Source organism: Brachyhypopomus gauderio, unplaced genomic scaffold (genome assembly GCF_052324685.1).
Source record: "Brachyhypopomus gauderio isolate BG-103 unplaced genomic scaffold, BGAUD_0.2 sc133, whole genome shotgun sequence".
Taxonomy (NCBI): Eukaryota; Metazoa; Chordata; class Actinopteri; order Gymnotiformes; family Hypopomidae; genus Brachyhypopomus; species Brachyhypopomus gauderio.
This window is the reverse complement of record NW_027506954.1, coordinates 3,301-291,658: the sequence shown is the minus strand read 5'-3', so window position 1 is coordinate 291,658 and position 288,358 is coordinate 3,301. Positions and strand designations below refer to the sequence as shown.

General features: G+C 43.5%; 9 protein-coding genes and 4 long non-coding RNA genes across 26 annotated transcripts; 8 read left to right on the top strand and 5 right to left on the bottom strand.

The window, feature by feature from the left end:
- Window positions 1-30,404: 30,404 nt before the first annotated feature.
- Window positions 30,405-37,725, top strand: LOC143499426 (uncharacterized). The gene is made up of 2 exons (XR_013126067.1): window positions 30,405-31,027; window positions 37,291-37,725. It is a non-coding gene; the product is annotated as an uncharacterized LOC143499426 (long non-coding RNA).
- Window positions 37,726-84,934: 47,209 nt separating this feature from the next.
- LOC143499425 (uncharacterized) lies at window positions 84,935-159,190 on the bottom strand. Its single transcript, XR_013126066.1, has 2 exons — window positions 159,143-159,190; window positions 84,935-86,363 (listed from the first exon to the last, which is right to left on the bottom strand). It is a non-coding gene; the product is annotated as an uncharacterized LOC143499425 (long non-coding RNA).
- LOC143499430 (uncharacterized) lies at window positions 110,139-111,994 on the top strand. Its single transcript, XR_013126072.1, has 2 exons — window positions 110,139-110,332; window positions 110,851-111,994. It is a non-coding gene; the product is annotated as an uncharacterized LOC143499430 (long non-coding RNA).
- On the top strand, window positions 113,275-128,051 carry LOC143499423 (C2 domain-containing protein 3-like). 4 transcript variants are annotated; one of them, XM_076994066.1, is made up of 34 exons: window positions 113,275-113,519; window positions 113,871-114,094; window positions 114,533-114,802; window positions 114,944-115,101; window positions 115,284-115,459; window positions 115,702-115,898; window positions 116,069-116,204; window positions 116,345-116,425; window positions 116,593-116,740; window positions 116,816-116,874; window positions 117,107-117,310; window positions 117,402-117,514; window positions 117,671-117,789; window positions 117,933-118,061; window positions 118,163-118,627; window positions 118,758-118,909; window positions 119,106-119,349; window positions 120,183-120,369; window positions 120,488-120,668; window positions 120,858-121,030; window positions 121,358-121,490; window positions 121,626-121,879; window positions 122,170-122,250; window positions 122,327-122,953; window positions 123,323-123,706; window positions 124,158-124,296; window positions 124,376-124,440; window positions 124,578-124,783; window positions 124,965-125,095; window positions 125,690-125,866; window positions 126,174-126,361; window positions 126,480-127,296; window positions 127,439-127,532; window positions 127,701-128,051. In XM_076994066.1, exons 2-34 carry the CDS (start codon window positions 114,043-114,045, stop codon window positions 127,833-127,835), a joined length of 6,675 nt encoding a protein of 2,224 aa, XP_076850181.1. In that variant the 5' UTR covers window positions 113,275-113,519; window positions 113,871-114,042; the 3' UTR covers window positions 127,836-128,051. The 4 variants fall into 4 exon arrangements, with proteins under 4 accessions (XP_076850181.1, XP_076850183.1, XP_076850182.1 ...); XM_076994068.1 differs by having other exon boundaries at window positions 127,670-127,837; XM_076994067.1 differs by lacking the exon at window positions 113,275-113,519 and having other exon boundaries at window positions 113,600-114,094.
- LOC143499424 (14-3-3 protein gamma-1-like) lies at window positions 144,705-150,891 on the bottom strand. The gene is made up of 2 exons (XM_076994070.1): window positions 150,675-150,891; window positions 144,705-146,397 (listed from the first exon to the last, which is right to left on the bottom strand). Exons 1-2 carry the CDS (start codon window positions 150,759-150,761, stop codon window positions 145,741-145,743), a joined length of 744 nt encoding a protein of 247 aa, XP_076850185.1. The 5' UTR covers window positions 150,762-150,891; the 3' UTR covers window positions 144,705-145,740.
- Window positions 150,839-162,550, top strand: LOC143499427 (uncharacterized). The gene is made up of 3 exons (XR_013126068.1): window positions 150,839-150,959; window positions 151,278-151,421; window positions 162,319-162,550. It is a non-coding gene; the product is annotated as an uncharacterized LOC143499427 (long non-coding RNA).
- A 1,073-nt stretch (window positions 162,551-163,623) lies between these two features.
- Window positions 163,624-168,543, top strand: LOC143499422 (carbonic anhydrase 4-like). Of its 2 annotated transcripts, none has more exons than XM_076994063.1 (8): window positions 163,624-163,713; window positions 164,684-164,728; window positions 164,819-164,983; window positions 165,295-165,440; window positions 165,628-165,720; window positions 165,881-165,947; window positions 167,419-167,579; window positions 167,993-168,543. In XM_076994063.1, the coding sequence occupies exons 1-8, from the start codon at window positions 163,653-163,655 to the stop codon at window positions 168,170-168,172; spliced, it is 918 nt and encodes a 305-aa protein (XP_076850178.1). In that variant the 5' UTR covers window positions 163,624-163,652; the 3' UTR covers window positions 168,173-168,543. The 2 variants fall into 2 exon arrangements, with proteins under 2 accessions (XP_076850178.1, XP_076850179.1); XM_076994064.1 differs by lacking the exon at window positions 167,993-168,543 and adding an exon at window positions 167,764-167,978.
- A 3,646-nt stretch (window positions 168,544-172,189) lies between these two features.
- On the bottom strand, window positions 172,190-175,157 carry LOC143499421 (uncharacterized). Its single transcript, XM_076994062.1, has 4 exons — window positions 174,589-175,157; window positions 174,318-174,450; window positions 174,003-174,137; window positions 172,190-173,897 (listed from the first exon to the last, which is right to left on the bottom strand). The coding sequence occupies exons 1-4, from the start codon at window positions 175,148-175,150 to the stop codon at window positions 172,394-172,396; spliced, it is 2,334 nt and encodes a 777-aa protein (XP_076850177.1). The 5' UTR covers window positions 175,151-175,157; the 3' UTR covers window positions 172,190-172,393.
- Window positions 175,158-177,049: 1,892 nt separating this feature from the next.
- On the top strand, window positions 177,050-187,840 carry LOC143499419 (adenine phosphoribosyltransferase-like). 4 transcript variants are annotated; one of them, XM_076994060.1, is made up of 6 exons: window positions 177,050-177,092; window positions 180,741-180,834; window positions 181,036-181,129; window positions 181,716-181,862; window positions 184,703-184,798; window positions 185,002-187,840. In XM_076994060.1, the coding sequence occupies exons 2-6, from the start codon at window positions 180,766-180,768 to the stop codon at window positions 185,229-185,231; spliced, it is 636 nt and encodes a 211-aa protein (XP_076850175.1). In that variant the 5' UTR covers window positions 177,050-177,092; window positions 180,741-180,765; the 3' UTR covers window positions 185,232-187,840. The 4 variants fall into 4 exon arrangements, with proteins under 4 accessions (XP_076850175.1, XP_076850174.1, XP_076850176.1 ...); XM_076994059.1 differs by lacking the exon at window positions 177,050-177,092 and adding an exon at window positions 177,341-177,481; XM_076994061.1 differs by lacking the exon at window positions 177,050-177,092 and adding an exon at window positions 180,295-180,396.
- Window positions 187,841-187,917: 77 nt separating this feature from the next.
- Window positions 187,918-197,153, bottom strand: LOC143499418 (ras-related protein Rab-34-like). Of its 2 annotated transcripts, XM_076994056.1 has the most exons (11): window positions 196,948-197,153; window positions 196,388-196,445; window positions 196,101-196,192; window positions 195,775-195,840; window positions 195,249-195,350; window positions 195,037-195,101; window positions 190,203-190,254; window positions 189,959-190,040; window positions 189,679-189,769; window positions 189,056-189,163; window positions 187,918-188,729 (listed from the first exon to the last, which is right to left on the bottom strand). In XM_076994056.1, the coding sequence occupies exons 2-11, from the start codon at window positions 196,439-196,441 to the stop codon at window positions 188,665-188,667; spliced, it is 777 nt and encodes a 258-aa protein (XP_076850171.1). In that variant the 5' UTR covers window positions 196,442-196,445; window positions 196,948-197,153; the 3' UTR covers window positions 187,918-188,664. The 2 variants fall into 2 exon arrangements, with proteins under 2 accessions (XP_076850171.1, XP_076850172.1); XM_076994057.1 differs by lacking the exon at window positions 195,775-195,840 and having other exon boundaries at window positions 187,919-188,729.
- A 1,643-nt stretch (window positions 197,154-198,796) lies between these two features.
- On the bottom strand, window positions 198,797-204,833 carry LOC143499432 (TLC domain-containing protein 1-like). 2 transcript variants are annotated; one of them, XM_076994072.1, is made up of 4 exons: window positions 204,191-204,833; window positions 200,038-200,120; window positions 199,849-199,931; window positions 198,797-199,452 (listed from the first exon to the last, which is right to left on the bottom strand). In XM_076994072.1, the coding sequence occupies exons 1-4, from the start codon at window positions 204,448-204,450 to the stop codon at window positions 199,048-199,050; spliced, it is 831 nt and encodes a 276-aa protein (XP_076850187.1). In that variant the 5' UTR covers window positions 204,451-204,833; the 3' UTR covers window positions 198,797-199,047. The 2 variants fall into 2 exon arrangements, with proteins under 2 accessions (XP_076850187.1, XP_076850188.1); XM_076994073.1 differs by having other exon boundaries at window positions 204,242-204,828.
- Window positions 204,834-212,846: 8,013 nt separating this feature from the next.
- Window positions 212,847-234,644, top strand: LOC143499433 (serine/threonine-protein kinase Nek8). Of its 5 annotated transcripts, none has more exons than XR_013126073.1 (15): window positions 212,851-213,009; window positions 214,006-214,211; window positions 214,586-214,818; window positions 214,910-215,041; window positions 215,125-215,333; window positions 215,589-215,668; window positions 216,682-216,869; window positions 217,764-217,908; window positions 218,070-218,146; window positions 222,171-222,288; window positions 222,389-222,539; window positions 229,008-229,171; window positions 231,269-231,421; window positions 232,647-232,908; window positions 233,489-234,644. XR_013126073.1 is itself a non-coding variant. In XM_076994075.1 (15 exons), the coding sequence occupies exons 1-15, from the start codon at window positions 212,963-212,965 to the stop codon at window positions 233,515-233,517; spliced, it is 2,091 nt and encodes a 696-aa protein (XP_076850190.1). In that variant the 5' UTR covers window positions 212,853-212,962; the 3' UTR covers window positions 233,518-234,560. The 5 variants fall into 5 exon arrangements, 4 of the variants coding, with proteins under 4 accessions (XP_076850192.1, XP_076850193.1, XP_076850190.1 ...); XM_076994075.1 differs by having other exon boundaries at window positions 212,853-213,009; window positions 232,647-232,805; window positions 233,489-234,560; XM_076994076.1 differs by lacking the exon at window positions 212,851-213,009 and adding an exon at window positions 213,638-213,902 and having other exon boundaries at window positions 232,647-232,805; window positions 233,489-234,562.
- A 370-nt stretch (window positions 234,645-235,014) lies between these two features.
- On the top strand, window positions 235,015-256,137 carry LOC143499434 (TNF receptor-associated factor 4-like). Its single transcript, XM_076994079.1, has 7 exons — window positions 235,015-235,506; window positions 248,981-249,032; window positions 251,056-251,160; window positions 251,339-251,500; window positions 252,452-252,613; window positions 253,043-253,198; window positions 253,656-256,137. The coding sequence occupies exons 1-7, from the start codon at window positions 235,364-235,366 to the stop codon at window positions 254,286-254,288; spliced, it is 1,413 nt and encodes a 470-aa protein (XP_076850194.1). The 5' UTR covers window positions 235,015-235,363; the 3' UTR covers window positions 254,289-256,137.
- Window positions 256,138-288,358: the final 32,221 nt, after the last annotated feature.

Below are 288,358 nucleotides of genomic sequence, written 5' to 3'. Positions count from 1 at the left end.
TATTTGAATGGGGTCCCATTGAAATAGATTGGAATTGGGATCGGTAAGTACAAATTGTCCAATTCCAATTTATTTGAATGGGATCCCATTGAAATAGATTGGAATTGGGATCGGTAAGTACAAATTGTCCAATTCCAATTTATTTGAATGGGGTCCCATTGAAATAGATTGGAATTGGGATCGGTAAGTACAAATCGTCCAATTCCAATTTATTTGAATGGCATCCCAATTCCAATTTATTTAAGTGATGGAAATAAATTGGAATTGGGATCCCATTGAAATAGATTGGAATTGGGATCGGTAAGTACAAATTGTCCAATTCCAATTTATTTGAATGGCATCCCAATTCCAATTTATTTAAGTGATGGAAATAAATTGGAATTGGGATCCCATTCAAATAGATTGGAATTGGGATCGGTAAGTACAAATTGTCCAATTCCAATTTATTTGAATGGGGTCCCATTGAAATAGATTGGAATTGGGATTGGTAAGTACAAATTGTCCAATTCCAATTTATTTGAATGGGGTCCCATTGAAATAGATTGGAATTGGGATCGGTAAGTACAAATTGTCCAATTCCAATTTATTTGAATGGGATCCCATTCAAATAGATTGGAATTGGGATCGGTAAGTACAAATCGTCCAATTCCAATTTATTTGAATGGCATCCCAATTCCAATTTATTTAAGTGATGGAAATAAATTGGAATTGGGATCCCATTCAAATAGATTGGAATTGGGATCGGTAAGTACAAATCGTCCAATTCCAATTTATTTGAATGGCATCCCAATTCCAATTTATTTGACTGATGGAAATAAATTGGAAGTGGGATCCCATTCAAATAGATTGGAAGTGGGATAGGTAAGTACAAATTGTCCAATTCCAATTTATTTGAATGGCATCCCAATTCCAATTTATTTAACTGATGGAAATAAATTGGAATTGGGATGCGATAGAGTTTGGGTTAGTGGTGTAAAAATTCCACTTGGCTTTCAGACTCGTGCTTACAGTATGTTGCTCCATTGCCCCCCCAGACATCCCCCATGAAATTTCATGACCCTACGACCTCGGGAAAGTCACTTCCTGTTCCACTTCCTGGTTCGTTTTTTGACTTCCCGACCACCTACGGACACGAGCTTTTAGTATGTTGTTTGTGGTCCCAAATAGAACTCCCCTGCAAAGTTTTGAGCCGATCGGCCCATGGGAACACCTACTTCCGGTCACGCCCACTTTTAGGGGCGGGGCTTAAATATGTGGTTTTAGGGGTCCCACACTACCCCCCTATTAAGTCTCGAGTTGATCGGCCCATGGGAACACCTACTTCCGGCCACGCCCACTTTTAGGGGGCGGGGCTTCAATATGTTGTTTAGGGGGTCCCACACTACCCCCCTATCAAGTTTCGGACCCCTACGACATTCCTGAACTTGTACAAGCCCACCTGGGGTGGGTAGTGGCCAACATCCCAATTGCAATCTATTTGAATAGGCATCCCATAATAGCTGAAATAGATTGGAAGTGGGATAGGTAATCACAAAACATCCCAATTGCAATCTATTTGAATAGGCATCCCATAATAGCTGAAATAGATTGGAAGTGGGATAGGTAATCACAAAACATCCCAATTGCAATCTATTTGAATAGGCATCCCATAATAGTGGAAATAGATTGGAAGTGGGATAGGTAATCACAAAACATCCCAATAGCAATCTATTTGAATAGGCATCCCATAATAGCTGAAATAGATTGGAAGTGGGATTGGTAATCACAAAACATCCCACTTGCAATCTATTTGAATAGGCATCCCATAATAATGGAAATAGATTGGAAGTGGGATCGGTAATCACAAAACATCCCAATAGCAATCTATTTGAATAGGCATCCCATAATAATGGAAATAGATTGGAAGTGGGATCGGTAATCACAAAACATCCCAATAGCAATCTATTTGAATAGGCATCCCATAATAATGGAAATAGATTGGAAGTGGGATTGGTAATCACAAAACATCCCACTTGCAATCTATTTGAATAGACATCCCATAATAATGGAAATAGATTGGAAGTGGGATTGGTAATCACAAAACATCCCAATAGCAATCTATTTGAATAGACATCCCATAATAGCTGAAATAGATTGGAAGTGGGATTGGTAATCACAAAACATCCCAATAGCAATCTATTTGAATAGGCATCCCATAATAATGGAAATAGATTGGAAGTGGGATTGGTAATCACAAAACATCCCACTTGCAATCTATTTGAATAGGCATCCCATAATAATGGAAATAGATTGGAAGTGGGATTGGTAATCACAAAACATCCCAATAGCAATCTATTTGAATAGGCATCCCATAATAGCTGAAATAGATTGGAAGTGGGATCGGTAATCACAAAACATCCCAATAGCAATCTATTTGAATAGGCATCCCATAATAGCTGAAATAGATTGGAAGTGGGATCGGTAATCACAAAACATCCCACTTGCAATCTAATTGAACGGGCATCCCATAATAATCTACATAATAGAATAAATTGGAAGTGGGCTTTTTGTTACTTACCAATCCCACTTCCAATTTACTTGGATGTGCTCCACTCTGTGGCCAAACTGCGTATCGCGCGAAAAATGCCCGTTTTTCAATAATTCATTGCCCGCCTCGTGGGGGGGCTAGACGCTCCGCGACACTTTGACACGCGTCGGGGCGTCCCCAGGATGGGCCCTGACCCATCGGACCGGCTGGCAAAAATCCCGGGACTTCTGCGCGCAGTGTCCGGCAGAAGCAGTTTAGTAGATTGGAAGTGGGATGCGAAAGCGCTAACTAGAGTTTGGGAAGTAAAGGCGGCGGTGTTGAGAGCATACGAGTTGGTTCCGGAAGCCTACCGCCAACAATTTAGAAGCTGAACGAAAACCGCCGGTCAGACATATGTTGAGTTTGCACGGGACATTAGTGGCTTGTTTGACAAGTGGTGTAGAGCATGTGGGGCATCGTCTGTCGAACAGCTTAGAGATATGATTCTGTTAGAGAATTTTAAGAGCGGGTTGCCAGAGAAATTGGCAGTACATTTGAATGAGCAGAAGTATGAGGGGATTTTTGAAGCTGCCACGGCGGCTGATGAGTACGTACTAACTCATAGAGTTGTTTTTCCGTCTGCGGTGCGCGCGGAGCAAGTTAGAAGACAGGTCTCTGGTACCATGCCTATGGCGGGTGAGAGTTGTGATAAAAACACCCGAGAAAAAGGTTCTGAAAACCGAGTGTGTTTTTACTGTCGTAAACCGGGTCACATTGTTGCTGAGTGTAAAGTTCTGAAACGAAACAATGCGCAGCCTTTTACTAAAGACGTTGCTTTGCTGGCATCAGTTCCGATGTCTGTTTCCGAGCAGTTAAAAGGGATTTCGGATAAGACGTTTGCTCCGTTTCTCACCCAAGGAACCGTGTCTATACCTGGTCATTCGGGGAGTGAAACGTCAGTAACCATATTGAGAGATACGGGGGCTGTGCAGTCTTTTGTTTTAAGGGGTCTCCTTCCATTATCGGATGACACGTATTGTAGGGCTGATCGTTTGATTCAGGGAATGGGTGCTGGTTACGTGTCCGTTCCATTACATTTCGTGTGTTTACGTTCAGACATCGTAACAGGTACATTCATGGTTGGAGTATGTGAGACGTTGCCTGTTGTTGGGGTTACATTTATATTAGGCAATGACTTGGCCGGTGACAGAGTGCTTCCTGCCCCCGAAGTCGTGAGACTTTCTGAATTGGCCGGTTTGAGTAGTAAGATACCCGTCCAAGAAGATGTCGAGACACGGTCTATGTTTCCAGCGTGCGTAGTCACACGTGCACAGAGTAAGAGATTGGCGGAGGTGGTGGATTTAAGTGATTCCGAGTGGTTTATGGCCGAACCTGCCGTCGCATCTAACAATTCCGAAACCAAACAGTTGGAGATGAGTTATGAGAAGCCTCAAAAGGGTTTTATGAACATAGACTTGTGTGCCACGAAGGAGCAGCTCACAAAGGCTCAACGCAATGATCCAACGTTGAGAGAGTGTAGAGAGAATGCCGAGAAAGGTGATGATTTTTCTGCGGTCACGTACATTTGGGATCATGATGTTTTGGTACGTAGATGGACCTCAGATGGTGATCGGGATGGCAAGGAATGGAACATGGTGGTTCAGATTGTTGTTCCTGAGAAGTACTGATCACAAGTTTTGTCTTTAGCCCATGACCATTCTTTAGCTGGACATTTGGGAGTAACTAAAACATACCAGCGTATATTGCAGTGTTTTTTTTGGCCTAAAATGAAGACCGATGTGAGAAGTTACTGTCGTTCGTGTCACGTGTGCCAAGTGGTAGGTAAACCCAATCAGAAGATCCCTCCTGCTCCTTTGCAACCGATACCCGTTGTCGGTGATCCATTCGACACACTGCTGGTCGACTGTGTCGGACCTTTGCCGAGGACGAAATCGGGACATCAGTATTTACTAACGGTGTGTGGTATCGTGTTATCCGGAAGCTATTCCGTTACGTACGATAACCGCAAAAGCTGTGACTAGGGCTTTATTACAGTTCTGCTTCAAGTTCGGTTTACCTCGTTACATCCAATCGGACCAAGGTTCCAACTTCTTGTCACGTGTCTTTGCACAAGTATTAAACTAATTGTCCATCAAACACAAAACATTGAGTGCTTACCATCCTGAATCGCAGGGTGCGATTGAGAGATTCCATCAGAAAGTAAAAGAGACTGGCGGCTTCCGAAAGTGGCTGGTTATTTTGTGACGGGTAGGGTGAGCGAAAATAAATGGAAGCGATCACGCCAAGTCTCAGGGAAATAGGATAGTTTAATATGTAAAGTGTGCAAACCAAAACCCGTGAACTGATCCGAATTAAGGATATAATAACCAGCAGTCAACTGGTACAAAGACAAGACATATATAGACGAACAAACGACCCTCAGGTGAGACGGATCGCGGGCTCCGCCCACCTGAGGGACGAACACAACACCACACCCACAGGACAAGCTGCTGCTCTAGACGGGGGCGACCAGTAGGGGGCCACCGTACCGTGACATATGGGAATCACTTAAAGCTTATCTAAGGGGGCAGATAATTTCATATGCTGCCCACAAGAAAAAAGAACGCACCAAGCGATCCTCAGAATTATTCCAACAAATAGCAGATATTGATAGAAGATTAGCTGATCACTCTATACCTGAACTATTTAAAGAACGCCTATGTTACGTGCATGGAATGCACGTTGTGTTTTTTTCTGTCTACATCCATCCAGGTGGACTCGTTGCGGCTGTTAATCACCCTCTGGCCGTGGACAATCAACATTGGCGAGTTCCACCAATCCGGTTACAGAAAGGCTTCATCGGCTAACCAATGGGACACTGTGGAAAGCGTTCTGGCATAAATGATGGCTGCAAGGATGGACGAGAGAGAAACACCTGAATGCTGTTTGACAGTGATGTTGTGTGGCTGATGTTGTGTGGCTGAGTGGTGTGCTGTGCAGAAAACCAGTCTGGTTCTAGATGTATGTTTCATGTGGTGTATGTAGGGGGTTATCAGGTCTCCTGAATACTCAACATGAATTCTCCTGTTCATGTGGGAGGCTACGGTGGGGTAGGTTAGTTTCTTTCTCTTGTTTGTAGTATTGTTTTGTTGTATAGGTGTTAGAAAGGAGGCGGGCGTCACTTTTGTATGTTTGTTAGGTTAGGGGTTTGTGAGGTAGGGAAGAGTTTTTATTTCTTTCATTGCTTTGATGCCGCCTGTGACCCACCGTAGTCAGACATGTGTATGTGGTATGTGTACGGTAAATGGGCATTACCATTTCAGCCCGTTTTGAGATGTTACGGCTTTTGTCTAGACTTTTGTCTATGTTCATCTGTTTTGTGTGTTGGCTCTCTGGACCAGTAAAATCTCTAGCCGCTATCAGCTTGACTCCGTGCCGTGTATTTATCTTATTTCACCCTACACCCAGGGACAACCCTGTGCACACGTAGAGAGAGAGGGGGATGTAACAGCCTATTATTGCAAACAGAATTAAACACTCTTTCAATCAGACAGAACTGTTGGAAAAAAGAAAATTAAAGGCTAATAACTTGATGTGTCAATTTAGTGTTTTTCAGGAAGACTGTGGGAAAGCAGGAGTAAGGAGGCCTCAGTGGCCTTGAGGAGAACAGAAGGGGCCTATTCAGTGCAGGATGTGTAGCAAGCAGTTTTTAGATAACCAGAAAGCTGATTCACTAGTTTAAAAGTAATATGCATGACACATGGGCACATTAATAGAACGGGTCGAAGTGATCTCCCAACAGGCGGGACCTGGGTCTCGGGGACAACGTCAAGTCACGAGACCGTGGGAGATGAAGGGGGGCATCTCCGAATAGTCTGAAAGGTCTCGGCCCACGACTGGGGAGTGATCCAGAACCCACCAATCACATAAAAGAACACATAGACGTTGTACCAACTGACATAGTCACACTATGAATGTATACACATTTAGGGATTTTTATGATTGTCTTTCTTTTAATAAGTGCACTGGGCTAGATAGATTTTAGTATTAGACTAGAGTTAGACCAATGTTTTGGTCTAAAAGGGGGAATGTTGGAAAAAAGAAAATTAAAGGCTAATAACTTGATGTGTCAATTTAGTGTTTTTCAGGAAGACTGTGGGAAAGCAGGAGTAAGGAGGCCTCAGTGGCCTTGAGGAGAACAGAAGGGGCCTATTCAGTGCAGGATGTGTAGCAAGCAGTTTTTAGATAACCAGGCACACAGGCTGGGAGAAGAGGAGCAGGTGAATTTCCATGGAGAGCAGCCAGGATTGGGGAGTTATCGAAACTTAACAAATCGAAACTTATGGACAGAGAGTATGAAAGAAAGGACATCGCCCAGCACGAGAGGCTTTTCGCTTGGACACTGCTGAGATCCACTTGGGTTAGGTAGATTCCACGTATACTTCTATTATATTGCATTTAATTATATTCTATATAAATCATTTTAAAAGAACTTTTGTTGTCAAGACTTTGCTTGGACCACTCAGTCAAAAACCAGTCGGTTCATCGGGGCGGTGTTGGGGCCCGTCTGGGTCGGAGAAGAAAATTCCCAACAAATTGGTAGCAGAGGATGGTTTTTGGCTGGAGTCGAATTCTGCAATTAGGACAAGAGAGGAGGTCAATCCGTCCGTGAGGTGACTGAACTAAACCGCGCGGTCTGAAAAAAGGTAAGGAGCCATTCTCTCCTATTGGCTGATATTACTACGTCATAGGCTAAATTAAAGTTCAGTCACTAAATGGTCGAGGCGAAATACTCTCTGTAAATTTAGTATTGAAATTGTATACGTGTTACAAACTCGATATATAGACAGGAGAATTGCCCTACGACTCAAAGTCGGGAGGAGGACGCCCTGTAAACTGCAGTAAACGGTTGAAGAGTAGGCAGCCCACGTTCTAAAAAGAACCTTGGTTCTAAAAGAGAACGGTGGAGGACGCACTCAGAGAAAGTAGGCAGCCCACGTTCTAAAAAGAACCTTGGTTCTAAAAGAGAACGGTGGAGGACGTGCCCAGAGAAAGAGCAGGTAGCCCACGTTCTTAAAAAGAACTTTGGTTCTAAAAAAAGAACGGTGGAGGACGCGCTCAGGTGACGAGTAGGTAGCCCACGTTCAAAAAAAAAGGGAACTATTGTTCTAAAAAAAAAAAAAAAAAAAAAAAAAGAACGGTGGAGAATGCGCTCGGTCACGGTTAAATGAATGAGTAGGTAGCCTGGGATTCCAAGAATAATAGATTATTCAAAAGAAATCCCGGAGGACGCGCTCAGCCGGTTTTGGGGGGCCCCCGTGTGTTTTGTTAAAATTGCGTGCGTGATTGGTGAAACTACAGCTGTATCTGTGTATGCGTGTTTGCAAAATTGCAGTGTTGGGTTGGTTTTCATGTACCGTGTGGTTTTATGTTGAATAAAGACCTGTATAAATTGTTTGAGCATACGTGCTATAATAAAACTTGAGAGCCTTTCATTGGGGGACTTACAAACCTACGCCCATAAATCCATGAGCCTCTTATGTGAGGACATTTGAACCCCTGAGTAAATTGCATGAGCCCCCAAGAAAGACGTTCATCATTGTGTACACAAGAGAAACATTTCATAAGAGGTTAAAGTGTAAAACAAAAATTATTATATATTTTCATGCATGAAATTATAATTTGGTTTATGACGCTCCGTAAACGTACGATTTAAGTGCTGGAAGTGAAACTCGCGCGAGCTGTGTTGAGCTGGAGTTGTTTGGAGTGTGGAGATATTAACTTGTGTCTGTCCGCCCTTGGGGTGCGCGCTGGCGAATTAAAGCGCTTGCGAACACGACGATAAAGTGATAAAGTTTACTGAATTGATTCTGGGGTATTAAAGTGCTAGTGAGTACAACGAAAAAGTTTTAAAATTTACTGAATCGAATCGAAGCAAAAGTAATTTGGAAGTAGTTTAAAAACCGGAGTTATATCATGGATAATATTAAGGGTTTGGAGGACTATTTGGTTGATACTATGGAGAAACGTGCTGTGCCGAGAATGAGGTCTGACACGGTGATGTATGTGAAAAAATGTTTTGAGAAGATGCGATCCGAAGGGTTGTGGCCAGACCCGGACGATCGCGGTGTGTCTCAGGTTGATTGGGAGCAGATCAAGAAGCATTGGGTCACACGGGTTAATAAAGAGAAAAAAAGATTAGAGGCTAGCGGAGCCCTAACTAAGCAAAAGCGCAAAAACCAGCTGGAAGAAGCTGAAACTTATTTGTCGTATGTGAGAACATTTTGAAAAATTTGTCAAAATATTAATGATAAAGAACGAGTTGAAACCAAAAAGACAGAACCCCCTGTGCCCCCTCCCTATGCAGAAAAAGCGTGTGAACCCGGTGCTCCTCAACGTCCGCGTGCAGCGCTGACGACGCCTGTGTCCGTGAGTGAAATGAGTGACGTTGGTGTGGACGGGGCTTCTGCACGTCCAAAATCAGTGAGAGAGCGTGAATGTGAAGAGGGGAGACAAGTTGTAATGGAAGTTATTAGTGACATGGCTATGGATAAAATGGAGAGTAGACTAAAGAGGCTTGAAGACTGTGTGCGCGAGAAAACTAGATAAACAGAGTTAAATAATGCATTGCAAAGAATTGAACAGCGGATGGCTGAGAGTTTGAGTCTGAGTGGCCCCACCTGTTTGGAGCAGACGCTGGACAGAGCAAAGAGAGTGGTCTGGGAAGTGGAGAAAGCCATCAGGCAGGAAGAAGCTAAGTTGGAAAAAGAACATGCGAGACAGCTAGAGAAGGGCGGAAACACCGATAAGTTGATGAAAGATGCATTACTTAAATTGTTAAGGGAAAGGGACAATTCAAAGCCTAAAAAGCAATTAGTGTCAAAGGAAGACACTTCTGTACAGGTAGCGGCCGTAGAGCCGCCCGCGCAACCAGTGATGCAACCCATACAACCCATGATGCAACCTTATGTTATGCCACAACAGGTCAACAGCTGGGCGGTGCCACAACAGCCCGGTTACTACGCCCAGGCAGGCCCATACCGAGGCAGAGGCAGGTCCAAAGGTAGATTCAGGGGAGGCAGAGCAGGGAACTTCCAAACCACACAAAGCAACGGCTGTTTTGGTTGTGGCCAGATGGGCCACTGGGCAAGAGATTGTCCAATGACGCAGCAGCAGCAGCCAATGCAGTATCAGCAGCCGATGCAGCAACAGCCAGCATACCAGCAACCAATGCAGTATCAGCAGCAACAGCCAATACAGTACCAGCAACCCCAAAACGTAAATTACCAGCAGAAACCCGCACTCACACAAGGACAACAGGTTGTGCCTCCTGGCATGCAATACATGCCAGCGCCACCTGGTGGCCAATGAAGCTGCCCGATGTCCAGTTCCCCCACATGCAGTGAACCAGTTGTATGTCTATTGGTGGAGGGGGAGCCAGTGGAGTTCTTAGTCGACACGGGAGCCACCACGTCAGTCTTAACAGACAGGAAGTGGAAAGGCTACTTGTCGAAGATGTCACTATCCACTACTGGATTTCTGGGAAAAACCACACTGCAGCCACTGACTGTGCCCTTAAAGGTGTCAGTGGGCTCAGGCCCACAAGTCGAGCACACATTTTTGTTTTCAGAACAGTGCCCAATTAATTTGTTAGGTAGAGATTTGTTGTGTCAGTTTTCAGCCATTATTGAATGCACACCGAGTGAAGGTAAATTAGCTGTCTCTGTCACCAACCACGATGAGCGCCTCAGAATACTTAATCAACAAGCGGCGGACGGCCCAGCTCACATTTACTGGGCCACATTACAACATCCTGAGGAACAAGCAACTGCTAAAAATTTGCTTTACACGTTTAATTTATGGAAACCATGGTTCCTGTCACTTCAGAGTATGACCCCACCAATAGACAGCACACACTGCACTTTTAATTACATCAGAGGGGAGGATGGGGTTTACGGACAGCTGTGGAATAACATTGAAGGTCAATTACAAAATATAATTTGTGAATCAATGATTGTTGGACCTGAAGGTGTGGCTGCACTAGTTGTGTTAACAGGAGAACAGATGACGTACTGGAGAAACCCGGACCAGCAGGATTCACTACCACATGTCTCGCTGTTGGTCTCGGCTGGACATGAACCTCGTGAGCTGGGCCCCATGCTGGCCACTGCCATGAAGGAACAGTTTCGCCCAACCTGTCTGCCAGGGGTAGAGGGTACGTCGGATGGTAAGTACTGGAGAGTCGCATGTGACACCAGTGACTTGGCGTACTTCTGTAACCAGCCCCTGACAGCCACACACGGCAGAGCACTGTTGGATCACCCCCAGGCCAAAGAACAACTAGAGACGGTCCCAGCCAACTTGTGGACCACGACAAAGGTAGATGTAGGATGTGCATCACACCACATGGCTCCTATTAGGTTAAAGCCAGGAGAAACAATCGTTCATCAGCCACAGTACCGAATCAAGCCAGAAGCCATGGCAGGTATTACAGACACCATTGCAGATTTAATCAAAGTTGGAGTTCTGAAACCCACGACGTCACCGTGGAACACGCCCATACTACCTGTTAAAAAACCTGGAAAAGATGAGTATCGTATGGTGCATGATTTGAGGCGCATTAATGATGTCACTGTAACTGAGAACATACCAGTACCTGACCCCTATCGATCTTTGCAGAACCTGACGACTGAACACTGCAGCTTTTCATGCATAGATTTAGCTAATGCTTTCTTTTCTATACCAATTGATGAGAATGTGAAAGACATTTTTGCGTTTACCTTTAAAGGTCAACAGTACTCATACAACAGGCTACCTCAAGGCTACAAAGACTCACCAGGCATCTTCAATCAATGTCTGTTGAAAGATCTGTCTAGATTAACTGACAATGATTTGATTGACTCTAACACCGTACTAATACAGTTCGTGGACGATTTGTTAATAGCTAGTACTTCACCTGATAAGTGCCTTAGAGACACCATAACCATTCTAACATTGTTAGCTGAATTAGGTTACAAAGTGAACATGTCAAAACTCCAGGTGGCCAGGCTGATGGTCACCTTTCTGGGGAGAAACATCTCACACAAAGGCCACACCCTGATTCCAAATCAGAGACAGTCAATACTGTCATTTCCAAAGCCCACTACAGTGTCCCAAATGATGTCATTTTTAGGCCTGACAGGCTACTGCCGCAACTACATACCTAACTACAGTGATTTAGCTCACAGCCTCAGAAAACTCGCAGTGTCAAAAGGTCTGAGTAACGGGAAGGTGGAGCTTGACTGGACGGTTGAGGCAGAGAGGGATTTGATAACTCTGAAACAAGCACTTGCTAGCGCTACTGAATTAGCAGCACCAGACTACACACAACCTTTTCATTTAAATGTTTCTGTAAGAGACAATCATGTTCATGCTTGTCTCTTTCAGAAGGGGGAGAGTGAAGGAAGGAACATTTTATTTTTTCACAGTTCCAAATTAGATCAACCAGTGATAGGAACAGGACCATGCACAACATACATGGCAGGACTCACCACAGCGATAGAGAAGACAGCACACTTGGTAATGTGTCACCCACTAATAGTCAGCACCAATCACGGAGTAATGGTGTTCATAAACTCACAAGCCTTTTCTTTGTCAAGAGCACGACAGAACAAGATAAAAGCCATACTCACACAGCCACACATCACGTACAACACTGCGTCAAAACTTGTGAATCTGACTGATAACATTGAAGTAGCCGAAGATGCGACACCACATGACTGCGCTGACGCCACAGAAAGATACATTCAGCTCAGACCAGAACTGCACAAGGTCAGAATTACTAAACCAGGAGCATGGGAACTCTGTTCAGATGGGAGTTGTTGGAGACAAGGTAACGAACTGAAGGCCTCTTACGCTGTGGTACAAGCATGTGGGGAAGAGTGGGAGGAGGTGGAATCAGGAGTGGTTCCACAACCAGCTTCAGCTCAGCTGGCAGAAATGGTCGCACTCACTAGAGCACTGGAACACGCGTCAGGTCAGATTGTGAACATTTACACAGATTCAGCATACGTGCATGGGGTCATCCACCATGAACTAGTCAGGTGGATGGATAATGGGTACACTAACGCCACAGGACAGCCAATCAAACATTTGAGAGCAGTACATGAGTTGAGTGAAGCTATCATGTTACCCAAAGAAGTGGCAGTGATAAAGGTAAGAGGACATCAGGGTAATGACAGTTTTGTTTCTAGAGGTAATGAAGCTGCTGACAGAGCAGCCAAAGCTGCTGGAGGGTACAACCCACAGAGCTTGTTGTTGCTGGAAACTCATAACATGCCTGAGTTGACAGAGAGCCACCTGGCACAGATCCAAGAACAGGCCACGGTCTATGAGAAGCAATTGTGGATAGACCGGGGAGCCACTGTCACTAAAGGACTCTGGAGGAGTCCAGAAGGGAGGGTAGTTCTGCCCTTAGAGAAGATGAAATTGATACTATGCGAAGCACATGGGCCAACTCACTCCGGAGTGTCGGCCATGGTGACCAAATTAGAATGTTTATGGTGGCATCCATACCTCAGAGACCATGTGAAGCAATACGTGAGCGAATGCGATATCTGTCAGTCATACAATGTAAAGAAACCATACCGGGTGAGAATTGGAGGATACCCAGTGCCCGCGGGGCCATTTGAGGAGATTGTGATCGATTACACAGACATGGGGCCAGACAACAGGGTAAGGGGGTACAGGTACCTGTTGGTCATGGTAGACAGATTCACCAAGTGGGTAGAAGCTATACCCACCAAAAAGGAAGATTCAAAATCAGTCATAAAATGGTTGCAAAATGAGTTGATTCCCAGGTACGGCCTACCAAAAGTGATTAGGAGTGACAATGGGTCCCACTTTGATAACAAACACTTGGCAGAAGTAGAACAAAAGCTGGGCCTAACCCACAAGTTTGGCTCTGTCTACCACCCACAGTCACAGGGGTTGGTGGAAAGAGCCAACCAGACCATTAAGACTAAACTGGCCAAAGTGTGCGCAGCAGGAGACATGGACTGGGTTCAGGCGCTGCCACTAGTGTTGATGTCCATGAGAGCGACCCCCACGGGAGAATACAATCTCTCACCACACCAGCTCATGACAGGATGACCCATGCCAGGGTGCCCTCGACCGAGGATTGAGGGACCAGCTTTAGAAATCCAGGAACAGGAGATGTCAGAGTACATGAGAGAATTAACCAAGTTGCTTTGTGAAATCAATAAGTCTGTTCAACAGGAAAAAGGAGAAGAAGACCTGGAATCACCCAAGGTGAAGGTGAAGCCAGGGGATTGGGTAAGGATCAAGGTGCACAAGAGGAAGTGGAACGAGCCACGGTGGACAGGCCCGTGGGAGGTCGAAGGTGCCAACGAGCACTCAGTGAAAGTGAGGAAAGACAAAGGTAAGACTTGGTACCACATTTCACACTGTGTTGCAGCAAAAGAACCAACAAGAACCACAGGAGAGATCAAGACACACTTGGAGGAGACAGGAGAAGCCCCAGGGAAGGAGTTGGTGGTGAGTACCGACCCCAGTGTAGCTTTTTACAGAGAATACATCACAGCCGAGGACTGGTGGGAGGAAGGTGAAGGAGACCTGTTGGAGACTGACTGTGAGGCTATAGCACACTGTGTGAGCGCAGACCTGAACCTGGGAGCTGGAGTGGCTCTGCAGATCAGACAAGCGTTTGGCACTACAGGTATAGCCAAGGTGCCCATAGGCAAGTGTGCCACACAAACCACACAGACACACATCGTATTCCATTTAGTGACCAAAAGATATTACAGGGAGAAGCCAGAATTAGGAGATCTGATTTCAAGCATACAACACCTGGCCACATTGTTAATATCATTGAACATTAACACTCTAGCCATACCGAAGCTGGGTTGTGGATTAGACGGATTAGACTGGAGGACTGTGAAACCAATCATTAAAACTTTACTTAAACCAACCGGTACCAAGGTGGTGGTGCACCATCTTCCATCCTAGGATGGAACTGTGGGAAATAAGAGACATGTTGTCGGGACGTGTGGGACGTCCAGATGAGGCTCAGTACCAACAATATGTTAGAGTAGGGAGATTAACTTTGAGAACATGGACTTGGCTATGGGGGGGAACGTTTCTAGCCGCGGTGATAATAGGAGCGGTGGTGATATTTAGTGTAGGAAATCAGAAACAACCCAATAACATGAACGTAACTTTGTGTCGGTGGGACGACAATCACACTGTCTGCAAAGAGGTGAGGCCCGATGAGATCCACAGCCCTAACCCGCTAGTAAACGCGACCAAACCAGAGAAAATAGACTTTAAAGTAAGAAAACCAAGAGAAGCTGGAACCAGGCCAGTAGGACAGTCCAAGGACCGGTGTGTGCGGACATACGGAGGTGTGGAGTTGAGTTATAGAGATGGTACAGCCTCGAGCTGGACATTTGACTTATGTGAGGTAGTGGACTGCAGGGGAGCCAATGCCTCATACAGAGGATGTGATTTGTACATATGTTGGACCAATCAAGTTAATGCGGGCTGTCAAGGAAGGGGGAGTTTCTATAGTGCAGACTGGTGTCCTGGTTGGGGGTCAGTGATAAAGTACTCGGGGAGATGGAAACCGACATTAGGAGATTTACATTTACATTTACATTTATGGCATTTAGCAGACGCTCTTATCCAGAGCGACTTACAAAAGTGCTATGTAGTAGCTTGGAATCTCCAAGGAAGAATAGATAGTCCAGAACACAAGGTACTCTAAGCTGGAAAAACCACTAGACGAAAGTCAAATGATACCTAACAATTATACCTGAATATACACATCCCCTGAGGAAAAAGACAGTAAACAATTCCTATAACCCAATTATGCACAATACCTGAGGAAAGAGACGATAAAGTACAATAGACAAAGCATAATTATGCAAAGTGCACTTGAAAGAGGTGGGTCTTCAGTCGGCGTCTGAAGACAGCAAGTGACTCCGATGTTCGGACACACAAGGGAAGTTCATTCCACCACCTTGGAGCCAGGACAGAGAAAAGTCTGGATGCTTGTCTCCCATGTGTCCTGGATGATGGAGGGTCAAGACGAGACATACTTGAGGCGCGGAGGGCTCTAGGTATGCATCTGGGTTTTACCATGGCCATCAAGTAAGGAGGAGCAGGACCATTCTTTGCTTTGTAGGCCAGCACCAGGGTTTTATATTTGATGCGGGCAGCTACCGGAAGCCAGTGGAGGGAGGACAGCAAGGGAGTGACATGGCTGAACTTGGGAAGGTTGAAGACCAACCGAGCTGCAGCGTTCTGGATCAGTTGCAGGGGTTTGATGGCATGCATAGGAAGACCAGCCAGTAGGGAGTTGCAGTAGTCCAGTCTTGAGATAACAAGGGACTGGACAAGGACCTGAGTGGCCTCCCTAGAGAGAAATGGCCGAATCCTCCGAATGTTGTGAAGGGCGAATCTGCATGATCGTGTTGTGTTAGCAACGTGGGCCGTGAAGGAGAGCTGATTGTCGACAACTACACCAAGGCTACGCGCTTCCATGGATGGAGTGATCACGGTGTTCTCGAATGAGATAGAAAGATCACGATGAGGACTGGCTCTTGCAGGGATGTACAGCATCTCTGTCTTGCTTGGGTTAAGCTTTAGGTGGTGAGCTGCCATCCAAGAGGCAATGTCTTTCAGACATGCAGAGATTCAAGCTGAAACCTGTGTGTCAGAGGGTGGGAAGGAAAAGAAGAGCTGGGTGTCATCCGCATAACAGTGATAAGAGAAGCCATGTGCAGATATTGACTCACCCAGAGAGCGGGTATAAAGGGAAAAAAGAAGTGGACCCAGCACTGAGCCTTGTGGAACACCGGTGGAGAGTTTGCATGGCGTGGATGTTGATCCTCCCCATGTTACTTGGTAGGAACGACCCTCCAGGTAGGATGCAAACCATGTCCATGCATTGCCAGTGATACCAAGGCCAGAGAGGATGGACAGGAGGATCTCATGATTGACTGTGTCAAAGGCAGCCGAAAGGTCAAGCAGAATCAGAACTGATGATAGTCCATTTGCTCTAGCCGCATGGAGTTTCTCAGTTACTGCAATGAGTGCAGTTTCCGTAGAATGTGCCGGCTTGAAGCCAGATTGGTTGGGGTCCTGAAGCTGGTTCTGTGAGAGAAAAGAGGATAGCTGGTTGTGTACAGCCCGTTCAAGGATCTTAGAAAGGAATGAGAGGAGAGATACCGGTCTGTAGTTGCTGATGTTGGTGGCATCAAGGTTGGGTTTCTTTAGGAGTGGCACCACCCTAGCCGCCTTGAATGATGATGGCACAATTCCTGAAGATAAGGAGTTGTTGATGATGGTCGAGATAAAAGGGAGGAGTTCGTGGGAGATTGTCTGGAGGAGTGTGGATGGGATGGGGTCCAGAGGGCATGTGGTGGGACTGCTGGATGTCAGCAGCTGAAGCACCATCTCAGCTGAGAGAGGGGAGAAGGAGGTTAGAGAAAAGGGAGGAGTAGGAGGGGACACAGTGGGAACAGGGACTAGGGAAAAGGTGCTGCGAATCGTATTGACCTTCTCTTCAAAGAAGGTGACAAAATCATCTGCAGTAAGAGAAGTGGGAGTTGGAGGGGGGGAGGGTTTGAGGAGAGAAGAGAAGATTTTGAACATCTTGCGTGGATCTGATGTAGATGCCTCCAGCTTCTCTCTGTAGAATGATGTCTTGGCAGCAGTTAGTTCCATGGAGAATAGGGACAGGAGAGACTGATACAAGCGAAGATCAGCAGTAAGCTTCGATTTCCTCCATCGCCTCTCAACCATCCTCAGTTCTCGTCGGTTGTTACGTAGGGTGTCCGAGAGCCAAGGAGCAGGTGGGGAGGATCTTGTGGGTTTGGAAGAGAGGGGACATAAGAGGTCAATAGATGAAGAGAGGGAGGACAATAAAGTGTCAGTGGCGGTGTCTGTGGAGAGACAAGAGAAAGAGTCATGGGACGGGAGGGCTGTGGTGATAGTAGAGGCAAGTACTGATGGAGAGATGGAATGAAGGTTACGACGGATGGTGGTAGTGCCTGTAGCAGTAAGGGTGTGACGGTGGGGAGGAAGAGATAAGGAGAAAGATACAAGGTGATGATCTGAACAGTGGAGAGGAGTTACTGCAATGTCCATCACTGCAGGTGGTCTAGTGAAGACCAGGTCTAAGACATTGCCTGCTCTGTGTGTTGGAGAAGACTGGGTGAGGTTGAGGTTGAATGATGACAGCAAAGGAAGAACGCCAGATGATTGTAGTTTATCTGTTGGGAGGTTGAAGTCACCAAGCAGAAGAAGAGGAGTTTCATCATTAGGGAGGACGCTCAGAAGTGTGTCCAATTCCTCAGTGAAGTTACCTAGGGTGCAGGGTGGACGATAAACAACAATGATGTGAAGTGTGGTTGGGAAGCGTACAGTGACAGCATGATACTCAAATGTTGAGATGGTAATTTGTGGGAAAGTGCAAGGAGTAAAGCGCCAGCAACTGGACAGAAGCAATCCAGTGCCACCTCCCCTTCCAGTCTGTCTTGGAGAGTGCGAGAAGGAAAATGCAGATGACAGGGCAGCAGGAGTAGCAGAGTTCTCTGGGGTGATCCATGTCTCTGTTAGGGCCAAGAAGTCAAGGGACTGATGAGCTGCAATGGCTGTGATGAAGTCTGCTTTCTGGACTGCAGACTGGCAGTTCCAGAGCCCCCCGGTCGCAATGATCGGGGTGTTTGTTGAGAGTGGAGGGTAGATGAGGTTACTGGTAGTGCGTTTTCTGTAGTGATGTTTGTATTGACGGCGACTATAGGGAGTAAGAACAGGGATGGAAAAACACATGATGAATAAATGAATGAAGGTGGTATATGATGTGTCAAGGTGTGATACTTAACCAAAAAATGAAGATGGGCTTCAGTTGATTGAAGAGTAGAGGATGTCTCTAACCGCTACAGACGCTGTCTGTAGCGGACTGCCACTTATTTAAGCAGCAGTCAATATGTGGTCCCGCCTCCTCAGTTATTCACACTTCCTAACCCGAAACTAAGACAGCTGATTTCACTAATGACAACAATAGATACCAAGTAGACTACAGACTAGCAGAATCAAGCTGAAAGTAATGTAATCCAAGGCCTACCTTAAAACCAGAAGACAATCCCAAGAAAAACACAGCACAACTAATTCCAATCAGAAATGCCACTTATTTAAGCAGCAGTCAATATGTGGTCCCGCCTCCTCAGTTATTCACACTTCCTAACCCGAAACTAAGACAGCTGATTTCACTAATGACAACAATAGATACCAAGTAGACTACAGACTAGCAGAATCAAGCTGAAAGTAATGTAATCCAAGGCCTACCTTAAAACCAGAAGACAATCCCAAGAAAAACACAGCACAACTAATTCCAATCAGAAATGCCACTTATTTAAGCAGCAGTCAATATGTGGTCCCGCCTCCTCAGTTATTCACACTTCCTAACCCGAAACTAAGACAGCTGATTTCACTAATGACAACAATAGATACCAAGTAGACTACAGACTAGCAGAATCAAGCTGAAAGTAATGTAATCCAAGGCCTACCTTAAAACCAGAAGACAATCCCAAGAAAAACACAGCACAACTAATTCCAATCAGAAATGCCACTTATTTAAGCAGCAGTCAATATGTGGTCCCGCCTCCTCAGTTATTCACACTTCCTAACCCGAAACTAAGACAGCTGATTTCACTAATGACAACAATAGATACCAAGTAGACTACAGACTAGCAGAATCAAGCTGAAAGTAATGTAATCCAAGGCCTACCTTAAAACCAGAAGACAATCCCAAGAAAAACACAGCACAACTAATTCCAATCAGAAATGCCACTTATTTAAGCAGCAGTCAATATGTGGTCCCGCCTCCTCAGTTATTCACACTTCCTAACCCGAAACTAAGACAGCTGATTTCACTAATGACAACAATAGATACCAAGTAGACTACAGACTAGCAGAATCAAGCTGAAAGTAATGTAATCCAAGGCCTACCTTAAAACCAGAAGACAATCCCAAGAAAAACACAGCACAACTAATTCCAATCAGAAATGCCACTTATTTAAGCAGCAGTCAATATGTGGTCCCGCCTCCTCAGTTATTCACACTTCCTAACCCGAAACTAAGACAGCTGATTTCACTAATGACAACAATAGATACCAAGTAGACTACAGACTAGCAGAATCAAGCTGAAAGTAATGTAATCCAAGGCCTACCTTAAAACCAGAAGACAATCCCAAGAAAAACACAGCACAACTAATTCCAATCAGAAATGCCACTTATTTAAGCAGCAGTCAATATGTGGTCCCGCCTCCTCAGTTATTCACACTTCCTAACCCGAAACTAAGACAGCTGATTTCACTAATGACAACAATAGATACCAAGTAGACTACAGACTAGCAGAATCAAGCTGAAAGTAATGTAATCCAAGGCCTACCTTAAAACCAGAAGACAATCCCAAGAAAAACACAGCACAACTAATTCCAATCAGAAATGCCACTTATTTAAGCAGCAGTCAATATGTGGTCCCGCCTCCTCAGTTATTCACACTTCCTAACCCGAAACTAAGACAGCTGATTTCACTAATGACAACAATAGATACCAAGTAGACTACAGACTAGCAGAATCAAGCTGAAAGTAATGTAATCCAAGGCCTACCTTAAAACCAGAAGACAATCCCAAGAAAAACACAGCACAACTAATTCCAATCAGAAATGCCACTTATTTAAGCAGCAGTCAATATGTGGTCCCGCCTCCTCAGTTATTCACACTTCCTAACCCGAAACTAAGACAGCTGATTTCACTAATGACAACAATAGATACCAAGTAGACTACAGACTAGCAGAATCAAGCTGAAAGTAATGTAATCCAAGGCCTACCTTAAAACCAGAAGACAATCCCAAGAAAAACACAGCACAACTAATTCCAATCAGAAATGCCACTTATTTAAGCAGCAGTCAATATGTGGTCCCGCCTCCTCAGTTATTCACACTTCCTAACCCGAAACTAAGACAGCTGATTTCACTAATGACAACAATAGATACCAAGTAGACTACAGACTAGCAGAATCAAGCTGAAAGTAATGTAATCCAAGGCCTACCTTAAAACCAGAAGACAATCCCAAGAAAAACACAGCACAACTAATTCCAATCAGAAATGCCACTTATTTAAGCAGCAGTCAATATGTGGTCCCGCCTCCTCAGTTATTCACACTTCCTAACCCGAAACTAAGACAGCTGATTTCACTAATGACAACAATAGATACCAAGTAGACTACAGACTAGCAGAATCAAGCTGAAAGTAATGTAATCCAAGGCCTACCTTAAAACCAGAAGACAATCCCAAGAAAAACACAGCACAACTAATTCCAATCAGAAATGCCACTTATTTAAGCAGCAGTCAATATGTGGTCCCGCCTCCTCAGTTATTCACACTTCCTAACCCGAAACTAAGACAGCTGATTTCACTAATGACAACAATAGATACCAAGTAGACTACAGACTAGCAGAATCAAGCTGAAAGTAATGTAATCCAAGGCCTACCTTAAAACCAGAAGACAATCCCAAGAAAAACACAGCACAACTAATTCCAATCAGAAATGCCACTTATTTAAGCAGCAGTCAATATGTGGTCCCGCCTCCTCAGTTATTCACACTTCCTAACCCGAAACTAAGACAGCTGATTTCACTAATGACAACAATAGATACCAAGTAGACTACAGACTAGCAGAATCAAGCTGAAAGTAATGTAATCCAAGGCCTACCTTAAAACCAGAAGACAATCCCAAGAAAAACACAGCACAACTAATTCCAATCAGAAATGCCACTTATTTAAGCAGCAGTCAATATGTGGTCCCGCCTCCTCAGTTATTCACACTTCCTAACCCGAAACTAAGACAGCTGATTTCACTAATGACAACAATAGATACCAAGTAGACTACAGACTAGCAGAATCAAGCTGAAAGTAATGTAATCCAAGGCCTACCTTAAAACCAGAAGACAATCCCAAGAAAAACACAGCACAACTAATTCCAATCAGAAATGCCACTTATTTAAGCAGCAGTCAATATGTGGTCCCGCCTCCTCAGTTATTCACACTTCCTAACCCGAAACTAAGACAGCTGATTTCACTAATGACAACAATAGATACCAAGTAGACTACAGACTAGCAGAATCAAGCTGAAAGTAATGTAATCCAAGGCCTACCTTAAAACCAGAAGACAATCCCAAGAAAAACACAGCACAACTAATTCCAATCAGAAATGCCACTTATTTAAGCAGCAGTCAATATGTGGTCCCGCCTCCTCAGTTATTCACACTTCCTAACCCGAAACTAAGACAGCTGATTTCACTAATGACAACAATAGATACCAAGTAGACTACAGACTAGCAGAATCAAGCTGAAAGTAATGTAATCCAAGGCCTACCTTAAAACCAGAAGACAATCCCAAGAAAAACACAGCACAACTAATTCCAATCAGAAATGCCACTTATTTAAGCAGCAGTCAATATGTGGTCCCGCCTCCTCAGTTATTCACACTTCCTAACCCGAAACTAAGACAGCTGATTTCACTAATGACAACAATAGATACCAAGTAGACTACAGACTAGCAGAATCAAGCTGAAAGTAATGTAATCCAAGGCCTACCTTAAAACCAGAAGACAATCCCAAGAAAAACACAGCACAACTAATTCCAATCAGAAATGCCACTTATTTAAGCAGCAGTCAATATGTGGTCCCGCCTCCTCAGTTATTCACACTTCCTAACCCGAAACTAAGACAGCTGATTTCACTAATGACAACAATAGATACCAAGTAGACTACAGACTAGCAGAATCAAGCTGAAAGTAATGTAATCCAAGGCCTACCTTAAAACCAGAAGACAATCCCAAGAAAAACACAGCACAACTAATTCCAATCAGAAATGCCACTTATTTAAGCAGCAGTCAATATGTGGTCCCGCCTCCTCAGTTATTCACACTTCCTAACCCGAAACTAAGACAGCTGATTTCACTAATGACAACAATAGATACCAAGTAGACTACAGACTAGCAGAATCAAGCTGAAAGTAATGTAATCCAAGGCCTACCTTAAAACCAGAAGACAATCCCAAGAAAAACACAGCACAACTAATTCCAATCAGAAATGCCACTTATTTAAGCAGCAGTCAATATGTGGTCCCGCCTCCTCAGTTATTCACACTTCCTAACCCGAAACTAAGACAGCTGATTTCACTAATGACAACAATAGATACCAAGTAGACTACAGACTAGCAGAATCAAGCTGAAAGTAATGTAATCCAAGGCCTACCTTAAAACCAGAAGACAATCCCAAGAAAAACACAGCACAACTAATTCCAATCAGAAATGCCACTTATTTAAGCAGCAGTCAATATGTGGTCCCGCCTCCTCAGTTATTCACACTTCCTAACCCGAAACTAAGACAGCTGATTTCACTAATGACAACAATAGATACCAAGTAGACTACAGACTAGCAGAATCAAGCTGAAAGTAATGTAATCCAAGGCCTACCTTAAAACCAGAAGACAATCCCAAGAAAAACACAGCACAACTAATTCCAATCAGAAATGCCACTTATTTAAGCAGCAGTCAATATGTGGTCCCGCCTCCTCAGTTATTCACACTTCCTAACCCGAAACTAAGACAGCTGATTTCACTAATGACAACAATAGATACCAAGTAGACTACAGACTAGCAGAATCAAGCTGAAAGTAATGTAATCCAAGGCCTACCTTAAAACCAGAAGACAATCCCAAGAAAAACACAGCACAACTAATTCCAATCAGAAATGCCACTTATTTAAGCAGCAGTCAATATGTGGTCCCGCCTCCTCAGTTATTCACACTTCCTAACCCGAAACTAAGACAGCTGATTTCACTAATGACAACAATAGATACCAAGTAGACTACAGACTAGCAGAATCAAGCTGAAAGTAATGTAATCCAAGGCCTACCTTAAAACCAGAAGACAATCCCAAGAAAAACACAGCACAACTAATTCCAATCAGAAATGCCACTTATTTAAGCAGCAGTCAATATGTGGTCCCGCCTCCTCAGTTATTCACACTTCCTAACCCGAAACTAAGACAGCTGATTTCACTAATGACAACAATAGATACCAAGTAGACTACAGACTAGCAGAATCAAGCTGAAAGTAATGTAATCCAAGGCCTACCTTAAAACCAGAAGACAATCCCAAGAAAAACACAGCACAACTAATTCCAATCAGAAATGCCACTTATTTAAGCAGCAGTCAATATGTGGTCCCGCCTCCTCAGTTATTCACACTTCCTAACCCGAAACTAAGACAGCTGATTTCACTAATGACAACAATAGATACCAAGTAGACTACAGACTAGCAGAATCAAGCTGAAAGTAATGTAATCCAAGGCCTACCTTAAAACCAGAAGACAATCCCAAGAAAAACACAGCACAACTAATTCCAATCAGAAATGCCACTTATTTAAGCAGCAGTCAATATGTGGTCCCGCCTCCTCAGTTATTCACACTTCCTAACCCGAAACTAAGACAGCTGATTTCACTAATGACAACAATAGATACCAAGTAGACTACAGACTAGCAGAATCAAGCTGAAAGTAATGTAATCCAAGGCCTACCTTAAAACCAGAAGACAATCCCAAGAAAAACACAGCACAACTAATTCCAATCAGAAATGCCACTTATTTAAGCAGCAGTCAATATGTGGTCCCGCCTCCTCAGTTATTCACACTTCCTAACCCGAAACTAAGACAGCTGATTTCACTAATGACAACAATAGATACCAAGTAGACTACAGACTAGCAGAATCAAGCTGAAAGTAATGTAATCCAAGGCCTACCTTAAAACCAGAAGACAATCCCAAGAAAAACACAGCACAACTAATTCCAATCAGAAATGCCACTTATTTAAGCAGCAGTCAATATGTGGTCCCGCCTCCTCAGTTATTCACACTTCCTAACCCGAAACTAAGACAGCTGATTTCACTAATGACAACAATAGATACCAAGTAGACTACAGACTAGCAGAATCAAGCTGAAAGTAATGTAATCCAAGGCCTACCTTAAAACCAGAAGACAATCCCAAGAAAAACACAGCACAACTAATTCCAATCAGAAATGCCACTTATTTAAGCAGCAGTCAATATGTGGTCCCGCCTCCTCAGTTATTCACACTTCCTAACCCGAAACTAAGACAGCTGATTTCACTAATGACAACAATAGATACCAAGTAGACTACAGACTAGCAGAATCAAGCTGAAAGTAATGTAATCCAAGGCCTACCTTAAAACCAGAAGACAATCCCAAGAAAAACACAGCACAACTAATTCCAATCAGAAATGCCACTTATTTAAGCAGCAGTCAATATGTGGTCCCGCCTCCTCAGTTATTCACACTTCCTAACCCGAAACTAAGACAGCTGATTTCACTAATGACAACAATAGATACCAAGTAGACTACAGACTAGCAGAATCAAGCTGAAAGTAATGTAATCCAAGGCCTACCTTAAAACCAGAAGACAATCCCAAGAAAAACACAGCACAACTAATTCCAATCAGAAATGCCACTTATTTAAGCAGCAGTCAATATGTGGTCCCGCCTCCTCAGTTATTCACACTTCCTAACCCGAAACTAAGACAGCTGATTTCACTAATGACAACAATAGATACCAAGTAGACTACAGACTAGCAGAATCAAGCTGAAAGTAATGTAATCCAAGGCCTACCTTAAAACCAGAAGACAATCCCAAGAAAAACACAGCACAACTAATTCCAATCAGAAATGCCACTTATTTAAGCAGCAGTCAATATGTGGTCCCGCCTCCTCAGTTATTCACACTTCCTAACCCGAAACTAAGACAGCTGATTTCACTAATGACAACAATAGATACCAAGTAGACTACAGACTAGCAGAATCAAGCTGAAAGTAATGTAATCCAAGGCCTACCTTAAAACCAGAAGACAATCCCAAGAAAAACACAGCACAACTAATTCCAATCAGAAATGCCACTTATTTAAGCAGCAGTCAATATGTGGTCCCGCCTCCTCAGTTATTCACACTTCCTAACCCGAAACTAAGACAGCTGATTTCACTAATGACAACAATAGATACCAAGTAGACTACAGACTAGCAGAATCAAGCTGAAAGTAATGTAATCCAAGGCCTACCTTAAAACCAGAAGACAATCCCAAGAAAAACACAGCACAACTAATTCCAATCAGAAATGCCACTTATTTAAGCAGCAGTCAATATGTGGTCCCGCCTCCTCAGTTATTCACACTTCCTAACCCGAAACTAAGACAGCTGATTTCACTAATGACAACAATAGATACCAAGTAGACTACAGACTAGCAGAATCAAGCTGAAAGTAATGTAATCCAAGGCCTACCTTAAAACCAGAAGACAATCCCAAGAAAAACACAGCACACACAGGAGATAAGAAGGGTAACCCGTCCACGACCTCCTTGAGCAAATGGTGGGTCGATGTATCGTTTCAGCGAGATTATCACGTGTCCCAAAATCCAGTAACTTTTTCTGTCAGATGGAATGGGCAGATATGGGGTAATAACAGACCGTTGTACTTCACCCTGGGGGTGGAACAATCAGGACGTGACATATGGGGAATAATTAAACTCAGCTATTTAGCCAAACCCAAGCCACTCAGCCCAGCAAAACCTGAGGAAGAAATAGAGAAGATGGAGGATTCAGCAGACAAGTTCACTCTAACCACAGATTTCACTAAATTATCGTCCCAGCAGTTAATAGAATTAGCAACCGGTTACAGCGGCTCGAATTTGTGGTTGTCATGGCTAGAACAAAACAGTAGAGAAAATGGGTTAGAAGGTTGTGTGGCCTGTGCAGCGGCCCGACCCGCGTTAATGACCTCACCAGCCCCACTGAATCCTGAAACAGATCCAGTAGGATATCAGTGTATGTTGAATTTAACTAAGGTGAGAAGTATTACGACCTCAAATTGTTCCAGCCTGGACAGTATTTTTCCGTATGTCAAAAATTTGGAAGGAGGTAACGCTCCTTTCGTGCCAGTGAAACTTACAGGGCAATACCAATGTTTTAACTTGACCGAGAAAGACGCAATCATAAGTGTGGGAGAAATTGAACCAGATTGGTGTAACACCACAACGAAGGTCCCGGGGATAGGGAGAGTAGCCCGGGCAGGGATCTGGTGGTACTGCGGAGGACACACTCTGCTGGCATTAATACCAGGAAAAGCTAAAGGAATCTGTGCTATGGTTAGACTAATCACACCAATAACAATGATAGGGCTGAGGGAAATCACACCGCAGCCTGCTACAGCCCAAGGGAGAAAGAAGCGTGATGCCTTTGATTTGTCCATAGGGTCACCAACATACATTGACTCCATAGGAGTGCCTCGGGGGGTTCCCAATGAATACAAGCTAGTTGATCAAATAGCTACGGGCTTTGAGAACATTCCAATTATATCAGCCTTGTTTCCAGTAACACCGAACAAGAATGTAGATAGGATCAACTTTGTCCATTACAATGTGCTGAGATTAACCAACCTAACGAGAGACGCAATAGAGGGGCTGAGCGAACAACTGAGAGCTACCTCACTGATGGCCGTACAAAACAGAATGGCTCTAGATATGCTCCTGGCGGAAAAAGGGGGTGTATGTTTTATGTTTGGCGACAACTGTTGTACCTTCATTCCCAATAACACCGCACCGGAAGGGTCGGTGACCAGAGCTCTGGACGGACTGAAGGCTTTATCTAAGGAGATGCAGGAGGCCTCAGGTATCAGTAACCCCATGGAGGAGTGGTTCACGAAGGTGTTTGGGAAATGGAAGGCACTAATTATGTCCTTGTTTATGTCAGTAGCAGTGTTTATTGCAATTGTTGTTATTTGTGGATGTTGTTGTATACCATGTATCAGATCTCTCACCCAAAGGTTGATCACAGCTGCGATTGAGAAGGGGGACGCAAAGAACCCACCACCATACACTATGCCACTGATGGCGGAGGATGATGATGACATATCATCTGAAGAAGATGATTCTGTGTGAAAAACTTGTTGTTTTTGATTAATTATGCTTGCTTTGTAGGTATTGGCAGCGTCTGCAACTGATGAAGAATGAAGACGCACCACACATTAGAGCACAACCAACAGCACATGAAAGCTGATTCACTAGTTTAAAAGTAATATGCATGACACATGGGCACATTAATAGAACGGGTCGAGGTGATCTCCCAACAGGCGGGACCTGGGTCTCGGGGACAACGTCAAGTCACGAGACAGTGGGAGATGAAGGGGGGCATCTCCGAATAGTCTGAAAGGTCTCGGCCCACGACTGGGGAGTGATCCAGAACCCACCAATCACATAAAAGAACACATAGACGTTGTACTAACTGACATAGTCACACTATGAATGTATACACATTTAGGGATTTTTATGATTGTCTTTCTTTTAATAAGTGCACTGGGCTAGATAGATTTTAGTATTAGACTAGAGTTAGACCAATTTTTTGGTCTAAAAGGGGGAATGTTGGAAAAAAGAAAATTAAAGGCTAATAACTTGATGTGTCAATTTAGTGTTTTTCAGGAAGACTGTGGGAAAGCAGGAGTAAGGAGGCCTCAGTGGCCTTGAGGAGAACAGAAGGGGCCTATTCAGTGCAGGATGTGTAGCAAGCAGTTTTTAGATAACCAGGCACACAGGCTGGGAGAAGAGGAGCAGGTGAATTTCCATGGAGAGCAGCCAGGATTGGGGAGTTATCGAAACTTAACAAATCGAAACTTATGGACAGAGAGTATGAAAGAAAGGACATCGCCCAGCACGAGAGGCTTTTCGCTTGGACACTGCTGAGATCCACTTGGGTTAGGTAGATTCCTAGGCAAACTAGCATCAGTGCACTGAAGAGTTTGTACCACGTATACTTCTATTATATTGCATTTAATTATATTCTATATAAATCATTTTAAAAGAACTTTTGTTGTCAAGACTTTGCTTGGACCACTCAGTCAAAAACCAGTCGGTTCATCGGGGCGGTGTTGGGGCCCGTCTGGGTCGGAGAAGAAAATTCCCAACAGAACGCACACTATTAAAAACAAAACAGAAGTATTATGAACACAGTGAAAAAGCTGGAAAATTACTATGCCATCAACTCAAACAAACATCAGCATGTAGAGCAATCCCTGAAATCCATACTGCATCCAACTCCACTTCCCCCAAATCATTAATAATCAATTCAGGTCTTATTATGCTACCCTTTACACATCACAGTTCTCAAACACCACAGACATTCAAACATTTCAAACGATTGTTTTGAAGTTCCAAGGATTAACATAGAAGACCAAAGTACACTGGATGCACCCATAACAGAAGAAGATATCTTACAAGCAATAAACTGCATGCAGAATGGAAGGGCCCCTGGCCCTGAAGGCTTCCCCATAGACTTCTACAAAGCCATTTACCAATTACTCTCTACCAGAAGCCACAGTCCCCTGGAGGACTGAATGGGGTGCAGGAAGTGGAGAGAGGACAGACCCTAGTGACAGAGCACCATCCACCACTGGACATACAAGCGCACACACACATTTCATGCACAGACACCTGCTTTTCTATTGATATTGAACAGAGACACACAGTTACACACTCAGGGAGAATGCCTTAATTATATATATATATAATTATACAGTGTATTATTATATGTATATATATATATATATATATATATATATATATATACAGTGATCCCTCATCACTTCATGCTTCAGCTTATGCGGCTTCACTCTTTCACGGGTTTTTATAAGATATTAATTTTCGCCTGTTTTCTGCATCATTTGATCGGCGGAAAAATATATATTTTATGAATTTTTACATGAATAAAAATCCCAAAATGTATACAAATATATTACAAATATTAATTCTAACAATAATGAGAATACCACCTGAAAATGGTAATATAGTAATATATACTATAATATATCCATAATAGTAAAAATACTAGGGGTGGGCATAGATTAATTTTTTAAATCTAGATTAATCTCACTGAAATCTTGAAATTAATCTAGATTAATCTATATTAAAATGGCTCATATGCGTGCTACCCAAGTAATGACTAAAAGTCAGTTTTTGAGATAGGGTTTCTTAATACAGAGGGTGCATTAGACCAGGGACTCATCTCCTGTTTCCAAAATGCATCAATGACTGCTTGAGGAAGCTACTTTGATACTTGAAGAAAAAAAAAACATGCTCAATAAAATGTAGGCTACTCGTGTTCAACGGTTTATTCAGTTAACCTTATACTGCAGATTCGCACGCCCGGTGGCCATTTTTAACATTTTTGACATAGTTCACATTAAAACTAGATATCTCAAGTTGTACATATAGGAAAATTATCATTCATGGCTCAAACTGAAGTAGGCAGTTGGGGGAACATATTAATACACTTCAGTATCATATTCACATAATTTGGTTTATTTTAGAGCCTCTATTGCAGATGCTAATATGCCAGGAATGTCACAAATGCTGACTTGAACTTGAACATGACTGGAATGTATATTCACATAGTTATTCAAATGTGGTATCAGAAATTACAATAAATTTCGCTAGGGTCTTTTCTAACAACACAGAAAAAATGGAGCAAATCCATGCAAGCATTGAAAAGTTATTCAGCTTTATCCAAGGTATGTCAAGTGCACCACACCCATGTCTAAATATGCCACACCCGACACACACCATTAGCCAACTAAGCTAACATGCCAACAAATTCCTTACACGAAACCGAGGAGCTACGACAAACAACAATGCTGCACATATTACAGCAAGACCAGAAAATTCCAATGACTAAATTTCATGTCCAAATATGAACGTTATGATATGTTGGAAAAAAGAAATTTAAAGGTGAATAACTTAATGTTTAAACTTAATGTTTTCCTGAAAGGCTATGGAAGAGCAGAAGTGAGAAGGCCTCAATGGCCTTGAGGAGAATAGAATGGGCCTATTCAGTGTAAGCTGCAAAACAAGCAGTTTGAGATAAGGAGATGGATGGCTAGTGAAGAGCAGGGGGGGCTCTAAGGAAGAGTAGCAAAGGTGGGGGCAGATATCGAAACTTAGAGAAGAGGTATGAAAGGGAGGACATCGCCCAGCACGAGGACTTTTTGCTTGGACGCTGCTGAGATCCACTTGGGTTAGGTAGAGTTCTAGGCAACTAGTACCAGTGCACTGGAGAGTTTGTACCACGTATACTTTGACTATATCGTATTCAATTATATTCCATATAAATTAATCTAAAAGAACTTTTGGTGTTAAGACTTTGCTTGGGTAATTCAGTCAAAACCAATCGGTTCATCGGGGCAGTGTTGGGGCCTATCTGGGTCAAGAAAAAAATATCCCAACAAATGGTAGCAGAGGATGGTTTTGACTGGAGTCGAATTCTGCAATTAAGACGAGAGAGGAGGTCAATCCGTCCGTGAGGTGACTGAACTAAGCCGCGCGGCCTGTTAAAAAGGTAAGGAGCCATTCTCTCCTATTGACTGATTTATCATAGGCGAAATTAAAGTTCAGTCACTGAATGGTCGAGGCGAAATACTCTCTGTAAATTTAGTATTAAAATTGTATACGTGTTACAAACTCGATATATAGACAGGAGGATTGCCCTACGACTCATAAAGTCGTAGGAGGACGCCCTGTAAACTGCAGTAAATTTGGCAGGTAGCCCGATTATTCTTGGAACAATCGGAGGTTGCGCCGTTTGTTATTTTAATTAAGGCAGGTAGCCTGGAATTCTGTGAATTCCGGAGGATGCGCCAGTTTATTATTTTAATTAAGGCAGGTAGCCTGGAATTCTGCGAATTCCGGAGGTCGCGCCAGTTTGTTATTTTAATTAAGGCAGGTAGCCTGGAATCCTGTGGATTCCGGAGGACGCGCCATTTTGATTATTGGGGGCCCCGTATGTTTTGTTAAAATTCCGTGTGAAGTTGGTGAAATTACAGCTGTGTGTGTGTGTGTGTGTGTGTGTGAATCTGCAGTGTTCGGTTGATTCCCATGTATTGTGTGGTTTTATGCTGACTAAAGGCCTATATAAATTGTTGTTAAACAACGATGTAATAAACATTATGAGTCTTGTTTTGGGAGACTTTTTGATCTGGTGAAATATATGAGCTTCAGAGAAGGAGGACTTAGAACCTGGTAAATCACATGAGCCTTGAGAAAGAGGTGTTCTATAAATTAGGACCACACCCATGAGCCTCAGTTTGAGGACTTAGAATAATAAATAAATATAAGCCTCTTTCCAGGGACTTAAAATCTAGATAAAATCTATGAGCCTCTTATGCGAGGACATTTGAACCCCTGAGTAAATTGCATGAGCCCCCAAGAAAGACGTTCATCATTGTGTACACAAGCACAAGAGAAACATTTCATAAGAGGTTAAAGAGTAAAACAAAAATTATTGCATTATTTTCATGCATGAAATTATAATTTGGTTTGTGACACTGTAGACGTGCGATTTAAGTGCTGGAAGTGAAACTCGCGCGAGCTGTGTTGAGCTGAAGTTGTTTTGGAGTGTGGAGATTTTAACTTGTGTCTGTCCGCCCTTGGGGTGTGCGCTGGCGAATTTAAGCGCTTGCGAACACGACAATAAAGTGATAACGTTTACTGAATTGATTCTGGGGTATTAAAGCGCTAGTGAGTACAACGAAAAAGTGATAAAATTTACTGCATCGAATTGAAGCAAAAGTGAATTGGGTGTAGTTTGAAAAATTGGAGTTACATCATGGATAATATTAAAGGTTTAGAGGATTATTTAGTTGATACTATGGAGAAGCGCGCTGTGCCGAAAGTGAGATCGGACACAGTGGTGGATGTTAAAAGGTGTTTTGAGAAAATGCGATCCGAAGGGTTGTGGCCAGACCCGGACGATCGCGGTATGTATAAAGTGGATTGGGAACATATTGAGAAGCACTGGGTTACACAAATCAATAAAGAGAAAAATTAGATTAGAAACTAGTGACGTTTTGACAAAATAGAAGTGTAAAAACCAACTGGAAAAAGCAGAAACTTATGTCATATGTAAGAACATTCAGAAAAATTTATCTAAACACTAACTCCAAAGAAAAGTCTGAGACCAAAAAGGTAGACTCTCCTCGGCCCCTCCCTAGATAGAAAAAAACGTGCAATCGCAGTGCTCATCAGTGTCCGCGTGTAGCGCCGATGGCGCCTTTGTGGGAGAGAGATTAATAGTAGTGTTTGTGTGTAGTGGGTTTGATAGACGTGCGTGTGAGAAAGATGTATGCATGTTTGTGTGTGTGTCTGTGTGAGTGAGTATTCGAGAAAGATGTACAGTATGCATGTGTGTGTCTGTGTGGAGTTTGTATGGGAGAGATGTATGAATGTGCGAGTGTGTGCGTGGGGGACAGAGACACTCACTGTCTCCCTGACTGGAGAATCCTTGTTCAAGGCGAGACACGGCAGGCAAAAACATTGTTTTATAATGCACTGGTCAATTTTGAGGTTTTAGGCTATTTTGATTCTGTAACATGCATTATTTCAAAATGTTGGAAAGAAAATGTCCAAGTTAAACATTTAGGTGTTTATTTATCTAAACATTGTCTGGATGCGCCTGTAGATTTTTTCTAAATTCATGAAAAGTTAGCATCATTACGGAGCATGAACAATATCGTCGTAAAGCTCTCTTTCTCGCGAACAAGAATAACTGATTCAAATATGGTCATTTCCTTTTCTATCAGCAACCAATCGTGAAAGAAAAGAGGGTGATTTAAACGCAAGCCTGACATCTCGTTGGCAGGTGTCGATTTCTGAGAACGTGATTGGTTCAGATGGGTCACGTGGTCACATGCACTTACATTTCCTGGTTTAGCTTTTCAGTATCTTTATAATATAAAACGCCGAAAGTATTACTTTTAACAGCATCACAGAAAAGACAAAAACTGTCACTTGTGAGAAGATGTAAGGGAAAACTTGCAAAAACTAATTAGATAATGAAATGCTTTCACGCAGTGCATCGATGCGTAAGCTGTCCATAAGAAATAAGTAGACTTTAGATAGCGGGGCGGACCGATGCGCAGCACAGCAAAGCGCGTTTGAACTAATTAGTGGATTAATTTGTCCTAATTGTGTAGGTACAGGGCTTAAAATTAATATCAGACCACGGGGTTTGCAGCAGTTTGAATTTAGAGTGGAATATGTGTGAAAGAGATACCACAAAACTATATACATCAATGCGTCTTAAAGATGTAACTAGAGAAGATGTGGCATTTGAAGTGAACGTGTGAATGATGCTCTTAGCACATGAGTTAGGGTTGGGACATGCAGGTTTACAAAAATAATACAGGTATGGGACAGGGTTGAGATCAGTGACTGTTGAGATAGACAAGAAGCTGATCCACAGACTAATAAAGTGCCCTGACTTTCAATTTGTTGTCAGTTTTACTTTTACACTACAGATTTTTATTTAGTGGCAGAATGGACAAAACATTAAGTTTAATACAAATTACGAATAAGAGTGAATGAATACAATGTTTTATGAATAAAAGTTTTAAACACATGCCTATTTTATGTTATGTAAAAGTAAAAGTAAAAAATAAATGCACCAGTTAAACCTGAGGGGATGAACAGGTAGTGATATCCTAAACATTTAATTTTATTGGTAAATGCAGGGTTGAGGCAGCAGCAGGTATGACCATTTCTACCTTTAGTGAATGTGATTCTGCCATGCTGACTAGTATGGAGAGGTTGTGGCTGCAGAGCACAATCTTACTGTCAATGTAATGAACCTGATATGATCAGAGTATCAAAAGCAGAGGCCGTAACATCTGACATGTCCGCCAGCGTGAAACATAAATGCAATCCTGAGCACAGTGTGTGCGCTGTGTTTCCATTCTATTGAAGTTAAAATTAGTCATTACATAGTTCTGTTTTGCTGTTGTTTGTCTTTCTATCGTTGGGGATAATCTATATCACTGCTGATAACTATATGATTAGATTTTGAGTAAGTAAACAATGGTTTCCAATACAAATCCATTAAATTTCAAAATGTATATCTTTATGTAGTTAGTATGTATATATGTAGTTTCACAGTGATTGCTATTGGATAAAATTTTTAACCTAGCCACCTGTAGAGTCTTGCCTTAAGTGTGATTTGGACCATCCAAACAAACGAGTTTGTGTGAGAGAGGACAGTTTGCTGATGATTGATGTATTTTTGTGTGGTTTGACCGAATAGTGTCTGATTTATGTCAAGTTAAACACAGAGGCAAATTGTGAAAAAGCCAATTCTGATTGAGAGAAATTAACATGGGAGCTAATGGGGCAGCTTTCTGTGTTTAGTGACAAACAAATGCTCATAACTTTAAAACTGATTGATCAAATTATTAGATATCTCTGCATGCCAGAAAGGACAGGTTTATCTGTCATTTAAAATTTAAATTGAGCTTCTAGGTGAATGTGTAAGGATTTTACAGCAGTTTATCCAGGAGCGTTTTGATCACTTTCGTGCCAGCACACTAACTGGCAGTTAATATTTGAATTTATGAACATTACACCATTCATTTTAATGGGGTTTTCTTATTTTTAAACTAAATTTGATTAAAATCTAAAAACTATAATCAACTCCAAAAACAGATAGCACACCTGTCAGAGCAGAGACCTCAGAAACGAAGTTGGAACAGAGTGTACATTAAGCGGTTTGGGTTGAATTAATTGAAAAATTTGGAGAAGAATAATAAGAAGAAGTATGAGGAATAACAATATAGTGCTTTTCAAGCACTATAAATACATAACATTAATAGTTAAAATTAGCCATACACTCCGAACCGTCAGAACACATACTTAAATGATGTTAGATCCATGCAGACACTATAACACAGTCTGTGTGTGAAGTACTGCTTGCACTGATTAGTAACTAACTGTAACCATATTGAAGATATTTTTCTGCAAGACTGAAGTCTTCTGTGCAGTAGCAGAGTTAGCGATAATACTGATTATCCATTTCTATGCACCCAAGGTTGAATCCCAGGGAAACTGAGAACTGCTCCTGGGAAGCAGCATCCTTAGTTTTTTCTATACACACTTTGACTAGAAAGAATCTGGACTGAGAGAGACAGTTCAGAGTTATTAAATGAAGTGTAAGCTTAACATCATAATTCACATAGTTCTATATTTTGTAACTCTCTTGCTATCAAATAAATACTGATTCATAAATTATAAGACCTCAACTTGCATGACATCAATTCCACAACAGTGGTATGTGATGTGGAGAAAGCCATAAGGCAAGAAGAAGATGAGTTAATGAAAGATGAGTTACTCAAGCTGTTAAAAGAGAAATAATTAAAAGCCCAAGAAATCAGAGACAGTCAATATTGTCATTGACAAAGCCCACAACAGTATCTGAAATGATGTCATTATTAGGCCTGACAGGCTACTGGCGTAGCTATATAACCTAACTATAGTAATTTGGCTCACAGTCTTAGGAAATTAACAGTGTCTAAGGATCTGGGTAATGGGAAAGTGGAGCTGGACTGGATGGTTGAGGCAGAGAGGGATTTAATAACTTTGAAAAAAAAAGCACTTGCTAGCGCAACTGAATTAGCTGAACCAGATTACACTAAAACAATTAACCTTAATGTTTCTGTAAGAGAATTTTTTTAATGATTGTCTCTTACAGTAAAAGGGGGAGGGTAAAGAAAGCAGAAAAATTTTATTTTTTCATAGTTCAAAGCTGGATCAACCAGTAATAGGAACAGGACCATGCACAGCATACATGGCAGGACTCACCACAGCAATAGAGAAAACAGCACACAATAATGTGTCATCCACTAATAATCAGCACCAATCATGGATTAATGGCGTTCATAAATTCACAAGCCTTTTCTTTATCAAGAGTACAACAGAATAAGATAAAAGCCATACTCACACAGCCACACATCACATACAATACTGAGTCAAAATTAGTGAATCTGACTGATAACATTGAAGTAGCAGAAGATGCGACACCACATGACTGCGCTGACGCCACAGAAAGACACATTCAGCTCAGACCAGAACTGCACAAGGTCAGAATTACTAAACCAGGAGCATGGGAGCTCTGTTCAGATGGGAGCTGTTGGAGACAAGGTAACGAACTGAAGGCCTCTTACGCTGTGGTACAAGCGTGTGGGGGAGAGTGGGAGGAGGTGGAATCAGGAGAGATTCCACAACCAGCCTCAGCTCAACTGGCAGAAATGGTCGCACTAAACCAAACTGGCCAAAGCATTTAGCGCAAAGGGGGACATGGACTGGGTACAGGCACTAACACTAGTGCTGATTTCCATGAGAGCAACCCCATGGGAGAATACAATCTCTCTCCGCATCCCTGTCCCGATAGTAGTATTTAGATGCCACACCATGTATGTAAATACACAACAATTGCAAATACAGAGCTATTTTTGTAGTGAACTTTTTGTAATATACTTAATATTTCAAGATTTTAATTACTGTTATTACTTGTCACAGTTTTTGTTCTTTCGTTCATTTTCGTTAAGGATTATAACCTTGGTATTAACCACGATTGTTGTTAAATGTGGATGTTGTATAACATGTATCAGAGCTCTCGCCCAAAGGTTGAGCAGTGTTGTGATCGAGAAGGGGGACACGAAGAACCCACCGCCATGTACCATGCCACTGGTGACGGCGGATGATGATGACCTATCATCCGAAGAAGACAATTCTGTATGAAAAACTTGTTGTTTTTGATTAATTATGCTTGCTTTGTAGGTATTGGCAGCGTCTGCGACTGATGAAGAATGAAGACGCACCACATATTAGAGCACAACCAACAGTACATGAAAGCCAATCCACTAGTTTAAGAAGTAATATGCATGACACATGGGCACATTATTAGAACGGGTCGAGGTGATCTCCCACCAGGCGGGACCTGGGTCTCGTGGACAACGTCAAGTCACGAAACCGTGGGAGATGAAGGGGGGCATCTCCAAATAGTCTGAAAGGTCTCGGCCCACGACAGGGGAGTGATCCAGAACCCACAAATCACATTAAAGAACACATAGACATTGTACTAACTGACATAGTCACACTATGAATGTATACACATTTAGGGATTTTTATGATTGTCTTTCTTTTAAGAAGTGCACTGGGCTAGATAAAATTTTGTATTAGACTAGAGTTAGACCAATGTTTTGGTCTAAAAGGGGGAATGTTGGAAAAAAGAAATTTAAAGGTGAATAACTTAATGTTTAAACTTAATGTTTTCCTGAAAGGCTATGGAAGAGCAGAAGTGAGAAGGCCTCAATGGCCTTGAGGAGAATAGAATGGGCCTATTCAGTGTAAGCTGCAAAACAAGCAGTTTGAGATAAGGAGATGGATGGCTAGTGAAGAGCAGGGGGGGCTCTAAGGAAGAGTAGCAAAGGTGGGGGCAGATATCGAAACTTAGAGAAGAGGTATGAAAGGGAGGACATCGCCCAGCACGAGGACTTTTTGCTTGGACGCTGCTGAGATCCACTTGGGTTAGGTAGAGTTCTAGGCAACTAGTACCAGTGCACTGGAGAGTTTGTACCACGTATACTTTGACTATATCGTATTCAATTATATTCCATATAAATTAATCTAAAAGAACTTTTGGTGTTAAGACTTTGCTTGGGTAATTCAGTCAAAACCAATCGGTTCATCGGGGCAGTGTTGGGGCCTATCTGGGTCAAGAAAAAAATATCCCAACAGATATCATATTTATGTCCAATATAGTCCGACAGCATAAGCTAGGTTACCGTAGCCAACTCCGGTAGCATCCGACACGATACAGAGTGCTGCAGCACTCAAACGCTCTAAAACTGTTTATAATCTAACGCTTAGTTAATGTTTAGTATTAGAATATATATTTTGTACAATATCGCTTATGAAAAATTATCCATTGTTACTCACAGTACGTAGAATCGCGTCGTAGCCGGTGTACCGTCTCACTTCCGGGTTGGCGAAAATTCCGAAAATTGCTCATATATTCCACACAAAGTAATCCGTTTATGTTCAAAAGTATCCACAATCCGCATAAAAACGAACAAAATAATCCATGGCTGCTTCAGTTTCGCCGAACAGTGTGTTCTGGGGAGCTTAGCTTAGGTTAGCAAAGGGTTAGCTTATGTTGCTATGCTAGCGGCCGAAATTGGAAATGAAGCGCCAGTTTCCGAGGGCTCAATTTAAAAATATACTTGACCAATCATGTCATATGAGGGCTGGTTAGCTTCGGAAGGATGTACACTATTGGTTAGAACAGCTTTCAATCACTTCTGAGGCGCCAGCTTGTCTCTGTGGGCTTATTGGTTCACCCTCCCCCCCTCCCCTTCGCACCTCGCCGTGGGAGAGGTTGTAAAACCTGTCATTCAAAGTCACTACCCCACTTTAGACCAATAAAAACCACTCAAATCAAAGCAGAACCGCTGCAGCTTTGTAATGAGGGGTCAAATCAGCGTTAAGAATGCTTCTGTGACGCTTAGGGGGCAGATTTGTCGGAGTGTCTCATTCAGGAAGCGGATTTTGGAAAATTTTGCAGTGAGGTGAGCAAGCTTTTTAAGGTACTTAACCACAACGGATCTACGCTGTTAAGGTCTTAAATTAAAGCCTTATTAGTAAACGATTTTTAGGTGACAAAACATTAAGACATTTCACAACATAAATATGTTTTGTAAACGGATATGTCGGGAGACCCCCTCGCGGGGTGCACTTTTGTGGTCAACTTCAAAGCCGGATATCTCGCGATCGGCTGCACGTAGACGGCTGAAACTCGGTAGGCATGTAGATGGGATAGGAAATTTTGATTTAAGCGCTTTTGTTCGGAGATTCATTAATGTTTAATATGTTTTATATCGCCGTAAAGGAGCTGGGCCCGCCGGCGGGCCCACTAGGGGGCGCTTCTGCATACATGAATTTGTAAGCCTACATACTGTACATTTGTAACGTTCTGCGTGGAGCAGAACACGGAGGCGGACACAAACGCTGAGGAGAGCGAGATTTATTACAGGGAATTCCAAAAGCAGTGTCGATATAACTGGCGCAGGTCATATTGGGAGAGCAGTCCAAACAAGAAATATACAAAGGCATAACACGAACAGGGAAAACAACAAGGCAGGTAAACCAGGGGAAAACAGGCAGAACATACGGAGGACGGGAATAACAAAATAGCGAACTCGCGCAAAGACAATGAACCGGAATAAACAAAAAGACCGATACGGACATGGGAGACACAGGGACTTTTATACACAGAACTAAACTAGGGACAGGTGATGACAATGACACAGGGGCGTGGTAACAAACAAGGAATCCATCAAAACCAACGAGCAGGGCGGGACAAACAGGCAGGGAACACGGACATGAGGGAACCCAGAGTGACAGCTACGAGAGGGGGCATTGCCCAACGTGACAACATTAAAAGGGGTTGATAACATGTTTATTCAGCTAAACAGTATGTACAGTATGTACAGTATGTAGGCTTACAAATACATGTTTAACTGAATAAACCGTTGAACACGAGTAGCCTACATTTTATTGAGCATGTTTTTTTTTTCTTCAAGTATCAAAATAGAACAGCTTCCTCAAGCAGTCATTTTGGAAACAGGAAATGAGCCCCTGGTCTAATGCACCCTCTGTATTAAGAAACCCTATCTCAAAAACTGACTTTTAGTCATTACTTGGGTAGCACGCATATGAGCCATTTTAATATAGATTAATCTAGGTTAATTTCAAGATTTCAGTGAGATTAATCTAGATTAAAAAAATTAATCTATGCCTACCCCTAATATATATACACACACAGGGATGCACATAAGTGGTGCGCAGGTGCGCATGCGTGGTCAAAATTATCGATGCGCAACGTGAATTACAACGTGAAGCGTGTTTGCGCACCATTATGTTTGGCGTTTTGGCGAACGTAAGTTGTTGACCGGGGGGGCGCGTAAATTGTTACCGGGCGGGGTGTAAAATGGACACAAATTAAGTATTATATCGCGATTGATCGATCGCGATTATTATATCGCGATTGATCGAAAGTTGGCAACCCTGGTATTACCTGCCATTCAAATTCATGTGGCTATAAGTGATGACAGTGACCTAAAACATATAGGCACAAAGCGTTTTCAGTGTTTTCTAGCCAACATGCTTGACACTGGAAAGATTTTGCACTTCACATCTCTCAAGTTCCAGCAAGAGAAGCTGACTATTGGTGAACGCAAAGATGAGCTCATGGTAGCTATTGGACAGCTGACACTACTGCTTGACAGTGAAGGTGAGTACAGGAAAGAAGCTGTTTCAAATGCTGTTGCTGACAGGGACAAGTCTGATGTATTGAGAGGTTTAATTCAAGAGTTTCAAAGCAGATATGAATCACTCAAATCATGCGATCAATTTTTAGTATTTGATCCTTCAACTTGGCCTCAAGAAATGCAGCACCTCCACAGTTTTGGTAACAAAACACTGAGTAACATGCTCCAGAAATATGAGGCCAGTTTGTCTGTTGTTTAAAGCAGTCAGGGAAGGGTTTGGCAGCCTCCTCTGTGTATGACTTGGTCAACATAGTGAAGATGAGCAATCCAGATAGTTACTCCAACATTCACAAAGTCATTCTGTTGTCCCTTACACTGCCCATGAGCAGTGCGACATGTGAGAGGGGATTTTCACATCTCCATATGATAAAAAATAAGTACAGATCCCGCATATCAGACTTGCAACTCTCATCACTGGTGCACATCCTCTTGTCTACAGGGTTGCCAACTTTTGACGTTCGCTTGGAGTGAGATTTTAACCTGGAGCTGGTGGTGAGTGTATTTTGTTGGCCGGGGGGGGTGGCAAACGAAAGTTGTTGAGCGCGGGGGGGGGGGGGGGGGGGTGGCGAACGTAAAATGGACACAGATTCAGTGTTATATCGCCGGTGGATGGCGCCAGAGCTAGCGAACTAGTAACGTATTGAATCATATATGTGGATCTGAGGTAAATAAACTGGATATTTTTTTTCGGCGTGAGATATCAGAAGTGTGGCGTGAGAGCATGTGAAAACGGTCAAATGCGTGTGTCTCACGCTCAATGCGTGAGAATCCCTGGTCTAGGATCACAACAGAGACATTTGACCCAAAGGCAGCTGTTGATATATACATGCACACAGCTCATCGTAGGCTAAATCAGGGAGAAAGAAGTCAGCCCTCATCATTATCCACCATGTTTGAAAGGGAGGAAGAGGGTGATGAGAGCAGTCAGGAGGGTAGTGATGATGAATGCTTGTAGTATTTCCTGAATTGTAAAATGTGAGCACCAAGCAACATCTTTAGGTGCTCCTTTGAGAACTAGACCAAAAATGTTATGTGCACGCCTGTGTATATATATATATATATATATATATTAGTGGTGGGACTTTAACGCGTTAATTTCGATTCATTAATTACAGGAAAATTAACGCACTAAAAAAATTTACGCATTTTAATGCATTTAACGCATGAGACACTTTTGCACCGTGGAATGTTTGTCAGTGCACGAGTTCCAGACATACAGATTATATGGACGCACAATAAGATGAGCATGATGGAGATGAGTGAAGACGCTACGCTGGTGGATGGGAAATATAAATATAAGAAACTTCCAGATGGAAGTAAAAACAAAATTAGTGTTATTTGCATTTTATGTAGGAAGTTCGCTTATCACACGAGCACTTCCAGCCTTCATTACCGCCTCAACGCAAAACGTGTTGGTAGTAATGCGCAGGTCAGTAATGATCACTTAGCTGATAAATGTATTCCTAGTACGATAGGGTGACCAAACGTTCGTATTTCACATCCTCTCCCGGGGTTTTTTTAAGTGAGGAAATGTCCTGGTTTTTAAATTACCTTCATTGGACCATTAAGACTGATTAAACTTAATCAAGACTGGATTAAACTTTCGCTAGTGACGCGCGCGACTCCGCACACCTCGCACGAGCGGCGGAGGCGTTTATACTGTAACTTTGGTTCAATACCAGGACAGTTTACTGTTGACGACTCGTCTCTTTTATTTAAACATTAATACAAGCGAACTCACTCAAGAAAAATAACCGAATCCTCTCTCTCACTCTCGCTCCTCGCGCACTTTTCCACTCGCACACACAACTTAACTTAAAGAAACAGTAACCCAATAATCCCTTAAGGATCATTACAATACTTCACGCATCACATTATTTGGTTATTGTGAAGAGTGCCCAAATGTGGCTCTGACTGGGGATCACTGGACCTCTGTTAGCAACAAGAATTATCTTGGTGTGACAGCTCATATTATACATGATGAATGAAAGATCCAGTCATTTGCTTTGAGCATGCAGAAGATCACTAGGCACTATGGAGATGCCTGTGGCAGAGCCTGGGAAATTAACACTAGAACTCCTGAGAATTCAGGATTCTGAGGACATCACCCCTCCTTCTTCTCCTTCTTGCCAGCAATTAGCAAAGCCAAACATCACCCTTTATTATGTTAATTCACAGAGCAAGACTGAGGCAGCAGCCTCACCCAGAAAGTCTCTGATCACAGAGATCACAGATCACAAACAAGCAGAAACACAAATGCTTCTATCAAATGCTTCTAACACAAATATAGATAGATAGATAGATAGTATAAGAAATGTACAAAGAGCAAGATTCAAGCCTGCTGTTTAGATCACAAACAAGCAGAAACACAAATGCTTCTATCAAATGCTTCTAACACAAATAAAGATAGATAGATAGTATAAGAAATGTACAAAGAGCAAGATTCAAGCCTGCTGTTTAGATCACAAACAAGCAGAAACACAAATGCTTCTATCAAATGCTTCTAACACAAATAAAGATAGATAGATAGTATAAGAAATGTACAAAGAGCAAGATTCAAGCCTGCTGCTTAGATCACAAACAAGCAGAAACACAAATGCTTCTATCAAATGCTTCTAACACAAATATAGATAGATAGATAGATAGATAGTATAAGAAAAGTACAAAGAGCAAGATTCAAGCCTGCTGTTTAGATCACAAACAAGCAGAAACACAAATGCTTCTATCAAATGCTTCTAACACAAATAAAGATAGATAGATAGTATAAGAAATGTACAAAGAGCAAGATTCAAGCCTGCTGTTTAGATCACAAACAAGCAGAAACACAAATGCTTCTATCAAATGCTTCTAACACAAATAAAGATAGATAGATAGTATAAGAAATGTACAAAGAGCAAGATTCAAGCCTGCTGCTTAGATCACAAACAAGCAGAAACACAAATGCTTCTATCAAATGCTTCTAACACAAATATAGATAGATAGATAGATAGATAGTATAAGAAATGTACAAAGAGCAAGATTCAAGCCTGCTGTTTAGATCACAAACAAGCAGAAACACAAATGCTTCTATCAAATGCTTCTAACACAAATATAGATAGATAGATAGTATAAGAAATGTACAAAGAGCAAGATTCAAGCCTGCTGTTTAGATCACAAACAAGCAGAAACACAAATGCTTCTATCAAATGCTTCTAACACAAATATAGATAGATAGATAGTATAAGAAATGTACAAAGAGCAAGATTCAAGCCTGCTGTTTAGATCACAAACAAGCAGAAACACAAATGCTTCTATCAAATGCTTCTAACACAAATATAGATAGATAGATAGATAGTATGAGAAATGTACAAAGAGCAAGATTCAAGCCTGCTGTTTAGATCACAAACAAGCAGAAACACAAATGCTTCTATCAAATGCTTCTAACACAAATATAGATAGATAGATAGTATAAGAAATGTACAAAGAGCAAGATTCAAGCCTGCTGCTTAGATCACAAACAAGCAGAAACACAAATGCTTCTATCAAATGCTTCTAACACAAATATAGATAGATAGATAGATAGATAGATAGTATAAGAAATGTACAAAGAGCAAGATTCAAGCCTGCTGTTTAGATCACAAACAAGCAGAAACACAAATGCTTCTATCAAATGCTTCTAACACAAATATATATATATATATAGATAGATAGATAGATAGATAGATAGATAGATAGATAGATAGATAGAGAGCACATTAATTTGTTTTCCTGTCTTTTCCTCTCGTTTTCCAGCCTGCTGTTTAGATCACAACATTTATCAGTGATGCAGTGATGCAACGCGACCATGCTAATTTTCGCTAGCAATGATATGGGATTTCCTATATAACATTAGCATCAAGCTAATTGCGCCATATAATTTCTTAGCTTTTCAAACGCGAATTCAAACGCGGAAACAGAAAGTGTTTGATTACAACAAATATTATATAGTATAGTATATGAAATATACAAAGAGCAAGATTCAAACATTTTTATTTATTTTTATTGTTTGACGGGACTCATTAGAGAAACTGTCGTCTCTACGTGCGATTGAATTGTAACTTTTGAAACACGAGTCAACAAATTTTCTGCCGTTTGTTGTAGTATTGGTAACATACAGTCTGCTTGTAACTTCAACTTTTTCGTGAAGTATCACGTTTGGTGTTTTGGTCATATGAGCTTGGGGGTGAGCCAGCTTGTGCTTTGGCAGGCGTAAGAGCTGGGGGTGAGCCGCTTCCACCGCATTACCAAGACAATGGGCGTTAATCCCTTCACAGCAGGGGAGTGGGCTACATGGACCCTACCAAGCCCTATGAAATTTTTCGCTTCTCTAGGAGCTCTAGTGTTAAAGAAAATCTACCATCTAAAATGGTATTAAAAAACATCTGATTTACTTCACTTCTTCTTATTCTTCCAATATCATGAGCAAAGCTCCCAAAATTAAACATTTTTGGTCAGAATTTCCAGTGTTCTGAAAACTGTGCTTTGTGTTCTGCACTCATCTATTGGTCTGTGTAGTAGACTGGTGGAAAAATAAACAAGATGTTGAAGTTTATGCTTATGTTCATTGATTTATTCATCATTCAAACTTAAATTAATATTTCTCATGTAAAATATTGAAATGCGATTAAAATGCGATTAATTTCGATTAATTAATTACAACGCTTGTAATTAATTCGATTAATTTTTTTGATCGCGTCCCACCCCTAATATATATATTAGGGGTGGGACGCGATTAAAAAAATTAATCGAATTCGAAGAAAAGCAAACAACATAAATACTGTACATCTTCAAGTCAAGTCAAGATAACTTTATTGTCAAAAATCTATGTAACAAGGTTAACACAGAAGTTTGAAATTGCGTTTGGCCAGTTCCAATGTGCAGTTTAGCAACATATATTGATAATCACTCACTAACTCACTTACACACACACATACACACACAAGCAGTGCAAATTAACATACTGTTACAGAATATTAACATAGTAATACACACACACACACACACACACACACACACAGTGTGCAGTAAAAAAACAAAGGCTAGACACACACACACACACACAGTATGCAGTAAAAGGGCTAAAATACTAGACAATAGGTAGGTATACATACATACACATAGCAGCAGAAAGGACAGTCAGTGGTCAAGTAGTTGGATGTAATATGTGGCGAAGTTAACTCCTGATATGTCCTTTGTACTGCTATGGTCTCTCAGTCCAAGTAATGTACTCCAGTTGTACTTGATTCTTGAAGGAGATTTTGACGATAAAGACAACGTATTTAACACAAAAAGCACATCGCTATCGGGAGCTAGCATGGCCGCAGCCTCACAGGGCGCCGCCATTGATGATATAGAATAGAATGATATGTATACAGTGCCAACAATTGTATACAGTGCCAACAATTTTTTAATGAATGAACATCTAAATTTGTAAAAATATTGAATTTTCTTCCACTCGTTTCTAATTGCTCATGCTAGCTAGTCAGGCATCCTCACAACACCTATCCAGGAAAGCTAACCAGCTAGTGTTACTGGGGTCACCTGTTTTAGTAACTCTATGTGTAATTAATAATATTATGCTCCTCAGGTATTGACAAAACTTTGACTTTACTTACCGTAACTTAACTTTAAAAGATGCCAAGTGAGCAAAAATGCCAAACTCTCCCAGCATACGCCACACTTACGCCACGCCAAGCAGCCAGGGTCGCCGGGTCTGGTGGAACAGAAAAAAATGCCTTGATATTAATATATGATACACTATAATATTGCGCATATTATGTAAGAAGAAAAAATAAAAAGGACATACAGTGAGTCCAAGAAGTATTTGATCCCTTGCTGATTTTCTTCGTTGGCCCACTAATAAAGACATGATCATTCTATACTTTTATTGGTAGATGTATTCTTACATGGAGAGACAGAATATCAAGACAAAAATCCAGAATATAATTTTAAAGAATATATTTTAATTAATTTGTATTTCAATGAGGAAAATAAGTATTTGATCCCTCTTGCCAAACACACTCAATACTTAGTGGCAAAGCCTTTGTTTGCAAGCACAGCGGTGAGACGTTTGTTGTAGTTAACCACAAGTTTAGCACACACACCAGGGGGAATTTTGGCCCACTCTTCTTTGCAGATCCTCTCTAAATCATGAAGGTTGGTGGGCTGTCGCTTGGCAACTCTGACCTTCAGCTCCCTCCATAGATTTTCGATCGGATTGAGGTCTGGCGACTGGCTGGGCCACTCCATGACCTTGATGTGATGTTTCTTGAGCCAATCCTTTGTTGCCTTTGCTGTATGTTTAGGGTCGTTATCATGTTGGAAGACTCAACCACGGCCCATTTTCAGATCCCTGGCAGAGGGGAGGAGGTTGTCCCTCAGGATTGTGCGATACATGGCTCCATCCATCTTCCCAGTGATGCGGTGTAGTAGCCCTGTACCCTTGGCAGAGAAACACCCCCAAAACATTATGCTTCCACCTCCATGCTTGACGGTGGGCACAGTGTTCTTGGGGTCATAGGCAGCATTTTTCTTCCTCCACACATAGCGGGTGGAGTTGAGGCCAAAAAGTTCAATTTTGGTCTCGTCTGACCACAAAACCTTCTCCCAATAACTTGGATCATCTTTCAAATGATCATTGGCATACTTGAGGCGCGCCTCCACATGTGCTTTACCTTTCGGGCACTGCAGGATGTGAATCCATTGTTGCGCAAAGTGTTGCCAATTGTTTCATTGTAAACTGTGGTCCCAGCTGCCTTCAGGTCATTTGCTAACTCCTGCCGAGTGGTTGCAGGACGATTTCTGACTGTTCTCAGCATCATTGCCACCCCACGAGGCGAAATCTTCTTTGGAGCACCGGGCCGAGGTCTGTTGATTGTCATGTTATACTCTTTAAACTTTCTGATAATTGCACCAATAGTTGTTACTTTCAAATCCAACACCTTACTAATCTTTTTGTAGCCCATTCCAGCTTTGTGAAGGTCAACAATTCTGACTCTGAGGTCCTGTGACAGCTCTTTGGTTTTACCCATGTTGGAGACTTGAAATCTGTGTGATCTGTCTGATTCTGTGGACAGGTGTTTTTCACACAAGTGATTAGTGAGAACAGGTGGCTTCAGGTCAGGTAACAAGTTGATTGGGAGTGTCTAACTGGTCTGTAAAAGCCAGAACTGCTAATGAATACTAAGGGATCAAATACTTATTTCACTCCATGAAATACAAATCAATTAATATATATTCCTTAGATTTATTTTCTGGATTTTCATTTTAATATTCTGTCTCTCCATGTAAGAATACATCTACCATTAAAAGTATAGAATGATCATGTCTTTATTAGTGGGCCAACGAAGAAAATCAGCAAGGGATCAAATACTTCTTGGACTCACTGTACATACCTTTACATTTCACGCCCTCCGCCTGCATCACTGACGACACTGCCAGAATCCCTCGAGTGATCACACAAGACTCACAGTTGCTTTGCCTGATGTCGAATACTGTCTCCTGCTCTATTTAAACTTGTTGATTTGTCATTGCAAAGTTTTGTTTCTGCCTCAAAACATTTCAAGCTGTTTCATTGCCTGATGTTGTCTTCCTGGTTAATACCTGCCTGTTTTTGACTACATTTTTGGATGAATGAATAAATAAAAATTATTATTATTATTATTATTATTATTATTAATACTAATTAATACCTCTTTCAAAACCCTCATCCAATGCCAAAGAGTTGTTTGTACTTTTTTATTGTATTGTGTTTTTTTTACTTGAAATGATAATACAAAGGCAGGTTGAAGATATTACGTTGATTCACCGTTAATAGTGCTAACGGGCCGCCCAATGGAGGATGGATTCCCTTTTGAGTCTAGGTCCTCCCGAGGTTTCTTCCTAATCCCCACCCTATAGGGAATTTTTCCTCGCCACTGTCGCCTTTGGCTTGCTCGTTAGGGATCTGGACCCATACGATTGTAAAGCTGCTTTGTGACGTGTGTTGTGAAAAGCGCTATATAAATAAATTTGACTTGAATTTAATAGTTCAACGTTTGTGCAACGTTGTTTTAACATTGATTCAACTGGGCTATGCTGCAGGATAACAGGGCGGTGCCATCCCGGGTGGGGTGGATACCGTCCCTGCCTAAAAGACCAGGCTTGGCCTCGAACATGTATAACTATCCTAGAGAATCTTTTATTGGCTAACAGTCTAACAGCCACTAATGTCCGGTGCTCTGGCTCCCGGTAAACAAATAACTGTAACCGCTGGAGCCCCTACAGGAATAGCGACTTTCACGTGCCGAACTATAGAGTCTCCTATGACCAGTGTCCGTGAGACAGGCTCCTCTGCAGGTGTAGCACTGAGTGGGGCAAACCTGTTGGACACGTGAACCGGGGAGTGGTGCTCTGGTGGGTTAGCGGTGGCGTTAGCGTTAGCTACAGCCCTCGCTTTCCGACTACACCGCGTCACACTCCGAGCTCTCATCTCTTATACTCTAGTTCATAAGCACATAAGATGTCCACGAGGTGAACATGAGGTGATTAAAGCATATGATTGGATGAACATAATATAAATCACACATGATTTTGACAATCGTATATTGGCTTCTCCCCGCACGGCCCCTCCACACTTGTTGTTGTCAGGATGGTCTAAGAGCCGACGTGTCCACTTCCATGTTGAGACTAGGAGGCCATCTGGCGTCTCCAGCGAGGTCAGTTTAGATACACCTCAGTCCTGGAACAGGCCGAGGATGTCCAGGGTAGACAATACATTCTTCTAAGGCCTTACTAAGTCGTACGGGACACAGAACAGGTCCAGTGTCCCTTCTATATGGTTAACACATTTATAAATCACATCTCTAAGTATGTGTCTAATATGATTAACAGATACTACGCAATATAGGATAGAATGAGAAACATCATTTCCACCACAATGGTTATGGAAAATGACATTTATGGCTCAAAATGATGAAGAATATCTCTCATAAGAATAACGGTTTCAGTCAACATTGAATTAACGGAGCTTAACATGGCGTACATAGCTGAAATCACTTGTCTCAACATACCGTGGTTACGTGCGACTGAAAGATTATCTATCGCTATAATCACGTCTCTTCTCCTTCGAAAGACATCAGACAGCATTAAGTCCTGCTCGTGTCGATCCATCTTACTGAAGTTGATCCAGTCCATCTTCCTGAATGGATGCCGTGCTGACGACTAAGGACATAAGAGAAAACAGTCTTACATAGTCAAAATTATTTCATTACATGTTCGGTAAAACATTTATAAAAACTTACGTGACGGGGAAGGTCCTCTGAGCGGAGAAGCATTTTCCCATCTATTGAAATGCTGCGAGCTTGCATCAGACAGCGTTTCTCATTCGTTTGAACCCCTTTGTTTATTACTGATAGCACTTGTAATGCTGAAACGAAATCTTTCATTGCCAGATTAATGACATTGTCATCTTTGAAAACACAATTTTGATTTAATTTAGTCAAATGAGAATAATCATGTTATTATCCTAATTATATAAATAAAAAGTTTACTTACCCGGAGATGCACGAAAAGTACAAAAAGTTTAATTCAGCAAGGAATGAAATAGCACAAATTCAAAACCTGTGATTGGCTAATAGCATTCACCTACTTTTAAAACATAGTTTTCTGTCATTTTGAAATCTGGAAAATAATGGAAAATGATATTATCTTTATTTTATTTGTACTCTGCATGTATGTAGAATGATAAACCATTCTCAGAAATATTTCTGAAATCATTCCATTAAACAACCTAGATGGTGGCATTTACATTTTTACATTTTACATTTTTATGGCATTTGGCAGACGCCCTTATCCAGAACGACTTACATTTTTATCTCATTTTTTTTATACAGTGAGCAATTGAGGGTTAAGGGCCTTGCTTAGGGGTACCTCAGTCATGACCTCAGGTCTGGGGATCGAACCCACCACCCTCCGGTCACAAGACCAGTTCCCTAACCGCCGGGCCATGACTGCCCTATAAGGCAGTGACTGCATAAGGTAAGGAATGGAGGATGGATTTAAATGTGTAATGGATTTAAATGTAACGTTTATTCATAAAACAACTGCTAGATGGCAGCATAGGATAAGGAATGGAGGATGGATTTATTTCATTTTTCAAATACCTGCCAGATGGAGTCAGGGATAAGAAATGTATTTAAAAGTAACTATTGGAGCAATTATGTACAGAATATAGTGTCTTTATTTATAATTTATTTATTGTAATGTTTGAATGTAAGATTGACTGTCTTTAAAATATTATTTTGCCTAATAATGTTCATTTATGCATGACATCATTTTTTAGGCATGAAGCTGCAGTATCCGCTAGAGCAGGGGTAATCAATTATATCTTTCTGCGGTCCAATTTTGGCAGATAGCTCTGACCTGAGGTCCGGGTTGGCGGTGGCGAACGTAATTTGTTGAGCGGGTTGGTGGCGAACGTAACACTTGTCACGGAGTGTTTTTCCAGTAGCCCTGAAATAAATGCTCCGGTTTAAAATTTAGTCTCCCGTAAAAATTAAAAAATATTTTTGGCATTTGGGTCTGTATCCAGTTAATCGGGAATGTGATTGGGTCCGGACAGGACGGCGTTCGGGTCCGGATCCGGACCGCGGTCCGCCATTTGGTGACCCCTGCGCTAGAGTGTCACATCACAACAGTCTTTGACCATGACTACACGGAGCTAAGCTACATAGGGAAAGAGAATTTGTACAATGTCATTTGAGAAATGTTTGATTTAGTAAACACTGAATCCTTCAAAGAAGTCTCACACCATTGAGTAAAAAATGGAGTAAAAGGTCCTTTATTGAAACAATGGACCTGCCATAACTAAGCCTACCAGTTTCGGTGACCAACTCATCTTCAACAGGGCAATAAATTCATGGCATATAAAAATACACAAAGCTTATAAGGCACAAATGGGATGATGATGTCAACTGTCATGTCCAATCCGAGGACACCTTCCTCCTGGGACGGAACAAATGTCCGATTTAAAACCTCCAATAGAAACAAACTGCTGCCTGTCAGAGAGATAAGAAGTGATCCAAGCTAACGCAGTCCCAGTTATGCCAATCATATTTTCAAGCCGAGATAGCAATAGGCTATGGCACACTGTGTCAAATGCTGCCGTTAGGTCCAGTAAAATAAGCAAACTAAGCAGTCCCTGGTCCGCCGCCATCAACAAATCATTCACCACCCTAACAAGAGCAGTTTCAGTACTGTGATTTCTCCTAAAACCAGACTGAAAGACTTCAAACAGATCACAGGATTCAATATGTTCCTTTAACTGCGCAGCTACTGTTCGCTCCAGCAGTTTAGTGAGAAATGGGAAATTCGAAATGGGCCTATAGTTATCGAAATTCTCGGGATCTAAGCCAGGCCTCTTGAGAACTAGAGTGATGGCTGCCAGCTTCAAATATGCTGGAACCATTCCTGAGCTAAGTGAAGCATTAATAATCATAGTAATAAGAGGACAGACAGACGGAGAACAGGCTTTCACCCATTTTGTTGGCATGGGATCTAGGTGACATGTCGTTGCCCTAGAGGTCATAACAAGCTTTGTAACAAACTTCTGATTTACAGCATCAAAAGCAGTAAAATAACTGCTACTGGACTGCGAGAATGGTCGAGATGTGTCTAACACATTCACAGTAGACTGAAACTGTGAGTATACTGTGTCTATTTTATGATTGAAAAAATCCATAAAACAAGAGCAAAGTTCAAGCGGCGGAGTTAAAGGAAAACTCTTCACAGGGCCGAGTATCCTAATGACAGCTTGAAACAGAGCTCTGCGATTACTGTGGGCACTATGAATAACATTAGAATAATAAAGTGTTTTAGCTTCCTGCAGTTTTTCCTTGTAAAGCAGGACATGATCACTGTAAGCACAAGCATGCACAGTCAGGCCAGTTCTCTTTAAAAGTTTCTCAAGCTGTCGGCCAGCAGCTTTCAGCTTGCGCAGCTCAGCAGTATACCAGGGAGCAGGCTGAGAAAAAGATACAGAGCGAGTTCTGAGAGGTGCCAGGTGATTCAAAATAACTGACAGAGTTTCATCATAATGAGCCACTAGCAGATCTGGATTTAAACAATCAGGTATAGTCCTCTGTCTGAACATCTCCATAACAGCCAGTGGACTAACATTTTTGAGGTTCCGAAATGTAATCTGGTGATTGGTGCAGCCCTCGCAGAGGTCGTGACAGTGGAAAATCAAAAACACAGCTTTATGATCAGACACACATAGACTAATGCCTTTCTTGTGTGTAAGAAAATTGACGTGCTGAGAATATCAAAACTCTGAAGCACATTTAGGAATTCTTTGGCAAACATACAGGTATCCAAATCAATATGAATATTAAAATCACCAAGCAGCAACAAATCAGAGTAAACAGAGATAAGTGAAGAGATTAGCTCAGAAAACACAGCTATAAAAACCAAAGTTAGCTTAGGAAGATGATAAATAAGCACAATTAGTACAGGTCTAGCAGCAGAGACTAACATAGCCAAATACTCATGTTTGAGATTGAGACAGATTTAATTTTGAGGTTAGATCTGTAAACTACTGCAAGCCCTCCACCACGACCAGTTAAACGCGGTTAATCCATGTATTGGTAATGTGCAGGCAATGCCTGATTGAGAGCATAATACTTATTAGGTTGCTGCCAGGTTTCGGTAAGACAAAGCAGATAAATGTCATGTTCCAGAATAACATCTGCAATGAATGATGCCTTGTTATTTAAGGAACGAATACAGAGCACATTTTGTAATGTATTGTGTTTTCACAACGCATCTGTTCTGCCTGTGCGGGTTTCCGTAGGCAGCGTGCATGAGCGGAAGTGGCAATAAAGCAGTGCTGTGTGTTAGTCAGCTCGCATACCATGTCCATTATTTTACATGGGGTCAGAAGTCTGTCAAGAACAGAACCCTAAGTAGCGATGTCTACCCCGTAGTTTGAGCACCCCAAAATAGACTGGGATTCAGCAGACTTATATCAGGAGTTCGAGAGGTTTAGGAGCATGTTACGTTTGTGTTCGAAGGTCCCCTTTCGGAGCTCACGGCTAAGCAGCACGCAGGCTGGCTAGGCACATGGATCGGTGAGCAAGGCAGAGAAATATACAAAATGCTCGAATGGAGTGCTGACGAGAAGCAAGACCCATTCAAAGTGCTTGACAAGTTTGCCAATTATATTAGGCCACGGAAAAATATGAGGATAGCAAGGCATCGTTTCAAGCAAAGAAAGCAAAGTGCAAGTGAGAGTTTTGACCACTTCGTGAAGGACTTGAGGTTATTGCTAATGGACTGTGAGTATGCAGACCCAGACGACATGCTTATTGATGCGATTATAGCGGGAGTCAGAGAAAAGCGCGTGCAAGAAAGATTGCTAGACAAAGGCGAAGACCTAACGTTAGCCAAAGCTGTGGAAATTCCTCAACAGTTTGAGATGTTGCAAAAACAGATGAAAATAGTAAGGGAGGAGGATACGCAAATATGTATAGTAGCCACAAAAATACAAACGCCTCGTAAGCAAATGCTCGTTCTGAAACGGCAAAAACCCACACAGCAAGCAGAGTACAGCACCAGCTAATCAGCAAAAGCACTGCCAAAGCTGTGGTAAACATCCTCAACACAAATGGAGTCAAGGAAAGTGTCCTGCTAAAGGTACTGTCTGCTCTTATTGTCACAAGTCAAACCATTGGGCAGTAGTTTGTCATAAACGTTCAGTAAGCTCTCTGAGTGTAGAAACGGTTCAGTACTCTGAGACAGAAGAAGATATTTTAGACATAAATGTGAAACAAACAGAAGAGGCAGAGCCAACAGCTCATGCAGGCAAATGGGTAGTCTGTGTCAAAATTTCATCTCAAGATGTAAAATTTAGAATAGACACTGGAGCTAAGTGTAATACGCTGACAGTAAAACAATATCAGCTTCTCACGTACACGAGTGAAATGAAGCACTCGTCCAAAGTGCTGCGCTCTTACTCAAATCATAAGCTAAAGCCAATAGGTGCTGTGGATCTTGTAGTGCGATACAAGAACCATGAAATGACAGCAGAGTTTGAAGTCATGAACATTGACCAAGAAAACGTGTTAAGTGGCAGCACAGCAAAAGCTTTGGGTCTAATCATTCATGTTGACTCACTTGGAACGAGCAAAGGCGATACAGTTAGTGATAGTGGACATACAACAGTGCAGAATCAGTCAAAGGGACTGGATGATTTTCCAGAACTGGCATGCACCACAGGAACTCTGCCAGGCAAGTACACAATTAAAATTGATCCAGATGCAAAAGGAGTGGTTCATCCAGTATGTCGCCAACCAGCTGCACTCAAAACGAAAATAGTGCAGAAACTCCGTGAGATGGTAGACAGCGGCTACTTCACCAAAGTGAATCAGCCAACAGAGTGGGTTAGTTCCATGGTAGCAGTAGTGTGCAACGGCAACATTAGGATCTGCATCGATCCAAGTGACTTGAATAAAGTCATTAAGAGGGAGCATTATCCAATGTGCACAATAGAAGAAGTGGCTTCTACCATCCCAGGTGCAAAAGTCTTCTCAGTTCTGGATGCTAAATCAGGATTTCTCCAGATTGAATTGGATGAAGCTTCGTCCTATCTTACAACTTTCAACACTCCAATTGGGAGATTCAGGTGGTTGAGATTACCATTTGGTGTGAAATGTGCGCCAGAAATCTTTCAGCGCATAATGGATGCAATGCTGGAAGGCATTGATGGTGCCACTGCCATCATGGATGACATTCTCATAGCCGCACCCACAATGGAACAGCATGACAGGATTCTTCGTCAAGCGGTTGAGAGAGCAGCAGATTATAATCTCAAGGTCAACTTCAGCAAGTGTTACATTCGCCAGTCATGTGTACCATACATTGGACACTTAATAACTGCAGATGGTCTAAAACCAAAAGTTGAAGCGGTACAGCACATGCCACCCCCAAAACGACAAAGATGGAATTCGTCATTTTTTGGGCTTTGTGACATATTTGTCCAAATTCATTCCAAATTTTAGTGAGGTGAGTGCTCCACTGAGGCAATTGCTACGAAGTGAAGTTGAATTTGCATGGCAGCCAGCTCAGCAGAAGGCTTTTGAAATGCTCAAGACCTTATGCTGTAGTCCTCCAGTATTAAAATTCTTGGATCCAGCTCAGCCAGTTGAGATTTTTTGTTATGCAAATAGCTCTGGTCTCGGAGCTGTTCTCTTGCAGAACAACCTGCCCATTGCGTTCTCCTCTAGGTTTCTAACAGACACTGAGACTCGATATGCGCAAATAGAGAAGGAAATGCTCTCTATTGTTCATGCCTGCATAAAATTTCATCACTACATCCTAGGTAAACACGTCACGGTTTGGAATGACCATAAACCTCTTGAAGACATCTTCAAGAAGCCACTGCTTTCCACGCCAATGCTTATCCAGTGAATGCGCCTGCGACTTCAGTGGTACGACATATCCGTTAAGTACAGGAGAGGACAGGACATGGAATTGCCTGACACACTATCTAAAGCGCAGCTAACAATGTGCACAGCAGAAATAAATTACCTGGAATGTGTTTCAATGCTCATCTTCATTTCCATCAGTGAACAGAAGTACACAGAGCTACAGACATGCGCGAAGGAAGAATTGAACCTTCTCCAACAAGTGATTCAGCGAGGCTGGCCAGAACACTGCAGAGATGTTCCAAATGTGGTTCAACCTTACTGGGATTCCAGAAGTCAGTTGGCTCAGATAACATAGTGTACAAAGGACTACGCATTGTAGTGCCTCCCTCTATGTGAAGTCGTATGCTGGAGCTCATTCATCAGTCTCACCTAGGTATGGTAAAGTGTAAACAACGGGCCTGTGAGGTGTTGTACTGGCCCAGTATGAGGGCAGACATTGAAAAGACAGACCGGAACTGTTCCAGGTGTGCAGACATACAGAATAGGCTGCCCAGACTACCACTAAAGCCAACAATGACACCAGAGTTACCATTCGAGGAAGTAGCTTCAGACCTGTTTGAGTTTGAAGGTAAGCACTATATCTTACTTGTAGACTACTACTCGAAATTTGTGGAAGTAGATGAGCTTAAAGGACACGGGTAGCCGCACTGTCACAGAGGCCCTGAAGTCGAAATTTGCCAGGCATGGTATCCCTAGCTCCTTGAGGACAGATAATGGCCCTTAGTATGCATCAGGGGAGTTTAGACAGTTTTGCAGTGCATATGGGGTAATTCATAAAACATCCTTACCCCATACTCCGCACTCAAACGGCGAAGCAGAACGTGTTGTGCAGATGGTGAAGAGGCTGTGGAGCACAGCACCAGACAAGCACATTGCAATGCTCGACTACCGGACGACACCCCTCGAGCAAGTAGGCCTCTCTCCAGATCAGTTGCTGATGGGCAGACGGCCTCGCAATAAGCTGCCTGCAGTCCATACGCTTCTGAAGCCTGCAGCCTACAATCCCTCTAAAGTCATGCGTCTGCTGAACGTAAGCAAAAACACTCAGAAGTTCTACTATGACCGCAAGCAAGTAGCAGGCCCACGAGTTTCCTTAAAGGGAGGTGATGAGGTCAGGATGGCTCTGTATCCAGGCTGTAACAAATGGTCCCCAAGCATTGTAATTCAGTCACACAGTGTTCCACGTTCCTACATCGTAGAGAGTGCAGAAAAGATGTTCAGGCGGAACAGTCAACACCTCCGAACCAGCACAGAAGCGGCAAACACTTCACGCCACGTTGTGTGTGATGAGCGTTGGACAGATCAGTCAGACTCTGCAGCTGGAAAGGAGTCACAGTGTCTTGCTTCTCCAGAACAATCTCAAACACTCGCCAAGACTCCTAGTTTAAACCGGACACAGTCTCAGAAACTGTGTCACTAGGCACGGCAGAGTTATTAAACGCCCAGAGAGACTAAATTTGTAAATACTACATCAAAACAACTTCAATGCAGTTAGGGGCAGGTGTGGTAAAGACACCTTGAGGAAGTGAAGTGCTAGTAACCTCTCCTTCCAAGTTAGCAGGCCCTGAGTTAAGTTATTAGCATTGTTCTACTGGCAGTAGCCATAACATGCATTACAGTTCGGTTATCCTGAGTTTGTATGTTGCACCGTTCTACATAGTGCTGATAACTGAAAAGGCCTAAGTGTATTGTATAGCTTAAAGAGGGAAGATGCGTTGTGAAAACACAATACATTACATCTGTTGTGCCTGTGCGGGTTTCCGTACGGCACGTAGGCAGCATGCATGAGCGGAAGTGGCAATAAAGCAGTGCTGTGTGTTAGTCAGCTCGTGTACCGTGTCCATTATTTTACACATTTAAGATTAAGATCTGTGCTCAGCACCGGAACAGTTGTTGATATATGATATATGATAGCCTTTGACACTGTCAACCACAACATCCTCCTCTCTGTTCTTTCTAGCCTAGGTGTGACTGGCTCTGCTTGGAAATGGTTCCAGTCATATCTTGAAGACCATTCCTATCAGGTAACATGGAGAGGATCTACATCCAATCCATGTAAACTTTCCACTGGAGTCCCTCAAGGCTCGGTCCTAGGCCCTCTTCTCTTCTCTTCTCTTCTCTTTATATACTCGTTCCCTTGGTGACATTATTTTGTCTCATGGTTTCTATTATCATTGCTATGCTGGTGACACCCAGCTAATTCTTTCCTTCCCTCATTCTGACACCCAGGTCTCTAGGCGTATCTCGGCATGCTTGGCAGATATTGCTTCATGGATGACTACTCACCACTTGAAGCTCAACCCTAGCAAAACTGAGCTTTTGTACATTCCAGGAACCCCAAACCCACACAACGACCTCACAGTTTCCTTTGAGAACATCTTGTTAACACCATCAGAAACTGCTCGAAGCCTGGGTGTAACATTGGACAACGAGTTGTCCTTCTCAACACACGTTTCAAAGCTGACCAGATCCTGCAGATTTCTCCTCTGCAACATACGGAGAATACGACCCTTCCTTACACAGGAAGCTACTCAAGTGCTTGTGCAGTCTCTAGTAATCTCTAAGCTGGACTACTGCAATTCCCTACTTGCAGGTCTTCCTCTACGGGTCATCAGACCTCTACAATTAATTCTAATTCTATAATTATAATTATAATTCAGAATGCTGCAGCACGACTGGTCTTCAATCTACCCAAGTTCTCACATGTGACTCCTCTACTACGCTCTCTTCACTGGCTTCCAGTATCGGCACACATCAGATATAAAACATTGATGCTTGCTTACAAAGCCAAAAATGGACTGGCCCCTCCCTACATGATGTCCATGGTAAAAAGCCGATCTGTACAGCGAACACTTAGAACCTCAAGCTTGGCTCGACTTGAAACTCCATGCTTAAAGTCTCATGGAAGACAAAGCTCCAGACTATTCTCCATCCTGGCTCCAAGATGGTGGAACGATTTTCCATTAGCTGCTAGTGTGACGGACGTATTACGCCAGCATAATGGACGCGCAGTAACAGCGCGACGAAGTGTGTGTCAGATGAAGGACACAGACAACTCTCTTCCCGGGCAGTTGGTCTTTATTTCTGCACACAATCAGCAGTAACACCACTTAGCTGCGGCTTTCGTACCCTCTCTCTCTGGCGATGTTCTAAAATTCTGCCCGAATGCACATACCCTCGATATGTACTCATGTCCACATACACACTTGAACGCTACGCCACCGAAGTGACGGTAGACATTACTACTCAGACATGAAAAGAAAATACAACGCTACGTGATCGTATAGTGATTTAAGACAACGTGCCGTTCTTTTTACATAGCTCCGTTGACTAGCCCGGAATGGATAATATTTCAAGGAATAATTGTGAAACAAAATACAGACACTTTACAACATACCTGCACACAATCAGCAGTAACACCACTTAGATGCGGCTTTCGTACCCTCTCTCTGGCAATAAAAACATTTGTCTAGTGAGTGATTTCAATGGCGGAGTCCGCTAGCATAGCGTGGTTAAGTCTCGAAGGTTTTAAACAATCAAAACGCTTCGCTACACAGAAAAATCTCATATTGGTTCGATGGTACTAATGTTAAAGAAGAGCATGTATTAAACCTATAAGTTATTAAATTATTATCTGACTTGAAATGGTGAAATCATTTCTGGCGCTCATTTTCACGACTCACCTCTGGCGATGTTCTAAAATTCTGCCAGAATGCGGAAAGCCAGAGGAACAAAACGCGCGAAAGTAGTTACGTAGCTGACTGGCAGGATGTTGTTATTGTATAACAGAAGTATACAACTTGTAATGAACAATGAAATGTTAGAAAGAAAAGAAACAATTAGATTTGACGGACTGACACCTTGCAATTTTGGCTGAATTAATTCATAAATCGCTAGGCACATTTTTAACTCCGTTACACCCACCCCCACTGAATTCTGCCAAAATTACATGCACATGGTAAACATCAAATACATACGCAGGTTACATACAATACCACAGTACCAAAGGGCGTGTCAAAACCGACTGCCTACTATCAAAAGTGTCCCATGAGGACGAAGCGGCAAGAGAGGAGCGCCAGTCTCTCAAGCCAACCACAGGCTGTAGGATGCCTTCTACACCCCACACCACCCCAATCAGTATGCACCATCAGGCCGCTTATCAGTCAACTAAATTAGCAACTCTAATAGCAGAATCAGGCGGGAAAAGGAAGGAGAGAAGAAAAAAAAAATAGAACAAAACATAGCCCTAAAGTGAGCACAATAGCAATAACTTGCTCCCTAATGTCTGAACAATTGAAACATCGACCTGCAAACGGCCTTAACATTATTTTTGGCATCACTGACGACATCTTGCCTAGACATAGTGTGTATTAATCGGCTCGCTGGCCTGACAATACGACCATAACGAGACCTGACAACTGTGAAAGTGTGTGTGCCCTCAATCTGAGTGTCGGGTACTACTGAGTGCGAGTCAGACAAGGTTTCAGGCTGATCGGCTGTATGGCCAAGAGGTTCCTGATCAGTAAACAGAGAGGCAACGTCATCAAAGGAAGCTGCAGTGCCTGAATAATCTGAATGGTCACTTGCACTGATATTGCTCTCAGGGGTAGTGGCAGGACCTGCTAGTGGTGACTCCTCTAGCCATTTCAGGGTTCTACCTTCAGGGCTGGAGTGCTCCTGGATTCCCTCAGGCTCAGGAATAGGGTCCGCGCCGCTTCCCACAGACGGGCACTGCGTCGCTCTTCCATTAGAGTCACATAAGCCTCCCTGCAGACCATTACATGCCGCAGTCACGCGATCACACTCTGCAAGTCGTTCACCACTCGGTTGCTCAACACTTCGGTCAAGAGGACCATCATGAAGTGTGCTTGTTGGATGGGCAGTGTGGTCACTGTGGTCGGAACTGGAGTCAAATGATAATGAATCAGGCAGCACACTGTCCTCAGCAATTGGCAGGAAGTTCGCCAACAACAACAAGTTGCGATGTACCACCCTTTCTTGCCCAGTAACTGTGTTGCGAATCTTAAATGTGTGTGTCTCGGGATTTGCGTCTACCACAGTGTAAATTATTGACTCCCAGCGATCTGCAACTTTTCTTTTTCCCCTCTCTGTCTTATTGGCCAAGAGCCCGATCGTCCACCTCAATCGTCGGCCCCTTCACTCTGCGATTATAGATCTCAGCATGGCGACTCTGTTCCTTCGAGGCATGTTTTTGGGCAATCAGCATGGCCTCCTTGAGAACATTTGACAAAGATGCAACATATTTGCCATAATCAGCCACTACTGGATCATGCAGGATGCTTCTAAACATGACATCCACAGGGAGACGCGGGATCCTGCCAAACATCAAATAAAAAGGCGCATATCCTGTCGTCTCATGGGCTGTACAATTGTACATGAATGTAAGCGTCTGCAAACGTCTATGCCAGTCAAGCTTTTTGCATGGGCTAAGAGCTCGGATCATATTTCCAAGGGTCCTGTTGAAGCGCTCAACACTGCCGTTACCCATAGGGTGATAGGGGGTTGTGTGAGATTTTCTCACTCCAGAAACTTTGAGTAGTTCACTGATCAACTGGCTCTCAAAGCTGGCCCCTTGATCAGAATGAATCCTCTCTGGGAAGCCATACACGCAGAAATACTTATCCCACAGAACTCTGGCTACCTGTTCGGCAGATTGGTTTTTGCAGAGAAAGGCTTGCGCCAGCCTAGTGAAGTGGTCAGTGATGACCAGCACGTCAACAGACTTGTTGTTAGAATTCTCTGCTGACCAAAAGTCAATACAGACCAGCTGTAGCGGTCGTGATGTAATAATGTTCTCCAAAGGTGCTCGACCATCTGGCTCTGCGGTTTTACTGACCACACACCGATGGCAGTGGCGGACGTAATCTCTCACATCTCGGTCCAGATGTATCCAAAAGAATCTCTGCCTCGCTAAACTGAGGCTTCTGAATTGACCCTGGTGTCCCACATGGTCATGAATGCCTCTCAGGACCTCGTCTTTGAGCGAACTTGGGACAACAAACTGGAAACGTTTGGTTTTTGAGAGCTGATCCCTGGATATCCTGTAGAGAATCCCATCACTGGCTACGAGTTTCTCCCAGTGTTTCAAGTATCTCAGGACCGGCATCGCCTCTCTCGCCCTCTCGCGTCTAGACGGTCTGCGGCGTCTTTCCACGTACATCAGTACCCTGGACAGGATCTTGTCTTTGACCTGAGCCTCACGGAGCTCTTTTGCCGAGTAGGCAGGTAAGGCATCATGACCTGTGTGGACCATCTGAGGTAAGTGGTTCAAAGCCTCGATGGCACGAGATCTGACACCAGTGTCCCACTCTTTATGAGAGTTTAAAGCTGCGGACACATCATCATTGCTCACGGTCTTAAGACACGGTACTCTCTGCGGTGAACTCTGTAGCTTGTCCGGGAGGTCAGTTGACCATCTGAAGGCATCCTGAACTGTGGCATTGGACACCACGTTGGCATCTAGGATCATTTTAGGAAATGGCTCATGCAATAGTCTATAGCCCACATTTGACTTCACAAAGGGCACTCGGCTTAGGGCATCTGCAATAACATTCTGGGGACCTGGAATGTACTTAATGTCAAAATTATATGAGGCCAGCTTAGCCACCCAGCGCTGCTCACAGCAGTCCAGTTTGGGTTTTGACATAATATGGGTCAACGGATTATTATCTGTGAAAACTGTGAATTTGTGTCCCTTTAGCCAATGGCTAAATTTATCACATATAGACCACTTCAGGGCTAGGAATTCCAATCGGTGGGCTGGATAATTTTTCTGAGACCGCGACAATGATTTACTTGCAAACGCTATAGGTCTGGCACTACTACAGTCAGTCTGCACCTGTGACAGCACAGCGCCTATGCCATCCTGCGATGCATCGGTTGACAACAAGAATGGGCGGCTGAAGTCGGGGTGAGCCAGGACTGCTGTATCAACAAGTGATTCTCTTAGCTTATCAAACGCCTGCTGGCACTCGGGCGTCCAGTCTGTTGGTTTAAGCCTTCTTGAAGGAGACATTCGCTCAGGCTTACGTGCACCTCTATACTTTCTCTTTTGGCCAGATAGCAGTTCAAATAGCGGCTTGGCTATGGAAGAGAAATTCGGCACGAAATGTTGGTAATAATTGACAACACCAAGGAAAGATCTAACACGTCTCTGGCAGGGCGTTACGCCATCCTGCTCCATAAGGTCAGCACTGGTCAGCTTTGCGACACTCTCAACCTTTTCAGGGTCAGTGGAGACACCTTCCACATTAATTATATGTCCAAGGAACTTAACAGAGTTCCGGAGAAAGAAACATTTCTTGGGAGCCAGCTTCAAATTATGAATACGTAGTCTGGTAAACACTAGCTCTAAACGTTCAAGAGCAACTGTCTCATTTGGACCAAAAACCAGTAAATCATCTAAGTAGCACAGTAGGCTCATGAAATTCTGATCCCCAAAGATGCTCATCATCATCCGCATGAAGCTTGCAGGACTGTTACAGAGCCCTTGGGGAAGGCGATTGTATTCATACAGCCCCATTGGTGTGGTGAAAGCTGAATACTTTCTATCCTCCTCATGAAGCGGCATGTTATAAAATCCCGAAGTGAGGTCCATCGTGCTGAACAGAGAATTGCCCCCAAGCGCAGCCAGGCAATCTGCCTGATGAGGGAGGGGATGTGCATCTTTCAAGGTCCTCTTATTAAGCCACCGGAAGTCTGTGCACACACGCAAATCTCCGTTCTTCTTCCAGACCAGCACCAGAGGAGATGCGTATTCGCTGGTCGACTTGCGGATTATTTCACGCTCCTCCATCTCATTCAGGACCCTGCGTAACTCCTGGTACTGACTAGGCGGCACCCTCCTGAACGGGAGGCGAAACGGCTTGTGGTCAGAGAGGTGAATCCTGTGCACAAATCCCCTGGATTCCCCACAGTCGAGGTGGTGACGAGAGAAGACATCCTCATAGCGTAGAATGAGGTCAGCGAGTTGAGACTTACACTGCTCAGACACATCACAGGAGGAAACATCCAGTCCACCCAGTCCAATTTGCTGGAGTCTCTCGCGTGCATTGCTTGAATTTGTCAGGCCACTCACTGTAGGAATGTTTGAGGCCGCCTGAGGGCAGCACGTTAGTGAAGCAGCAGAACGCTCTGGATTAGCATCATCCATGTCTTCCAATGCCATGCATGGGAACACATCAGCAAGCTTTGCATTGCGTCTAATCGTCACTGGGTGGTCTGACATGTTAATGAGTTTGAGAGGAACCGATCCATCTCCCCAAAGAGTTGTGACAACTCTTGCTACTAAAATGTGTCTAGGGACCGAATGGGAAGAGGAGGGCTCAGTCAGCACAGCACTGCCTGGGGACACTACGGACGTCTTAGGCAATCTACCCCAAACAAGATACTCCTTGCCGGGGTCAAGACACATAGCGGAATTGGCTCTGACTGTCCCGACCTTATCAGGAATCGTATCACCTCTCCAGCGATGCAGGCCCGCTAACATTGACAGGAACTGTTCAGATTCTGGGTCTGTATTGGAGGATGGGGACGACATAGCTGCCCAATAGTTGGCACATTTTTTAGACTGACGAAGCACGTGCTTTATCACATTAGTCCCCAAGATCAAGTCATCGTGCTGGCCTTGGACAACCAAAGTAGGAACGACCATCTCACAGCCATACACTTCCATTTCAATATTATAAACAGACTTGGCCTTCACTTGTGCACCCCCGCAACCCACAAGCATGATATCTGTGTCAAATTTGTCCTGCACGCATAACAGTCCAGCATCAATGAGTCTCAGCTCTACCGCCTCACTCATGGTGCAGGCCATAGAGCCACTGTCTAGCATTGCTCCTAAGGTGAGCTTCCTTCCAATAATTACAGGCGTATAGAATAGGCTGTCACTTCTACCAACTACACACGTGTTCTGGAAAATAACATCATGTGAGCTTAGTCTTGCCGTCTCGTAAATCATCTCTGCATCGAGTCCTCTCTCACGGGAGTTCCCATGAACACCTGTACGGCCTCCCTCCACATACAGGTCGGCTAGTTTCCCTCACGCGAGGTTGTCTGAGAGGAAACCCTATTACCGCATTCACTGCGAGAATGACCAGGGGCGAAGCATCTAAAGCACAACCTTTCCTTGAGACAGTGGGCCTTCGTGGTATGAGTCTTCAGTTTGCAAACTAGACATGCCCTATCAGCTGAATTAGGATGAGATCTAACCTCATTCCTAGGAAGGGGATTAGCCCGCTGCTGCACCTTGTCCAGCACTTGTTCCAGCATACCCATCATACGACTCAACATCATCTCCTCTGACTGGAGAGCATTTTGGGCTAGGTGAGGAGCCTGCTGGGAATAAGGAACATGGCAGTGAGTTTGGGTAGGGACAGTGGCCAGGCACGGTAGGGTGTTGGCCGAGCATGGTCCAGTCAGCTGACTAATGGCATGAGACTCGTGCGTCTGGGAGCATGAAGGCTGTCCATGAAGCGCCATGGTATGACTTTTGAACTTAGGGACTCCATCGTGACTTGTGTTTGCCCTCTGCTCACGCCGGTATTCATCTATCCTCTTTTGTATGTCTTTTGCAGTCCAGTCACTAATCGGCTTGCATCTAAGCGTCAAGGATAACTCTGGATCAGGACAGTGTTTAACAAACATTCGGGCTACTTCTTCACTGATATTGTCCATTCTCCGACCTTGTCTGCGTAGGCCTTCATCAGCTAGATCAGCAGCTTTGTTTAGTCTGATCCAGTAATCAACTGGATTCTCCCTAGGTTTGGGCAGTGTGGAGTAAAAATCGGCTAGGGGTAGACAGGATGGAGCATCACTGAAATATCGCAGGAGTAGAGTGTAAATAATCTCTGGGTTCTGTCGTACATCCAACGAATCATCACAACGCAAGCCGATTTTTACAACATCCTTGGCTTTGCCTACCAACCGGCTCATAATCTCCTCAGCCTGATCAGAAACTGGGCACTTCTGTTTTCTTAGGAAAGCCTTTGTCATGTCAATCCATTCACAGACAGAAAAATTATCAGAGCCATCCCCTCTAAATCTGAGCGGTTCCTTTTCCGACACGACATGCACAGACAGTTGGGGCGCTGCATGACTAGTGCTATTTGTGTCAGAAAATCCCTCAGTGCTTGTATTCCCTTGTGAAGCATTGTGTGGGGAGCTACTAGTGTTAATGACACCTGCTGACATAAGCTTAGATACAATAGACTCGCCTATCTGGACACCTAGTTGGCCTACCATGTCAGTGAGTTGATGCAGCGCCGAATCAGCTCCATCATTACTGGGTGTGGAAGCGTGTGGGCCCTCTCTCAAGAACTGTCCTGCTCGTGAAATACCAGAGTCCTGACTACGGCAAACGCCTCTGGCACCCTCAGTCTTCGAACCTGAGGAACCTACTCCACAACCATGAAAAGCACTGGGGCCAACACCACTATCTTCCAAACCGTAAAACAAAGCACCCCTCCCCCTTGGAACAAAGGGACTATACACCGCATCGCTCTGAGGCCCTAGCAAGGAATCCTGAGACATGGTCACAAATTTAGGAAACGACGTAGCAGTAATAAACAGTAAGAACAACAACAAAAAAAAAAGGATGAAAACAAGGGCTAATAGCAATACACAGCTTGAAATGTTACATGTACTGTACAATAAATGTCCTTTTTTTCCCCAATATATTTAACAAAAAAAATATTACTATAAATATAAACCTTCAACAATCTAAAATTTTCAACAACAAGGTATAGAGGCAAACAGTCCCTCGATCAACCGACACAACCTGACCGGCTAGATCAGGGGTGCCCACAAGTTTTCGGCTTGCGAGCTACTTATAAGATGACTGAGTCAGAAAGATCTACCGGGGTGGCGGGCGAACGTAATTTGTTGAGCGGGGGGGGGGGGGGGGGGTGGCGAATGTAATATGTTGAGCGGGGGGGGGGGGGGGGGGGGTGGCGAACGTAATTTGTTGAGTGGATTGCAGATTGGCTACCGTGAATGTCAATCCAAATACAACCGTCACTGCAGATGTGCGATTCATCTACTACTATTTTATGTGACGAGATCTATGCACGTTCCTTCGCGATCGACCGACACTTCTTTCGCGGTCGACCGGTCGATCGCGATCGACGTAATGAGCACCCCTGGGCTAGATGATTGACTCCAGTCCTCACGTCCTGCGTTGCAACCACACGGCGATCTGCGTAGAGCTGATCTTGAGATCCGAGAAGTCACGGCACCAGTGTGACGGACGTATTACGCCAGCATAATGGACGCGCAGTAACAGCGCGACGAAGTGTGTGTCAGATGAAGGACACAGACAACTCTCTTCCCGGGCAGTCGGTCTTTATTTCTGCACACTATCAGCAGTAACACCACTTAGCTGCGGCTTTCGTACCCTCTCTCTCTGGCGATGTTCTAAAATTCTGCCCGAATGCACATACCCTCGATATGTACTCACGTCCACATACACACTTGAACGCTACGCCACCGAAGTGACGGTAGACATTACTACTCAGACATGAAAAGAAAATACAACGCTACGTGATCGTATAGTGATTTAAGACAACGTGCCGTTCTTTTTACATAGCTCCGTTGACTAGCCCGGAATGGATAATATTTCAAGGAATAATTGTGAAACAAAATACAGACACTTTACAACATACCTGCACACAATCAGCAGTAACACCACTTAGATGCGGCTTTCGTACCCTCTCTCTGGCAATAAAAACATTTGTCTAGTGAGTGATTTCAATGGCGGAGTCCGCTAGCATAGCGTGGTTAAGTCTCGAAGGTTTTAAACAATCAAAACGCTTCGCTACACAGAAAAATCTCATATTGGTTCGATGGTACTAATGTTAAAGAAGAGCATGTATTAAACCTATAAGTTATTAAATTATTATCTGACTTGAAATGGTGAAATCATTTCTGGCGCTCATTTTCACGACTCACCTCTGGCGATGTTCTAAAATTCTGCCAGAATGCGGAAAGCCAGAGGAACAAAACGCGCGAAAGTAGTTACGTAGCTGACTGGCAGGATGTTGTTATTGTATAACAGAAGTATACAACTTGTAATGAACAATGAAATGTTAGAAAGAAAAGAAACAATTAGATTTGACGGACTGACACCTTGCAATTTTGGCTGAATTAATTCATAAATCGCTAGGCACATTTTTAACTCCGTTACACTAGGACTGCAGAGTCTATTGCTATCTTCAAGCGTAGACTGAAGCCTCACCTGTTTGTTGAGTTCTTACCAGAGCACTAATTCAGCTGATACCACTTGCCATTGTTCTTAAATTGTATGTCTGTTTATGGTTATGTGTGCTTCTTGGCAAATGTCTAACTTGCAAAACACTAGGTAATGATACTGACTCCTGTAGTTTAGTAGTAGTCTGACTCAATGGTGTCTTGAATTCTGACCTATCTGTACTATTTCCTAGGATGTATTCTGTGATCAGAAGCAAAGCACTTTGTAAGTCACTCTGGATAAGAGCGTCTGCTAAATGCCGTAAATGTAAATGATATGTAGCATCCCAGTCAACATGTCCATGCGGGCCCCACATGGGTTTGAAATGGGCTGGCACATGGGCCCTTTTTGGGCAACCCAGCTGGGGCCCACAAAGATTTGTCCATCGGCTCCACATGGGCCCCATGTGTGTTAGCCCATGTGGGCCAATATTGGGGTCAATGTGGGCCTCAGGTGGGCCCCGTATGAGCAATGATTCACTGGCCCTACATGGGCCCCTTGTTTGTGTGGGATAATGATGGGGCCAGTGTGGGCAACAAATAGGGCCCTTATGGTTAACTGCAGACACCCGCTTCAGCCCCATTTGGGGCCCATGGGCAAATCTTTATAGGCCCCATATGGGTTATGCAAAGGGGGCCCAAATATCAGCCCATCACTCACTAGAATGTCAGCTTGCATCACACATTTGGAGCACAATTACTATAATGCTAACTTGTGTCATCCAATGTGGGTCCCTATGGAGTCATGGAGGGCTTCAGGTGAGGTCTCTGCTGTACATACCTAATGCAATATTCAGTTGCTTTTCTTACTTTGCAAAGCTGTTGTATAAGAGCACAGCACTAAAGACTGTATTATCATAAGTAATTTCAATCAGAGATGAGCTGTTTATAATAATACTTACATTTAAATGACGACAAATGCTTGATCAATCCTAATAAAAATGTTTTATTGAAAACGACAACTCATTAACAATTTTAACCATAAATGTCCATAAAACATATGTTAAGAGTCTTTAGAATCCTTTACTGTGTGTTGCTGAGTTGTGTAGTTTCACATCTTGTAGAGAGAGAGAGAGAAGAGGGGAGGGAGAGACAGACAACAGTATTAATTAAAGCACACAACAGTAACACTGCAGATTATCTAAACCACTTTTAGCAATGATAAACATCCTTCTCTGTGAATCTAAAACATGGTAAAGCATAAAAATCCTGTTTGTACTATTGAATTAGCACACTAGGCCTGTTTAATGGGCATGCATTTTCTGCACCACCTGGGTCCTGACCATAATACACTGTACAGAACTCTATGAAGGCTCTTGCCAGCTTCTAGTTTGCACAGTATAATAAAATCCTGACCAGTACTCCTTCAAATATACTATACAATTCACTAATTTGAGCTGCTGCAGTTACTCAAAATTTCCAAAGACACTGATGTCTAACACTTTAATCACCCCTTGGGGGAGATTTTACAAAGGCCAAGTGATGTGTTTACAAGTTAGGTGTACATAAAACATTTAAAAACTCCAATATAGGACCTGTCAGGGTTTTGGAAAGTAAAAATGACTGATTTTCACATGCCTTCATAGTCACATTATCACAAACGTGTAACTCACTATTGATTACTTACATCTGTTCTGCGTTGCTTTTTTGAAAGTCTCTCTGCGCTCTCAGTGCACGGTTTCCATCATGGTCACGAGCATTGGTAAACCACTTTGAGACAGCTCTCTCAACATCTTTAGTTAATTCTGAAGATAAGCATTTTGTTTTAGGGCACCTACAAAACAAAATTTAAAATTCAGATAGAATAAACTGAGGCAAAAACAACCACCACATGTTACTTTACAGAGCACCAAAACGAGAAAACCGCTATCTAACTTGGACCCATTACAAGAATGATTAGTAGCTGTTTATCCATAAGACAATACTCTTTTCTGCTATACACAAGATTGTCTATGGTAGGTTAGGACTACGATCATTTGTTTTTCCCCTCATACTGGGATTAATACTACACAGCTCTACCTTAGAAATGCAGTCATTTGTACAGTGGTACCTCGAGATACGAGTTTAATCCGTTCCAGACCCGTGCTCGTATCTCGAACTGCTCGGTTCTGGAAGCAATTTAACAATGTAAAGTATTGTAATTGGTTCCGGTCCTTAAAAAAGTCACAAAACTAGCGTAAATGTGGAAAAAAAGACATGTACTCCGGCCGAACAGACGAGCGAGTTCGGCTACACAAGTGCCTTTCTCATGCAGGTGAATAATCTCCTGCTTAGTTTCTATAGTTATCATTCTCTTCTCACTGGACTTTCCACTACTAGAGCCTTTTTTGGAGCCATAATGCAAAACAAACGTTTGTAGTATTGAAATACTGTACTGTATACACCGTACGTAGTGTTACTCGTTGCAAAGCACACGTGCGAATGGCTGTGATGACCGGATCATGCTCGTATCTCGATCGTGCACTCGGGTGTCGAACAGAAATTTTGCTCGTCTTGGTGCTCGTATCTTGGATCGCTCGTATATAGAGCAGCTCGTATCTCGAGGTACCACTGTATTTGGTATATTTAATGCCAGGACACGACTTACTATTAACTGTAAAGGTTTATCACTTAATTAATAACTAACAGGACAATTATCTTTTCTACCAAAACGTTAAGCAAACATTCTCTAAACATAACTAGCTAGCTAGCTAACCAAGGTGACCACTTAGTTCTAGTGTTTGCTAAGATAGGTTAACTCACTATCTTAGGTTAGCTAGCCTAGCAACATCGAAATTTGCACTTATGTCTTAGCTGATCTAGGAAAATTAATTAACTAAATCTAGGTGGGTTACGTCGAAAATGTGTAAACATAGACATTTTAAACACTATATTTCCCCCCACAGATTATTCCTCTTAGCCATAACAAATGAACGGCTTGCGTTCTACCTTTCAACGCTAACGGTTGTTTTAGCTATCAAGCTAGCAAATTAACGTAGCTAGGTTTGAATTAAATATAACGTCTGGCATTATATCCTCAGATATTTTTTTTCTTTCATTGTATATTTGTTCTTTTACACATTGATAACCAAATTAGAGAAACCGGATAAAAAGTTAATTTCTTACCTCAGTGAATGATATCTCCAACAGATATAAAAATTCACTTTCAGTCAGGCCAGGCGGGAGACCGTTTAGTCTTTCGTTGGGAGCGGGGGCGCACGAGAGGAGGCGAGGCAATGGTTTATTCCATACATCTGAAGCAGGTTCATTAACTTTGTTAATATTTTGAATGAATTTAGTTATTATAACTGCTTCACAAATTAAACTATATCAACATGCAATTTATTTGTTTGTGTGCCAGAGAAATATCCAGTTCTACCATCATTTGCTTGAGCTGAGGTATAAAATCGTGTACTATGTAAAAATGTCTGTTTTGTAAATGGTATTTAAAAGTCCGTTTTTAAAATATTAGGCTGTTTTAAAAATCAGGCCCACGTGGGTCCCAACTATAACCCAACTGGGGCCGGGATTTATAACCCCAATGGGGCCCACAAATGTAACTCAACTGGGGCCCGAATAGAACCCTTAAAAAAGCCCACTCTAAGCCCATGCCCAGATAAAACCCATACTGCCCAGTTAAATCCCATGTGGGGCCCATGTGGACATGTTGGCTGGGATAGGTTCCGTTTGTTAATTTGGTTGTGTCACGTTGAGGACCCCGGCCCCTCCCTTTTGGGCGTGTGTATACGTAGTCTACGTGCATCGTCTGCGTCTATGGATATCCGTGGTTATGGCATGTCGTGTGAATAATCTGTCTCACCTGTGACTCGTCTCGTAATCACGTAGGGCTAATGTGGTTTGTCTATTTAATGTGCGCTCGCGCAGTGTCCTGTGCTCGTCGTTGTCTAAGTCTACACGTTGTGTGTGTGCTTGCTCCGTGTTACTCATGCGCGATTGCGCAATACTTGTCAAATTAAAGTTACATTTGCTCCGCAACCCGAACGTCACAGGTTGTTTAACTCCAGCCACCGCCTGTGAAACCTTCCGGCATCGCGAGGCCCACATTGAAGGAATATTGTTGGGGAGCTGCCTAAAATTGTAAGATCGACCACGACCCCAATGACAGTATTTAGGTCGTCGTAAAATACCAAGGTGTCGATGCATCAGTAGCAGAGCAGGAGTCTTATACTGTGCTTTTCGAAGCGCAAAAAGGTCACTGAAGGAGTACTTTATCATCCCTGTTGCCATGATGGGACCACAATGGTAGCTGTAGCCGTCACAGCCCAACAGACTATAATACTCCCAAAATAATCCACATAGCCTGGAAGAAGCGTAGGCCCTTACTCACAGCAGTTGTATAGCCTCACCGGTGCTCTGCAAACACCTAGCCACAGACACTGCACTCCAAGAAAACTCAGAGCCACCACGTAATTCCACAGGACTCAAGCACAGTTAATCCAGTTCAAAATGCCATATACAGTGCTGGTTCAGGCGAGAAATATAAAATGCAGCAGCCAAAATGCGCCAGCGTATCTCTCACAACCCGGAAGCATATTGTTTCCAAAACCTCTGTGTGGTTAAATGTGCTACTTTCAGCATGTTTGACCCGAAGTGCACTGGATGCTACCAGTGTCTTTTCTGCAGCTGCTATCGCTGCAGCCCGGCTGCCACAGGGTCTAGTTTTCCTGAGTAGGCTACTAGTCTCTGTCACCGTGGGCTTGAGTCAAAACACTTGTCATGTAGGCTCCTTTAACGTTAACACTCCCCACACACATACAAACACTGCATTCTATTTCAGAATTAAAAATTTCTCTTAAGACTGATTTGTTTAAGCTGATTTATTCTCTTTAACAAATGGTATTTTTATCTGTTTGTTGTGAATTAGTGAGTTAGTTAGAATTTTAGTTAGTTAGTGAGTTGTGAGTTAGTTAGAATTTTAACACATACTGTATGTTTTAATTTCGTTTTAATTGTTGTAAGGTGACCTTGAGTGTCATGAAAGGCGCCAATAAATAAAATGTATTATTATTATTACTATTATTATTATTATTATTATAACTGCTTGTCTAAATGGCGTCTGGGGATCTGGAATTCCCAGAGCAGGCATGGTATCTTGGTATCTTTAAAATGGCCTCTATTCTATCTCATGACAGAGAGTGAGTTTCTTTTGAGATGTCATTACCCAGGAAGTGCACTTTTTGTTGGCAATATTGCAATTTTGCTTAGGGACCTTGTGGCCTTCCCTTGCTAGGTGACCCTATTTGCCCTCTCATGTGTTTACACAGAGTATCAGAGCATCTACATAATGGAAGTTTCAGAGAGGCCAGACTGTCTCGCAGCACTGCATTGTAAATAGTCGGTAACTCACAATAGCCTTGGCTTAAGCGAGTGAATGTGTATGTTTTTTCTTTGAAGGAAAATACAAACCAGTACTGGCAGTATGGATGCACGGGGGCACTGAAAAATGCCTTCACTGACTATCTGGAGGAATCTGGGAGAGAATGGTGTGAATCTGGGAGAGAATGGCAGTCATAGCCTGGTGGTAGGGAACTGGTCTTGTGACCAGAGGGTCGTGGGTTCGATTCCCAGACCTGAGGCCATGACTGAGGTGCCCCTGAGCAAGGCCCTTAACCCTCAATTGCTCACTTGTATAAAAAATGAGATAAAAAGTAAGTCGCTCTGGATAAGAATGTATGCCAAATGCCATAAATGTAAATGTGTGAGGATTTGGCACTTCTGGGGCCCTAGCATATACTGCTGCATCGACAGCTTGCAAATCCTGCACAAATCGCCATTCTTCCCACCCTGGTTTCTGAACTGGAAAAATTGGAGTGCGCACAGGTGAAATTGGAAAAATTGGAGAGCGCATAGGTGAGTCAGGGCACGGTACGATCACTCCAGCCTGTCTAAGTGATTGGAAAACTGGCCTATTTTCCCTCGAGCGCCTCAGGCTTCAAAGGGTATTCATGTTGTTTTGGCCTATAGTCAGATTTTGGAGTGATGTGTATGGGCTCACACCCCCCATATGAGCCCCTACATCGCTCTTACCTTGTGCCCATAATCAATCAATCAATCAAATTTTATTTATATAGCGCTTTTTACAACAGTTGTTGTCACAAAGCAGCTTTACAAGTGCCGAGTCCTAGCCCCCAGTGAGCAAGCCAAGGGCGACAGTGGCAAGGAAAAACTCCCTAGTTTTTTGCATGAGGAAGAAACCTTGAGAGGAACCAAGACTCAGGGGGGGAACCCATCCTCCTCTGGCCGACACCGGTCACCATGACAACAACGACAACAACAACAATTTAGACAGAAAGAAATATTGATCATAGGATCTTGCTAGAAAGGTTAGAACGCTGGGTTGGAGTCTCAGGCACAGCCCTTTCATGGTTTCAGTCTTACTTAACAAATCGCTATCAGTTTGTAGAGCTCAATAATATTTCATCCAAACGTACAATGGTTAAATATGGGGTCCCGCAAGGCTCCATCTTAGGACCACTATTATTTACATTATATATGCTACCATTGGGCACAGTTATAAACAAACATGGTGTCAATTTTCACTGCTATGCGGATGACACTCAACTTTACATATCAGCCAAACCCGATGACAAACTCAGTTTAGGAAAAATTGAGGCCTGTGTAAGAGATATTAAATGCTGGATGTCTCTAAACTTCCTACAATTAAATGAGGACAAAACAGAAGTTCTCCTTGTGGGCCCTAAGGCCGCAAGACAGAAAATTCCAAATTTAATGCTTAATCTTGCAGACTATCCCATTACACCTGGCACAGTAGCCAAAAACCTAGGCATCATACTCGACTCCGACCTATCATTTGATAAATATATAGATAATACTACTAGGATAGCTTTTCTACATCTCCGCAATATTGCCAAATTAAGAAATGCATTATCACAGGATGATGCAGAAAAATTGGTGCACGCCTTTGTTAGCTCTAGACTAGACTACTGCAATTCACTACTGTCAGGATGTTCAAATAGGAATCTAAATAAACTTCAAATAGTTCAAAATGCCGCAGCTAGAGTTCTGACCAGAACTAGAAAATTTCAGCATATTAGACCAGTCCTATCAGCCCTGCATTGGCTCCCAGTTAAATTTCGTATTGATTTTAAAATTCTATTATTAGCATATAAAGCACTACACGGGCTTGCTCCTGAATACCTCCAGGAACTTATTTCCTACTATGAACCCCCACGTCAACTAAGATCACAGGGTGCTGGTCTGTTATTAGTTCCACAAATTAACAAGGTAACAGCAGGGGGAAGAGCCTTTTCTTATAAGGTCCCCCAGCTTTGGAATAATCTTCCTAAATGTGTCCGGGACTCTGACACAGTCACAATCTTTAAATCTAGGTTGAAAACCCACTTATTTAGTCTAGCGTTTGATAATTAATATCCCCCTTAGATAAAGGTACAGATCCAGGGGTTCATAGACAAAGGGTTTTATGGTAGACTGGGGTGCTGGTGCTGTCATCCTGTCACTGCTCGTGGTCACTCAAGTTTGTTGACAGTGCAGTGGACGGATGCCATTGTCTCAGAATGCCCCCAAGCCTATGTTACCTTCTGGTTCTGCCTTTTTTAGCTAGGCTGTAATAATTTAACTTAGTGCCGGAGTTGCTGCCACACTCCAGAAATGTTTATAATTTTACCTGTCTTGTACATGTCATACAGAGCTAATTTTCCCTGTTTCATTTCTCCACATGGCTGCCTGCCTGCTTGAGGAATAATGAGATGAGGAGAGACAAGCGATCCATCCTGGGCCGGCCACCTCCTGCCTAACCGGATGCCTACACCATGATGGACATTATTACATCTTTTATATTCTGTCTAAATGGACATTATTGCATTGTTTACATTCTGTCTACATTGTTGTTGTCATGGTGACCGGTGTCGGCCAGAGGAGGATGGGTTCCTGAGGTGTATTTTCTTCTTTAGCAATGCTGTGATGATGAATGAAGAAGTCTCCGCCGACACTGTCTTAGTTGTCAATAATAAGTTTATTACAAAAAAGAACAGCATCAAATCAAGCACCATGGTCTTGCTTGAGAGAGGTCTCGGGCCAATTGTGAATCTCCTCTCTCGAACACTGCAAGTCTACCCATATTTATATGCGAGTTAAACAAAGAAGTCATAGGGTCCCTCACATCTGTAAACCATCAAACATATTGATAAAGGAAACCGAGTAGGGTGAGAAAGGGCCCACCAGACCTTTGACCCCTGAACTAGGGTCCCTTTTCACCTAAACCAAACCATATGTAAACCACATTCTTCAACCTCTTTGTCCTGCTCAACTGAACATAAGCAAGAAGAGAAATGAATTTTAGACCAGTTAGTTTAAACTTAAACACTACATAATGTATTACATAGGCACAGACACTACATTCCCCCCCAGAGTCTTGGTTCCTCTCAAGGTTTCTTCCTCATGCAAAAAATTAGGGAGTTTTTCCTTGCCACTGTCGCCTTTGGCTTGCTCACTGGGGGCTAGGACTCGGCACTTGTAAAGCTGCTTTGTGACAACTGTTGTAAAAAGCGCTATATAAATAAAATTTGATTTGATTTGAAAAAGGAGTCCTGAATTGTTTTTATGTTTTTCTATTAAGGCCGATAAGTATAAGGACTTTGCCGTATGGAGGGCATGCTTATATTCAATAAGGCTGCTTTTCCATGATAGTCTATACACTTCTAACTTTGAATTTCACCATTTACGCTCCAGGATCCGCGTGGCTCGTTTGAGACTACGCGTGTGCTCATTGTACCATGGCGCTATTCTTCTCTCAGTGGCTCTCTTATATCGTAATGGCGCAACCTTGTCTAAAGCTGTACGCAGGGAAGTCTCAACGTGCTCGGTGAAACGCTCTAGTCCTTCCGGAGCTACAGGTGGATCAGTGTTTGTCAGACCCGGTAAAATATCAGTGAGCGCGGCTATGGTGCTGGGTGTTATAGTTTGTTTAATTTGGTAGCGGGGTGGCCGATGAATACAGTCAGTTAAACACAACTCGTACGTTATGAGGCTGTGGTCAGAAACAGCCTCACTCTGAGGAAGAATTGCTAAACTGGATATGTCAATACCAAATGACAAGACCAAGTCTAAAGTATGACTACAGTTATGCGTAGGACCCACCACATTCTGAGTGATACCCATTGAATCAAGAATTGCTTGAAAATGTATGCTAAAAGAGTCACACAGATTTTCAAAATGGATATTAAAATCACCAACTATAATCACCTTATCGGCTGATAGCACTACATGAGACAGGAAGTCTGAAAACTCCTGCAAGAACTTGTAACGGTCACTTTAAGTGACTTGGGCATGCGCACAAAAACGTAGGGTAGAACGGGAAGAGAGGTTAGTTATGCGCACATGGTGGATGCTCTGGGTTGTAGCCTGTATGTTCTGCCTTTCTATTCGGATTGTAATGAAAGTTGTGTGGGTGTCCAGCCCAATAAAAGGTCTCCATTATACTACACCTGCCGACTCCTGCGTGTTACCTTGGGACGACCCATCTACCCAACAGCATCCATCTCCCCGCGAGTGTTCGCCCATCAACTAACATTACAATTTGGTGCCCGAACTCCATGATACTGAGGCCTTTAACATTTAGTCATAAATTTTTGTCTTTGTGCATCTTTTGGCGCTTCATTTGCGTTTTTTTCCTAGCGCCCTCCGATACAGTGCTGACGGGAACTGCCGCTAACTAGCCTTTTTTTTCATCGTTTGGTGCATCAGCTAGTTACCCGTTTTTTGGGTCCGTTTTATATTATTGCGCGTCCAGTTGCACGTTTATTTTTTTAAATTTTTTAATCAAATTCGCGGCTGTAATCCGACGATTCCTGGTCCTTATTTTGTGGATACCTGAGGAGTTTTTCAGCTTCGCGGACTTTTGGCTCGGTTAGCTTGGCTGCTATGCTATGCTGTGCCTCAGCATGCTAACGGTAGCCTCATAGGTTTGCTACGGACTACGGCTGCCCACATTATTCAACGAGGAGACTGTTTTTGTGTAGCGGGAAACGTTGTAAGGACCTTTCTTCAAGCGGAGAACTATTTTGGAAGGTATACCGTATACACACTTCGTTTCCATATTTTTGCTGTTTTTCTACGGACTGTTGTGCTGATGCTGCCCAAGCCAATTAGCCGCTGCCGCAGCGCGTAGCAGTTGGCGGGGTTTTCCACCCGTTGCCGTATTTTTGGCGAGTTTATTCACTGCTGCCATGTTTTCACTTTTGGAGAACAACCCAACTGGCCACGCCGTGGGTGAAGCAAGACCATTTTATGTCGTTGTTCGGGACACTACGAGGAATCGGTGCGGCTTCGGAGTGACTTTTCGTGTGTTTTTTTATGGACAAAGATTACTGTTGGCGTTCCGTGAGCGGACTCTCCTGTGACTGTTTGCGCTGGGACTTTGTGTCAGAAACAGGTGTGTGTCAACTCAGCAGGCAGGTGTATAGTGCTCCAGGAAAGAACAAGTAAGACTGTTCCTATTTTGAGTGTTACCTTGTTCTTATTGCACTTATCGTGTTTTTGATGTTGAGTGGTCTGTGTGGTTATATGCCTATATGTATGTAACTGGAAAATTCTCTAAATCTAAGTTGACATATCACCCACTATAATCGCTGTTTTGTGTATTTTAGTCACTGTCGAACCGTTTTGCATGTCGTTGGAAGATGGATGCTTTTGATGCTCGTTTGCCTGACGACTATGAGACGTTTGCAGCCGTAGCTGCACCCTCCTCAAATGCTTTAGAAAGGCGAGTTCAGTTATTGCATGAGGAAATGGGACTATTACGGGACTGTTTTGAGTCTTCATTACAAATTCAGACTAAAATATTAAAACAGTTAAAGACTGACTCTAGGACTACTCCTTCTAGTCAGGGTGTGACGTGGTCTGCCCCTCTGAGTACTTCCACACCACATGTGCCTGCTCACACTGCATCTACTCCTATATCTGGCCTGCCTGGAGATTATGTGAATTCTGTCCTACATGGTTCCCAGGGGGACTCTTCCCCTGCTACACATCACCCACATATCTCACCTCCTGTTGGGGTTAGGCTTGGTGCGTCCTGCAGTGCACACCAGTGCTCAGGTAGTTGTGCCATATCCGATTCTGCTGTGCTAAATAGCACTTCACGCGTGCTGACTTCACTGTTGCAGCACTCAAAAATGGAACCGCCAAGGTTTAATGGTTCCACAGGAATTCCGCCAATGGAGTGGTTGCGTGCTGTAGACTGCTTTAAACAAAACATGGGCTTTTCTGACGTACAGATTTTAACGGAATTGCCACGTTTTCTGTCTGGTGAACCTAGTCATTGGTTCCAAGTCCTCAAACCCCACTTAAAGAGCTGGGATGACTTCTCTGATCTCTTTGAAAAGGCTTTTCTACCCTCCGACAACCAGGAGAGAATCTGGAAGGGTATTCTTGACTGTTTCCAAGCCCCAGATGAACCCCTTCCGACATTTGTGGCGTATATGTTGAGTGAATTCAAGAAACTCAGATATCCTCCTCCTGAAATAGACCAGGTCGATCTAATCTGCAAACATGCTCAAGAAAAATACAGCATTGCTTTGTATGGCACTCGTATATCGTCAGTAATGGATCTTCTGTTACGTGCACACGAACTACATGCTGCACTCGGACACAGAGACTCAAGTAGCCTTCCAACTGTTCTTACTAAATCAACCAAGACTGTTGTCTGCTTCCAATGCTCTTTACCTGGTTATACTTCTCGTACTTGTCCTCAGTGTAACCCTAAATCTTCTCAGAGGGATATGGGCGATAGGGAACGTGTGGCTGAGCTGTCCCGACAACACCAGGGTGGTTCAGGCTCACAATTTGGGGATCGTGAGCAATTTAGGAAGAAAAACTGGACGCCAAGGGGTGTGAGAGGTGGGGCACAACATCAGCGTGTGTCCCAACAGTCCTCAGGGGAGCCTAGCGAGTCTACAAACCGTATGACTTCCACTGCTGAAGAACATCATTTAGGGCATGTAGTAGATACATCCTCTGATGCTTCCTGGAACACACCTTTCTGGGTGAGCGTAAAACTCAAGGACCGAGTTGTGTCGGCAACGCTTGACACTGGTGCCTCGTTGTCTGCTGTGTTAGCTGATTATGTTGACAAAGACATATCTGGAAACATAAAATGTGAGCCATGGGCAGCTCCTCCACTGAGGTTAGCCGATTCGGCTTACTGTGACCCTGTAGGTACTACGTGGCTGCCCATCTGGTTCCAAGGCCAGCGCTTCTTTCAGCGCTTTGTGATCCTGACTTCAATGTCCTCCCCTCTTATTCTGGGGATGGATTTCATGATCCGAGCTTCAATTTCCATCCATGTCCCGAGTAGAACAGTTATTCTTGGAACGCAAGATGTGCCTGTTGGGGTGGAGTCTGACGATGAGCTCCCAAGTGCTAATTTTTTGTGCTTGTTGGAGGGACCGGACCTACCTTACTCACAGCCTGCCAAGTTCTCTGTTAACCTTGATGATGCAGACCTAAATTCTTTGCAGAAGGAGGAACTAGGAAATCTGCTGTCAGATTTCAGTGGACTGTTTGCAGCTCGTATAGGTCATACTACTGTGGCTGTTCACTGCATTGAGACCGGTGATGCAAGGCCTATAAACCTTCCTCCGTATCGCACCTCCCCTCTTAAAAAGAAGCTCATTGAGGAGCAGATTCAGTTAATGCTCGACGACGACATCATTGAGCCTGCTTTTGGGCCGTGGTCGTCACCGATTGTCATTGTTCCTAAGCCTTCTGGAGAAGCTAGATTCTGTGTAGATTATAGAGGTCTCAACCAGGTGACTGTAAAGGACCGGTATCCTCTGCCAAGAATAGACAAATCACTCGATTTTCTTGCTCGAGGGAAGTTCATCTCGACGCTAGACATGACCCGTGGGTACTGGCAAGTCGGAGTGGAGGAAAGCTCTAGGCCCAAGACTGCTTTTATATCCCACTGTGGCCTGTTCCAATTCAAGGTCAATCAATCAATCAATCAAATTTTATTTATATAGCGCTTTTTACAACAGTTGTTGTCACAAAGCAGCTTTACAAGTGCCGAGTCCTAGCCCCCAGTGAGCAAGCCAAAGGCGACAGTGGCAAGGAAAAACTCCCTAGTTTTTTGCATGAGGAAGAAACCTTGAGAGGAACCAAGACTCAGGGGGGGAACCCATCCTCCTCTGGCCGACACCGGTCACCATGACAACAACAACAACAATTTAGACAGAAAGAAGTGAAAGAAAATGAAAAATATGTAATAATGTCCATCATGATGTATGCATCCGGTTAGGCAGGAGGTGGCTGGCTCAGGATGGATCGCTGGTCTCCTCATCTCATTATTCCTCAAACAGGCGGGCAGCCATGTGGAGAAATGAAACAGGGAAAATTAGCTCTGTATGAGGACATATACAGGACAGGTAAAATTATAAACATTTCCGGAGTGTGGCAGCAACTCCGGCATTTAGTTAAATTATTACAGCCTAGCTAAAAAGGCAGAACCAGAAGGTAACATAGGCTTGGGGGTATTCTGAGACAATGGCATCCGTCCACTGCACTGTCAACAAACTTGAGTGACCACGAGCAGTGACAGGACGACAGCACCAGCGCCCCAGTCTACCATAAAACCCTTTGTCTATGAACCCCTGGATCTGTACTTTTATCTAAGGGGGATATTAATTATCAAACGCTAAACTAAATAAGTGGGTTTTCAACCTAGACTTAAAGATTGTGACTGTGTCGGAGTCCCGGACGCATTTAGGAAGATTATTCCAAAGCTGGGGGGCCTTACAAGAAAAGGCTCTTCCCCCTGCTGTTACCTTATTAATTTTTGGAACTAATAAAAGACCAGCACCCTGTGATCTTAGTGGGCGTGGGGGTTCGTAATAGGAAATAAGTTCCTGAAGGTACTCAGGAGCAAGCCCGTGCAATGCTTTATAAGTTAATAGAAGAATTTTAAAGTCAATACGGAATTTAACTGGGAGCCAATGCAGGGCTGATAGGACTGGACTGATATGCTGAAATTTTCTAGTTCTGGTCAGAACCCTGGCTGCGGCATTTTGAACTATTTGAAGTTTATTTAGATTCCTATTTGAACATCCTGACAGTAGTGCATTGCAGTAGTCTAATCTAGAGCTAACAAAGGCGTGCACCAATTTTTCCGCATCATCCTGTGATAATGCATTTCTTAATTTAGCAATGTTACGAAGATGTAGAAAAGCTATCCTAGTAGTATTATCTATGTATTTATCAAATGATAGGTCAGAGTCGAGTATGACGCCTAGGTTTTTGGCTACTGTGCCAGGTGTAATGGGGTAGCCTGCGAGATTAAGCATTAGATCTGGAATTTTCTGTTTTGAGGCCTTAGGGCCCAGAAGAAGAACTTCTGTTTTGTCCTCATTAAGTTGGAGGAAGTTTAGAGACATCCAGCATTTAATATCTTTTACACAGGCCTCAATTTTTCTTAAACTGAGTTTGTCATCAGGTTTGGCTGATATGTAAAGTTGAGTGTCATCTGCATAGCAGTGAAAATTGACACCATGTTTGTTTATAACTGTGCCCAATGGTAGCATATATAATGTAAATAATAGTGGTCCTAGAATGGAGCCTTGCGGGATCCCATATTTAACTTTTGTACGTTTGGATGGAATATTATTGAGCTCTACAAACTGATAGCGATTTGTTAAGTAAGAATGAAACCATGAAAGGGCTGTGCCAGAGACTCCAACCCAGCGTTCTAACCTTTCTAGCAAGATCCTATGATCAATTGTGTCGAAAGCTGCACTAAGATCAAGAAGCACTAACAGCGATACATAACCTTGATCTGAAGCAAGGAGGAGGTCATTTGTTACTTTAACTAATGCTGTTTCAGTACTGTGATGGGGCCTAAAACCAGATTGGAACTTTTCAAATATGTGATGCCTATGCAGATATAGGCATAATTGCTGGGCAACAGCTTTTTCTATGATCTTAGATATAAATGATGTGTTTGAAATGGGTCTATAATTAGATAGTACAGTAGGATCAAGATTTGGTTTCTTAATCAGAGGTTTAATAACTGCTAATTTACATGATTTGGGCATGTGACCTATTGTAATGGATGAGTTAACTATAGTTAGAAGAGGTTCAGTTACCGCTGGTAATACCTCTTTTAATAACTTTGATGGAACAGAGTCTAGTGTGCAGGTAGCACAATTTAAGGAAGAAATTATTTTCTCTAATTCTGATTGTGGGAGTGGATGAAAAGCATCAAGTTTTTCTCCCAGTATGCGATTTAAATCGATGTCAACCAAACCAGATGACATACCAGTTGTATTGCTAATAAAAGGTTTTATATTTTGTCTAATATTCTCTATTTTATTATCAAAAAAATCTATAAATACATTACTAGTGAGGTTTACTGGAATCTGAGGTTCTGCGCCTGCTTGATTTTTTGTAAGTTTGGAAATAGTATTAAAAAGAAATCTAGGATTGTTTTTATTTTTCTCTATCAGTGAGGCTAGGTATGCTGAGCGTGCTTTAGCGAGTGCCCGTTTGTAGTCAATGATGCTATCCTTCCAGGCACAGTAGAATACTTCCAACTTAGTAGATCGCCATTTACGCTCTAATTTACGTGCTATTTGTTTTAAGTTTCTAGTTTGGTCAGTGTACCACGGAGCAAGTTTTTTAGATCTAGTCTTTTTATATTTGAGTGGAGCTACTATATCTAGAGCTGATCTGCAGGTATTCTCTATGCAGTTGGTTAGACTGTCTAACTCTCCTGGATAGGATGGCGAGTGGGCTAGAGCAGTTAAATCAGGGAGGGCTTCAATAAACTGTGTTGATGTTAATGAATTTATCGAGCGCTTTATACACTGCCGAGGAGACGGGCGGGTATTTATGTTAAGATGAATCTCAAATTTGACTAAATAGTGATCAGAGATAGCTACGGTTTGCGGGAGTATATTTATATTATCTACGTCAATACCCAACGTTAAGATTAAATCTAGGGTATGATTTTGATAGTGTGTGGGTCCTACAACGTTTTGTGTAATGCCAACAGAGTTCAATATAGAAGTAAAAGCCCTTGTCAGTGGATCCTCCGCATTATCAAAATGTATGTTAAAGTCTCCTACCATTATTATTTTGTCACTACTAACTGCTAAATTTGCTGTAAAATCTGTGAAATCTTTTAAGAAATCTGAGTAAGGCCCTGGTGGTCTATATACATTTGTTAGGGAAAATGAACTTTTATTTTCAGATGGACTAGTTACATTAATAGACAGCATCTCAAATGAATTAAAGATATCCAAGTATTTCTGATGAATTTCTAAACAATCACGATATATTATACATATTCCTCCTCCTCTGCCTGACAATCTAGGTTTATGTATATAACTATATCCCACAGGAGTGGCTTCGTTTAGAGATAAATAGTCACCAGATTGAATCCACGTTTCAGTTAGACATAAAATATCAATTTTCTGGTCAGTTATAAGTTCATTCATAAAAACTGCTTTAGAGTTGAGTGATCGAATATTAATTAATCCAATTTTCAGATCGGTCATATAGGTAATAATTGGATGTGAAGTTTGAATATTAGTTAAAAACTTAGGACGGACTATTTTCTTATGATTTAATTTAACCCGGGGCACAGACACAGTCTCAATCCTATGGGATCTTGGTGACGCCTCTAAGCAGCTCGCAGACAGACGGTTTAGCCCGTTAGTCTGCGGCCTGGTCGCGACTCTGGTTAGTCAGCAGCTCCTAGTACTACACTGCCCACTAACTAAAAGACTACGGGCTATGCTGCAAGATAACAGGGCAGCGCCATCCCGGGTGGGGTGGACACCATCCCTGCCTAAAAGACCAGGCTTGCCCTCGAACTCTTTCCAATTATCAATAAAGCCCACTTGATTTTCTGAACACCACTTTGACATCCAGCGGTTTAGCGACGTGAGCCTGCTGTACTGCTCATCACCGCGCCGCATTGGGATGGGGCCAGAGCAGATTACGGCATCGGACATCGTCTGGGCTAATTTAACCACCTCTTTAACATTAGCCTTAGTCACCTCTGACTGCCGCAGACGTATATCGTTGGCCCCTACATGTATAACTATCCTAGAGAATCGTTTATGGGCTAACAGTCTAAGGTTGCCACTAATGTCCGGCGCTCTGGCTCCCGGTAAACAGCTGACTGTAACCGCTGGTGCCCCTACAGGAATAGCGACTTTCACGTGTCGGACTATAGAGTCTCCTATGACCAGAGTCTCCTCAGCGGGTGTAACACTGAGCGGGGCAAACCTGTTGGACACGTGAACCGGTGAGTGGTGCTCTGGTGGGCTAGCGCTGGCGTTAGCGGTAGCTGCAGCCCTCGCTCTCCGACTACGCCGCCGAGACGTCACCCATTCGCCCTGCTGTGAGGGCTCTATCGCCGGAGTCGCGGAGGCGCTAGTTCTCCCTGGCGCGTCCACACCTACTACTGACCCTGTCCCTGTCTCTCTATCCCTCAATAATGAGTGGACGCGTCGCTCTAAGCTTTCCACTTTCGCCACGAGAGAAGTAACTAACTGGCACCTCTCACAAATACTATCACTATTACTATCAGTGGCGAAAGGGTCTAGACCAAACATGCCACACTCCGAACACGGGAACAAACCAACACCAGCCATGAATAAATCAAAACACTTACCGTGTCTAGCCGATTTATACAAACTTACGCTAGCTGATTTTTAGAAGCAGAAAGTTGATCAGCGGCCGGAATATTCAGCTGCCCGTCTTGACGGTGGAAGTACTATCTGTAAAAAATTATCTAGGAAGGCAAAAAATAAAGATTAGCACGTAAACAGATTAGTACACTTTAGAAAAACAATTTCAAAATTCGCTCCGCAGCAGCGTCGGCAGGAAGCAGCAGGAAGCTTACCCTTTCGGCTTTGCAACGCCCCTGCGACCTTCCAGAGGGTTATGAATACTGTTTTGGCGGGTCTTATCTATAAATGTTGTGCAGTATACCTCCACGACATTGTTATTGCCTCGCCAACGTTCAAGCAGCACCTTGTGGACCTGAAAGAAGTCTTTGCAAGGCTGGAGAAGGCAGGACTTACTCTAAAACTGGGGAAGTGCCAGTTTTGCCGGAATGAGCTAAAGTTCTTGGGGTACAAAGTGTCGTCTAATGGTATCCTTCCAGATGCTGACAAGGTTGATGCTGTGTTGAAGTTTCCTGTGCCTGCTGATATTAAGCATGTGAGACAATTTCTGGGACTCACCAGTTATTACCGCAGGTTTATTCACAACTATGCGCAACATGCAGAGCCCTTGTTTGCTCTCACCCGACACGACATGCCGTTCGTGTGGGATGGCGACTGCCAGGCAGCAATGGACTTTCTAAAGATTAGCCTAACCTCAGCCCCAGTCCTAAATTTCCCAGATTTTGATCGACCATTTAGTCTTCACACTGACGCATGTGACATGGGACTAGGTGCGGCTCTAATGCAGCGTGATGATGCTGGAAGAGAGATGGCTATAGCCTATGCCAGTCGAAAATTGCATAAGTCAGAAAGGCCCTACTCTACTTCAGAAAAGGAGTGCTTGGGTGTAATTTGGGCCCTTGAGCACTTCAGGCCGTACATTGAGGGGCTTCCGGTAACTGTGTACACTGACCACAGTAGCCTCAAATGGCTTATGTCCCGTCCCAATCCCTCCGGACGTTTGGCCAGGTGGTGCCTCAGGCTGCAGGATTTTGATGTGCGGGTTGCACATAAGCCAGGTCCTCAAAACGCAGTGCCGGATGCCTTATCCAGGAACCTGCTACATGCAGAGGTTACTCCTACAGATGTACTTCCTAGGTATGCCATTGTAGCGGGCCTGGATTTGAAGTCACAGCCACTCATTGAGCTATCTGACAAAGATCAGCTTCGACGTCTTCAACGGGAGGATCCAGGAGTGGCTAAGGTGTTACAAAAACTGGAAGACCTACAAGAGGACGATGCATGCGAAGACAAGTTTGTTACTTACGATGGCCTTCTGTATTACCGTGACACGGGACACAGCTGTAGCTTACACCCACTGAGCGATCTAAAGTTGTTTGTGCCGGAGTCTTTGAGGGAGACGCTCCTGAGTTATTATCACGACCACCCGACCACCATTCGCCAAGACTTTAGCCAGATTGAAACTGCGGTTCTTTTTGGCCAAAAATGAGAAAAGACGTTAGGTCTTATGTCCTTTCTTGTCCTGTGTGTCAGTTAACAAAGCCTTCACAGCAGAAGCCCGCTGGGATGCTTGTTCCTGTGCACGCCAAGGAGCCTTGGGAGGTAGCGGGTGTTGACTTTGTCGGGCCTCTACCACGTACTCAAGCAGGAAATACCTACCTTTTAGTCTTTGTGGACTATTTTAGCAAATGGGTAGAGGTGTCTGCTGTGAAAGAAGCTACGGCTCAGGTCGCAGCTAGTAAATTCCAAAGTGACATTTTTGCAAGACATGGTGCCCCGAAATACTTGATCTCAGATCGAGGACAACAGTTTATGAGTGCGTTCTTTAACCATGTTGTGCGAGCCCTGGGAGCGGAACACCGCCTCACGACGGCGTATCATCCACAGACCAATGCAACAGAAAGGGTTAACCGCACCCTGAAAACTGCAATCAGAGCTTACGTTGGCGACAAGCATAACACCTGGGATAAGTTCCTTCCCCAAATGTGCTTTGCTCTTCGTACCTCACCTCACGAGAGTACAGGGTTTAGCCCGGCAAAAATGCTTTACGGCAGAGAATTGATGACTCCACTCGACCTCTTGACAAAGCCCTAAACTGATGACCTATTTGACCCATTAGACCAGCCTGAGACTCCTGGAGAGGCCGTACAAAGGATTCACGACCATGCCCTGGTTTCCCTAAAGGCGAGTCACGAGCGACAGAAACATTATTACGACTGTAAGCGCCGTTCAGTCTCATACAAACCTGGTGATCTGGTTCGGTTGAAGAACCACCCACGCTCCGATGCTGCAGCGAACCTGGCAGCTAAGCTAGCCCCTGTGTATAGTGGTCCATACAAAGTAGTTCGGAAACTATCTGATGTGAACTACCGCCTCTCGACGGAGGATGGTATGGACATGGGTGTGGTTCACGTAGTTAATCTCCAACCATTCCGTACATGGTCTTCCATACCTCGCACCCAGCCAAAGGACTACCACGGATCAGAGCCTACCGCTGGCCAAGAGAACACACCTAGTAGTGTGGTGGACCGTTGTTCGAGGCCTGCTTTCCATGCCGAGCTAGAGCCAGCTCTTGAAATGCCTGAACAGGCAACAATTGAGGGTACACAAGGATGAGATGACCCAGGATGCTGTATCTCTAGTCAGGTTGTGCTGTCACAGCCTCTTGCTGATATGTTTGTTGAGGACGGTGATGTGCCCCCCACCCACTCCTATGACTTGAGAAACAGGGTGGACCACTCGGTCACCTCTGACATTCACACAAGCCTAGACTTAGTTAATGACACCGACACTACTACTGATCCTGACGGCCCTAGTCCGATGCCAGGGACCAGTTTCGGGTTCACTGTTACACACTCGTATAACCTTAGACCACGACGCCAATTGACAAGCAATTGAGTTCTGACTTGTGGTGCTGGACTGTCTGTCTCTTCTACTCTGAGATAGCATGTTCTTTTTTGTTCCTAATATGTTGCACTGTTATCCATATTCATGATTCCTTGTGTTCTAAACATGTTTTATTGAAAGGTTCTGGTCCTGATGTTAAAAAAAGGAAAAAAAGGAGGGGGGATTTGGAGACCTGTAACTTTTGTTTGGTTATGGAATTATTTTTGTGATTTGTGGGTGATATGTGACGTCATGGGGATACGGCGACGGGGCGTTGACATGTGGGGGGGGGGGGGGGGGGTTTGACATGTGACGTCATGGGTATACTGCAACGGGGGGGGGGGGGGGGGGGTTGGGGGTGGCTGCTGCTGTGCGAACAAGATAATTAAGTATTACTTTATATAAAGCCAGGTTTACCTTCCTTGGGCAGTCAGTTCGCGAACATCCCTGGGATCTGCTTGCTTTGCTGTGAAAAAATAAACTTTGTTGCCGCGTGTAAAAGGCGACGTTAGTATCTCGTTCCCACGCGTTAATAAGTCGTGGCCACGCGTTATTTATTTATTTTTTACATGATGTCACCTTACGGGCTCCGTAAAATATAGTAAAATCCATTAAAAAAATTTTTTTTTGACTGTCATGTCAATGGATTCAATGTAAACGCAATCCGTAAACGCAAGAAGCCGCTCTCGCCATTCCGGATGGCTCAGTCAAAACCATTACGTCTTAATGAACCAATAAATACATCAGCGGCGAAAATGAGTGTAAAAATACCAGGTTCACGTGTTTTTATTTTCTAACCTGGGCTAAAGCACAGGGTAGACTCAAACGACAAGCGTTTACAACTTCATCTTCAACCTTTTCAGCCCTGGTGCGAATGTGATCCTCACACGTCCCTGGATTCACCAGTTACAACTACAGACACACTAGAAAAAAAAATCTTGTTTCTTATTTTATGTCACCGTTAACTACACGGGGTTGACGCGAACTTAATAGGCCCATCTATCTACCTATTTATCACAAGAGCTTGTGGTTAGATCTGACAGTGTTCAACGCTGTAGCGACAGCAGTAACTGTTTTACCGCAAAATATGAAAACGATTGAAACCATTAATATCCCAATTAAATCCACCCAATTAAAAATGTACGATCTGGTAAATGTAGTGGTAAATGTTCGCTCTTCTGCCTTGTCCCCGGTGTAGCACTAGGTCCTGCTTCTCGTCCCGCCTTGGGACGACCCATCTACCCAACAGCATCCATCTCCCCGCGAGTGTTCGCCCATCAACTAACATTACAAACTGCAAGAGTATGAACCAGGGGGGCGGTAAATAGTAATTAACAAAAACGACTGCGACGCTTTGTTGGTTGTTAAATTTGAAACATTAGATACAGTGAGGATGAGATGTTCAAAAGAATTAAACTTGAAGCCAAATTTTTGAGAAATGCCTATATCAGAGTCATATATTTTGGCGACCCCACCTCCTCGACCATTTGGACTGGGGTTATGGACATATCTATAGCCAGAGGGAGAAGCTTCATTTAGGGCCATATAGTCGTCTGGTCGGGTCCAGGTTTCCGTCAAGCAAAGCATGCATAGATTATGATCGGTAATCATTTCATTAACAAGCAATGCTTTAGATGACAGGGATCTAATATTTAGTAGTCCTAGTTTCAGATTTAAACCGCTCTCTGAGGGAGCATAGTTGAATTTAACATTGATTAAATTTTGTCTATTAACTTTGCGAGAATTATTTTTTGGTACTCGAGGAACAGACACAGTTTCAATCTGGTGTGACCTAGGTGACGTCTCTCTGCAGCTCGCAGACAGTCGGTTTAGTCTGTTTGTCTGCTGACTGGCCTCGGCTCTGGTTTGTCAATCCCCATTAACTACTCCTACACTACCACTATTAAGCCTAGCAGATATGCTATGGGAAATGAGAGCAGCACCCTCCCAAGAGGGGTGAATGCAGTCTCGCTTCAAAAGGCCAGGGCTGCCCTCAAAACGTGTCCAATTATCTATATAACACACTTTGTTATCTGAGCACCATTTAGACATCCAGCGGTGTAGTGCCCATAACCTGCTGTAGGTTTCAGCGCCACGCCAAACTGTAATGGGGCCAGAGCATATTACGGCGTCTGACATCGTCCCCACTAACTCACACACCTCTTTTAACGTTATCCTTAGTGATCTCAGACTGTCTCAATCCCACATCATTGGTGCCGACGTGTCTTAGAATATTTACGTTTAGCCAGCACCTTTAAATTAGCCCTGATGTCAGGCGCTCTAGCCCCCGGGATACACTTGACTATGGCCGCTGGTGTCTCTAAACTGGTTGCTACGATCACATGTCGGAGCTGTGAGTCTCCTATCACCAGAGCTCTTTTAACAGGTCGCTCAGTCAGTGTATTACTGAGTGGGGCAAACCTGTTTGACACGGGAACCTGAGACGAACGGTGCTCAGCCCTGCGGTTATGCCGCCGAGACGTCACCCATTCACCCCGCTGCGAGGGCTCTAATGCTGGAGCTGAGGGCTCGCTAGCTACGGCTGTGCAACCCGGGCCTGCTACGCTATCTACGCTAGCTGCTACAAACTCTCTAGGACTTTCTAAAGCCCGGATGCGCTCCTCTAATAGCGAGATCTTCTCCGTCATACTAATAATTAATCTACACTTCACACAAATAAAATTATTATCACTACTGATGAAAGAAGAGCTATACATGCCACACTCAACACAAGCAACAAGCGACTCAGACATGATGAAATACGAAGATACTTAACTTCGGTTAAGATGTCGAAATGTCGAAGATGTTTTCAGTCAAAAAGGTCTTTCGATGGCTTGTGGAGGTTGTTGTAGCCGGAGTTAAAAATATATCCACAAAGTATTTGTAGATATATCAAATGTAAGCAAACTGATAGGGAAAAAGCAGGCAAAAACACTCCAGAAAGCAGCGTCGGCAGAAAGCAGCGTCGGTGATCAAAGCAACAAACTACGCACTTCACACATGAAGTGCTCCCAACACTCTCCTCCTGCACACTGCAGCTCATAAACATACAGTGGAACTCCTGCTGATAACTGAACCCCAACACAGCTAACTCCCACTCCATAAACACCCCCTCAGGCCTGCTACTGATATTACATCCCAGTTTACACATTAAATCACAACCCATAACATTTAATGGACATGAAGTTGAAATTTAAAGTTTATGTCCAAATGTGGTATTTTTTAATTTACATCGAAGAGGCTCTTATTATTATTATTTATAACTGAATGGGTGGCACCACTATCTATTAAAAACTTCACTTTGGTGCCATTTACTGTTAATGTTATTTTGAGCAAGCCTTGCAGCCCTCCACTAATTTTCATTTAAACCAGTTACTAATGATCATTTAAACCAGTTACTTTCCTTTTGTTGTCTTCTCCTCGTGGTCCTGTGCTGTCCCGCCTCTCCGCTGCCCGTTATAGGTACCATGCTAAACCAGCAGGTGACAGTACCACTGGCAACACATTGAACAAGCTTACTTTGACGAAAGCAAGGGTGTGTCTAAAGTACATGGTATCCAGGTATTTAAATACCCTGATCAGCCATTCTTCTCTCTATCTCTGGTTTGACCGACACCGAGGTTAGACCTATTAAAGAGAGTGTCCGCCATTTCTCTCTCGCCGGTTTTCTTTATTGAGAGCACGCAAACTTTGGTAAGACTAACAGCAAACAGCCGAAGGTCGTAAAACTTCATTAACGAGCCCGAGTTACGGTGTAATCTATCAACCAACAGATTCACCGAACTACTTCAATCAAGCTTGATGACGCGGCCACACGGACTGAAACAAAGGCGATCAATTCCCTGTTAAACCGTGAACGAGACTCACATTCCTGGACTTCATAACCAGAAGGAGGATTCCCAGCACACCTGGATGGCGTCGCTTTTTATCAACGAGGAACCTGTGGTGGAAATTCCCTCCTAATTCCAGGAGAATTCAGGGAGGACGACGACACTACCCAAAAATCCTCAACACGTGAGAGTCTAACCGCTGGGCTTAGTTTAATAAATGGGCATAGTTACTTGAACTTGAACGTTAACTAGGTTTTCTGGTAATACATTCTTAATGTTTGTGTTAAACTTTATTTTCATAAACTTCATTAAGATTTGTACACACAGCGTTCTCCACCTTGCATGCGATCTCTCCATGTCTATTTTCTGCTGATAACTGATAGTCTTCCCCATTCTCAGATACACATTATTTTTTAGTTATTAAGCCAGCGCCATTACCCTTTGTTCTGACCATGTTGGAATAAACCAGCTGAGCTCATTAACATACAGTCACGCTGCTCTACTGTTTAAAGTCGGTGCCATTTTAGTTCTTTAGAGACTACAACTCCCTCCTCACACGCGCACGCACACATTTACTCTCCTCCCCTTTCTACACACACACACACACACCCCCACACACACTAGATGCTGAGTATTCACTGTAAATATACTGATCTCTGTTGATCCTGTTTGTGATTTAGAATAGTTGGTTGTAAATAAATGTATCATTTATTTTCGCTAAATTGTCTGTGTTGATATAATTCAAAAGTGGTTGTTGCCAAAACCTCCAAAGAATTAATAGTTAAATCCTTCAGTTACCAAACCATTAATTACACTTATTTGATAACTAAACGCTGTGGTTGTGGTATAAATACTAGAATATGAGACTGATAAAAAAAAAATATCTATTTCTAAAGGATTAGTAGGTGAAACCCCTACATCGTCAATCTCCAGCTTTCATTCTCCTGTTCAGTGTCTTCACTTCATTTTCAGGAGAGTCTCTTGCAAAGTGACCTGGTTTTCTGCAGTTGTAACAATTGCAGTCACCCCTTCTTCTTCCTCTTCCTTGGCTAGTGAGCACGTGTTGGGTGGTTTGCACCATGGTCAGCATAGCCTCTTGTTGGATGTCATTCTGCTTCTGGATTTTCTTTTTCTCTTTCTTTGCAAGTAGTCCTTCATGGTGCTTAGCGTGACCCTCTCATGCTCATCAGGAAGCTGTTTCTCAGGTGGGCTTCCCACAATCAATCAATCAAAGTTTATTTGTATAGCGCTTTTCACAACACATGTTGTCACAAAGCGCTTTACAGGATTTAAAAGGTTAACAATAATGAACCCTAATGAGCAAGCCAAAGGTGACAGTGGCGAGGAAAAACTCCCTATGATGGTGGGGAATAGGAAGAAACCTCGGGAGAACCAAGACTCAAAAGGAAACCCATCCTCCATTGGGTGGCCCGTTAACACACAAAATACAGACAAATACACAAGTCACACACAAATCACACAATCAGACTAAGTAAAGGTAAAAATGAAAGTTCAGGGTTTTGATATTGTCACTGTAAATGTCTGTTGATGAACGCCAGGCTTTCATTCCGTGTCGGAGCAGCGATGCTGGTATTGTAGGCTCCGACTGCAATGTTACTCTCCAGGTGAACCTCGGAGAAAAGATACGAGATGTAGTAAATATGTAACAGATTAATCAAAGGCCAAACTAAACAGATGAGTCTTTAATCGAGTTTTAAACATTGAGACTGTGTCTGAGTCCCGAATAGAGGCAGGAAGATTATTCCACAATTGTGGAGCTTTAAAAGAAAAGACTCTTCCACCTGCTGTGATCTTTTTGATCCTAGGAACAGTTAATAACCCTGCATCCTGCGAGCGAAGTGAATGCGCTGGGTTATATTGTTCAATAAGTTCACTAAGATAGTCTGGAGCTAAGCCATGCAGCGTTTTATATGTTAATAAAAGTATTTTATAGTCAATACGGAATCTAATTGGCAGCCAGTGTAATGACGATAGTGCGAGACTAATGTGATCAAACTTTTTAGTTTTTGTTAAAACTCGTGCTGCTGCGTTCTGAACCAGCTGGAGTTTGTTTATCGATTTACCAGAACATCCAGCTAGGAGACTGTTGCAATAATCTAAACGAGAGGATATGAATGCATGGATTAGTTTTTCTGCATCACTAGTATTTAATATGTTTCTAATTTTGGCAATGTTGCGCAAGTGAAAGAACGCTACCCTAGTTATATTATTAATAGGTGTATCGAACGAGAGATCTGGGTCTATTGTGACGCTCAAGTTCTTTACCTCTGTGCTGGGGGTTATAGTAAAAGAATGTAGATTCAATGCTACATTATGTATCTTGTCTCTCACAGCCCTAGACCCAACTATTATTAATTCTGTTTTATCGGGATTTAGTGCTAGAAAGTTACACGCCATCCAATGTTTTATCTCTTCTACACATTTCTCAATTTTACTGTTTGCGCCTAAATCATCGGGTTTTGCCGATAAATATAGCTGAGTGTCGTCTGCGTAGGAATGGAAACTGATGTCGTGCTTATGCATAATCTCGCCTAAGGGTAACATGTACAGTGTGAATAGAAGTGGTCCTAGGACTGTCCCTTGTGGGACACCATATTTAACCTGCACAGATTTAGAGACTGACATCTGCTGGTCCATTCCATATCTTGGCTGTGTTGACAGTGGCTGGGTATGCAGCTTCCAGCCTCGCAACCAGGCACCTTATCATCTCTCTGTAGGGCCAATTTGGGTTTTCCTGTCCGGCTGCTGGAGCTTTCCACTCGGGTCAGTAGTGTCGAACGTCTCTTGGTGCCCAGTCTCTATCTATTCTGTTGTACTGGGGGCCAAGCATGATCACCAGCAGGCATCTCAGTTCAGATTGGGTCGGCCTGCAGGACTGAACGAAAGCCATGAGTTCTTCTCCAAAGCGTCGTCCTCCCACATCTGCTGATTTGCCCAGGCCCTCCGCCGCCTTCATGATGTCGTCCACTATCCAGTGACGGTGGACCATAATAATTCTTGCGGGGCCTGCTACCTCGGCCATCGGGAAGGTCCCTGCACACTCCGAGATGGCTAGTTCCAGCATCACCTCTCTTTGTTCATGGCTTCTTGTGTGCGATGCCACGGGTGAAGCTGGCGGCGGGGCAGACGGTGGGAAGGTGGCGCATTTCATTGCCTGGCGTCCTGGATACAGTGGGAGCGGTAGATCTTGGGCTGGTGGTGGCAGCATCGGGGCTTGCAGCTGTTGGACTGGAATAGCTGGAGCCGGCCTTGGCGGTGGCGGTCTCGGTGGGGCAGCATCGAGGTCGGGATCAGCTATGACACACTGAGAAATCCTATTAGTACATCTTTTAAGCCCTACCTGCTGAGCTTGTCTTTTCTCGGCTTCTTCAAGCCAACATTTAGCTTTTTTCTTTCATGTCTGCTTTATGTTTAGCAAAGTATTTGCATGCCTTCTTATCTGCGCTCTTGGGCTCTGTTTTTACTCATCTGCGCAAATAGTCTACGCTCAGTTTTCCCTTTGAACCAAACCCATAATACTTAGCCCAGAATTCCATATGTCCAGTTACATCTTCTAAATCATCTCTGGTCATTTGGTAAATAATTTTTTTAAGTCAAACAATGGTCCTTTCAACATGTCTTAAAATATTCTCAAAATCTGGTTCCACTTCTCATAACAATGAAGCAAACAGGTCTCCCGGCCCTATTGGACTTCTCTGTTCGATCCAGGTCTAGCCTTTCACTTAAATTACACCTAACAAGTGTGCTCTACCTGGCTAGGTTTTATCCCAGACTGTGTCAGGCAGCTTGGCTGAGTCCCAGACCTGTAGGCGATATCTCTCTATATCCCTATCTCATTACAAAGAACTTCCTCCGGGCAGACTCTGGCGGAATTACTACATATTTAAAAAAAAGTTTAAAATCTCTATACTAAATAGTTCCACTTACTGAGGTCCACGAGATCGGGTGGTGACGTTACTCCCTAGATACTAGGTACTTTCACTTTTCTCGTGGGGTTCCCAGCTCTGCCAGGGATCTCATCCCTCGTGGGGGCATCCTCGAAGATCAATCACCACCTCTCTGGCAACTGTACAACTATACAGTCTACAGTTGTGAAATAGTATACACATGTTTAAAATGTTTACATTGTTTACAAATCTGTTAGTGCAAGCTTGTCACGGTGAGCGAGGGAGGGGACATTGAGAGAAGCTGTGAACACAGAACATTTAATACATTTAACAACACATATGACACATTCACGATGACAAATACATACAGACACAAAGACCAACAAGGGAGAATAACACATGCAGGTTTATATAGAGATGTTAACGAGGGGAAACAAGACACAGGTGAACAACACTAACACAGGGAAAACTAACGAGGGGCATGGCACAACAACAAACTGTAACGCTGGGTGCAGCATGAAGGATGAGACACGGATCCTGGACTTTGACGAACAACGTTACTGCTTTATTTGCAGGAGTTGCGCAATCGCGCACGAGCAACATGTATCAGACACACGGAACGAGCAAACTCAAAGACGAGCACAAGACGTTATGCGAATGCACATTAAGTAGACTCATCTGTTTAGTTTGGCCTTTGATTAATCTGTTACATATTTACTACATCTCGTATCTTTTCTCCGAGGTTCACCTGGAGAGTAACATTGCAGTCGGAGCCTACAATACCAGCATCGCTGCTCCGACACGGAATGAAAGCCTGGCGTTCATCAACAGACATTTACAGTGACAATATCATAACCCAGAACTTTCATTTTTACCTTTACTTAGTCTGATTGTGTGATTTGTGTGTGACTTGTGTATTTATCTGTATTTTGTGTAATCTGTGTGTTAACGGGCCGCCCAATGGAGGATGGGTTCCCTTTTGAGTCTTGGTTCTCCCGAGGTTTCTTCCTATTCCCCACTATCTTAGGGAGTTTTTTTCCTCGCCACTGTCGCCCTTGGCTTGCTCATTAGGGTTCTGGACCCGTAGTATTGTTAACCTTTTAAATCCTGTAAGGCGCTTTGTGACAACATGTGTTGTGAAAAGCGCTATACAAATAAACTTTGATTGATTGATTGATTGAAGTAGGTGACGAACACCTACCCTCGTGATCACGCAGACAACGTAGCGGCACGCCCACAGAGAAGGGTCTGGAGCCGTGACCGTGACACAAACACGCACGAAACACACAATGGACTGAGTACTTGGACAGGTGTGTATGCAGTGTACCACTACAAAGTGGATTGTGATTGCAAAAATGTGTAATTACTATCTGACAGAATGAAATGAAAGAAAAGGCAACTTGTTCTCATTAAAAAAAACATTGAATATTTAAAGCATTGTTTATTTACTCTATGATCCAGTCTGAAGTAATACAAATGCAAGAGTAAGGACAATGCCACTGAAATACTATTCCCCATGGCTCCCTCGACATCTGGGTTTGGTTTTGTTTCTGCTCCATCTCTGTCTGTTGGTTCTTACACAGCCTGATATCTTAACCTGTGCTCACACACATGTACTCACAGAATTTAATGTTCAGCAGTTCAATATGAAATATTGGACACTTGAAATCTCAGTCCCTGAATACATGACCAGTATGTACCAAGGACCCTCACATATTAACTGAAAATAATAAAGTCTCTACAGAACCCTATGTTTGCTTTATTATTTCTCGCCTACCTGAAGTTAGGAATAGTTCCCTTGAATCAAAAGAATTGCTTGTCTGTTGATCGGGTAGTCATAAAGGAACATGCATTAGAAAACATATAATAATAATAATTCATTTTATTTATAACACACTTTACATTAGGTAAATCTCAAAGTGCTACAACCTAAAACATGACCATAAAAACTATTACAGTATAAATATAATAAAAAGTGATTAGCGAGTTAGTTAGAATCATAGGTTCTTCTAAAAAGAAAAGTTTTGAGTCCTCTTTTAAAGCAGTCAATGGTCTGCGGTAGTCTCAAATGGTTGGGGAGAGTATTCCATAGTCGAGGGACCACCGAACAGAAAGCCAGATCACCCATAGTGCTGAGCTTACATCTGGGGATAAAAAGGCGATTTGAGTTTGTAGACCGGAGGGACCTTGATGGAGCCAGTGGAGTGAGTAACTCTTTAAAGTATGGAGGGGCATTACCATAAAGGCACTGGTGTGTGAGTAGAGAGATCTTGTACTCAACGCATACAGATATTGGAAGCCAATGAAGTGAGTACAATACAGGTGTAATATGTTCATATTTTTGTACCCTCATCAGTACCCTAGCTGCGCTGTTTTGGATATACTGCAGTCTCTGGAGACTCTTGCTAGAAATCCCAATAAGGAGTGTGTTGCAGTAATACAGCCTAGAAGAGATAAATGTATGGACCAATTTTTCAGCATCAGACAGAGAGAGGGTGGAACGAAGTTTGGCTATATTTCTAAGGTGCAGAAAAGAAGTCTTGCAAAGATATGATAGGAATATGATATGAAAAGAGATGTAAAACAGAGCTATAGTAAAACAAACAAAATTACCCAGACTTGGTTAACAGAGCATGTAGCAACCCTTGGATCCCAAAAAGAGAGTCTCGACAGGCGCTTAAGTTTCCTTTATTTTTGCTTGAATCACAGCATAAATGTCATTCATTTATTTCACCTCATAGCGCCGTGAAAACTGAAGAAAATACAAACAAGACATCAGTCACTCCATACAAATCACACCAACCATATATAAGCCATACAAACAAAGACATACCTCGCTGCACTGACCAAGGACTGCAAAACATGGATTGCCTTACTCTGTTAGACACAGGCGTCAATATTTTCTTTGACAATGCAAACCCGCAATACACCGCATCTAGGCTTGTTGCAAACAGCAACGTCTCATTACGCCCACCTGTGACTCCTTTCCTTTATAGGCATTCCACCCCGTGCAATCCACGGCATCCCCAGCAGGACAAATTCAACCACACAAATACAAAACGCACACAAACATGCACAGAACACAAATACATAAACACACAAAACCAAAATCAAATCAATCAATCCAGTGAATTTAAACCAGGGGTCGGGAACCTATGGCCCGCGAGCCAGATGTGGCTCTTTCGATGGGTGCATATGGCTCGGAGACAATTTTTTACTAAAAATAATAATGCTAAAATATAAACGTATTTCAATCCATTAATTTCTTGTCACTCACGTTTGCGGGTGGCAATCACTTCTGCAGTCATTTAAAGCGCACGCTGGAGAATTCTGTGAGCGTACTCGTCTTTTTAAGTTTATCACCCATCCGAGTGTGCAGTGGACAGCGCTGACCTGAGTTACATCCCCGGTGTCTCAGTCAGAGATTTTGAGCTACAAGCTGCTGACCTGAAGGCCTCAGACATGTGGGTGAATAAGTTCAAGTCACTGAATAAAGATTTGGAAAAACAGCAAGCAGAGTTGGCTAGCGAACATAAATCGCGGACCAGATTGTCCAAACCTGGAACGCGCTTCCCATCATACACACACTGCAGCGTGTAAGTGTTGCTGTACTGAGAATGTTTGGCTCTACGTATGCATGTGAGCAGTCGTTTTCACATCTAAAAAACATTAAGACCAACCTATGATCACGTTTAACGGATGGGAGTCTCAACACCTGCATGAAGCTTAACCTCACCACGTACAAAGCCATCAGCAAAACCATTAGTCGCATTATTGGCAAGAAGTTCTTTATTCATCATTAGTTAGCAACAGCTTAACAACGTTATTAAAAAAGATTTCCGAGACCTATTATACTTTAAAAGGGTTGGTCATATTGCAGGGTTGCATTGAGCGTGAGACACACGCATTTGACCGTTTTCACACGCTCTCACGCCACACTTCCAATTTCTCACGCCGCAAAAAAATCTAGTTTATTTACCTCAGATCCATATCTGTGATTCAATGAGTTACTAGTTCGCTCTGGCACCAACCACTGGCGATCAATCGATCGTGATATAACACTTAATTCGTGTCCATTTTACAACCCCCCCCCCCCCCCCGGTCAACAACTTGCATTGTATGGCTCTCATGGAATTACATTTTTAAATATGTGGCGTTCATGGCTCTCTCGGTCAAAAAGGTTCCCAACCCCTAATTTAAACCAATGATCCTGGTCAGTTACAGAGAGCATATTGTAAACACTGAGGAGAAAAATGTGGGAGGAATAAAGACCAAGAAAAAAGATAAAGCAAGTGATGAGGAAATCTATGTAGGACTGAACAGGTGAGAGAAAGTGATTAGCAGATGAGAAAATGTTACCTAATCAACATCTAATGGATAGACATAATTTCTGTTCATCACTTTATGTTAAAAATAGCTTTTTGATCAGACAGAGACCTCTGTCTTTGATATCTTGTGTTTAATGCTGCCACGGACACAGTGACTATGGTCATGAGCTTTGGGAAGTGACCGAAAGAATGAGGTTGCGAATCCAAGCTGCTGAAATGAGTTTCCACTAAGTAGAGCTGCTGTTCCTCCATATAGAGGAGCCAGTTGAGGTGGTTTGGGCATCTGGGCGCTTCCCTAGTGGTGATCCAGTACACGCTGGAGAGATTATTGTGTCTCAGGTGTTTTTTGAATACAAGTAATAACAGATGATATGGAAGGAAACAGTGATAAACTTTGACAAAGGTGATTTATTTAGAGATAAAGAAGGATTTGGTTATAAGGATACATTAGACATTCATTTTAGTTGTAATAATTTTGGCAAAGATGTCTATGACAAACAACATTCCTCAACCTACGAGGTGATCATCATCTCTTTAGTAACCTTTAATCGACATAGGAGAAAGGGAGATGAAGGCGATGGTCGCAGAGGCACGTCTTTAATGTCCATCGTGCACACAGAATTAAACACTGGTATACAGAGCGGTAGCAGCAGCAGACCTCAGTAGTATGTCTGCATCACAGAACAATGCACTTCACTGGAGTTTGGTAGCCTACCTGCTAGGCTTGTCACGATACTAAGAATTGCAACTTCGATACGATACTTAAAAAAATATTGAAATTCGATACCATTTTCGATACCAAAGTCAGATACGGTGCTAATTTCCGTTTTAAAGCCTTTTTATTTTTTTTTATAAACAAACAAATGAATGTTGCTTTGTGTTTGAAAATGCTTGAAATTGTAACTTCATTTCACAACAAATATCTGTCTGACTGAAGTTCTTTTGTGTTAAACATGAGAGAACGTGAAGACGTTACGATTGGGCGTTTTGAAAATAAACAACCATTAAATAATGTGATAAAAAAGTGAATAATTTCGAGTATATGTATAAATATTTAACTTATCCCAACAAACATGCAACGTCAGAAAGACGTTAAAATCAAGTCTGTATCACGTCGGTCAGTCCAGACCCATTTTTGCATGTCTGGTGGACGTTCAAAACTGGTTCAAAATCTGACAGTGTGACTAGGACCTTAACCTTTTAACTTAACATGAACGTCTATGACGAGTTTTCTATCTGAACGTCTGACTAGGACCTTTATTGGATGTCAGGACGTGCAAAAACTGCAACTGAACGGCAGTAATAGACGTTTAAAAAAGACGTCGCTAAAACTTTCATTCTGGCTTTTCAGTGGACGTCTTTTGAACGTCTGACAAAGTGTCTTTGCTCGTGCTGGGAAATATTGAAATGGACCTTGAAAGTGACATACAAGTGTTTGAATTCCACAAGGTGTATGAACCCTGCAAACATGACTTTGTTCATCGCGCTGAAGCGCGGCGAACGCGAGGTCGTGCACCTCTCGAATTTTGTAACTTCGCGTGTGCCGCGCCTCAGCGCAATGAACAAAGTCATGTTTGCAGGGTTCAATTCAAGCGCTTGTACCAATATTTCCCAGCACGTTAAACTAAATTAAGTTAAATATTTATACATATACTCGAAATGATTCGAAATATTGCACTTTTAATCACATTATTTAATGGTTGTTTATTTTCAAAACGCCCAATCTTAACGTCTTCACATTCTCTCGTGTTTCGTCCTGGAATTACAAGAGTTAACGTAATAACGTAACGTGCATTTTTCTTAACGTCTTCACGTTCTCTCATGTTTCATCCTGGAATTATAAGAGGCTCGTATTTGTTAATATAATACAAGAAAAATGTCCAGTCAGACAGATATTTGTTGTGAAACGAAGTAGTTACAATTTCAACATTTTCAAGTACTTTAGCCTAAATTGCAGCACTTTTCAAACCTGAAACACACTGAAACACAAAGCAGCATTAAAATTCGTCAGGTAAGTGTTCATTCCCCTGTTTTGAGGGGTGTTTCTTTTATACTACCACATATAGTTTCGGACAACACTGCAAAGCGGAAAGTATAAAGCCTCCACCGCTCGCGGAGGTTCGCGCGGAGTCGAGCGCTATGGTCACTCAACCAGGCTTTAGCGCCCTTCGTTGAAATGTTCCAAAAGCACCGCTTGCAAACGGGCTTGTTCATATCCTTCGGTTTTCCATCTGTATCTGCTTCGAATCCAACAGCACTGCGTTTGCTTTAGCTGCCATATTAACATTACAAACTGTCCTGTGCATTACGGCAGCTTGGGTGGGTCAAACGAAAGCGCATTTTATGTAAAAATAATCGATACTTAAGGGAAACGAGTATTGTACCGTTTCAGAATGTTCAGTATCGATACATCGATTTTTTTGACAACACTACTACCTGCGGGACATTTGGAGAACTAAGATAGACATTCTTCACTTTTTTGTTTCTTAACTTTTTTTGCTGTTTAACATTTAAATTGTTGTTATTGTAGTGTCTGTTGCCGACCAGAACAGGATGGGTCTCCACTTTGAGTCTTGGTTCCTCTCAAGGTTTCTTCCTCATGCTCTAGTGAGTTTGTTCTTTCCATTGTTGCCTTTGGCTTGCTCACTGGAATCTTGAACTCGGACATATATGAAGCTGCTTTTGTGGCAATGGCTTTTGTAAAAAGTGCTAAACAAGTAAATTTGACTTTACCTTTGACATTTTACTCATGATTGAGGACAATACAAGGATGTTGTGCATGCCTATTTCATATGATGAGGTAATACACCGTTAACCTGTCCATGTTGGAAAGTTTGTTGCAGACACTGGGCACTGTGGGCCCATGTCTAAAAGCAGTTAAATATTTTATCCAGGATAATTTGCCAAAATCATTATGAAAAATCTAGTCCTGAATCCTCATTTCCTTCAGGAAGGTTTCTAGTCCAATATCTTTCTCAGACTGTATTTTAACAAGCATTGCATACCTAAACACACATAAAAAGTTGAGTTTATTCTTAAATTCCAACAGGGGAGTTTATGGCATTTGAGTACACCAACATATAGCCATTAAGGTTGGGGTATGTGTCCATACCGGTCCTTACAGGATGGTAAACATTTCTTTAATGAAAATGAAAATGTGATAATGGTGGTGGAGCCTAGGGTTAGGGTTAACCTCATGATTATTCAAAGGTGAACGTGTGTGCTCAAGGAAGATGTGACTGCTGTTCTCTACTACACCATTATGACTTTATGCAACGCTTCATATGTTTGATGGACAATTGGTTACACCCAACCAAGCTTGAGTGCGAACTCTCTCATGGTCATAGCCTTTGTCCAGCATGAACCGAACCTGCACTCCAACTCCAATAGCCAAGCTGGACTCATATTCATAGATGTCATAATCCTCTGAGTAGGCCTCATTTGGATTCTTCTTGAAGTTTGTACTCCACTGGTATGTTTTATAATTGCGATTATCATACAGGGAACTTTTGTAGAATCCCACCCATGAATTCTTGAAGACCTTTTTCCAATTGGTGAAGGTCTTCCTGATGAAGAGTCGAGCACAGGCATACCCCTCTCGAGTATAAAGCTGCAGCATGGCATTAGAACATTCCCAGGGTTCAGTGCGAGCTTTCTCATGTTTGTAGCCTTTGTCCAGCATAAATCGAGCTTGGAATCCAGGGCCAATAGCCAGACTGGATGTGTACTCATAGATGTCATAGTCAATGTTATCTTGATTCAGTCTCTTCTTAAAATATATACTCCACTGGTATGTTTTATAATTGCGATTATCATCCAGTGTACTTTTGTAGAATCCCACCCAAGAATTCTTGAAGATGCATTTCCAATTAGTGAAATACTTCCTGATGTAGAGTCGAGCACAAGCTAATCCGTCTCTAGTATAAAGCTGTAAACTAGCATCATAACCTGTGATAATAGTTGGTAGAACACCATTGGCTTCATCAAAAACTGGGCCCCTTGAAATTAATTGGTAGGATGAAGAAATAAATCCTTTATCAACCAAATAAAGAGCTACCTGCAGACCAGGATTGAGTGGGATTTTAGTGTTGATAGTTCCAGTTCTTCCTGTAAGTGGGTAACGACTAAATACTTTCTGAGTTTCATCATGAATAAGAGCTATTCTCATTTTTGGATTCTCTGCTATCCCACTCCATATAATCCTTGCACACCCATTAGATGTAGATTTCACCTCCAGATTCATTGTCCTGTAGTCCTTACACTGGAGCGCAGAGTCATGTGAGCAGTGGTTCAGTGGATCTGTGGAGGAGAAGGTATATGGGTTATTGAGTCATTAGAGATTAAGTGTATTAAGGCCTTCAAGTCCTGGAGGTGTGGTCTGTGTCATAGGCACTCCCTCAGTTCCTGTCCTCATAATGCTGTGATTTTCACTGCTTCTATTCTTAATCATTCACCTTATTTTTTCTAGCTAATTGTGCATCTATGTCTAGAAATAGACGCCTTCAGGGTTCACAAAAAACTCAAGACACAGTTGCAACAGGCTAATTACAACCGATTACAACCACACATTCACGTAATGGTCAAATTGTCATATATTTGGCCTTTTTTGAGATTACTGATCATACATACAAGGTGTGGCAGAAAAGTAATGAGACAAGCAACACTACAAGCAATCTGGCAACGCTGCGCTGTTGCTAGATCGCTTGCCCGTGTATCAGTACCCTCCCATAGCTCAGTTCGAGTTTCAACAACTTCCATTAACTACGTTATTTTTGTTACTGCTATTAGTGAAGTTGTGTTTTGGTTGTGTGTCACGCAAAATGGAACAACGCAATTTGGAGCAACGTTGTGCCATTAAATTGTGTTAAGCTTGCATTCCCGTGCCCCCCTATTCACCTGACCTCAGCCCCTGTGACTTTTTCCTTTTTCCTAAACTGAAAAATGTTCTCAAAGGACATAATTTCGGGACTTTTGAAAACATCCAAAAGAGTGTAACGGACATGCTGAAGACCATACCGGTTGAAGACTTCCGGCACTGCTACCAAAAGTGGGAACAACATCTCCATCGGTGTGTAGCTGCCCAAGGGAACTATTTTGTAGGGGATAACATTGATGAAAAGAAAAAACTTTGGTAAATAAAAAAAATCAGTCTCATTACTTTTCTGCCACACTTAGGTGCGCTTAATGGGTGCATTCTGTACCCTTTAAAAGGTATAACTGCCAAATGGAGGTTTGGTAGTTCTAGTTTAAAAACACCCCTGTTCCAATTAAGCTCACAAGAATATTTTACATTTTAATTTTAATTATAAATTTAGACATCGGAAAGTCTTTAAAAATAAGATATTGCTAGTTATTTTACCTTAATTTACACAGAAAACTGACGATGATTGTTTTTAGACCATTAATGAACTATTCACATAGGCAGTCTATGTATTGGCGCATTTCCACATGGGCCTGCTTGGCGCGGTACGGTTCGATTCGCGACGGTTTGTGAGCGTTTCCATTAGTACCACGTACAAGTTTGCCGATACCTTCAGGTACTTTTTTCGTACCTACTCGCTCGAGGTTCTAACCGTTCCAAAGCGGAAAACTTCTGTGACGTGGAAGAACAGCTTGACACTGATTGGCCAGGGAGTGTCGTCACAGGTTGCATCACAGGATGCGTCACAGGAGAGCGACAAGGTACACGAGTCCTTCCATCGCCATCTCGTCCATTGTTGTACGGTGTTGTGGTCGCATACAAATGATGTCACGACACTACAACCCGCGCGCCAACAGCGACTCCACCCACATTGTGGTGGTCCACCATTGTAATGGAAACACAACGCGACCGTACCACTCTGTTGCGAATCGATCCGTACCGCGCCAAGCAGGCCCGTGTGGAAATGCGCCATAAGTGAGGTTAAAGGGAGCACCCTGAGCTTAATGGGGACAGCAATACTTTCACATTTAAAATGTAACAAAAATGTTATTTACTGTGTACTATATAATCATATACTGTTTGTAGTGAAGCTAGAAATACTGATTTGTTTATACTTAAGCTTTTCTCCAATGTGCTCACAGTGATGCACTCCAGTTTTTATGCTGCTGTACATGACCTTTAAGGTCATGTAAAAGTTATACAAAATCTTTAAAACATCCTGCAATATGCAAACATTATTTATCATGCATTTGGAAATAAAAGATGTGCAAAATAGTAAAACACAAGAAATTATGTGTGATTTAATTAGGGGTGGGCGATATGGGGAAAAAAATTTAGCATGATTTTTTTTGCATAAAATCACGTTTCGATTTTTTTATCACGATATTCCATCCAAAAAAGGGGGGGGGGGGGGGGGCTACAACGCTTTCTTTCTAAGCAGATTTTAATGAGTGACTGATAAAGTGCATTATTGCACTAAATATACAATATTTCCCAGCACGTTAAACTTAATTAAGTTAAATATTTATACATATAGTCGAAATGATTCAAAATAATTCGCTTTATCACATTATTTAATGGGTGTTTATTTTCAAAATGCCCAATCTTAACGTCTTCACGTTCTCTCATGTTTCGTCCTGGAATTACAAGAGGCTAACGTAATACAGGAGAACTGTTCAGTCAGACAGCTATTTGCTGTGAAACGAAGTAGTATTTTCAAGTACTTAGCCTAAATTCCAGCACTTTTCGAACCTGAAACACAAAGCAACATTAAAATTGGTCAGGTAAATGTTCCTTCCTGTTTTTGAGGGGTGATTATACTAGTGATGTGTCGGTCGCGAATGAACCGGTTCAAAGAGCCGGCTCTTTTAAGTGAACGACAAGAGTTGGTTCCCCTCCAAGACCCCCCCCCCTCGGTCAACAAAGTACATTCGCCACCCCCCCTGTCAACAAATTACGTTCACCACCCCCTCAAATAAGGAGCCATTTGGGATTCGAAAGAGCCGACTCTTTATGAGGAGCTGAGCCAAAAGATCCGGCTCCCTAAAAAGAGCCGAAATTCCCATCATTAGTTTATACTACCACATATCATTTTGGACCAACACTGCAAAGAACGCGGAGTGATGCGGCAAGTTTAAGTACCTGTATGAACGTTTCCACCGTTCGCGGGAGGTGTGCGGAGTCGCGTGCTATGGTCACTCGCGAAAGTATAAACCACCGAGGCCGCAGCTTGTGAGGCGGCTGCCCGCATTGTTTGACTTTCGGCATATTCCTTGGGATGCCTACGTCTCAAATGATTGAATAAATTTGTTGTACTGGCATCGGACATTTTTACATGTTCTTTGCACACCTTACATATCGCTGAAGTTTGGTCTTGGTCAGTGGAAGAAAATCTGAACGAATTCCATATTACAGAGGTAAATTTCCTCTTCGTTACCAGCTCCTCGGTTTGGCTTTCAGCCATGGTTGTCCACTTTTAGTTTTTACAAACACAACATGGAGGTGTGGAAGACGCAGTTCGCTGTGATTGGTCAGTCCTATGCCCTATGTCGGCCGCATCGGCGGGAACCAGCATTAAAAAAATTCATTGCGCTGACGGGCAAAGGCGATCTATGCGATTTCTCTAATTTGGTAGATCGCCTGCGATTCTCCACTCGTCATCGCCATTCACAATTTTATATCGTCATATCGCACACCCCTAGATTTAATATATCGGTGTCTTCAGCATTCTCTTATCACTAGAAAGCCAACTACAAATTGCGGCATTGGCTAAAATGCTTTTGAATGTAGCTTTCTTTTACATCCAAGTTCCAACATGTTCTAGGTTGTGTTAAAATTATTAACCTCTTACATTTGTAAAAAAAAATGGCTATACTTATCCAAATTAAAAGTTGCTATATATTTACATTTTCTAAATCTGAGGGGTCTCTCCAGATCTAAGTTTTCATGTGGCTTTCAAAATGACCACCAGGAAGAGGGAACATTGACAGGATGTTTTCAGAATATGCAGCAGTATGACTGGCTTTAAAAGGCATGGAATAATATATATATATATATATATATATATATATATATATATATATATATATATATATATATATATATATATATATATATATATAAACAACTATATGTATTTATTGATTTAGTTATCATGCAGGATAATAACTTGTAACTTTATGTTCAAAGTTGCAAGTGTGGGTAAGTGAACTTAATAGGAGCATTTATCCTACTGTATTATACTGAAGTACTATACAGAACACTGTTTGTGTATCAGGGTTGCTAACTCTCACGCTCACGCATTTGACCGTCTTCACACGCTCTCACGCCACATTTGCGATTTCTCACGACGAAAAAAAATCTAGTTTATTTACCTCTGATCCACATCTATATGAGTCAATGAGTTACTAGTTCGCTCTGGCGCCAACCACTGGCGATCGCGATATAACACTTAATCTATGTCCAGTTTACACCCCACCCGGTAACAATTTACGTTGTTTATGGTTCCGCATGTTGAAAATATTTTCTAGTAATGTAATACATGCATGCTTGTCAAATCTATAAAAATCACCTCTGGCTCAGGCCTGGGTCTTGTGATCTGTGAACTTCAAGAGTTTGTCGGCCTTTTCTTGGTCCTCTTTCTTCTTACCCTCTTCCAGTGACTTCCAGGGTCTGACGAACTGCAGTCAATGACCAGCGACATAAACCGGAGAACACGGGTTGGTTTAGTTACACGAAGAAACAATAAGACGACGAGGGTACGCAACAACGAGGTCTAAACAGAAAGCGAAACCGAATCAGAGCGCGCGTCACCGTGGTTGAGGCAATGTTGCCAACTTAGCGACTTTTAAAGGCGACTAGCGACAAATCTACCGACTTGTGGTGTTATTGGAGACCTTTGGAGACTCTGAGATAAACACACATGCTCTAAAATGACTGTCCTTAGGGAGCAGCGGTGCAGCCGTGAGCCCCGTCACACAACAGTACATAGTGCAGTCCAAATCTTGCCAACTCTTCAGTAAGGAAAGTAGCTATTGGCAGTCCCAGAGCCGTAGAAAGAGAGAGTTGCGACACTCCCATCCTATTGTAATTCAGGAATGCGGAAGTAAACGTGCCATGGGGAGACCAATAGTTCCAAACATGCTATAGTTCCAGCATTGAACTGCGTATATTTGAAGCATTTCCGCGGCTGTTTTTCTGGTAAGTTAATGAATTATTCATCGTTTCCTATATAATCCTCCATAAATGTGATTAATATTACTGTTATAGTTAAGTGGTCACTTGTTGTTAGTTTATTTCTGCATTTTAAATACCTTTAGCTTAAATTACACTTCGCTAGCATTAGCTCTGCTATTAAAAGCAGGAATCGCTTAGCGGTGCATTAGCCTCAGAGTATTCAGTCATTAGGATAGTTGTTAAATTCAGTAATACATATATAGATTTGATCATATTGTAATTAATGGTAACTATCTGAAGTAGAAAAGATGGTTGGATTGTAGTGAAGTTACTCTTTGGTTGATTAATTAATTAGCTAGTGTTTCAGTGACAGGTGATAAAACCAGCAGCTTTTACATGGATGACCACTATTTATACACGATGCAACAATCAACAGGTCTATATATAATCTCAACACAATTTAGTAACACATTTTTTAATTTAATTACGTATGATGCTTAGGATTGTCATTACCATCATAACATTTAAAATATTTTTTTTAGGCCAGTGGTGTGATGACCAGACCAGTGGAACAATGTAGATTGGTGATTACTGCAGTAGCTGGTGGAGTGGGGATGAGAAAAACAGATCCTCCATACCTACTGAAGTTTAAGTACCACTGGGTGGCAGGACATTTGTAGGAGTTAAAGACAGACCAAGCACATTCATGGTAACAATGAAAGTATTTGGTGGGGGTGTATTTCCAGGTGTTACATGGCTTTGCTGGCTTTTCTTGGCCATTTTCATCTGGCTTTTACTTCCAAAATGCCCAGTTTTGGACAGTGTGTGTTTTTTCCTCTCAGCCTGGATGTGCTTTGCTGCGATTCCCAACCTCAGCCTGATGTATCTGTTAGTTATTTTTTGTTTAACATCATGGCATGAGGGAAGCCTACTGTCTAAGAGCCTAGCCTCTATCTCCATTAAATGTTTTGCATTAGGGAGTGCCATAAGTGAGGCACTGGTCCTAGTTCGAAACAATTGCTCGATTTTCCGAACTAGATCAAAAGCCTCCTGTGATGGCCAACAAAGTGCACCTGACTTGAATTCCTTCAATTTTAGTAAAATACTGTGCTCCTCTTCAGGGCTCTCGTTACTGTGCTTAATTGCAATTTGACATACATTATAAATTTTGGAATATTTGATTACTTGATTCACAATGTAGCCTGTCAGATGATAGAGAGCACAGGTCTCCATTTTTGTGTAGTCAGGTGAGGGTGTAGTCACAGGGTTGTGCTCCAACAGGTCATCCACTCTGATGCCAGGACTGGGAAATTCCTCTTTAGCATCCAGGAAGTCTGCCAATAGGCTACTGTCATCCTCCTGATAGCTTCCTGATTTTAGTGTAATAAGAAACTGTCCAACTGATATTGATCTTAGTGCCTGGCGAAACTCTACAGGAGTTGGGACTGGATTCCTCTGTCTTATGCAGCTAAACAGGTTTTCAAGACAGTCTTGTGTAAACCTGCTTGTCAACACAAAAAAGTGTCCCTGGGCCAGCATGTCTTCTTGGATTGACAATATTGTGGATGTTGCCATAATGATGTTATTTTAGTGTTGTAATGTGGCTAATGAATTAATTTATGTATTTAATGATGTTATTTTAGTGTTGTAGTGTAGACTACAGAATAAATCTATGTGTTAAATGTGTTTTTTAGTATCCATCCATAGCATTAATGTACAGGTACTAACCTTTATAATCCTTAATGAATAATGTACTTATCTTTAATGGTAACAAAAGTAACGTAGCTATTGTAACTGACCGTTCTTCCCATCAAGATCATATGTGATGCTTCCCACCTCATCACAAATGTTGAAGCCAGATGACCAGGATCCCTGCATGATTCCACACTGTACAACAAATCTGAACAGAGTAGGCCCGAGGTAGTTTTGCTAGTTGTTCACATGCAGTGTAATAGTTAAATCACTGCAAACCCTAGTGTGATTATAGGACACTATGACGGCCTCCTTCATGGAGACAGAGGGTATCCCTGCCTGTCCTATAGGCCTACCTTATGACTCCCTATTCAGATCCTGCACCTGGACCACAGTCCCGCTACAATCAGGCCCACAGCAAAACCAGAATTTAAATGACCCTAGAAATCCTCTAGGATTGCCTGAAGGGGCTCAGAGTAAACCCTGATAGGGCGTGCCACATAATAATGGCATATGTGGTATTACACAACATTGTAACCATCCAGGAAGAGCGACAGTCTACCATCTCTGACATGCCCACAGATGAGGAACCTTACATGCATGTGGGTGACAACAGAGATGGTGGAGTTGTCAGAGACTCCATCTGCAATCACTGCTTTCCACATTAAATCATGCACCACCACCCACCCCACCATCCACCCTGTAACCTATTAATATACATTACAGTCAAATTCACTGTTATGTTTCATTATTTCATTTTTCCTGTAAATAAATATATTTTAGAATATATTTTAAGAATAAGATATAATTATGTACAGCCATACCACTTTGTCCTACATTCTTAAACTTCATTTTTATCTGATCCACGTGCATTTCACACCACTTGGGATAGACCTGGAATTAGTAAGTGTTCAATAAAAAAATTTAAAACTCAATACAGTATTATAAATGTGGAGAATATAATAATATAATCGCACCCTTCTGCTAAATATAAAAATATCATTTTCACTCACGCATTAACTCTGTTGGCAAATTTTTTGACATGCTGACTGCCTTTCTCTAGCAGCTACCGCAGTATTACATTTACGTTTAATAATATCTAAATATTCTGCATACGCAGTCATTAATACTTCAAGCTACAGTGGTGTGAAATACGATGCTTGGCTGATTTTCGCGTTTAAGTCCATGATAAATCCTATTTATCTGCGTTCCATTAAGAATGCCTTTTATAGTTACGCGTGAACGCGCTTCTGTCTGGGTCAACCTACTCAAAGTTGAGCGACCCTGATTACTTTAACTACGATCAGCCGTTTTGGAACCGAAAACTCGGTCAGATCGGGGTAAGACAACTCATAGTTCAGGGTTAAGTTTAGAGTTTGTTAAACCCGCTTTCTGGAATACCCCCCCCGGAGTCAGTGGGTCACATATTCTGATGGCTGCCGTCAGAATTGGTGACCCAAAGGCTCACCTGTCCACCTCATTCATGATTTTTTTTGTTGGCTGCAATGATGAAGGGATGGTAAGTCTTCTTTAAGTACATTTATGTAATTAAGATACAATAAAATATAAATATAAACATCTAAGCATATAAACATCTTCTGTCTCGCGGACACCAACAAAACGAAAAAAGAAAGCACATCAGCGTTTACGTAGCATTCGTAAAGCGCTCGTGCCTCTGAACAGAAACTGCGAACTAGTTAGTGACTAACCCCTGTGGTCACAAAACTCGGCGGTCACAGAATCTGGTGTAACACCGGAAAATATCCTATAAAATCGATATTCGAAGGTTTGGATGAAACGTAGGTAAGGGAACAACTGTTGAACAAAAAATACCTGTATTTTACCTGCTCGACGTGCTTAATTCCTCTAGGGGCGGTAATGAGCGATCTGTTCCTCCCAAAACAATAGAAGAAGAGGAACAACCGAAGACGCGGCAGTTGTCATTGGAGATTTCGTTGCTCAGTTGCGTTAAAACACATATCGCCAAATAACATGAAGCTGGCGAGGGCTGCGAGTTAATTAGTTACTCGTTTGTTTAAGCTATGAAGAACAAACGTGCTAAATCAACCAGGTTTGGAAGTTACAAGCAAAAAGGTAAAACTACACTTGGACACGGATTCAAAAGAATAAGTCCTGCTTTGTTGACAGCTACATGCTAGCTAGCTTAGCCACGCTGGCTAACGAGGCCGCTACACTAGCGCAGCTCTGACCCTCAGGGGGCAGGGGGCAGAGGGCAGGGGTAGCCCTACTGCGGTACCAGTCCGGGAACTAGGCGTGTTAAAGTCCGTCCACACTCCAGTCTAGTCCGTCCATATACTAGACATATACAGACCAAACTGAAGACACCTGAATTAGTGATCTACCATGTAGCTGTCAACAAAGCACTACTTGTTATTATTTTAGTTTAAAACATAAAAAGTCCTTATCTTGCATATGAATCAGGCCTGCTTCAGTCCTGGTAGTTGTTTGGTGTATATTCATGCCGTTCACATTCAGAAATAGATTTAGGGTCTCACTGTTTTTGCTTGCCAGTTGTCAGCGACGTTTCTCCTTCGACAAGTGTTCCTCCACTTGTGGAGGGGCAGGTGCGGTGTTTTCTAAGAGTTACCATAAGCAAAGTATTATGGACAGTAGCCAAACCTGCCCCCGTCACCCTGGTTCGATTGCGATGGTGGGGAGAGTCGTCCAGCGGAACTCTCTTCTGTCCCAGAGACGGATCCCTCGCTCGACAGAAAGCTGTTAAATCCACGACTCGCTTTCCAGTCCGGTGTGGACCCAAGCAATTTACTTCATATTTGACAGGTAAGGTCACATATACATCTTTATGATTAATGTGTGCCAGAGTTAGAACACAGAGTTGTAATTTTTCCTCCAATCTTTACGAATTTGTTAATTGCTTCATTTTGTGTCCTTATCAATGTGTGGATTATGTATTGTTCACAGATATGGGTTCACTGGTGCTGGATGTTCTTACAAAACCTGATCACTTACCCATAGCACGAGTTCAAATAGCTGGGATTGCTAGATTGTCTTTATCCCAATCCATTAATGGATGTTTTACCCTTGTGTCACCAACATCTGAAAAACTCGGAGAGCTTCAGGTGTGTGGTACATGTACACCAGTGGTTTAATTCATAATACATACATTCACTTTAATGTTTCTACATTTGTGATGCATAAAGTGGATTAAATATGAGGTCACTATATTAGTTCTTTAGAGTGTTATATTGAAACCCCCCCCACTTCCTCACAAAATGGTTTAACCCTTTTATTCCCCCTATAGGTCACTCTGGCACTGGAGGCACTGACCGAGACCTGCGGCAGCAGTAGCTCTGTGCCAACCACAGACATGAGCACAGACGCACCCGTGTCTGATCTGCTGCTGCCAGCCTGCTCTCATGTCCCCCCAGGCGGGGGCGGTAGAGAGTCTGTTGGAGGCGGTTCCAACAGCACACCCAGGTTTCTTTTCTTCTTTGTTTTGGCTGAGGTCTTGGATATTTCGCTAAAATAATTAAAATGTAATTTTCTCAATTTAAAAAGACTAACCACTCGCATAAGAGCATTTTTATAAAGCACTTTGACCGACTGCAATGTACAAAATTTACTATATAAAAATCTTACCTTGCCTAAAGTTAAGTGTTTACAGTGAAAAGCAGATTTTTCATTGCCATAGTCTGTTTTAATTGTATTTGTTTTACTAGAGGGAAGGATCATCTGTACTTTCAAGAAAGGGGAAACGTCCACTTCATTAGGGAACCAGCAGGGAAGCCGGATGATATTTTGGACCAGCGGGACTCCCTGTCTGCTGGGTCTCATGATGCTGGCCCTTCAGTTAATGCAAAAGTACAGGAGGCACCTGTACCAGCAGACAGTCCTGCATCTCTTGACCTTCTCTCTGGTAGGGTCCACAAACAGGTGCTTTCTCCTCATTACAGAATTTGTAGCTTTTTCTTTTGGATGAAATCAGAACATGGCCCGTTTCAGTTGAGCTTACAGATAAACCTTCTGCAAATAGCGCAGTGTAATGCTGCTAATGCTAACAGAACCTTCTGTTTTATTCCCCTCCAGTTTTGCTTGAGCGTGGTAGCAAGTTGAGGAATGCCATGGTGATTTCAGCATTGAAGTCTGACATCGATTCTGACATGGCTCTGAAGGACATACCCCTTCCTCTGCCCAGAGACTGTGCTGGAAACCCTCCTTTACTGTATGTCTCCTCGTGTTCTTACAAACATCACCTTGTTTAGGTAGAGACTTGCTATTGTAATGGTTTTGTGTTTCTGGAAGACCACTGGTGCCCTCTTCAGGCCAGCTGCTGCATGACATCCTCTGCTCTGACATCCACAGCTTCTCTCAGGCCCCTGTGCTCTCTGGTCCAGAGTGCACGGCTCACCCACACCACACCGCTGTGGACCTGCTGCTCGGGAGGTAGTGTGCACATGGTCTTTTCTCACCTGCTAAAATTTTAGTATTTTTGAGTTCCAGTTTTTTAATAATATATTTACTATCATTATTGAGGTATGTTTAACTAGATCACACCAGTCATATTCACTGATACCCTGTGTTGAAATGTCTTGTTCTTGCTCTGTTTCCAGTGTGAATGAGTCTGTGCTTCCGTTATGGGATGGAGACGACCCCCCCCCAGACTCACCCTCTGGCTGCAGCAGTTTGTTCCTGGACAGTGAGCTCGGTGATCCACAATATGACCAGAGTCTTCTGGAGAACCTCTTCTACAAAGCTCCAGTACGGCCTGTGCTGCTCTGGCACTCTGCCCACCCTGCACTACTGTGGCTTCACTAACACTTCTTTGGGTTCCAGACTGACGGACGTCCGACTCCAGCAGAAGATGAGAAGAAGAGCTCGGGAAAAAATAGCAGGTTAGTTTCCTTTGGATTAACTATCCTGATCCATGATTTTTCAACAAATAACTATAAAATTGTTATTGGTTGAAATAACTTATGTTTGTTAAATTGCCATATTGAGAGAAAAGTTAATACTTTGGCAGTCATGAAATCTGTACTTTAATATTAATAATTTATCAATTATTAATATTTAGATATTTAGATTGTATAATTATAAAATATTATTAATATAAAAATCTCTTTGCAGACCGGATGGGGACTCAGGGGAGCACTTGGGACCCACTGATGTCCTCCCTGGGCTCAGTGTGGATAGGATTGCCCTTCTTGGGAGGATCCATTTAGCCAGAGTTAACATACTTCAATTAGCACTTCCTACAGACAGTACGTCTAATACATCAAGGACGCTCTCAAGGAAAGGAAGGCCACCTCTACCTCTCACAACCAAGAAATGGTACAATCTAAAAAAAACATTACTCACTTTTTAATGTGAACGGATTTGTTTGTATATGTTACCCAAGTACATCATTGTCTGTCTTCTCTAGCTCTTATTTTGTGGAATATCTGTTTCCATTTCCCTCTTCTGATGATTATGAGTCTGGAGTGGCAATACCTGCCAAGGTCACTCGAGTGTTTTCCAGTAAAGTTGTTGAAGGAGGTGAGTCCTTTGTCCTTAAACAGTAATACGAGGTGAGTCCTTTGTCCTTAAACAGTAATACGAGGTGAGTCCTTTGTCCTTAAACAGTAATACGAGGTGAGTCCAGATCATAGCCACACTGACTGAATGCTAAGGAGAATGCTTCGATTTTCATAGCGGTGAACTTTCACCAACGGAGTGTCTTTCCAGTACACTTTGATGGAACCAGTATCAAGAGTTGGTGGGACACCAACCTTGCATTCAGAATCTACTGCAGGAAAAGCTTTCAAAAGAAAGTAAGTGTAGTGTTTGTTAGTTGCATATTATTATTTCTATTTCTATTTGCATATGATCTATTAACTCCTAGTGCAGCTGGAGTGTCAGATCTGAGTGATTTCACACTCCTGTCACACTGTTGACTCTTTGTGGGTTGTTTCAGCCTGTTCCCATAGGGACAGCAGACCTGCCCCTGCGGTCTGTGCTGCTGTGTGATGGCCTGACGATCACCACTGCTCTCCCTGTACAAACACAGGACAACCCAGGCAAACACTACACTGGGCCTCTCAAGGTAATCTGCCCGCCAGCCAGTGGCTTTGTCCTCTGAGTTTATTCTGTAAATTGTGGAGTTGTGAAAGGGAATGAAAAATATGTTTGTTTTTTTCTCTGAAGGTGTCGTTTGAGCTAGCAGCAGACAAGAAAGACTTCTCTTGTAAGAGCAGGTCAGGGAAGACGTCCCCACAGAGACCACCCTCCTCACAGGCAGACATGTCTGCAGGGACACAGGGCGACATGTGTGGAGGTGACTTTCTGTCTGTCTGCGAGAAGAACTGCAGAATAGATGTGTCTCCCAGAACGGTTCATCCCCACCACTCCGTCCTAACTCCCCGGGGCAGGTCACGTTCTGCCTCTCCCCGCAGTGGAGCTCCACGCTCTCCTCACAGGCCTCCCCGCCAACCCGAGGAGGAGCAGAGTGACGTGTTGCTTCATGTCCTCCTCATGGTGCCAGACGGGAAGGACTTGAACTGCACGCCCCTGCAGCCTAATGTCTATTTGAACTGTAAGCTGTTTGGGTCTGAGGAGACTCGGTCCACGGTCAGCTGGGGCCAAACGCACCCTACGTTCAACTTGGTTCAGGTTAGAACACTGGGGTTGCTTTGTGTTTCTTCATCAGTCTGGTCTGTGTCTTCACGTGTGCATACACATGGGTGTGTGTGTGTGTGTGTGTGTGTGTGTGTGTGTGTGTGTGTGTGTGTGTCCCCTTCAGATTGCTCCGTTGACACTCACTTCCGAACTTTTGGACAGAATGCGGAATAACGTCATGGTGATAGAGGTTTGGCTGAGAGTGAGCAGGTCTGACCATGATCAACTCCTTGGGCTTGTCAAACTGCCTCTCCACCAGTTCTACATGTCATTCAGGTTGGTTGGCTTCACTGAATGTTAACATACATATAGTGCGATGCACGAGGAGCAGTAGCATCACCTAATCAACTAACTCTGGTTTCCTTGAATGCATAAACATGTGGTCTGATAGTAAATTAAAGTAACATGTGGCCACTTTGATCTGGTTTCCTGACAAAGCAATAACATGTGTCTTCATTCATGTGTCCCGCAGAGACCCTGCGGTGTCCCAGCTGCTCTTCCAGGCTCTGTACCCGGTGGTGGCGGTGGACAGCTACGTGCCTGTAGTGGACATCTTCACAGGGGCAGTGCGAGGGAGTCTGCGGGTGTGTCTGGCCATGGGTGTGGCCCAGCAGATCACCGCCTTCCAGCGTGAGAGGAACGAGGAGGGGGGTCCTGGGCCTCGACCGGCTCGGCCAGCGCACCAGCTGGACCAGAGACCTGCAGAGGACAGGAAGGTCTGCTCAGCTGGAGTGTGTAGAAACATGAGTGTCACACACCTGCCCTGGAGCATTACAGTGCTGCACTGTTTAGGAGAGGAAGGAGAGGGACGTTTGTACAGCCGACACAGTTCAGATGAAGCGGGAGTCAAATTAAACCAAGACAACTCCGTTAAATAGAAAAGGCACTACAACGCAAATAAAATAATACTGAAATGTATTAAAAAGCTACAAATAAAATCAAGCCACAAATTAATTAGTTTAAAAGTAAAATGTGAAGTGTGAATGCACAGCAGAAGTGAAGTGAGTCCTAACCCTAACTCTATGCTCAGCTATATAGGATATAGGCTCAAGGAAACAGGAATAATGTGGATTTAGTTTCCACTTTGGGAAACTTCTGATTTCTTCTGCACATTGATACTGTGTGTGATGCATAAACCCTAAATGTGGCTTCACCATGTTTAGTGTTTGGTTCCAGGCTCTGCTAGCTGTGTGTATCTGTGTGTCTGAGAGACTTGCTGGGTTTGTACTCTACATTTCATAAATGCATTCTGATCCAGTCTTTGCTTTATAAACTACCATTAGCACTGTGCAATGTGTTATTTAAGGCATTTGGAGTTGGACGTGGTGAGACATCCCAGTGCAGTTAATCCATAATGAATCAGGGACGTTACTGGAGTGCCGTTGACCCTCAGCAGTGCAGTTTTACACACCCAAAGAGTTTAAAAGCAAACTATTCAGGAACTCGACAAGCAGTGCAGACGTAATCTCAGACTTCCCGCAGTTAATGGTGAACAGAATCATTATTTCAGGTTTTATCACCGTGGTTTTAATGTTCGACTGTCACACAGGCGACCACGGCCAGTGCTGCAGCGTCTGCGGTCCTGACCGAGCATGTGTTTGTGGTGCGGGTGGAGAGGGTGGTGGGCCTCAGCCCCCTGCAGTCCACAGTGTGGGGAGAGGCAGACTGCTACATCCACTACCCCTTCCCCACCCAGCAGTCTGGAGACGGCTTCAACACACACATTGTGGAGAGCAGTAAGTAACTGTGTGTGTCTGTGTGCACGTATGCATTCACATCTGTGTGTGTGCGTGCATGTATTTGTGCATGTACTGTCTTATTTTATTATTAAACAATTACATTTGCTCTCCTTAGCTCTAGGTCTGAAGTCGTACCGAACAGCCACAACACTCTGTGTGCCTGATCCTGTGTTTGGACACTGTGAGACACATGTGCTGCTAACGCCCCCTGGTGTTCCAGTACAAACACTGCTGCTCAGCTGCCTGGCCAGTCAGGGTCTCGGTTCTGGAGGAGTCCAGTTTGAAGTGTGGTGCAGGTACTGCAGGGCTCTGTTTGTGGAGCACTTTGCCCATACAAACCAAGAAAGCTGAAGAGTGAATAGTTCAGATCTTCAGAAGGTCCCTGTAATCCTGTTTATTATTTTAATGTTGTAAATGGAGAACATGAGAAAACAGGCAAGGTGATGCCGTGGTGATGCCGTGGTGATGCCGTGACCTTTTGGCAGGTATTACTATCCAAATGTCCGGGAGCAGCTGGTAGCCAGAGGCACCCTGCCCGTGGCCAAGCTCTGCGCCATGGCGACGATGCAGGGGCAGGGCCAAAGCGAGGCCCAGCTCTTCTCCCTCCCGCTCGTCCCAAGGACAGACACGCCTTCCCAACTACGGCTCCGCCCTTCAGGTACATTTATAACATTAGGATGTTATAACACGGTGAATGTGACTCGTGCATGTCAGGGAAATTGTGCCATTTTGCTAATGTCATTTAAGATTACAAAAGAACATAATGATTTAGTACATGTCCTTCTGATTAGCAGATGCTAATGCTTTTTTTCCATGCTTTTTTACTTATATAATAAATCTCTCTTTTAATCACGTGAGTCCTCATCTATTTTCAGGAAATTTCCATGACATGCATAAATTTCCAGGTTAATTTGACTGATTATTCACTGTTGGTTCTTAATTGCATATGTATATTGCATATCTAATGGGTTGTATGGGTTAACAGGGCTGCTGGAAGTCAGTGTTCAGTACAAGAGGCGTCCAGTGAGGAGCAGCGGTGTGAGTGGCGCAGTGACTCCGCGTGAGGTGCGTCTGCTGGTGGATGTGCATAGAGCCACAGGACTGCAGGCAGCAGCACGGTAGGTGACTGGCCTTGACACCTTCACTCCCAGCCACGCCCCTGCTGTGCCCAAGCCACGCCCCTCAGTTTCATTGAGCATATTGAGTTTAGTGATGTATTTCCCACAGTCCTCCACGCCCCCCTCTGTCCACAGGACGCTGGGCCTGCCGTACTACTCGGACGTGGGGCTCAACTCCTTTGTGAGTGTACAGCTGTCCTTCCTGCCTGCGCAGGAGACCCGCAACACGGGCGTGGTCGCTCGGACCTTCTGCCCCGAGTTCGGGCACCACACGGAGTTCTGCTGCCCGCTGCTCGTGGAGCGGGGGTGTGGTGAGAGCGTGTGTCTGGCCGAGCTGCTCCAGGAGGCCACGGCCGTCTTTACCGTTCACCACAGAGACACGCGCCAGGGTAAACCGCCACACACCGTGACAATCCAAGATCCACAGTTTTCATCAGTTACTCCTTAATCCTAGGTCCCTCGCGTTCATTTCAATTAATCTGAAGGCCGTACAACAGGGCTAATCAACTATATTTTAGTGACCTCTGCCATACAGTGTTCATGATTACTGTGTAATCCAAGTCTACAAAGTATTGATGCCATAGAAGGCCACAGAGTAGGCAATCGCATTGTTCATCCCAGTGAGTCTGGGATGTTACTGTAGATTATACTTGTCTCTCTTATTATTTCTGTTTTGTAGGTGAGGATGCGTGGAGGTCCAGGGACAGTGTGTTGGGCTTGGTGAGAGTTCAGCTAGCAGATCTGCTTCATAAAAGAACAGGTGAGGAGAGCAGAGATGAAGGGATGTTCACGTCTGTCCACTGCAGTCATCACAGCAGTGCGTGCTGTCTCCACAGGCGTTTGTGGCTGGTATCCTCTGTCTCCTCCCTCAAGCCTGGCGTCTGAATGCAGCCTGACCTCGGTGGGAGGCCTGCAGCTGTCTGTAAACCTGGCCCAGCCTGGAGACCGTGAACTCCTCCTCAGATCAGCCCAGCTCCTGGGGTGGGAGGCCACCAGAGCCATTGAGGAGGAGGAGGATGGCGACGAAGACCGCAGAGACGCCTGTTGGACGCACCCTGGGCCGCTGGTGCTGTCCGTGTCGGTGCCCAGGGCCTGGGTGCCCGTACCCTGTCTGCTGCTGCCGGGCCACACAGAGATCCAGCGCTCCACATACTGCTACTACAGATACAAGCTGTACGACCAGGAGGCCTGCTGCTCCCGCCTGAGTCCCCCCACCCTGGAGGGGGGCGGAGGAGAGCAGCGCCTGGCCACGCTGGCCTTCCCGGGCAGCCGAACCATGGAGCTGAGGAGGGGCTGGCCACTGCACTGGTACCTCAGAGAGGAGCGCTTTGAGGTGCAGCTCTGGGTCTCTTTCGGGAAGGGGAAGAGGGTCCGGCCACACGACTCTGACCGCCTGGTTGGCTCCGCCTTCATCGACCTCTCAGCACTGGCAGTCACTTCAAAACACAAGCAGACAATCAGTGGTACGTTGGTTTCTGGGGAACACTTGACAGGAGTAGTTACTCTATCCTGTCTGTCGCAATGCACTTTTAAATAGTCATCCCCAACTACACCAAGATTATATCTATCCTGATAGCTAGCGCGCGCACACACACACACACACACACACACACCTAAAGGTGATCTGGTAGAGTAGGTAGTGACAGGTCCTGTTAAACACATGGTGCTCTGCTACATGCTGTCAGAGGCTCTGTAAACTTCATATGCATACATGTCTCAGCCTCTTTTCCAAACCAGTTTGTATTTTCTGTTCAGGACGTGCACCTGTGTGTGTGAGTGTGTGTATGTGTAGCCTATCTTTAAGTGCAGCCATGTGTATGTTACCTGTACAGGTGTGTATCCTGTCTTTAAGCGTTCTGCTGCTGACCTGGGAGGAGCTGCTCTGAGAGCCCACATCGCCATGGTCACTAACTCCACCCCATACACAGCCCCGCCCACCAACCAGGAGGAGGTAGAGCAACTGAGTATCTCAGCAGAGGAAGAAGAGGACAGACGACCCTCATCCGCACAGTCCCACGGCCCAGATGGCCTAACTGGGCAATCTCACACATCCAGCATAGTGCACGTGGGGGCTGGGGTGAGCTGTGACGTGGGGCAGGTGGGGGCTGGGGTAAGCTCTGACGTGGGGCAGGTGTCCGGCAGCTCACAGCTCACGGATGACGACTCCTTCATGGCAACAGTCAGTGTGGAGAGAGCCATGCACCTCAGTCTGAAAGGTACGCTTCCTCACTCCTGAAGAGTGCGCTTCCTCACTGCTTTTTTAGTTTTGTTTTATATTTACAGGTGTCACTAGTGTCACTAGTTATTTTCCTAGTAAAACAGTCGTCATATTATGAGTTTCCTTTGACATGGTGTTTGTCATGTTTTTATTTGATGTTGTTTTCCAAGGCTTAAACAATCTTCCTTGGAGTAGAGGTTGAGTAAGAATCTGTATCGGAGCGAATCTTTCAGTGCTGTGGTTCACATGCTACAGACCCCTCACACTTAAGACTTTTCTCTCAACCCTAAAAGCTAACAGCCAGTGGTGACCGGATCAGTGATTATTATTTTTTTGCTTAATTACATAATTGCATGAACGCCTTATGCTGTAATGGTGCCGTGCTGCTGTGTGTACTATCCCAGTGTGTCTGTGTGTGAGGTCTCAGGTGGGTGTGTTTTCGTCCACAGGGTGTCCGTTAGCAGAGCGTGATTCTGGGCTGCCCAGCTGCTGTGTGTCCTACACCACCTCTGATGCCTCTGGCACGGTGACCACGGCCGTGGTGCGGGACAGTGCCTGTCCAGTGTGGGACCACCAGCAGGACTGCAGGTTAGACACCTCACTGCTGTCACCTGCAGCGCTGCTTGTGGAACTTGGGCAGATTGTGATGGTTCTTTATTTGTTACAGACTTTCCACAGAGCTTCTTGTGGATCCACAACAGTTGCTGGTTTTCAAAGTTTGGCACAAAGGAGGTGCAGCCAGTCACCACACGTTTTATCTGTCACACAGACTAAGAGTGATGACCTTACACAGTTTGGATCTCAATAAAATTACTGAGAACCAAACCATTTACAGGTAATCACTCTTCCTGTGCTTCTCTGTGTTACAGATGTCGAGCGGGTTATCGGCTTCGCCTCGGTGGACCTGTCCCCCCTCCTGTCTGGATTTCAGTCTGTGTGCGGCTGGTACAACATCACCGACTTTGGCGGACAGTGCCAGGGGCAGCTCAAAGTGAGCGTGTCTCCCCTGGTGGGTGTGCAGCAGCACCGCCCCCAGAGGCAGGCTGCCTACGAGAACTCCGCCCCTGACTCTAGCGTAAGCCACCTAAGCTCCTACCTTTCAATTTGGCTTTTTTTTTTATCCTTGTTTTTTAATACTCAGTTGTCTTATAAAACGATTTGAAATACAAGAGAAGATAATGTGTGAAGCACAAGGGTGCTGTGCGTGGGTGCCGCCCTGTTGGTGGTGATGAGAACTACTTGTGTCTTTGTTGCAGTCTCATTTTAGTGGCCTGCCACTGTGTTACCAAACCATGGCCACGTACGGGAGCTTCCCGTGCCACCTCAGCCGATTCTCTGAGCAGAGGATCATCTCCTCCCCCGAACACCTTCCACAGCTCTCTGCCAGGTGAGCAGCTCAAAAGCGTTTGGCCGGTCGCTCGGCGTTGGAGTGTCTTCCTGTTTTAAAGGTGCATGTTCACCTGGCGGTGCTTAATGTGCGCTTAAGGTGGATAATCCAGTGTAGAGCCTCATGCAGATGGAAGTGTTGTTACTTCATTGAAATCACAACATGAAAGAACAACTTGATTCCTAAAGTATAACAGCACACAGCGTCCTGAGCACTTTTCAACATGAGCTGTTTCTGAAGAGCTCGTCTCTTTTGGTGATACCACTGGTCTACAATAAAATGATGAAGCTTGACAGTGATGGCCTCCAGTGCCTCTTTAATCAGATAAGAGTGATGAAAATGGAACAGAGTAAAGTCGTTATGTTACACACGTAAGTTTGTAGTGAATGTCAACAATCTTAGTAATTAACTTTGTGGGGAGAAAAATCAAAGGCATAAAAATTTTATTGACAAAACTAGTCAATGAAATTAGTTTCTGTGCACACTGTGGTGCCTGTGGTTGTGCTGTGGCAGTGCACAGAACATCTGGGCTCTGAAGCCATTCAGCTTTGCTTAACTGACTGCACCAGTGTTGTTTCACTGTGGTTCTGTCAGGTCTGTCGTGACGGATCGTCTTGATGAGCACGTGGAAAACATTCAGCATTTCCATCAGGCTGTACAGCAAGGGGAGTGTAGCACACTGCCCCCCCCCACAGGAGACACCCAGCCCTCCAGCACACTGCCCCCCCCCAGCACAGTCCCATCCAGCACAGTCCTCTTCAAAGCCCTTAGGTACTGACACCTGCCATCTGGGCCACATGTGCATTTCCTCCTGAAGACCTCATAGATTATTTTTACAACAAATGATAACAACAAAACAACTTCAACAATAATAAAAGTAGCAATAATAGAAGAAATAGTAATTATAATAATAATGCATTTATTTATAATGCACTTTATATTTCAGTGAAATCTAGAAGATAGCAATAATAGTTTTATTTACATATACTCAAGGTCTTATAGTAAACAGAGGAGGAAGGTACCAGTGTTATTAACGTCCATGTAAAGGCAGAAGGCAACATTCTTCATGATCTTTCAGGAAAAACCTCAGTGAGCTGGATGATATCCAAAGGTACTTCAGCCGCAAGTTGTCCACGCCTGTCTTCTCTGGACCAGCGGATCTGGACCATCACCCCAGAGAGGATGAGCACGCGGGTCTGATGGACAGTCCACAGCTGCAGCTCACGTCGAACCAGCTGCTGGGAGACGACCGCTGCATCATTGAAGGTAAAGACAGGAATAAAAGATGGAGTCATTGCAACCTGGATCAGTTAAATCTACATTTTTATGGTAAAAATGGTTTGTTCCAATATAACGGTTTGTTTTGAATATTAAAACCATTTAGGTCCAAGTAACCATCACAATGAAGCAGCATCTTCGAACTTTCACTGGGACCACACTACACTTGCAGCACAAACACAAGTGTATGTTTTCACTGGTGAGGATAATTTAATACCTGCAGAGTCTGAGAGCAGTAAGACAGAGGCGTGTTCTCAGAGAGACCCAGAAACCAGACAGGAGGACATCTCTGCTCTCACCTCTCCTGCCCCAGAAGAATCCACCATTTCATCCATACCTGAGGACCTTCACCAAGACCAGTGCTTTACTGAGGATGAGGAGAAAGGACAGAGTGAACTGGAAGAGGATGAGGAGTTTGAAGAGACACTGATTGAACCTCGGCCGCTGAATGAGGTCACCTCGGTGACGGACAGGACCAGCCCCTGGACTAGCGTGATGTCTGTTCCTGATCTTGGCTCTTTAGAGAGTGTGGAGGCAGTGGAACCGCCTGCCGGTGATTGGACCAGCCCCCCACAGGAAAAGCAGAGGGACAGTGTCATGGTGCCTCCTGCCTCCTCCCGACCTCTGAGCTCTGAACACAGTTATTCAGACCTGTCTGATGGGTTTGAATCAGAGGAGGCAGCAGGGTCAAGGCCTTGCATGGAACACAGTGATGAAGAGGAGGCTGAAGGGTCAAGGCCTTGCATGGAACACAGTGATGAAGAGGAGGCAGTCACTTCAGGTGTGCATGAGGACTCCACACAGGGCATCCAGCAGACATTACACCATGATCAGCAACACAGCGTGTCTGATTCAGATGACTCACCGTTACCCCTTAGTACAGGACCCAGTACAATGACAGGTGCTGTACAAAGTGTAAAACTGTATCCTTTCTGCCTTATAAAACATGCTTATTTCTCCTCACTGATTGCTTGATTTGTTTAATTTAATTCAATTCAATGTAGACAATTGTTCATTAAACAATCCGCACATCTAGACACTTTGCACCTTGACCTTCTCTTCTAGCTGTGATGCTGCAGAGATTCCCAACTTCTTCCTTCCGTCACACCACCTGGAGGCGTCTCTGCGAGCTCTGCGCTTGGCGCCTGTGTTTCCCTCCGTAAGCAGCTGCTCTCACTTAATAATGTCTGTATTACACGAGATGGCCACGCGTGTTGAGCACTGAACTGTTTAGGGATGTACTGCAGTATTCTGCCTCCAGATTCTGAGTGTCTGCATCTGTTTGTGCATGTTTAGGAGTGAATGGCTTAAAGTTCCTTGTTTTTAGGGGACTGTGAAGTCTGATTGTACGTATAGACGATCTGCTCGTCCAAAGGCCCGAGTTCTGCCCTCGTCAGCGAAGAGAGAAGAAACGGAAAGAATAGCAAAGATTTTTGCTTCACATTTTACAGAGCAAAGTTAACATTCATGTTGCTCTTATTCTTTTTTTCTACGTATGATGTGTACAGTATATATTTGCATAATTATTTTGCATTATTTGAACTAAATTAAGTTTATATTTACCACAGATATTTTGAATAATGTTAGGAATTAAAAAATGTTTTTTTTATGTGCTGTAAAAAATTTTATTTTTCTAAAAGATGTAAAAAGCAGATAATAAAAGTAATTTTTATTTTCAGGTCTGTTTTTAGTAATTTAAGAGAATAATTCAGCTGGCCGCAGTGCTGTTGTATAATTGATGAATGTTTAACGGCCTCTTCGCCCTGTTCTTGCTGGGTCGGCCTGCAGTGGACTGGCCACCATAAGCAGTTGGTTGACAGATGAGAAAATTACCCAGTTTGAGTTGCAGAGAACAATGACAACGATCACAGCTGCTCATCACAGCACCTGTCCAAGGACAAACAAGTGAATGAGCCAACAGAGCTAACCACCCCCCCCCCCCCCCCCCCCACCCCCACCCCCCTTATGTGTGCGCTATTCAGAGTGAGGAGCTAGTTCAGCGAGCTGGACCCTACCTGACCTTCCTGATGAGGACAGTCAGAGTAAAAACAGCTGCATAATCAACACTAATAAACATCATTAACAATATAATAGAGCATGGGAATGTGACGTCAGCGGACACGAAAGACGCAATGCATTACGGGAGTTTATGACACGGAAGCTACAGTTATAATAATATAAATATACCCACAGCATACACACATGCAGTGTGAGTCTGAGCAGAATTACTGTGTACATTTCCATCTTCAATATGGATGCATAATGTTTCAGAGAACAGCATGAATGCAATCTGAGATGTGTCATAAATGCAAAGAATCATGCAAGAAGTAATTTAAAAATAAAAATGTAAAAGACTTGGAGGCCCGTCATTTGGGTCGCTTTATTATGGGAAGTTACAAGTCTTGTACAATCAAGCAAACTCGTCCCTCCACTTTCATATATATTTAATGGTGTACAGAAGTGCGGTTTCCAGCACGCTGCTAGTGCAAACAAATACACATCACTGTGAATGCTTAGGCGTCTGATCTTTAGGTCCGTTGTAACGCATTTGATCTAATCTCTCTGGACAAGTCCTACTTTCTCGCGAATTGTCTGGATTATCATTACAAATAGAAGGCCTCCATAAATCGCCGTGGCCGTGGTTAAGAGGAGGCAGGTATCGTGATTTAAGGGAAAGTCCCGTCAAACAGTGAAGGGAGGGGGGAAATATGACTACGGGAGAGAGGTGGTGGTGAAACACGTGCACTGCATTTGGCGCGCGCGACTCACTGACTGGGGGCACCGCGGCGCCACGCGCTCGCGCTCTGCGTCCTCTGGTGAACTGCAGGAGTTTGTCCATCATAACAAGGTGTTGGTGGTATAACGCTCGCGCTCTTCTGAACGACTTCACAAAATCCGCCAGCAGCAGGTCTCCCCTTATGAACGTATTCCAAAGATCCTGTGAATTAGTGAAACGGATGTGTGGGTCCTAGATATTAGCTGCGTTACCTACATTTTACATTTACATTCCAGCTGTATGTTAAATATTTACCTCCGATATGTCTGCCAAATCAATAACTCTTTCCTCTTGACAGCGCTGGCTTGTCCCGAGACTGACAGGGAGACCATGCAAACGATCTAAAAGTATTTAGTCAAAATAAGGCTTGAATAAGCAGTATTGGAGTCACAAAGGAACCAGATTACTCCACAATTTTCGAGGCACTTACTCAATTCCTTCTGTTTATGTTTTACCGAGAAGGACAGTTGACCCAGAACCCGATATCTTTCCGCTAAGAGTAGTTTGTTGTTGTTCAGAAAGGGCTGGTAAGATAAATTTCGCTCCGCAAGCCTCCGGTTGGAGCCCCACTTAATCTCTTTCTGCCTCTGATGTTTCTGCATCTATACATGAAAATTGTATAGGAAACGAATATTGAATTTAAAAGTAATGTGAACAAAAGATGCGCTGTTAATTGATTTTTCAGTCTAAGGTTTGCTTCAAAGCTCTGACGGAACTCGCAAACGATTAATGTTTTTAAAAAGTAAAACATAAAAAAAAACACAAATGAATATTGCATCTCAGAACGTCTTTGAAATGTAAACGGTTACACTATTTCTTTAATACTCAAACAAAATGGAAAAAGTACCTGTGGGCCAACCCTGACGAGCCAGTCAATCCTCTCCTCATCCTCCAACATATCCCTCAACTCGGCGATACTTAAATACTTGAAGCGGTCCAAATAAGTTCTGGAGTCCCATCTATGGGTCATGTTTTGCTTTGTTTCTGTTGTAGTTTTCAGTAGTTAATATGCCATGAGACTCGAGGGCAAAATATTGTAACTGTAATTCGTCTCTTGAGGCTAAACTAGAGTAGTGCGCCACCCCCACCCCCCCCCCTTGTGTGTGTGTGTGTGTGTGTGTGTGTGAGCACAGCGTTGCGAAGGTTATCGTCAGCATATGAACAACCATTTTTTGCACGTGATTCACTAAGAAGTATTACTTTGCCGATTAGGTGCCTATCTATTATTAAACCAGTCACTGTGAAATAAGGATTATAGCTAACAAGTCAGATCTTTAGAAATCAGCACCACGGACAGCACATTTGATCTGAGCGACTGATTGTCTATTACCATTAGGTACAATTTAATCAGTCGCCAGAATTGGCACTTGCATACACGCGTATAAATGTATATTAACTCTTTAAGCTTTAATAATATTGACGAGAAAAATGTAGTTTTGTGTTGAACAATCCAGAGTTATAATGGTGTAGATTGAATATCGACAATGGAATGTATTTCCGGAAGTGATGTAATAGCGCACTTCTCCGCTTTTAAAGCTCACTACTCTAACCCCATCGAAATTTGTCTTCCGATTTTATCCCATCTGTGCAGTCAGAACACACACACACTAATGATTACTATGGGGCTGTGGATCACACGTGCCCAGATCGGTGGGCAGACCTAGCCCGGCGCCCGGGGAGCAGTTGGGGTTAGGTGCCTTGCTCAAGGGCACCTCAGTCATGGCCTTAGGTCTGGGAATCGAACCCACGACCCTCCGGTCACAAGACCAGTTCCCTAACCGCCAGGCCATGACTGTTATTGTTATTGTTACTATTTAATTGATAGTGAATAACTGTTTTGTACAATTTTATCCTTTGCATATTGTTCAGTGTCCATATGTAACCAGGTTGGTCTGTCACTTGTGTATAATTACACAAAATGTACTGTATTTGTTTATCTGTTTATCTAGTTGTGAATATGTGGGATCCAGACTCCTCCCCTTTCTGTTTCTTCTTTTGTGGTGTTTTCCCCCCCCAAGTATAAATAGCGACCACCCATCTTAACTCTCCCCTTTTCATTTTAATATTGTGGGAGAGGAGTGGCTGATCAAATAAAAGAAGATCGCCTACAAAGATTGCATGTGGCTAGTGATTCTTACACAATGCAGAAACACACCGGTCACACATACAGTTGTAAAGTTTAGACAGCCTGGGTGTCCTTTAAGGTGGATAATATCTCATCTTCCACTGTTTATATTCCTTGGCTTTTATTTTGTCATTTCATTGTCATTTTTCTTCCCATCAGAACATATATATATATATATATATATATATATATATATATATATATATATATATATATATATATATATATACAGTTGTGATCAAATTTATTCAACCCCCAATGCTGCGAAGGGTTTTATGGAATTCAGTGCACATTTGTAATTGTGTTCATAATGAAATCTTACAAGGACTTGTTAAAGAACTAAATGCAACTAAGATAGCATCAATTTTTTTTGTCATAAAGTATTAAATGGCCTTTTTGTGATTTCTTCATTGACACAATTATTCAACCCCTTTACGACTACCACTCCTAAGAACAGAGGTTCATTCCAGTGTTTTCCATCAGGTATTGAAAACATCTGTGGATGTCAACGAGCAGCAATCAAGCATGATAAGCACCAATTAGGCAGATTTAAAAGGACTGTGATACTCAGCTCCTTCTAGACATCTACTGGTGTGTTTCCAAGCATGGTGAAGGCAAGAGAATGGTCCCAGAAGACAAGAGAAGAGGTTATTGCTCTTCACAAGAATGGCAATGGATATAAAAAGATTGCGAAGTTTTTAAATATTCCAAGAGACACTATCGGAAGTATCATTCGCAAGTTCAAGTTAAAGGGCACAGTGGAAACGTTACCTGGTCGTGGCAGAAAGAAGATCCTGACCGCGACTGCTGTGCGCTACCTGAAGCGTAATGTGGAGAAAAATCCCCGCGTGACTGCTAAGGAACTGAAAAAAGACCTGTCAGATGTGGGCACTGAAGTTTCAGCTCAGACAATAAGGCGCGCACTGCATAACGAAGACCTCCATGCCAGAACGCCCAGACGCACCCCCTTGCTGACTCCAAAGAACAAGAAAAGTCGACTGCAGTATGCCAAAAGTCATGTGGACAAGCCACAAAGGTTTTGGGACAGTGTACTGTGGTCAGATGAAACTAAATTAGAACTGTTTGGGACAATGGACCAGCGCTATGTTTGGAGAAGGAAGAACCAGGCTTATGAACAAAAGAACACCTTGCCTACTGTGAAGCATGGCGGGGGGTCAATTATGCTTTGGGGCTGTTTTGCTTCTAATGGTACAGGAAAGCTTCAACGTGTGCAGGGTACCATGAATTCCCTTCAGTACCAGGAGATCTTGGAGGAAAATGTGATGGAGTCAGTCACAAACCTGCGGCTTGGGAGACGTTGGACCTTCCAACAGGACAATGATCCGAAGCACACATCCAAGTCCACTAGAGCATGGTTGAACATGAAAGGCTGGAACATTCTAGAGTGGCCATCGCAATCACCAGACTTAAATCCAATTGAGAACCTCTGGTGGGACCTAAAGAAGGCAGTTGCAGTGCGCAAGCCTAAGAATGTGACTGAACTGGAGGCTTTTGCCCATGAAGAATGGGCTAAGATACCCATAGGTCGCTGCAAGACACTTGTGTCAAGCTATGCTTCACGCTTGAAAGCTGTCATAACTGGAAAAGGATGTTGTACTAAGTACTAAAAAATAATGTCACTAGGGGGTTGAATAAAACTGATAATGATGTGAGCACAGTAAAGACATTTGTGGTTATTCCATCATAAATATTATGTTATGTTTGTCTAATTTATAAGTGCCTCTTTGATATAATTGTAAATAAGATGACTGAAATGATCAAAATCAATGTCAAACTGGCCAAAACACTTTATTTCAGTGGGGGTTGAATGAATAAATTTGATCACAACTGTATATATATATATATATATATATATATATATTTGGACTGTGACAGTTACATAAAAACTGTGGAGGAACATGCACTCCTGGCTAATCTTGGTCGGGTGTCTTGGTCGGGTGTCTTGGTCTTGTCAGCATCAGAGTACATGAGTTTAAATGTGAACTCAAACTGTTGCATCATCTCGGCTGGATCTTATAAAGAAGCCAGATTACAGTGGTCACTGTGATGTTTGATTTGTGTTAAACAGCTATATGTGAGACAGAAAAGCTGTGAGCACAGGTATGGAGATGGTGGCCACCATTGATGTGACAGCCAGCCAAGAGAACTCACTCATCTCCCTGCAGGAGTGCTGAAGCCACTCGACCAGGACCAGAGCAGGCCGACCATCGAGTCCACACAAATGTCCATCTCAGTAGGTGAATTGAGTGGTGTGGACACTTTGGTTTGTACTGTAGAGACAATCTCAGCATCTAATACCTATATCAGGAGTCTTATCTGCAAAAGAATGTCTATTTTAGTAATGCACACACCCAAACACTCAGGCCACCTAGTAAGACAAAGCCAATCATGCTTGGTTCTCCTTGATTGGTCGAAATTTGTTAACTTAAACTGTTGCAACACAATGATCAATATATCATGACTCAGCTTGACATTATGTCAGACCTCTGTAGTTACAACTGTGGGAATATATTATGTATTTTGTCTAATAATGAATGTACAGATGCAGTGAAAATGATCTCATTGTAGGAGTGTGTTAATCTCCACCAGTACAAATGAAGGAATGAGGTTGGGGTTGGGGTTGAGGGTTGAGGGTTGAGGGTGGGGTTGGGGTTGAGGGTGGGGTTGAGGGTGGGGTTGAGAGTGGGGTTGAGGTTGGGGTTGAGGGTTGAGGGTGGGGTTGGGGTTGAGGGTGGGGTTGAGACTGTCTCACTTCTATGTGTATCTTTGTTCAGTGTATTATCAGAAAATTATACATTGGGACAACAAGCCAGTTGTCACAACTGCTACTTGGAGATGATGGATATGTAAAGATTAGAATTTAGTGTCACTGATGAACTTAAGGGCAGCGACTCCCTCTTATCAAGCACCTGCTTTCATGGCCCCCGAGACCCTAAGTAACCATGGACACAGGTTCAGTAGAAGGGTGAGGCACTCATCACTTCTGTCTAGTGAAATAGTTGATAGTCTCTACTAATGCTGCTCTCTGCTAATGTTGCTCTCTACTAATGCTGTAGTCAGCAAATCAACTGATTCTCATGGTGCTGGTCAATAAATGACTTGTTTCATTGGCTGGAGTTTTTAGTAAAGGAAACTAATAACAGAAAATACTGAAGTATGAATCTAAAGCTTTGAAGATTTCAAACACATTCATTTCAAAATTATTGTAGTACCAGTTTAGCAAAAAGTGTCCTCCTGCATGAGGACATTTGATGTCATGCTCACAAAGACATCCAGCACTGAGAATTCCAGTGTCTATTGTGATTATTCTATCAAGATCAGATATCAGTTTTATTGCAGTCTCTAAGACACAGTTTCTAAAAGTATGTCTCCTTTTGTCACAACTTAACACATAGCAGCCTAAGCCACACACACAACACACAAAACATTTCACACTTTTGGAAAAATGCAAACACGTCAACCAAAGCTCTTTCAACTCTTGCCAAAATCGTATTTGTGTATTCAAATTCTACACACAAATATCAGATGAACTGCTTTTCTTATATGATAGCTGTCACGTCTAGCCACGCCCCTTCTGTCTATCATGTCTAACCCCGCCCCTTCTGTCTATCATGTCTAACCCCGCCCCTTCTGTCTATCATGTCTAACCCCACCCCTTCTGTCTATCATGTCTAACCCCGCCCCTTCTGTCTATCATGTCTAACCCCGCCCCTTCTGTCTATCATGTCTAACCCCACCCCTTCTGTCTATCATGTCTAACCCCACCCCTTCTGTCTATCATGTCTAACCCCGCCCCTTCTGTCTATCATGTCTAACCCCACCCCTTCTGTCTATCATGTCTAACCCCGCCCCTTCTGTCTATCATGTCTAACCCCACCCCTTCTGTCTATCATGTCTAACCCCGCCCCTTCTGTCTATCATGTCTAACCCCGCCCCTTCTGTCTATCATGTCTAACCCCACCCCTTCTGTCTATCATGTCTAACCCCACCCCTTCTGTCTATCATGTCTAACCCCGCCCCTTCTGTCTATCATGTCTAGTGGAGCTGTAATCCAGCAGGAGGTGCAGATCTATCAGAACGATCCCCAGCATGTCTGTTATAGTAAGCACAACATCTCAGTCAGAACACATATGGTCTCACGTGCATGATGACTGTTTTGTAAGAAGGAAAATAAATATTTGAGTCTCAATAATGACTCGTTTCTCTGCTCCACAGATCCTGGTGAAGTATATGCTGAGAACACGCTCATCCAAGAATGCCTGAGTAGGTCTGATCTTGTTAGTCAGCATTGTACAGACTTCACACACTCCTCCTGAGATCCAGGATATACTTACTGGCACAGTCATGCTGACATAGTCATTTCTTTTGGTTGTTTTCCCGCAGGGAAACGTTGTTATTTGAAGCCTCCAAAAATGTTCACCCATCTTCATCTTTGAGGTATGTTCCAGCTGATGAGTCTTGGTTTCAGCCTTCATGGGATGCCAGTATGTTGGTTTCTGTCATATCCATTCAGCCATTCAAACTCCAGCATTTCTACATATTATATTATTATAGTCCAGCATTTCCTCATATTATATTAAGTCTTAATTATGTGGCAGACAGCAGTGTGAGCAACAGGAGCAGAGAAGGAGGAGGCGGGGCCTCTGTGAGCTTCAGTTCAGCCCCCGTGCTGAAACACAGGACATGATTTGAAATACAGGACATCTTTGAATGCAGCTACATAGCAGTTCATCTTCCAGCTGGAAAAAAGTTTCTCTTTGGGAATGGATATCTCGAATATTTAATCTTACATATGAATATGTTGAATACGTAAAGATTGACATCTTACCAGAGGTGGACATTCCAGGTTCAGGATTCCCAGGATTTTACTCAAGGTTGCTGGATTTTCTAATTAATGCCATCCAGGTAAAATTAATGGAATCAACACAATCCAGGAAGCCTGAGCTAAATCTTGTTTTACTTTCTGAACCTAGAATGTCCACATCTGCATTTTACTGGCCTGCAAGCTAATGTGTGAGGCCTGTATCAGCAAATAAATTACAGAAGGTGTTACTGCTAGTGAAAATAAACAGTGACTCGCTGAATCTCGTGTTTTTCATCGTCTTACTGACAGGAAATTGCATCAGTCATTAATTACAAGATCAAAAGCAGGACCAGTTTAAATGTCACATGCAAAGTGGCATTTTATGTTGCAGTATAGAGAATGTGAAAAAACACCACTGCCCCCTAAAGGATGTCCTTAGAATAACATTAAGCAGTGGTCAGTTTTTCTCATCAGTTTGGCAGATGCAGGTTCATCTTTATGAGACTTTTCATTGTATAATGTGCTTCGTAATCTTTGAGTGTCTGTGTGTGGCCATGGAGAACATAGTTAACTAACTCAACATTCCTAACTTGAACAGTCCTAACATCGCTGGCCCTAAATGGTGCAGTAACATAATTGTGTGTTGATCACTATGTATGTGTGTATATATAATAGGGATGGCATTGAGGAACACTGAATAACTAGTTGACTGAATAACTAGTTGACTGAATCACTAGTTGACTGAATCACTAGTTCACTGAATCACTAGTTCACTGAATCACTAGTTCACTGAATTACTAGTTCACTGAGCGTGTCCATTCTCTAGGACTTGTCCAGCAGGTTAAGTAGTTCCTGACGTTTTGTTTTTAAAAGGCTGTAGTTTCGTTTTCTGTAGTATGTTCGTTTTGCTGCAGTGATCTTAATGCTGCAGGTCTTTGTGAGTGCTGGATTTCCACAGTACATTTCAGGTCTCCATGCAAGCAGGAGGTTAATAATAAATGTGGGGATCCAGACAGCAACAAGTCTGCATCTCTGAGCCCTGTGTGCTGTGGCTCTGAGTGGATACCTGGGTTCTCTGTGCTCTGGTTCTGTGTGCTGTGGTTCTGTGTGCTGTGGTTCTGTGTGCTGTGGCTCTGAGTGGACACCTGGATTCTGTGTGCTGTGGTTCTGTGTGCTGTGGTTCTGTGTGGACACCTGGGTTCTGTGTGCTGTGGTTCTGTGTGCTCTGGTTCTGTGTGCTGTGGCTCTGAGTGGACACCTGGGTTCTGTGTGCTCTGGTTCTGTGTGCTCTGGTTCTGTGTGCATATGGTGGCCAATCAGAGGTCCCACCTCATATTGCACACACCACTTTAATGTAAATTATTACATATTTTTGCCTAATTTTTTATTATTTAGTGTTTGTATATTTTGTCTTAAATGCTGCCTTAGCGAGGACCTAACCCTAACCCTATATGGTATATTATATAAAGAGGATGCTAAATCCTATTTCACTGTTGTTACACTGACCAGCAAGACCAGCGGTTCATCCTCTGTGTTCACCTTGTTTATTAAGGAGTTCGGCGATGTATCTGAATCTACAAAATTCCCCCTCAAGGGTACAAGGGAAACGCTTTGGAGCTTTTGATATGAAAGATAAAGATAAAGATAAAGATAAGATTAAGATAAAGATAAAGATAAGATTAAGATAAGATAAAGATAAAGATAAAGATAAAGATAAGATAAAGATAAGATAAAGATAAAGAAAAGATAAAGATAAGGTAAGATAAAGATAAGATAAAGATAAGATGAAGATAAGAAAAGGTAAAGATAAGATAAGATAAAGAAAAGATAAAGATAAAGATAAGATAAAGATGTTTGTTAGTTCTTAATGATCCACATGTTTAGTACATTTGGCACTATGACAAAGAAGCTTGTTGCTCAGTGGTGGGAAAATATGCCCATGAGCAGAGGTTACTGTGGCAACTGTTGCCATGCAACAAGGTGATGGCATAGTGTTTGGTATCTTCTGGAATGTGTTCAGAAGCAGATAACCTCTAATTTAGATCCACTATCTGTGGCTGGAAAACGGGCAGTTGGACTTTTATTTAATCATATCTGCTGATCAGAACATTTCCTTCTATTACTAACTAAGTAGACTTTTTCACCAATTGACTTATGTACTCTGTATCTGTTATACCAGTATGCTATTGTACACAGCGTACATTAGCTGGACTGAGTTAAACTTTAGTCTCTCATCTCTCCCTCTAACAGACTAAGCACAACCGTTCAATGTTGGAGTTGTGGCATCATTGAACCGATTACCTTAAACAGTTAAAACAATACTGCCAAAATAAAGACATAAAATGAAATAATATACAAAAAAAGGTAAATACAAAATGATCAAATAAATTATTTTTTTTATGATTTTAAATTGTTGCTTAAAACAGCTAAATCACTCAGTATTAATCAATTATCAATTATATGCTCAAAGTTACCACCTCCAAATATTCCTTCAGGTACATTGTCGCCCCCTAGTGTACGAAACATCTGCCATGTGTAAAAATATATCCAGACAGTGACTCAGCTTACATTCATGAGTGTTCTATGTACATGTGACTGAGGTCTCCTCACAGTATCCTGAGGTCTGCCACGTCTACTGCTCCAAATCTGAAACACGTCCAAGCTGTGTGGCCATTCAGAAGGCAGCTGTAACTAATCCACTCCACCAACCCTGTTAAAGAGAGCACTGACACAGCTTTTTGTGTGAAGCTCAGTAACAAAACTTTTAATATAGAATCTTCTCTTCTCCTCCTGGTCAACTACATCTTTTGAAAACATACATTTAGAGCCAGTGGAATGGAGACAGAAGTGTAAGGCACAGTGCCCATAAGCTCTCCTCATGTCCATGCCTGCTAAACAAATCAGCCTAGCTTCCATTTGTGAGAGAATCTATAGGTTCTCCCAGAGGCCACACCCTCTAGCTCCCACAGGCCACACCCTCTAGTCTCTGAAGGGACAGGACTGAAGGCACAGGCTTGACACAGTGATACATGATTTGAATTAAATGCATGAGACCTTCTATATCTTTAGTGCCACTGAATCTGCCTTTCACATCGAGGGGAAAGTAAGAGATGGACTTGGACTCAGTATTGGAGGGCTGGTGTGTCTTTAGCATTACATGAAACTCATGGCGTATGCAGGACAGTGTCCCGTGTATGGTAGTGTTCCACTCAGGACAGTGTCCCGTGTATGGTAATGTTCCACTCAGGACAGTGTCCCGTGTATGGTAGTGTTCCACTCAGGACAGTGTCCCGCGTATGGTAGTGTTCCACTCAGGACAGTGTCCCGCGTATGGTAGTGTTCCACTCAGGACAGTGTCCCGCGTATGGTAGTGTTCCACTCAGGACAGTGTCCCGCGTATGGTAGTGTTCCACTCAGGACAGTGTCCCGCGTATGGTAGTGTTCCACTCAGGACAGTGTCCCGCGTATGGTAGTGTTCTACTCAGGACAGTGTCCCGCGTATGGTAGTGTTCCACTCAGGACAGTGTCCCGTGTATGGTAGTGTTCCACTCAGGACAGTGTCCCGCGTATGGTAGTGTTCCACTCAGGACAGTGTCCCGCGTATGGTAGTGTTCTACTCAGGACAGTGTCCCGTGTATGGTAGTGTTCTACTCAGGACAGTATCCCGTGTATGGTAGTGTTCTACTCAGGACAGTGTCCCGCGTATGGTAGTGTTCCACTCAGGACAGTGTCCCGCGTATGGTAGTGTTCTACTCAGGACAGTGTCCCGCGTATGGTAGTGTTCTACTCAGGACAGTGTCCCGCGTATGGTAGTGTTCTACTCAGGACAGTATCCCACGTATGGTAGTGTTCCACTCAGGACAGTGTCCCGCGTATGGTAATGTTCCTCTCAGCATCATTCAGGCTGCCTGGTCCGTTTCAGGAGTCTGACATGACTGGGTCTCTCTGTGACTGGGTTTGTTCATACATAAGTATATATTTGGCAATTATTTATTTAAAATAAGTAACTATGTATTTAAAAACTGGCACTTTTAGTTAAATGGAGGTTTGGTTTCCGTCAGTCTGCCAACGGGTTCTTTCACATGTACTATTATCCATAACAACGCTCATGATTGTTAGTGTGGAAGTGTGTGTGTTCTGGTTAGTGTGGAAGTGTGTGTTCTGGTTAGTGTGGAAGTGTGTGTGTTCTGTGGGAAATGAACCCATGACCTTGGGTTCTCCATCAGGCTATGCACAGGATCTTTACTGTGCACATTGTGTTAGGCATTAGGGGTTAGGGGTTAGGGTTAGAGTTAGGCATTAGGGGTTAGGGGTTAGGGTTAGAGTTAGGCATTAGGGGTTAGGGGTTAGGCGTTAGGGTTAGGCATTAGGGGTTAGGGGTTAGGGTTAGAGTTAGGCATTAGGGGTTAGGGGTTAGGGTTAGAGTTAGGCATTAGGGGTTAGGGGTTAGGGTTAGAGTTAGGCATTAGGGGTTAGGGGTTAGGCGTTAGGGTTAGGCATTAGGGGTTAGGGGTTAGGGTTAGAGTTAGGCATTAGGGGTTAGGGTTAGGGTTACTGTACTGTGGATGTGGTTATTGCACCAAGGTTGGGTGTAGTCAGCTGTGCTGTGAGCAGCAGCTCTGGTGGAGGTGACAGGGCTTCACTGGATCTAATTATTCAGGAAAGTGGGAGTGAGTGACTCAGTCATATGTGCAGAATGCTGGAGGGACATTTGGGAAAAACATGTTTGTTTTGTTTCTACAATCACAAACCTGTGAACACAATAAACCAATGAATGCTTAATAATTCATATGAAGAAAATTATGCAGATTTACAGTGTTAATTTTTTTGTTATTTGGGTGTCCAAAAGGGTCACAGGATTTATTTTCCCCAGGAGTCCCTCCTCCATCACCTCCATCACCTTCATCACCTCCATTACCCCTCCTCCATCATCTCCATCACCTCCATCAGCCCTCCTCCATCACCTCCATCACCTTCATCACCTCCATCACCTCCATCAGCCCTCCTCCATCATCTCCATCACCTCCTCCATCATCTCCATCAGCCCTCCTCCATCACCTTCATCACCTCCATCACCTCCATCAGCCCTCCTCCATCACCTCCATCACCTCCATCACCTTCATCATCTCCATCACCTCCATCAGCCCTCCTCCATCACCTCCATCACCTTCATCACCTCCATCACCTCCATCACCTTCATCACCTCCATCACCTCCATCAGCCCTCCTCCATCACCTCCTCCATCACCTTCATCACCTCCATCAGCCCCCTCCATCACCTCCATCACCTCCTCCATCACCTTCATCACCTCCATCACCCCTCCTCCATCACCTCCTCCATCACCTCCTCCATCACCTCCATCAGCCCTCCTCCATCACCTCCATCATCTCCATCACCTCCATCACCTCCATCAGCCCTCCTCTGTTGCCCCACTGGAGAAGAGCATCTGTCCTCTCTCGTTCCAGACCAGGTAAAGGCCAAAGTGTGGACCAACGCTGTGCTAGGTGAGTGTGTTCTCACAGTCAGTTAACCAACTGTCTTTGTTACATGTGGATTATCAATGTTTTGGAATTTTCTAATTTGTGAGAAAACATAATAATTGCTTTGCAACTATATCACTTTTCAATCACAATTACAAAAATAATATTTAATAAAAAAATAATAGGCAGAGTCTATTTCATTATCAACAACAGCAGCACTGAGCCGTTGTCAGAATGGAGTCTTTTTGTCTGCACTAGGAGAGCTGTGTTGTGGAGGAGGGTGTAGTTATTGTGTTGTGGAGGAGGGTGTAGTTATTGTGTTGTGGAGGAGGGTGTAGTTATTGTGTTGTGGAGGAGGGTGTAGTTCTTGTGTTGTGAAGGAGGGTGTAGTTCTTGTGTTGTGGAAGAGGGTGTAGTTCTTGTGTTGTGGAGGAGGGTGTAGTTATTGTGTTGTGGAGGAGGGTGTAGTTATTGTGTTGTGGAGGTGGGTGTAGTTATTGTGTTGTGAAGGAGGGTGTAGTTCTTGTGTTGTGGAAGAGGGTGTAGTTCTTGTGTTGTGGAGGAGGGTGTAGTTATTGTGTTGTGGAGGAGGGTGTAGTTCTTGTGTTGTGAAGGAGGGTGTAGTTCTTGTGTTGTGGAAGAGGGTGTAGTTCTTGTGTTGTGGAGGAGGGTGTAGTTATTGTGTTGTGGAGGAGGGTGTAGTTATTGTGTTGTGGAGGAGGGTGTAGTTATTGTGTTGTGAAGGAGGGTGTAGTTCTTGTGTTGTGGAAGAGGGTGTAGTTCTTGTGTTGTGGAGGAGGGTGTAGTTATTGTGTTGTGGAAGAGGGTGTAGTTCTTGTGTTGTGGAGGAGGGTGTAGTTCTTGTGTTGTGGAGGAGGGTGTAGTTCTTGTGTTGTGGAGGAGGGTGTAGTTATTGTGTTGTGGAGGAGGGTGTAGTTATTGTGTTGTGAAGGAGGGTGTAGTTCTTGTGTTGTGGAAGAGGGTGTAGTTCTTGTGTTGTGGAGGAGGGTGTAGTTATTGTGTTGTGGAAGAGGGTGTAGTTCTTGTGTTGTGGAGGAGGGTGTAGTTCTTGTGTTGTGGAGGAGGGTGTAGTTATTGTGTTGTGAAGGAGGGTGTAGTTCTTGTGTTGTGGAAGAGGGTGTAGTTATTGTGTTGTGGAGGAGGGTGTAGTTATTGTGTTGTGGAGGAGGGTGTAGTTCTTGTGTTGTGGAGGAGGGTGTAGTTCTTCCACCTCTGTGTGGAGGTGGGGAGGCTGCTCCTGAATGCTAATGCCCTCTCGCACACAGCAGCCTTCGCTTTTTTGCAGGTTGTTCTGGGTGTCTGAGCAGTACCAGTGGGAATGGTGCTAATAAGGGGGAGTGTCCCCAGCCCTAGCAACAGTTGTAGGATTGGTGCAAATGCAGGATCAGGCCGCCTGTCATTGGCTGGCATTGCAGACCAGTTCAAACAGAGAAATTCACCTCTTGCATGTCTGGGTGTGTGGTGCTGTGTGAGGTTGCAGCAGAATTCTGGCAGATCCAATAGTGAACATCAAAATATTCAGAGGCCACTCATTAAACATCTCTTTAAATCCATGATGACTGGATTTTTGACAAGATAAATCAGTTTTCCTCTAGAACCATTAGTAATTCATGTCAAATCTGTCCTATATCTTAACAAGCTTTACTGTCAGTGATATTAACGAGTCATTCTAAAATGTTAATTTCTATTTGTATTCTTCAGTCTCGTTATTCTGTCTTCATGTTGAGGATCGAGTGTAGTGAACTACACCTACCCCACATTAGAGCTAAAATGACTACATGGATGTTGATACTGATACATTTAGATAAACTCCTGATACGTAAGAAAAACATACTTGCAGATATCCCTGGTGCTGTGGTGTAAGCCACATGTCTGCAGGACTGAGCCGTAACTATATGAGCTGTAATATATATATATATATATATATATATATATTTTTTTTTTTACATATATTAGCTACTGAACATTGTGAACACGGACTGATGCACATACTGGGATGTACTAAACGATTGGGAGAATGTCCTGTGGTTTTACATTTGAACTGAACACAAACCCATCTAGTGTTTCTGAGTTTTGTACTGGCTGAAAAGTTTGAACCAAGCAGAATCTCAGGAGGTCTCTTTCCTGTCTAACATAATCGTAGTGTCTGAGCTTTAACGGAGTTCAAGCAGTTTTTCCTCCAAGATGACCGGTGAGTAGGCGAGGAACCTAGCAGGTGGGTGGAGGTGGACACGGAGCAGGTGGGTGGAGGTGGACACACAGCAGGTGAGTGGAGGTGGACACGGAGCAGGTGGGTGGAGGTGGACACACAGCAGGTGGGTGGAGGTGGACACGGAGCAGGTGGGTGGAGGTGGACACACAGCAGGTGAGTGGAGGTGGACACGGAGCAGGTGGGTGGAGGTGGACACACAGCAGGTGGGTGGAGGTGGACACGGAGCAGGTGGGTGGAGGTGGACACACAGCAGGTGGGTGGAGGTGGACACACAGCAGGTGGGTGGAGGTGGACACGGAGCAGGTGTCTGAATGAGATGCCCCTGTGCTGCAGTTGTGCACGGAGCTTCATGTGCAGTCAAAACCACAGGAGCACTGAGGAGCCATGGTGTCCAAACACCCAGTGAAGCTTCCCAGAACACAACCACAGACAGCACATTACCAGCATGGAGACAGGCCAAGCGCTAGAAGTCTTTATTTGTTTTGGGGGGGTTGTTTGTTCAGTTTTTTTTCATTTTTGTCATTATTTTTGGCTCGTGTGCAAAAGCTACGTCATTATTCAGATTCAGGATATCCATCACCCGGGAGACAGCTAAATGTCAAAAACAGGAAACAAAAACAACAATATGAACGATAAAAAAATACCAAATACAAGTTCTGGTCCATGTTCTGGGTATGTAACAGAAACACTTCTGATATTCCACTGTAGTTGAAACTGAACATGGTTCATTGTGCATAAAATGACACTCATATATTGTTCAGTGGAAACATTGTTAAACACAATGTCATGATTATAGTTTACCAATAAAAACATGTACACGGGTAAAATAGATCAGGACTGAGTTTCAAGATTCTATCCAGCTAAAGAAATAAACATCTCATGTCACAAAAGCAACGTCCATAACAGTTCAATTTATTGTTTAACAATCACAATTTTGGTATAGCAAATCAAAACAAAATTATAAATTATGAGTAATCAATATGAAGCCTGTTTACTTCTCAATCATAGGAATACATAACATTCAAGATTTAAGTTAATAAAGTCAAGCTACTGTGTAAATACACCACGAGCATGCACAATATTGAATCATTGATAGTATCATTGTAATTATCTTACACTGACAAAACAGTATAGTTGGCAAGTGCAAAAATAAATTAAACACAGAACCACAAACTTTGAAGCTGCAATATTTTTCTTATTTTCTATTTTTTTAACAGATAGGTCTCTCTGCCTCTGCTCACATCTGACCTTCAAAACAGTCTATGGTTCCAGTACCAGCAGATATGATGACTCATCATTACTTGGTTTGATTAAATATCGTATATTTCGATGCTCCTGGAGATCCCACGATTACTGCAGGCCATGATGATTAAATCTCACATATTCCCATGTTAGTGAACACCGCTGTTCTGACAGCACACTGCTAACTAATTTGCTTTGTCCATGTTAAGCCTTTAATTTTGAATCTAATACTGGAACCATTTCGAACTCTTTTGCAAACTTCTCATTCAAGTGTATTTTTTCTTTAACAGATCACTCTCTTTTTCAAATGCTTTTCTACTACCTCACAAACATAAATAAGCAGCATCCCTTTGAACTACATCAGTCTCTATGCCAGTATGCGGCTGCCATTCCAGACCAACAGCGACCCCTGCTGGCTGACTGACTGACTGACACTTTCAGTGGGTTTTGGCGAATGTCAAAGAGAACCAAGAAGACAGAGGCCTGTTCAGCTGTATATATTCTGTATATAGTCAAACTAAGACTTCAGCCCCCCCCGCCCCCCTTTTCTTCACCCTCGATATTTTTTTCTTTTAACTCGTGGAAAAATAAAGAGCGGTAGCTGCAGGGGACACCACGACCAAGCGGCTACCACAGTTCACCAGCCGATTCATTTTGGATTTTTTCCCGAGTAGGGGTCTGCTTCTTTAATTGTTGCCCTCACCGCCCTCGTCGTCTTGCTGGTCGCTCGTCCACAGTGTGAGGTTGTCACGGAGCAGTTGCATGATGAGGGTGGAGTCTTTGTAGGAGTCCTCGTTCAGGGTATCCAACTCAGCGATGGCGTCGTCGAAGGCCGTCTTGGCCAGGTGGCAGGCCTGCTCTGGCGCGTTCTGGATCTCGTAGTAGAAGACAGAGTAGTTGAGCGCCAGGCCCAGGCGGATGGGGTGTGTGGGCTGCATGTGCTCTTTGCTGATCTCGTGCGCCTCGTTGTAAGCCTTCTCCGAGGACTCCACCACCGTGGAGCGCTTCTCTCCTGTGGCCACCTCCGCCAGGTAGCGGTAGTAATCCCCCTTCATCTTCAAGTAGAACACCTTGCTCTCGTGCTGGGTGTCGCCACAGTTCTTGATCAGGAAGTTGTCGAGCAGGTTCAGCACGTCCTGACACACAGCCTCCAGCTCCTTCTCGATCTTCTCACGGTAGGCTCGTACCATCTCGATCTTCTTCTCGTTGCCATCCGCAGAGGTTTTCTGCTCGATACTAGAAATGACCCTCCAAGAAGAACGTCGAGCACCGACGACGTTCTTGTAGGCCACTGACAGGAGGTTTCTCTCCTCGTTGGACAAAGCTTCATTCAGCTCCGTCACCTATAAAACGAAGTGGATGCAGATTAAGGAAGATGGGACAGCACCACCAGCCTGAACACCACCAGCCTGAACACCACAGCTGCTTTCATTCTTACCTTTCTTTTGATACACTAACACAACATTACAAAGACATTACTAATGAATATGCATGATGTGAGGAGACAAGCAAATGTAATCCCAGCTGTGATTGGTCCTCATGGTGCCATGGTAACATCCACATGCACAGGGTTGTCAGTTCTCCCAATACAGCTGTGCTCACAGACGGGTGAGCACTGAACGCCTGGTGCCGATTCCAGTTTCCATGGCAATCATCTCATCATGTGTTGCACTGTGAGTGTGAGAAACTGCAAACTGCTGAGTGTGTGTGTGTGTGTTTGTGTGTGTGTGTGTGTGTTTGTGTGTGTGTGCGTGTTTGTGTGTGCATGTGTGTGCACGTGTGTGTGTGTGTGTGTGTGTGTGCATGTGTGTGTGCATGTATGTGTGTGTGTGTTGGGGTAAAATGTTCCCACGGACAGTCGTAGGCAGCTGCACTGTAAGCTAAGACGCTAACTGCACTGTAAGCTAAGACGCTAACTGCACTGTAAGCTAAGACGCTAACTGCACTTCACCTGTTACTGTGGCTTCTCACTCATCTTCTCTTATACCAAGAGAGCCACATTTCTCCTTTCAATGCTGAGTTTCAATGTAGTGCCAGAAAAGAAGAGCTTGATGTAGTTAAGGTTAACACATGGTACCCTACAAATCTCACATCTCACAGCTCACATCTCACAACTCACATGTCACATCTCACAACTAACATCTCACATCTGACAACTCACAAGTCACATCTGACAACTCACATCTCACTGAGTAATGGTGCCAGAACAAATCTGAAGTCTGATGTTCACTGCTTGTTTGTCCTACAATTACAAAAGGACAGCACAGACACGTCAGCTGTTATTACTGGGCCTGTTAAACCACATCATACTGCTGCTTACAAGTGATGCAGACAGCAGTCAGTCAGCACCGCTCACAAGCAGAGACATGAACAGACCATCAAAATCATGTAATATCTATTCATAACACTGTAGACGTAACCAAATTAACTGTGGACTTAATAATGTGCAATTTAAAAAAACTCTCAAGCAGTCTCAGTGTTTCTAAATCATGGAAATTAAATTAATAAATTAAAACTGCAACTGCATTTTAAACATGTGCATAAAACTCTAATTATGCAGTGGTGTGTCTAAGAGTCAACAATAGAGTCAACAATAGAGTGAACAATAGCTCACTTATTGAAAAATGTAAAAAGTTTAATGTTATTAATGGGGAACGAATAAAGACATGAACATGATGGTAAAGACCATTTCAACCGGAACCTGAGTGAGTATAAAAATGATAAATGCACTAATAGTTCTGTCATGCCCTCCGTCCCCTGTCATACTGGGATGGGCATGTTTTGGTTCTGAGAGCATTATGTATAAAAGCTTCCTCCTCCAGTGGAATTTTCAAGTCAATAAATGTATAACAGCTGGTCTCTTTGACCATTAATTCAGTGTAACAGCATAGCCAGAAAGCAATTCACCAGTAACCCTGAAGCTAAAAGTGCTTTTATACATAGGACTAATGCTGAAGCTAACGGCTTTTAGACACAACTCACCGAGACTCACCGAGACTCACTGAGACTCACTGAGACTGAATTATAGGTATTTGAGTGCAACAATGTATTACTGTTCTTACTGCTATCAGCCTAATCTGACCAGCATTTAGCAACAGTGTTATAATGCAGTAATTCTACTGTCAAGCATTTACCAGTGTTTACCAATATTTTTTACTTTATGCTATTATCTAACAAACTATTCAAACTATAGTATGAGCAGTTCTTTGGGAGGTGAGAGGTGGTTTTGAACACAAATGGGCATGATAGTTTTTATCTTGGGATAATAACAAGTATCAGTTTGCTGAGTGTTGGTCTGTGGACCTATTGAGCTGCAGACGTTTAGGAGTGGTGTGGTGTGCAGGAAAACACTCAACACCATGCGTTGTCCTAACGTGGGTGCTGGGTGTAATCCCAGAGTGAGGGATCGGCCACTGGGAGCACCAGCATCCTGCAGACACCACGTGGACGGCGCTGGTCTCAGTACTGTAACACTAACTCATGAGGACATGGACCACCTCTGCAAAAAAGTTCTGAAAGAATCATTTCAATCATTTGCAAACAATGACTGTGTATGTTGGCCTCACTGCAAACTGTCACCCTGTTCACTGGAATGAACATATATGGAGAATTTAAGAATGACAATGATGTATAATTGGTATAATAATCAATTTTTTCTATAAAAACACACAAGCCTGTCCTGATATCCACTCTGACACTTTAACTACTGGAAGACATGCAGACATTCATATCACCCTAGGCTCCTGTTGAGGCCTTCTGAGGGTTGCTTTTTTTGGCATTATTGCCAATTAATTGTGCAAAATTTGGCTTATAAAACATACAGAAGGCTTGCATGCCACTGTACAATGGCCAATATATATAGAAGATAATTCCAGCGGTAGATGTAGAGCTAGAAATAAATAGCATATTTGTACAGGAACCTCCAGAGAAAAGTGTACAAACATCCTGTGGCTTGAAGAAAAACAAATACTTTTGTTTTCAGTACAAGGATCAGAGTGTTTATGTCATGGGTCATACACAAGCCAAGCAGCCGTGAAGTTAGTTGTTTGGTTTTTTGACATAGCATTTTTATTTGTTCTTAAAAACCAATAAATACAAAATCTAATGTGAGCACTGGTGTTCTCAGATACAGTAGCCTGGTGTAGTATCTGGTGATGCCTAAACAAATGTAGCCAGTGGTGGAATCAAATGATTCAGAGGTTCGAAATGTGACTTGTGAAACGTGATTAGATTTTATTATCAATGTATATCGGTACCATAAAACCAACATTTCTAGTATATTCAGGACAGTGAGTTACCACTAAGGCATGTCTGACTCTGAGCATCTCAAGAACAGGGAAAAAATACACCATAGCTAAAAAGACATGATGTCAACGTTTAACAAGGCAGAGGGGTGGGGAGTGCGGGGGGGGGGGGGGCATCTTTGGCCTGTGTGGCAATGACACCAGTGTCACTCACTTGTGAGCGAGGCAAAGATCAAATTAAAATGCATGTGTCCTCGCCCTTTCTTGCCTGAATAAAACTTTCATGGACCTTCAAAGCAAAAGGGGTGTTAATGTGAATATTTCTTCTCCTAATTCTGCACACCTAAAAGCCCTTGCTTGATAATTGGGTCATAAGCCATACATGGCAAAACAGCTTACTGCATCTATTAAGGTCATTCAGTGGATGATGGCTCCTTTTCATGTATGTCACAAAACTATGCAATTTATATGACAAACTTCAAATTTCATGCTACAATATTATGCAAATATGGGATTATAATAAACACTTTTTGCGGTAAAATTTGATCAAATATGGCCATAGACAAAAACAAAGCGTGCAATAAGCACCCTGAGTCCTGGCCCCACTGCAATATGACAAGGATGGAACGTTCTGGAAGGAATTCTACTGCCTCTAACGTTTGTTTAGAGGAAAAATAGCTCGCATTTGTGGGGTAAAAAGACGAACGTCGAAAGACATTAATAAAATTGTGCTCGTGAATTAAAAACCTGCATTGAGGCAAAGCCTTCAGTCCAGATGACAGAAATCTGGTGTTTTTTGGGTGTATCTTTTGTCTGGCCAGTGGCCAGATGTGGCTACTTAAACGTTTAAAAGGTTTTTTCTTTTCATTTTTACGGTAGCAACCTTCTCTCAAATGACAATGAATGAATGAGGTGCCAACCAATACGAAAGTGAGGTCAGCAGCAATTTTTCAGCGACGAAATGTTGATTTTCTTTAGGTGTAGAGGTCAAAGCAGTGTTGAAACATTTCAGGACATTTGCTTGTCGCCTCATTCATTTTATTGTAAGCTGGTCTATGGCACGAGGCACCGCCCAAGGAACACACGGTCTACACCCAGTCGGGTTTGTGCCGTAGTTTCCATCGTAAATTGACATCCAAAAGCAATTTGTGAGACTTAATGTGCAATGCATCTGTTTGTAATTCCCACCACATAATATAAACCAGATTATTTACATAGTCCAAGTGCATGTAGATCCAGACATATCTGGTATCAGAACATCACCCAGAAGGTTCTAAAAGCTTTTCTGGTAACCCACCAATTTCTTTTGACAGCAAAACGATTAAACAATATAGAAAGGTCGTTATTACCACCAGAATAAATGAGGGATGACTTACCGATTTCATGGCCGCTGCCATGTCGTCATATCTCTCTGCCTGTTCAGCTAACCGAGCTTTTTGAACCAGCTGCTCGCGATCGACCATGTTTTAAATTTTGTTGCTTACAATTTATTGAACCGTTTGTGTGAGATTCTAATTTTCTTGTTTTCTGCTCGGTGTAATTCAGTGCACGAGCACCGCTCTGCAGCTGTTCCGTGCTATCTGCGCTCGTGCCGACGGGACACCCGCACCCCTCCTCGCGCCCCTCCTCGCGCTCCAGGACTACGTCAGCGTTCTAAAAAGGTGGGTGCCTCGCTCGTGATGTAACAGTCCTTATATGGACGCCCAGGGGCCCATGAATCATGGCTGATAACGAATCTGATGTGTTTCGAAAGGACGAATCCAGAGCTTTTCGTCCTCTCTAGGGATTTGGAAACGACAAACAAGATCTGAAAGTACTGAGGGATCGTTAGTTAATGTTTGTATTAGAAATGACATATTGCATACTGCATTCAGTATGTACTGTATACTACACACTACTCTCCTGAATATCATGCTGTAGGCCTATATTATTCAATATGACGCTTAGCAGCTCTGTAATGCAGCTACCTAATTTTCTAGTTACCAGAGGGAAAGGGCTCAATTTGAAAAATTTGAGCCTCAGTATCCCCCCCAGAAGAGCTGGAAGAGGTGGGATAAATCTGGGACTCTTAGGCTATTGTGTGGTGGTGGAGGACGTGATTAACACATGCGGTTGGAATGATGGTGGGCCAACCTGCTTTACACATGAATCACCTCTTCTGTTTACATTTACAAAACTCATACCACACACCAAAGCTTATCCCTGGTCTCTCTCTCTCTCTCTCTCTCTCTCTCTCTGTGTGTGTGTGTGTGTGTGTGTGTGTGTGTGTGTGTGTGTGTGTCTTATATCTCCAACGAGTCACACTTAGCTGAGCTGGGTGTATTACAATTACAGCTTTGTATCTTATGTTAGGCATGGTATTTGTTCACTTTCTTAAAATATACAACCTGTTAGTAACAGAGTTTCATGTTTCCTTTATGTATCAATTTTATCACCCACCATGCACTTCTGTAAATGGAAACTATTTATGCAACACCACCATCATCCTCAACTACAATAAACAATAAATTCCCCAATGATTCTTCTTCACATTATGAAACAGCCATTATACTGACACCTTGTGGCCTGGATGTTTCAGATATTCTGTACTCCATGAAATGAAAAAAAATGAAATGAAATGTGCCATATTTGTCAATTGTGAATTTACTCCCCAATCAAAATTTGTCCTCCGCATTTACCCATCTGTGCAATTAGAACACACACACAAACACACACTAGTGATTACTAGGGGGCTGTGGATCACACATGCCCAGAGCGGTGGGCAGCCCTAGCCCGGTGCCCGGGGAGCAGTTGGGTTTAGGTGCATTGCTCAAGGGCACCTCAGTCATGGCCTCAGGTCTGGGAATCAAACCCACGACCCTCCGGTCACAAGACCAGTTCCCTACCACAAGACCATGGCTGCCATCTGGGGACTCTGGGCAGGAGTATTGGTTAGGCTAATAATTTTGTTATTTATTAAATGTCATGTGCTTACAGTGCTGACACAGGCTGGTTAAACAGTTGTTAAAGTTCAGAGGACAGGTAAAGATTGCTCTGAAACTACATCTTTATCAGAATACAGGCTAGCTGGGCTAACAGCTAGCTCTGTTTACAGCTAAGTCTACTCACAGCTAACTACTAACAGCTAGCTCTGTTTACAGCTAACTCCCAGCTAACTACTAACTTTTAGCTCGGTTTACAGCTAACTACTCACACCAATCTACTAACAGCTAGCTCTAGAGCTAGTTTTGCTTGGCCGTGTTCAGAGTGCACAGTTTAGCTAATCAGCGGGGACACACAACACAGGTGAAGTCCAACGTCACAGTGTCACTAATCAATCAATCAATCAAATTTTATTTATATAGCGCTTTTTACAACAGTTGTTGTCACAAAGCAGCTTTACAAGTGCCGAGTCCTAGCCCCCAGTGAGCAAGCCAAGGGCGACAGTGGCAAGGAAAAACTCCCTAGTTTTTGCATGAGGAAGAAACCTTGAGAGGAACCAAGACTCAGGGGGGGAGCCCATCCTCCTCTGGCCGACACCGGTCACCATGACAACAACAACAATATAGACAGAATGTAGACAGAATGTAAAAGATGCAATAATGTCCATTTAGACCGAAAAAGATGTAATAATGTCCATCATGGTGTAGGCATCCGGTTAGGCAGGAGGTGGCCGGCCAGGATGGATCGCTTGTCTCTCCTCATCTCATTATACCTCAAGCAGGCGGGCAGTCATGTGGAGAAATGAAACAGGGAAAATTAGCTCTGTATGAGGACATATACAGACAGGTAAAATTATAAACATTTCTGGAGTGTGGCAGCAACTCCGGCACTAAGTTAAATTATTACAGCCTAGCTAAAAAAAAAAAGGCAGAACCAGAAGGTAACATAGGCTTGGGGGCATTCTGAGACAATGGCATCCGTCCACTGCACTGTCAACAAACTTGAGTGACCACGAGCAGTGACAGGATGACAGCACCAGCACCCCAGTCTACCATAAAACCCTTCGTCTATGAACCCCTGGATCTGTACCTTTATCTAAGGGGGATATTAATTATCAAATGCTAGACTAAATAAGTGGGTTTTCAACCTAGATTTAAAGATTGTGACTGTGTCAGAGTCCCGGACACATTTAGGAAGATTATTCCAAAGCTGGGGGGCCTTATAAGAAAAGGCTCTTCCCCCTGCTGTTACCTTGTTAATTTGTGGAACTAATAACAGACCAGCACCCTGTGATCTTAGTTGACGTGGGGGTTCATAGTAGGAAATAAGTTCCTGGAGGTATTCAGGAGCAAGCCCGTGTAGTGCTTTATATGCTAATAATAGAATTTTAAAATCAATACGAAATTTAACTGGGAGCCAATGCAGGGCTGATAGGACTGGTCTAATATGCTGAAATTTTCTAGTTCTGGTCAGAACTCTAGCTGCGGCATTTTGAACTACTTGAAGTTTATTTAGATTCCTATTTGAACATCCTGACAGTAGTGAATTGCAGTAGTCTAGTCTAGAGCTAACAAAGGCGTGCACCAATTTTTCTGCATCATCCTGTGATAATGCATTTCTTAATTTGGCAATGTTGCGGAGATGTAGAAAAGCTATCCTAGTAGTATTATCTATATATTTATCAAATGATAGGTCGGAGTCGAGTATGACGCCTAGGTTTTTGGCTACTGTGCCAGGTGTAATGGGATAGTCTGCAAGATTAAGCATTAAATTTGGAATTTTCTGTCTTGCGGCCTTAGGGCCCACAAGGAGAACTTCTGTTTTGTCCTCATTTAATTGTAGGAAGTTTAGAGACATCCAGCATTTAATATCTCTTACACAGGCCTCAATTTTTCCTAAACTGAGTTTGTCATTGGGTTTGGCTGATATGTAAAGTTGAGTGTCATCCGCATAGCAGTGAAAGTTGACACCATGTTTGTTTATAACTGTGCCCAATGGTAGCATATATAATGTAAATAATAGTGGTCCTAAGATGGAGCCTTGCGGGACCCCATATTTAACCATTGTATGTTTGGATGAAATATTATTGAGCTCTACAAACTGATAGCGATTTGTTAAGTAAGACTGAAACCAAGAAAGGGCTGTGCCTGAGACTCCAACCCAGCGTTCTAACCTTTCTAGCAAGATCCTATGATCAATTGTGTCGAAAGCTGCACTAAGATCAAGAAGCACTAACAGTGATACATAGCCTTGATCTGATGCAAGGAGGAGGTCATTTGTTACTTTAACTAATGCTGTTTCAGTACTGTGATGGGGCCTAAAACCAGATTGGAACTTTTCAAATGTGTTATTCCTATGCAGATATAGGCATAATTGCTGGGCAACAGCTTTTTCTATGATCTTAGATATAAATGATGTGTTTGAAATGGGTCTATAATTAGATAGCACAGTCGGATCAAGATTTGGTTTCTTGATCAGAGGTTTGATAATTGCTAATTTACATGATTTGGGCATGTGACCTATTGTAATGGATGAGTTAACTATAGTTAGAAGAGGTTCAGTTACAGCTGGTAATACCTCTTTTAATAACTTTGAGGGAACTGAGTCTAATGTGCAGGTAGTACAATTTAAGGAAGAAATTATTTTCTCTAATTCTGATTTTGGGAGTGGATGAAAAGCATCAAGTTTTTCTCCCGGTATGTAATTTAAATCAATATCAACCAAACCAGATGACATACCAGTTGTATTGCTAATAAAGGGTTTTATATTTTGTCTAATATTCTCTATTTTATTATCAAAGAAATCTATAAATACATAGATTTCTACATTTCTAATGTCCCTTAAACAGGGCTCTCAAGTCTTGGATTCATGCCAGAGTGTGAGAGTTGTTGACCGGTGGGGGGGGGGGGGGGGGGGGTGGGTGGCGAACGTCAGTTGTTGAGCGGGGGTGAGGGGGGGGGGGGTGTAATATACCTTGTATATCGCGATCGATCGCCAGTGGAGGGCGACATAGATATGGATCGGAGGTAAATAAACTAGATTTTTTTTCTCGCCGTGTGAAATCGGAGGTGTGGCGTGTAAGCGTGTGAAGACGGTCAAATGCGTGTGTCACATGCTCAATGCGTGAGACTTGAGAGCCCTGCCCTTAAATCTGATGCAGACTTTCCTTCTAGTGCCACTGCGTCTTTTTATGTCTGGAAGTTGTTACGAAAAAAACGTTTATTCAAGTGTACTATTAGTATACTTCTTTTAAACTAAAGAATAAGCAAGTATACTTTTAGTTTACTTTTTATGTACTCGGGGTTGCCAACTTTTCAAGATCGCTTGGAGTGAGATTTGATCCTGGAGGAGGTGGCGAGTGTAAATTGTTGACGGCGGGGTGGGGGGGTGGGGGGTGGCGAACGTAAAATGGACATAAATTAAGTATTATATCGCGATCTATTGATCGCCGGTGGTTGGCGCCAGAGCGAACTAGTAACTCATTGAATCATAGATGTGGATCAGAGGTAAATAAACTAGATTTTTTTTTCGGCGTGAGAAATCGGAAGTGTGGCGTGAGAGCGTGTGAAGACGGTCAAATGCGTGTGTCTCACGCTCAATGCGTTATACTTAAGTATACTTGGCTTATACTGACAAGTATACATAATAGTTTAAGTATATGTGGCCTTTACTAGGACTGGGCGATATATCGAGATTTTGAGAAATATTGATATATTTTCATACGAGATATAAGATGAGACAATATCATTTATATCGATATAGTCTATGTTGCGTTAGTTACACGTGTAATGGGTTGCGTCTGAAACCGCATACTTCCATACTGAATAGTCAGTGTTGTGCCAGATTTTCTGAACTAGTTCAAGTTCAGTTCATACATGCTCAAAGGGAAGTTCACATTCAAAGTTCACAATTTTAATTCTGAACTAGTTCAAAGTTCAGTTCATTTTACTTTTTTTGTGAGATATTCAAATAAATGTTTTTAAATGTGTGAAATGTTTGAAAATATATCAAACTTGTTTTCAACATTCTGTCTTGTGATTTTGTAAATGCATCACACTCTTGTGTACATACAGTAAACTTTAAGAATACTTTAAGGAGTATATTTCAAGTAAACTAAATAAATAAATAGTAAACTACAAGTAATATGCCAAGCAAACTTAAAATAAACTAGTGGTTTAGCTGTCATATTTAATAGTAAATATACTATCAGTGAAATTACAATTCAGAAAACAGTTCACTGTGAATGCATGGCAGTTAAAACATCTGGTTACAACTCATCTGTACTTTTGTTAGTTTACCGCCCCCCTAACAGCTCGGTCTCTGACTTCTTGCAAGAACTTGGTGAAGTCCTTTCCACTCTCAGTCCTCTATCAAATTCTCTGGTTACTCTTGGTGACTTCAACATCCATATTGACTCTGTCTCATCCGGTTCTCTTGACTTTTCATCACTGTTAAGCTGTTTTGAGTTGCATCAGCTTGTTGATTTTCCTACCCATAAACATGGTCACATTCTGGATTTAATTTGTTCCACTCCTGGAACTATTACCAATGTGGTGGGTCATGACACTGGGGTATCTGACCATCTGTTTATCACTTCATGTCTCTCTCCTAGCACCCTGCCTCCTTCCTCCAAAACACTTCTCACCTACCGTAAACTTACATCTGTAAACTCTTTGGTGTTCTTCTCTGCCCTGAAACCATCTCCTTTTCCCACTATTCCCTCTATTCCCAATCTTGACACTGCCCTATCAGTCTACAATCATTCCCTCTCTGACACTCTGAACTCCTTAGCACCTGTCATAACTCAATATGTTCCCTCCACCCACGTGTCACCCTGGTTCACACCTGACCTACGTGTTCTAAAGACTACGGGCAGGCGTCTTGAGCGGCTTTATAAGAAAACTGGTTTGCCTGTTCATCATCAGGCTTATATTGACCATCTGACCAAATATAAGGATGCCTTAAACTCAGCCCGTGCTCTATACTACACGTCTGCAATAAATAACTCTGGTTCCGACCCCAAACGACTATTTAAAATTGTTAATAATCTACTGCGTCCCCCTTCATCTCCACTGGCCCCTACATCCGATCAATGTAACACATTTCTTAGTTTTTTTACTAACAAAGTCTCAGTTATCTACCAGGACTTGTTGAAGGTTCAATCACGTAGTTCTTCTTTCTCCACTTCCTCCCAGATGACTGTCTCACCCTCTCTGTCATTCTCCACTTTTTCTTTAGTTAGCTCTGATCTTATAATTAAACTCCTCACCAGTTCCAAGTCTACTACTTGCATTCTTGATCCCATACCTACATCACTGCTAAAACAGGGCGTCTCTTCTCTATCCTCCTCTATCTGTCATCTTGTTAATCTTTCTCTTGTTTCTGGTCACGTTCCATTAGATCTAAAGACATCTGCCATCACCCCGGTTATTAAAAAACAAAATCTTGACACTACTGTTTTAAATAATTATCGCCCAATATCTAATCTACCATTTCTCTCAAAGATCCTTGAACGTGTGGTGGCCTCCCAACTACTCCAGTACATGTCTTCCAATAATCTTTTTGATATTTTCCAGTCTAGTTTCTGTGCTCAGCACAGCACTGAGACTGCCCTTGTTTATGTGCTAAATGACCTTCTTCTCTCCTCTGATAATGGCCATGCCTCTCTTCTTCTACTCCTCGATCTCACTGCTGCCTTCGATACAGTCAATCATTCAATACTGCTCTCACGGCTCCGTGATCTTGGGTTTTCTGGCACCGTTATTTCTTGGTTCACTTCATACCTCTCGGATAGGCGTCAGTTTATACGCTTGGGTAATAGTAAATCTGATTTAGCTCCGGTTGCTCAGGGTGTTCCTCAGGGCTCAGTGCTAGGACCACTGCTTTTTACTATTTATATTCTGCCACTCGGTGAGTTGTTACGACAGTATGGATTAAAATATCATCTCTATGCTGATGACACTCAGCTTTATCTCAGCTTTAAGCCTCATGCACCTTTCCCACCCCCATCCATCACTAAATGTATATCTGACCTCAACCTGTGGCTACATGCCAATTTTCTTTTATTAAATGCCCATAAGACTGAGTTTCTTATTATTGGCACTAAGTCTATGGCCCTTCCCCTTGCCAAGGCATCACTTACTGTTGCTGGTTTGCCGGTCAAATCATCACCTGTTGCACGTAATCTTGGGGTTCTGTTTGATCCGACTCTTTCATTCGAACCTCAGATACGTTCACTCACTAAATCAGCCTTCCTTCAACTCCGCAATATCTCCCGCCTACGCTCATTTCTGTCTCCTACATCTGCTGAAACCTTGGTTCATGCTCTCATCACTTCCAAACTAGACTACTGCAACTCTCTCTTCTATGGTCTTCCCTCTAAGTCTCTTCGGTCCCTTCAGACTGTTCAGAATGCTGCTGCTCGTGTTCTGACCCAGTCAAGGAAGTACGACCATATAACACCTGTCTTAGAGCGTCTTCATTGGCTTCCGATAAGTCTCCGTATCCAGTACAAAATTCTAGTACTTACTTTCAAAGCACTCTCTGGTTTGGCTCCCATATATCTGGCTAATCTTTTGCACCGCTATGTCCCTACTCGCCAGGGGCGGACTGGGGAGGAAAATTGGCCCGGGAGTTCCTGACAGACTGGCCCACTATATATAAAAAATATATATATATATGTGTGTGTGTGTGTGTGTGTGTGTGTGTATACTGTATATGAATCTATGCATGGCATGTAGTGTATATGACTGCGTTTATTGTCATATGGACAATATTAAATATTAATTCCAGCAATAATATGATTACAAAGCCACATAGTGGCTTTTAAAGTCCATCATAAGACCACCAAACAAGTTGTTTTACACAAAGTGCATCCTAAAGAACAACCTACAACTCTAACGTGGGTATTTCTTCCTCTTACCTATTTGTGGTGGTTAGTTTTAATCTAAGAATTTCAATAGCTTTAAAAAACACAGTGCGCAGTGCTCTGGAACCTTTAAGACCGTGTTAAGTCCGTGTTAACCGTGTTAAGGTCATTTTCTACATGGTGCCTTAGACGTTGCAGAGGCGACAGCAGTACATTTAAAATAACATGTTTTCTACAATTTAAACTGCTGTATGTTTTCGTAGTCCGGCCCGGATTTTCTAGGACAAGTTGTTTTTTTTTCTGATCTCCGCTGCATACCGTCAGCTCGCATCAGCTGGCCCAGTCCGCGTCCGCGGTCCAACTCGTTCATGTGTTTACAGGCTCAGTCCGCGGCCGCGCTGAGCAGGTTAGTGTGACTGGAGCGGGGGAGGTAATAACACCGTTAAACAGCAGCGTGACTACGGGCCGGGGCCGCAGTGCACGCAGTGGCTCCTCCACGGGCTGAGTTAGACCACCGGCGGCCCACCGGCCCACTAACCCATCGGCCCACCGGGGAAATCCCCGGTAGCAATGTATGCCAGTCCGCCCCTGCTACTCGCCGGCTTCGGTCATCTGACACTGGACTCTTAGTTGTTCCCAGATTCAAGTTAAGCACCATGGGTGGTCGATCTTTCAGTGTGGCGGCTCCGACTCTCTGGAACTCTCTTCCCCTCTCCCTCCGTCTCTTACCATCTCTTAACGTATTCAAGGCTCAACTAAAGACCCACCTATTTAATCAACATTTTCTCACAACTTCCTCAACTTAGGTCTGTTCTATGGGATTTTCTTTTTTCTTTTTTATTGTCTGTTCTTGTCTGTGTTTTTGTTTTTTGTATTTCTCTGTACAGCGTCCTTGGGTACTTTGAAAGGCGCTATAGAAGTGGAAATTATTATTATTATTATTATTATTAGTGAAATAACCAATGTTTATAAAAGTATACTTAAAGTATACAATAAAAAATAGACTATATATATAACTAGTACAATGGCAGTATATTGATAAGTGTACTTGTGGTATAATTTAAGCATATGAGAGGGATATATCAAGTACATTGATAGCATATAGATGAGTATACTAGTTTTATACTATAAAGTGTACTTTTGACAACTTAAAATGAACTTTAAAGTATACTTTTATAAACTAGAAATGTTCCAATTTAGTCTGAAAAAGTATTAAATTGGTACACTTTCTAGTACTCTTAAAGTATATTGTCTGTAGTATACTTCATAAAATGAAGTATACTACTTTTTGCTAAGAGCTGGCAGTTTGTGTCCCATTTCATATAACCAAATAACAAAGTTTTGTGTGTATTCTTAAACAGGCAGAAAAACGTATTCTTAGTGGATTAAGTCCAGGGAGATAATTGTGGTAACCTCTGTTCAGGTTTTAAAAAATGTAGGGGGCAGTCTCTCCTAAGCAGCAGTGTGTAGACACCTGCTAGGAAGAAAACTGACTAAAAATGTAGGATTGGAGTGGATATGTATCTGTACCCAGAAGTCTTAAATGTGGCTGAACCAGTTGTCATGGGACCATGGACACAAAAAATGTGGTATGGTCCAAAGTTGTGTTTTTTCTTGTTCGTCCCTTCAGTTATGTCTCCAATGTTGAAGCAGAAAAGATTATCGAGGTGAGGAAGATTTCGAACTCTCAAAATCATGTGATTCACATATACTCATTGTCAGGCACACAGGCAATCTCTCATGATTTTTTTCATGAAAAGACTCAGCAAGGAGTTGAGAAGTCAGCCTATGTAAAAACCTCAAGGCCTAACCAGCCTAATTAGACTGGTTTAGAGGATCGGCTCCATCTAGTGGTGGCTGGTGGTGTAGTTCAGGAGCCAATAGTTTGATAACTGACTCCCATTCATTAAAAATACACAAGACACAAGAACATAAATAGTGTGTGTGTTGTGTGTCTGCAAGAGAGAGATAGCAGGCTACAGAATTGTCAAAGAGGAAAAACTGTGACAACGGGTGTACAAACCAATACACTCCGCGTCAGAAAATGAAGAGAGAAGTAGACCCAAGTGCCGTCTAAAGCAGGCAGGATAAAACACCAGTAAACTAAGGCTGTTTGCATGTAACAAACACACACACAGGCAAACAGAAACAGTGACTATAGAACCAAACTGCATGTACATAAAAAAACACACACAATAGTAAGAATGAAACTCAAAGGATGTAGAAAACTCAATGCGCAAAACAGAACTCAACCGTAAAAACCCAGGAGAAAAACCAACAGAAAATAAACATGGAATACTCGACACGTAAAAGATAAAGCTCAACCGTTTAGACATGGTAGGAAAATAATAAAGGCAACAGAAAGAACGCGGAAAAAACTCAACGAAAACGAAACTAAGGACACCAGGGGAAGTAACTGGCACCAGGCGGCAACAAAACAAAATCCTTCCAAAAATAAATGGGGCATTCATGGTCTGGTGGTAGGGAACTGGTCTTGTGACCGGAGGGTTAGGGTGACCTGAGGCCATTACTGGGGTGCCCTTGAGAAAGGCACCTAACTGCAACTGGCCAACACTCTGTGCACCACAGCCGCCTAGTAATCTCTTGTGTGTGTGTGTGTGTGTGTGTGTGTGTGTGTGTGTGTGTGTGTGTGTGTGTGTGTGTGTGTGTGTTCTAACTGCACAGATGGATAAAAACAGAACTAATACTAATACCATCATACTAAGAAAGCAGGCTGTTCACAGAACTGTTTTCCCTCAGAAGCTAAAATTCTACCTATCAGTAAATTCCTGTTTTTGTCACTTCCTTTGAATAATAAGATATTACATATGTTTGTGTTTAAATATTTCTGAGGTTTTGCTACACCTAATCTTCTTCATAATGCTGTTTGGAGTGACACGCCAACTGTCAGTATGTTTCTGAAGTGCTTAAGAGTTTATTGTGTAGTGCTCAAATTTTTCACCAAGCCACAAAAGAGAAGATGTAGGTGGTATCTTAGGCCTGTATCTTGTTCTGTATTTTTGATTAACTATATCTGTATGCCTGGCTGTCTAGACATGCCCAAACAAGACAAGCCCAAATCTCAAGTCAATATTTATAAGCAAGAATGTGTGTGTGTGTGTGTGTGTGTGTGTGTGTGTGTGTGTGTGTGTGTGTGTGTGTGTGTGTGTGTGTGTGTGTGTGTGTGTGCGTGCGCGTGCGTGCGTGCATGCGTGTGTGTGTGTCTGCAGAGAAAAGGAGGGTGCGGATGGGGAGAACACAGAAGAAGAGATTACCTGATTTCACTTGGACTTTTAACTGCATGAACAATGACCATATCACTGCATGCCTGTCCTTAAGACTAAAATAAATCTTTGTCACTTTCTTGGAATAGTCAGAATAGTACAGAGGTCTCTGGAAAAATGTTTCTGATGTTTTGCTATGCCTTACCTTCTTCGTAACTCTGTTTCTGTGGTCTGCTGATTGTCCATCTGAGGTGATTCTGTGAGGTACTTCTTCACCAAGTCACTCAGGCTGGAGGTGGACACCAGTGCTGAAGCAGTGTGACTCCAGGACGAAGATCGTGACGAAGATCGTGATGCATGTGTAATTCAAATCACTAATACATCAGAACTTTTCATTCACTATTCATTCACTATTGTCAGCACGGAATTATGACAACTCCTGCACCTGATTTGCTGGTTCTAGGGTTAGGGTTCGAGAAGCCTTCTTCCCCATTGGTTAGGGTTAGAGGAGCCTTCTTCCCCATTGGTTAGTCTAACTGAAGCCGCCACTCTTCCTTTATGGCATTTTTATTGTATTGTCCTTGTCAGCTCCTAAAGTTTTAACTTGAATATAACAAAACCAACAACAAATGAGAGAGTTTAGGGTTAGAAGTTAGAGGTTAGGGTTAGGGTTAGAGGTTAGAGGTTAGGGCTGGGGGTTAGGGTTAGGTTCTGCATCTGGTCTGGATGACAAGCCATAAGATGATGTATTGGTATGTTGTAATAGCCTGGGAGGCTGTTTGCTTAGGAATAGGTGGATTGTAATCAAGACTAATAAAGATAAGAATGTCCTCAAAGTCCCAGAGTGATTTTTCCAAATACAGGACAGAACTGGAGTTTTTTATTACAATGCTACATTATTTTGCTATTTAGAATAAAAGTACTGTAATAATTCTAAAAAAAACATACAAGGTGTATCATTACAATAACCCCAGTAAAATCTAAAGCTAAAGGGAGAAATTCTCACAAAACAATCAATAAAATAAAATAGTGGAAATAATGGTTCAGACTGAATTACATTTCTGATGTTCTTTACGCAGGCAAATAAAACTGCCTGAGTGTGATATATGTCTTGAAGTATTTTATTTATGAACATGGAATATTCAGGGAAACTTCTTATGCAAGCAAACATCATTTCTTATCAGAGAACCAATACATTTGCTATACATAAGTAAAACAGGAAGGAGGAGGTGTAGTGGTCAGATACCACAGTCTGTCACACCATATAAGCTTGTTTCACAATGAATTACTGCTACACAACTACAAGCAAAGAGTTGTCTACTCACAGGAAGCAAACAAGGATGTACAGTTTCTGTGTGCTACTGCTTTTTGGTTCTCTGCTGAGGATAACTGGAGGTGCAGGTATTTGACTTTTTCAATGTACAATATAATTTCGGTTGAGTTATTTCAGACCTCAACAAACAGAGTAAGGGACTGTGTTCAGCACCAGATTTTCTTTTTTATTCTGAATGGGTTAGAACCAACACCCAGTGGGACTGGCACAGTTTTGGAGATGAAATGTGTTTTCTATTATAATAAAGTGTCTGCAGCTGTCTCTGTGTTCAAAACGTGGTCTACCCAGCTTGTGCATGGCAGAGACTCACTGATTTAACCTGTTTTGTCTGAGTGGTGTCACTAGTAGAGGTTTTTATCACCTTAAACCTTCTGAACTGATGCAGTGTTTATTGTTTTATTGGCAATTTACATTTGAGGTTATAATTGCTTCAGTTTGATTATTTTTCTTTTTGAAGACCTAACAGGATTACAGTTTCCCAGAAGGGTGAGCTCAACCACAATAAAGATGTCAGTGTCTCACACAAGTGGCAGAAGTTGTATGCTGTGGCCCTTCAGTGAAATGACCAGTCAGCTTTTACCAACATCCTCCTCTGTAGTGCAACTTCTTAAAACATGAACCATTTGGTTAAGCTGTGTTTTTGGGCCATGCTGAAGCTATGTTGAGGTTAGGTCTACATGCTGTCGTTAGGGTCAGGGCTGTACATTTACGGCATTTGGCACCCTTATCCAGAGCGACTTACATTTTTATCTCATTTTTATACAAGTGAGGGTTAAGGGCCTTGCTCAGGGGCACCTCAGTCATGGCCTCAGGTCTGGGAATCGAACCCACGACCCTCCGGTCACAAGACCAGTTCCCTACCACCAGGCCATGACTGCCCACTAACAGGTTATTAAATTATCAAAAAGGTGATATATTCTCAAGAACATCAGCAGTCTATTATTGAGTGTTCTTGAATATTGTCAGACATTTTAGCATTATCTTGTTAACATTGTCAGTCAAAAATTGTGATGATGTAAATGTGAACTCCTCTTTTAGAATGGTGCTATGAATCACAATTCTCCTGTAGCAATCCCTGCAAAGGTGAGTATTTCTCACACATGGAAGATTTTCACCTAAAAATGTTTTAATGAAATTAGTTTATGTATGTATTAAGGGGATCTTGTTCTATAGGACCCAAAAAATGGGCAGATGTTGTACCCAGCTGTGGGGGGGAAAGGCAATCACCTATTAACATCGTAACAAAACGAGCTGTTAGCGAGAATAACCTCACTCCACTGACGTTTCAAGATTATCAACACACATTCAACAGCATCATCATTAACAATGGCCATACTGGTAAACACCTTCATTTTCTAATGCATTGATTATTGATTATTGATTATTGCAGTTCCCTCTCTGTTCATGTGCCTGCTGAGTTGCAAAATCAGCTTCAATTCAAACTCTATTCAAAGCTATATGAGTCATCATATGTATGAAATACTCTGCTCACATTACCTTCTACATCAACATCTCTGGTTACTCATTCCTTCCCGTTTTAAGTACTCACTGCTCCTCCTAAATGTCAAAGCACTTCATGGTCTCTCCATCCATCCCATTTCCCTCACAGTCTCAAGCTTCTGCTTTTTGCTACACTTTCTCATCTTCAGTGAAGGTCAATTTATCCGGAAATGCACGGGTGGCAGGTGGAGGGCTTGAGGGGGCTTACAAAGCCATGGAGATCCATTTTCACTGGGGCAGTGGGGGAGGACCAGGATCTGAGCACACGCTGGATGGAGACCAGTTCCCCATGGAGGTATCAGACCAACGTCTGCAGAACCGTTCTCAGCTTCTCCTTTAGGATGAGATACAGACAGTGATAATGCCACGGTTACCATCTGCGTATGGGCATCAGTTGTTTTAGTTAATTTGCTTAGTAATGGGTTATGTTCATGCATGTCTTAGTAATGGGTTATGTTCGTACATGTCTTTTACCTCCATAGATGCATATTGTTCACATAAAGGATAAATACAGCTCTGTATCAGATGCTGTTAAAGACCCCTTTGGGGTAGCAGTCCTGGGAGTGTGGTACCAGGTTAGCACCATGTTTATTGTACTCCAAAACACTTAGCAATATAAAAAAAAAGAATAACTAATGTCATAGTTAATTAAATTAGAAAAGTAATTAGCAAACTTTAAATAACAAAATATTTACAACATGAAGACTTTTCACAGTGTCCTTGCTTATCCAACAGGAGTCAGAAACCACAAACAAGAAATATGAAACCATCATAAATGCCCTAGCAAAAATTACACAGCAAGGTAATTTTCACATTTATTGCTTTGTTCGACAGCATGTTCCTTCTTTTGTTTGTGAGAATCATATTGTTTTATGATATTTTATGGTATATCATATAGAACTCAACAGCCAAAAGTCACTACACCAATCCCCTCCCCCACCTTACACAGCTTATCAGGATATATTTTATATATTTTAAAGGATTAAAAGGATTCAAAGCTTTATTGTCATATGCACAGTAAGGAGCAAGTTTCCCTGTACAATGAAATTCCTACTTTGCTGTCCATCCTGGATGTAATAATGTAAATAAATAAGAAATAATGAGTAAAAAAAGAATAGAAAAGTAATGGAAATATATAACAAACATACTCTCAAAGAAATACAAAATACAAAAATGATTTACATTGTGCAATGGTAGGATACATTAAGTATTAAATATATTGCAGTAATCCGTAATGTAATGCAAGTTAGTGCAAAAGAGTTTGTGAGGTAGAAATCAGCTCAGCTGTTCAAGAGTCTGATGGCAGTGGGAAAAAAAGAGTTCTTTAACCTGCTGGTTCTGCACTTCACACTCCTGTACCTCCGGCCTGACGGTAAGAGTGTGAATAGTCCGTGTTGGGGTGGGTGTGGTCTTTGATGACGGTAAGAGTGTGAATAGTCCGTGTTGGGGTGGGTGTGGTCTTTGATGATGGTAAGAGTGTGAATAGTCCGTGTTGGGGTGGGTGTGGTCTTTGATGATGGTAAGAGTGTGAATAGTCCGTGTTGGGGGTGGGTGTGGTCTTTGATGATGGTAAGAGTGTGAATAGTCCGTGTTGGGGGTGGGTGGGGTCTTTGATGATGGTAAGAGTGTGAATAGTCCGTGTTGGGGGTGGGTGTGGTCTTTGATGATGGTAAGAGTGTGAATAGTCCGTGTTGGGGGTGGGTGGGGTCTTTGATGATTGTAAGAGTGTGAATAGTCCGTGTTGGGGGTGGGTGGGGTCTTTGATGATGGTAAGAGTGTGAATAGTCCGTGTTGGGGGTGGGTGGGGTCTTTGATGACGGAGGCGGCTCTCCTGTGAACTCTGCGTTGGTAAATGCTCTGTAGAGAGGGCTGTTTAATCCCTGTGATTTTTGTGGCTGTTTTTACTCTGAAGGTGTTTGTGGTCCTTTGCAGTAGTGCTGCCGTACCACACAGTAATGCTGTTGGTCAGGACGGACTCAATGATGCACTTGTAGAAATTGTTGAGGATTTTCAACAATTTTCTCAAATTTTTAGACTGTGCCCCCTCTGCAGCCACAGAGTGATACTGTGCCCCATTCATCACTGCTCAGTTTCTGCCCACAATACTTATGCTGAGTGGACACTTATGCTTTAGTTCAGACCATTCTCAACACTGAGTGACATCAACATAGCAGCAACATGGCAATGTGGCAGACATGGCAGAGACGCGGCACTGATGTGGTCATCCAGCGCAGTGCTATCTTGGCTGTGTTTAGCTGTATTTTCATTTGCAGACACGTGGTCAAGCCTTGGACCTTTGTCTCTGGAGATGCTCATCCCGTCACAAAAGCCGTTGTCTTACTTCCGTTATCAGGGCTCCCTAACTACACCCAACTGCACAGAGGCCGTCACCTGGACAGTGTTCACAGACACCATTATGCTCAGTAAACAGCAAGTAAGTTACAGCATATGTTCTCAACCAAGTCCAAAGCGGCCCAGTCCAGCCGACACTGTTATATATCGGCTCTATTCCAGAGTGTGTCCACCCCCTGGTAGTGTGTATCGAGGCAGACTGTTGTTGAACTAGCACCAAAATTTGAACCTGGCTCCTGATTACTGAGAAGCAGGTCTTGTGTCAGTTCTCTCAGGTTTTGTGCATTTTCATCTGCAAGTCCTGATTCCGCTCATCAGTTAAATATGAAGGACGCCCTGGGCTAAGGCTGGGAGTGTCAGTGAGGGATGTCTCAAAGATGAGGACACCCCCAAGAACAGGACAGGGAACCAGTGACTTCAAGTTCTAAGTGGTATAAGTGCTGTGTTTGTTGTGTACACACTGTACAGCATAAACAGATGATTTTATTTTCACAGCTGTCTGCATTCTCTGATCTAAAGTTCGGAAATGGAAGCACGATGATGGAAACCTTCCGCCCTGTGCAGTCTCTGAACAAACGAGAAGTCTTATACTATTCTGGAAGTAATGCTGTATCTGTCAGCAACATATTGGTTATCAGTGCTGTTCTCACAGTGTTGTTGACTATTTTGGTATAAGACATCATACAGTCTGTCTAACAAGCTTGAACTTTTGTTAAATACCTTCTATTTTAAATATTAGTGCATATTTTATATGAAATGTCGAATATAGGCAACAAAAAATCTAAATTTAAGTGTTTTTGTGAACATCAAATGTTTCCCTATTTCATATACATAGAAAATATGGCTTAACTAAATCCTAAAGGCACATTTTTGCACATTTACATTTTTAATTGTAAAAAATGTATGATGTCTCACAGTTAGTTATACCAGCAGATCAGCAGACAACCCAGTTCTTAGTTTGTGAAGCAATAACAAAACACACAAAAATATGAATAATAACCACGCGCACATGGATTCAGATTAAAATCAGATTACATAAAGGTGGCAAAGCAATAAAAAAAACAAATTATTAAATAATAATATACGGAAAACAAACAAAGCGACTGTATTTTTTTTTCAATGGTTACAACACATCACTTTTCCTGTTTCTCTCCCGGAAATATTCATTTGGCCTCGTGACCTTTTTCTGCTGACGTCACCACGTACGACGTCGTGACGAAGTGAACGTTAATTGGTTAGCGAAACAGGGCGGGCAGAAACGTGTAGTTTTTAGTACCTGCTCTGGTGCGTGTTCCGCACACCTCTCCGCTCTTTTAGTAACTATAGTTACAGTAACTATGGCGCGCTGGAGAGGCGGAGTCGCGTCGGCCGGAACAGCAGCGGAGAAGCGTCAACAGAGGCACGTGGGTGGTGTTGGTCACGTGTTGGTCCTCATTCATGACTCTGATTACCCCATTACAAGAGAAACGTTACCTGCTGTTCTGATTGAAACTATTTATACTTTTTTTACGTTGATTCGCCGACTCTAGCGAGCAGAGGCTTCATGAAATCCCAGTGTACGTTATTCAGTGCACGGACGTAATTTTTCAAAAGCCGGTTTTGGTCCCCTCCAGTTTTTACGGTTAAAACCAAATATTTAAATAGCGACGAATCCATGTCCCCCCCACTTTTGAAATCAAAATTACGTCCATGCTGGGTAGGTTATACACACCAATTCCAAATATATATATATATATCATGGAAAAGTTTATTAATTTTCATAATTCATAGATTATAGATTCAGGGCCCACTATTTAAATGATTTCAAGTTTTGATTTGATTATTTTTACATAATTTGGGCTTCTAGCTCATAAAAACTACGAAAACAGGATAAAAAAAAATGACAATACAGTATTGTGAGGAGAATATTGCAGGTCCTTGCGCAGTCTGTGTGCACATCAGGTGTATCGGTTCATGAACGTCAACGATGGTCACATCATCAACAGAGCAGGTAGGTACGTTTTCAGGGTGGTAGGCTCTCATAGTTCCGCGCTGGTGAGCTCTCGCTGTGTGTTGTAGGGTGGCCACTAACACTAACCCTAACCCTAGGATGGCCACCGGGTGGTGCACAACGCTCACGTGCGCACACGTGGGGGGGGGGGGCGTGGCGAACGTAAGTTGTTGGTTGAGCGGGGGGTGGCGTGTAACGATTGATGAGCGGCCGAGGGTGTGCCATATGTAGTAGGTATGCTGACGAACCAACGTTCGATGCGAAAAATTCTGGCTCAGTAATGTGTTCCAAACTACGTTGTACTTTTGTAAAGGTGTCATATAACATCACTCCTCACCGCCTAGCAGGTGTATGTTTTTTCCTGAATACTACAGTGACTTCGTCAAGCACAACCCAGCCAGTCATCAGGCACTATTTATAGTCAACTCTGAGGCGATTTCAGGTCGGGAGACCAGCGAGAAGATACTTTGTTGTTTTCAAGCGGTCTGTTTTCTTCATCAACGCTCCGGACACCATCGAAATATATGTGGACCTAAAAATACAGATTTATCTCAATACTGACCAAATTTAATCGAAATCCGTGCAGGCGAAAGTATTTTACTAGACCGCGGAAAATAAGTAGTCATGATTGACATTGGTGTATCGAACGTCACGGTAGCTAGCAACTTTAGGCTAAAAGCGGCGTCTCGGTTTAACTCATTCCCACAGTGTTTTCTTGAAATCGGTACTGATACCAGTGTTGTGTAGTTTAATCTAATTGTTTTCTGATATAACTTGTTGTTAAATGGTAATATAGTTAACATCACTTCGAATTAGATTATGATTATGATTAATTATGATTAATTAGAATTAGATTATGTGAATTTCAGTCACACGACTTCTATTGTAATAATGTATTATATTTTAATGTGATACATGATATTATAAATATCATAACTTTATCAATTCTCAACCAATTTTCAAAATCCAGGTATCATTTTAAAGGTCTATTTCAGCTCTGTCTATATATATATGATTCTTTTTAAGCTTGGGGCTGTTTGAAAATTTTGTCATCATACCTATATGTAGCGATTGCTGTAAAATAAATGGGTCTTATTATTTACATTGAGGGGGCGGGACACCTCGCCTGAGGGGGCGACGCCCCCATTCATTTACATTATTATGCAGAAATCCCAGTGAGATGAAGGTGTGTGATTTTGTCAGCAGCTGTCCAAGCGTGTATGTTAGTGATTTATGTCTTTAAGGCAGTTCTAAATTTATAGCAAGTTGGAGTTAAAAGCAAAATGTTTTTTTTTCATTATGTACCAGTTGTATAGATCTGCTAAATCAACTGTCCTGGAAGAACAAACATGTAAAAAAAGTGAATCACTCCATAGGGCTTTGCTGGTGAATTACAGTCAGGTGTGCTGGATGGCATGAAGCATGTGGTTTGATATAATATTAAACATGATGGTTCTGAATGGGTTTGATATCATTTTAAATGTGATGGTTCTGAATGGGTTTGAAGGTCCAACGTGCTTGACTGTAATTTACCACTAAACCCCACAGACATCTTAGAAAGGTCCTCTTTGGTTTAACCCACCAGTAAAGCTGTGTGGTGTTTTTTATGTGTGTTTAGTTGTGGTTGCCTGACACTGTTGATGCTATTGTGTCTTGGTGAATCTCATTCAATTACCCATTTGCACCCATTCAAAGCCCAACCATGGTTAAAAATAAATAATGATTCAGCCAGAGAACTTTAGTGTTCATTTAGCCCAAGTCACCTCCTTCATTTATGTTCTCATGACGAAGTTCTGTAGCTGTAGTTCTGACAGAGTGCCAGTTTGCAGTTCACATCAGTACGATATATGGCTTACTGCCAAGGCCGTCTAGCTGGGCTATTGTCATGTGGTCCTTGGGGACCATGAACATCTGAATGAAAGTGCACATTGTTTGTGTCTCCGAGTCTAAAATTGCTGAGTCCCACAAGACTGTAGAAAAGGTCTACAACAGGAGGGTGTGGTTTACTCCTCGGACCATAATTTGCATAATTATATGCCTGGTATTTCCTATTAGCTTCTGACCTTCTGTGAGATGGTTGGTGAAGGGAAGATAATATGGATTCAAATTATTACAAAACCTTCTTTGCAGTTTTTTATTTTAACTAATACAGATCAAATTTATCTTCCATGTACACTCATTTTATTTTGCTATAGTGTAATGGGTTGGGATGTGTGTACTGTGGGGGACTGTCAGAGCTTGTCTAGTATCAAAATCAATATGATCAAAATCATATTCATCCAGTTGGGGTTAACTCTAATATTACTATTGCTTTGGTTCCCAGGCAGTCCTGCTCTTAGACTTTTTCATGATGAACATGTGAGGTCAGCTGATGGGAACTTTGAACTGCTGGGCTGTTCTGATGTTTAATGAATGCTGGAGTCCTAGTGGGAGGAACCCAAGCCAGATTATCCTTGTGCAAGGAATGTGACCCTTTTCCACTCTGTGCCCTGTCAAAGCACATGGCGGGCTACAGTCTGCCAGAACAAAGCCCCAATATGTGGAAATGGTGTGATCTCAATACTGTAGACAACATGGTAATCATGACTGGAAAATGTTGTAAGACCTGTAGTATCACCTGTACTCTATAAACTAAAAGTCTCCTCCATTAAATGTAGATAATTAAAAAAACACAGAAATCATGTGGTTGGAGTGATCTGGAGTTTTGTTTACTTTATTAAATCGTAATGATGCACAACACACTGAATGCTTCTTATATTTAATCTTTCTGTCTACCATCAATGGATTTTATGAAAACAACAAAACATACATTTCCTTTACCAACTAATCTGATAATCATTATTCAGGCTGTTTGACTAGCATTGCTATAGTCAAATATTATGTTTCATGTTTTTCTCATGTTCTTTTCATCCCTCTCTATGGACCTGTTCCTCTTGGTCTCCACTATCAGGGGTGATAAGGCTCGTTCCTGCCTCAGCCTCTTCTGACTGGGGTAATACCTGGGGTAACACCTGGGCATCCACACCTGCTTGGGCTGTGCTTATATTGGTTCTGTTCAGAGTGATTATCGTAGCTTCAAGCCTCTTTTTGCTCACAACCTCCCCTATGGAATGACGTACGCAGGAGAGGGCACATCTCCTCCTGCCTCTGCTACCCTTCAACCTGCCCTGCAGCCTCTTTGTAAGTTGAACTGTGCCAGTTTTTGCCCCAGCTGAACCTTCTGAAGAGCTCGTGGGTTCCGGGGATGGGTACACGTTCAGATCCTGAGTTGGATTGGATGTGATAACTACTGGTCCGCCTGCTATCGGAGGAGGAGCCTCCCCCTCATTGGGGGAGGGGCATAGACAGAGTTTCCTGTTTCTTTTTCTCACTCCTCTCTGTCTCGATCTCGGCCTTTTGGTTTCCACAATGGGACTATTCTGTGTGGTGCCTGTGAATGTAGATCCCTTTTCACGCTGGGACTCTGAGCTACGTGACTCCTCCTCCCCTGCTGGGCTGATGGGACTGCGTGTTGTCTGATCAGCCTGGCTTGAGCTTTCTTTCATACTCACTGAGGTGGCATCTTCCAGCATATTGTGTGTTCCTGCAGGAAGGAGAGCTGGATATCTCTTCTTTTTTCTTTCCACCTTTTGTCTTAACCCAGCTATTCTAGGTTTGCTGGCAACAATTGAATGTATGTGAATTGCTGATGAAAGTCGTGCAGATTCTGTGACTTTTAATTGCTTTGGTAATTCTAGAGTCTCAGTGTTGGGCGGTGCCTCTACTGTGGTGCTGGTGTGGTGGTGGTGTTGCTGTTGTGATGGTGTAGTGGTGGTGCTGTCTTGACTTTCATCAGCCATCCTTTGATACTCATCCCTCATCATTTTATTGGATTGCTCCAGGTCACCTGCTTGATTGAATGCACCATTCATGAAATTTTCACTGACCTGATCAAAATTCCCAGAATCTTCTACAAGACCATTCCTAGTGACTACCACCTCGGTTCTTTTGGCCGGTCCAGTGCCGACAACCCCGCCCTCAGCGGCCAGAGCGCCTGCACTGGGCTTCCTCTTCTTCCCCCTCCCCTTCTCTCTTCTCCTCTTTGACTCGTTTTTCTTCTTGCCAGCATTTTTCTTCCTCTTTTTGTCTGCCGCCTGGACATCCCCTTTGCTGCTGTCTGCCACAGAGCTCTGTGAGGTGGACACTGTGGCCAGCACTTTGATGAAGTCCTCAGCAGCTGTAACCACGTTTGTAAGTGTCTGCTCCTCCGTGGTGGGCTGTGCGGTGCTCTCGGAGGCCTGTGCTGTCTCTACCTCTGCAAGCTTCTTAGGTGGAGATACGGTCAACACGTCTATGACTTCAATACCTCCAAAGTCATAGGGGATAGATTCTCTAAGCACTGCCACTGGCACTTTGCCATATCTCTTACACCTTTATAGCGGGAAAACATGAAAACATGAGTTTTTTGTCATATTTTGTAGTATTTGTGGAATTATAAGTAGTATTACAAGTCGTCACCTAGGAGCGATTACTTACACTCCGTACCAGTAGCGCTCAATACACAGCATCTCAAAGGTGAATTCAAAACAAGGAACTTCGATTACATTAAAGAAAGCTTGGCCCACGACCCGTGATGAAGTGTCATTTACTTCTCTCAGGCACTGTTTCATCCTGCAACACCCAGACACCATTTCTAATGTTACATTTCCATTTTTGAAAACATATTTTAATTATACATATTGTTGTTATACTCAATATTGAGACTTTAAGACATGGTTTGATATTTGACTTAATGTTAAGTCAACACAGGCACTTAGCCTAATGATTATAAAGAAACGTGTTATTACTCACGCGTTATCGCAGTCACAGTGCGAGATTGAATGCCATTTAAAGTTGGTGTATCCGTATTGGGAGGAGAATGCGTGAATGACATGGGGACAGTGGTCGTGAGTGCGACAACATTCGTCTGTCTCGGCAAAATCCCCTGCAGATTGAGATATCGACAAAAGATCCCCAAACGTCTAAGTCAGTTACAGCGGCAACATAAACTTTACTGAATGATCATGTTATATAATCAGACAAGTGAATGCATTCAAAAACGTATTTATAAAGTGCGACCTACCCAGCTGACCGTAGTCGTCGGCGATGTTACCCGCACCACACCACAGAGTGCCGGGGTAGGTGAAGCCGCGCTTTGCTCTCCGCGGCGTATGAGCGTCTGAACCGGGCTGAACGTGGTTTGGGTTCTGGAGCTGCGCGGCTGCGGTCTTGGTGTTCTTAAATTTCGCATTGTCACAGTTCGCCTTCGCTTCGGTCACATTGATTAACCTCAGTTCTGATCCAGTGGACTCACTTTTCTGTTCTCTCAGCCCAAGTCGACAGACGTGCATGAAGGATTTGACGTGTATGTCGTTGGCGGTCGTCGAGCAGTCGACTGGACAGCCTGCCGAGTCGCGCACGGACCGGACCTTCTCAACTCCATCCGATACTTCATATATACTGTACTCACCAGCCGTTGATATTTTTCCACAAAATTTGTTATCGAGCATGTAAAACAACACATTGTCTTCGTTTTCACCATATAAAAAGACGCTGAAGGGTTCACCTTTGGCTAGCTGTCTATGTAGATAATACAGAAACACGAAGAATACAGACCACATAACTGCAGGTGGCCGTGTCAGCATCACAAGTTCTGAGGCAGCACCACAAACTTCGCTGGCCCAAAGCCCATCGGGTTGGTATTAATAAGCTCCAGTTCGATCATGGGAGGGGTCTGACCCTTAATTAACATTTTCCTCATCGAATGACTCAAGTGACTTTGGAATTTTTTTCACTGTTTACAGTGGCTAGATTATTTGTAACAAAATAATAGAAATCATTACCACATAAAGAGTTTGCTATACGATAATCAATAACTGACTGCAGGTATGTCTTACGGCATGTGTCTATTACTGGGTGTTTATATCGAGCCTTGTACTTGCTTGTAACCAAAGAGCACGTTTTAATTGAGTTAATTCTGAATTAAATCTTGTAGGTGGCTTCTACTATTAAAAGAACTTACACTGCTGAATGCGCTCAATAAAGTGAGAACTGCTTTGACTATGGAGTGAGATTACTGTCTTAATACGAGAGCGCAAAGATAAGGTTAAATCGAGCAAGTCAGACACACTGAGCACGCAAAATCAAGAAAAACTAACAAAAACAGTGAGAGCGAGAGCAGAGAAACAAGATTTGTAATGTGCTCACTTCACTGTTTTCAGTGCACGTTTCAGTTTTTTGACTCGCTTCTAAAATTTATGCTCACTTCATGATTATAAGTGTAATAAATACGTCACAGATCAAGAAGTGGGCGTCACAACCCAATTTGATAAATCGTACAACAGACGCTGCACACTTACTGCTGCCAATCTTACATGCATGAGACGTTGATTAAGAGTTTTTTAAACAATTAAACGTCATGGATAGCTAAAGTGCCATGGATCATGGACGTAATTTTGATTTCAAAAGTGGGGGGGGACATGGATTCGTCGCTATTTAAATATTTGGTTTTAACCGTAAAAACTGGGGGGGACCAAAGCCGGCTTTTGAAAAAGTGGGGGGGACATGTCCCCCCCGTCCCCCCCCCAAAATTACGTCCGTGCCATGGATAAAAACATTTTCCACCCAAAGCCAAAAAAACGTTGAATGTTTGTGTTGATTAAAAATCAGCATTCCAAATTTTGACTTCACTGTGAATCTGAAGTTACAGGTAGTTAGCAGCTTAGGTAATAATGTGCAAAACGTAGCTATCTAGATTAATAAAAACACTGCATAAATCTACATCTAGTTAGTTACCTACGTAGCCATAGCTACGGTGAAGCAACATCCTAAATTTTGTTTTGGATGTTTTGCTCATTTTGGCTAGGTTGTACAGTTGATGCATCCACCTACGATCATTTAGTAGTGAACTGTCTAATTAACTTGAGTTTGCTACTAACTCGCTAATGTTATTGCTAACACATACATTCTGTAACGTTTCAAGGGGACACATTCACTGTTTCGTTGGCTTTGGGAGGTTTTTATCTGTGGCACTTTAGCTAACCATGACGTCTTATTGTTAAAAAAATGCAATCGATGGTTCAGGTAATCATCTACCAAGCCTTGATCTGTGACGTATTTATTACACTTGTGATCATGAAGTGAGCAGAAATTTTAGAAGTGAGCAAAAAACTGAAACGCGCACTAAAAACAGTGAAGTGAGCACACTTAACCGTACAATTATTGTTTCTCTGCTCTCGCTGTCACTGTTTTTGTTTGGTTTTCTTGATTTTGCGTGCTCAGTGTGTCTGACTTGCTCGATTTAACCTTATCTTTGCGTTCTCATATTAAAGACAGTAATCTCACTCCATATTTGACCGCAAGTTACCCTTGAACTCGTTACCTCCAAAAGCGGAGGTTTACTCTTGTGACGCAACAAGGAGGAGGTTCCTGTGGCGTTTCCCATAGTAACGAGAGATGGGGTGATTCTTACCACCCAACGAGATTGGGCATCGTTTAGACTCCACAAAAGGCATGGGGAGTGTCCTCAGTGGGGACGTACGACTGAAGCCTTTTCATTGTGGACATATAAACGACAACCGACTAAATGTAAATCATTAATTTACTCTACTTCTTTATAACGTCCATGCTAATAACTGCACAGACATTTTTTTTACAATCACATAGCTTTTAGCAATAGGACTTGCAAGCAGAGCGTATGAAGTTTGCTGACTACGTAGGTGAATTCAGGGTAGCTTGTATATTTGCATATTTGTTTAAGTGCAAATTACGGTGCACATAATTCAAATTGTCCTCATGTCCAAACACTAATCACACGAGTGCCGAGAACATCAGGTGTGCTGATGAGGAGGTTCTGTTTATATGGCCGTGATATTCACACGAAGCTGCGCTCTTACGCTTCGGAACCAAAGCGTAAAATGAAACTGAAGCGTAACCACTGACCAATAGGTCATGCCTGTGAACTTTATTAACCCCAGGTAATCAAGTTTAAAACGACCTACTTATGAAATACCGAAACGTAGTTAGTATTCAGAGTTAAGATATTCTTAAACATGAGCACCTATTGCCTAAGCCTACAGTTCCTATGATTCTACAGTTTGCAGGAACACCGCTATCCTTAAAGCACAAGTTCGTCGATTATAACAGGCACATTTTGTGAGGCACACTTGCTTACTGTTAAGATATTAGTGGGATTTGCAGGAGACAGAATCACGATGTAAATTTACCTGATGCAATATGACACGATGTTGGTAAACCATCTTTTTTTATTTATAATTAAGATACTTTTATGTTTATGAAAGGGTGTTTCAAATAGGCTACCCACTAAAGCGTTAATTAAACGTTGCAAATGCGATAATGCAAAATTCAGCACAAATTTGCTAAATCTGTTAGAACCTCGACACAGGCTTAACGTGTGAACTTCAAGTGTAGGCTATCGTTAAAGTTATATAGCCCATTTATAATATGCAACTTTTATAGAAAATTTCTTAGCATCGTATTAGGCCAATAAAGATATATTCGTCACATACCCAAAACAATGTACATTTAAATAAAATAATTCTAAGAAATTCACAAAGGAATCGCGATAGGTAAACTCAATTTAAACTTTAGACTACTGCGTTATTTTTTTATTAAAGATTGTTGTATCATCTGTACGTGATAAAGTTCAGATGAACGACGTGATTTTGAGTCACTTGCAGTAAGTGGCGTGTGGGTCAGTCCGTGACTGGCAAAGTGAAGGTGCACTATATATCATGGACGAAATTTTGATTTCATAGGTGGGGGGGCACAAAAATGACTTGAGAACTGGGTGCGGGGGGGGGGGGGGTTTGGTTCAGCGTGAGAACTCGGAGCGGTCGTTTTCTGCGTGGTCATAGCGCCTGATGCGTCGCTATTTAAATATTTGTTTTAAAGTCACCCCCCCCCCAAATTACGTCCGTGCTATATATGATACCACGAGCTGTACTGTTTGACAATCAAACCTGGACCTCGTCGCTACTTCAACGTGCCTTTGTATAGTAAATTAATAACTATAGCTTAGGTGTCTTAAGTTTAGAATTGTTTTAAGGTTTCTCTGCTTAACCTTATTATTATTACTATTATTCATAATAATCACAATAACAATTGTTATTATTATTTTTGTTGTTGTTGTTGATAAGGGTTCTTGAGTTGGTCACTAACATAAGAGTAGGTAGAGTAGTAGTGTTGTAGTGCTAACATAAAGAGTAGGTAGAGGTCATAGGTCATCTTCAATTTGGTCAGTGTTTAGGTTGTGCAGCTCGTGCTCACAGCGTCACCAGAACATTTCACACCACATCGAACACGCAGGATGGACATCAACCTTCAGCCTGTGGACTCAGGCTGGCCCACTCCTCTATATTTTGAGTGTACAGTGTAGACTGAGACATGCTGAGCTATTAGGATGAATGTACGGAGTATATGTTTAGACTTGGACAAAAAGCTTGTGGTGTTATAATTTGAAAGAACAAAATCATCAACAGATTTGCAAGGTGTGGTGATTACTCCCGTAAGGTGTGGTGATTACTCCTGTAAGGTGTGGTGATTACTCCTGTAAGGTGTGGTGATTACTCCCGTAAGGTGTGGTGATTACTCCCGTAAGGTGTGGTGATTACTCCTGTAAGGTGTGGTCATTACTCTCGTAAGGTGTGGTGATTACTCCCGTAAGGTGTGGTGATTACTCCTGTAAGGTGTGGTGATTACTCCTGTAAGGTGTGGTCATTACTCTCGTAAGGTGTGGTCATTGCTCCCGTAAGGTGTGGTGATTACTCCCGTAAGGTGTGGTGATTACTCCTGTAAGGTGTGGTCATTACTCTCGTAAGGTGTGGTCATTGCTCCCGTAAGGTGTGGTGATTACTCTCGTAAGGTGTGGTGATTCTGTCTACATTCTGTCTATATTGTTGTTGTTGTCATGGTGACCGGTGTCGGCCAGAGGAGGATGGGCTCCCCCCCTGAGTCTTGGTTCCTCTCAAGGTTTCTTCCTCATGCAAAAACTAGGGAGTTTTTCCTTGGCACTGTCGCCTTTGGCTTGCTCACTGGGGGCTAGGACTCGGACACTTGTAAAGCTGCTTTGTGACAACAACTGTTGTAAAAAGCGCTATATAAATAAAATTTGATTTGATTTTGATTTGATTTGATTACTCTCGTAAGGTGTAGTGATTACTCCCGTAAGGTGTGGTGATTACTCCTGTAAGGTGTGGTGATTACTCCCGTAAGGTGTGGTGATTACTCTCGTAAGGTGTGGTGATTACTCCCATAAGGTGTGATCATTACTCCCGTAAGCACCTTTAGCTGAAATGGGTGTTCAGCTGATTACATGTCATTTTTATTTTTCACCATGATCACATGGGTGGGCAAGTTAAGCCTCATCTTCTAGCAATGCAAAACAGAAAATCTGAGATTTGATGTGTTTTCACAAATGTCAGAAGTGTTTCACAAGTCCAGATGCTCATGAAGTGCATTGCTCCTAATGTGTCCTTCACTATAGGCCTGAAATGGGGGGTCTATGTCATGTTATTTAATAGTGAGCCCCATGTATTCTACTTCACCAATGCAAAATATAGGAAATCTGAGCTACAATGTGTTTTCACAAATGTGAGAAATGTTTCACAAGTCCAGATGCACATGAATGCATTGCTCATTGTATGTACTTGATACCTTTGTGTTTATAGGTGCACATGTTCCGTTGCACATATTTAAAAGTTGTACCCCATGACTTTTATTTTGAAGAGATGTCTTGGCACTGAAGCGCTTACCGACTAACACGAACTCTTCGTTAATTCAAAGATGCGAACTTTTCACATCTTCTAAATGTATCTTTACTGAAAGCCATTGTGTGGGCATAAATTCACAATATGTAGGAATTCCATAATAGGTATTTATCACATACACTATCTGATTTTTTTTTATAACGAGCCCATCCTTTCGTGAATGTCTGGCGCTGATCCAACTTTACCGCGGTGCTCACCAGACGCCCGCTGCTCGGTGGGGACAGTAACGACATGTCCGACTACAAAAGTCTCCAACAACACCAGAAAAAGTTGCTAGAGTTGTTTTTGAAAAAGAGTCGCTAGAGGGGGTTGAAAAGTCGCTAAATATAGCGATAAAGTCGCCAAGTCTGTCCTCTGGTCCTCAAACGCTGCGAGCGCGACTGAACGGTTCGAGAAAGTGGACATTTCAGAATCTCATAATGGATCTTTTATCTGTTCCCAACACCAGAAGCGAAGGCTGGTATTTGTCCCTCATGGCACCAAACACAAGAGGACCGAGGTTTGCGTGGCTCGACCCGTCGAGACTTTATTGCAATTCTCAGGTATTGTTTCATATGCCAGTTTATACGCGGTTTGATTGAAGAATCACTTTCTGTAAAGATTGTTGCATTTGCAATTACACAATACAAATGCATTAATTACAGGAAGGAAGAGGAAATTTAATGGTGTAATGCGACATTGTGTTTGTCTGTCTGTGCTTCTGTTGGTCTGTGACTGCACTGGTATTCTGTCCCTTTAACCAGGCCTTATCGGACTGTGTGAAAGATCTCCTCAGACCATTCCACAATGATATAATTGATCTGGTGGCGGGCATTGATGCAATGGGCTTCATCCTTGGTACAGTGATTTCATTTTGTTGCAAAAAAGTTCACCATGTATCTCCAAGGCATGAGTGTGTGTTTATTTTTATCTACATATCAGTAGACATATCAGTAGAGCAGTGCACATGAATCCTGGGGTGGGACTCTAAATATAGCAGGTAAGAGGAACAGTATTGGAATCAGAAATCTAATTTAAAGAGGAGGCCTTATGATTCCATAAATATTTGAGTTATACATTGCAATCTTCCGCTTACTCAAGCACATGGTACTAATTGATGCATTGTACAGAGATTTTACTAGGATTTTGGAATAGACAGTACCCTAGAATAATTATTGCACTTTATATATGTCATATATATGTAAAAGCTTGTATAAATTATACATATATGTACTTTAAAGAAATTATATTTATTTTGAAAAGTGTTCTTTTTAAATTATATTTTTCATTAATTATTTTGGTAGCTAAGGTGAATCCTAAATGATGATTATGGCTATATTTTAAGATGAAATTATATATAATTGTTATTTATAATTGTATACAGTTTAATATATTTTAAGTGAATGGTGTTAAAGGTTTGAGCAGTTGTGTGTGTGTGTTCCAGGATCGGCTATAGCCACCACTCTGGGGAAAGGCTTTCTGGCCATTCGGAAAGCAGGGCACTTATGCGTCACGACGCAGACCCAGGACTACAGTGACTACTCCAGCAGAGAAAAAATGATGGAAGTGCGAATTGATGTGTTAAAGCCAGGTACTGACACCTGAATTATGTATTTAAGCCAGGTACTGAAACGTGAATTGTGTTAAAGCCAGATGCTAGGTACTGACATCTGAATAATGTGTTAAGGCCAGGTACTAGGTACTGACATTTGGATTATATATTAAAGGCAGTTACTGTGTTAAAGCCAAATTCTAGGTACTGATGTCTGGATTATACATTAAAGGCAGTTACTGACCCCTGAATTATGTGATACACATGATCACAAAGTGCAAACCACAGTGAGAATATTTAAACATTTACTTTTTCACCAGTGCTTATGGCAGAAAATGTCCTCAATCTAATATACACTGTATTGCCAAAAGAATTTGCTCACCTTCCTTGACTAACATATTAGCTTAAGAGAAATCCTATTCCTAATCCATAGGGTTCAGTATGATGTTGGTTCACCCTTTGCAGCTAGAACAGCTTCTAGTCTTCTGGGAAGGCTGTCCATAACGTTTAGGAGTCAATTCAAGTCAAGTAAAATTTATTTATATAGCCCTTTTTACAACACATGTTGTCACAAAGCAGCTTTACAATCGTATGGGTCCAGATCCCTAATGAGCAAGCCAAAGGTAACAGTGGTGAGGAAAAACTCCCTATGATGGTGGGGAATAGGAAGAAACCTCGGGAGGACCAAGACTCAAAGGGAACCCATCCTCCATTGGGCGACCCGTTAACACAAGTCCGTATTTGTGGACAAAAGGCGGTTCTACAGTTATAGTTAAGGTTCTTGTTCCCCGGCCAAGTAGTCACAGTCCCTTCAGTGTAGATGGTGAGCCTCAGGTAGGAGCTAGCATCAGCATGTCCTCTTGTGGCAATGACCAATCAATCAATCAATCAAATTTTATTTATATAGCGCTTTTTACAACAGTTGTTGTCACAAAGCAGCTTTACAAGTGCCGAGTCCTAGCCCCCAGTGAGCAAGCCAATGACACATCCACCGGCAAGCCAGACCATCTCCTAGGTGCTTGTAGGTGCTTGCATGCAATCGTCTTGGGTAGAAGCATGCAAAAAATATAGACAATACAGGTTGAGTGTGTGGACATGAATTTAAACCACCATTGATTTAAACGTACATAGCTCACGTGCCAGTGATGAGCATGTGGCTCTGGTAGGCTAATCTATAGCAGCATAACTAAAGGGAGGGGTTTAGAGGTGACCACAGGCATGAGGGCTCACTGAGACATTGCTTTCCAGTCAAGTCATTGTTGTGGGATGAGAAGGCCTGGCTCTCAGTCTCCGCTCTAATTCATCCCAAAGGTGAGTTGAGGTCGGGTTGAGGTCAGGACTTTGCAGGCCAGTCAAGGTCATCCACACCAGACTCTGTCATCCACGTCTTCATGGACCTTGTTGGAAGAAGAAGTTTTACACTTGGCAAAATCCAGTCAGACCAGTACCGTTCTCCTGGCAACGGCCAAACCCAGAGTCGTCCATCAGATTACCAGATGGAGAAGTGTATTCGTCACTGCAGAGAACATGCCTCCACTGCTCTAGAGTCCAGTGGCGGTGTGCTTTACACCACTGCGTCCGACGCTTTCCATTGTACTTGGTGATGTATGGCTTAGATGCATCTGCTCGACTATGGAAACCCATTCCATGAAGCTCTCTGCACTCTGTTCATGAGCTAATCTGAAGGCCACATGAAGTTTGGATGTCTGTAATGATTGACTCTAGACAGTTGGTGACCTCTTCACACTATGCACTTCAGCATCCGCTGACCCCACTCCATCAGTTTACGTGTCCTACCACTTCATGGCCGAGTTGCTGTCATTCCCAAACACTTCCATTTTCTTATAATACAGCTGACGGGTGACTCTGGAATATTTAGAAGCGAGGAACGTTTCACGACTGGATTTGTTGCACAGGTGGCATCCTATCACAGTTACACATTGGAATTCACTGAGCTCCTGAGAGTGATAATTTGGATGGGTGAGCTAATACTTTTGGCAATATTGTGTAAGTGGCAATGTTAAACCTACCATGTAAAATTGCAAAAGTTCTGAGAATTAAAGAACCTTCTCTGAGTCCACGAACATTTGGAACATCTCACATAGTGTGACTCTTAACAGAAGATGTTTCACTGGCTCCTTTGGTGTTAGTTTCAAACCAAATAGTTAGACCAGCCATGTGGGTTCATGTAACAAAACAACTAGGCAGAGTAGGATCCAATTGCGGAGTAAAATCCCTTTTATTGAAAATACAACAATGTCCCACGGCAAGCTGTGAGAGTTATGCACAGGGGTGTTGCACACAAAGGTGTGCGGCGGGAAGTCAGATCGGTCTAGGGTCCCAACAGGAAGGCAGAGTCTGAACGGTACAGGAGGGTCAGGCTGAGGGAGAGGTCTACGAGGGAAACCGAGGTCAGAACACGGGCAGGCAACGGAATCTATCTAGAACGCTCGGTACGCGGCATGAAAATTTCGCAATCAGGAAGCGTTACTTCCGCCTTTAAGTAGTCGAGGAGGGGCAGGAAGAAACGAGAGGCAGGTGTGCAGCTAATGATCTGAAGGCGATGCGTTATTCCTGACAGTTAATTTCCCAGCTCAGGATTATTGTATGCATACTGACACTGGAAGAAACTCCTTTGTAGATTTTAGTGATAATATATGTAGTGTTAGAACCTTGCTCTCACAGTATTGAGTCTTTTAAATAATCTTTAATAATCTGAGATGTAACTTAATTTCATGTCCACAATAATGTCAAAATAATTATTTTATAGATCTGTGGACTGTTTGTCTCCTAGTGGCTGCATGCACAGTGCGCCTGGTGTAATATTTGGTGTCATCATGACAAACTGTGTGAGTATCATGTTGGGATGTTTGCTGCAGGTGTGAGGGTTCTCATAGTGGACCAGTGGATCGAGACTGGAGGCACTATGAAAGCTGCCATCAAACTAGTGGAGAGACTGGGAGCTACAGTTATAGGTGAGCTAACCACACACGCACACACACACCCACCACACACACACACCACACTCTTACACTCACAATGAACACTACAAAGGTGACACGCAGTGTCCCATTGCTATAAAAATGCATTTGTATAACATATGTGGTGAGTTTCTTCAGAAGGTGGGTGGGTGCAGCGTGGCCGTCTCACCCTGCGCTCACTCTCCTGTTCTTCGCAGGTGTCGCAGCTGTGGCCATTGAGAACAGCGAGGGTGGCAGGTGGATTAAGGAGAACTATAGGTGTTCACACTGTGTCCCTGAAGAGCTTCAGCCTGAGATTGACAGACATCATCTAGAATCGTTCAGAGACTTCAACTTGAATAAGGCTCCTCCGTTTCTTCACTTGCATTCTTCTGCCTTGTGTGCAGACAAAGACAGCGCACAAGACTCGACTGACCAAGAGAAATAGATTAAATCTAATCCATAATCTGATCATCAGAGGAAACACTTTATCAAAAAACATCAACTCAGGTTTTTGATTATTAACATTAAAAAACACTAATAAATATATTCATTGTCTACAATTATGCAAAATATTTGTAAGAAAATTACTTAACTGTTCACTTATTAGGTCACTGTTAAATATGTTTATAATTTACTTTAAAATGCTGTTTTAACAGCATGATTGAAAGTACAATTCCAGTGTTTTATAACTTTTTCAAGAGGGGTCAGAGAAAAATCTGTTAGAATCACGCAGGTCTCAAGAAGTACATTTTTCTTAGTGCAGTGATGTTGAACAGGAAATTCAAGGCACTAGTGCAGGTGTGTCCAAACTTTTTGCATTGAGGGCCAGATATGGTGAGGTGAACATGTGTGGGGGTCAAACATTCAGCCTGGCATTCTGGGGACAGGCAGGGATGTCCAACCATTCAGACTGGCATTTTGCCATCTGCCTCTCTAGTATAATATAGTATAGTCAAGTCAAGTCAAGAGAACTTTATTGTCAAAAATCTATGTAACAAGGTTAACACAGAAGTTTGAAATTGCGTTTGGCCAGTTCCAATGTGCAGTTTAGCAACATATATTGATAATCACTCACTAACTCACTTACACACACATACACACACAAGCAGTGCAAATTAACATACTGTTACAGAATATTAACATAGTAATACACACACACACACACACACACACACATACACACACACACACACACACACACACAGTATGCAGTAAAAGGGCTAAAATACTAGACAATAGGTGGGTATACATACATACACATAGCAGCAGAAAGGACAGTCAGTGGTCAAGTAGTTGGATGTAATATGTAAGGTGCAAGGGTAAAGTGCAAGGTGCATGATGAAAGAAATGGTATGATTATGAGTAACTTTGGAATGTTTATGTAGTTCTCATCAGTGTGTTGATGAGTCTGATGGCTTGTGGAAAGAAGCTGTTTCCCAGTCTGGTGGTACGGGACCGTACGCTACGGTAGCGCTTCCCTGATGGGAGTATTGAAAACAGTTTGTGTGCTGGGTGTGTGGGATCTTTGGTGATGTTCATTGCTCTCCTGAAGCAGTGTGAGGTGTACAGATCCTTGATGGCTGGTAAGGGTGATCTGATGATCTTTTCTGCAGTCCTCACCACCCTCTGTAGTGCCTTCTTGTCTGCAGATAGACAGCTGCCATGCCAGACAGAGAGGTTGCTGGTCAGGATGCTTTCAATGGCACCCCTGTAGAAGGTGGTGAGTGCGGATGTGGGCAGGTCGGCCCTTCTCATCCTCCGCAGGAAGTGGAGTCGTGTCTGTGCTTTCTTGACCAGGGCGGTGGTGTTTGTAGACCATGTGAGATCATCTGTGATGTGCACTCCCAGGAACTTTGTGCTTTTCACAGATTCCACAGCACTGCCATTTATGATGAGTGGGATGTGTGTTTGTTGTTTTTTCCTAAAGTCCACAGTTATTTCTTTTGTTTTGTTGACGTTGAGAAGCAGGTTGTTCTTCTCACACCAGTTAATGAGTTACTGTACCTCCTCTCTGTATGCTGAGTCATCGTTGTCAGTGATGAGACCCACCACTGTTGTGTCATCGGCAAATTTGATGATGTGATTTGTATCAAATCTGGCACAGCAGTCGTGGGTCATCAGCGTGAACAGCAGGGGAGATAGCACACATCCTTGCGGGACCCCGATGTTTATGATGGTGGTCGCTGAGGAGTTATTTCCAACTCTGACTATAGTGTAGTATAGTATAGTATAGTATACACTGCCATCTTCTGGTGAAATATAAAATGCTGCTAAGCTCACATTCTGCATGTTCTGAAATTTTGCACTTTTCCCGTTCACATTATTTCTGTGACTTTGATGAGGCACTGCTTTATCAAATCACTGTCTAAGAACGGTTTGCTGTGCTGGGCTATAAGTTTAGCGACTTCATAGCTTGCTGTTGTGGCGTTTTCCTGTATTTTGTTAGTATGTAAAAAACTTGTTGATCTTGCAGGCTAGCTGCCATTTGCCAGAGTTTCTGTGTTCGTTCGGGACTGGTGTACGACTGATGTTTGGTCTCATAATGCTGACGAATATTTATACTCTCATCACAGCGACAGCTTCATTCCAAATTAAACACATACACTTTCCATTAATTTCTTTCCCACCGTGTTTGAAATCTTCTACATTCACTAGTTTAGTTTAGTGGAGAAGCAGTTTCCATCACTGGCTCTTTCTAGTGTTGAAACTGAGAAGTGTAACAGAATTGAGCTCAAGCTTCTTGTGCGGGACATATTCAACTGTATTTTCAGAATTTGCTGCGGGCCAATGAAAACTGGACCTCGGGCCACAAATGGCCCGCAGTTTGGACACCCCTGTACCAGTGGCTCAACAGAATTCTAATCACGTAGTTCAGCAATATCACATCTTTTCATTCACAGTGTGAACAGTATTTTCATATTTACAAAATATTCTTAGGCAAACTAAACTATTTAAAATGTGGATTTTGTTTTGGTGAAGAGGATGTTACAGAATAGAAAACTTATCTGAAGAAAAATAATAATTTTTTGTATAATATTTGTATTACATTTTGCATTAATTTATTTACATATTTGATAAGTGACAATGTTAGACTTTTCATTTAAGATCATACATAAAAAAGGGTCAACCCCCCCCCCAAAAAGGTTTTATATAAAAAAAAACACAAACAAACCTGTATATCGTTTAGCATAACACTGAGTAAAATGAAATTTAATTGACTATTAAACCATGTAGAAATACGTATGCTACTTTAATACTATTTTTAATATTTAAATGGAATTTCTGATAGCATACTAAAAGCAAAGCTGGTCACTTTGAACTACATTTCAACAGAGGTGTCACTTCCAGGTTCAGAAAGTAAAAGTCCTCACCAGGATTTTGTTCAAACTTGCTAGATTTTCTAATTAGTGCAATCCAGGTAAAATTAGTGGAATCAACACAATCCAGGAAGCCTGAGCAAAATCCTGGTGAGAACTTTTACTTTCTGAACCTGGAATTGACACCTCTGCATTTCAACGCTTCAGTACACGATCGTAATACCTTATTCACTGTAAAAGTACAAAAATCCAGAAATAAACTGACATTAATATCATTCATGAATCTGAAACACTGAAGGAAACAGGATCGTTCTAGTCCACAGAAAACGGGACAAACAAAAATGAAAAGCTCAGGATTTCTGACTCAGGAATGTACCGTCCTCTCCCAGCAGAGGGCGCCACCCTGTCTAAAGACAAGCAACTGCATGGATCACAAAGTACTGCTGGTTGGTTAAATCTTGGTTCTATAGACTCTCCCAAACTTACAAGTTACAAGTTTGCTTTGGTACCGTCATAGTTTCAGTGCAAATGTATCCTAAATTTAAAGAATAATTTCACCCTTTACTGACAACAGTTTGGCTGCTTCTTCTTAGTTGTGTATAAGTTACTTGTGTTGCTGTTGATTTCTGTGAAAAAAAGATGGATAATGATTAGAAACCTTGCACACATCACTGAAACATCTGCTCATTCGTGCTAAATCCCAGGTATACCAAATCTCCGAGTAACCTCTCAAAAATAACAGCTGTAACATGGGGGGTTGCCAACATCTGTCCAGTTGCAACATCAGATTTGTTAGTAAACCATGTGCCACAAGTAACAATAGCATAAATATCAGTGTGACTGAATAAAGCTTTGTGTGTAACCCTCTCCCGACCTGTGGGTGTAGACCCGCTCAGTCATGGAGCTGATCCACTGAGGTTTGGATGGGTAAGGATGGACGGGTGGTACTCACTGACAACGTCCCCGATGCGTCTGGAGTTACTCTTCTCCAACTCAGCCAGCACATTGGACTCAAACGTCAGACAAGCCAGCCGGAAGAAAAACTCTCTCACGTTCTCCCCTGGAAGTGGTTCCCCATGATCAGATTATCTTAGCAAGACCCGCAACACAGTCAAAAGCAAATGAGCAAATGTCCACGTGGACAACTGAAAGACCCAAATTCAAAACTGCAGAATGTTCAGTGTGTAATTGTCTCTACAGCAAAACAACAGCAAAGCAACATTTTGAACACCAAGACATGTTGATTCAAATTTTATATCAAAACATTTCAACCCTTGAATAATTTTATCTTTAACTACTAGAAGACTGTGGAGAAAGTGAACTTTGTTTCCAGCTTTTTCCACGAATGCAGCAGAGAGTAGAAACAAGCCCACAGCGGCACACGTCTGGAGTGGGTGGAGTTTATCGCTGGTGTGTCATTGTCTGACCAGTTATTTGCTGTTATGACTATTAAATTCAGTGGTCATTAAATGTTGATTTGGATTGGCCCATTTCTTGTGTGTGTGTAATCGAGTGGTATGACATCAGTTACAGAAATGCCTTAAATTACCATGAATTGCAGAGAGAAAGACTCACCAGACAGAGCAGACACAGCCCAGAACTCGGCGTTGATGTCAGCAGCTATTCTAATAGCATCCTGTTCGATGAGACAGTACTGCGCAGGAGACTGATGGACAGGCAGAAATGGCTGATATGAAATGAGGCCTGAGGGCATCACAGCCTTCCTAGATGTGAACTGATGTGTTCCATCACACTCAAAGGGCTCAATCATGGTTTCCTGAATTCTGCATGGTTACTGGGTCTATTTTTAGTTTTTGTTGTTTTACTTAAAAGGGAAACGGACACACACACTCACACTTAAGTCTTTCTTTGTGCCAACCAGGAAGAGCTGTATACCAGCAGGGTCATTCTCCTTCATGGCATCTTCCAGCCACTGCCTGGGAAACACAACACGGCCCTTGAAATGCAACATGTCTACGTTAACATCATTCTTATTCATCTTATTAGCTTAACATTCCTGAACACTTTACATTTCTTTTCCTTTAGGTTTTAATGAATTTACTTTCTAACTTCCAAATATAATAAGTCATGAGACTTACCTGGTATGCTGAAGAGAGGCCACATCATTCAAATCAAAAACGATTATTATGGCTGAAAATCAAACAAACATGAATGTTGAGAATCAAGTCATCTTTAGTTCTATAGCACATTTAAATGACATCAAGTGCCAACCAAAGTGATGAACAATATATAAAATAACACATGCCAAAATACCTAAAATATATAAAAAATAAAACTAGGCTGTCACGTTGTGGGGGGCCCCCTGCCGGTCGCCCCCGTTTACAGCGGCAGATGTCCTGTTTTTGGTCACGTGATGTTCGTCCTTCAGGTGGGCGGGACCCGTGATCCGTCTCACCTGAGGGTCGTTTGTTCGTCTATATATGTCTTGTCTTTGTACCAGTTGACTGCTGGTTATTATTTCCTTAATCTGGAACCATGCACAGGTTTTTGGTTTGCACACTTTCTATTAAACCATCCTCTTTCCCTGAGACTTGGCGTGATCACTTCCTTTTAGTTGCTCACCCCTGCCCGTCACAGAATAACCAGCCACCTTTCGGAAGCCGCCAGTCTCCCTTACTTTCTTCTTCATTGGTGGTCATGTCTCGTGGTAAGTGTTTGTCTACGTGCTGTGTGTTTGTCGTGTATTGTCCGAGAGTGTGTTGAGTCTGTCCCCACTCGTCCCGCCGTGTTTAAATGTTGTTTGTGTAAGACCCGTACTTAACACGGCGGTGACTAGAGCTGGGGACCAGTAGACTCCGCTCTCGCCCAGCGAAACTACCGGTGCCTCACAGTGGTGAAAACGATGAGAGAGAGAGCTGGAGTGGGCGCGTCGCGCTCCGCAGAGCGCGCGCATCAGTGGGTCCTGTCCGTTTGTTTGTGTTCTGTCTTTGCGTGTTCGTTTTGTCCTAGAGTGTAGCGTGCTTTGTTTTATGTAATTCCTCTCTTGCACCCCTCTTCACTGTGTGTGGGGAGGGGCCCATTTGAGGTCCCGTGCCAGGGCATCCTAGGTGCGTGTGTGTTATATGTTGTGTCTGTGTTTTTTGTTTTGTTATTCCCCGGAGGGGCCCCCCCTAAATATGTTTTTGGGGGGGAGCTATGGGGTTCCTGAGCCACGACATGTGGCTCAGAAGGCACTGCTCCATCAGGAGACCTGACCGGTTGGGAGGGACCCCTGAGCAGGGAGGAGCCCCTGTACCCCTTTGTAGGCTGAGGATGCCTGGGGTGTAAGGACAGGGTGTCTTCTCATGCCAAGAAGGGGTCCCTTCCCCCCTGTGTAAAAGGGGGGTCAGTGGTCAGAGCAGTGCGCGTTTTGTGTTGTGTTGTCTGTGTGCGTGTGTGTGTGATGTGTTGCAGGTCGCTCCTGGTGGTGGACTGCGGCACTCCCGGACCTAGTGGGGTCTCCAGGAGGAGACCCTCTCCTTCGAGCTCGGGGTGACCAGCGTGTCCCTGATGCGCATTGCCAGGGCCCTGGTCTCTGGCGCTCCTGGGTTGGGTGGAGGAGTCCACCTTGAGATGAGGGGCCCCAGGAGGGGTTCACTCCCCAGGAGTCTGGGGTGACCCCTAGCGAAAAGGGCAGGGGTCAGCTCCGAGCAAGGAGGTAGGTTCGGGAGGTGTTTGTGGAAGCCGTGGCCGCACCCCAGTGTGGTGGCCTGCACACATCCACACCTGTGACGTGTGTTGGGCCATGTGCTCCCGGTCCGCGCACAGCGGTGGGGCTTAAGCGGCCTAAGGCTGGTTAGGGCGCGAGGGCCCTGTGACCGACCGGGGCGTGGTTATCGTCTTGTTGACGGCCCAGTCGGTCCAGGGTCCCGCCCAGGAGGCGAGCTAACCTGTCTGTCTTTTTATGTTTTCAGCTCCAGGACTGCAGGGAACGGGTCCCTGCCTGGTCTGCGTCCTGTGACGAGGAGCTTATGTGTTTTGTGTTTCAGCTCAGGACGGCAGGGAACGGGTCCCTGTCTTGTCCCCGCCCTCCCGCCCCTTTGTTGTGTTTTGTGTGCTGCCGCTGTAAGCCGCACATCCGGCCAGTTGTACCAGTTGACTGCTGGTTATTATTTCCTTAATCTGGAACCATGCACGGGTTTTTGGTTTGCACACTTTCTATTAAACCATCCTCTTTCCCTGAGACTTGGCGTGATCGCTTCCTTTTAGTTGCTCACCTCTGCCCGTCACATAGGCATAAACAGAAATTGAGAAAAATCCCTGGAAATATAACACAGAGATAGAACATGATGACTTTATGATGGTTAGAGGAATATATAAACACCACTGGTTAGAGGAATATATAAACACCACTGGTTACAGGAGCGTCTAAACACCACTGGTTACAGGAGCGTCTAAACACCACTGGTTACAGGAGCGTCTAAACACCACTGGTTAGAGGAGCGTCTAAACACCACTGGTTAGAGGAGCGTCTAAACACCACTGGTTATAGGAGTGTCTAAACACCACTGGTTAGAGGAGCGTCATGCACATTGGTTTTCAAAGGCCCCAAGTCATTGGCTAAAGCTCTTAGAGGGTCAGGATTTCCAAAGATAATAATATCTGTTTTTTCTTGGTTTAAGGAAATTCTCATCCAGCACTCAACATCCAGCACTCGACTTCCATCAAACAATCCTACAAGAGCAGTTTTTGTGTGTGTTTAGTAGAAGATATATCTGTGTCACCTGCATAGCAATGATGAGATATTATACTTTCAAAAGATAGACCCAAGAGGGAGTATATATAAAGAAAAAAGGATAGGTCCCAGAATAGATCCCTGTGGTACACCACAAGCAACAGGTGTTGAAGAGGAGGAGGAGGGTTCAATCAACTTAACTGAGAAGGCTAGATTCTCTAAATAAGCCACTTTTGCGCTACTCCTATGCCGACACCATATGTCAGGCAATCTAACAGGATGGTCGATAGTCAAATGTTGCACTTAGGTCTAAAAGAATTAAAATTGCACAACTTCCACAGCTAGAAGTAAGTCATTTAGAACCTTAAGCAAGGGACAATTCCACTATTAAGAATTATCTGAAAACGTGGGACAGTAGTGCCGAACATTTGCACCTGTTTACAATTACACCTGGTGTATTTATATCTATCTCTTCTATGACATCTGTGTGATGTATTGCCAAGGTCCTCTGAGCCTCACTGTGTGTTCTGGGTTTGTCTGCCCTCTGCTGGCTGTTTTGGATTTGCCTTGTTGTACTGGCACCTCTGCTCCTGTTTCTCTACTTTTTACCTGTTTTTAGACTCTGTTTTACTCTCTAGATGTTCCTCTGGTTTTCTGGTCGTTATCTCTTGGTTTTGACGTCTGCCTGTATTTTGACAGTGAGGTTGAACTGCTCCCATACAAGTACAGTTGTTAGTTGTTCATTGTTACCAGCAAACGCCTGTTTGACTCTGTCCTGTCTCACCCCCACAGCTCCAGTATTCTATCTGCTCCTCCCTGCAGGGAACACACCCTCAGACTGAGGATGTGAGTGCACACTGGATAAAGTGCTTATGTGGATAAAATGTGTTTAGTGGGTAAAATATTGTATTTGTTAGATATTAATGTAATTGATTAAAACTTCAACCTGAATGCAGTTAAATAGTTTGCATATAAATACATATAAATTTCCTTCTCCTTTGTTCCACTGTGCCTGTTGTGCTGTAGCCCCACACACACTGACCCTGTGCTGTAGCCCCACACACACTGACCCTGTGCTGTAGCCCCACACACACACTGACCCCGTGTTGTAGCCCCACACACACTGAACCTGTGCTGTAGCCCCACACACACTGACCCTGTGCTGTAGCCCCACACACACTGACCCTGTGCTGTAGCTCCACACACACACTGACCCTGTGCTGTAGCCCCACACACACTGACCCTGTGCTGTAGCCCCACACACACTGACCCTGTGCTGTAGCTCCACACACACACTGACCCTGTGCTGTAGCCCCACACACACTGACCCTGTGCTGTAGCCCCACACACACTGACCCTGTGCTGTAGCCCCACACACACTGACCCTGTGCTGTAGCCCCACACACACACTGACCCTGTGCTGTAGCCCCACACACACTGACCCTGTGCTGTAGCCCCACACACACACTGACCCTGTGCTGTAGCCCCACACACACTGACCCTGTGCTGTAGCCCCACACACACACTGACCCTGTGCTGTAGCCCCACACACACACACTGAGCCTGTGCTGTAGCCCCACACACACTGACCCTGTGTTGTAGCTCCACACACACACTGACCCTGTGCTGTAGCCCCACACACACTGACCCTGTGCTGTAGCCCCACACACACTGACCCTGTGCTGTAGCCCCACACACACACACTGACCCTGTGCTGTAGCCCCACACACACTGACCCTGTGTTGTAGCTCCACACACACACACTGAGCCTGTGCTGTAGCCCCACACACACTGACCCTGTGTTGTAGCTCCACACACACACTGACCCTGTGCTGTAGCCCCACACACACTGACCCTGTGCTGTAGCCCCACACACACTGACCCTGTGCTGTAGCCCCACACACACACACTGACCCTGTGCTGTAGCCCCACACACACTGACCCTGTGTTGTAGCTCCACACACACACTGACCCAGTGTTGTAGCCCCACACACACTGACCCTGTGCTGTAGCCCCACACACACACACTGACCCTGTGCTGTAGCCCCACACACACACTGACCCCGTGTTGTAGCCCCACACACACTGAACCTGTGCTGTAGCCCCACACACACTGACCCTGTGCTGTAGCCCCACACACACTGACCCTGTGCTGTAGCCCCACACACACTGACCCTGTGCTGTAGCCCCACACACACTGACCCTGTGCTGTAGCCCCACACACACTGACCCTGTGCTGTAGCCCCACACACACTGACCCTGTGCTCCTCGGTAGTACGTGGACGCGATGCACTTGAATCTCTCTTGACCTGCGGTGTCCCATCTGCAGACAGAAGAACAGATTAACATATCTGCTCCAGTAATTATGCTGGAGCTGGAAAAGATGTGAGAATGTCACACACACACGCACACACACACACACACACACACACACACACACACACACACACACACACAACCTGATACTTACAGCTGGAGGCTAAAAGGAACTCCTAGGACTTCAAACCGCTCCATCTCAAAGTCCACACCAATGGTGGCTTTGTAATTTTTGTCAAACACATCTTTACAAAATCTAACAAAAAAGAAAAAAATGTGCATAAATTAAACTGCTTTGGAAGCACTTATAGAGGAATTTAGAGGAACAGTTCAGCTCAGCAATGTTGGTAAACATTAATCAAAGATGGCTGCTCTCCTTTCAACTGCTTACCTATTAATCAGACAGCTAACCCTAACCCTTACCTATTTAATCAGACAGGTAACCCTAACCCTTACCTATTAATCAGACAGCTAACCCTAACCCTTACCTATTAATCAGACAGGTAACCCTAACCCTTACCTATTAATCAGACAGGTAACCCTAACCCTTACCTATTAATCAGACAGGTAACCCTAACCCTTACCTATTAATCAGACAGCTAACCCTAACCCTTACCTATTAATCAGACAGCTAACCCTAACCCTTACCTATTAATCAGACAGGTAACCCTAACCCTTACCTATTAATCAGACAGGTCTTCCCAACCGCCAGGTCTCCAACTACAATGATTTTGGAGATTTTAAATCTACTGGGCAAAAACAGGGTGTGAGAGAGAGAGAGAGAGAGAGAGAGAGAGAGAGAGAGAGAACCACAACATTCAAGCACTCTGCTACACCCCACTGTACCACTCACCCCACTGTACCACTCACCCTACTGTACCACTCACCCCACTGTACCACTCACCCCACTGTTCCACTCACCCCACTGTACCACTCACCCCACTGTACCACTCACCCCACTGTTCCACTCACCCCACTGTACCACTCACCCCACTGTACCACTCACCCCACTGTTCCAGTCCTCTGCTCCTGACAGGCCTTTCTCACTTTAGTGTGGAAGTCAGTCGTTGTGTTGAGTGCAGCCCCTTTATTGAAGCACTAGAGTTCAAATTAACACAGACGGTTAGTACAGAGAAGCATGAAGAAATTAGGTATATGATATTTTACACACACATACACACATACACATCACACACATCACATACACACACAATCACATACACACACAGACACCACACACACACACACACACACACACACACACACACACCCCTCCCCCCACACATAGGTTACCTCAGGAAGGTGCGTGATGACTCGGTCTTTGCGGACAGGGGGCAGCACACTCATGGCGCTGTGGATAAACACAACAGTGTGAATCACACCGAGGAATTTCGCAACAAATCACGAACCTCCTGCTCCAGAGTTCCTTTGATGCGCTACTGCCTTTCGCTTTAGTTGTTTAGTTCAAATATTAATGAAATAAATAAGACATATCTTATATAACATTACCAAACTAGCGAATGTTAAAGTACTAGTACAGCTTGGTCCATCAGAAGGACGATAACTGGATTCATTCAGCGTGGGCGACCAGGATGAAGTCCCGCTAATCTTAATCCTGTAAATGTGCAGACAAAGAATCTTCTCCTTCGTGTCCTAACAGCCTAAACTGTGTCGGGCTGGCGATGCTACACTTAAACTCATCTTGGTTTTCTTACAGCACCACTCGAGCACAGATGTAGGCTGTTTTAAGTGCCTTGCGTTTTAAGAAAAGTTTACAAGTTTTGGACACCATGTAACAATTTATAACAATGTAATAAAGTCATCAATGCAGCTGCATACGAATATCCACTTACCACAGGACACAAGTCGCTTCGCTTGATAACGTCTGATATCACTGAACACTTGTGTTTATTACTTAGTGCACAAGGAGAGACACGTTTATTTTCAGAACGCGTGTTTCACCGATGAAGGGTTTCTCGATGAGGGAAACTTTTCCAGACTCCCGTCTACGGAAGTGCCGGGTTGGCTGCTGGTGCAGATTCATCCCAGGCGTTTAAACCCAGAGTAGCGTGATGACGGCTCGTCTGCCCCCTAGCGCCGCAACCCTGAACTACACACTCATATTACTGACGGTGATACATGTCTAGTGTTAAACACATGGGTTTGTAGAATTGTATATCATTTTTTCTATAATTTCTGTAGTTTTTATTTCTAGATTATTTCTCTTTGTCTGTGATCTATAGTCTTATTTCAGATGGCTGGATGTCTTTTCCAATTATTTTTAGCTGTGATAATATCAGTCTCGGTTCAAAAGAGAGTAAAGATGGCGGGAGCGCGTGAGCTGTGGTGTTGAGAGATTCAGAATTGAAGTAAAGCACGAAAGTTCTGCAGAGAAACAGGAACAGTTCCTTCATCTTATTTATTTATTTGCGTGTAATTTTTATTAGTGACATTTAAAATGCACAAATAAATGCATTAATATCAAAATAACATTAAAGTGACAGTTCTAATTATTCTCCTGGAATGCATACAGTATGTTTGACTTGGTGATGTAACTTGTCCGTCTTTTCCTGTACATATTCCAAAACATCTGCCCACTCCTTCACTGGACAACTTCAGTGTCCGGTGTACATTGTTTGTATAGAACAATGTTTTTTATAGTGTGTAGAAATTACATTTTAAAAACTTACAGACCTTTACATGTTACATTTTGAGAGTATCATGATCAGAGCAATTCAACTGATTCTACTCCTCACTACGGTACCAGGACCAGGTGCGTTAGGACAGAACCACCAGCGTCTTTAGACCAAGGTCGCGACCAACTGTATGAGTATTAAATTAGTAAATCTAAATATTATACGTACCTAAAAAAATAATAATACACACCAATAATAATAGCTAATATTTGGTAAGGCAGGTATTGTCCAATGTTTTTAGACGTATCGTTAATTTGCCATAAAATGTAAAATATTTCCTCATTATTTTAATACTTTGTCATTTTGCTTCAATCAGATAATTTATATATATATATATTCTGTTTGCAGTTTACGTTTTCATTTCAGATTCTGAAACGCTGACCTAACGAATCTTCATGTCATGTATAAATTCTCACCTCCTACAGCAATCCGCCCTCAAGTTGTGAAGATCAGTAAAGTACCTGTGCGCCCCCTGCTGGCGCAGTTTGGTCTTGCATTTACGGCATTTGGCAGACGCCCTTATCCAGAGCGACTTACATTTTTATCTCATTTTTTTTATACAAGTGAGCAATTAAGGGTTAAGGGCCTTGCTCAGGGGCACCTCAGTCATGGCCTCAGGTCTGGGGATCGAACCCACGACCCTCCGGTCACAAGACCAGTTCCCTAACCACCAGGCCATGACTGCCCCGGCTTGCACAGGCTTCCAGTGCACTGCGCACTACATGTGCTTTTCATTTGTAAAAACATTTCCTGTTTTGTTTTAACTTTAAAAAAATAGAGTGTAAACTATTCATTAATCCCAGTTTGGATATTTCAACCAAAATGTTAAATAGTTTAAATATTTGGCAACATTTGTTTAAATGGGTCAGTGAATCATTTCAAAATGATCTATGTTGTGTTAATATTAGGCAGTTCACTTCATGGCATGACTGCACATGGTGACCGCAGAGAGAGGCAGGCAGAGCTACAACCCCCCCCCCCCCCCCCCCCCCCCCCCCCCCCCAGATCCATGAAGTGGTCCAAACTAAACTAAACATGTTCTCATGGTATGAAGAGACATTTTAGGAGCGTCTCACTGTAACCCTGCATTACACTGGTCCAGGAGTGGATGGAGATACAGCTCACAGACAACAGATTAAACATTACCAGTGTGTAAACATAAACAGTGTGCTAGGCTAAACCACACCAGCTCAACCATTACAGTACATGGAAACACAAGCACTGAATTCAGATTTATGCAAGACCTTCCATGAAAACTCAATTTTTAAGGAAGTCGGAGAAACCGTTGCTGTGCGTTCCCATCCTCTCAGTGAAGGCCTTCCTGCTGGGGAAGACGTCTGCCCTCAGCAGCCGGTAGAAGTAGACAAGGATCATAGTATTCATGAGGAACATGGTGCCCAGGAGGCAGGCGGCGTGGTCCAGCCAGGAGTAGTTACTCAGGAGGTACCAGGTGATGTAGAACTGTGTGCTCAGCCGGAAGGTGACGTATGTGAGCAGGTTGAGGAGCTTGTTGATGGTGTAGAGGGTGGTGGCGTGTGCCTGCGCAAGCTTCAGCAGTAGTCGCGTGTGCAGCGTCACGCTATTGATCTCCACTAGCAACGCAACGACAGCTCCGCCCACATACCGCTGGCTGTAGAGTGCATACAGGAAACACCACAGCACCTGTGGGGCGAGGATGAGGAACATTCACGTGAGGAAGCTGCCTTCAACGAAATAAACAACTCCTCAGGTACAAACTTCAAAACTCAATACTGCGTGTATCTGTGGGACAGTGTGGATCTGTGTTAGTCCGCAGATGAAGAGTTGTCTTCCTCAGACACTGGCAGGCAACAAGGTACCCCGGTCATGTGATGCCCCAGACCAACCTGTGTTTATAACTATTTGGATGTTTCTGATGAAGATAACAGCCCATCATTCAGGAACCTTTGTGTAGATTACACACTGCAGTCTGTGATCCACCTCTAAAGTCCTCTTGAGGATTAGAAACACTAGAGACTCTCTAGCTGCTGTAAACAGTCATGATTTTAATTTCACAGTGTGCTGCTAAATTCAACTCACCAAGAAGTGATGGAGCAAGAATTCCCATGATCCTCTGGCTTGTCCAGAAAATATAATGTCACCTGTGTCTTGTATAAAGTACCCTGAGAAAACAAGCAGGCAAGGTTCACTTGTAATTTAAGAGAGCTTGAATTTGTATCCTTGAATAGCCCAAGAGTGGTGATTCCTTAGTGGGTTTGGGTTACAGACCTGATGAGGTGCAGATGAGCAGGTATGAGACTGGGGTGGAGTGGGAGTACAAGTCCTTCAGCATCTCTGGCCAAAGACCCACACTGCACGATGATACAATGACCATAACGATATGGCACTACGAACCTAACGATATAAACCTAACGATATGAACCTAACAATATGGCATTAACGATATGACACTAACAATATGAACCTAACTATATGGCACTAACGATATGGCATTAATGATATGGCACTAACGATATGGCATTAATGATATGACACTAACGATATGAACCTAACAATTTGACCCTGATTATATGACCCTAACGATATAACACTAAGAATATATCGCTAATATAAGACCCTATCGCTATGGCCATGTGCCATATTTTTGTCAATTGTGATTTTTACACCCCAATCTAAATTTGTCCTCCGCTTTTAACCCATCTGTGCAGTCAGAACACACAAACACACACACTAGTGATTACTATGGGGCTGTGGATCACACGTGGCTTGGCGGTTAGGGAACTGGTCTTGTGACCGGAGGGTCGTGGGTTCGATTCCCAGACCTGAGGCCATGACTGAGGTGCCCTTGAGCAAGGCACCTAACCCCAACTGCTCCCCGGGCGCCGGGCTAGGGCTGCCCACCGCTCTGGGCACGTGTGATCCACAGCCCCCTAGTAATCACTAGTGTGTGTGTGTTCTAACTGCACAGATGGGTTAAAAGTGGAGGACAAATTTCGATTGGGGTGTTAAAATCACAATTGACAAAATGGCACATTTTATTCATTCATTCACTCATATTTCCTTCCAAAAGGACATTACACATACTGTAAGACATCCAATATCTCTTTCACAGTTTAAATTATTTTATTGCATTCAGCTATCATTCAGTACTGTTTATGTTTTAGATATGCTGGTGTAAAATGCTAAAGTTTTAAACATCTTTCGCCACTGGTGGAAAAATATGCCGATATATCACTATCAAAGTTTCAGATAGCTCTCCTTTATTTTACTGCAAGTGCAAGAATCTTTGCTGAGAATCCACCAAACTTTAACTTTTTAAATGTTTCTCGCAATGGCAAGAAAGGTGGAGGTGTAGCAATGTTGTTTAATGATACTTTCCAATGCAAGCAGTTGTCACTTGGTGATTTCACATCTTTTGAATATTTGAGTGCAATTTTAAAAGGGGTACAAAGAATATTACTAGTCACTGTCTACAGGCCTCCTAGGTACAATGCTAATTTTATTGATGATTTCACAGATATGTTATCTTTTATTTCTACTGGATTTGATCATTTTGTCATTGCTGGTGATTTTAACATTCATATTGACAATCCCAATGATAGTTATGCCAAAGAATTCTATGATGTACTTGAATCTTTTGAACTTTCTCAGCATGTGACTGGAAGCACGCACTGCCATGGTCACACTTTGGATGTGGTTATCTCAAAGGGTCTTAACATTTCAGCCTGTATTAAGGATGTTGCATTGTCTGATCACTACTGTGTATTTTTTGAAATGTGGATTTCAATCCATAGCAATGCCAGGCAGGTTAGGTTAAAGAAAAGACAGATAAATGACAGGACTGCTGCACTTTTTGTTACCAAAGTGTGCTCTGCACCTTGCCAACTATCAGGCTCTGTTGATACTCTGCTGGATAGTTTCAACTCAAAAACTGCCAGTATCTTGGATCAGATTGCACCAGTTAGAGTTAAAACCATGCAATGTAAGCAGAAAGCTCCATGGAGAAATGATCCTTCAGTTCAGCACCAAAAAAGAGAATGCAGAAAGGCTGAGCGCAGATGGCGTAAAACCAACCTTCACGTACATAAAGAGATTTTCAAAGATAGGCTGCGTGATTACAATATAATAATGTGTAAAGCTAGACAATCCTTCTTCTCTAGCATTATTAACAATAATGTTAACAATAGCAAAGTGCTTTTCACTATGGTTGACAGACTAACAAACCCACCTACATATATGGCCCCTGAGCTAGTTTCAATTGAGAGATGCAATGAGTTTGCAAAATTTTTTAATACTAAAATCCACAATATCAGACAAGCCATCTGTATGCCTACGTCCACCAACGAGCCGATTTTCTCTCCAAAACCACGCAAAATGTTCAACATGTCCCAGTTCAGTACTATTAATGAAGAAGGTTTAATTGATACAGTGAGTCATCTCAAATCATCCACTTGCAGCCTTGATACATTACCAACCAAGTTTTTAAAGAATGTCTTTCCTGCAATATCTGTGAACATTCTTCAAATAGTAAATTCCTCACTCATGTCAGGTGTATTTCCGAGTGCATTAAAAACTGCAGTTGTGAAGCCTCTCTTGAAAAAGAAAACTCTAGATACAAGCTTGTTGAATAATTATAGACCAATTTCTAATCTACCATTCATTGAAAAAATAATAGAAAATTGTCTTCAAGCAAATTATGCACTTTCTGTCCACAAATAGCTGTCTAGACCAATTTCAGTTTGGTTTCAGACCTAATCATAGTACTGAGACTGCACTAATTAGGGTTATCAATGACATTTGGCTAAATACAGACTCAGGAAATATGTCTGTTCTTCTACTGCTCGATCTCAGCGCTGCCTTTGACACCATTGACCACAAAATTCTCATAAATAGACTTGAAAACTGGGTTGGACTCTCAGGAACTGTCCTAAAATGGTTCAGTTCATACCTTAAAGGAAGGAACTTCTTTGTGGAAATGGAGGGTAATGTTTCTGAGACTGTGCCAGTGACCTGTGGTGTACCCCAGGGTTCAATTCTTGGGCCACTCTTATTTAATTTATATATGATTCCTCTGGGTGAAATCATGCATACTTATGGGATATCTTACCACAGCTATGCAGATGACACTCAGATCTACATGGCTCTCTGCCCAAACGACTACGGTCCCCTAGACTCACTGTGTAAATGCCTTGAGCACATAAACAAGTGGATGAAACACAACTTTCTGCAGTTAAATAAAGATAAAACGGAGATTATTTTATTTGGGAACAGCAATGAAAGACACAGACTAGCTGCCTATCTAGATTCGAGAGGCCTAAAATCTAAAGAACTAGTACGTAACCTTGGTGTACTAATGGACTCTGATCTCACCTTTAGTAGTCATGTCAAAGCCGTCACCAAATCAGCTTTCTATCACCTCAAAAACATCAACAAAATCAGAGATTGTATGGCTAAAGCAGACCTGGAGAAACTCATCCACGCCTTTGCTTCTAGTAGGATTGATTACTGTAATGGGCTCCTAACTGGACTCCCAAAAAAGACAATTAAACAGCTTCAGCTGATTCAAAATGCAGCTGCCAGAGTTCTCACTAGGAGTAAAAGAAGGGAGCACATCACTCCCATCCTTAAATCCTTACACTGGATACCCGTATGTTACAGGATAGACTTTAAGGTACTATTACTGGTCTATAAATGTCTTAATGGTGTAGGACCAGTATATTTATTGGATGTGCTCCAACAATATGAGCCGAGCAGAACTCTCAGATCATTAGGAACTGGTCAGTTAGTGCAGCCTAAGGTAAAAACTAAACATGGAGAGGCGGCGTTTAGCTACTACGCCGCTCAGAAATGGAACCGGTTGTCAGAGAGCATTAGAAGAGCCCCAACACTAGATACCTTTAAATCCAGACTGAAAACCTTCATGTTTGAGCAGGCCTTCAGCTCAGTTTAATTACCTTTACTCTGTAACGGCACTTTTATCTTCATTAATTTAACTTCCTTTAAATCTACTGTTTTAATCATGCTTCCTATTTTAGATTTTATTGTGTTTGTTTCTTTTTTTTATGTTTAAGTCTAACATTTTATTTTTACTGTTCTTATCTTTGCTCCCCCCCTTTAGATCTTATTTACTTTTTATTATTTTATTTACTGTACTTTTTTACATTCTATGTTATTTTATTATATATTTTTCTTTATATATGTGATTAATTTCTTAAATCTATTGTTACATTTTTCTGTGTTTTCTTTTCATTTGTAAAGCACTTTGAATGACCATTGTGTATGAAAGGTGCTATATAAATAAACTTGCCTTGCCTTGCCTTGCAATCTTATGGGTGTTGCGTTTGCAAGTCTGTATTTGTTAACTCCTCATAGACAAAATATAATAATAACAGACCCAGACCCATCCTGCTTCATTCCAAACCTGAAACCCCCAGAAGTCCTCATGCATGAGAGTGGCCGTGGTCTCACCCACCAGGTGGCGGCCCAGGGCCCGGTCAGCAGCGAGTGGGCCAGAGACACACACAGGTTCCTCCACTTCCAGGCGCGACGCGGGTCACACTCCAGCACTTTGGGCAGCGGTACAAGGGCGTGTAGCAGGTGGCCGACGGCCCTGAAGGCGAGCGAGAACGCTGCCACGGAGAAGCCAGGGTGTCTGTGCAGAGGTAGCCACGTTCCTTCCATCTCCTCTCTCTCCACGCTCCCTCCTCCACGCTCTCTCTTCACGCTCCCTCCTCCACGCTCTCTCTCTCTTCACGCTCCCTCTCCACGCTCCCTCTCCACGCTCTCTTTCTACGCTCTCTCTCTCCACGCTCTCCCTCTCTACGCTCCCTCTGTCTGATCCTCGTGTCCAGGTCCTAATCCCACCCTGCTATTATTCTGTGGTTGGTTTGCCTACTCCAGGGGGTGGAGCCCTCCGTTCCACTGCAGTTGTGTCTCCGCCCTCAGCTGCATCCCCAGGTGATGGGAGTGTCTCTCTCTGAGCTGGGCCTTCACAATACCAGCACTTCTCCCTTCTTCACTGATGCACAGGGAGAGGAAGAGGAAGAGGAAGAGGAGAGGCAGGAGGGAGGAGCAACACCACGTTATATAACACAGATGGTAATGAGAAGGTCTGACTGAGAGGTCAACACCACAAAGCCATGAAACCACCAGACAACATGGCCAATTGTTTTCACCAAACAATGTGTTGTGTGTTGTACATCCTGCATCACGAGACTCTTCTCACTCTCTCAGTTCTTCAGTTATTTGCTCCTGGTGGAGACAGAGCGCAGTTGACACTCGCTCACGTTTTGTCATGTTAATAGTATTCTAACACCCACTTATTAAAGAGAGAGACAATGTGTGTGTGTGCATCTGTGTGCGTGTGCGTGTGTCGGTGAGTGTGAGGGTGTGTATGTGTGTGTGTGAATTTGTGTGAGTGCGTGTGTGCACGTGTGTGTGAGTGTGTATGAGTGTGTGCGTATGTGTGTGTGCGTGTGTAAGTGTGTGTGTGTTTGTGTGTGTGTGTGTGTTAGCCTTTATTTATTTCTTCTTTGTTCTTTCTCTACACATCTGGTCATGCAAGGGAGGGGTGTTGGTAGAGGGGTGTTGGTAGAGGGGTGTTGGTAGAGGGGTGTTGGTAGAGGGGTCAATCAATCAATCAATCAAATTTTATTTATATAGCGCTTTTTACAACAGTTGTTGTCACAAAGCAGCTTTACAAGTGCCGAGTCCTAGCCCCCAGTGAGCAAGCCAAGGGCGACAGTGGCAAGGAAAAACTCCCTAGTTTTTTGCATGAGGAAGAAACCTTGAGAGGAACCAAGACTCAGGGGGGGAACCCATCCTCCTCTGGCCGACACCGGTCACCATGACAACAACAATTTAGACAGAAAGAAGAGAAAGAAAATGAAAAATATGTAATAATGTCCATCATGATGTATGCATCCGGTTAGGCAGGAGGTGGCTGGCTCAGGATGGATCGCTGGTCTCCTCATCTCATTATTCCTCAAACAGGCGGGCAGCCATGTGGAGAAATGAAACAGGGAAAATTAGCTCTGTATGAGGACATATACAGGACAGGTAAAATTATAAACATTTCCGGAGTGTGGCAGCAACTCCGGCATTTAGTTAAATTATTACAGCCTAGCTAAAAAGGCAGAACCAGAAGGTAACATAGGCTTGGGGGTATTCTGAGACAATGGCATCCGTCCACTGCACTGTCAACAAACTTGAGTGACCACGAGCAGTGACAGGACGACAGCACCAGCGCCCCAGTCTACCATAAAACCCTTTGTCTATGAACCCCTGGATCTGTACTTTTATCTAAGGGGGATATTAATTATCAAACGCTAAACTAAATAAGTGGGTTTTCAACCTAGACTTAAAGATTGTGACTGTGTCGGAGTCCCGGACGCATTTAGGAAGATTATTCCAAAGCTGGGGGGCCTTACAAAAAAAGGCTCTTCCCCCTGCTGTTACCTTATTAATTTTTGGAACTAATAAAAGACCAGCACCCTGTGATCTTAGTGGGCGTGGGGGTTCGTAATAGGAAATAAGTTCCTGAAGGTACTCAGGAGCAAGCCCGTGCAATGCTTTATAAGTTAATAAAAGAATTTTAAAGTCAATACGGAATTTAACTGGGAGCCAATGCAGGGCTGATAGGACTGGACTGATATGCTGAAATTTTCTAGTTCTGGTCAGAACCCTGGCTGCGGCATTTTGAACTATTTGAAGTTTATTTAGATTCCTATTTGAACATCCTGACAGTAGTGCATTGCAGTAGTCTAATCTAGAGCTAACAAAGGCGTGCACCAATTTTTCCGCATCATCCTGTGATAATGCATTTCTTAATTTAGCAATGTTACGGAGATGTAGAAAAGCTATCCTAGTAGTATTATCTATGTATTTATCAAATGATAGGTCAGAGTCGAGTATGACGCCTAGGTTTTTGGCTACTGTGCCAGGTGTAATGGGGTAGCCTGCGAGATTAAGCATTAGATCTGGAATTTTCTGTTTTGAGGCCTTAGGGCCCAGAAGAAGAACTTCTGTTTTGTCCTCATTAAGTTGGAGGAAGTTTAGAGACATCCAGCATTTAATATCTTTTACACAGGCCTCAATTTTTCTTAAACTGAGTTTGTCATCAGGTTTGGCTGATATGTAAAGTTGAGTGTCATCTGCATAGCAGTGAAAATTGACACCATGTTTGTTTATAACTGTGCCCAATGGTAGCATATATAATGTAAATAATAGTGGTCCTAGAATGGAGCCTTGCGGGATCCCATATTTAACTTTTGTACGTTTGGATGGAATATTATTGAGCTCTACAAACTGATAGCGATTTGTTAAGTAAGAATGAAACCATGAAAGGGCTGTGCCAGAGACTCCAACCCAGCGTTCTAACCTTTCTAGCAAGATCCTATGATCAATTGTGTCGAAAGCTGCACTAAGATCAAGAAGCACTAACAGCGATACATAACCTTGATCTGAAGCAAGGAGGAGGTCATTTGTTACTTTAACTAATGCTGTTTCAGTACTGTGATGGGGCCTAAAACCAGATTGGAACTTTTCAAATATGTGATGCCTATGCAGATATAGGCATAATTGCTGGGCAACAGCTTTTTCTATGATCTTAGATATAAATGATGTGTTTGAAATGGGTCTATAATTAGATAGTACAGTAGGATCAAGATTTGGTTTCTTAATCAGAGGTTTAATAACTGCTAATTTACATGATTTGGGCATGTGACCTATTGTAATGGATGAGTTAACTATAGTTAGAAGAGGTTCAGTTACCGCTGGTAATACCTCTTTTAATAACTTTGATGGAACCGAGTCTAGTGTGCAGGTAGCACAATTTAAGGAAGAAATTATTTTCTCTAATTCTGATTGTGGGAGTGGATGAAAAGCATCAAGTTTTTCTCCCAGTATGCGATTTAAATCGATGTCAACCAAACCAGATGACATACCAGTTGTATTACTAATAAAAGGTTTTATATTTTGTCTAATATTCTCTATTTTATTATCAAAGAAATCTATAAATACATTACTAGTGAGGTTTACTGGAATCTGAGGTTCTGCGCCTGCTTGATTTTTTGTAAGTTTGGAAATAGCATTAAAAAGAAATCTAGGATTGTTTTTATTTTTCTCTATCAGTGAGGCTAGGTATGCTGAGCGTGCTTTAGCGAGTGCCCGTTTGTAGTCAATGATGCTATCCTTCCAGGCATAGTAGAATACTTCCAACTTAGTAGATCGCCATTTACGCTCTAATTTACGTGCTATTTGTTTTAAGTTTCTAGTTTGGTCAGTGTACCACGGAGCGAGTTTTTTAGATCTAGTCTTTTTATATTTGAGTGGAGCTACTATATCTAGAGCTGATCTGCAGGTATTCTCTATGCAGTTGGTTAGACTGTCTAACTCTCCTGGATAGGATGGCGAGTGGGCTAGAGCAGTTAAATCAGGGAGGGCTTCAATAAACTGTGTTGATGTTAATGAATTTATCGAGCGCTTCATACACTGCCGAGGAGACGGCCGGGTATTTATGTTAAGATGAATCTCAAATTTGACTAAATAGTGACCAGAGATAGCTACGGTTTGCGGGAGTATATTTATATTATCTACGTCAATACCCAACGTTAAGATTAAATCTAGGGTATGATTTTGATAGTGTGTGGGTCCTACAACGTTTTGTGTAATGCCAACAGAGTTCAATATAGAAGTAAAAGCCCTTGTCAGTGGATCCTCCGCATTATCAAAATGTATGTTAAAGTCTCCTACCATTATTATTTTGTCACTACTAACTGCTAAATTTGCTGTAAAATCTGTGAAATCTTTTAAGAAATCTGAGTAAGGCCCTGGTGGTCTATATACATTTGTTAGGGAAAATGAACTTTTATTTTCAGATGGACTAGTTACATTAATAGACAGCATCTCAAATGAATTAAAGATATCCAAGTATTTCTGATGAATTTCTAAACAATCACGATATATTATACATATTCCTCCTCCTCTGCCTGACAATCTAGGTTTATGTATATAACTATATCCCACAGGAGTGGCTTCGTTTAGAGATAAATAGTCACCAGATTGAATCCACGTTTCAGTTAGACATAAAATATCAATTTTCTGGTCAGTTATAAGTTCATTCATAAAAACTGCTTTAGAGTTGAGTGATCGAATATTAATTAATCCAATTTTCAGATCGGTCATATAGGTAATAATTGGATGTGAAGTTTGAATATTAGTTAAAAACTTAGGACGGACTATTTTCTTATGATTTAATTTAACCCGGGGCACAGACACAGTCTCAATCCTATGGGATCTTGGTGATGCCTCTAAGCAGCTCGCAGACAGACGGTTTAGCCCGTTAGTCTGCGGCCTGGTCGCGACTCTGGTTAGTCAGCAGCTCCTAGTACTACACTGCCCACTAACTAAAAGACTACGGGCTATGCTGCAAGATAACAGGGCAGCGCCATCCCGGGTGGGGTGGACACCGTCCCTGCCTAAAAGACCAGGCTTGCCCTCGAAATCTTTCCAATTATCAAATAAATAATAATAAAGCCCACTTGATTTTCGGAGCACCACTTGGACATCCAGCGGTTTAGCGACGTGAGCCTGCTGTACTGCTCATCACCGCGCCGCATTGGGATGGGGCCAGAGCAGATTACGGCATCGGACATCGTCTGGGCTAATTTAACCACCTCTTTAACATTAGCCTTAGTCACCTCTGACTGCCGCAGACGTATATCGTTGGCCCCTACATGTATAACTATCCTAGAGAATCGTTTATGGGCTAACAGTCTAAGGTTGCCACTAATGTCCGGCGCTCTGGCTCCCGGTAAACAGCTGACTGTAACCGCTGGTGCCCCTACAGGAATAGCGACTTTCACGTGTCGGACTATAGAGTCTCCTATGACCAGAGTCTCCTCAGCGGGTGTAACACTGAGCGGGGCAAACCTGTTGGACACGTGAACCGGGGAGTGGTGCTCTGGTGGGCTAGCGCTGGCGTTAGCGGTAGCTGCAGCCCTCGCTCTCCGACTACGCCGCCGAGACGTCACCCATTCGCCCCGCTGTGAGGGCTCTATCGCCGGAGTCGCGGAGGCGCTAGTTCTCCCTGGCGCGTCCACACCTACTACTGACCCTGTCTCTCTATCCCTCAATAATGAGTGGACGCGGCGCTCTAAACTTTCCACTTTCGCCACAAGAGAAGTAACTAACTGGCACCTCTCACAAATACTATCACTATTACTATCAGTGGCGAAAGGGTCTAGACTAAACATGCCACACTCCGAACAAGGAAACAAACCAACACCAGCCATGAATAAATCAAAACACTTACCGTGTCTAGCCGATTTATACAAACTTACGCTAGCTGATTTTTAGAAGCAGAAAGTTGATCAGCGGCCGGAATATTCAGCTGCCCGTCTTGACGGTGGAAGTACTATCTGTAAAAAATTATCTAGGAAGGCAAAAAATAAAGATTAGCACGTAAACAGATTAGTACACTTTAGAAAAACAATTTCAAAGTTCGCTCCGCAGCAGCGTCGGCAGGAAGCAGCAGGTGTTAGTAGAGGGGTGTTACTAGAGGGGTGTTGGTAGAGGGGTGTTGGTAGAGAGGTGTTAGTAGAGGGGTGTTAGTAGAGAGGTGTTAGTAGAGGGGTGTTGGTGGAGACTTAATTCCTTCACACACGTCCACCACAGCATTCACAATCAGCCTTAAAGGAGCAGTATGTTATACTAGGAATAATTATAGTAAATGCTCGTTCTAATTCTGAAAAACAGTTATGAAAAGCTTTTTTTTCCAAGGATGTGGTACTACCAGTTAAAGAATAAAGATCTGCTACTACCAGTAAACGAGTAAAGATCTACTACTAAGTTATAGAAAATAGAATTGAAAACATTTGCCGCAAGAGGGCGCCTCAAACACACAGGAAACATTATCAGCGACGTAAAGTTTGAGTAAATTAATCCAACGGATTATTTAATCCAAGCTAACCATTATAAAGATTGCCCCCATTCAACAGATTGATTCATTCAAGTGAATAGGCTACCTAAAGTAACCGACTTAAATATTTAAGCAATCAAACTAATAAATAAACAAATAACTATAAATATATTTGGGACAAATGACTTTAGGCTGTATATATTTCGTATGTTACTGTAGTTAGTCCAGTCACCACCTCTACGAACTTGCTACCACAGCATCTCTTTAATGTTCATGTTTCAGAGTCGAACATGACTGAAAAATCAAATTGGTTCGCCATCATATGGACTGTCAGAACACATCAGAAATAAATACCTAGTACACAGGAACCCGAGCTGTGTCTTCACAAAATACAAACACATTCATTTTAGTTGTACTTAATATTTAGGTCTGACTAAAGGTTTGTGTTAAGATGTTATAAGATTAAATTGTAAATGTAACAAAAATCCCAAATAACTAATATTAGATTAACTTTATATTTCTACATAAAGTTTGGGTCGCCAGCCGGCTATCAATGTTTAAATAATTAATTCGGAAATCACTGAACCTTAGAAATCCGGATGCAGCGGTATGTAAAGAAGTGACTGCTTCACCTTTTATAAGCCCTCATGTTTAAGTGTAACACATTTTTTCACCTGTGTCCGAACATTCATTTGAAAAGGTTAACATTACCTTGTCAAAATGACACCGAAACAGGTTTAAAAAACAAAGTTTTAATGTCCTCATTCCAGTTCTACATATTTGTTTCTACATACATTTTCTTTGCGTGGCTGCATCTTCGAGCAATGCCGTTTAATATGAATGTAATCCCACTAAAATCAAACTATCCACTTCCACCATTTATTTCCTTCAAGCTACATTTAAGAGTTCCATCAAACTGATATTTTGATATTGATATTTCGTAATTAATACCCAACGACGTGCCGCACGTGCCGCGTGGAGGCGGACCAATCACTACCGAAGAATGCGTCGACGTCATCAAAGCGGCTCATTCATCTGCTCGTGGGGAACACGCCCACGTGGTTGGGCGTCACCGCGGGAAACACGCCCACGTGGATGGGCGTCACCGCGGGAAACACGCCCACGTGGATGGGCGTCACCGCGCGGATGGTGCCAGTACTAACGACGCGCCCTCCTTCGGTGTTTGGGGTCGATACGGATGAATCAGTTGAACTGGATAGCCTACTGGGATTTTACTGGCCGCCAGTGGGTGTAATGCTGGTTTAATGATGGGAAACGGAGCTAACCACGTATTTCCATCAGCGGGGTTAGGGTTAGTCAAGGGTTAGGGTTAGTCTAGGGTTAGTCTAGGGTGGGTTAGGGTTAGTCTAGGGTTAGTCTAGGGTGCAGGCCCGTAGCCAGTGGGGATCGAAGGGTTCGTTCGATCCCCCCCTGCCGCCCCCGCACCCTCCCTCCGTACACACATGCCCCTCAAGATAGGTAGGCTATTCAATGAATGAATTGTTAATCTCCGGTGAATATACAGACGAACAAATAAGGACAGCAACAACAGACTCACAACAAACTTATAACAGTGTTGCCAACTCTCACGCAATGAGCGTAAGACACACGCATTTGACCGTTTTCACACGCTCATCCAACATACATCCGATTTCTCATGCTGAAAAAAAAATCTAGTTTATTTATCTCCGATCTACATCTATGATTCCAAGAGTTACTAGTTCGCTCTGGCGCCAACCACTGGCGATCGATCGCTTTAGGCACAGCATAGAGGAAACATATAAGACATAACTCCCCCCCGGTCAACGTTTGACATACACCCCCCCCCCCCCGCCCCCAAATCAAATCTCAGTCCTAGTGATTTTGAAAAGTTGGCAACCTTGCTTATAATGAATAAAATATGTGTAAATAAAAGGTTTGAAGTGCGCTCACGTATTTAGGGGGCATTGGAGTAGAGAGCCAAATGAAGTCCACTTTTGGGGGGAAAAGATCCCCCCCATCACAATGCTGGCTACGGGCCTGGGGTGGGCGGGTGTGCGGTCTTTAATCCCTGCACACTCCACACACCTAATCCAGACCTAATCTGTGCAGTGACTCTACCCGCTCGTGCAGCACACCTGACGAACCTGTCCAGCGAGGGATGGGAAACCAGACTCATCTCTTCGCGCATGCGTGGACGTCTCGTCCCAACTCTCTCCCCTGCTTGTCCCATGCGGGACTCTGTAGGGCGGCAGGAAGCGTTGCCTAGCAACCGCGGGTCGTTCAGGAGCCAAGATGGAGAAGTATGACAAAATAAAAGTGGTGGGAAGAGGCGCTTTCGGGTAAATAAAACATTACAAAACGCTCGTCAGACATTTCATCATGAACGCATGTCGTTAGCTTGCATGTCGGAGTTCTGCACTTTTATAAAAGTACGGGACTACATTTAATAAACATCAATAAAAAGTTTTTCGGTTTGCTCTTAGAGTTTGAGCCCGTAACGCGGTGAGCGAGCAGGACCTTCCCGACATTAACGGACACATTAACGGACATAACGGACACATTAATGCACATAACGGACACATTAACAGACTTAACGGACACATTAACGCACATAACGGACACATTAACGGACATAACGGACACATTAACGGACATAACGGACACATTAATGCACATAACGGACACATTAACGGACATAACGGACACATTAATGCACATAACGGACACATTAACGGACATAACGGACACATTAATGCACAAAACAGACACATTAACGGACATAACGGACACATTAACGCACATAACAGACACATTAATGCACATAACGGACACATTAACGGACATAACGGAAACATTAATGCACATAACGGACACATTAACGGACACATTAATGCACATAACGGACATAACGGACACATTAATGCACAAAACAGACATTACCGGACACATTAACGGACATAACGGACACATTAATGCACAAAACAGACACATTAATGGACATAACAGACACATTAATGGACATAACGGACACATTAATGGACATAACGGACACATTAACGGACATAATAATGATAATTCCATGATAATTACACGGATCCTACGAGGTTTCTCTAATTTGTGTTTTTTACATGCCTAAAGAAATCCATCGCCACATCACGCGCATTTTCGCGGCGTTTGCAGCTCTCCACCCCTGTACTTTAGAAATGAAAAACTTTATTTATGAATAAAATATGTATGTTGTACATCGTTGAACTTCTTCAATGGCGTTATATGTCACCACCAGCAGTTGACAGAACGACATCTGGTGTAAACCTCAGTGTTTCCTTCTGGATCAGGATAGTGCATCTGTGTCGGCGGCGGACGGACGGCGCTTTGGTGATCCTGAAGGAGATCCCGGTGGAGCAGATGACCAGGGACGAGCGACTTTCTGCACAGAACGAATGCCAAGTCCTCAAATTACTGAACCACCCAAACATAATCGAATATTATGAGAATTTCCTGGAGGACAAGGCACTCATGATTGCGATGGAATACGCACCAGGTATTAGATTTCCTACTTTCTTTTCACTTTTTTATGACATAAAATCGTGTTCAGTTTTCACAAATAGAGCTAAAGCTTAAGTCATTTTAAAGCGTTGACTTGTGTAGTTCTGTTTTTAGATTCCCAGACATAAAAAATTTACATCAGTTTTATATAACTGTAATGGACAGTTTAGACATTAATAACAGCTAAAATGTCAGACATAACATTTACCTCTGTGTTTGATCTGACCAAACCATTTGGCTCTTATGGTGTATCCATGAAGAATTCTTATTACTAAAGTTTCTGCAAGTAAGTTTAGGAAAGTACTAGAACACAGATCCAGGAGGTGTGGAGTCTGAGATCTGTGGTCTCTCCACTTGTGTTTGCTACAGGTGGAACACTTGCTGATTACATTCAGAAGAGATGCAATTCTCTGCTGGACGAGGACACGATTTTGCACTTCTTTGTGCAGATATTACTGGCCCTCTACCACGTGCACAACAAGCTCATTCTTCACAGAGACCTCAAGACCCAGAACATTCTGCTGGACAAGCATCAGATGATCGTCAAAATAGGGGATTTTGGAATCTCCAAGATTCTCGTTAGCAAAAGCAAAGCATACACCGTAAGTGAGACGTAATGTTGCCCAGGGTGACACTCTTAGCAGTGGATCAGCAGCATATTTGAGCTGGGATCAAAACCTCTTCTCATGGCAGGTAGTCGGCACACCTTGCTACATCTCTCCTGAGCTGTGTGAAGGAAAACCGTACAACCAGAAGAGTGACATCTGGGCCCTGGGCTGTGTGCTCTACGAACTCGCCAGCCTCAAACGAGCCTTCGAGGCAGCAGTAAGACACCCTGTGATCCCATGATCCCAATCGAGGAGTATTACTGTGCCATCATCTAAAGGGGACTTGTCTTCTGTCCTCAGAACCTGCCGGCTCTGGTCCTGAAGATCATGAGCGGCACCTTTGCTCCGATATCGGACCGGTACAGTCCGGAGCTCCGGCTGCTCATTCTCAACATGCTCAACTTGGATCCGTCCAGAAGGCCCCAGCTCAACGAGATCATGGCGCTTCCTATCTGCATCCGGCCCCTGCTCAACCTCTACACAGACGTCGGCAATGTTAAGATGCGCAGGTCAGACCACCGATTACACTCACCGCATCACCGGCCCATTTCATGGGTCTGTTGACACGTACACTGAGCACTGGCACCTGTGTTTATTATGAACCTGCTCCGTTCATGTGCACCGGCAGGATCGTCACTTTTACAGCTGACCCTCCTGTCCTGGTTTAAAAGCAGTGACCATTGTAAAGTCCAGTCTTAAATCACATTTTAGCAGGACTAGGTTTCCCTGACCTCCCCTGAAGGACACTGTGCCCTTCTGTGCAGGATTGAGAAGCCGTTGTCCACTGCGCAGACGGGAACACGTGGTAGACCAGGAGGACGAGTAGCTGGAACCAGAGCGAGGGGTCAGGGGTCACACTGCTGCCTGTATTGAGCCCCATTGTTCCAGTTATTTCTGCATTTACAAAGAATGCATTTTAAAACCAGACCAAACATAGCATGAATATAATGTCACTGCAACTGGGCTAGCAACACAAGGGTTAGGGCAACACAAGGGTTAGGGCAACACAAGGGTTAGGACAACACAAGGGTTAGGGTAACACAAGGGTTAGGGCAACACAAGGGTTAGGACAACACAAGGGTTAGGACAACACAAGGGTTAGGGCAACACAAGGGTTAGGACAACACAAGGGTTAGGACAACACAAGGGTTAGGGCAACACAAGGGTTAGGACAACACAAGGGTTAGGGTAACACAAGGGTTAGGGCAACACAAGGGTTAGGACAACACAAGGGTTAGGGCAACACAAGGGTTAGGGCAACACAAGGGTTAGGGCAACACAAGGGTTAGGGTAACACAAGGGTTAGGGCAACACAAGGGTTAGGACAACACAAGGGTTAGGGCAACACAAGGGTTAGGACAACACAAGGGTTAGAGCAACACAAGGGTTAGGGCAACACAAGGGTTAGGGTAACACAAGGGTTAGGGTAACACAAGGGTTAGGGCAACACAAGGGTTAGAGCAACACAAGGGTTAGAGCAACACAAGGGTTAGGGCAACACAAGGGTTAGGGTAACACAAGGGTTAGGACAACACAAGGGTTAGGACAACACAAGGGTTAGAGCAACACAAGGGTTAGGGCAACACAAGGGTTAGGGTAACACAAGGGTTAGGACAACACAAGGGTTAGGGCAACACAAGGGTTAGGACAACACAAGGGTTAGAGCAACACAAGGGTTAGGGCAACACAAGGGTTAGGGTAACACAAGGGTTAGGACAACACAAGGGTTAGGACAACACAAGGGTTAGGGCAACACAAGGGTTAGGGTAACACAAGGGTTAGGGTAACACAAGGGTTGGGACAACACAAGGGTTAGTGGACGCATGCATCTCATTTCACTCCTCCCTCTCTTATCAGGTGGCTTGTCGAGTTTATGTTCAACAAAGATGCTGCACTCGTTGCCTGTGTCCTCTGTGTACACGTGGGGTAGTGGCATCTCCACGCCACTGAAGCTGCCCTCCATGGGCACAGAGGCTCTGCAGGTTTCCCTGGGCCGCACCCAGAAGATGGGCGTGACCAAATCTGGACGCCTCATCACCTGGGAGGTTAAAGCCTTTAGAGTCTTGGATTCTTTAAATGCATTTAAAAGCATAGATGGTTACATATAAATCACACACATTATTAATATTAATATCATTCATTTTAAAAGTAGTTGTTTCACTTAATGACAATGTAACAAGAAATACACAGGCCCAGGGTAAGCAGGTTATACTCGAATTATGAACAAAACAACACCTTTTCCAGTGTCTTTCAAAAACATTCCTGTAAATCTCAGACGAGTTACTTTATTTCACAGATCTCTAAAATTACTGAACCAGTGCTTTTTGGTGTCTAGATCCCACTGGCTGCTAGAGATGCTGTCAGTGCACTCCAACACCTCAGTCACAATAGCCATGTTAGTTTTTCCCTTTCTGAGCTTCTTTGAGGCAAGGACACTCTGACTATAATGAATCATTTGACTCACTCCTCTGACCATTATGACCCATTTGACTCACTCTTCTGACTATTATGACTTATTTGACTCACTCCTCTGACTATTATGATTCATTTGACTCACTCCTCTGACCATTATGACCCATTTGACTCACTCCTCTGACTATTATGACTTATTTGACTCACTCCTCTGACTATTATGACCCATTTGACTCACTCCTCTGACTATAATGACTCATTTGACTCACTCCTCTGACTATTATGACTAATTTGACTCACTCCTCTGACTATTATGATTCATTTGACTCACTCCTCTTTCAGACCATTCAAAGATGATTGAAATGTACTCCTCTGATCAGATTTGGGCTGTTACACATTTAGTCTCTTTTTCATTTTAAATGGCATCACTGTATCTTGTGTGAAAGGTTTGTATCATGTGGTGAAACAGTCTCCTTTTCTAGGATGATGTGACCTGGAATGACCTTTGCCCTCTCCCCCTGTCCCAGGCTCAGGTGGGTTCAGGTGAGCTCTCTCTGCCCGCTGCAGTAGAACAGGTGCAGCCTCAGTTTATCTCCCGTTTCTTGGAGGGACAGTCTGGCGTCACCATCAAGTCAGTCTCCTGTGGAGATCTTTTCACCGCCTGCATGACAGGTACGCGCTCCATGATCCAGGACTCTAACCGAACAGTGTCCCAAACTTGGAGTGCATTGTTCTTCACTTCTTGCCAGACACATTTCAGTGTTCTCTTGCCCCCAGACACATTTCAGTGTTCTCTTGCCCCCAGACACATTTCAGTGTTCTCTTGCCCCCAGACAGGGGCATTATTATGACATTTGGAAGTGGGAGCAATGGATGTCTTGGACATGGAAACTTCAATGATGTAACTCAGGTCAGTGTATCACACACACACACACACATATATAACTCAGGTCTCTCTCTCTCTGTCTATATATATATATATATATACACTACCTTTCAAAAGTTTGGGGTCACTTAGAAATGTTCTTATTTTTGAAAGAAAAGCAGTTTTTTTTTTCAATTTAGCTGTGGTATATGACTATTCTAGCTGTAAACATCTGGTTTTTAATGCATTATCTACATAGATGTATGGAGACCCATTTCCAACAACCATCACTCCAGTGTTCTAATGGTACATTGTGTTTGCTAACTCTGTAAGAAGGCTATTGGATATTTAGAAAACCCTTGAAAACCCTTGTGCAAGTAGGTTAGCACAGCTGAAAACAGTTTTGCTGATTAGAGAAGCTATAAAACGGACCTTCCTTTGAGCTAGTTGAGAATCTGGAGCATTACAATTGTTGGTTCGATTAAACTCACAAAATGGCCAGAAAAAAAAACAACTTTCAATTGAAACTCGACAGTCTATTCTTGTTCTGAGAAATGAAGTCTATTCCATGCGAGACATTGCCAAGAAACTGAAGATTTCCTACAATGGTGTGTACTACTCCCTTCAGAGGAGAGCACAGACAAGTGGAAGGCCCCGCTGCACAACTGAGCAAGAAGACAAGTACATTAAGAGTCTCAAGTTTGAGAAATCGACGCCTCACAGGTCCTCAACTGGCAGCTTCATTAAATAGTACCCGCAAAACGCCAGTGTCAACGTCTACAGTGAAGAGGCGACTCCGGGATGCTGGCCTTCAGGGCAGAGTGGCAAAGAAAAAGCCATATCTGAGACTGGCTAATAAAAGAAAAAGATTAATATGGGCAAAAGAACACAGACGTTGAACAGAGGAAGATTGGAAAAAAGTGTTATGGACAGATGAATCAAAGTTTGAGGTGTTTGGATCACACAGACGAACATTTGTGAGACGCAGAACAACTGAAAAGATGCTGGAAGAGTGCCTGACACCATCTGTCAAACATGGTGGAGGTAATGTGATGGTCTGGGGTTGCTTTGGTGCTGGTAAAGTGGGAGATTTGAACAAGGTAAAAGGGATTTTGAATAAGGAAGGCTATCACTCCATTTTGCAACACCATGCCATACCCTGTGGACTGCGCTTGATTGGAGCCAACTTCATCCTGCAACAGGACAATGACCCAAAGCACACCTCCAAATTATGCACAAACTATTTAGAGAAGAAGCAGGCAGCTGGTGTTTTATCGGTAATGGAGTGGCCAGCGCAGTCACCAGATCTCAACCTCATTGAGCTGTTGTGGGAGCAGCTTGACCGTATGGTACGAAAAAAGTGCCCATTAACCCAATCAAACTTGTGGGAGCGGCTTCTGGAAGCATGGGGTGAAATTTCTCCAGATTACCTCAGCAAATTAACAGCTAGAATGCCAAAGGTCTACAATGCCGTAATTGCTGCTAAGGGAGCATTCTTTGATGAAAGCAAAGTTTAAAGTAGAAAATTATAAAAATTAAAAAAAAAGTAGTTATTTCTACCTTGTCAATGTCTGGACTATATTTCTATTGATTTTGCAACTCATTTGATAAATAAAAGTATGAGATTTCAGGGAAAACACAAAATTGTCTAGGTGACCCCAAACTTTTGAACGGTAGTGTATATATATATATATATATAATGATATAACCCTAGGTGTCATTTAATAAAATATTCCAGTTGAAAATCTTTATTTATTACATAGTGGAATGCGTTGAGAGCAAAATAACATAAAATGATCAATGTAAATCAATCCCATGGAGGTCTGGATTTGGAATCACACTCAAAATCAAAGTGGAAAATCAAATGATAGGCTGATTCAACTTCAGTGGAAATTCCTCAAGACAAGTTAAAATTAGGCTCAGTAGTGTGTGTGGCCTTCATGTGCCTGTATGACCTCCCTACAACACCTGGACATGCTCCTGATGAGACCTCCCTACAACACCTGGACATGCTCCTGATGAGACCTCCCTACAACACCTGGGCATGCTCCTGATGAGACCTCCCTACAACACCTGGACATGCTCCTGATGAGACCTCCCTACAACACCTGGACATGCTCCTGATGAGACCTCCCTACAACACCTGGACATGCTCCTGATGAGGTGGCAGATGTTCTCCTGAGGAATCTCCTCCCAGACCTGGATTAAAGCGTCAGTCAACTCCTGGACAGACTGTGGTGCAACGTGGCGTTGGTGGATGATGTCCCAGATGTGCTTGATCTGGATTGGATTCAGGTGTGGGGGACGGGCAGGCCAGTCTATAGCATCAATGCCTTCATCATACAGGAACTGCTGACACACTTCATGAAGAGCACAGGGCACCAATGGTGAATCTGCCAATCTTGGTGTTCTCTGGCAAATGCCAGTCGCCCTGCACGGTGTTGGGCTGTAAGCTCAAGCCTCACTTGTGAACGTCAGGCCCTCATACCACCATCATGGTGTCTGTTTCTGACAGGTTGAGCAGAAACATGGATATTAGTGGCCTGCTGGAGGTCATTTTGCAGGGCTCTGGCACTGCTCCTCCTGTTCCTTCTTACACAAAGGCGGAGGTAGCGGTCCTGCTGCTGGGTTGTTGCCCTCCTACGGCCTCCTCCATGTCTCCTGGTATCTGCTCCATGCTCTGGACACTGTGCTGACAGACACAGCAAACCTTCTTGCCACAGCTCGCATTGCTGTGCCTTCCTGGATGAGCAGCACTACCTGAGCAACTTCTGTTGGTTGTAGACACATTTCCAACACACATAAATGAATTATGAATTATGAATTGAAGAACATAAACCTCTAACAATCATGGTAATAAGTGTGACTAGCTAGTAAGGTCATAGTAAAGTCAGGACCCTGACTGGGCAGGATGCTGATGTGAGTGGGCGGGGCAGCTGATGTGAGTGGGCGGGGCAGCTGATGTGAGTGGGCGGGGCAGCTGGGGTTTCACGTTTTAGTGTTTTTCCTCTGAAGTGAGTGCAGAGGATGGTGAGCCTGCAGAAGGGCCTGAAACCCTAGATGTGTGTGAATCCTAGACCAGTGTGTGGAAGATACTGGTGAACACTAGTGAACACTGGTCAATACTGGTGAACACTGGTCAGGACTGGGCAATACTGGTGAACACTGGTCAATACTGGTAAACATTGGTGAACACTAGTCAGTACTGGTCAATACTGGTAAACATTGGTGAACACTAGTCAGTACTGGCCAATACTGCTGAACACTAGTCAGTACTGGTGAAGACAGATTCAGTACTGGTGAAGACTGATTCAGTACTGGTGAACACTGATTCAGTACTATATGTGTGAGAGCTGAATGGTCCAGGCTGGATATTCCCCATGTGCTCAGCCCTGAGATTGAAGCAGGAGACCCAACAGTCTCTGCACACGCAGGAGTTCAGCTTAATAAAATCCTCATCCTGCGCTAAAGGCAGCGTGTGCTACTCATCTTCTCTTACCTCACACACACATACAACACTGGTTCCATAATTAATTAGTTAATATAATCATCTTGGAACAGCAAACAGCAGAGGTCTTTGTGCAGCACTGATCAGTAGCTCAGATTTTACACTTACAGGAATGTGCTAGAATATATTCCAGATTATGTGTGAAGAGTGGATGTAGGATTAGAGACAGTGAAAGGCCTGGTGGATTCTTGCATCAGCCCTGGTGTGCAGCAGAGCTGCAGCTCTAAGTGTCTCTCAGACTTGACCTATTTTATACAAAGCAGACTGATGACATTTGAAAGTGGGTGCAATCCAACGGCCGTTTCACCATGGTGATCTGTATGTGCCTGTTGCTCTGTCTGACAGTGTACCTGACATTTGAATTTGGGAAATTAGGGCAGTGAGCAACATTGTGTTTTAAGAGGCTTGTTAATGAACATTTCCAGCAACATTTTTTTGATGACTAGACTTACTCTCTCTGTGGAGATCTTCTCCTGAGATATTCTTTTAAAGGTTTTCATCAGTGTATTCATAGTCCAGTTGCAAACCTCTGTTTTGTTTCTCCACGTCTTTGTGTTACAGCCCAAAATAGTGGAGGCTCTTCTGGGTTATGAGCTGGTTCAGGTGTCCTGTGGTGCCTCCCATGTGCTTGCTGTGACCAATGAGAGAGAGGTGTTCTCGTGGGGAAGAGGAGACAATGGTAAATCACCACCAGGCCTTATGGGTTATGGGTCATCTATAGCAGTATTGCCAAAATTAATCTCTCTCTCTCTCTCTCTCTCTCTCTCTCTCTCTCTCAGGTCGTTTGGGGCTGGGCACTCAGAACACCCATAATTCCCCACAACAGGTGACTGTTCCAGCAGAGTTGGAGGCCCAGAGGGTGCTGTGTGGGGTTGACTGCACCATCATCATCAGCACCCAGATGCATCTGCTAGCCTGTGGCAGCAATAGGTACTTTATTCTTCCTCACAGCTCACCATCCTCTTCTTCACAGGCTACTTACAACAGTTAGATGTTTTTATGGTGTTTTAATTTAGATTTCTTTTAGGCTTTTGGTTTTGATATTTCAGATATCACTAGCAAACTTTGTGGTTATATAACCAGGATTTCACAAGGAAACTTAAAAAAAATCCAAAACGACCATCAAAGACATTATAAGACATTATAAGAAAGTCCGATACACAGCCAGGACACTGAAGTGTTCATCTTGCTTTAAATCATGCACGAATTTAATCCCACCCTTTAATCCTGCCCTTTAATCCCCAGTTGCTAAGACACAATTTCTGAAACTGTGTCTCTTTTGTCGAAACTTAACACACAGAAGCCAATGCTACACACACAACAGGCAAAACATCTCACACTTTTGGAAAAAGCACACACTTCAACCAAAACTCTTGCCACTTTTGCCACGCTACACACAAATATCAGATGATTAGCCTCTCTTATATGTGACTACACACTTATGTGATAAATAGAAAACACTACTACCATGTGTTTTTTAAATGTTCAGTGTATAGTCTATTCCAAAAGTATACCATAGTTCACATATACAGAGGTTTTTATGCACATTCATAAACACCATGAAGTAAAATAGTAACAAGGTTTATTTACTTTTTGCTCGAGCAGTACACATGGAAACAAAAAGGACAAAAATACTGTACAATAGCAGACAAATATAGGGTGCATCGTGTCTTGTATTTGGGTCTGGCCACAAGATTTCATCAACATCACAGGTGATGTCCTCTTTGGTAAGACAGCGGGGGAAGTATCTTCTTGAGTGACGTATCCAGCCCTGACATGCACCCTCATCAATGTCCCCACAAGCTTCCTCCATCACCTGCAGAAGTGGTATGTGATGGTGGGGTTGGCGGTCATAAACTTTCCAGCTCCATGCCGAAAAAAACTCCTCAATAGGGTTGAGGAAAGGTGAGTATGGTGGGAGGTGAAGCACATCAAACTGTGGATGTTCGGTGAACCAATGTCGTACTTGTGTAGCACGGTGGAAACTTACGTTGTCCCAGATGACAACGTCCCTGGTCTGTTCTTGTCCATCTCCCTGGTGATGTGGAATGAGTTGTTGTGTAGTGTGTTGAGAAAGGTGATGATGTGAGCAGTGTTGTAAGGACCAAAAGTAGCATGATGATGGACAACACCATTGTGGCAAATGGCTGCACACATTGTGATGTTACAGTTTTTATTGGTTGTTTTGACGCTGCCGTCGACTCAAATTCACATTTTTCAAAACAGTTAACACAGAGACCTAAACAGTGACACAGTGTTCAAAATTACACATTTTGTTTGCAAAAGGCCAAACCTGTGTCAAAACCTTTAAAATATGCAACAAAAGCAAATTTAGCCTTCAAACATCTCACATTTGACACAAGTGTATAAACACCTCCAATCAATCATTACACATTGGGCAACAAAATACAAAATAAAGCACTCATGTGTGAATCAGTGACCGTTGCTTGTCATTGTAGTCTATATGTGACTGTATGTAGTCAAATTTACCCTCTAGCAAAAAAAAAGCATCCAGAATCAGATATGCTTTGATGCAAATTTTATTAATTAAATGCTTAATTTTTTTAGACTGTGGCTGACAAATGAAATATTCCAACAGAGAAATACATGGAAATAAAAATAAAATCCATTACTGTGTAAGAAATTATGAAAAAACACAGAATTTTACAGTAAACACCGAAAAACTATAGTAGGTTTATACTATAAGAGTATAAGCGATAGCCACAAGTGATAGTCTTCTGTCTCTTCTAGTCTCCTCTTTCTTGAAGCCTGGGCCACAAGGCCTCATCCACATCGCATTCAATATTCTCTTGTGCAATGCACCGAGGGAAAAATCGTCTAGCATGCCTGATCCATCCTTGACATGCCTCTGCATCTATATCTTGGGCAGCAGCAGTCATTGCATTGAGCAAGGCCATCTGTCCATAGGGTCGGTGATCATATACATTCCATCTCCATGCACTAAAGAATTCCTCTATGGGATTTAAAAACGGAGAGTATGGAGGAAGAAATTGTACCATCATCCGACAGTGCACTGCAAACCACTCATTCACAATACGAGAGTGGTGGAACGCCACATTGTCCCAGATAATCACAAACCGTGGCATGCCAGGCCTCAACAGGCCTCGCTCCTGAGGTGGGATCAGGATGTCATAAAGGGCATTCAGGAATGCTATGAGATGTTGTATGGGCCAATGGTAGAAATATGGCACAGGACGCCATCATTGGAGATGGCAGCACACATAGTTATATTGGCACCCCTCTGCCTTGGAACAGTAATAGTGGCCCTATTCCCAATGAGGTTCCTTCCTCGTCTCCTTACTTTACAAAGATTGAAGCCGGCTTCGTCGACATAAATGAAGATATGATGTGCCCCCTCAGCTTCAAGCTCCATTATTCGCTAGGCAAAATTACAAAGGCAAAATTACAATTATGTCAAAGTGACTCCAGTTCACTCTACAGTAACTGCATGATATAACAAGGCATACGAGTATAGTACTGTTGTGTTTCCTTACCTCCACATATTGGCATCTGGCCTCCTTCACAGCTTCAGAGTTCCTCTGAAAAGGAACTCTATAGAGCTGTTTCATGGCCATATGATTCCTTCTGAGGACGCGGTCAATTGTGGCCTCACTCACAGTATGGATGTTCCTAAATACTCCTTGATCAGCAATCACTGCTGCCTTGATTTCACGCAGCCATGTTGACAACGGCTGCCTCCTGTTCAGCATTAAAAATTCTCCCTCTACCACCACCGACTGGTAGTCTTTCGATTCTATAAAGAATACATGAAATGTGGACAAAATTACACGAAGTAATGTTTATCACTGCAGATACTGTATTTCTGTATATACTGTATAGCAACATTACCTGTTCTGTTGAAAAACTCTAACAATGGATGCAACAGTGTTTCTGTTGAGAACAGGTTGGACTCTCTGTCCAGCTTCTCTCAATGAAAGGCCATGATTTACAACATGATCAATCACAGTTGCCCGAATTTCATCGGTAACTTGAGCCCTTCCAGCTATACCTCTACCTCGCACACTGACTCCTCTTCCTCTGACCACTCTACCTCTTACTCTCACTCTTCCTCTCATCTGCATTAGACCTCCTCGATCCATGCTTGCAAAGAACATCACAGGCCTGCAGACTGATTGCAAATTTAAATATTCTGTGAAGAAGTGTCAACCAGGTGCTTTCAGTGATGTCATAATGATCAGGGAGTGTCTAAGAGCTTGGAGCTTATGGTTTCTGTTCTGTAACCAAAGTTAAACTCCTGAAGTTTGGACTTCTTGAATGACATCTGCGTTACAGTTTATTGCATTTGCTAAGACACAAAAAGTGATCCTTATAGCACAATTTCTGAAACAACTAACCCATGTAGCCCATCTATTGACCGGGTGTGCCAAACCTTAAGCACATTCTCTGCCTTACACTCATTTAGAAATGCTAAAACACACTTTTTGCAAAACTTTAAACACAGTTCTTCACATAAGACACAACATTCAAAACTGAAAACCATGTGTTTCTTTTAGAAAATACTGCCACACAACTGCTACACTCACCTACCAAAATACCATACACAGTTCTCACACGTTACAACACTTCTAGCTAATTTTTACAAATCGTTATCAGAACTTGATCCCTATAAAGAGGCCACAAGTTGCAAATCTTGGTTTGCACAACAATGGAGGCTAATACTTCACAGAGAGGTAGAGGACGTAGGAAGAGGACAAGGAAGAGGAAGAACACAAACAACCATCACGGATGAGATCCAGGCCACTTTGGTTGACCATGGAGGCCATCGTGAACATTGTCATACAACAGCACATCATTACTGACAACATCATTTTCAGCAACATTCAATCAGTGAGCCTATCTGCACTGGGCCGACTCCTGAGAAGACATCAAGTGCATATGAAGCAGCTACACAGGGCACCATTTCAGTGCAACTCTGACAGTGTGAAGGAACTGCACTATGAATATGTGCAAGTATGCTCTGCTATCCTTTTACTTATACTTTATTCTAGTGTCCTGTGCCACACAATGTTGAGTATAATATATGCCCACTTCATTCGGTCAAATACAGTACTGTAATACTGTAATGTTTGGTTTCAGAGAGTAATGGAGCTAGATGTTGCAGCAGTGGAACACAAGTTCCTTTATATTGATGAAGCTTCAACCTTGCCAAAACAAGACGCAGAGGAAGAAACGTCATAGGACACCGTGCCATAGTCAGTGTCCCTGCAGCGTGGTGGGAACATCACAATGTGTGCAGCCATTTGCCACAATGGTGTTGTCCATCATCATGCTACTTTTGGTCCTTACAACACTGCTCACATCATCACCCTTCTCAACACACTACACAACAACTCATTCCACATCACCAGGGAGATGGACAAGAACAGACCAGGGACGTTGTCATCTGGGACAACGTAAGTTTTCACCGTGCTACACAAGTACGACATTGGTTCACCGAACATCCACAGTTTGATGTGCTTCACCTCCCACCATACTCACCTTTCCTCAACCCTATTGAGGAGTTTTTTTCGGCATGGAGCTGGAAAGTTTATGACCGCCAACCCCACCATCACATACCACTTCTGCAGGTGATGGAGGAAGCTTGTGGGGACATTGATGAGGGTGCATGTCAGGGCTGGATACGTCACTCAAGAAGATACTTCCCCCGCTGTCTTACCAAAGAGGACATCACCTGTGATGTTGATGAAATCTTGTGGCCAGACCCAAATACAAGACGAGATGCACCCTAAATTTGTCTGCTATTGTACAGTATTTTGGTCCTTTTTGTTTCCATGTGTACTGCTCGAGCAAAAAGTAAATAAACCTTGTTACTATTTTACTTCATGGTGTTTATGAATGTCCATAAAAACCTCTGTATATGTGAACTATGGTATACTTTTGGAATAGACTATACACTGAACATTTAAAAAAACACATGGTAGTAGTGTTTTCTATTTATCACATAAGTGTGTAGTCACATATAAGAAAGGCTAATCATCTGATATTTGTGTGTATATATGTTGAAGTGTGTGCTTTTTCCAAAAGTGTGAGATGTTTTGCCTGTTGTGTGTGTAGCATTGGCTTCTGTGTGTAAAGTTTCGACAAAAGAGACACATTTTCAGAAATTGTGTCTTAGCAACTGCAAAAAACTGTAACTGTTTTGCAAAAGGGTGTGAAAACTGTGTTAATCCAATGAGAATGGGTTAACACATTTGCAAGAGGTGTCTTCTGCTCTGCTGAGATGGTGATGAGGAAGACTGAGAGGTTCCCAGTTTCTTCAAACAGGTCAAAGCAATCAATAAAAACTGTAACACCACGCTGCAGGGACACTGACTATGGCACGGTGTCCTATGAAGTTTCTTCCTCTGCGTCTTGTTTTGGCAAGGTTGAAGCGTCATCAATGTAAAGGAACTTGTGTTCCACTGCTGCAACGTCTAGCTCCATTACTCTCTGAAACCAAACATTACAGTATTACAGTACTGTATTTGACCGAATGAAATGGGCATATATCATACTCAACATTGTGTGGCACAGGACACTGGAGTAAAGTACGAGTAAGAGGATAGCAGAGCATACTTGCACATATTCAAAGTGCAGTTCCTTCACACTGTCAGAGTTGTGCTAATATGGTGCCCTGTGTAGCTGCTTCATACGCACTTGATGTCTTCTCAGGAGTCGGCCCAGTGCAGGTAGGCTCACTGAATGAATGTTGCTGAAAGAGATGTTGTCAGTAATGATGTGCTGTTGTAGTTGTCGTAAAGGTATACTGTTGTTTGATATGACAATGTTCACGATGGCCTCCATGGTCAACCAAAGTGGCCTGGATCTCATCCGTGATGGTTGTTTGTGTTCTTCCTCTTCCTTGTCCTCTTCCTCATCCTCTACCTCTCTGTGAAGTATTAGCCTCCATTGTTGTGCAAACCAAGATTTGCAACTTGTGGCCTCTTTATAGGGATCAAGTTCTGATAACGATTTGTAAAAATGAGCTAGAAGTGTTGTAACATGTGAGAACTGTGTATGGTATTTTGGTAGGTGAGTGTAGCAGTTGTATGGCAGTGTTTTCTAAAAGAAACACATGGTTTTCAGTTTTGAATGTTGTGTCTTATGTGAAGAACTGTGTTTAAAGTTTTGCAAAAAGTGTGTTTTAGCATTTCTAAATGAGTGTAAGGCAGAGAATGTGCTTAAGGTTTGGCACACCCTGTCAATAGATAGGCTACATGGGTTAGTTGTTTCAGAAATTGTGCTATAAGGACCACTTTTTGTGTCTTAGCAAATGCAAAAAACTGTAATATTACACACTGGCTATTTGTTTGCACTAGACCAACATTATCAAATCCAGCTGAATATCTCACCCTAAATTGCATGTGACTATTACAGGTTTAACAAACTGGGGCTGGATAAGATCAGTGGCACGGAGGAACCCCCCCCCTCCTGTCAGGTGGAGGAGGCCCACACCTTCCAGCCGGTTCAGTCAGCTCCACTGAACACAGAGAAAATAGTGTACATGGATGTCGGAACGGCCCACTCCGCTGCAGTGACGGGTGAGACAGGCTTCTCCCTGTCTCTCTGTTCTCCCTGTCTCTCTGTTCTCCCTGTCTCTCTATTCTCCCTGTCTCTCTGTTCTCCCTGTCTCTCTGTTCTCCCTGTCTCTCTATTCTCCCTGTCTCTCTGTTCTCCCTGTCTCTCTGTTCTCCCTGTCGCTCTGTTCTCCCTGTCTCTCTGTTCTCCCTGTCTCTCTGCTCTCCCTGTCTCTCTGTCTTTCAAATCATAGTGTGTGCAGCCGAGTACAACGAGGCACAAATCTAATCAGAATCATAATGCAAACAACAGTACAGTTGTGATCAAATTTATTCAACCCCCAATGCTGCGAAGGGTTTTATGGAATTCAGTGCACATTTGTAATTGTGTTCATAATGAAATCTTACAAGGACTTGTTAAAGAACTAAATGCAACTAAGATAGCATCAATTTTTTTTGTCATAAAGTATTAAATGGCCTTTTTGTGATTTCTTCATTGACACAATTATTCAACCCCTTTACGACTACCACTCCTAAGAACAGAGGTTCATTCCAGTGTTTTCCATCAGGTATTGAAAACATCTGTGGATGTCAACGAGCAGCAATCAAGCATGATAAGCACCAATTAGGCAGATTTAAAAGGACTGTGATACTCAGCTCCTTCTAGACATCTACTGGTGTGTTTCCAAGCATGGTGAAGGCAAGAGAATGGTCCCAGAAGACAAGAGAAGAGGTTATTGCTCTTCACAAGAATGGCAATGGATATAAAAAGATTGCGAAGTTGTTAAATATTCCAAGAGACACTATCGGAAGTATCATTCGCAAGTTCAAGTTAAAGGGCACAGTGGAAACGTTACCTGGTCGTGGCAGAAAGAAGATCCTGACCGCGACTGCTGTGCGCTACCTGAAGCGTAATGTGGAGAAAAATCCCCGCGTGACTGCTAAGGAACTGAAAAAAGACCTGTCAGATGTGGGCACTGAAGTTTCAGCTCAGACAATAAGGCGCGCACTGCATAACGAAGACCTCCATGCCAGAACGCCCAGACGCACCCCCTTGCTGACTCCAAAGAACAAGAAAAGTCGACTGCAGTATGCCAAAAGTCATGTGGACAAGCCACAAAGGTTTTGGGACAGTGTACTGTGGTCAGATGAAACTAAATTAGAACTGTTTGGGACAATGGACCAGCGCTATGTTTGGAGAAGGAAGAACCAGGCTTATGAACAAAAGAACACCTTGCCTACTGTGAAGCATGGCGGGGGGTCAATTATGCTTTGGGGCTGTTTTGCTTCTAATGGTACAGGAAAGCTTCAACGTGTGCAGGGTACCATGAATTCCCTTCAGTACCAGGAGATCTTGGAGGAAAATGTGATGGAGTCAGTCACAAACCTGCGGCTTGGGAGACGTTGGACCTTCCAACAGGACAATGATCCGAAGCACACATCCAAGTCCACTAGAGCATGGTTGAACATGAAAGGCTGGAACATTCTAGAGTGGCCATCGCAATCACCAGACTTAAATCCAATTGAGAACCTCTAGTGGGACCTAAAGAAGGCAGTTGCAGTGCGCAAGCCTAAGAATGTGACTGAACTGGAGGCTTTTGCCCATGAAGAATGGGCTAAGATACCCATAGGTCGCTGCAAGACACTTGTGTCAAGCTATGCTTCACGCTTGAAAGCTGTCATAACTGGAAAAGGATGTTGTACTAAGTACTAAAAAATAATGTCACTAGGGGGTTGAATAAAACTGATAATGATGTGAGCACAGTAAAGACATTTGTGGTTATTCCATCATAAATATTATGTTATGTTTGTCTAATTTATAAGTGCCTCTTTGATATAATTGTAAATAAGATGACTGAAATGATCAAAATCAATGTCAAACTGGCCAAAACACTTTATTTCAGTGGGGGTTGAATAAATTTGATCACAACTGTATGAGCTGTGTTTGTGTGTGTGTGTGTTTGTGTGTGTGTGTGGGTATGTGTGTGTGTGTGTGTGTGTGTGTTTGTGTGTGTGTGTGTATGTATGTGTGTGTGTGTATGTGTGTGTGTGTGTGTGTGTGTGTGTGTGTGTGTGTGTGTGTGTGTGTGTGTGTATATGTGTGTGTGTGTGTGTGTGTAGAGAAGGGACAGTGTTTCATCTATGGCAGTAGTCAGCACGGTCAGCTCAGCTGCTGCTCCCGTCGTAACAGTAGAGTTCCCTGCCTGGTGCCCGGGCTGCCGGCCATCACCATGGTAGCGTGCGGAGATGCCTTCACCCTCGCTATTGGAGCAGGTAGTTCCCAGTGTCTGAGATATTATAATATGATATTATATTATTTGGAAAGCATGTTTTGTTTAATCTATTGTGACTTAATCCCTTCACGTAATAATGATTATAATGACAATGAGTTAGTATAACATGTTTTGATTAATTTCTTGTGACTGAATATCCTCATAAAACATTGATATGGTATTTGGCTATTTATACAGTCTTTGGCTAAAGTATGGAGCAGCTTACTGCTGCCTGCAGATTAGCGAGAACCTGAGGCCTCACAGAACCCCACAGTACGTCACAGAACCCCACAGTACCGCACAGAACCCCACAGAACCTCACAGAGCCCCACAGTACCTCACAGAACCCCACATAACCTCACAGTACCGCACAGTACCTCACAGAAGCCCACAGTACCTCACAGAAGCCCACAGAACCTCACAGAACCCCACAGTACCTCACAGAACCCCACAGAATCTCGCAGTACCGCAGAGAACCTCGCAGTACCCCACAGTACCTCACAGTACCCCACAGAACCTCACAGTACCGCACAGAACCTCGCAGTACCCCACAGTACCTCACAGAACCCCACAGAACCTCACAGTACCCCACAGTACCCCACAGAACCCTACAGAACCTCACAGTACCGCACAGATCCCCACAGTACCTCACAGAACCCCACAGAACCTCACAGAACCCCACAGAACCTCACAGTACCGCACAGATCCTCACAGCACCTCACAGTTCCTCACAGTACCCCACAGAACCCAGAGGACCTTGTGATCACCTGCTTCAGTCTGCACAGATTAGATTAGATTAGATTAGATTCAACTTTATTGTCATTATGCAGAGTACAAGTACAGAGCCAATGAAATGCAGTTAGCATCCAACCAGAAGTGCAAAGGGAAAACAGTGTTATATACATAAAGTGCAGAGTAAACGCAGCATGGATGCTGTAGATACAAGATATGTGGCAATATGTATATATATATATATATATATATATATATATATATATATATATATATATATATATATATATATATATATATATATATGATGAAATAAATATAGTGTATACACAGTACAACATATAGTGTAATATAATATACAATATGCGGGGGGGTATAAAAGAGAATATAAATGAGTGTAGGAGTATTTGCAGTATGCCCGGTAAATTAAATTACCGGGCATACTGTAAGTGGAGCTTGAGTATTGCTAAGTGACATGTTCTCTTGTCCTTTAGAGGGAGAGGTATATACCTGGGGGAAAGGAGCCCGTGGACGTCTGGGGAGGAAAGAAGAGGATTGTGGGATACCAAAGGCAGTTCAGCTCGATGAGAGCCATCCTTTCACAGTTTCATCAGTGGCTTGTTGCCATGGCAACACACTCTTGGCTGTAAAACGTAATGTAGCCTAATCTGTCTTTTGGTGATTCCTGAGATGGTTCTGAATTACTCCGGCCGAGTAGTAATACTAGCACTTTTAGAAAAAGAATCTTCATTTATGGTAATTGGCTTTTTCATGTGGGTTGATGTTCTTGTTCTGTCTGATGTTTTGTGACGTCTGAGTCTGTGTTTGAGGGTCTCGCATGTAAATCATTCCAGTCTGAAAGGCGTTTGTGTCTGTCCTGCGTAGCTCAGGATCACATGTGGGTCTCTGTGTGCCTCACTCTCTCTTCACTAACTGCACCTAATTAACTCCAGACAAGGCAGCTCACTGTGCCTTAGTCCCCAGTGCAATGACAAACAGGACTTTCCTGGTCCTTTGGCACGTGTAGGTATCTAACAGGAGAATGATGACATCATTATAATTTACATAATAATGAATGTACTTAACTGTGTACATAACAGGGTCATTGTTGTGAGGGTTACGATGCCTCATATTCATATAGTTTAGTCGTAGGACGTAGTGTCTGCATGTAGCTATCTGTCTTCATGTTATGAAGTGTTGCAGAGGGCAGTAGGGACATCTGCTGCTTTATCACTGTTCTTTGGTACTTTATGACTGTTCTTTGGTACTTTATGACTGTTCTTTGGTACTTTATGACTGTTCTTTTCACACTGACACTCTATGTTCACCTTCACAGCATTTATTGAAGAGCCTGTCGCTAAGTGATCCCGTCGCTAAGTGATCATGTTGGCTCTTCAGCTCCTCGGCGCTGGATACAGAAGAACATCTTGCCACCTCTGGAAGGCCACGTCCTGCCCAAGACCTCTGTTGAATATATCCTAGGGCTTACTGCAGGAAGAGAACTGTTTCAGGGCTTTACGACATTGTTCTGGTGTCTGTGTCATCCTGTGGGTTATAAAGCTCCACAGACTTACACCACATCACTCCATAATTACACTTTTACTTATTCATAATGACTGAGAATGCCTTTGTGAAATCATTTCATTATGTGCCAGACTATTTTTATGTTGCCATTAACAAAATATGGGGAAGTAAACATTGTCATCACGGCTCTGTGGAGGTCAGCGGCCATGTTGTCTTCAGACCAGTCGTTGTGTCACACTCTCAGAGGAAGTTGGACAGGTCCTGTGGGTTTATGCTGACACATGAGAAACCCAGCTCAAAAATGCAGCACAGCTGACTCCTGAATGAGGTTCAGATCTGGGAGAAACCCTACTTCCTAGCTTCCTGTCCACCGTCCACAACTCTGTCCTTTTCCTCTTTGACCTTTATGGATAAGACAGGGGTAAAACTTTCCCCATAGGATGAACTTACACTTACTACACCCTGAGCTGCCCCCCCCCCCCCCCAACACACAAACACACACTCACACATTAACCCTCAAGCTGTTTCATTATTTGAAGTCACTAGCAAGCTACAGCAAAAAGCTGTAGATTATTCGAAATGGTTCTTAATCTTTATTTTTGTCTATGGTTAATCATTTCTTATGAAGCATAGTTGTTTTTTTCATTACTTTATTTACATCTACATTTTTTCTTTTATTGTCAATTAAGAATCCAGTTTGTCTGCACGTCGTGTCCGCCCGCGTGCTATCAAATAAAAGCTGCAGCTGCATCATGCGATGATGTAATGCCCGGGCAATACGAGCGCGTGCTCTGGTGGTCCAGTGGACGTCATTGTTACTTCCTAAGCTGCAACGTCTTCGTGAAAGGCTACAGTGCATTTAATAAATATTACAGCGTTAAACACAAATTCTGTGCTAATACTGAAAAATATTGTATGCCTTTTAAGAATAGATGGACAATGCACGTACGTGTCTAAGGAGAAAAACATCTTACCGGCAGAGGGAGACATTTCTCCAACCAATAAGGTTCATATTTTTGTAATGCTCTGCAATACTACTGCTAATAAATACGTACATATGTTAGTTATTATAAAAACGGCAGCTATATACTTTAAAAAAGAATGGTCTTTAAAATCGTTTAAAATACCCCAACACTAATAGCTGTTTGTTTTGCATTTAAAAGATAAGATAGGAGACACCGAGACATATTGTTGTAAAAGTTTAGAATAAGGCCGTTTATAAGATAAATACAATATATGCGTTCGACCATACAGAAATGACAGAAAATTGAGATTAAAGGAAACCGGACAATAATCTGCTCTGAGGAGCGTGATGTAGATTAGGCTCCTCCTGCAGTGGGCGGGGCTAAACACATCTAAACAGATGGCAGCTCGAGCTTTGTCTCCAGGCTGTCAGTGTTGACGGGGCGAGGCGCGTTCGGGTGCTGGACGTTTGTACAGAATAACGCGGCGGTGTGAGTGGAGACTGCTGGCAGGTCTGCAGGGAGGCGCGCGGGCTCGTGTCCTGTGTCCCCTCGTCTTTTGGGTGGGACAGACGTACTGACACGGAACAAAAGCGAGTGTGCAGGACGAGGACAGCTCGGCTGTGTTGGTGTGGTTGGAGACGCCGTGTCCTCCTCGCCCGACGACGTCGCCAGAGACTGAGACGCCGTCCACGATCGTCGCTTTGTCTGGTCCCGGAGTAGCGATGCCAGGCTACGACTACAAGTTCCTGGAGAAACCCAAGAGACGCTTTCAGTGTCCTCTGTGCAGCAAGGCGATGAGGGAGCCCGTGCAGGTCTCTACGTGCGGACACCGGTTCTGCGACACCTGTCTACAAGAATTCCTCAGGTGAGACGGGCTCGTGTCACCACAACACACGTGATTTATAGGAGTCCAGAAAATGCAGGTGGAGAAATGGACGTCTACGCTGTTTGGACCCTGGTACCATTTCACACTATTGCGAGAATAGTTTCTATTCATAATTTCGAGTGAAGTCAACCTAAAGAGCCTGTGGGATTTTCATTTGTTTGACCGTAGTCTTTGTGTGTGACAAGGGCGCTCTCCTAAATCTCCTGGTGTTCAGTGGTGTTCAGACGCCTGATGTTCAGTGGGTGTAAACGAAGGTTTGACAAGAACGAGTAGTGGCATGGGGGCGGGGCTTAAGGGGTACAGCACGAGTCTCGGTTTCTGGGTGCCAAAACTTTTGGTTTATTTACATAATAATAACTACTGCTTTACTGTATAGCAGACTGGAATATGTACACACATCTCAGCTGCACAAAGAGAGAGTGTGTATGTGCATGTGTGTGTATATATATATATATATATATATATATATATATATATATATATATATATATATATATATATATATATATATATATGTGTATATTATATGTGTGTATATATATATATATATATATATATATATATATATATGTATATATATGTGTATGTATGTATGTATGTATGTGTATATATATATATATATATATATATATATATATATATATATATATATATATATATATATATATATATATATATATAATGTGTGTGTGTGTGTGTGTTCATGCATGTGTTTATAATCAGGCAGTGGACTCCTTCAAACCCCAGCCTGTCTCTCATTTTCCCCTGAGGTGATATGGTGTGCAGGCGTTGGACAGTGGATCTGTCTAACACGCAGGATTAGTGAGGATTCCTTTGTTGTATCTGGATCACCGCTGTGCTTTCGCTCACAACTCCGAGTTTGTGCTTTGTTCACTGGAGTGACGTGTTCGTGTGGAGGCGTGTTCCCATGTTTGCACCACCCATTCGCATTTTCCATATCACTGTTCTTCAGACCTGTAGAGCGCACGTGGCAGGCAGGCTAGAGGACGATCAGGACTTTGTTGTTATATGTACAGGCAACTGACAGCTGCCCTGACGACATTTCTTTTTACTGGCCTTAATGAGAAAAAAAACTGCACTATTCTGAACCCCATATGCATGTGGGGTAAAAATAGTTAAAGTTAAAAAAAGTTAAAGAACATTTAGTAGGTACAAAAGTGCTGTAAGGAACAGCATTACTGAATGCTTATTTTTTTAATTAAGCAGATCACGTTTCATGAATGTTAGTTCTCATCTCAGTTCTGGCAGCAGAAGGGAGGAAGGACTGTATCGGACTGACTGGCGACTGGCATCTGCGTCCTGTCGTCTGCGTCCTGTCGTCTGCGTCCTGGCGTCTGCGTCCTGTCGTCTGCGTCTTGTCGTCTGCGTCCTGGCGTCTGCGTCCTGGCGTCTGCGTCCTGGCGTCTGCGTCTTGTCTTGTTGTCTGCGTCCTGGCGTCTGCGTCCTGTCGTCTGCGTCCTGTCGTCTGCGTCCTGTCGTCTGCGTCCTGGCGTCTGCGTCCTGCAGCCAGTCTGTAGCCCCCTGATCCCCAGGGCGGTCGCCACGGTGACCTAACCCTAACCCTGACCCCCAGGGCGGTTGTCACGGCGACCTAACCCTAACCCTGACCCCCAGGGCGGTCGTCACGACGACCTAACCCTGACCCCCATTAAAATGACATCAGCTGTGATTTGCTGCTCAGAAATATCAACTGATCAAGATCAAAGTATCACCTGAATACGACCAGGAAAAAGATGTGAACTGTCAGACAGTCCGTGTGTCCTTGGAGGGAAGAAATAATGGATCATTCAGACCAGACCGAGACCGAGACCAGACCAGACCGAGACCAGACCAGACCGAGACCTGTTCACCCTGCTGTTATAAAGGAGCTACTACTACTACTGTTCACCTTCAGGCCTTGACATCCAGACTGATGAGTGAGGCTGAGACAGTCAGAGCTGTTCAGTGTGTGTGTGTGTGTGTGTGTGTGTGTGTGTGTGTGTGTGTGTGTGTGTGTGTGTGTGTGTGTGTGTGTTCACTCTCCTCTGGTCTAGATGCCTTTAGTCAAGGTTACCCAGTTTCTTCTCATAATGGTTGTGTTTAAAGTTCATCAAACTGAAACGTGATCTCACAGGGCGGTAGTGATAAGTTTGTGTTGTGTTAGGTTTGTGTTAGGTTTGTGTTAGGTTAGTGTTAGTGTTAGTTCAGGTTAGGTTAACCCTAGTGATTTGTGTTCTGTGATATGATCATGTAGTGTTGACAGAGACATGCAGTATGGAGTTAGGGTTAGTATTTGACTCACTCACCAGGAACTCCGTCACTCAGACAGGCCTCCATCAGGCCTCCATCAGGCCTCCATCAGACCTACATCAGGCCTCCATCAGACCTACATCAGGCCTCCTCATGAGATGTTGGCTCATCTGTTCTGGTCTGTGTCTTAACACCAAAAATAAAAAAAACTGCACCTCATGTGCAGCTTCTCTGTTAACTGGAGGGAGGGAGAAGGAGAGGAAGAGAGAGAGAGGAAGAGAGAGAGAGAGAGAGAGAGAGAGAGAGGGATGGAGGGAGAGATGGAGGGAGGTGTTTGGGACACCCTCTCAGCCTTTCCCTGGTTCACTGTGAGTCATATGTGGGTTGGGACGTAAACATTGTACCTGGAGAAGTTGGTCCACTGTTTCATTACACAACACTTCACATGGGCTAACATATCCCGTCCTGTATGCAACAGAGCAGACGTGATACATGCGGGACTAGAACTGTGGAGTCCCTCGGGACGCTCTGGTGTCCTGTGCACTGCAGAGTACTGCATAGAACTTTGAACTCTGCCTTGAGCTCTTTGTGGTCTGCTCTGTAGGACTGTATGTTAGCACGTAGTATGTGAGTGGATGTTCATGTCTGGGTGTTAGCGGCTTTAACCCTCGTACCTCCCTGCCGCGCTAGCCCCCCTCCCTGCCATGCTACGCCCCTCCCTGCCGCGCTAGCACCCCTTACTGCCACTCTAGTGCTAGGGTTAGGGTTAGGGTTAGCACCCCTCGCTAGGGATAGGGTTAGCGCCCCGCGCTAGGGATAGGGTTAGCGCCCCTCCCTGCCGCGCTAGCGTCCCTCTCTGCCGCGCTAGCGTCCCTCCCTGCCGCGCTAGCGTCCCTCTCTGCCACGCTAGTGTCCCTCCCTGCCGCGCTAGTGTCCCTCCCTGCCGCGCTAGTGTCCCTCCCTGCCGCGCTAGCGTCCCTCCCTGCCGCGCTAGCGTCCCTCCCTGCCGCGCTAGTGTCCCTCTCTGCCGCGCTAGCGTCCCTCCCTGCCGCACTAGCGTCCCTCTCTGCCGCGCTAGCGTCCCTCTCTGCCGCGCTAGCGTCCCTCCCTGCCGCACTAGTGTCCCTCTCTGCCGCGCTAGCGTCCCTCCCTGCCGCGCTAGCGTCCCTCCCTGCCGCGCTAGTGCCCCTCCCTGCCGCGCTAGCGTCCCTCCCTGCCGCACTAGTGTCCCTCTCTGCCGCACTAGCGCCCTCTCTGCCGCACTAGCACCCTTCCTTTTGGCCGGCCCCTGCTGTCTCTGGAGGACAGACGGTTCACAACCTGCTCAGCCTCACAACCCAGCGGAAGCAAGAGAGAAAGCAGTGAGGGTGAGGAAGGAGAGGAAAAAAGGCCGACTTCACGCTAGCTCTGGCCACCTGTGAGAGCATCAGCTGCTGTAAAGAGTACGAATTGAATTGACCTCTGTGTATTGAGAAGCCGTTCTATTGTTGATCAGGAGCAGAATGGAGTCTTTGCCCAGTCAGACAGCGACTGGCTCAGTGAGACATGAATGAGACAAGGTGGCACAGTGGTGGCCAGTATGGAGCTCCAGCCAAGAGCTGGGGGTGGGGCCACGGCGAGGGCTCGGAGGCGGGGCCACGTCTTAACCACCAGCGAGCTCTGAATGGCTCCGTTCACACACGCTGCATCTGGTGAAGAAAGGCGCAAGTGTGTGCGGGTAAGAGGGCTGGAAAATGACCATCTGAAATGAAGGAAACCAGACAGACGCATCTCTCTGTTCAAATATCTGAATGCTCAAGTAATTCAGCTTTTGGTGTTTAAAAAATGTTGCACATATAAATGTTTCTTTGAATTACTAGAACTAACATAATGGCATATTGAAAAAATTAAGGAAAATGTAACATTTATTTTCAAACAAACTGCCTAGAATGATTATCACCTCACTGCAGTGTAGATGTGAGGTTGTGTGTGTGTGTGTGTGTGTGTGTGTGTGTGTGTGTGTGTGTGTGTGTGTGTGTGAGTGAGGTGGTGTCTGTATGTGTGAGGTGGTGTGTGTGAGGTGGTGTGTGTGTGAGGTCTGGGCTCCTGTGTAAATGTAAGACAGCAGCAGTGGTGTGTGTGTGAGGTGGTGTGTGTGTGTGAGGTCTGGACTCCTGTGTCATGGCAGCTTTGGTTTCTGTTGCAGTTCTGTCGTTTGCTCGTGTGCTTTTGTTGTTTGGTAGCAAAGTGCACAAAGGAAGCGTAGACGTTCCTCCAGCGTGGAGCCCTCCACACTCGTGTTGATCAGAGTGATCCGGAGGGTCTGGGAGGGGAGCAGGGGAAGGCTGGAGGCCCGGGTCCCGCTGCAGGGAGACCAGAGGCGGTGGGGGACCGTTGTGCCCCACCAGGTCCGTTCTGGACAACTTGTTTCCCTCAGAACCAGCTTTGAAGCGTCTTTACCAACCAAGACTGAGGGTCAGCACGAGGTGAATGGCATGTGAGTGCAGTGAGTAAACACTTCACAGCGCTGACCGCCCCATTCAGCCGTCCTGCACCTTCCAGTGTGTGACCGCATTCCTCTGCTGATTGACCACAGTGTCGTCCGGCCCTGGAACTGCAGCCTCTTTATGTAGATGAAACACTGAGAGATGTAGATCGTGTTCAGGCATGTTCACAGCCTGAAGAGACTTTAACCACGTCCCTCCCAGTGGCTGATGTATAAATTAGGTATTCAAGCTATGCGCTGAATTACCTTTGTGTCCCGTGTAAGGCTGCTGAGTCTCGTGGCCTCTCTGACACCCTGTGAGAGGACGGCTAGTACCACCATAAACACCACACCAACACACAACACATAACACCCATAATGCAAAGCAGCACCACACCACACAACACCCATAATGCATAGCAACATTAGCTGAAGAGTTAGAACAGCAGAACTCTAACAGGTTTGTCACGGATCGCGTGTGAACTGCAGCGTGTGAACTGCAGCGTGTGCTCCTGCTACAGAGCTCATTTGTTCACGGTTACACCTGCACTTGTGTTCAATATCTGTTGCAGTTTGGTGTTTTTCATTAGTTGAATTATAGAAGTTAGCAAATTGTTGAGTCCTTCATGAGAGGAGTTTGATATATATATACTAATATACCAAAATACTGAGATGTGTGTGAGAGCAGTCAGCACATTCTCCAGTTCAGAGAGCCGTGAATAGTTCCCCTCAACAGCTGGAGGTGACTCAGCAGGTTAAAAGCAACATGGGATCTGATCTGGGGTCAGTTCCGACACCCTGCACCAGGGTCCCCGCCGTACTCCCGTGCCCCACGGGTCTGTGCAGGGCTTGGCTCAATCTCACACTGCCCCATGGGATTGTGGGTGGGACATAGTGGAGCTCGCCAGTGAAAGGGCTCGCAGTGCACAGCTGACAGGTGGACATGTCATGAATCTGTGTGTGAAGACGAATCCGGTATTAGAGCAGCTGGAGGAACCAGCTGGGGGGGGTGCATCTCCGGGGGGGGGTGGGGGGGGGGGGGTGGTAGGATCTCCGGCCCGGGGCACCTGTCTCCATGAAAAGGCTCTCTTGTGGTCTGGGACAGGTGTCTGTGGACGAGTTCAGCTACTTGCTTGAAGTCTCTTCCCACACCACACGTGCACACACACATACACACACACACACACACCACGTGCACACACACACACACACATCCAGCGTTATTGGCAGTATTTATGAATAAGCTGGTGTTGGAATTGAGATCCAGCAAAGAGCATGAAGGAGCCGTCTGTGAAGTCTTCCTTCCGCGATAAGGGGGGTGGGGGGGGGTGGGGGGGGGCGGGGGGGGGGGGGGGGGCGACCAGGGGGCCTGGTCCTCAGCTCAGGAGTTTCCTTTATCCAGTGGAATGGTAGATGCCCCATCCTGGTAGATGCCCCGTTTCAGAGGTATGCACACTTGCGCAAGGTTTACCTGCAGGCAAATGTGTGCTTGACGTCACAGTTTACCACAGAATGTGTCGTCTGTACCACGTGGTGGTTTAATCCAGCGTTAGCTGCAGGGCACATTGAGGGGATTGTGTTTCACTAAGCACTCCTCTCTCGGTGTGAGGTGTACCTGTTAACAACCGTCTGATGGAGTGGACAGGGGCTTCATCATGACTTCCCCAGCGGTAGGTCTGCATACCCAGTGGTAGGTCTGCATACTCCGCTGTCTAAAACACATGCACTCTCTCCTCTCTCTGACACAAAGAACCTCACCTTCCCATGTTGCCATGGCCACCAAAGTGGTGGTCCCAGCCAATCAGGAGCTAGACTGAGAGATGAATGAGTCTGCTGACAAAAAATGTATAACCCCCCCCCTCCTCCTCATCTCTCTCCGTCTCTCTGATCTATGGACTTGCAGTTGAGTCAGAAGAAACATTTATATTACGTAATCACTCTCTTCTGTTTTGGAGTCAATCAGAGGGAATTGACTTGCTAAACTTAAGAAGCTTTGATTTTAAGGGATGGTAGAGGGGGGGGAGGGGGGGGAGGGGGGGAGGCAGGTGAGAGCGAGAGAGACACTTCAGGAGCAGGAAGAGAAGATGAGTTTCTGAGGGTTTGTCAGGACAGTGGGGGTGAGTCATGGTGTGCAGCAGTGCCATCACCAGCACATCTGACTCAGTTCTTCTGTTACTCAGCTGCAGATAGCGCAGAGCTCCGTCACTAGCTCCCCCGAGATGTGCCGCACTTTCAAACAACTTTCAGCCAGTCTGACTCAAGCACAGTGAAGTTCTCAAACTCCACAGTCCAACGTGGTCCTCATCCTGGTCTGTCTGTCTGTCTGTCTGTGGTCCTCATCCTGGTCTGTCTGTCTGTTTGTCTGTGGTCCTCATCCTGATCTGTCTGTCTGTCTGTCTGTGGTCCTCATCCTGGTCTGTCTGATTCCACCTGACCTGTTAGTCTGATGAAACTGAAGACATGGTTGAACTGTAAGTGTTGTGAAGGATCATTTGGGATTATATATGAATGAAACCAAAGGCTTAGACGCCCTTGTGAGGGCCCGGCACCCTGTGCTGTTCCCCCACCACACAGCGTCCGCAGCGTGGACATGGATCTTATTTACGAAGGCTGTTGTGATTCCTGTCTAGTGTTGGTTGGTAGCGTTAGCAGATTTTGATCAAGCTGAAGCTAAATTTTAACTCGTACATGTCTGGCTGACCCACTGCATTTGGATAAGTGAAATATCATATTAATTATTTTTTGGTGATCAAACCCTTTAGGAACCAAAATTAGGCGCCTGACTGCTACCAGTCATATAAGAACCAGTGACACATTGTTACTGAACTTTGGCACCTGGTCTGATGGACTCCTCTGGTTTGATGGGCCTTGTTATGAATGCCTCTGCTGCACCTTACTGTTGGGTAGTGTGAACTTTGACCTTGCCATTGGGTAGTATGTTCAAGCAGACTTGAGATTAGAGGGGGACATCAGTGTAATGTTATCAGGGTCTCCTGGGGCTGCATGTTTTTGTGGGTTTTTTTTAACACTTTATTATTCTATCTAAATAGAATGATGGAGAATACTGAACGTGACTCAAACCCACCCCCACCCCACCCCACCCCCACAATCACCCCCACCCCCACCCCACCCCACCCTCACCTGCTTGCCACATGTCATGCACCCTGGCACCACTCTGGACACACACGCTGAATGCATGAACAGAGCGCCTAAGTTCACGACATTTATGCTACTAGTCCTGGAGTCCTATCTTCAGAACACATAATTCCACAAACACTGTATTCATGCTTCCTGTAAGCTTGCTTTTAAGATCTTGAGTTTCAAACCTCTTGAGGAGATTGTCAAAGCACTTGATTTCTGAGGATGTGATGTGAGCGGTGAGCTCAGGTTAGCCATGCTAGAAGTGTTCATACGCATATCCTTTGATTGAGAGTCCTCAGGGCACGATCAGGTTTTTGTTCTAATACAGTAGGAGCTTGGAAGAGTTCCAGTGTTGGGTGACTGCGGTCTGCTTTACCACACAAACCACACATCCTCCAACACACTGCAGCACCACATGGAATCTGGAATGAGGGTAGTCTTGGCAGGTTCTCCAATGTGAGAAAGTTTTTAAAAGCAGATCTAAAAGCCAGATAATGGCAAGAGGTTTGATTTTGAACCCTGTGTATGTCAGTGAATTAGACAGATCCAGAAAAGGGAAGCACTCTCTTCTTTGACACCTGGACTCTGGAAGGAGGAATGTGGAACGCGAGGAAAGTGCAGGAGTAGAGTGTGTGCGGTGTGTAGAGAGTGCGTGCGGTGTGTAGAGAGTGCGTGCGGTGTGTAGGGAGTGCGTGCGGTGTGTAGGGAGTGCGTGCGGTGTGTAGGGAGTGCGTGCGGTGTGTAGGGAGTGCGTGCGGTGTGTGGAGTGTGCGTGCGGTGTGTGGAGTGTGCGTGCGGTGTGTAGGGAGTGCGTGCGGTGTGTAGGGAGTGCGTGCGGTGTGTAGGGAGTGCGTGCGGTGTGTGGAGTGTGCGTGCGGTGTGTAGAGAGTGTGTGGTGTGTTATTGATGGCGGTGCTGAGCAGAAAGCCTAACTTGGTGTTGGAGCTGTATGGATCCTTCTGGATGTGTGACTCTCATCTCTCCTTCACTGGTCTGGAGCTGCTCTGCTTGGTTCTGGGATCCTGAAAATTCATTGAAACATTTTACAAAGATGGAGACCTTGAATACCTCCCAGTAGATGTTAGGATTTAGTTTAAAAGGTGTTTGATCCTCAGTGGTCTAAACCAAGGAGGATGTGCTGTTTTGTGTTCTGTGTGGAAAAAGCAGGCGTAATATACAAGCTCTTCTTCAGCGTGCGGTGATATTTCGCAAACCTTTCAGCATGCAGGGACAGTGTCAACCACCCAGCAGATGGTTTGCACTCCTAAATGTCAGAACAGAGAGTCTAGGAGAGGCCGTGCGTCAGTGTGAATCCGCGCGACCCGACGTGCGCTTCCAGTGGGACAAGTTACTCGTGTGTCATGCGGTGTTGTGACACTGACACGTGTCCTGAGAGTCGTCCTGACCTCCTCATGCAGGGACTCACACGAATCTCCTCACTTCAGGCCACTGTGAAGCCACCATATCGTTACGCTGCTCTGTGAACATTTGTTTGTTATGACGGACTTGGACAAAAGAAGGAGAAATGTGCAGGAGGAGATTGGAAAAACGTTTCCTTGTCTGACGAGTCTCTATTTCCGCTGTGACATTCGGATGGTGGGGCCAGAATTTGGTGTCAACAATATGAAAGCATGTATTGTATCAGTGCCTTGTATCAACAGTTCAGGTGGTGGTGGTGGACCAATGGTGAGGGGGATATTTTCCTGACACACTTTGGGCCCTTTAGTACCAATTGAGCATCGTGTCAATGTCACAGCCTACCTGAGTATTGTTGCTGACCATGTCCATCCCTTTATGACCACAGTGTACCATCTTCTGATGGCTACTTCCAGCAGGATAACACACCATGTCATAAAGCGTGAATCATCTCAGACTGGTTTCTTGAACACTGAGTTCACTGTACTCGAATGGCCTCCACAGTCACCAGATCTCAGTCCAATAGAGCACCTTTGGGATGTGGTGGAACGGGAGATTCACATCATGGATGTGCAGCTGACAAATCTGCAGTAACTGTGTGATGTTATCATGTCAATATGGACCAGACTCTCTGAGGAATGTTTCCAGTTCCTTGTTGAATCTATGACACGAAGGATTAACATACTGTACAGCATGGTACACTCTCCTCCATTAACTCTCCATCCATCTCATATGAACTACTCTGTCCACAGTGCAATTGGCCTGCATATATCATGGAGATGGAGAGAGTGTGAACAGAGTTAACCCACTCAAATAGGAGTTTCCTTGTGGGGGGGTGTGGTGGGATTACAGGGGTCACAGGGGGGAGAGGAGTTACCACAGCAGGGCGGTGTGAACTCTATTGTGTTCTATTCTGCAGGACGGTGTGAACTCTATTGTGTTCTATTCTGCAGGACGGTGTGAACTTTATTGTGATATATTCTGCAGGACGGTGTCTGCATGCCACTTTCTTGGTTAGCCCTTCGCTACATTTCTGACGTTGGGTTAAGCTGAGCCTGTATATGTCACAGTGGTCAAGTGGCGAGTCTGTCTCTCCCTCTGTCCATCTGTCTCTCCATCTGTCTATCTGTCTCTGTCTCTCTGTCTGTTTATCCATGGCGAGCCACTGCCATGATCCTGCAGGTCCCGCACACGCATCCTGCTGTGTCCTGCGCTGCTGTGTATCTTCCTGACTGCAGTGTCCGATTAGCCCGGTTGTTGCTTCTGGAAGTTTTGGCTCTTGGTAACTGCTGAAAAACTGCTGTGTGAGCTGAAGTATTTTCGTCTTTTTCAAGGGTACAAATCTCAGCGTGAGCTACAGGCCCACGATGAGCTGCCTGATGTGGAAGACGGACTGAACACACTCAGTGTGCCTCCACATTCACACACCGCCATGATCGCGCTGGTCAGGGGGAAGGGATCATCTTCTCTGAGCCAGAGTCCAGATCAGCCAGATAGGTGGGCAGGGGTCTCCCCCTTCCTACCCCCCTGCTGGGGCACACTGCCCTCATGGTGCCTGGCTGACCTCTCTGGGTCTTCCACAGTTCACTTGACAGTATTAGCCTTTGAGCTAACGAGGCCCTCGTTTGCCCCATGACCCCAACTCCTGACCCCTAGCTTCCCCTACCAGTGGGGGTGTGGGGGTCACGGACAGTGAAGGAGCGTCTCATTATCCTACGTCAGGGTGACCCTGTGCCGGACAGTGATTGGTTGATTTTATTTTTATTTTTTTCCATTGTGGATTTTACTTGACAGGCTGATCTTACTGGAGTGAAAAAAGGGTGTGTTACACCATAGGGTGACGTGTCTCTCACGTGGTGACGTGTCTCTCACGCGGTGATGTTTCTCTCACGCGTTTCAGTCTCCAGATTAGGGCCCTAAGACTCAGTGGGTCCATTGTCTTCTCCGTCTCACACGTCACAGCTCAAGATGGACACTTGGCTGGACGTGGTGTGTTTTGAGAGCTGGAGCTTGGAGGACAGGTCAGATGAATGTTCATCACAGGCTCCTTGAGGCTCCTTGTGTGTCTTCTTCCCCAGACATGGAAATGGCTTCAGCTTAATGTTGAATGGGAAATATAGACCTGCACTCAAACTGTTCACTTCTGCTGTTTTTACTCACAAGACAGTGACTCTTCCTCTCATGCTGAAATTATATTGCTGTTTCCCACTTTGTCCTCTCGAGGGCTGTTGGGCGGCCCTGTGTTGGGCGGCCCTGTGTTGGGCGGCCCTGTGTTGGGCGTGATTCCTCCCTCATCTCCATAGGGCAGTTCCCCAGATGGATTCTTTGTTAGGTTTTTCTCATAAGTAAATGTGCTATACAATATACTTCACACACACATAGAAACACACAAACACATAGAAACACACAGAAACACACAATATACTACACACACACACACACACACAAACACATAGAAACACACAGAAACACACACACAAACACACATACACACACACTCACACACACAGAAACACACATATACACACAGACACACACAAACACACAGAAACACATATACTACACACACACACACACACACACACAAACACATAGAAACACACAGAAACACACACACACAAACACATAGAAACACACAGAAACACACATACACACACACACAAACACACATACACACACACTCACACACACAGAAACACACATACACACACAGAAACACAGACACACACAAACACACAGAAACACATACACACACACTCACACACACAGAAACACAGACACACACAAACACACATACACACACACACACACACACACACACACACACACACACACAGAAACACAGACACACACACACACACCTCTCCTGTTCCTGATATCTGCTGTCAGTTCCATTATGTACCAGTGTGAATATTTTATGGTGGAGTGCAGGAGAGTGCCAGCGGACCCTCACTAACGAGCCACTTCACCCCTGAGTTCACCCTAAATCTGTCTGTCTGTCTGTATCTCTCTCTCTTTCTCTTACTCTCTCAAATTCAGTTTGCTTTATTGGCATGACTTGTAAGTAACATTTGCCAAAGTGACTAACAGAATTATTAACATGTAAAAGTAATAAAACTGCAGAAAAAGAGAAAAAAGATATAAATGACACTTTAACTGTACCTCTCACATACATGATCACATACATGTACTTTAATACAAACACATGATAACCTACATATACAGTTGCATAAGTATCCCATACATATGGGTCTGATTATACATACATTTGGACTGTTTTCTGTAAGACGGTGAAAATTCTAAACATAGAATAGTGCTATAATAGTGCTAATATTTATATTTTAACACATTCAGCGATTTCTCCTCAATACACGCACAAAATACCTTTGGTACTTAGGATATTCAAAAAGCAGTGCAGATCTCGCTCTCTCTCTCTCTCTCTGTCTCTGTCTGCCCGTCTTTCTCTTTCTCAGTCCCTCTCCTAAAATTGAACATTACTCCCCAGGCTAGTGTGTCCTCTCCATGTGAACAAGCAAATAAGTAACTGAGCTTCCTAACCCCCCCCCCCCCCCCCCCCCCCCCCCCCCCCCTTTGTGTTTCAACCACATAGCATGAAAAGACAACTAAGGAAATATGAGCCCCAGCCACAATATGGAGATGCATTATAGATAAGCAGGCTGGGTGGCTGTTTTTAGCTCCGCTCACAAAACTGTAGATTTGCGGCGAGATCCTCAGGGGAAATGCAGAGAGGAAAGACAAGTATGTTAAAGCCAGGACTCGGTGGGCGGGGCGTGGGCGGGGCGTGGGCAGGGGTGTGGGCGGGGTTTAGGCCCCAGCTGAGTGGATGGTGTGGGGTGTAGGCAGGGTTAAGCCCCAGCTGACTGGATCGTCCTCACAGTTTAATTATTCAGCACTCCTCCTTGAAGGCGTCAGGCCTGGTTTGACGAGACTTTTGCTGTTGTTCTTATCACACAGAGTCTCGTGTTAAATAAAAACCCTTGTAAGCAGAGTCCCGTGTTTTATATCGGTGGTCATGGCTGGTTCATGAGTGATCAGGTTCTGTGTTTGATTGGTCATGGCTGGTTCATGAGTGATCAGGTTCTGTGTTTGATTGGTCATGGCTGGTTGATGATGATGTTCTGCAGGTCAGGGTGTTAACACGCACTCTTCTTCTCTCCGCAGTGAAGGAGTGTTCAAGTGTCCTGAGGACCAGCTGCCCCTGGACTACGCCAAGGTAACGCATCCTCCTGTTTTAGCATCACGGGGCTGAGCCCGCGGGCTGGTTCTGGTTATCCCCACGCCCAGAACCACCTCACATCTCATGGCGATCTGAGCTGAGCTGAAGATTGTAGTTTGTGTTTGTCAGCTCCCTTACACCAACACAACTGAGCACTCCCCCCCCCCCCCCCCCCCCCCCACACACACACACACACACACACACACACACACACACACACACCTACCGCACACACACACCTACCACACACACACACACCTACCACACACACACACACACACACACCTACCGCACACACACACCTACCACACACACACACACACCACACACACATATACACACACACACACACACACACACACACACACATCTAACACACACCTTGTAAATTATGCTAACCAATAACCACAAGCATCTGAGTATCCTGGGAATGTTGGCTGTGGTAGAAGATGTGTAGATGTAGGAAGAGTAGGTGGAGAGGACGCTGAAGACGCCGTGACTCATCACAGTCTTCCTCCTTCTCCATTAGCATCTGCTGGAAGAAGCCATGTTGTCCTCCAGATTATGAATGTCACTGTGTTTGAGACAATAAGAATTTCTCCCTTGGTTTGGTTGACGTGATGGTGATGACAACAAGATTACTGCAGTGAACTATGGGAAATCTCCATGAACTCAGATCTGAGTCTCCAGCTCTGACGTATCTACAGTGTCCACACTGGAACTTTCCCAAAACTGTTGCTACTCCCAAACTATTTCTGGGAGGAAATTACAACCTGCCATTTTGGCTCATCTAGCACTACAGCCCTTAGAGGAGAAAGATCTCTTTAATCAGAGTCTCAGCCTGGTCCCACACCCTCCTTTAAGGTTAGAACCAGATCAGGCTGAGGACGGAGACATGAGCTCTTCTGTCTTCACTAAGTCCTGTCTCCCTCTTTATCAGCTTTCAAGCTTAACAATACCCGATAGTTTCCACAGAGTTTAACAATATCCAAGACTGCAGTCACGATCTCAGAAATATTCTTAGATGCAGCTGTTTTGTGCCAAAAGCTTCACTCTGCAGGAGTGTTCGTCATCACCCAGTCACGCTGTGTGGGAGTGGGAGTGAAAGTCTTGTGTGTTCCTGAGAGTTTCACGCAGGTAGTCCACTGATCCTGAGGTCTCTGACCAGGAGTGAGCGTGCGTGTGGGTGTGTGTGCGTGTGTGTGCGGTATTCACGTGAACCTTCATAGCGTTCTAGACACACGTCATGGCCTCCACACGGCAGCACCAGCCCACACAGGCAGGGTGGAGTGTGAGGTACTCTGGGAGCAGACGTCAGCTGGGTGTTTCAGCTGGGTCTCCCTCCATCCTCCAGTTCACACAGGACGGTTAAAGCTCCTTATTCCAGGTGCCCCCTCCCCCACACTGGAGCAGTGACTGGGCGTGTGTTAGAGGAGCTCCTCCCCCAAGGCTCGACCCCGCCCACGTTCACTGATACGGCCACTCCATGTAATACAGGTTAATGGTGTAAATGTCAAGAGACTGTGACCCAGTGTACATTTGTTTCATTTGCTTGCTTGTTGTCTGATTAAAGCGCTATATAAATACATTTGACATTTGATGAATTTACGACCTGTCAAAAACACCACCACAGGTGTACTGAAGTAAACAACACATCTCCCAGTGATCAGAATGACTGAAACGTTTAGTCTCTAAATAAGCACTCGGTTGTGAAGTTTTGTGGCTCTGCATATACTGGTATATTTTTCATGAATGAAAAACCCCTCAGTGATTGGATGATTCACACATGACCCTCCCCCTTACAGTGTGTCCCACACCTCAGCCAATGAGGGAACAACTTCAGCGTCTCCTCTGTTTATGTAACACTGCTGTGTGTGTGTGTGTGTGTGTGTGTGTGTGTGTGTGTGTGTGTGTGTGTGTGTGTGTGTGTGTGTGTGTGTGTGTGTGTGTGTGTGTGTGTGTGTGTGTGTGTGTGTGTGTGTGTTTGTGTGTGTGTGTGTGTGTGTGTGTGTGTGTGTAGATCTATCCTGACCCTGAGCTGGAACAACAGATCTTGGCTCTGGCCATCCGCTGCATCCACAGTGAGGAAGGTTGCCGCTGGACAGGACAGATGAAGCAGCTGCAGGTCAGTTCTCCTGCCCCCCACCTGCCCTGCTGCCCCCCACCTGCCCTGCTGCCCCCCACCTGCCCTGCTGCCCCCCACCTGCCCTGCTGACTATCTCTCTCTCTCTCTCTCTCTCTCTCTCTCTCTCTCTCTCTCTCTCTCTCTCTCTCTCTCTCTCTCTCTCTCTGTACCCCCCCAGGGCCATTTCTCCACCTGCTCCTTCAACGTGATCCCCTGTCCAAACCGCTGTGCTGCCAAACTGACCCGTCGGGACCTGCCAGACCACCTGCAGCACGACTGCCCCAAACGCAAAGTGAAGTGTGAGTTCTGCGGCAGCGAGTTCACAGGAGAGGCCTTCGAGGTAAGCCCCGCCCCAGGACGCCTGCTAAGCCCCGCCCCAGAAGGCCTGCTAAGTCCCGCCTTAGGTTGCCCTCTTCTGCCCCAGGGTAGAATGGTTGCTTTGATGCTGAGAGTCATGAGAGTCACACTTCTTGTTTTTAGGCTGTAGGTGGTAGTTGTTTGGCTCATGTGGCCCCAGAATTGGTGGTCCAGCGACCGTCTGCTGTCATTGCTTTAAAAGCCTGTTTTCATGTGTTGGAACAAGTTCCACAATTTAATTTAAGAGCTGTGTAATGTGTCCTTTTATGTTGCGTGTGCTTTTAGACTAGGAAGTCAACCAAAGTAGTACCAAGTGCAGTTTCATGGGGCTCCCACGATACCCACGATACCCATGTTAACACGATACCCACGTTAACACGTTACCACGATACCCACGATACCCACAATACCCACGATACCCACGATACCCACGTTACCCACATTACCCACATTACCCACGTTACCCACGATACCCACATTACCCACATTACCCACATTACCCACGTTACCACGATACCCACGTTACCCACGTTACCCACATTACCCACGTTACCCACGTTACCATGATACCCACGATACCCACATTACCCACATTACCCACGTTACCACGATACCCACGATACCCACAATACCGACGATACCCACGTTACCCACGATACCCACGTTACCCACGTTAACACATTACCCACATTACCCACATTACCCACGATACCCACGTTACCCACGTTAACATGATACCCACGTTACCCACACTACCCACGTTAACAACGATACCCACGTTACCCACGCTAACACTTTAGCCATGTTACCCACGTTAACACACATTACACATGGTACTCACGTTAACTCACGTTAGCACACGTTAGCCACGTTAGCACTCATTAAGGCCTGCTCTTTCTTCTGCCCTCATCACGTGTCCCTCTTTGCCTCCCAGAACCACCAGGGCATCTGTCCCCAGGAGAGCGTGTACTGTGAGAACAAGTGTGGGGCACGCATGATCCGCAGGCTGCTGGCCCAGCACGCCGTGGCAGAGTGTCCCAAACGCACACAGCCCTGCAAGTACTGCGGCAAGGAGTTTGTCTACGACACCATCCAGGTCTGTACCGCACTGCCGTCACCCCAGTGAGCTCACAACAACAGCAGCAGGTCTCTCGCAGACTGAACGGAGAAACTCTGTACACATTTCTCTTGTATTTGAGGTGACTGTGAAGAGTGCAGGATTGTTGGTGCAGAAGTCCACTATATACACACACACACACACACACACACACACACACACACACACACGCTATATATTATACACTATATATCTACTATATTATAATATTACCCTTTACCACCTTTATTATATTATTATACACTGTGCACCAGTCTCATTGTCTGTTGAAGAGAAGGTTTCTTAAATGATCAGTGGTCAGTATGTAGTGCCTGAGTGTGAGTGTCTGTGAACCTCAACGCTGGGCATTACAGCAGCTGAGCGTCAGACGGACAGACAGACGTTACACGTTGTTCTTTTTCCATGCAGAATCACCAGTACCACTGCCCACGCTTCCCAGTGCAGTGTCCCAACCAGTGCGGCACGCCCAACATCGCCCGCGAGGACCTGGCAACCCATGTCAAGGAGAGCTGTAGCAGTGCGCTCGTACTCTGTCCGTTTAAGGATGCCGGCTGCAAGCACCGCGTGAGTCCCCGCCCCCAAACGCCCAACCCCTCCCCCCTACACGCCCCTCCCCCCTACATGCCCCTCCCAGTCCCTCCCTTCTCACATCCTTTCCACAAATGTGGAATAAAACCTTTTTTTAGCTTTTTGCCTGGACTTTAAATGAGAAGTTGTGTCCAGACAAAACTTTCTTCAATTTCAGCCCCATGGCCCCTGGCTGTATTTTAATGAGAATCACCCTCTTCTGCACTGACAGAACCTTTTGTTCTATTTTTGAAATTTTAATTAAAATTTAAAAAGACATAGCAAGCAGACGGTCTTCATGTCTGCCAGGGTGAGGGGAACTCCGTCTAGCCCCGCCCCCATTCCCGCCCCCATTCCTGCCCCCACCAATGAAAAGAAAGCAGTAGAGGCTCACGAGCGCATTCAGATGTTTAACTCGAGACGCACTCGAAACCAAACGTCTTCTTGGTTGCAGTGTCCGAAGCTGGCGATTGGCCGTCACCTGGAGGAGACCACTAAGTCCCACCTGACCATGATGTGCAGCCTGGTGGTGCGTCAGCGGCAGGAGATGGCAGAGCTCCGTCGGGAGATGGAGGAACTGTCCGTCAGCCACGACGGCGTGCTCATCTGGAAACTGAGCGACTACTCGCGCAAGCTACAGGAAGCCAAGCTCCATAGCAACCACGAGTTCTTCAGCCCACCCTTCTACACGCATCGCTATGGCTACAAGCTACAAGTGTCCGCCTTCCTGAACGGTAACGGCAGTGGCGAGGGTTCACACCTGTCCATCTACATCCGCGTGCTGCCCGGCGAGTACGACAACCTGCTGGAGTGGCCCTTCTCCTACAAGGTGACCTTCTCAATCCTGGACCAGAGCGACCCGTCGCTCTCCAAGCCGCAGCACATCACCGAAACGTTCAACCCGGACCCCAACTGGAAGAACTTCCAGAAGCCGTGCAGCAGCCGCAGCTCGCTGGACGAGAGCACGCTGGGCTTCGGCTACCCCAAGTTCATCTCGCACGAGGAGATCCGCAAGAGAAACTACGTCCGCGACAACGCTGTCTTCCTCAAGGCCTCCATAGAGATACCGCAGAAGATCATGACCTGAGAGAGTATTCACCTCACAGACTCCATACTCTAAAGACTTCCACCTCACCCAGTTCATAATGACTTTTGTTTTCTGTTCAAAAACTCCCATTAAGAACCCAGAGAGGTGACCATGATGTTTGGCTGGAGATGCCACACATTGAGTTGTAGGAAAGCCAGTGTGCTGTGGACCATAAACCCATCACACGCTTGGTCCGGATTGGCTTTTTAAGACTTTTCTCCTCCGTTTGCAACAAAAGCCTTTGGACATTCAATAGTGCCTAGAAAGTTTTTTTTTACGTTGTGTTTTTAAAAAAATGTGATTTATGACAACTCTGTGACAGATGGTAGGTATAGGGGTTTGAGTTTTAAGGAAAGTGTTGAAGGTGATTTGTGGTCTTCACACTTTGGAAACAAAAGAGTGGTGTTGTGAGAACAGAGCAGCAGAAACAGTGATGGTCCTGTGTTCGGACCTCAGCTACACCCTTGCGCCTGTATGCTTTCTGTTTGCTTCCTGTCTGCCCCTCTAATGGTTCTTGAACAGAAGCTCGGTGAAGTGGTTAACAGGTCGCACTTTTCCCATATAACTAGTTTTAAAGAGAACTAACAACAGCTGTGAAGTAAACATGCTTCATTCTGTCACCTTCCACTGCTTGAGGTCCTTTCTAGCTATACGTTTGATCAGAGGGCTAGACTGGCTATGGCATGTTTTTGTGATGCCTTGTCAGAGCCTGATCAGGAGATCTTCACGCGGTAAAGACGCTGATCAGGAGATCTTCACGCGGTGGAGACGCTGATCAGGAGATCTTCACGCGGTAAAGACGCTGATCAGGAGATCTTCACGCGGTAAAGACGCTGATCAGGAGATCTTCACGCGGTGGAGACGCTGATCAGGAGATCTTCACGTGGTGGAGACCCCAGCGTCTCTGGCTGCTCTATAGTCTCACAGAGACTAGAGTCGAGTCCTGCACCTTTCCTCCCGCGTCTAAATAAGAGACAGCCATGATGTATGAACTGGTTTACATGCAGTGAGCAGATGTTGGTGGAGGGGAACTGGGTGATGATGTAGAAGATAAGTGCTGAAGATCAGAAGTGCTGAAGATAGAATGGGAAGTCCAGCGTATCGTGTCTGGATTACAGTTCAGTGGATAAACCATCACACGGAACCAAACCTGTTATATGTTAAAAAACTGTAAACTGAAACGGCTGGAAATGTGTCATGAGGAGGGGGTGTGGTCCCGGGGAGGAGGTGTGGTCTTGGGGAGGGGGTGTGGTCCCGGGGAGGAGGTGTGGTCTTGGGGAGGGGGTGTGGACCTCAGCTGGAAGCATGTTTGGCTTACCCAGACGCTGGTAACCATGCTCACAGACACACGGTTCATCACGTCAGTGAGATTGAGGCATGTTCTCACACAGATTTGAGTAAGACAAGGTCCTCCCTGCAGACGGCTGGAGCAGTTTCTCCATAACTAAATATGTTAACACTAATAAAAGCCATGTGGGACCACATTGTCATCGTCTCACACTTCACCAAAAGTCCTGATTTAATCGCATTATAATACCAGCTAATATTTTCCACAATAACTTTAAGAAAATGTGGGGGAAACCTTTTTGCAAGATTCTGTATTTTACAATGTACTATAAAATGTTTTATACCACATTTCTGAGGTGATGCTGTACTTTGAATCTTGTAGATCCTCTTTGAGTTTCATATTCTCTGGATCTTCTTTTTGTCCGCATATTCTGTACGTGTTATCTGCTCTTTCAAAGTATTTATTTTAAGCCACCACATCTGTACACGTGATGGCACAGAATTTTTTATATGTTGACTGATGATTGCTTGTCATTTTCCCCTTGAAATAAAATAATGTCCACAGGAAGTGATGTCATGTGCCATAACCTGCATGCTCCTGTAGGTTTCTGTCTCACAGCATTTCTTGGTACCACTATTGACACGAGTCCACATTACAAATATTTACTGTTCACGTCAGTCACCTTCCGCTTGGTTTCGGCTGCTCTCGTAACGCAGACACGGCACAGACTGCAGTGACACAGTGAACAGCAGAAGATGTGATGAACAACACACTTGTCTGCTGTTCGTACGTGACTAATGCGGCTTCTCCACTTGTTCCTGATCCTCATGGCCAGTGAGGAATGTGGACATTTCCTGTCGTAAGAACAGATATTGTAGATTCTTCTCCTCCCACAACGTTGAGGTCTGGAGTGTGCAGCCCATCGTCCTGCGGTTCCTCACTGGTTCCTCACTGGTTCCTTACTGGTTCCTCTGCACTGCTGCCTGATGTTTTCACACCATCTTACTTCACGTGATTCATTCTCACCAGTGCCAGTTGCTCATCACGAAGGCCGAGTCTGTCATACTTTCACAATGGTCACTGGTTGATTTTAGCTGACAATTCAAACAAGACTGCACAACTCAAATAAGACCAAACAACTCAAACAAGAGTGCACAGTATATAGAGCTGGTTAATTATTACAATATTGGCTGCAGCATGCAACTTTGCCAACTCCAACAAATCTGTGTGTGTGTGTGTGTGTATCCTGACTTATCTCAGACATTCCAGAATTCCTAAACCACAACTGCCTGTCCTTCCTGTCTTTCCCCTCCGCTGTAAATACCCAGCGAGATGGAGGGAGGGATGGAGGGAGAGACGAGGCAAGAGGAAGTGAAGCGCCCCGAACTCTGCTTTGATGTCGTGCCAAGTTTTTTTTATAAGGGTGTGGGGGAAGCGCCCTCAAAATAGGCCTCACAGGAGAAAAGCTGCTACTAACATTACCAAAGCTGCACAAGGCTTCCAATTGCACGTTATGCTGAAACGTTTAATGAACAGTTTTCAGTTACTTGAAATGTCATGTTTATAGCTGAAAGAGGAGTTGGGAGTCGTGTTACTAAACCTCCCTGAGTCCGAGTGTCTGTGTAAAGAATGTCCTGAAGCAGTCCTGTCCTTTCAGGACTGAAGAGTCCTGCCCCAGGCAGATCTGTGCTCCTCCAGAGCAGAGAAAATAGAATCATGTAATTACACATGATCTCATATGTTTCCCACATGGTCCCGCACACACCAGAGCCGCTCTGCTCCTTCAGGACTCCACGTGTCCCGCTGCCAAAGTCCTGCTCCAGCTTCCCTGTGTTTACACTGGAGGTTCTCACACCACTGTCAGCGTGAGGGCATGTGTGCAGGACCTTGGCCAACGAGTTTTTCCAGTGATAAGGATGAAGGGCAGTGCATACACACACACACACACACACACACACACACACACACACATCCTCCAGGCCCCAAAACACACACACACACACACACACACACACCCTCCACACCCAACACTCAGACATACACACCCTCCAGGCCCCAAAACACACACACACACCCTCCACACCCAACACTCATACACACCCTCCACACCCAACACTCAGACATACCCTCCACCCCCAACACCCCCCTCCAAACACACACACCCTGCACACATGCCAAGGCACCTGTGGTCCCAGTAGAGCCGGACTGGTGCTGCTGGTGTTTGAGGGTAAACACAGCAGGTGCAGGAGCAGCAGGGTGTGGCTACGAGACCAGAACCCTGGACTGCAGAGACATTGACAGACAGACTGCTGAGGACATGCTGCTCATACGAGTAGTGAGGACATTATCAAGTGAGGACATTACCAAGTGAGGACGTTATCAAGTGAGGACATTAACAAGTGAGGATGTTATCAAGTGAGGACATTAACAAGTGAGGACATTATCAAGTGAGGACGTTACCAAGTGAGGACGTTATCAAATGAGGACATTATCAAGTGAGGACATTATCAAGTGAGGACGTTACCAAGTGAGGACGTTACCAAGTGAGGACGTTATCAAATGAGGACATTATCAAGTGAGGACGTTACCAAGTGAGGACATTATCAAGTGAGGACATTAACAAGTGAGGACATTATCAAGTGAGGACGTTACCAAGTGAGGACGTTATCAAATGAGGACATTATCAAGTGAGGACATTATCAAGTGAGGACGTTACCAAGTGAGGACATTATCAAGTGAGGACGTTACCAAGTGAGGACGTTATCAAATGAGGACATTATCAAGTGAGGACATTACCAAGTGAGGACGTTATCAAGTGAGGACGTTACCAAGTGAGGACGTTAACAAGTGAGGACGTTATCAAGTGAGGACGTTACCAAGTGAGGACATTACCAAGTGAGGACGTTATCAAGTGAGGACGTTACCAAGTGAGGACGTTGCCAAGTGAGGACATTACCAAGTGAGGACGTTATCAAGTGAGGACGTTACCAAGTGAGGACGTTATCAAGTGAGGACATTACCAAGTGAGGACGTTACCAAGTGAGGATGTTACCAAGTGAGGACGTTATCAAGTGAGGACGTTACCAAGTGAGAACGTTATCAAGTGAGGACGTTACCAAGTGAGGACGTTATCAAGTGAGGACATTACCAAGTGAGGACGTTATCAAGTGAGGACATTACCAAGTGAGGACGTTACCAAGTGAGGATGTTACCAAGTGAGGACGTTATCAAGTGAGGACGTTACCAAGTGAGAACGTTATCAAGTGAGGACGTTACCAAGTGAGGACATTACCAAGTGAGGACGTTATCAAGTGAGGACATTATCAAGTGAGGACGTTACCTCATGACTTCTACATGTACTTCACTGCTGCAGGTCTGGGGGGCCCAGAATGATTAGATGTAATGTGATGTGGGAGACTAAAAGGACCTCTGACCCTCTGACCTCTGACCTCTGTCCCTCTCCCTCTCTCTCTCCCTCTCTTCCCATGGTTAGTAAAGCTGAGAGATGGTGACCTGGAGCCCGAGGCCAGACTCACACACACACACACACACACACACACACACACACCCTCTACCCAACACACACTCTCTTCCATGAAGCTTCTGTTCTCTGCGTCTGGGTCATCTGGGTCATCTGGGTCATCTGGGTCCATGCTGTGTTCAGGTTTTCCCCACATGGTCACATATTTTCCTCTGTCTTGTATTTCTAGGCCTGTATTGTCAGGATCTCTGGGCTGATGAAGCAGTTCTTGAAATGATGAGAGACGTACCTCCACCTACCTGTGCTACCTGTGTTACCTGAGCTACCTGTGTAACCTGTGCTACCTCCACCTACCTGTGCTACTTGTGTAACCTGTGCTACCTCCACCTACTTGTGTTACCTGTGTAACCTGTGCTACCTCCACCTACCTGTGCTACCTGTGTAACCTGTGCTACCTCCACCTACCTGTGCTACCTGTGTTACCTGTGCTACCTCCACCTACCTGTGCTACCTGCTACCTCTCCCTCTCAGGACAGCCAGTATTACACACACCTGTGAGGATTCCTGCTGGTGTACATGTGAACAAGCATGGAGATCATCTTCAAAGAGATGGAGATGTGAAGATCATCTTTGTTCCAAAGCTTTGGATCATACCTAGGTATCTCCTATCAGTTACTTTTGACATCAGTCTTACAGGAAATATTTTATGTTAATGCAATTCAGGATAAAAGCTTTTTGTGCATAAACAAAATTAACAAACTGAGAAGCAGCATTGTGTGTCTCATTTGAAGAAGCCATCATGTAGGTCTGCTGCATGCAACAATGAGTTTTTTGTGAGTCTGAGCTCAGACAGACTTTCACTGTGGAGTAGAAGTCAATTACAGATCTCCACGTCTCCATCGGGGAGTATGTGTCATTCGTTGTGTGAGGAGGCACCTTCATATAGGGCAGGGCATCGTTTCACCCCGAGATGGCACTCGTCATGCATCGCCACTGTATCCTGCCACATCCCTGTGTTTGGTTTGGTCCGCCTGAGATTTGAGCAAACTGTGTCACAGAGAGAAGCTGTGAGAAACATGTCTTTCCATTCGAAACAGAGATGCTTTTCTCTCGAGCCAGGAAACTGTGGCTCAGAGCACACAGTGAACGGGTTTAGCCCTCCGAGTGCTGAATTATGGCCGGCATGGAGATAAATGGCTATATTCAGAGAAGCATGTCTTCCAAGACTCACATTAGATTTCTATATTTCTGCTTCTTGTAAAAGCTTGAATTTAGTCTCCAAAATGGGCTGTATTCACGGATTAACCGTAGTCTTGGACTAACTGTAATGTCAGATGTGACAGGATGAGGATTTAGACTAATCTTTAAGACTAGTCTGAGAAACCACCCGAAAGATTTAACACTGACAGTTCAGGAGTGCAGGGAGTTAGTAAAAATCTCATTTATTATAGTTGTTTTACCAGTGGTGTTAATGAACATTCACCACCACTAACAATGTTGTAAGCTTTAAATAGAGGTTTAAATTTTCCTCTAAATCCACCAGTGCTCTTGGTTTCTGCCCAAATGTCTTTATCAGCCTGAGGTTAATCTAAGTCTCAGTGTTTCAGCCTTTATATTCTGAGCAACTGTATAGTGGCCGTGACATAGAGGCATGAAATCAGACAGAGGCATAGAAGTGAGACAGACAGGCGTAGAGGTGAGACAGACAGGCCTAGAGGTGAGAATGACAGGCGTAGAGGTGAGACAGACAGGCCTAGAGGTGAGACAGACAGCAAACATCTGAAAGCCCCAGAAGAACACGGCACTCCCGCGCTTCATGTGTTTGAGCCCCACTGTATGTGCAGTGGAGCCCTTAGTGGGCTGCAGTTCGTTAGCCATGGAGTCACGCAGACTAACCATGCACTAATCCCTGAATATCTGTTTGTGTTTCATGCTACAGGTAACTTTTAAAACTCGTGTATGTGGATTGGGAACTGAAACAGTGTGAGAGGATTTCTCTGTGCACTTGGTGTAGATACCTCAGGAGAAGACAGTTATCAAGTATTCTGGGCATCCTGCTGCCTCCCTGTTGTTATTTACCAGAACCTTAAGAAGAACTTCAAGGAGAAATTCCATATTCTACCACACATAAGTATAGTTCGGGGTAAACTAGTAATTTCTACTCTTACTCATATATTTCGCTGGTTGTCACTGACACATTTTCCTGTGTCACCCTCAGGAGATTATTTAACATTTTTTCAACACTGTTAAATATTTAGATATTGCAGTCTTTACACTTTACAGTTATGCATATTTCTGGACAGTTTATTTAATACTGTTCTATAGTTCTGTTGTGTGGTGTATTCTGTAGTCATGTTGTGTGGTGTATTCTGTAGTTCTGTTGTGTGGTGTATTCTGTAGTCCTATTGTGTAGTATATTCTGTAGTCCTGTTGTGTAGTGTATTCTGTAGTCATGTTGTGTGGTGTATTCTGTAGTCATGTTGTGTGGTGTATTCTGTAGTCCTGTTGTGTAGTGTATTCTGTAGTCCTGTTGTGTAGTGTATTCTGTAGTCATGTTGTGTGGTGTATTCTGTAGTCATGTTGTGTAGTGTATTCTGTAGTTCTGTTGTGTAGTGTATTCTGTAGTTCTGTTGTGTGGTGTATTCTGTAGTTCTGTTGTGTAGTGTATTCTGTAGTCCTGTTGTGTAGTGTATTCTGTAGTCATGTTGTGTAGTGTATTCTGTAGTTCTGTTGTGTGGTGTATTCTGTAGTTCTGTTGTGTAGTGTATTCTGTAGTTCTGTTGTGTGGTGTATTCTGTAGTCATGTTGTGTGGTGTATTCTTTAGTTCTGTTGTGTAGTGTATTCTGTAGTCATGATGTGTGGTGTATTCTGTAGTCATGTTGTGTAGTGTATTCTGTAGTCATGTTGTGTAGTGTATTCTGTAGTCCTGTTGTGTAGTGTATTCTGTAGTCATGTTGTGTGGTGTATTATTCTTTAGTTCTGTTGTGTGGTGTATTCTGTAGTCCTGTTGTGTGGTGTATTATTCTTTAGTTCTGTTGTGTGGTGTATTCTGTAGTTCTGTTGTGTAGTGTATTCTGTAGTCATGTTGTGTGGTGTATTCTGTAGTCATGTTGTGTGGTGTATTCTGTAGTCCTGTTGTGTAGTGTATTCTGTAGTCCTGTTGTGTAGTGTATTCTGTAGTCATGTTGTGTGGTGTATTCTGTAGTCATGTTGTGTAGTGTATTCTGTAGTTCTGTTGTGTAGTGTATTCTGTAGTTCTGTTGTGTGGTGTATTCTGTAGTTCTGTTGTGTAGTGTATTCTGTAGTCCTGTTGTGTAGTGTATTCTGTAGTCATGTTGTGTAGTGTATTCTGTAGTTCTGTTGTGTGGTGTATTCTGTAGTTCTGTTGTGTAGTGTATTCTGTAGTTCTGTTGTGTGGTGTATTCTGTAGTCATGTTGTGTGGTGTATTCTTTAGTTCTGTTGTGTAGTGTATTCTGTAGTCATGATGTGTGGTGTATTCTGTAGTCATGTTGTGTAGTGTATTCTGTAGTCATGTTGTGTAGTGTATTCTGTAGTCCTGTTGTGTAGTGTATTCTGTAGTCATGTTGTGTGGTGTATTATTCTTTAGTTCTGTTGTGTGGTGTATTCTGTAGTCCTGTTGTGTGGTGTATTATTCTTTAGTTCTGTTGTGTGGTGTATTCTGTAGTTCTGTTGTGTAGTGTATTCTGTAGTCCTGTTGTGTGGTGTATTCTGTAGTTCTGTTGTGTAGTGTATTCTGTAGTTCTGTTGTGTAGTGTATTCTGTAGTTCTGTTGTGTGGTGTATTATTCTTTAGTTCTGTTGTGTGGTGTATTATTCTTTAGTCCTGTTGTGTGGTGTATTATTCTTTAGTTCTGTTGTGTGGTGTATTCTGTAGTTCTGTTGTGTAGTGTATTCTGTAGTCCTGTTGTGTGGTGTATTCTGTAGTTCTGTTGTGTAGTGTATTCTGTAGTTCTGTTGTGTAGTGTATTCTGTAGTCCTGTTGTGTGGTGTATTATTCTTTAGTTCTGTTGTGTGGTGTATTCTGTAGTTCTGTTGTGTAGTGTATTCTGTAGTCCTGTTGTGTGGTGTATTCTGTAGTTCTGTTGTGTAGTGTATTCTGTAGTTCTGTTGTGTAGTGTATTCTGTAGTCCTGTTGTGTGGTGTATTATTCTTTAGTTCTGTTGTGTGGTGTATTCTGTAGTTCTGTTGTGTAGTGTATTCTGTAGTCCTGTTGTGTGGTGTATTCTGTAGTTCTGTTGTGTAGTGTATTCTGTAGTCATGTTGTGTAGTGTATTCTGTAGTCATGTTGTGTAGTGTATTCTGTAGTTCTGTTGTGTGGTGTATTCTGTAGTCCCATTGTGTAGTATATTCTGTAGTCCTGTTGTGTAGTGTATTCTGTAGTCATGTTGTGTAGTGTATTCTGTAGTCATGTTGTGTGGTGTATTCTGTAGTCATGTTGTGTAGTGTATTCTGTAGTTCTGTTGTGTGGTGTATTCTGTAGTCCTATTGTGTAGTATATTCTGTAGTCCTGTTGTGTAGTGTATTCTGTAGTCATGTTGTGTAGTGTATTCTGTAGTCATATTGTGTAGTATATTCTGTAGTCCTGTTGTGTAGTGTATTCTGTAGTCATGTTGTGTGGTGTATTCTGTAGTCATGTTGTGTAGTGTATTCTGTAGTTCTGTTGTGTGGTGTATTCTGTAGTCCTATTGTGTAGTATATTCTGTAGTCCTGTTGTGTAGTGTATTCTGTAGTCATGTTGTGTAGTGTATTCTGTAGTCATATTGTGTAGTATATTCTGTAGTCCTGTTGTGTAGTGTATTCTGTAGTCATGTTGTGTAATTTATTCTGTAGTTCTGTTGTGTGGTGTATTCTGTAGTCATGTTGTGTAGTGTATTCTGTAGTTCTGTTGTGTAGTGTATTCTGTAGTTCTGTTGTGTAGTGTATTGTGTAGTCCTATTGTGTAGTATATTCTGTAGTCCTGTTGTGTAGTGTATTCTGTAGTCATGTTGTGTGATGTATTCTGTAGTCCTGTTGTGTAGTGTATTCTGTAGTCCTGTTGTGTGATGTATTCTGTAGTCCTGTTGTGTAGTGTATTCTGTAGTCCTGTTGTGTAGTGTATTCTGTAGTCATGTTGTGTGGTGTATTATTCTTTAGTTCTGTTGTGTAGTGTATTCTGTAGTCCTGTTGTGTAGTGTATTCTGTAGTCATGTTGTGTAGTGTATTCTGTAGTCATGTTGTGTGGTGTATTCTGTAGTTCTGTTGTGTAGTGTATTCTGTAGTCCTGTTGTGTGGTGTATTATTCTTTAGTTCTGTTGTGTAGTGTATTCTGTAGTCCTGTTGTGTAGTGTATTCTGTAGTCATGTTGTGTAGTGTATTCTGTAGTCCTGTTGTGTAGTGTATTCTGTAGTCATGTTGTGTAGTGTATTCTGTAGTCCTGTTGTGTGGTGTATTCTGTAGTCATGTTGTGTAGTGTATTCTGTAGTCCTGTTGTGTAGTGTATTCTGTAGTCCTGTTGTGTAGTGTATTATTCTTTAGTTCTGTTTTGTAGTGTATTCTGTAGTCCTGTTGTGTAGTGTATTCTGTAGTCATGTTGTGTAGTGTATTCTGTAGTCCTGTTGTGTAGTGTATTCTGTAGTCATGTTGTGTAGTGTATTCTGTAGTTCTGTTGTGTAGTGTATTCTGTAGTTCTGTTGTGTAGTGTATTCTGTAGTCCTGTTGTGTGGTGTATTATTCTTTAGTTCTGTTGTGTAGTGTATTCTGTAGTCCTGTTGTGTAGTGTATTCTGTAGTCATGTTGTGTAGTGTATTCTGTAGTCCTGTTGTGTAGTGTATTCTGTAGTCATGTTGTGTAGTGTATTCTGTAGTCCTGTTGTGTAGTGTATTCTGTAGTCATGTTGTGTAGTGTATTCTGTAGTTCTGTTGTGTAGTGTATTCTGTAGTTCTGTTGTGTAGTGTATTCTGTAGTCCTGTTGTATAGTGTATTCTGTAGTTCTGTTGTGTGGTGTATTCTGTAGTCATGTTGTGTAGTGTATTCTGTAGTTCTGTTGTGTGGTGTATTCTGTAGTCCTGTTGTATAGTGTATTCTGTAGTTCTGTTGTGTGGTGTATTCTGTAGTCATGTTGTGTAGTATATTCTGTAGTTCTGTTGTGTAGTGTATTCTGTAGTTCTGTTGTGTGGTGTATTCTGTAGTCATGTTGTGTAGTATATTCTGTAGTTCTGTTGTGTAGTGTATTCTGTAGTTCTGTTGTGTGGTGTATTCTGTAGTCATGTTGTGTAGTGTATTCTGTGGTTCTGTTGTGTAGTGTATTTGCTACTTCTTCAAACCATCTGCTGATCTTGTATGAATATAAACCACTTGTATACATTTTTGACTGGCCCCATCCTATTTGCATCTAACTACCAGCCTTTTGTTCTCTGCAAGTCTTTCAGTCACTCTGAGACTGTGACACGCTTTAGAAACCCTGCAGCCATCATGTGTTCAATCGTGTTTCACACTCTGTCTTCATAGCCAGTCCTATCAGGAGGAGGGTTCCCTTTGTTAACTCCTCCTATCCAAACACTACAATACAACTTATTTTTACACCTTATTAAATATGTGCTAATGTTACTGAGGCACTGACTCCAGTTCAGCAGCCTGTGGCTTTTCTCACAATGTCACCTGCAGTCTGTCCGTACACAGGGATCAACCTGATCAGGGATCAGCCCGGTGTCTTTGAAACTGCAAAGACTTCCTCTCAGGGACTATAAAAGCATTCAGTTAGTGAGCAGGTAGGTGACAAAACAGAATTACAGACAACAGAGAGTTAGTGAAGACATGCTGAGATTAAAGTGTTTGTGCTTATCATCAGAGGAAATGGGATATGAAATGTGTGTGTGTGTGTGTGGGGGGGGGGGTGTCTGTGCATGTTTGTGTTTGGGTCGGAGGAGGAGGTATCAGTGTGTGAGGGAACGTACAGTAACTGCTAAAGTAACTGCTGTGGTGTCTCCACACTCCTGCACTGAGGCTCAGATATCACCCCCCCCCCTGAACATCAGCCTCTAGGGGTTTGTGATCCATAGCGGCTCTGGGACCTGCGGACTGCACGCAGCAGAAACACCTGTGCGATCGGCGTGTGTGAAGCCTGTTGATGACCCAGAGGGATGTTCTCAGGAAGCAGCAGAGAGTCTGGGTTACGTTTGAAATCCTCCTGAGGAGAAACACACCTGACTTTAAACGGCTGAATGTGCAGAACCCTGCAGCTGGTCTGAACAGCCTGTCTGTGTCTCCGCCTCACGTGCAGGGGGGGGGACTCAGCCCTCCGATTCAGGCCTGACTCACACTCCACGGCCTCACGGTCAACCTACGCCAGTGTACTGTGAGAAAATCTGCCAACAGGCAAAGGTAGTGAGGGTGGTTGCCAGGGTAAGAATGCTCTTTTCCATTAAGCTCTTTTTTCATTGGCTGGAGCTAAAGCTGAGGGAGAGGAACTCTGCCAATTGGAAACAATCATGGTTTTGTTGCCGAGGCCGAGCTGTTGTGACACAAGGCTGACAGGCCTGGCAGGAAGACGCCCTCAGGTTTTAAAAGGTGACGCTACACAGCAGATGCAGCGCAGTGAGCCAATTAGCTGAGGTATTTGGGTAAAAAATGAGACACTTCAGAGCAAATGCATTATTAACAATAGATCAGCTGCAAAAATCTGTGAAGCTTTTGGGTGATGGCAGAAGACATTCTGTTTGTGCATAGTCTATTTTAAATCCTCTAATTAAAGAAAAAATATTTTCTTTGAAAAGTTGAGCTTTGATGTGGTTAAGAGTCTCTTATAGGCTTCTGTTACAACTGAACTGTAGACAAACTTGGCATCAGATATCTCGCTAGAAAATAAAGAGGGGCCCAGGCGGCTAATTACCATCAACTGCTTTTTTAATTAATCATTTATTTCTATAGATGTGTCAATATAAAAAAACACACTGGCTTCAAGTCTTATTGAGGGAGCCAATGATAACATAAAGAAAAGATTGTGGATATTTTGACAGTTTTGGACTGATGAATACCACATTTAGAAACTACACACATTTCACTGGAAATAAGACTGAAAGCATCAAACCCACCCAGTGCATTATATATATATATATATATATATATATATATATATATATATATATATATATATATATATATTAGTGAATAAGTTCTAGTGTGGAGCAGCAAGCCACTCAGTGTTAGTGCTTTAGCTCAAGTGTGGAACACAAATGCCAGTTACATGTTTTATTATACAAGCCACATTACAGACAAACAACCTTCCAATATCTACAGATCTACAGAGCAAAACATGCAAATAAAAGACAGTTCTGGCTTTGAGACTAATTAAATTGCTGTAGTCTGTGCCACTGTTGTTAAATTTTACAAGATTAATTTTTTTAAGTGGTCCACTTAGACTACGCTCCCCCCCCCCCCCCCAGAAAAAAGTGTAATGTTTTAAAACATAAATCCAAACACCCTTTAATGTCCCAGTAATGTTTAAAATAGAGTCAATTCTGTACCAGCCACTAACATTAGTGGAGCATTAAACCACAACGGGACTGAATGCAGCCATGAGCTCTCCAGGTTTCCACCAGGTCTCCAGGTCTTCTCTAGATCTCCTCTAGGTCTCCAGGTTTCCACCAGGTCTCCAGGTCTTCTCTAGATCTCCTCTAGGTATCCAGGTCTCCTCCAGGTCTCCAGGTTAGTGTTGTATTGTGCAGAGTGCACTAAAAGCCTTTACCTCAGCAGCTGCCCCACACAGTTGGTGTTTGAGTTGTCTGCTGTGGACCCGAGGATGGAGGAACCTTGTTTATTTGATGTGCCAACAGTGGGGGGACATACACTCCTCACAGCACACATTAACCACACAGTCAGTCTGCAATTAGCTGAGGCAAGTCATGTCACCAAGGGTTCCAGTCTGTAAGCACCATGTCGTCACGTGAAATGCCAACAGGCACAGGCTGAGCTAGGCCGGCTCACGTGCACTGGTCATATGTCTCCCTGAGACAGGCGGGACAGTGGGTCACGTCCCAGCCTTCACTCACTGAGTGTGTGCGAGTGCGTGCACGTGTGTGTGTGTGTGTGTGTGCGTGTGTGTGTGTGTGTGTGTGTGTGTGTGTGTGTGTGTGTGTGTGTGTGTGTGTGTGTGAGTATGTGTGTGTGTGTGTGCGTCTGTGTGTGTGTGTGTGTGTGTGAGTATGTGTGTGTGTGTGTGTGTGTGTGTGTGTGTGTGTGTGCGTCTGTGTGTGTGTATGTGCGTGCGCGTCTGTGTCTGTGTGTTTGTGTCTGTGTGTGTGTGTGTGTGTGTGTGTGTGTGTGTGTGTGTGTGTGTGTGTGTGCGTGTGTGTGTGTGTGTATGTGCGTGCGCGTCTGTGTGTGTGTGAGTATGTGTGTGTGTGTGTGTGTGTGTGTGTGTGTGTGTGTGTGTGTGTGTGTGTGTGTGTGCGTGTGTGTGTGTGTGTATGTGCGTGCGCGTCTGTGTGTGTGTGTGTGTGTGTGTTTGTGTGTGTATGTGCGTGCGCGTCTGTGTGTGTGTGTGTGTGTGTGTTTGTGTGTGTATGTGTGTGCGCGTCTGTGTGTTTGTGTCAACAGCTAAATGAGAGACTGAGCACATCTGGAGCTACAGCCAAGGAACGTAGCCAGGCGCCATCTCTTCACACACACACACACACACACACACACACACACACACACACACACACACACACACACACAGTTTTACTGCCTAGTGTCACTGATCCCGAATGCAGTCTCTGTGTCTAATAAGTCCCTCTTTTACCCATTACGCATGAAAGACACAGTGTTTAGCAGATACTACTTGGAATATGTCCACCTTGTGGTTACATGACGCCAACGGGGGATTAACTGAAAGAACTGTAGTCTGTCTAGATTAACACCACATGTGGCACACAATGACATACAAAAATGTCTGTTTTTGAATTAAGATTTTCAGATATCTATTCGAGGTTTTCTGCAAGATTATAAATAAACTTCTAAAGATCTATAAAGTTATATGCACATATTGTGTTTTTACAACTTTACTAAACCAATTAAGATGTGGTTAAGATCCAGACAATCTGTTTCAAAGGCTATCTGAAGATGTTTTGGCGAATGGTGTGGCTGTACAGGGCTGTGTGTTCCTCAGCTCAGAGAAGCAGGAACACTGAGTGTTTTGTGTGTCTTGGGTGCCAAGATGATATTGTCCTCAGTTCAGTGGTGAACAATGATCACAGATCATTTCATAGCACTCTGAATTATTTAATGACTTTGATCTTTGATCTGACTCATGCATGAACTGAAACACCCTGAAGATGAAGATTCTGGCCAAACGGAGGAAGAGCCACAGAGGGAAAAGTCTGAATGTCGGCAGGAAAACAGCTCAAGCGAGTCTCTGTGGGACTGTCTGTGCTTCACAGTGAAGAGACACGGGAGAAATCCCCCAGCATGCAGTTCTGTTGGCCTGCCCCCAACAAACCGCTGTAAATCACCACTTCACCCCCTGTCCCCTGAGTTTATGGGCCAAGTCCAGTGGTGAGGGAGTGTATCGCATCAGCAGTGCATACTGGGTAGGGGGAGGGGCGTGGCCATCTCCAGTGTGCCTCTGCTTCCTGTTGAGGCTTGGTGCATACAGTGTCAGGTTTCAACATATGGAGTGCATTATCCTCCAGACTAACACACACTAAGCAGTTTTACCGTTCGTCGTCTTTTCACTGTTTTGTTTGCAAATAGAGAAACAGAATATCAGAAAAGGGTCAAAGGTGAACAGACAGAGATTCACGATACCAGACACACATGAGGACTCGTGTGTCATTCGGTGTGCGACTATATGCAGTATACTTGTATGACTATACTACATTATATTTTCAAACATGAAAGCCATTCAGGTTCAGATAATGTATTTGTCTACATTCTTTATCTAGATGACAATTTATTGCAATACAGTCTGTCATAAATGATTTCTGGTCTTTTTAATATGATATGTGGCCAAAGTATGTGAGTTTGTCACGCCTATCGGGTGTAATAAAACCAAGCCCAGATCCACGACCCCTCTACACACACACACACGCACGCGCGCACGCACGCACATACACACACATACACACACACACACACACACACATATATTTCCATGTATCTGTACTTTACTCAAGTACTTTTATTTGGTAAGACTTTATACTTTTACTTCACTACATTTCAAAGCGAAACTTTTTACTTTTCACTTCGTTACATTTACATCTCGTTCCTTTTTCATTTTTAAATCAACGCTTAATAAAATACCGAAAGGTTAAAGTGTAGCCTACCGTGTCACAGACTATAACCAATCAGCGCTCAGTAAGAGATTGGGCTAATTGATGTGGATCTGACATGGCTGCAACAGATGTCTTCCCCCAACACCCCTGGCCTTATTTAACCCATTTGTTTGAATTCCTCGAAAAGAAAAATGATTCGTATTCCTCCTCTCATTCCGAAGAACACATCGCTGTCATCATTTGTGAACTCGCCGTCAAACTTGAAAAAACACATCGAGGTAAGTTCGCCATTAGATGAGAACTACCAACAGGGTGGTTTATGTACCCCGGTTAATTATCACAGTGATATACACCACATTTAACAGATACTTTTATCCAAAGCAGTGTGCTAGTACCTAAATTGTAATCTGTGGAGATGCTTAGCGCCAGTTTAACACAGGAGACTCCAACATCAAACATTAAAGCCGTGGACACATACACGCGAATTTGGCCAAGCGAAGCGAACTTCGCAATTCATTCATATGAGGGAGGCGAAGCAAAATTATTTAAATAATTATTATTAAAATTATCAGGAGGGGGGCGGCGGCGGCATGTGTGTAAAATGTTGGGGGTGGCGGCGAGTGTAAATTGTTGGACACAAATTCAGTATTATATCGCGATCTATCGCCGGTGGTTGGCGCCAGAGCGAACTAGTAACTCAGTGATTCATAGGTGTAGATCTGAGGTGAATAAACTAGATTTATTTTCAGTGTGAGAAATCGGATGTATGTCGTGTGAGCGTGTGAAGACGGTCTCTGGTAAAGACAGTCAGTGCGTGTGTTGGCAACCCTGATTATTATTATATTGACTATTATTAATTATTCGGCCCAGTTTAATATTATGAGTTCAGTTGGTAGGGCTGCACACAGTTCTAGTTGTAGGTGCTAGAGCTTCTAGCTTCCCTGTCCAGTTGGTGTGTATATGTCCAGACTATACCTTCAGGGATCATTTATCTCCTAGTTGGTGTGTATATGTCCAGACTATACCTTCGGGGATTATTGTCGTTTCTTTGTTTCCTAGTTGGGTGTGCACGGTATTCACGCCTTATCTATGATTCGTGGTTTTGATTAGCTTGGTGTTTGTGTATGGTTAAAGTCTCTGTTCCATTTTCAGGTTCGTAGTGTTTTAGGTTTTCAGTTCATGTTTGGTCTCCGTGTTCTCTAACGTGATATCGTGCCTGGCAATACATGTATGTTCTGTTAGACTTCATGTTCATGTATGGCCGTTACTTGCTTCTCGTGTGTTTGTTCATGTCAGTGTATGTAACAATTAGTTGTACTCTTGTTTGGTCTAGTTTTGTGCCCTTGTCATTTCCGCTGCCTTTTAGTGTATTAAGCGTTAGTTCTCTATTCATCGTGCCACTCGCGTGTCGTCTGCAAATGTAAGATGTGAAATAAAATCTAATGAGATTGTACTATCTACTTCGCATTTGTGTCCGCCCCTTGATTGCGCAACAGCCAAATCGTGAAAAAAGTATTTGAATATCTCACGAAAAAAAGGAAAATTAACTGAACTTTGAACTAGTTCATAATTAAAATTGTGAACTTTGAATGTGAACTGTTCATGAAATACTTCCACACTACTGATGTAGCTCCTCGTTTAGGAACTAAATCATTCACAGTGTGAGCACTGCTGCTCTCTCCGCTGTTGGCCATGTTTATTTTGCGCGCTGCACGCACAACCTGCGTCCTTGCGTCATAATGTCGCGATATAGCGAAATCCTATCGAATAAAGAAATGTACCGGTATTTTTGTGAACGATATTATATCGCCCACCCCTACTCACGCTCAATGCGTGAGAGTTGGCAACCCAGCTAGCGTAGTGAACAGCTAGCGTAGTGAACAGCTAGCGTAGTGAACAGCTAGCGTAGTGAACAGCTAGCGTAGTGAACAGCTAGCGTAGTGAACAGCTAGCGTAGTGAACAAACAGCAGGTAGCTCCGTGAGTCCTTTAGCATCATGCTATTGTAGCGTCAGCCAATGGACAGGTATCGGAGAGTGATGCCAGTACCCATGAGCCTCTTCGGCTCCAACGGTGTTATGTGTTCATGTATGTGTTTATGTCTATGTAATGTTATTAGTAATAAATTAGTGTTTATGCACATTTAGTCGAGTCATCTTGGTTTTCATTATGTATTTGTGTCTCTCCTAAGTTTACCCTCCGTCAGTGTGTGATACCAGTACACCTGTGATCTACCTTGTGTTCCACGTACATGTTTTAGTTCTGCAGCGTCTCTTCCACACACCACGCCGCACTATCATTTGACATCACTGTAGTGATAGTTTAAAAGGTTTTGTGTATCTATGTTTGACAATAGGGGGGTTTATCAATCATGATGTCTTTTTAGAACCTTTTTACAACAATGGTCTTTATTTCCATTTTAGCCCTGTTTTCAATGGTCTTATCGCCTTGATTTTACAGCTGACATGCTTGTATACCTTTGACAGTTTTTACCGCTTGGCTTTTAAAATCCCTTTACCTGGTTTTAAAACTGAATGTGATTATCTATGCACCCTTTTACACTATTCCTTATTCTATTCTTTATGTTTTTATTATTTATTGTACAAACCATTTTATATACCTGGTGGTGTACCATTGAGTGCATTTATGTGTTAAGGGGATGAAGGCAAAGGAGTGGCAAAGACTGGACATCACAGAAAACAGGCCACACAGTTGGTTGTAAAATTCTTTTATTGGATGTGTGATTGTATTTATCTGATATGATACAATAAACAAAGTCAAAAGAAAAAATCATTTGACATCACTGTATGTTCCAGATCTTTCATTTGTGGTCCAATATTCTTTGATATTACATTCTCCATGATAATATGTAAAATAACATCAAATGCACTTCAAACATTCGGATTCATCTCCATGTCTACTAACTTTGTTTGGGCATCTCACCTCTTTTTAGGTAAACTAAACTCCTTGAAAGCAAAGGGTTGTGTACACTCACCAGATAATTGCCACATGCACTGTTTGTATAATATGTAAACTTACATCTTGTATAATTATATTGAGTAAGCACCACAAGTGCTAAATAAACTACTTGTATAGTGTGTGCTCGCTTTAAATAGTTAAAATAGTGTGTTGTGTACAAACCCACACAAAGAAGTCAAAGTTTAAACTTTAGACCATGAAGTGTTGTCTGTTACACATGGAAAATGCTCATTTCTTCCAGTGCTCACACCTGAGTCTTTAATCTTAGGGTTCATAGACTAATAACTAAAGCAGCATTCACTGTAGTGCTGGAGATGGTAGGAATGGCGTGATACCCGGGTGTAGGCAGGGCAGGCGGTCCAGTGTGCTGTAATCAGCCCAGCGCTGCCTACCTCAGGTCAGGCTGTAGGAGTTCACAGAGGAAGCAGAAAAATAGCTAAAAAAGCTCTGAAAGCATCTGGGACGCCGGCATTAGTTAATGAAATGTGTGGGCTGGATGGATAAACCCGAACGGACACGGAAGACGGAGGTTTCACACGCACGCAGATGAAGTGTACAGTTACACACCCTGGCCTGTATCGGCAGGCCTGCCTTTCTCTCTGTTATTATAGAAAAAACAGCGATAGCGAGAAAGACAGACGCCGACTCACCTAAAACCAAAATAATCCATCCACATCCTCTACTGCAGACACAACATAGATAACGATGCATGATCTGTGATAGAATCGACCGACGTTTTTTAATGATGCGGACATAAAGAAAGCGTCCGACAGCGGGTCAGTACACTCATCCGTTAAGGTGCATGAAGCACGCAGTAGACGGTCTTCTAATACCACATTCCTCTCCGAGTTAGACGCCTCTCAAGATATAAATCTTGTAGCAAGGCCAACGATGGCTGTGCAGCATATGATTGGAGTAGCCTACTGTACATACGTGCACTGTACTGTACATACGTGTACTGTACATACGTGCACTGTACTGTACATACGTGTACTGTACATACGTGCACTGTACTGTACATACGTGTACTGTACTGTATACAGTGGGTTGCAAAAGTATTCATACCCCTTGAACTTTTCCATATTTTGTCACATTACAAACACAAACATAAATATATTTCACTGGAATTTAATGTGAAAGACCAACACAAAGTGGTATACAATTGTGAAGTGGAAGGAAAATTATACATGAATCAACATTTTTTTTACAAATAAAAAACTGAAAAGTGCGATGTGCAAAATTATTCAGCCCCCCTGAGTCAATACTTTGTGGAGCCACCTTTTGCTGCAATTACAGCTGCAAGTCTTTTAGGGTATGTCTCCACCAGCTTTGCACATCTAGTGACTGAAATTCTTGCCCATTCCTCCTTGCAAAACAGCTCAAGCTCAGTCAGATTGGATGGAGAGCATTTGTGAACAGCAGTTTTGAGATCTTGCCACAAATTCTCAATTGGGTTTAGGTCTGGACTTTGACTGGGCCATTCTAACACATGAATATTCTTTTTTTTAAACCACTCCATTGTAGCTCTGGCTTTTATGTTTAGGGTCGTTGTCCTGCTGGAAGGTGAACCTTCGCCCCATTCTCAAATCTTTTGCTGACTCCAACAGGTTTTCTTCCAAGATTGCCCTGTATTTGGCTCCATCCATCTTGCCATCAACTTTGACCAACTTCCCGGTCCCTGCTGAAGAGAAGCACCCCCAGAGCATGATTCTGCCACCACCATATTTGACAGTGGGGATGGTGTTTGCAGAGTGATGTGCAGTGTTATTTCTCCGCCACACATAGCGTTTTGCATTGTGGCCAAAAAGTTCAATTTTGGTCTCGTCTGACCAAAGCACCTTCTTCCACATGTTTGCTGTGTCCTCAACATGGCTTCTGGCAAACTGCAAATGGGACTTCTTATGGTTTTCTTTTAACAATGGCTTTCTCCTTGCCACTCTTCCATAAAGACCACATTTGTGTAGTGCACGACTAATTGTTGTCCTGTGGACAGTTTCCCCCACCTGAGCTGTGGCTCTCTGCATTTCATCCAGAGTCACCATGGGCCTCTTGGCTGCCTCTCTGATCAGTGATCTCCTTGTTCGGCCTGTAAGTTTAGGTGGACGGCCTTGTCTTGGCAGGTTTACTGTGGTGCCATACTCTTTCCATTTCCAGATGATGGATTGAACAGTGCTCCGTGAGATGTTCAAAGCTTGGGAAATCTTTTTATAACCTAAGCCTGCTTTAAACTTCACCAAAACCATATTCCTAACCTGTCTGGTGTGTTCTTTGGACTTCATGATGCTGTTTGCTCCCCAATATTCTCTTAACCAACATCTGAGGCCGTCACGGAGCAGCTGTATTTGTACTGAGATTAGATTACACACAGGTGGACCCTTTTGAGTCATTAGCAGTCATCAGGCAACTTCTGAATGCAATTGGTTGCACTCAGGGAAAATGGGGCTGAATACTTTTGCACGTCGCACTTATTAGTTTTTTATTTGTAAAAAATGTTTTGATTCATGTATAATTTTCCTTCCACTTCACAATTGTATACCACTTTGTGTTGGTCTTTCACATTAAATTTCAGTTAAATATATTTATGTTTGTGGTTGTAATGTGACAAAATATGGAAAAGTTCAAGGGGTATGAATACTTTTGCAACCCACTGTATGAGTACTGTACAGTACATCAACGGAACCTCACCATCGCTATTAGACAATAAGACATTGGGCAGTTGAGATGTTTTTCTAAAGGCAAATAATGGCCATTTTTTAAATTATAGTGTTAAGTACGAGTTTTCACGAGTGGCGCTATAAATGTAATCAGTGCTGCTGGAGTTCAGGACTGATCTGTAAAGTGTCTTTTCCTCTCCAGGTGTTACTCTCCACACCCTCATTGATCTGCCCACATATAACCCACTACAGCATGAGCCAAATCCTTGGGATTCTCTTACTTCATGTAATTCCCAGATTTTACTGCCTCCTGCTGACTTGTTCGCCCCTCCATAACAATGTCCTGAATGGCCCAAAGGAGGGTGAGTATAAGCCCAAGGTTGGGTTAGATTAGGTGTCCAAACTGTTCTCAAGTGCAAATAACTGCTGGAATACAGTTGCAGAATGCTGTAAGATCTATAGAAGATTTTATGAATTTTTTTTCCTACACTTCTGTAGTCCCGCATTTAACTCCGGTCATGCTGAACCACTGGCCAATCCTGGGAGGCCTGGGAGTCTCGGCACACGGAGGAGTCTCAGCACACGGAGGAGTCTCAGCACACGGAGGAGTCTCAGCACACGGAGGGGTCTCAGCACACGGAGGAGTCTCAGCACACGGAGGAGTCTCAGCACACGGAGGAGTCTCAGCACACGGAGGAGTCTCAGCACACGGAGGAGTCTCAGCACACGGAGGAGTCTCAGCACACGGAGGAGTCTCAGCACACGGAGGAGTCTCAGCACACGGAGGAGTCTCAGCACACGGAGGAGTCTCAGCACACGGAGCAGCAGCAGAAGAAACCTGAGCTGCTCATTAAGGACAACATGCAGCCAGATCAGTTCCAGGCTGCAGATGGACAAAGTGATGGATGGACTCCATCAAGGGGGCTTCTGGTCAGTCAGCAGCCGTTGACCCTTCACCCCTGGACACTCCTCCTGGGAGGCGGGACTCCTCCGGATGCCCACTGAAGGTCTCTGTCCCTCATGCTCACACTCACACATGCACACACAGGCTCACACTCACACATGCACACACAGGCTCACACTCACACATGCACACACGGGCTCACACTCACACATGCACACACGGGCTCACACTCACACATGCACACACGGGCTCACACTCACACATGCACACACGGGCTCACACTCACACATGCACACACGGGCTCACACTCACACATGCACACACGGGCTCACACTCACACATGCACACACGGGCTCACACTCACACATGCACACACGGGCTCACACTCACACATGCACACACGGGCTCACACTCACACATGCACACACGGGCTCACACTCACACATGCACACACGGGCTCACACTCACACATGCACACACGGGCTCACACATACACAGACACATAAACACACACAGACACACAAATACATGCAGTCATCATAAATGATTTTACACGAGTAGGTAATTTATCACATTTTTACCCAAATATTATCATGAGACACAAATCAACAAGCACTGTAAACAGGTTGTTCATAGTTTGTTTGTGTAATGCTTGTCTACTGTGCTGACAGTAACACAGGCTGCTTACCCACTGCTGTGAAGCACAGTCCAGACGCTTATTTCCCATGTGGTCGCGTTACAGTAATCTGTTGGTAAAATGCCTGTGTGTGGCCATGGCTCTAAAAACGATTAAGACATAATCACCCATAATCCATGCAGTGAAGGGTTGGTAATCTCAACAAGTACATGTCTTCACATTTCTGGATGGGTTAATGTGTGATATTGTGTATACTGGTGGTTCAGGGGAAATAGAATATGCTAGATCTAGTGTACTAAAGATCTAGTGTACTAAAGCAAGATGACGTACATGACTCATTTGCCAATCAGCATCATATACAATTTCAATTCAGGTGCCAGAGTGGTTGAATTAGTCATAGATTTGACATGTGTTGTTTTGTAGTAGTTTTCCCCTGGTGTTATATGGTTAGTTATATGTTATATATATGTTAATAGTGTCAGTATTCTCTCCGTGTCTGGAGGAAGAAGCCCAAAGGAAAGTCAACATAAGCTGAGGTGCTTTGTGAATCTCATTACTGCCTTCACACCACAGCGCTAAAGTTTCCCAATTAAAAAGAGCAATTTGACTAAATCAAATTAAAAGATTTTGGTTGAATAATGTGATTCATGTGTATTCAAAAATGTATTTGGTGCTGATTCACATGATCATTTTTGAAAGTCAATAGTGATGTAATCACTAATTTGCTGCTAGCAGAGCTGAAATGTTGGCCCACTGACTTTAGAACTAGGACTTATATTTTAAATAATGGACTTTGTGAAAATACTGTGCTATAATCCAATGTACAATATCAAACAGGCATGAATGAAAATTGCGTTAGTGATCTGAGAGCTGAACACTTACAGTGAACATACGAACCAAAGGCACGAATGTCTCACTGTTTCGCCTGTCACTCAGTGTACTAATTATGTACATAATAAATTTCTGAAGTACGTCGAACATGACGTGTGCACCAGCATGACATAGGCAGAGTTCACACCATATGCTGTTATTGTGTTATTTTGCTGTTATTTTGTGTTATTTTGCTGTTACATGTCTAACACAGAATGCTAAATCTGATCTGTTCCACACACTGACATCTCTCAAGTTAACTTTTAGAGTTCAAATTGGTCCTTTTAACTCAACAAAATGTAGTAGTTACAAGTAGTAGTGATTTTAGCATGTAAATGAACCAGACAAGATCACACAGGTTTCCTTCTTGAAAATCTTACATAACAACAATACCGTATCAGTGGTGCTGTGGTTTGTATGTATAGAGCTGGTAGAGAAAGTTGGACCATGCACCTTTTACATTGAGCTGATAATAATCAGGCTGAACTTGTGTTTGTTGTGAACATTGTTATATGTTAAGAACCTGGATCATTCCTGCCAAAAATGTTGTGATATCAGCTGGTTCTGTACACCCTGTGTCCTGTGTACTAACTGTGTCCTGTGTACTAACTGTGTCCTGTGTACTAACTGTGTCCTGTTTCCCATGTACTAACTGTGTCCTGTGTCCTGTGGGCATGGTGTGGGACAGTACCCAGAGGCTCTGGGCGTGCTGGGGCCGATGCCCCTGGCAACACGGAGTCAGGAATCTGGGTGCTGAGTGCAGTGATGACATGAAACTGTAAAAAACAACCTTGAGTCACCTTTTCCCACATGGTGAAGAAACCCGTCAGGCAGGTTTAGAAATGAGACGAGACTCAAAACAAGCCTCCCGGCACCGAAGGCAAAGGTTCACGTGCTAATATAATCATGTGATATCCATGGTAATACAGATTATATCTCTGTGATGTTTAAGTGAGTCTCTATGTATGAGTCTTAAGTGAGTCTCTATGCTAATCATGAAGGCTCACAATGTGTCACTCAACTCGGTACCAAAACACATCTGATGACTGATATGCAGTTAAATCCGTATGTAACAGACAACACAAGGTGAAATGTTTGCTAGCCTAAGCTGTCCAGCGCCAAATGTCATTTGATAACAGACATTCTCAGGGTATTGAAAGCAAAGTTAATGACTGTACTACTTAGGAGACTAATAACTAGAAGACTTTAATTAATAATGAAGAATAATTAATAATTAGGAAACTTTAATTAATAATGATTAATTATTATTAATTAGTAGACAATAATAAGCACTGAACGTGAGCTCATCAGGGTTATCAAAACTTGCAGACACAGGAAGCACTTCTTCCCCTGAGCTGTAGGACTAACTAGCCCTCGAGAACGGACTTCTCAAACCTCAGCACAAGCTACACATTAATACAGCTCTACACAATACACCTCGAAACACACAATACACCTCTACACAACAATACATCTCTACACAATACACCTCTACACAATAATACATCTCTACACAATACAGCTCTAAATACTCAATACACCTCTACACAATAATACATCTCTACACAATATTTCATCTCTACACAATAATACACGTCTAGACACACAATACACCTGCACATTAATACACCTTTATACAATGTTATACCTGTACACAATAATGTACATATGCAGTTTAACACTGTAAAAATTAATTGTACATGTCAACCTGTAACATCCTATGATATCCTGCAGTACTGTGAAAACAAGACTTCATTTCCATATTTTGCTCAGGATCACTCGTCCTAATCCAACCCTGCTTAATCCAACCCTGCTTAATCCAACCCTGCTAGCTTATTCTACTTATTTCAATCTTTATTCTTCCTTCTCTAAACGCCATATTTCTAGCAGCAATCACCAAGACAAATTCCTCGTGTGTGTGGCATACAGAGGGATTCTTATTCTCATCAATTTGCTGAACTATGACCTCTGGATTAGAATCCTCAAAAAAAAAGACCAAAAAGACCAGAGTGCAGAATGAGAGTGCAGTACTGTTTCACGCTTGCACGCTCGGTGGAGACGTGTGGCCAGTGATGGTGGAAGTGTGACCAGGCTGACAGGAGGAGACTGTTGTGTTGGGGGCTTTGGGCACTTTGCCCCAGGGCCATTTGGGGGAGCACTAGGTGTTCAGAGAGGCATGTGTGCCAAGGCCCAGTGTGAGCAGGGAGTTCATATCAAACTCCATCTGTCCTTCCCAGAAACCATGATGAGTCTGTCTCTCACCCACTGATCTGGACTGAGATGAAGCTGCTCTCCTCTGTGGCCGCAACTGCTCTTCTGAGAGTTCCTGACCTCTGCTCTTTACAATTCAACATCACAGTTTATGTTGCTTATTATGTACTGCACAGAAGACTATGACCCAGAAAGTTACAAGTGAATCACTGTGTGTGTGTGTGTGTGTGTGTGTGTGTGTGTGTGTGTGTGAGAGAGAGAGAGAGAGAACAGGAGTGTTTGAGTGTGTGGGTGTGAGAGTGTGAGTGTGTTTAATTGTGTAAGTGTGTGGTTGTGAGAGTGTGAGTGGTGGAATGAACTTCCACTGGCTATCCGAACAGCGAACTCTCTCACGGTTTTCAAACGCAGACTGAAGACCCATCTCTTTGTAAAGCACTTATAAGCACTAATCTACTGAAGCATTGGTATAAATCGTAATTGCACTTTATCTCTGGGAACACTTGCTAATGTAGTCTTGTACGTATTTCAGTCTTGCTAGGTAGTGCTCTATGTCTAATCTTATATTTTGTTGTCTTCTTTCTAGGTATCAGCACTGGCAACTGTTTATGGCAGTGCTTGAACTCGAGTAGTTTGGACTTAAACCTGTTTATACTAGATAGAGATGCATATTCTGACTAAACACTTAGCACTTTTGTAAGTCGCTCTGGATAAGAGCGTCTGCTAAATGCCGTAAATGTATATTGTAAATGTAAAATGAGTGTGTGAGTGTGCGCTTTCCCTTTCTATACACATGTGTGTTTGCCCCAGCTCACAGCAGGTGAACTCACGAACCCTTTAATCCTATAAGAACTGGAATGGCACTTTGGGATGTAGGCGGATAGGAACAGGTTAAGGGTTAAGGGTTAGGGGTTAGGGGTTAGGGGTTAGGGGTTAGGGTTAGGGGTTAGGGTTAGGGTTAGGGGTTAGAGCTAACCCTAATGTATGTTTAGGGTTAGGGTTAGAGGTCAGAGATTAGAGGTTAGGGTTAACCCTAACGGGTGTAATATGTGCATGAGACATGAGAGTAGCTGAAATATCTGGACGCTGCATCTGTGTGCTGAGTGAAGATAACATATCCTGCAGTCAGGACAGCTGCACAGGAAAACTGTGGCTGTGTTTGGATAAAGCATGTGATGGGCGATGTGTAATCTGACACAGTGACAGGGATTAATACACACTCACTCGGTCCTGGGAGTGTCAGGTCTGTGCAGGTGTCAGGTCTGTCTCGGGTCTGTGCAGGTGTCGGGTCTGTGCAGGTGTCAGGTCTGTCTCGGGTCTGTGCAGGTGTCGGGTCTGTGCAGGTGTCGGGTCTGTGCAGGTGTCGGGTCTGTGCAGGTGTCGGGTCTGTGCAGGTGTCGGGTCTGTGCAGGTGTCGGGTCTGCAGGTGTCGGGTCTGTGCAGGTGTCGGGTCTGTCTCGGGTCTGTGCAGGTGTTGGGTCTGTCTCGGGTCTGTGCAGGTGTCAGGTCTGTCTCGGGTCTGTGCAGGTGTCAGGTCTGTCTCGGGTCTGTGCAGGTGTCAGGTCTGTCTCGGGTCTGTGCAGGTGTCAGGGTTATGAATATGTGGACTCATCTAGAATAAATGTACTTATGTAGGTAGAATGTGTGGACTGCAGTGTTTGTCAGTTATATCGCTTTACCCACTTTTTCTGTTGACCCTGGCACCTTCTTAAGTGAAATGTCTTTGTCAAAAAAGAGAAAAGTGGACACATTGTGTCAGATTTTTCAAGAAAAATTCTGTGTTCAGAATTGCTTCCCAGATATAGAAAATGTCACTGTGATCAGTTTTTATGCATAATGCACTTAAATAAATGTTTAGCTGAACAAAAGTGTTGTTGAAATTGCACATACGTTTCTTAAAATTAGAAAGTAAAAGTAAAAAGTTTTTCATAATATATTTAATAAAAGGACAATTAATTTATATAAAGATTTTTGCACCAATACAAAGGGTAAAAAGTGGACTTATTGTTAGTTCCATGTAATTTTTTCTTCTTCACATGAACCTGGCCGTTATACTGACACCTAGTGTTCTGGATGATTCAGAGATTCTGTATTATGTCTATTTTAAACATGCCCTGTTTGGCAAACTGTATAACTGTACAACAAGCTGTTCTTCCATATTCTATATTAGCTAGACTTTATCAAAAAAATTAAAATTTTAAATAATGCCTTTCAAATATTTTTGCTACTTTTTGGTAGTAAAAATTACTCACTACTCCTTTAAATATGAGTGAATATAAGTCTACAGAGTAATCTGGCAAAAAGAAATAGCGTGATAAACTTAACCAATGGATAAACTTAACCTGAGAAGCTTCTCTTAGCAGCCAATGCCTTTAAACTACCTTCATCTATTCTGTGAGGTGTACGACCCTCACCACATGCACACGCTGCTTACAAAATCTGAACCGTCATTATGAAGGAAGCTGAAATTGCGCTGGTTTGACAGCCCAGAGTTCCTAGTCAATGCCCGTTTTAGCTTGCTGGGTCTGGGCAGGTGGACGTAGCATGTGTCTTGTGACCGTGTTCGGGCAAACGTGTGAACAGCCAGGACACAAGCGTCTCACAGGGAGATCAGCCTGTTACTTCCCCCAATTAAAGTTGCCAGCGCGTCTGACCACACAGATCTCATTCACTGGGGGCCCGAGCCCTCGAGATGCCGTCTGTCCCCGAGTCCTGCAGGCTGACGCACTTTTGCAAGAACCACACCAAAGATGCTGCCAGCCGGCTAGTGTTAGCTGCCTTCTCACATGGCTACAAAACTACATCAGACAAAGAGTTTACATCAGCTTTACCAGTTTACATCAGCTTTACCAGTTTACATCAGCTTTTACATCAGACTAAGAGCGTTTAGCCCATCCAACTCGTGTTAGTTTGCAGTGAGCGCATGCAGTTTTGTCAGCATGATTGAGGATTAATTTATGGACCACTGTGGGTTTGGACGTCATTATGGTATTTTTTGTGAAATCCCAGTGTGGACTGACATTGGTTTGTTAGGTATTACAATGTAGTCATGCAGTTTGTTTTGCACTGGGAAGTTTCTGTAGTATTTTATGTGACCCTCCCCTCTACACCCTTACCCAGCACGCCCTCACACCCCATATGCAGACACCCCTGCCTGTTAGGAGGGATACCAGGCCTGTGAAGACACGCCCACATGTCCCCGACACGGCCTTCTCTGTGAAGACACGCCCACAGAGTCCCCTGGTACAGCCTTCTCTGTGAAGACACGCCCACATGTCCCCTGACGCGGCCTTCTCTGTGAAGACACGCCCACATGTCCCCTGACATGGCCTTCTCTGTGAAGACACGCCCACATCTGTTCCTGAACTCCACCAGCCAAATCTCAACTAGACGCTGAGTGTAATTTAAATGCTTCTACAATGGTAACATAAATCCTGATGATTTATGCATGTTCCATTTCGTTACTGCATTTAAAGCATGAGAGAAACATTTGAACGCATCCATGAGTCACTCAAACAATAAGCACACTGCTTCTTTATTATAGCTCATTCTTTGCAAGTTACTCATGGTTGTTGGCGTGGAAGTCTGACAATAATCTTTTAGTGGAAGCAATAGTCACAATCATGCCATAAATCTAGTGAAATGATCACTTTCCTGTGAGAGTCACCTGCACGTTTGAGACGGTCCTGTGTGAGACAAGACCTGTTTTTCTGGGAGTGAGAGCTGTGTGTTCTCCCTCTTGAATCATCTGGGTTAGCAGGAGTGCGAGGACTTTTACAAGCGTTGAGTGAAACACGTGTGGCGGGAGTTTCAGTGTTCCATGACTCTGGTGCTACAAACACACACGTACACACACACACTCATATGTACGCACACTCACACACTCACAGGCAGCAGAGCATATGGTTTGGATCAGCTCATGTGAAGTGCTGGTACACACACACACACACACACACACTCACACACACACACGCACGCACGCATGCACACACACACACACACTCCACACCACTCTTACATCCACACACCTCTCACCCATGTTGCCTCCATCTCAGGAGCCTTTATGAGCCTTACACACACACACACACACACACACACCCCCCTTCACTAGCTTCTACAAACAAATCTGTTCAGTTCAGTCCAGATTACAGGGTTGACTGAATCTGGCTTCTATATCCTTGTATTCTCTTGGTCAATCTCAGGGTTTTTATTTAAAGCTGGTGTGAATATGAAGACTACCCCTAACCCTAATCCTAACATTAACCCCACGTGCCTACCCCTACCTGTACCCCTAACCCTAACCCTAATCCTAACCTTAACCCTATTTTGCTAAGTTGAGTTGTTGTGTTATCAAGCACGTTGCTCTGCAGAAGCCACATCTGGGTGTTGGTTATTAGTCCCAGTAGGCAGTACTGGCATGAGGCTGAAAGCGAGCAGATGTTTACTGGTGAAGCTGCCAGTGAGGATCAGATCAACCTGGACCAGATCTCCGTTCTTCTCTGGCTCTCAGGATCCAGTTGGTGCTTTACAAACATTACTGTCCTGGCAGCAGAGGTGGGTAGAGTATTCAACAATTTTACTCAAGTAAAAGTACACTTACTTGAACCAAATGTTACTCAAGTAAAAGTAAAAGTATGCATCCCAAAAATTTACTTAAGTAAAAGTAAAAAAGTACTTTGATTAAAAGCTACTCAAGTAGTGAGTAAATGCATGAGTACTGTCTCGTGTCAGTAAATTACATCATGGGAAATTGAATTACTGGAAACTATGACTTTTAATGATAACAAAAATAATTTATTATAAATAAATATTATATATATAAATTATTTATTCCACAAAGGCACTAACTGATGAGACTGTCAGCCAATACGTGTAGCTACAACTTGACACCAACTGAATCAATTTGTAGCAGACTTAATCATCGTATATTGCTAGTGTGTACAATCAGTGTGAGAACTGGTTTTTAGTATTGCACTGCGTTACATTTAATAATTACATCATACAAAAGTTATGCCTCAGAGATATAGCATTACACAAAATTATACATACAGCAAACTTATCGCATCGTGTTTCCTCATATTTGATGTTGAGTTCTTGTAGGCTGAAATGTCCACACGTTTGCAGACACAATTGGCAGCGCCAAGGTTGCAAACTCTCACGTGAGACACACGCATTTGACCGTCTTCACACGCTTACACGCCACACATCCAATTTCTCACGCCGAAAAAAATCTAGTTTATTTATATCTGATCCATATCTATGATTCAATGAGTTACTAGTTCGCTCTGGCGCCAACCATCGGCGATATAACACGTGTCCATTTTACACCCCCCCCCCCCCTCCCCGTCAACATTTTACGTTCACCACCCAAACCCCCACCCCCCACCCCGGTTTAAATCTCACTAAAAGAGATCTTGAAAACTTGGCAACCCTGCAGCGCATTATATAGCTGTCCTTTTACACGTTTGTAATGTAAACATTGGCTGTATGAGGTCAGGGATGCTCGGGAGGTTTTTCTGTCACTTTCTCGCTACGGTGGAGAAAGTTTGCGTATGTGATCACGTGATTGACCGGCTTCATTTGATTGGTTACTCATACTCGGGTGACGAGACGTTGGTCAGTCTTCTCACTGAAAAGATGAATTATTTACAAAACGAAAGTAACGGTAGCGCGCAGCGCAAATCCGATTGTAACGGAGTAAAAGTCGCGTTTTTCTCACCACATATTTACTCAAGTAAAAGTAGAAGTCTTTCATATTAAAACTACTCCAACAAGTACATTTTTGTCCAAAAAGCTACTTGAGTAAATGTAACGGAGTAAATGTAACGCTTCTACCCACCTCTGCCTGGCAGTAATAGACCCTTAGACCACCACGTTCTGTAAGGAATATATTTCATACATTTCTCAGTGTTCGAATATAGTTTATTGTGATGGAAAGTGCTGAGTCCTTATGGCTGGTTAGTGGAGTTAGTGGGAGACTTAGTAGACTTAGTGGAGTTAGTAGAGTTAGTGGGGTTAGGGTTAGTAGTTTTTGTCTAGTTTTTGTCTATTGAGATGTGAACTTGTATCCTGTATGCCTTATATGATCCTGAATGCCTTCGGTAGATGTCAGGAGTTTGGCATTGAATTACTCTGACCTAACATGTGCCTAAAGGCAGTTGTACATGTGCCTGTAAGGCTGTGTAAGTCCACCCGGCATGTGAATGTTGTGCACATGTGCTGGGTGCAGAGATCTGAACAACACAATGTGTGTCTTTGTGCAGCCCAGCCCCTACACACAGTTGTCTTATCTGTCTCCGCCACCGGGGAAAACCACTCGTCACTTCATTAAGTTGCACAGCAGGCCTGCCAGAGAACTGCTACACGCAGGAGTCAGATTCTGTTGTGCAATAGAAAGAGAGGGTGAGGGGTGAGGGGTCAGGGGTCAGGACCTCGTGTAATGGCCTTGCGAGGAGAGGGATACACCACATGGCTTTTTCCACACGCCAGTGATGTTTGAGAGCAGAGTGTGTGAGAGACTAATGAAGGAAAGAGAAGGGCTGCAGGAAGGGGAGGAGCCAAGCTACTTACATCACTTCCTCCACCATCTGTAGGTTTCATATCTCTCATCCCTCTCTCTTTCTTTGACACATTCACTTATGGGGAGCAGGTGGCCTCCAGGAATACTCTCCCTCTCTCCTCCCCTCTACACTCCCCTCCTCCCCTCTCCTCTTCTCTCCTCCCCCTCTCCTTCATGGGCAACTACATCCGTCATCTCCCTGTCCACCATGACACCTCGTCTGGGGCTGCCGGCAGCTGCAGTCACTCTGAAAACAGCTGTGAGACTGAGACTCTACAATATCCCAAAAACTGCCCATCGTAATAAATCAGACAAATGTATCAACGTTCCTGAATAAGATCCAGGCAAGAGCCTGTTGCGTTATCAATAAAGTTTCCCTCCTCGGGATTTTTGGATTAAGCAGTTTCTGCCTCGGTTACCGAACCTGCTTCAATACATTGTTACTGTTAAAAATGCACTTCCAATAAAGTGAGTATTGGAAAAATTTATTTTGCTGCTGAATGTAACTACTAAAGTAACTTGTAATCTAACATAGTTACTTTTAAAATCAAGTAATCAGTAACGTAACTAAGCTACTTTTAAAAGGAGTAATCAGTAATCGGATTACTTTTTCAAGGTAACTAACCATCACTGTGCATCAGATATGCCTCAGATATGCATCAGATATGATGGAGAGTTACCTGTATTTAAGAATGACCTCACTTCCACCGTCCCCTGTGCTAGCTTACACAAATACCTCCACGCATCAGAACCAGAGAAGCTCAACACTATTTGTGCCAGAACAGCAGCTGAAGGTTATTTGTGTGTCCAGACTTGCTCAGTTGTCCTCTCACCATGGGCGCTCGTGTGTGTGTGTGTGTGTGTGTGTGTGTGTGTGTGTGTGTGTGTGTGAGAGAGAGAGAGAGAGTGAGAGAGATGGGCGCTCGAGTGAGCGTTTCAAGTCGAAGTCGCACTTAAGTCGCCTACAAAAAGTCTTCAGACTTGACTTGAAACTTGTCCCTAATGACTCTCCACTCAGACAAGATAATAACGTACGTAATGTGGGTGGCACATCTTTAGCTGTAGTGAACAATAAGTGTCAGTCCGTTGTCCAGGGGCTATGTGCAGGTTTATAGAACAAATACTTCCATTGTGTTTTTTTGGGAAATCAGAGAGAAACATCAAATGTAAACAAACGTGTGTGGCATGTCATCTGCTGTATTTACGTTTACGGCATTGAGCAGATGCTCTTTTCCAGA

Bases quoted from the DNA above. Each gene is read 5' to 3' on its own strand.
- LOC143499421 (XM_076994062.1), bottom strand. From the start codon at position 175,150: ATGCTGACACGGCCACCTGCAGTTATGTGGTCTGTATTCTTCGTGTTT. The intron at 174,138-174,317 runs GTGAGTAATAAC...TGGGTGTTGCAG, and splicing joins CACTGTGACTGCGATAACGC to GATGAAACAGTGCCTGAGAG. The intron at 173,898-174,002 runs GTAAGTAATCGC...CCCGCTATAAAG, and splicing joins GAGCGCTACTGGTACGGAGT to GTGTAAGAGATATGGCAAAG.
- LOC143499419 (XM_076994058.1), top strand. From the start codon at position 180,712: ATGGATCTTTTATCTGTTCCCAACACCAGAAGCGAAGGCTGGTATTTG. The intron at 180,835-181,035 runs GTATTGTTTCAT...CCCTTTAACCAG, and splicing joins GACTTTATTGCAATTCTCAG to GCCTTATCGGACTGTGTGAA. The intron at 184,799-185,001 runs GTGAGCTAACCA...TGTTCTTCGCAG, and splicing joins ACTGGGAGCTACAGTTATAG to GTGTCGCAGCTGTGGCCATT.
- LOC143499424 (XM_076994070.1), bottom strand. From the start codon at position 150,761: ATGGTCGATCGCGAGCAGCTGGTTCAAAAAGCTCGGTTAGCTGAACAG. The intron at 146,398-150,674 runs GTAAGTCATCCC...TTCGTTTTATAG, and splicing joins TGGCAGCGGCCATGAAATCG to GTGACGGAGCTGAATGAAGC.
- LOC143499434 (XM_076994079.1), top strand. From the start codon at position 235,364: ATGCCAGGCTACGACTACAAGTTCCTGGAGAAACCCAAGAGACGCTTT. The intron at 249,033-251,055 runs GTAACGCATCCT...GTGTGTGTGTAG, and splicing joins TGCCCCTGGACTACGCCAAG to ATCTATCCTGACCCTGAGCT. The intron at 253,199-253,655 runs GTGAGTCCCCGC...TCTTGGTTGCAG, and splicing joins ATGCCGGCTGCAAGCACCGC to TGTCCGAAGCTGGCGATTGG.
- LOC143499432 (XM_076994072.1), bottom strand. From the start codon at position 204,450: ATGGAAGGAACGTGGCTACCTCTGCACAGACACCCTGGCTTCTCCGTG. The intron at 200,121-204,190 runs GTTTGGAATGAA...ATCATCGTGCAG, and splicing joins AGGACTTCTGGGGGTTTCAG to TGTGGGTCTTTGGCCAGAGA. The intron at 199,932-200,037 runs GTCTGTAACCCA...TTGTTTTCTCAG, and splicing joins GCTCATCTGCACCTCATCAG to GGTACTTTATACAAGACACA.
- LOC143499422 (XM_076994063.1), top strand. From the start codon at position 163,653: ATGTACAGTTTCTGTGTGCTACTGCTTTTTGGTTCTCTGCTGAGGATA. The intron at 165,721-165,880 runs GTTAGCACCATG...CTTATCCAACAG, and splicing joins TCCTGGGAGTGTGGTACCAG to GAGTCAGAAACCACAAACAA. The intron at 167,580-167,992 runs GTAAGTTACAGC...TTATTTTCACAG, and splicing joins TTATGCTCAGTAAACAGCAA to CTGTCTGCATTCTCTGATCT.
- LOC143499418 (XM_076994056.1), bottom strand. From the start codon at position 196,441: ATGAGTGTGCTGCCCCCTGTCCGCAAAGACCGAGTCATCACGCACCTT. The intron at 196,193-196,387 runs GTAACCTATGTG...TTTGAACTCTAG, and splicing joins TCATCACGCACCTTCCTGAG to TGCTTCAATAAAGGGGCTGC. The intron at 195,102-195,248 runs GTAAGTATCAGG...TTCTGTCTGCAG, and splicing joins GTTCCTTTTAGCCTCCAGCT to ATGGGACACCGCAGGTCAAG.
- LOC143499433 (XM_076994075.1), top strand. From the start codon at position 212,963: ATGGAGAAGTATGACAAAATAAAAGTGGTGGGAAGAGGCGCTTTCGG. The intron at 217,909-218,069 runs GTACGCGCTCCA...TCTTGCCCCCAG, and splicing joins TTTCACCGCCTGCATGACAG to ACAGGGGCATTATTATGACA. The intron at 232,806-233,488 runs GTAATGTAGCCT...TCACCTTCACAG, and splicing joins CACACTCTTGGCTGTAAAAC to CATTTATTGAAGAGCCTGTC.
- LOC143499423 (XM_076994066.1), top strand. From the start codon at position 114,043: ATGAAGAACAAACGTGCTAAATCAACCAGGTTTGGAAGTTACAAGCAA. The intron at 116,875-117,106 runs GTTAGTTTCCTT...ATCTCTTTGCAG, and splicing joins AGCTCGGGAAAAAATAGCAG to ACCGGATGGGGACTCAGGGG. The intron at 123,707-124,157 runs GTACGCTTCCTC...TTTCGTCCACAG, and splicing joins CATGCACCTCAGTCTGAAAG to GGTGTCCGTTAGCAGAGCGT.